Source organism: Carassius gibelio, chromosome A12 (genome assembly GCF_023724105.1).
Source record: "Carassius gibelio isolate Cgi1373 ecotype wild population from Czech Republic chromosome A12, carGib1.2-hapl.c, whole genome shotgun sequence".
Classification (NCBI taxonomy): domain Eukaryota; kingdom Metazoa; phylum Chordata; class Actinopteri; order Cypriniformes; family Cyprinidae; genus Carassius; species Carassius gibelio.
The window spans coordinates 17885881-18174238 of NC_068382.1; the positions used below are offsets into that span (position 1 = coordinate 17885881).

General features: G+C 37.6%; 11 protein-coding genes, 2 long non-coding RNA genes and 3 pseudogenes across 26 annotated transcripts in view; 6 read left to right on the forward strand and 10 right to left on the reverse strand.

Moving 5' to 3' along the window:
• The first annotated feature begins 16669 nt into the window (after nt 1–16669).
• LOC128025357 (actin-binding LIM protein 1) lies at nt 16670–66066 on the forward strand. Of its 6 annotated transcripts, none has more exons than XM_052611631.1 (26): nt 16670–17014; nt 29291–29425; nt 39044–39227; nt 39499–39608; nt 42856–42982; nt 43186–43279; nt 48787–48874; nt 49348–49406; nt 51752–51829; nt 52252–52410; nt 54505–54549; nt 55074–55112; nt 56082–56117; nt 56497–56626; nt 56855–56941; nt 58235–58327; nt 58636–58683; nt 59520–59666; nt 60064–60149; nt 60974–61097; nt 61193–61251; nt 61767–61827; nt 61938–61945; nt 62305–62379; nt 63795–63875; nt 64521–66066. In XM_052611631.1, the coding sequence occupies exons 1-26, from the start codon at nt 16711–16713 to the stop codon at nt 64632–64634; spliced, it is 2571 nt and encodes an 856-aa protein (XP_052467591.1). In that variant the 5' UTR covers nt 16670–16710; the 3' UTR covers nt 64635–66066. The 6 variants fall into 6 exon arrangements, with proteins under 6 accessions (XP_052467591.1, XP_052467589.1, XP_052467595.1 ...); XM_052611629.1 differs by lacking the exons at nt 16670–17014; nt 63795–63875; nt 64521–66066 and adding exons at nt 20655–20924; nt 49726–49848; nt 50229–50273; nt 57262–57276 and having other exon boundaries at nt 61938–62324; XM_052611630.1 differs by lacking the exons at nt 16670–17014; nt 56855–56941; nt 58235–58327; nt 63795–63875; nt 64521–66066 and adding exons at nt 20658–20924; nt 49726–49848; nt 50229–50273 and having other exon boundaries at nt 59526–59666; nt 61901–62323.
• Nucleotides 66067–70907: 4841 nt separating this feature from the next.
• Nucleotides 70908–104055, forward strand: LOC128025358 (actin filament-associated protein 1-like 2). 2 transcript variants are annotated; one of them, XM_052611637.1, is made up of 19 exons: nt 70908–71089; nt 85443–85571; nt 87408–87482; nt 88443–88522; nt 93893–94004; nt 95511–95719; nt 97055–97234; nt 97325–97402; nt 97517–97601; nt 97901–97996; nt 98086–98297; nt 99767–99912; nt 100217–100331; nt 100566–100772; nt 101160–101430; nt 101576–101746; nt 101870–102057; nt 102412–102564; nt 103445–104055. In XM_052611637.1, exons 1-19 carry the CDS (start codon nt 71074–71076, stop codon nt 103469–103471), a joined length of 2550 nt encoding a protein of 849 aa, XP_052467597.1. In that variant the 5' UTR covers nt 70908–71073; the 3' UTR covers nt 103472–104055. The 2 variants fall into 2 exon arrangements, with proteins under 2 accessions (XP_052467597.1, XP_052467596.1); XM_052611636.1 differs by having other exon boundaries at nt 70909–71089; nt 101573–101746.
• On the reverse strand, nt 89087–91606 carry LOC128025360 (kelch repeat and BTB domain-containing protein 13-like). The gene has a single exon (XM_052611641.1). It carries the CDS (start codon nt 91555–91557, stop codon nt 90013–90015), a length of 1545 nt encoding a protein of 514 aa, XP_052467601.1. The 5' UTR covers nt 91558–91606; the 3' UTR covers nt 89087–90012.
• LOC128025359 (von Willebrand factor A domain-containing protein 2-like) lies at nt 104005–119673 on the reverse strand. 3 transcript variants are annotated; one of them, XM_052611640.1, is made up of 14 exons: nt 119601–119673; nt 115412–115472; nt 114268–114342; nt 113380–113513; nt 112638–112747; nt 110801–110995; nt 109132–109265; nt 108917–109046; nt 108611–108666; nt 108152–108259; nt 106448–107026; nt 105355–105906; nt 105121–105243; nt 104005–104686 (listed from the first exon to the last, which is right to left on the reverse strand). In XM_052611640.1, the coding sequence occupies exons 2-14, from the start codon at nt 115461–115463 to the stop codon at nt 104547–104549; spliced, it is 2388 nt and encodes a 795-aa protein (XP_052467600.1). In that variant the 5' UTR covers nt 115464–115472; nt 119601–119673; the 3' UTR covers nt 104005–104546. The 3 variants fall into 3 exon arrangements, with proteins under 3 accessions (XP_052467600.1, XP_052467598.1, XP_052467599.1); XM_052611638.1 differs by having other exon boundaries at nt 108917–109049; XM_052611639.1 differs by lacking the exon at nt 119601–119673 and adding an exon at nt 117758–117843 and having other exon boundaries at nt 108917–109049.
• A 154-nt stretch (nt 119674–119827) lies between these two features.
• On the reverse strand, nt 119828–135001 carry LOC128025361 (tudor domain-containing protein 1). 3 transcript variants are annotated; one of them, XM_052611644.1, is made up of 26 exons: nt 134844–135001; nt 133068–133233; nt 132927–132985; nt 132425–132509; nt 132081–132195; nt 131910–131973; nt 131719–131781; nt 131463–131642; nt 131138–131281; nt 126569–126737; nt 126394–126480; nt 126131–126307; nt 125228–125335; nt 124953–125123; nt 124580–124831; nt 124365–124499; nt 124166–124273; nt 123650–123820; nt 123149–123490; nt 122890–123006; nt 122654–122770; nt 121450–121617; nt 120932–121306; nt 120625–120705; nt 120381–120418; nt 119828–120259 (listed from the first exon to the last, which is right to left on the reverse strand). In XM_052611644.1, the coding sequence occupies exons 2-26, from the start codon at nt 133216–133218 to the stop codon at nt 120200–120202; spliced, it is 3537 nt and encodes a 1178-aa protein (XP_052467604.1). In that variant the 5' UTR covers nt 133219–133233; nt 134844–135001; the 3' UTR covers nt 119828–120199. The 3 variants fall into 3 exon arrangements, with proteins under 3 accessions (XP_052467604.1, XP_052467602.1, XP_052467605.1); XM_052611642.1 differs by having other exon boundaries at nt 131719–131802; XM_052611645.1 differs by lacking the exons at nt 131138–131281; nt 131463–131642; nt 131719–131781; ... (1 more) ...; nt 132081–132195; nt 132425–132509.
• A 19565-nt stretch (nt 135002–154566) lies between these two features.
• On the reverse strand, nt 154567–162791 carry LOC128025362 (tudor domain-containing protein 1-like; annotated as a pseudogene).
• A 20822-nt stretch (nt 162792–183613) lies between these two features.
• On the forward strand, nt 183614–207320 carry LOC128025363 (coiled-coil domain-containing protein 186-like). 2 transcript variants are annotated; one of them, XM_052611646.1, is made up of 16 exons: nt 183614–183788; nt 186644–187506; nt 188894–189020; nt 190343–190471; nt 190955–191167; nt 191282–191401; nt 192332–192436; nt 192681–192779; nt 193379–193465; nt 193554–193696; nt 195219–195474; nt 196052–196241; nt 198783–198863; nt 199650–199869; nt 203746–203965; nt 205242–207320. In XM_052611646.1, the coding sequence occupies exons 2-16, from the start codon at nt 186659–186661 to the stop codon at nt 205323–205325; spliced, it is 2922 nt and encodes a 973-aa protein (XP_052467606.1). In that variant the 5' UTR covers nt 183614–183788; nt 186644–186658; the 3' UTR covers nt 205326–207320. The 2 variants fall into 2 exon arrangements, with proteins under 2 accessions (XP_052467606.1, XP_052467607.1); XM_052611647.1 differs by having other exon boundaries at nt 183654–183788; nt 186647–187506.
• A 3426-nt stretch (nt 207321–210746) lies between these two features.
• Nucleotides 210747–213928, reverse strand: LOC128025364 (beta-1 adrenergic receptor-like). Its single transcript, XM_052611648.1, has one exon. The coding sequence runs from the start codon at nt 213737–213739 to the stop codon at nt 212591–212593; it is 1149 nt and encodes a 382-aa protein (XP_052467608.1). The 5' UTR covers nt 213740–213928; the 3' UTR covers nt 210747–212590.
• Nucleotides 213929–220903: 6975 nt separating this feature from the next.
• LOC128025365 (NHL repeat-containing protein 2) lies at nt 220904–238035 on the reverse strand. The gene is made up of 11 exons (XM_052611649.1): nt 237845–238035; nt 237298–237450; nt 233329–233784; nt 230735–230856; nt 230477–230606; nt 227766–227850; nt 227064–227295; nt 225768–225890; nt 224443–224652; nt 224130–224358; nt 220904–222562 (listed from the first exon to the last, which is right to left on the reverse strand). Exons 1-11 carry the CDS (start codon nt 238005–238007, stop codon nt 222306–222308), a joined length of 2160 nt encoding a protein of 719 aa, XP_052467609.1. The 5' UTR covers nt 238008–238035; the 3' UTR covers nt 220904–222305.
• Nucleotides 238036–238194: 159 nt separating this feature from the next.
• On the forward strand, nt 238195–244730 carry LOC128025650 (DNA cross-link repair 1A protein-like; annotated as a pseudogene).
• A 6217-nt stretch (nt 244731–250947) lies between these two features.
• Nucleotides 250948–257259, reverse strand: LOC128025651 (uncharacterized). The gene is made up of 13 exons (XM_052612137.1): nt 257238–257259; nt 257014–257120; nt 256832–256935; nt 256598–256750; nt 255957–256029; nt 255567–255740; nt 255385–255473; nt 254489–254621; nt 254314–254402; nt 251897–252049; nt 251708–251807; nt 251122–251210; nt 250948–251008 (listed from the first exon to the last, which is right to left on the reverse strand). Exons 1-13 carry the CDS (start codon nt 257257–257259, stop codon nt 250948–250950), a joined length of 1347 nt encoding a protein of 448 aa, XP_052468097.1.
• Nucleotides 257260–259298: 2039 nt separating this feature from the next.
• LOC128025616 (uncharacterized) lies at nt 259299–260796 on the reverse strand. Its single transcript, XR_008186190.1, has 3 exons — nt 260719–260796; nt 259698–259796; nt 259299–259608 (listed from the first exon to the last, which is right to left on the reverse strand). It is a non-coding gene; the product is annotated as an uncharacterized LOC128025616 (long non-coding RNA).
• Nucleotides 260797–261403: 607 nt separating this feature from the next.
• Nucleotides 261404–261859, reverse strand: LOC128025668 (uncharacterized). The gene is made up of 3 exons (XR_008186193.1): nt 261796–261859; nt 261619–261710; nt 261404–261520 (listed from the first exon to the last, which is right to left on the reverse strand). It is a non-coding gene; the product is annotated as an uncharacterized LOC128025668 (long non-coding RNA).
• A 7664-nt stretch (nt 261860–269523) lies between these two features.
• LOC128025652 (butyrophilin subfamily 1 member A1-like) lies at nt 269524–270509 on the forward strand (annotated as a pseudogene).
• A 1109-nt stretch (nt 270510–271618) lies between these two features.
• On the reverse strand, nt 271619–282001 carry LOC128025366 (caspase-7). 2 transcript variants are annotated; one of them, XM_052611652.1, is made up of 8 exons: nt 281867–281961; nt 280916–280972; nt 277772–277891; nt 276155–276303; nt 275415–275543; nt 273679–273854; nt 273340–273478; nt 271619–272354 (listed from the first exon to the last, which is right to left on the reverse strand). In XM_052611652.1, exons 3-8 carry the CDS (start codon nt 277888–277890, stop codon nt 272128–272130), a joined length of 939 nt encoding a protein of 312 aa, XP_052467612.1. In that variant the 5' UTR covers nt 277891; nt 280916–280972; nt 281867–281961; the 3' UTR covers nt 271619–272127. The 2 variants fall into 2 exon arrangements, with proteins under 2 accessions (XP_052467612.1, XP_052467611.1); XM_052611651.1 differs by lacking the exon at nt 280916–280972 and having other exon boundaries at nt 281867–282001.
• Nucleotides 282002–288139: 6138 nt separating this feature from the next.
• The window catches only part of LOC128025367 (nebulin-related-anchoring protein-like), a 25051-nt gene continuing 24832 nt past the window's right edge, over nt 288140–288358 (forward strand). For both annotated transcript variants that reach the window (XM_052611653.1, XM_052611654.1), the window contains exon 1: nt 288140–288358. This exon is cut by the window's right edge and continues 45 nt beyond it. In XM_052611653.1, coding sequence (XP_052467613.1) covers nt 288332–288358 — 27 coding nt within the window. In that variant the 5' untranslated portion in view covers nt 288140–288331.

The window sequence follows — 288358 nt, forward strand, 5'->3', positions numbered from 1 at the left end:
TATATAATAATTTGCTGCTTCCTCGTGATCTTAACATTTAAAAAATTCGTATAAGCAAATCTCCCGGCATAAAAGTTTATCAATTAAATATTAAATATTCATCGATGAAGCTTATCCAAGTGCAATGCGTCGAGGCTACAAGTTCACAGTAAAATATTAAACCACATGATGGCGACATATTACTGAAGATTTAGATACTTAGGACAGGCTAAACCAAAACAATGTGTCGGATGCTTGTCTGTGACAAAGACAGTGAGAATAAGTATTATTAATATGTACTACTAAAGTAGCATATTAGAATAAACAATTACACTGCTTTGTTTTCGTGTAGGCCGTGGGCTTATTTATAATTATATATTTTTTATCATAGATAATTATGTTTATTAATACATTTTTGGATGGGTCATTTTAAATGGTAGGCTACATATTAATTAATTAATTTTAAATTAAATTAAATTTTTAATTAAATTTAATTTAAATTTAATATTAACCGATCAAGTGCGTCTTGAATCTTCGAAAAGAAAGGGTCTGAAAGATAATATATAGGCTAAAAACTTAAAAAGCAACATAACAATCTGTTAAAGTCAGAAAAACAGTAGTTACTATTAAAGCAGGAATCAAAGTATGAGTGCTTCAGCGGTAACTGTAACCACATACCGTAGCAGTCAGTCTATCGTGCAGGACACGCCCATCGTGTAAGCACTGCTTCCCGTTATTCTCTCTCGCTTTGAAGCGATCACTGATGCTGAGCGCCAGAGCTGCTCCGCTGCTCGTGGACACAGAGCTCGTTCACTTTCTGCTCATCTGAAGTCGGGGAACTTTTTTTTACACGACCACCACCATCATTATTTCAGGAGGAAAATACAACTTATCATTCTGCATCATGTCAACAAGAGGTAACCAGTTTTGATGTAGTTTTTAAAAAGGCATTATTTGCGAGGACAAATTTCCTATATATTCGTACTCAAATGAGGACAGTCTATTTGACACGTGTTTCATTCTGCTTAGAATGAACCTACCTTTAAACTTGAGACTGTCATCTACACCTGTGCTGAAACAGTTTTTTTTTTTGCACAGCCTATATCAAATCTGACAACTACATGTTAAACTAGTAATGCTACGTGAAGCATCATAGGACTTAATTTAAAAATATGTTATTACAAACACCATTAAGCTATACAATAAAGATTAATACCATGTGTTGATAAACATTAGGCCTACACTTGTCATCAAACTTTGATTCATATTCACATTAATATATTGCGTCTGCATTCAACATAATGTTTGGTAATACATTATTGTAATTATTACTCCCCTTTGTCCTAAACTACAGCTGATTAGAATGAAAATAAGGACAATTTGCTTTTTTTCTGGTTCTGAAGTGTATTAAAATAAAATTTCAATATGTTTGTTTGGAAGACAGTCTTGGTGAAAGGTCTCCCTTTGTCTGGATAATTATGCTTTCGACATTGCATAATTTCTCACAATTTCTTCAGATATTCTTGCAAGGTCTGTTTCAAATTGAAAAAGCAATGTGGTATTTATTGTGCATTTTTTGTGGACTTATAAAATGACTTGAAGACAACCGAAGGGTTAAATAAAGCAATTACCTTATTTTCTGAGTTCAAGAAAGGACACAGAGAAGAAACAAAGCCTATTAGACTGGTGTTTTATTTGCATTTTGTCCTCTTGCTGTTGGATGCTCTTCCTTTCATATTATCATAATGCGAGATGTATACGCCCACTGAATGTTTCTTATTATTATTCTTGCTTTGACAGTTCGAATGGTTTCTGGACTTCTATTACAGGCTCACCGCAACCACTGCAGATGATTTGTTGTGCTGAATCTATTTAAAGAATCATTGCTACAATGAGCCACAGTCATAAGCCTCGACTGTGCTACAATTACAGCATGTGTTCAAAAACTTGTGGATCTAAGAAATTGTTCTTGAAAAGTGTAGGTTTTGTGATTTAAGTGGGTTTTCAGTCCGAGTCTGAGACTTGCTTTTCTATCTCTGCTAGAGAGGTTCGAGTGGATGAATGCCAGTATTACTTACAATTACTTATTAATTACATAGTGTTTTATAGTTATAGTTGTTCTCATCAAGAATGGTGCTTTTCCTCAAATTTTGCAGTCTTCTTTTTGAATTAAATCTAAATGGCAAAAACGGCAATTTAAACTGAAGTAGATGCAGAATAGTTCTGTTTATAGGTTTGGTGGGTTTTGGTCATAAGATTTCTGTAACTGACATTTTGGCTTGACGTGTGTTTAACTTTTGAGGTTGATTTCTGACGGTTACATTTTGGTGAAGTGCCCTCCGCATTTCTGTCTAGTACTTTCAAGTGCAAGTCCATGTTTTTCTTGCCATGTCCCTATACGACCCCTATAGCCTGAAGTAATAGAGTTCACTTTAAACTTTTAAGACCAGCAAGCCTTTTCCCAGGTGTCCAGTCATTTCATTTTAATCACTGTGGTCACTGGAGTTCAATTACAACACCAGACATCTGTAAAACTATGGAATAAGTATAAGTATAAGTATAGCCTGTAAGTTGCTTTGGATAAAAGTGTCTGCTAAATGCATACATGTAAATGAAACAATTCATAAAACAGCATGCACAAGCAAAAAAATAAATAAATAAAGGCCTTTGATAAGCTATTTATTAGCAGGTTATATTTTACCAGCTTACAACATATATACTGTGACAACATGCTCTGCTATTATGGCATGTTGTCTCAAAAGGTTGATCTGTGTTAAATTGACTGTATTTTTATTGGTGGAAATATTGCATTATTTTTTCAGCCAGGACTTTAAAATGTAATTTGAAAAACAAACCCTGAGAAATAATCGCAGAAGTAAAAAGTGTGACAACTAGCTCCATTCTCCACTATTCAAAAGAACAAACAATTAAACACTAACTGGCACATCTTTTTGATGTGATTCTCATTATCCTCCCCATTGTTTAATTATATATCTGAGGTGCATTCCCTCTTTCTCTCTGTATCTCCATCTCTCTCACCCAAGATCATTGTTGGCCCCTAGGGAAGCCCAGTTAAAGCTGTCAGCTGAAATCAATGTGAGAATCTGAAAAGTAAACCGCTTCTAACAACATCCAGCGAGTAGGAACCTCTCAAGGCGTGCTTTTCTTTGGGCTTCAATCAGAGCAGTGATACCACTGTTTTCTTTCCCAACAGAGATGGAAAAACTTACTGGTGACGGTTCAGTGTGTTTCTTAAAGGTACAGGTCATCCAAAAATTAGAATTCTGTCACCATTTATTCACCCTCACTGTTCCTTTAATGTGTTAAAAAATACAAGAAAATAATTTTAAATTATGATACTAAATTATAACTTCTTGTGAGATATTTCAAGACTGATTAGACTGAGGATTGCAAATGAGGTTTGCTCTACTTTTCGCTGTCCAAATTCAGGTCATCCAAGTCCCTGTAAGATATGTCTCTTATCATTGCTTCAAGTGGCTGTCAGATTCTGAGTCTTCCATTTTGATGGGGTGAGCAGGATGGAGGACAGATCACTCAGAGATCTACTGCAATAGAACCTACTCTGTTTGTCATGACTTTGCTTCAGAGACACGGAAACACAATCACTTTACTTCAGCAGAATGACACATCATAATTGCTGTCCTGCTCACTGCTAGGCTTTCTTTGTGTCCTGCTCAGTCACTCCGATTTAGTCAGAGTTGCATTTGCTGGATAAATAATATGAATCATTCCTGCACATAGCTTCGACACAGTCAATTAGATCTTAGAATAGACTGAATTTGTGATGTAAGGTAATGGCACTGTTCTGTGAAGCTCTTATGGAAAAGGTCTATTAAGAGGCAGTTGAGCAAATGATTCAATGACTCACTTGATTCAAGACTCATTTCTCAAAACCTACCGGCTTAATGATGTAATCTGCAGAAAGTATCTCACTAATGGCACAGACTCACATTCTGTCTAAAACGTGCAAAACAGGCCAAAAGTAAGTTTAATGGTTTTTTTAAGAAGCCTTAATTTTAGGTGTAGTTTTTGAACTGCAAGATGTTGATCTTAAGCCCGTTAGCTCTGTTTCTTTGTGTGGACTTTTGCATTACAGACCCGCCACTGTTAGGATGACCAGTGGGAGTGGAGCATGCTTGCTGATTGCTGGGGTTTCAGCTTCATGAAAGCCACAGGGCTTTAGTTGTTGTTCCAGACTTAATTAAGCTTGATCCCACCAGGAAGCTGCCCCTCTGCCTCTCTCTGTTCCCAAACTGCCCTCAGCTGTCCAAACCCGGACCCACTACATTCCTATAACTAGGATGTCACCTCTCTTTGGATGAGCTGGTCAAGTGGAGAGGGGGAAGGGATGATGGAGGAACCAGTAGCAGGAATTAAACTCGCAGTCTTGGGTTATGTCACCAATTTAAACTCTTAAAACCCATGTATGACGTACTTTAGCGCTCTGCATTTCTTCCTGTTTCTTTCCATCTCCCCCATTCTACTTCTGAGGTGCATTTTTTTCTGAAGTATCGTGGAGATCCTGTATGACGCCACATCAGTGGATCGGCTCCCCCTGAAACAATGGCAGGAGCTGGGCAGGAGCCAGGGGAACGAGGGTTAGAAACATTTGCATGTGTTCTGTTCACTGGGTTTTGTTTTAGACATGTTTTACACTGCCCTGTGCTTATAAGATAGCCTCAATTTGAATTAGTCCGGGCCTCATTTAGCAGTGGAGACAGATATCTCAATGCACTCTACCTAAAAAACTCCAGCAGTTTTACAAATAATTCTATGAGGAAAGAGCACAAATTATTAAATGGAAATTTAAGAGGTCATACTGTTGCATATTTTCCATTCCGTTTCATTCTGATACATACAAATGATACATGCAGTGGATCCAGCCACTGAGATGCCTGAAATGCTTTAACATACTTTACAGTAACATTTAACACATTCAATACAAAAAATAGATTACATTACAAATTGTTATGCAAAATCAACCTTATTTTAATATGATCCAGTGATAATCTTGCTCTTGCTCTTCAACAGAAATGAGAAGATCTGACCTTTTTCAACAAAGTTAAAGCTCAAACAAATGAATAAAAAAATCAAAAATTCCAATGTTATCTTAGACTTCCGGCCCCTACTATGCAGTGTTAATTTTGACACGAAATTTTAATTTAGTTTTAGTCTTAGTCTTTTGACTATAATTCTTTTTAGTTTTAGTCAAGTTTTAGTCATCTGATTTGTTTTAATTTTAGTCTTATTTTAGTCGACTAAAATTGCTTGGTATTTTAGTCGACTAAAATTGCTTGGTATTTTAGTCGACTAAAATCAATAACAGATTTACTAGACAATTTTTTACAGCTGGTATAGGAAACAAACTTAACCAAAATATATAAAACACAAATTCAACTTTATTTCAACACAACTGTGTCTTTATTTCGATTCAAAAGCTTTTATGCAGCAACAAACACTGTCATGATAATGTAAACAATAACTAGCTGCCAATTGACCATCAATAAAAGAAAAATAAAGTTAGGTCCAGGACCTTAAAGTTTACAGCTGAGCTGAACAATAAGTGCATACATTTAAAGTAAATATTTAATAAGTTGGCAGCTAGGTGGATAAAAAAAGTAACAAGATTTTATAAGGTATTCATTTGTCTAGCAATATTGTATGTTTTAAATACTACAATATTGCTAGATTTGTATGTATAATGATAGGATGTGAACATTCATGTTTCACATGACTAATATAGAAATATTTGTGATATTGTCAACAAGTAGAACATTATAAAATATACTAAACATTAGTATTAATCAAATGTATTTATCATGGTATTACGTATTAGTATTGTGCTCGCATCTAATTTGAAGAAGGGGCTATTTTACAGTACTTTTCAGTTCGTAATATTTAATGCTACAACATCTACGCACTGCACTATTCCAATTTTGCTTAGCTCAATAAACAAAAGAACATCGTTGTAAAATTACATTTGAGAAAATGTCCGGGTGGCTCGTCTGTAAATGTCTTTTCAAATCGGTTGTGTTCTTGCCACGAATGAGCGCTCTGCGTGCTTTACACTTTGTTTTGTTTTGTTCGTCGTCAAACGTGAAGTGAGCTGTGGACATTTTGTCGCTCTTTTAGACAGTAGGGACTTTAAGCAACAGCTGCGAATGGAACGGCTACAGCGACCGGAAGTTTGCCGTCACACCGCTGTAGCCAAGAACGTAAAAGTCACTAAGCAACGGTAAAACAGAACAGCGCAACGCAGCATTAATTCATTTATTGAGATCCAAAAAAATATATAATTTAAAAAAGCAAGAGAAGGATTGCTTTTGGCGTTAAATGACAATCTTTTGTCAGAAGAGGAGTTTTTAATATTGTATGATGTAAATAAGTCTAAAAACATAACATTTATTTACCTAACCTCTCACGTTGTAGCGACTCTGGCAAATCAGCTGTTCTCCCGTAGTAGACCGTTAAATTAGAACGTCACAAAGTAGCAGTTAAATTCGCGCAGGCGCAATACAACGCCAGAATGGCGTTGCCGTTCCACCAGAGGCTGTTGCTTAAAGTCCCTATCACCTCTTCGAATGCCGACTTCCCGGGAGCTCATAAAAACTGAAAACCTTCGCTTCACGTCTCAATAAGTCAGGCTCTGATTGGTTCTCTTCTCTCATGCAGTCTGTTCTGTTTTGCCGGTTCTTTTGCTCATTCCTCGCATCTCTCCCGTCTGCTGATTTGATTTTCGTCACAGTCTATTTTCGTCTCGTCCTTTATTCGTTGACGATAATGTCAATCAATTTAGTCATAGTTTTAGTCTCCATCAGTGCCTTCTATTTTAGTTTTCGTTTCGTTTTCGTCAGCAAAAATATATTCGTGACGAAAATAATGACGAAAATATTTAGTCAACGAAATTAACACTGCTACTATGTATGTACAGTGTAAACACACACACACACACACACATATATACTATATATATATATATATATATATATATATATATATATATATATATATATATATATGTATATATAACTTGCAGGTGTGTGAGCACCAGATGGAGCCCATCATTCTGATTCCAGCTGACCACATACTCCTGAGCTTTGTATTCCCTGTGGGCTGCTGATTCTGTGCTTCTGCGCTAAAAAAAATCGCCATCCTGATGAATGCTTCATCTGCGCTCAGCTCCAGAGCCACTCGAGAGCCTACAGAATAAATGCTCAGCTTCAACTGGGAATTTATCTTACTGTGCATTTGCTGAAATGTTTTAGGCCACATTCTCCTGATGCCTGGTTTATGTCAAAGCCGGTTTGCTTTCCTTAGTTTATTTCACTTTGTAGACGGTAGTCTAGTTAAGACCAGTAGGGGAAAGGGCTGCTGATATTACTGGCTACCAGACGACTTTTGTCCCTATTAGTTCCTGTGTTATTGTAGAAGATGTGGCTAAAAGTAGACCTAGAGATCACTCTCAAAACAAAGGATCATTGTGCTCTACAATAAAAAACATAAACCTGAAATAACCTAATCCAACAATCTCAGTGAAGAAATGGCTAAAGAAACATACATAATGTTTCTTTAGGAAATCAGAAATAATTTATTATTCTTATTTATTTATTTATTGAGGTTATGTTTAGTACCGAAAGTGTTATTAGCTCAGTATCAAGCAGCAAAAGAAGTCAAGGGAAAATCAATGAGAGTGTGCAAAGCGTCCCCTTTGGCCATGGTTTAAATTGCGCAATCATCCAATTTATTGCATTTTCAGACCATCTGTTTTTACATACTTTATTACATCAGAAAGCAGCTCTCTCTCCTTTCCTTCTTTTCTCATAGGAGAGTTTTTTCCGCTCTTTTTTCTGTTTCATTTTTTTAAGAAAAAACTGGCGCTCCGCTAAGCTTTGCCACCCTTACTGTTGCTTTAGATTTAGTAACTAGAGATTTGGGTGAACGAGTGGGTTTGTTTAAATAAATCATAAATACTTTGTATATTATTCTTACAAGGGTGGTGAATTTTGACATTTGCAAAGCCTTTTATCCGTGGGTTTTCTTTCATTTTAACAAGAAATGGCTAAATTATGCAGTAACATGTCTAAAAACCATAATCAAGGCAAACACAACTGAAAGGAGAAAAATACTAATTTAAAGGAATAATATCTGATATTAAACAATAGTCCATAAAAAAGTGTCTACAAGAAAATTATGACATTCATTGTTTATCGTGGTGAATGCAATAACTGATAACTTGAGCAATATTTTCCATAAAAAAACTATGTGTGTGCAATTGTGCAACCATACCATAACAGTTATGCTTTCCTTCAAAAAAATGTATTTGTCTCAAATTGAGACCGCTATCAAATATACTCTTAATGTTGTTTTAGTACATCCCAGTAATAATCATGTAGTCCTAATTGACCTTCTTATGAATACTGATGCATGGACATCCACTTAACATAAACTGAAGACAGAATCCGATTAGAATGGAAAGATCTGGCAACCTTTGAGCAATATTGTGGGAGAAATATTTGCAGTTTTCCTTGCAGTGGGTTTGTGGGTCATGTACAAGGACACAGCAGTATACGGGCTTAATTGCTGCATCCAAGAAGACCACCTGCAGTAAGAGCAGAAGGAATCGCATTAATTACATCTTAGCAGGGCACAGTTGCATTAATAATAGCTTTTCAGACTATGGCTCAGGAGCAGCAGATGTAGTATCAGACATTACTGAAAGAGTAGCATCCGTTTTGTCCCGGAGGCCAGTGCCCTGTGTGTTTCTAACACTTTGTTGGGCTCTCATGTTTACCCAGCTTTCTGTTAACCCACGGGATATAGGAACTGACCTTTTGATACCACAACTGTTGCTAAGGGGACTCTCTCAAAGTCAAATTTAAGATATGTGGAGCATTTGTCGAGGCATTTTAGCTTGCTTGCAGTGTCTGAATGTGTTATTTTAAAGCCCCCTCCAGCTCAGAGAATGATCAGGCCTGCCTGAATGATGCACACTGACACCACACTGTCAGGGCTTTTGAAAAAGGGTTATATTTGAATGTTACACTTTTTATTTTTATTTTTTCATATTTTAGTTGACCATTTTCTCTCTCTATTTCATCCTTCATCCACATGATTTTTATTTTTATTTTTAATGAAGAAACCATAAGCTACAAAGCTAATTAAACTGGCCTTGGGAGTTAACATGGAATATACAAAAAAGAAAACATAGAATATATAGTTTAATGAACCCTTAATTAAATAAAAAGTATAATTATTCTTTTTTTTATCTTACTTATTGCAAACATTTGAATGGCAGTGTATCACAGTTTCCACAAAAACATTAGGTATAGCACAACTGTTTTCAACATTGATAATAATAAGAAATTATTCTTGAGCAGCAAATCGCCATACCAGAATAATTCAGAAAATTCTGCTTTGCCATCATAAGCATAAATTATGTTCACATATATTCAAATAGAAACATTTGTACATTGCTAAAATAGTTAATTAATAAATAATACTTCTTTCTAAATTGCCATTGTGTGTGTGTGTGTGTGTGTGTGTGTGTGTATAAACATATATATATATATATATATATATATATATATATATATATATATATATATATATATATATTACAGATGCTTTTCCATTTAAGTTTGCTTACATTAGTGAAAGAGAGCATGATGCCAAATGAATAGTGCTGTGTGTATGACAAGGTCATCGCCAGTGGCTACCTGACATCACTGTAGAGCTGCTGCTAACATACAGTCTCTTTGTGTGATTGACCCTGAGAGAGCTTTCTTTCCCCGTCACACTCTTCTTAAAGTATATCCAGTCACTGCACATGATCCTGTATTTTGCTGTCACTTATTTTATAAACTCTGCTTCTTGCAGCGGCATACTAAATGGCGCATCAGCAAATAGATTTTTGAGTTATGAACCCACTCAAAGCTTTTAATGCTCTGGTGTTAAGGCGTATTTCAGATACATGCTATTATACAGAGATGCTTTTATACAGTGTCCGCCTAACCGGGCACATAGCAATAAAATGGAAGATTTATTTTTTTCATAAATTTTGCCCTAACCAGTTGTAACAAGCAAATAGCACTTTTGAGTGCTATTTAAATTTTTTTATAAAGAAATCAATTATCAGTGTATTTGTTCAAAAATAAAAATTTATTTGAATAAATCACTTTTCAAAGGGACAAATCAATAGACGTATTTAAGGCTCATGTCTTAAAATAAATGAATTTAATTTTTTTTTAAATTAATGCTTTAAAATGCGTATCTTGTTTATTATTAATTTATTAAATGTAATACATTTGAATTAAATTAAGCAAGTTTAAATATGTATATTTGTTCATTTAATTTAATTGTTAAGATATTTATCAATTTACAACATTATTTTTGAATTCATATTTTAATAAATGGAATGATTTTTTTCTGGGGAGCCCCGCCTACCGTACATTCTCAGTTGTAGTTTAAATTCTCCTCCACATACTGTAACATTTATCATCAAATATGTTCAGACTGGGTGTGTTATGCAGCCTTTTCACATGCAGTGCTTGTTGCTAGTGGTCTCACACCTGGTTGGGACACAGGGTTAGATTTATTTTTGTCTCGCTCGCTTGCACCTTGTTCTCTCCAGAGATTTTGGTGCTTTTTGCTCTGGTGCTTGTGAGTCTATAATGGGACTCTCTTAAGGGCTGAGAGGGCTCTTAAGGTTTGATTCTGATGTTGGGAAAAGGTTTGAAGGTCGTCCAGACAAATAAACACCCCTATGATGTTTCCAAGCACCATCTGAAACCGTGGGCCGGTCTGTTAGCACGGTAGACTATAATCTTCAGGAATATATCTCAAACCAGCCTCACTTAAAATACAGAGGGGAAAAAAAATACACAAAAAAATAAAAACTCTGGAAAGGATTACGACATTGTAAAAGAATTTCCCCAACATTTCCTCTTCAAGTGAGTCCAATGAACACTGACGGAGCAATTGTTGAAGACTAAAAGCAGGAGGTTTTGTTGTTACAATATTCTCTCAGGTGTAACCATTTAGCGGAAGGTAGACAAGACTCTCTTTTTCTTCCTCTTTCTCACGGTCTCTCTCTGTGGGTGTTCATCAGAGTGTGTGTTTTTACATTTTGAACCCTGAACAGATGTGACACATGCCTACTTTTGCAGTGTTGCGATTCATAATGAGTTTAATCAGTATCAATATCAGACTCTTGATAGCCCATGGGTGGTGTCACACATTACACTTCAACTTTATTGCTCATGGAGAGCATGCATCTGTTTGCAAGCCTGTGTATGAGAAACAAAGCTGGGATGTAGTAATTCAATCCGCACAGTGTGAAGAAACACGTCCAGCTCCATGTCATAAAATATCACATGCATCTTGTTCTGGATTTCTCAGCGAAGATGAACATACATTTTACATTTTTCTGCACTCATGGTTGTAATCGCTAATGCAATTCCTTTGGAATAAAATACCTTCAGGGATGCTGAATTAGGCTCGAACAGCACAGCCAGAAAAAACAGAAACACTCCAAGCATTTTGAGTTTTCGACTTCATTTGTAATATTTGAGACACAATCCAGAGTGGTATTTAAATATTTTTCTACTCTGGATCACATAAGTTGTCAAATTACAATAAGACAAGCTCTTCATTATTGCCATCTAAATGTTAAGTTTATGACACCTCCAACATTGGGTTTACAGTATGAAGACTGCACTGGCAGCGCGTGCATGCTATACTCTGAAGTGGATCTTGAGTTGGGAATTTCCACAGTGTGCAGTGGACTGTGTTTGATTGGATTAGATTTGCAGTATTTTTGGCCCTGGGTTTCATGTGTAACATGTTTTCAGTTGTGCAGCTAGGGGGAGCAAAACAGTTAGCAGTTATTCAAAACTGAGCCTAAAATAACTTGCATTTATTAAGGTCAGATAGGGTAAAATACCCACTACATTTTGTAATTTCATCCTAATATCAACATTTGATAGATTGAATCAGTCATAACAGTTTTGAGATAAACTATTCATTTTGTGCCTCTGGAAAATAGTGATTTGTGACAAGTTTTTAAATGTACATATTAAAGTATTTTGTTTCTATTTGTATTTGTATTTGTGGTCATAATTTATTTTGTTGAGTACAAAATATTGTTTTTATTTCGAAGTGAAATAAAAAGAAATTGCTGAGTACATTTCAGAAAAATTATTACAAAGAAACAGCAAGTAGCTCATTTAATTAAAAATGAAATACTATACACAGTATTTTACATTATTTTACACAACAATATTTTTCCTACATTTGTATTCTATGATTCCTTTTTTTAACAATCGTAGAATTGTATTTCAGATGGATCTCTTTTACTGGTGTTCGGTTTTAATTAATATATCTACATTTAAAATTAATTATTCTTAAACAATTTTGCCCAAGGTAGGGTTCCATTTTACCACAGTACACTTTGATTGTTTTTATATTTTGTGCTAGTAAGTAAATTAGTAAATGTTCTATATTTAATAGCTGTTATTTATAACACATTGGCAAATGCATCATCAAATCTAAATCTAAATATGTTATATTTAAGAGTGTCATCTTCCCCATCTTACCCTAACATATTAATGTTTTCACATACTTTGTGATGTTTACATTGTACAGCCATTAAAGTATTCATAGTGCTGCATTTGTCCGTCTGATGATTTTGATGTTTAGACTCAAAATGGGAGAGATTGAAATCTTTATGCATTGTGAATGGATGTTATAAATGTCAGGGTTTCTCATCATGATGCTCATGATTACATTTCCTGCATTCATCTATGAAGTGATTTACTCTTGTCATGATAAACTCTATACGCCACATAGAGAAATGTTATGCAATGAGACATGGGCCTGAATGGCGATGAAAGGGAGTATTGTTTGATGTTTTGGAGGAAGGTTATTAGACCATGCATGGTTGGTTTAATAACATTCCTTCAAAAGGAGCCGGAGCAGATCCAGTATTATGTCCCATCATGAGCTGGATAGCACATCCTTTCTGCAGCAACTTGATTGGTCAAGTGTAAGAATGGCAAGATGGATGGAAGGGCCGGTAGCAAAAGGAGGTTCAGCTTCCAAATATGTGCACAAGCCCCTGAGCACTTCTCGGGTCAGATTAGCTGCCCGATTTTGTTGATCTTGCCTGGATCATAACATATGTGTAATAGGCCATAGTGTGGACAAAGAAGAAAATTTCGCATCACACAAAGGTGACTGAACATCACGTGTTCAGCAGTGGCTTCTTCTCCTGTCAGAAAATCCAGAATACTTTTACCTACTGTACTGCTCCTACCTAACTGTTGTCAGTATGCTTGATGATTATTATTCTTGTCTAATTCACCACCTCATGTTGCTGTTTCTCAGGGTAATTGGAATGAATTGGACAGTAGATGGTGCTCTTTGGCCCTTGTTAACTAAACCAGTCACTGTTAACTAAACCAGTCACTGTTATTAATATATCTACATTTTAAAATGCACTGTTGGTAGTGTTGCATATATATAACAATTATTTTAAAATGTAATAATGTACTATTTTGCTGTATTTTTGATTGAATAATGTAGCTCTGGTGAGCTAAAGAGACTTATTTTAAAAAAAATTACCAACCCCAAACTTTTGAACAGTATATATAATTTATTAATATTGTATAAAAAAGTATTTAAAAATATACATACACATGTGTACATACATGCATATACATTTACACTGGAGTCTACAGTATGATTTGGTAAAGGTACCTGTGCTGTAGACTGAAAGCTAAAAACTCTTTAAAATACCTAAGAATGAAGGAAAAAATTAAGATGTGAATAAATAGAGTTTAGCATTCATTTCTTCACCTCTCGCTCACATTTGTCTCATCACTGTGTATTGGTTTAACCTTCATGTTGTGGACTGTGAAGGGTGGGACAGAGGTAATGGATACTCTGTGGTGTTGTTCAGCACAGCCAGAGAGTGAATGACAACACTGAAATGTCAGCAGGACTTAATCTGCCTCTCTGCTCTGCCATGTGAGGCATTTCAAGCATTTGAATGCTTGTAACATAAAGGGATTCATATATTAAAATGATAGAAATGTAATTTAGCTTGTTTAAATGGTGCATTGCTGATACTGGGTTCTATTTTCTTTAATAGGCTTCACAATAGATTTTGTTGTTTAGTTTGTCTATGTGCTTTGAGCCATCACTCAAATAATGCCATTATCCTTATTCTAAAATAGACCATTTGGAGCTTAAAGCTGCGGTAGGTAACTTTTGACGCTCTAGCGGTTAATAAACAGAACTGCTTGCGTCTTGCGGAAGAACATTGTAGCCGGAACTACTTCTCTCTGTTTATGTCTATGAAGAATCACAAAGGTGCTGGGTTACTCCGCCGCGGTATCCCCGAAGCAATCTAAAATAGTCCGAATATAAACACTTATTATAGGTGCACCCTAGTGATTCAGGACAAGCTAAAAACACGGTTTGGAAAACGGATTCATGGTGTACTCACTTATTATATACATTTTTCTACATTTTGAACACAAACAAAGTTACGGACCGCAGCTCTGATTGGTTGTTTCTTACCGGGAGCGGTGTATTTCTGCAAATGGCAATAGGAGCACTGGGAGGAGCCAGAGGAGCTTGATTTTTTCACAGATTATCTGTCTCATATTCTACTGTCAGGACATAATGACAGATTTAACAAATATGTAAAAAATATATTTTTACAAAAGTTACCTACTGCAGCTTTAATAGTGTCTCGTAGTATTAAAAGAATGTGTGTGTGTATCTCAAGTTGAGACATTTCTACATATGCCCCTGAACTTTCTGTGAGAAAGGCATAATCATTGTTGCTAGTCTTGCAGAAATTACACATTGCACTTTTAAAGTGCCTCAACACACACTTTCCAGATTGATTCTGTGCTCATGCATCTATGTAGTGTGCTCTAGCATAGCTGACAAATGCTTTTTGGCTCACAGTAGGTAGACTATAGTCATCTCCCCGAGGCTAAAGTGGTGATTATGCATATGTGACTCCCTCAAAAAGCCCCTCTGGAAGGAGACATAGGTGGCCTGGGCACTATGTTGTACTCTGTCATTAACGGTGATTATATATTACATTGTCTCCTTGCTCACATAACCTCCACCTGGATCATACGAGGCTGGTGAGCTGTATGCATCTGTAATGTCATAGTCATTATCTTAATGCACAAGGACACAGACAGGTGAGGAGATTTAGATGAAAAGTGAGCCGTCACATATTCATTGGGGTGAATTGTCCCTCCATGTGGTGTATCAGCTTCTGTGTTGATGTATATTCTATTAAAAAAGGAAGTTTAAGTCCTGAAATGTTGAACAACGCAAGTTTTTACAGCATGTTAGACAATATATGTGTGAAAGAATGCATAACCTATTTTAATTCAGGAATACTGCACTGTAACATTACTTATGAACAGTTTGAGTAACTGTTCATGTGAATATGAATGACTCTTAATATGAATAACTCATTCAGTGGCAGTGCATTGCTGTTTTATTGATGTGTTGACATTAGTGTGTGTCTATGAATGGTACGTTTAATGAATTTAATAATATACTCCGAAGACTGAATATAAATGTGTATATCTGCTAAAATTAGGGTTGTACTAACATATAAATGACTCCAAAGCTAACAGAGACTAAAACCCACAGATTTGAAGTGAGATTCACCAAACACCCTTATAATTCTCATCCTGTTCTTATACCTTATGATAAAATATCATCTATTCCATTGAAGGAAAAAATTAGAAGAAAAAAAGTCCCTTTAAAGTGTGTGTTTTAAGTGTTTCATTGCTGTGCTGTGCATGTTTGAGAGAGAGATAGGAGTCATAAACTTAAGTCTATCGAACAAAAAGTATCGCACACTTTCTGCTGATGTGATCATTTGAATAAATGACCATTTTAACCACCTCAATGAAAATTAGCATTTTAATATAACAGCCATCAGCTCTGACAGTAACAGTGGAGATAACCCTTTATGGCTTTGCAAATAATTGGCGTACACATAAATGTGTACGTAAATGATATTAGTGTCTCAGTACATATGAGACACCGAAGCAGCGTTTGTGATTCTAAAAGCACCACAGACAAGGTCCTCTTCAGCAGCTTTGATGACATGTCAGTTAAAATGCAGATGCTTATTCGGTGTGGGTTTACAAGTGCAGATGGAAGGGCTTTTGGTTATAGAGAGGATCTTTATTTTAATCAGAAATATCAATTTAATCAAGCCTATGCATTATAAGTCCAGTATAAGGACATTGTATTATGTAAAAGACTCAGTGAAAGCCAGTCACATGATTTAAACTGCAATATACGGCTTCAATACCGTTCAATGTAAAACTTTATAATCTTCTAGAAGATGCATTCAATCACAGAGCATTAGGCCGGGATGCATCTGTTTTTAATATTGCAACTTTTATCCGCATTGTGTCTGATCATTAAATCATGACTTGGACTGTCCCACGCAGGTGCTCTTTTTCCATTCCACTGAAGATAATCACTAAAAATACATTGGCTGTAATCTGCTTAAGTAAACCAGGAAGGAGCTCACCGGAGGGGCTCAGTGGTGCTTCACCAACAACACAAATAAACCCCAGTGATCTGGACGTTTAATCTTGTACCTGGGGTTCAACCGTAACTTACTATTGTGTTACCGGCCGAGTTTTCTGTTTATCTTGTATGGTATCTCCTCTAGTTTCATTCTGTAGACTGCTGTATTGGATAGAGGGTCTTGCCATGCCCAGCTTACCCAATCTTAACAGCTTTGGCAAACTGTGCGGCTCCGGCCGCAGCGACGACTCTGTGGTGCTGGACCGGGTGAAGCGCAAAAACTCAGTTCGGAGAATGTCCATTATTGAAGATGGGAACGTGGCTGAGGTCCTCTACCTCATTCCGAAACAGTCCATGATGGAGCAGCTGCCCTTCCTTAACCCCACTGAGTATATTATCCTGGAGAAAATGGCACCTCCAGACATGGGACCCGGTAAGGGAGGACAGAGAGTAGGAGAGATGCTAAACTCTTTCTATTGCTATCATAGAAAATATTTATATAATGCTAATGTATGTGATATTGTACAGTTGTTTAGAATTTGTTAGATTTTTTTTGTCGAATCCTTTTTTTTTCTTTCTTTTTTTCTTTTTTTTGTCATCGAATAGCCTTGAAATAATAAAAATAAATGTCAGGATATTTTTTTTAAATGCACGAAAATTATTTATATTATATATAAAATATTTTTTATTAAAATACTATGTTAAAGATAAAATAATATACAAATAATTTAAATTATAAATTTAAGACACTGCAGAAAATAAAGCTTTTTCTTTTATCCACACTGTTCTTTATGCATAAACTACAATATTTTGTAATATTTTACTTTATTTCATTATAGCATATTATTTATTTATTTTTATAATTAGTACAAATTAATATTAGCATGTACATCATTTAATTTTTTTTATATATATACAGTTCATATATATATTGAAATAATTCCAAAATCAGCCTTTGTATTATATTTATATTTGTATTTAGATTTTAGCAGAGCAGCAGTTCCTATTCATAGTGACATATACTTATCTTACAAGTGGTATCTGTACAGGGGCAGAACTTTTTTTCGAATAGAAAAGAGCCAAAAATGTAACGTATTACAAAATAATTGAGGGGATAAACAAAGATGCTGGTATTTGTGTTTATAAGGCAGTGGGATGTGGGGCTAATCTAAAGTCTTAGCTGGATCACAGCACTATCCCGCTGGCAGGATTATGGCTGAAATAGTAGACACATTCCTGACAGATCTTCATTAGTCTGCTGTGGTCACTTTGTTTTTTACAATCACTCATCCTTACCCTGTAAAATACCATTTACTGGTATTGTAAATGTTTCATAATGTAGTTTTCAGTGGGTTGGTCATTGCAAATATGCATTGCTAAGGACTTCATTTGGACAACTTTTAAGAGGATTTTCTCAGTATTTACAGTATTCTCAGTATTTTTTTGCACCCTCAGATTCCAGATATTCAAATAGTTGTATCTCTGCCAAATATTGTCCTATCCTAACAAACCATGCAGCAAAGGAAAGCATTTATTCAGAGAGAGAAATTTCAAGAAATTGATCCTTATGACTTATCCTTATGGTTTTGTGGTACAGGGTCACAAACAGAGAATAATGGTCTAGTGATCTAGCTATATTTTTGTTACTTTGCCTGAGGTCCTTCTTTTTTGACAAAAGGTTCAGCTGTTTTCTTCTTTCTAATCATATAGTCTTGAAGTTCCTCTGTTTATCCAACACCTGCTGTCTGTGGCCTTCCCCTGCTGACACCTCTGTCTCTCTCACACACAACCTCTGCTAATTTAAAAATTCATCTCATCTCCTTTAACCATATCAACCCATATATGGCTGTTTCTAAGGCTATGGACACTTTTGGCCCTGTTGACAATGTCCACATTATGGCATTCCATTTTATGGGATTTTATCTGAATCATAATTTTCCCTACCAACAAATGTAATTTCTACCACATCTTGGAGATTTATTTTTCTTGAATAATAATGGCTGATTCCTTAGTTGTGCACCTGCTAAACTTTTTAATTGTTTTCCTCACACAGTCATATTTCATTTAAAGCTGATCTTTACTGTTGTCTCCTTGGTAAAAAAAAAAGGTCACTACATTTTAGAGGCAAAATTGCTGGTTGTACACAGCCACACTTTATTTCACAGATTGTTTAGTTTCACAATTTTCAGGATCAGTAAAATTTAAATAAAAAGAATAACTTTTATTACGCAAGAACACAATAAACTGATCAAAAGAGATGCTGTTCTTTTGAACTTTCTATATCTCAAAGAGTCTTGGAGTTACCGTAAAAATATATTTAGCAGCCCACCAATTAAATATTTGATAATAAAAATAAATGTTTTTTGAACAGCAAATCAGCATATTGGAATGATTTCTGAAGAATCATGAAACACTGAAGTAATGGCTGCTGAAAATTCAGTTTTGCCATCACAGGAATAAATTACATTGAAAATGTAAAAATAGAAAACAGTTGCAGGGGACATCGGATGGTATGATTTTTTTGGGTCTTCATGAAATGTCTGCAACATATTTTGGTTGCTCAATGGTGCATATAAATTCCTCAATGGTGGTGTAAAACAACCCTCTTTTTACCTTGTCAAAAACAGCTCTGTTCACTGCGACCCATTTCGTTGCCTGTCTCTTTAAATGATAATAAGCTACTGCTCACCCCACCCCTCTCTTCTGTTTTTTGTATGTTCTGTGGCACATTACAATCAAAAACAAAACTAATCCACTACGTCGTCCTCATTGGCTCTGATGTCAATAGAAAATGAAGACTCTTATGTTTACTTCAACTACAAAACATCTGCGTTGTCACTACAGCTGCTCGAGCGCGGAGAAAATGACGCGCAGCATGCAACTGGCCAATGAGTGGAAATATGCTAATACAGGGCAGTCTGTCAGCCATCGTGGGCGGGGCCTAAGCAGTGTGACATCATAATGCTCAGAAAATCAAAACAGCTTAATTACTGAGACTGGTTAAGTTTATTTGGGAATAAAAAAGGAGTAAATTAATTTTTATCATTGTAGAGTGGTTGTGCCCATCAAGACACATTTATTTGCCAAAACCATGTAAAAGTGAATTTTGCATCCGATGTCCTCTTCACACTGTACTAAAATTTCACTGTATTACTGTTTTTACTGTGTATTTTTATCAAATAAAGCAGCAATGACAAGAATATGAGATTTTCAAAAACATAAATAAATCTTACTGACCCCAAATTTTAGAAAGGTATGTCTCAGCCTCAGACAAAATATGGAATTAAATAAATGTATACACGTACCACCTCTTTTCTGTGAGCACCAAGACTTCTGGGTAATTACTCAGAGCAGCCCCATTCACTCAACACACGTTACACTTTGTGACACCCCTGCACCAGTGTGAATATTAATAATAACGCCTCTTAATAATAACTCTCCCCAATTCAATTGTGGCCTAGTAATCCTATACAGTAATCTAGAGCCATGATGCTTGGATAGTCTGGAGAGAGACTAGCTGATCCCTCAAAGGCCAGCAACTCTGATCCCTCAAAGGCCAGTTTGATTTCCACATACCAAGTTGCAGTTTTCCTGTTTTATCTCATACATACGTGGGTCAATGACAGTGAGTTATTTTCCAACTAATTCTTCCACAACAAAAAGGTTTGAGTTGTTAAAGCAGCAGTCAGCCATTCAGTGAAGTAAACACAGTTAATCAGAGCATGTGATGAACACTGGGAGGGAGACAGTATGTGTGTGTGTAAGAGAGAGAGAGCGACAGATCAGGAAGGGATAGAAATATGCAGTATATTAAACCGAATCACATGTGCCCGTTGTCCATCGCCTCTATCTCTGTTTGAAGAATTGAAGGTGGTGTCTCGAACTGGGAGGGATTATGGCTGTGGAATCTGCATTTGTCACACATGGCAGCTGCAACCTGGTTATTTCAGAAGAGCCAGGGCAGAGTCCACAAGCACACACACACACACATAGTATGCATGTGTATGAGGAGTGTGTGTGTGTTGCGGGAGGGGGGGGGGGGGTGTTGCTCGAAAAACGAAGACCAAGCAAGCAGTTGCTGAACGGCTGCTTAGTTTGAGAGTGCAAGCTCTTTCTGTCCGTTCCTCTGCTGTCATCTTGCTGTTGCCTTGCTCTCTCTCTCCCTCTCTTTCTCTCTCTTGCTCTCTCATCCGTCGTCTCCTCACATTTGGATTCAGTGGGAGAATAAAGCAGGAGAACCCAAGGAAGAAAGCAGGCAGGAAGAAGGAGCTCTCTCCCTCTGATCCTCCTCATCAGAGCCCCAGCAGACACAGAGGAGCCAATGGTCATGGTGAAGGAGAAAGGTAGCATGGCATTGCACAGCACTGGGTGGGGACCAGGAGAGAGAGCTCGTGCAGTGGGAGAAAACCAGGCCAGCTTGTGGGAGATTTGTGTGCGTGTTGGATGTAGAGAGGACAGTTTGTTGCTTTAGAAGGATTGCAGTGTGTGAAAATGAATGAGATACTGCGGAATGGAACAGAACGGTACTAATGATCTATCGAGATTATCGATAACTGTGCATGATTGATTTCTCAACAGAAAGTAATATCCCATCTAATATTACCGTAGTTTGGAAATCTACCGACACTGTTGTCAATGGATAGTGTGCATTTTTGTTTACTTTTTTAACCGCGTAAATTAAGTGAAACTTAATTTGAATCTACTGAATTTACTGTTGTCATCTTTTTATTATTATTTTAAGTATATATATATTGTGTAAAATACATGTAAAATTCATAGTATAGGGCATGTTTACTATAAAAAATAATTAAATCATTTTTAATATATTTTGTATAAACTAATAATAAAATAAGGGATAGTGCACTGTATAAATTAAGTGAAAACAAATTTGTAATTTAAGTGAAAAACAATAGATTTTGTGTTTTTTTTTCTGTTTTCAAATATTTTAGGGGATTTCTAGTATATATTGTGTAAAATAGCCATAATTTGTTGTTTGCTATCATTTGATTTTGTTATTGTATCGGCTTTGTTTGTCTTGGGTTGCTAAAAAAGTTGCTCAGAATGTGGGCTGCACATTATGCTGTACAAACATAATGTGTTTATCAATAGACCATTTTATAGACTTTCGTGTTTATGTATCACAATTTGTGTGGTCTGATACATATGTTACACATTCTAGAATAAAAAAATACTGTACGGTGATTACTATAGAGATCTATTCGTTGTGTGTGAATATAACTGTCTGACTGGTTTGTGCAGGACTTCTTTGCGAATATTAAGTGGTAGTAACTTCAGAAGTTTCATGGTGTCTGATGAGGGATACCGCATTATAGCAGAAACATCTGGTGAATCTTAAACACTTCATTATCATGTTTGCTCAGGCCAAAACACCCAGAACAGGACAGAAAACTGGTATTCAAGAAAAGGAGCTTCAGATAACACTGTTTCCAGCTGAGTTGTTGTGTAACACTATGTTGCAATTTAGCAGGCTATTGAATTATTAACTGAATCCAGGCAGTGCACAGTGCGTTCCTCTTTGAGATTTCTCAAGAAAAAGGGTTGTTTCCCGAAGAAAGCCCTTTGGCACGACTCGGAGACGGAGGAGAGGGATGTTTCGTAGCAGCGATGTGTGTGTGTTTTGAAAAGTACATCATGCTTTAGTAAAAGCTAATAGTAGTCTGCGCAAGATGAGGGAGGGGGAGCGAGGGAAAGAGACATGAGAAGAGAGAGAGACTAAGAAAGATTGAACTCAATAATGCATTTAGCCTATCGCTGTAGCCATGGCAACTGGGCGATGTCTGTTGCTGAGGACGTACCCCGTGTGAATCACAGCACAACACACTGCAAACCCACCTCACACACCTGTATTTACACACAAACACGTGCATGTCACTGCTTTTATACACATGGTGCACATAGCACATAATATGTTCATTAATGCTTAGCGTTCCCTCAACATTTATTAACATACAGGGCAGGCTAACGGCCACAAGCTAACACACAAACAAAACAGACAGTTCTACAATATTTTAAATAATAGATTAAATTATTGAAAATGCATTGTTTAGAAATCTCTGATATGAATTTATATTAGAAAAATACATTATTTTTGTATATTGTTTTATTACATTACGCACACATAAGATAATATATATAATCTATTCACATTATACTCTGACTTGAATACAGTATTACTTAATATTATCCTGCCATATAATTAAAAAAAATATGTATATAATATGTTTAATATGAATTGATGAATATATTAGTGCCGTTTAAAAATACAATTATATTATTCAAATTCATAAAATATTATCAATGTCATAAGCAGAACATCCATGTTAAACAATCAAGTCTTTGTTTGCCAGAAAACTAAAGGAAGACCTTTAAATTTAGTGTCTGGTAACACCTATTTTTAAACGTTTATTTAAATGTATTCAAATATAATTCTTCTGAATTATTGGCCAAGTGGAATCTCATTCCCCACTGTGCCAGGTTTGCAGATTGTCCATTTCCTCTATGCATGCAGCTGGGAAGTGTCTGAGCCTGACTTAGCAATGACATTTGGTATATAAAAGCTGGTATATGTGGTTTGTGGGGACTCTTTATTAGCATAATGGTTTTTATACAATACAAACTGTTTTTTCTTGTCACCCTACCCTTACCCTACACCTAAACCTAACCCTAACAGAAAACTTGTCTGCATTTTTAGATTTCCCAAAAAACATAATTGAGTTTCTTTTGAATTACAGGGACACAGGAACGCTCTTAGAAACAAAAGCTGTCACTGGGGCAGTGCCTTTTCAAAAGGTACATTTTTGTACCTAAAGGGTCCTTTATGATACCTTAAATGTACACATTAGTATTGAAAGTGTACATATTAGAACTTAATAGGTACAAAAGTGTACCTTTTGAAAAGATACTGGCCCAGTGACAGCTCCTGTACCTTTTATTTCTGAGAGTGAATTGTCCTCATAAACCACCTTCATATTGTAATATCTATGTCATACCCATGTCATTATACAAAGTTGTCTCCTCAACCACATGCACACACACACACACACACACACACACACACACACAAACTCAGTATTTGCTTGAATACTCTCTGTGCTATCAGTGGTTAAATGGGAATGCTCAGTTGGACTCACGCCAAAGGCACATATAACTCTGATAACCTTTCCATAAATGGTCACACAGAGCTTCATATGATAGTAAATGAGACTGTTGGTCTAAAAATGTGTTGTTCTGAACCAGAAGAATGCATATACCATTTTTGGAGCCCTATATTTTAGGTTATAGGCCTAGTATTCACGTTGCATGCATAAACAGCTTGTCTGCTACATATCATTTCAGTGTTTTTCTGTGTATTTTATTTCATTTTATTGGCCACACACAGCACGCTGATATCTGCAGAAATATTGAAAATGCTCTTTAAACCTCTTTATCAACCTAAGCTTTGACTGACAAAATACTGACAAATTAGGATTTTAAGAAGCAATTTAAACTTCTAGAGTAAATTACACAGCCATTGATTGAAATGTATGGCTTGATGTACAGTTAACCTCACTGGTGACAAATATGACTAAATCCAGATGATTAAGCAGTTTGGGGTTTGAGTGCCATTACATGTACAGTAAATTACCAATTGGATGGAAATGTGATCCCCCTCCTCATGCAAATTAGATTTTAGGACAATCCGGTTTATATTAATTCTCACATAACAAGTTTAATCACTTACTGTACATTCATTATTAAATAAAATACTCAATAGTAACTCAGAAATCAATTCATTTTCTGTCATGCAGCAGAAACATTCTGAGTAAAAGCACAACATGAGTCCTCTGTTAGAGTCACACTGCAAATATATATATATATACTTCACATTTTCAAATGTGTTTTGGTTCAGAACATCCAAGTTTTTTTTTTTTTTTTTTTTGCTATTCTGATTTTTATTTTAGCCTCATGACATCAATACAGTAAATATAGCTCAGCTAATATCTGACTAGTGTCATTCATTTCCTTTTGTTTTAGTCTTTCTCATCATTTTCTTAGCTGGGCTGATACTGTATGTACAGTATTTTAATGGCCTTTTAATGTCAGGGAAAGATCAGAATGGCTGAGCACTCTATAAAAGGGAATCATAGAAATGTTTGCCACTTTTAAAGCAGCTAGGTCAGATACAGAGATCAATAAGTGTATGTATGTGTGTCCACTTCACTATCCCTTGGATGCTACACCTGATAATAATAATACTTTATTCTGAGAACCCATAGTTATCTCTAAAATCAGACACACAAAGGTCTCATGGGTTCTGATTTTAGCATGTTTTTTGCTTTTTAATTTTTAACAAAGTAATAAAAAGACTGCACTATCATCCAGTAATCCAGCGATGTTGAATCACATATATAAATAAGTCTGCTGTAGACTTTATTTTGCTGATTTCACTTCAGGTAAAATATGTAAATTCAATCCGTTTGGACTGAATGCATGTTCCGAAAGTATTATGAAATCTGTTCTGTGTCATGAGAGCGGTCATGAGAGTCAATATTTATCAGGTGCTGCCGACACTGTTTTCTCGCTCCTCCTCTTGGCCACAGACCCTGTTTGTGAGTCTGGAAGTGGGCCAGTAATGTGAGGGCCGGTGTGACGATGACTGGAGGGGAGCCAGATGCTCATAACAATACAAATATATCAATCCAATACAAAATGATTGTGTGGAATGAGTATTTCGTCCTGAACACATAACCTGTGGCCAACAGATAGCGATTAGTTCAGGTCTGTGTCTAAATCAAGCCCTCTTTAGTGTCCAACCCTGACACCTGTGGATTGACCAGTCCTTTTTACTTGACAAAAGGTCAGTAGGGGTCAGGTATTAAGTTGAGAGGTGAGCTTTTACTGAGACTAATACTATAACATTGCTAAACTCTACTAAAATTGGCAGAGGTGAAACAATCTTTTAGACCAAAAGACATGTAGATCTTCATTGTCTGACTTGAGGAGGAACGTATTATATCTGTATGTTTAGTTTGAAAATGGCTGCTGGAGGCAATGGTGAGGACTCACACACAAACATGCACACTTAGTCTGAGTCAGAATGCCAGTTCAACTCAAAAGACACTTTTGCCTCAGGATTAAATAACCCTCTCCAGTTATACAGCCTTCAATGATTTAGTGTTAAACTCTATTTAACACCATCGTAAGCTTTTTAAATGTGTTCATGTGGATCTGTGTGTGTTAATGGACAGATAGTGCACATGAAATCACCACGGGTCAGTGTTTTCAGTTGATTTTGTGCAGCAGTAGATCTGGGTATATGTAGTATTTATATTAGATTTACTGCTTTGAATATTTTAAAACTCAAGTGATACATATTCTGAAGCTGTTTATTGAATATACAGTAGCATTCAACAGTTAAGGGGGATGGTTTGAATTAAAAAAATAAAATAAATAAATAAAAATGTAATCCAAGGAGGCATTAAATAGATCAAAAGTGATCGTTTTACCTTGGTTGAAAAATTTCTACTTTTAAATAAATGTTGTCCTTTAGAATATCATATTTTCACAAAACATATTAAGCAGCACATCTGTTTCCAATATAATAATATAACACATTTCTTAAGCACCAAATCAGCATATTAGAATGATTTCTGGAGGATCATGTGACACTGAAGACTGGAGTAATGATGCTGAACATTCAGCTTTGCATCACAATAAATAAAATTGTCAAAATATTTCACAATATTGTTTTTATTTAAACATTTTATAAGAAATTTATTTATGCATGCTCATTGCCCCTGTTTTTACATTCCGATTGCTTTTAAGATCAATTTAAAATTAACTAATAATTTAATACGATTCAATGTAATCCTGTAAACAAATCTCAAAATGAATATCCATTATTTCTTTTAATGTAGCATGATGTTGATATAAGATTTTGTTCATACTATTCAGCATGTTCTTACCTTATACTGTAGATCTTATCCATAAGAAACTAAGTAATCACATTTCTGTGTAATGTTCATAAAACCATTCTTTTCGTGCAACAATTTAAGGATGTTTTTTTTAGACAATTTACATACATAAATATGTCTTGCACATGTTTCATGAATGATGCTCATAGTGTTTGTGTTACAGTGTTTAGCTGTGCTGCTCTTCACCACCTGCCCACATTCCCTCACATCTGCGTTGAGCGTGACAGAGTAGAGGTAGCATACTCTGCATTAGGCTGAATGAAGAGAACACATACTGTAGCGGTGTCCAAATCTGCCTTTTGTGTGTCTGCTTAATATAGCTACAGTGTGAGCTGTTGTTTTAGTTACAGCATGTGTCAGGAAACTCTCCTAGTTTAGCCCATCTGAAACAAGAAACAGTTCAATCTTGGCTTGCCGTAGTCTGTCAGCATTGCAGCTTCACCATGGGGTTCAATCGCACGAGCTCCCGGTGTCATACTGTTGGTGCCCTGGTAGAGCTGGTTGCTATAGCAACAGCTGTTTCGGATGGAGGGGGCTATATTGAGAAGATATCCTGTGCTTCAGTTTCAAGTCCCGATAGGAACATTCTTGAGCAAAAAACCCTGGCAGAATCTTGTCGTTAATGATTAGTGGCTTGCTCACCAACACGCTCAGACTAAAGGGAATTCCTGTCATCTACGACAACTTCAGCAGAGAAAAAATAAAGGATGGTGTCCATTTCTTTACTTAATACGGCATGTCAGAGCTCCCATACTGCGATTAAAATAAGAGCTATTTTTATGTACGTTCAAACTTTGGACTTTTATGTACTTTCGTCAGATTGTCATTTGTAGATTGTTAGTGTGCGGTGGTGGTGTCTGTAGAAATTTTGCACACTCAAAGTCTAGTATGACCATGACTTTAGATTGTGTTTCTTATGCAGCAATGAACACTATACAAGCCTTGCAGATGACTCTTAGAAATGATTCTTTTTAATGCAAGTTTCCTTGTAATTTAGCCGATTGAATCAGATTCACTCAGTCAGTGAACAGATCAGACTTCACAGCTGATGCCCTCACTGAACTGCGAGTCATTTTTCTGTTATATCAAATGCAAAATAAGCTGGGAATCAAGGGGTTTGCGAGGCTTAATTATTTTTTTATTTTTTTGTTTACCGACTGGCTGTTCATGTGACGTTTAAATACAAATATGTACTTGTAACAAATGTGAATATTTTTTCTATTCTAAAAAATTCAAATAATTCAAAAGCTAATAAAAATAGTAATTATTGTGTAGTGTATACATGTATAAAATGATATTAGTTTTTGAAAACAGGTTTTTTATTAATTTAATAGGATCTCAATGAAAAGAAATATCATGCAATAGATGATTAGGACTCCAGAGTAGTTTATGTAGTGGAGACGCTTTTGGGTGGCTATGTTATGTAAGCACATGACCTGATAAGGAACAGCCAGTGATGGTGGGAAGGAGATTCTTTATGTTAATCTTGCACAAGCCGTTCAAGTGCCCAACGATTAGATTAGAGAGGTATGCGTTAACTCTCCAATAGGGAGAGAGATATACAGTGAAGTGGTGTCATTCAGGAGAGAGAGAGAGAAAGAGAGAGAAGGAGAGTACAGGTCCCTGTGATTTTAAGAGCAGTAAATGTGAAGAGGAGGAAGGATAGCGTGAATAAGAGGAAAGATTCATAGTCACGCTAATTAGAAGCCACTCTGACAGGTTCAGTTCTTTTAGTTTGAATTAACTTTAGCATGTGTTTAGAACAGCAGCTTTGAGTGGACCCCATCTCGGCCTGATGACCTTGAACAAATATGTCACAGGAAGGCCTTAAATAATGAAACTCATCACACAAACACAGATACTGAGAGGAACTGACTGAAGTATTGTGAGCCTCAGCACACAGCTCATTCATTATTTCTGTCTGTGCAACGTCTGCTCTCCTTAAGGGCATGTAATTATCAAGATTATAAACAACTGAAGAGTGTACTTTAGTTTTAATGTCTGCTTATAGTGGTGTTTATGTTTTAAAATAATTGTGCACACCCAAAACTGAAAAATGTAAATTATTTTGGGTGAATTATTCTGTGTGTGTTTAAGTTAGTAAACGGCAAAGCACAAATGACTGATGACATGATTCATTATGCAACTGTACTGACTCTAAATGACACTTGTGATGAGCAGTACAGATATTTAAACAAACGACTAATGTGAACACCTCTCCGTGTGGCTGTGATAAATAATAACTCCAAAAAAAAAAAAAAAAAAATCTCCCAACACCTACTAACACTCCTCTCAATCCCACACACTGTGTGATAGCGCCCAAAGTGAGGACATTGGCCTGCTGAAACACTTTCTAGCCAGTTACATGCATTATGTAATGAAGGATAGTTGAGGTTTGTTTCTGGATTTACATACATATTTATTGCTTTTTAATGAAAGTGAACTATGGAAATAGCAGCAGTGCTTAAATGCAGGAACAATGCAACCAATTATCAAAACAATTAAGGTTTACATTTTATATAACCATACAATTTGCTTTGTCAAAAAGTAGTTGGACATTACAAGCCATATAAAAACGGTTGTAATTGAACTCATGATTTAATTGTATTACTCTCTGTGAATGCATTGTTGTGGGTTTGAAGTTTCATAATCCTGTCCTCTTTATCTGTGTCACAGTGTATGCTACTTCCAAAACAGAAGTCTTTACTTATCCATGTCTCTGTGTTCCTTGACAGTGGCCCATCCTCAGGAACCGCACCATCCTCCAGGAAAACTGGTCATCCAGTGCTATAAGTGTGGGGAGCCATGCAAGGGAGAGGTTCTCCGGGTGCAATCCAAGCACTTCCATATAAAATGTTTCACATGCAAAGGTAAGATGTATTTACTACACAGTGGCTGTTAGAACACCTTAATCTATTTGCAAACATTGTGAAAACGTCTGGCAGCTCATTTCTTAGGTCAAGAATGACGATTGACTATAGTGGCACCAAATTCCACTTAAGCCAGTGCGTCATTGTGGAAGTAATTTAATTAAATTGAGTCATTGCTTCAACCAAGTCAAAAATGTGACCGAAGGATAATATGAACAAAGCTGGCTCTGATAAAGCAGATGGCTTGTGGGGTTGAGTAGAGAGGGACCCAGAACTTCATTACTTGATGAATGAAACCAAAGTTAGTCCAAAGCTGTATCATGCACGGTAATTGAATTAAATGGGCCACTCATTCCTTGTCCAGTCTTCTGTGTTCATGCCTGTTTTACTGACATCATTTGGCAGGAATTATGGAAAATCTGACTGAATTTGCTTGGTGAGTCTTTCTTGAGATGATATAGATGGACAGATTTGGCAGGAATTAGTTTGAGTATGTCATCACATGTTTTTATTTAGGCCTGTTGTGGTTGTACTTGAAGTTCTTTATTTAGTTGAAGTGTTTTGGGCTGTCTCTCTAAAAGCTTATTTTCATTCTTTACTCTCCATATAGATTGGCCCTCGGGTTATATAAGAGAATGTAAGGTTTATGTGGTGGCTTGTTGCCAATCACAAAGAGCAGACAACTCATTTCCTTCTGGAAACCTCAGCGAGAGCTCAATTGCTCAATTTGCCTTTGAATACAAGTAAGACAGCACTCAAAGAAGAACAACGGTCCGTTTTTGCATTCTTGATTAATGTGCAGCATTTGTTGATAGATAACGCTGTCTTCAGGCGCTTGAATGTCATTGGCATGGCAGCCATGGTATCAGGTGTCTGCATCTGGGTGTAAAAACGTTGCATCTTGACAATAAATATAAGTGCATCAATAAGCTCCTGTTCCCAACAATCCTTTAAACAGCCCTCAGAAGCTGAGGTCTCTCCGGGTTTTCTTTAATCTCACCTGAGCAGCACTTGTAGCGCCGCATTAGTCACTAATTAGTCACCTCAAACAAGGTTATAAATGAGAGTGCCCTGTCATCACTAAGATGAAGGACTATATGAGGTTTCTTTCTTTTTTTCCCCCCAATTAGCGAATTTCAGTATTTGAATTGGTGTCAGTCTGCTCAATCATTTTATTTATTATATATACATATTTTTAAATATATTATATTATATTATATTTATTATATTTATTTTAGTTTAAGAACAAATCTGTGATTATGAATCACAATAACGTCTCTCACATTGTCTCGAGCGCTTTGTGAGTTCAGCCCTGCAGTGAGATGTCATGATGGGCGTATGAGCAGACACTTACATCATTACTATAGCAACCAATGCAGAGACACTGGATAATGATGACAACAAACAGATCCGATTTTCTCAGTCACAAAATGGCAGTGCAGACGGTAGGTCCAGATTCTGCACTATTTCTACTATGAAATTGGTAATGTGACTCTTTGTACAGACGGTCAGATATTCTTGCTTCCATGCTCAAGATGATGATACTGGAGAACGCAATCATCAGATTTTTCATGCAGCTCAAGTGGTGCTGCCATTAAAGCAAGAGATGGAAAAAGCAAATGCATTCTGAAATTCTTGTTGATTGTTCAGTTCATGAACTTTTCACTCAAATTGTTATGCCCCTGATGAGTCAAATTTTATTATTATAAAATATTATGTATTATTTTAAACTATTATTTATTTTTATTTAATTTTATCAATTTTATGTAACATACGTGTAAGAGTAACATATATGCATTTGTATTCAAATGATTCAAAGCTACACACATGAGGGGAAGTTGTGGTCTAGTGGTTAGAGAGTTTGATTCCTAACCCTATGGTTTTGGGTTCGAGTCCTGGGCTGGCAATACCTCGACTTAGGTGCCCTTGAGCATTTTGAGTCTGAAATTTATTTTGATTGCTGAATTCAAATGGTTCTGCAAAGCAATTTTCCATTTGTATTTCCAATTTTGTATTCAATTATGAAAATGTGAAATAGAAACATTCAGACTTTTGGACCACACTTTACTTTTTGAGTACCACGTGATTAATAAATGAATACTAAAATCATTAAGTACCATTATATATACTCAGCGTTTCATTGTTGTCCAGTTGTCCTGCATGGATGCTTGGGCATTAACATATTTTAATCCTCATCTTTCCTAGATTGTCAAATATAGAACGAGTAAGACTATTAGTCTTCACTAGTGGTCTATTTCTTAAACACAGAGGAGGGCAGGACAAGGGCTCAGGTTAAGCAGACCGGTGACTTGTAGTCCACTTACAAGGAATCCATAATCTAATGAATCTCCCGTATTTCTGGTCAATCAGCTCCATTCCTAGTAATCAGGATTCAGACTATTGCATAAGGCCTGATGTTGCTTTCTCTGTGGATACCTGGCAGGAGTGCTTTAGCTGGGGTGACATGCCTATACCTGAACTCTGGCGAGAGAAGATGCAGTGCTCTACAGCTCAGTTGTAATCTAATGAGCCTTGCTGTGCTCTATTAGTTTCATTTGTTCACTCTAAGCAGGCTCACTTTGACTGCAAGAGTGAGCATGTGCAGTCGACATCTCCAGCTCCGCTCCCCCCTTCTCTACGGTGATCACTTTATATTCCTGTCCACGTCTCTCCCCGTCTTTCTGCACGTTCTCTTTCGCTCTCTTTCTCTCGCTCTGTGTGTGAATGCTGTGTCAGTCTGCGAGCCTGTGTGTGCTATTTCAGGCGTAGTCTCCGGGAGCTGTTAAAGCGCTGCTACTCTGGAAATAACTCTGCTGATCCCCACTGGGAGGATAAGACGGCTGAGGAGGGGTCCGCACACACCTCTGCAGAGACTGCCAGCCTGTCCGTGAACATGTGTGCTTGTGTGTGTGCCAGTCACTCCGCAGCTGTAAGTTTGCATTAATGAGAAGTGGCAGACGCCCCTCGGGGTCAAGGGTCATTTCAGGCTGTCATTCTCACAGCCAAGAAGATGATGTCACGGGTTGACCTCAAAGCAACAGAATCGTTTCACAAGTATTTGAGCCTTTAATTATAGGAGGAGGTGTTTTGATGCAGTTACTGCTGTTTTCATTGTTTTCGATTTCTCTGTGAGAACCAGATCATGTTACTTAAAACCTCTTAAGCACAAATGCTATTTTGGGGATTTCCGTTTTTCATTTTCCTACCTAATTTTGAATGCCTGCCTATACTAATGCTACAGTGTAAGCTCAGAAAGTTTGGTATAATTTCAAAGGAAACCCTTTGAAATTACATAAAACACTGTTGAAATTGATAAAAATGACAATATATGCTGTCTGTGTTATAATAAATAGGGAAAAAAACAAGGCGCTTTTTTATTTTATTTGTGTAACCTGAAGTTTGAAATAGAATAGCTCAGGCAATGAAAGGCCTAGCAACTTCAGACCAATGTCATTTTTTTCTAACATTTGTCTGCTATTAGAGGAAAACAGAAATTTCTTTCTATCCTAATCTATGCTAAAGTTATTCTATTCCAACTGAAGGAAGGAATAATACAATTTTTGTATAAAATTTTAGTCTAAATAAGTATGAAGTCATCTTTTGCACACTTGCAGTATGGAATAATGTGATCTCTGTATATTATTTTACAGAAAACACTCATAAGTTACATAAAAAGCTTCTGTTTGTGACAAATAGTATTATTTATCTTGTTTCACATATGATGAACCATCTCAATACAATGTGCTTTTTTTGTGTGTGTGTTTTCTGAACAGTCTTTGAAAGAGAATAAGTCAAATTACACAATAGCAACATGCATAAAATGATAAAAAATATCTGGTCTATCAAAATCTAAAATAGAATCCACAATCTCCAGCTTCATATCATTTCATTTATGTCTATTCTGCATCGTGTAAAGATTGGGAGACCTCGCCTGTCTCATTCATATTTAATATTTTGATGTTTTATCAGCGTGTCTGTTTGTTTTGGTCCTGATTCAGCGTAAACACGCTCCCCGAAGCTTTAACGCGAACTTCGGAGCGTCAACAAACTAATTTATGTTTATTCCCCCAGTACTGTACTGATTACTGTACCTTCACTGAGATGCGGTCAAATACTGTACGATATTGAAAATAAACAGATTAGCTTATTGCTACCGGAGCTTCCAGGCCTCAGAATAAAGAATCATATGTATAAAAGGCAAGTAGCACGCGTATAGGCTTACCAGATGCGCGTCCTGACCTCTCCACGGCGAAGGTGGCCACCCATAACTTGTTTTATGAATATTATGCATTATAAATCCGGAGATTCGGCCGCTTGTAGTTTCGCCTCGCGTGGCCTTTGTTTAGAAGCAGCAAAAAACTCCGTTTCCCAGAGACCAGCGCATCACACCGGCGGAAAGGACTGGGCAGTCGCTGTCCAGTTCCTGTCCCTCCTGCGGTGCTGAATCACACCTTTGATTGGAGGGAACGACTTGTGAATGGCAGCTATTAGGACAAATAGCGCTTCACAAAAAAGGTCAGATGTCTATAGCAGAAGAAAGGCTTTTACACCCATCAATATGAGTTGAAGATCTTGTCAATCATACAGCTCTTGGAGCGCTTTTGCGCACTTGTACAAAACGCTTTATATCTCAGCAATGGAAGCACGCAGAAACTTAAAAATGGTCTTGTTGAAAGAAGAGATTCTAATCTAAAAGATTATATCGAGTATATAGGTATGCGTGGCTGTTTGCGGCTGACTGAAGCGGTGCAAAATGTATAAATAATAATTTGCAATAATTTACATCGCGATTCTGTTGAAGATCATTCGATCTGTGATTGTCACACAATAAAATGATCTACATCATCAGATTCCTGAGAATGAGAGCTTTCTTGTGATATATGACTTGACTGTTTTGTGAAAAATATTTTAAATACACATTCTTATGAAAACGTATTCACAATCGTTAGATGGAAATGTATGGGGGGGGGGATATATTTCTTAGCTTAATTTGACTACTTTATGTATCATAAAACCCCAATTAATGGTATTCTTTGTAAAGAAAACACTCGAAGCTTTCAAATGAACCCACAATATACCATATACCATATAAGGAAGGATATGCAAATGAGACACAAACATCTGGCATGCTATTTTCGGACCCGGTACGGGGTCTGCAGAGTTTAAGAGTTAAAGAAATTGTTCCTATTAAATAAGAGGAAACTGAATCACTAATTTTTCCATACTCTGGAACTCAATGGGGACCAGCAAATGTTAGGATAGCCACATTATTCAAAATATCTTATGTCATGCTGAGCAGAAGATAGAAACTTCTAGATGTTTGGAACAAATTAAGGTGAATGATGGCAGAATTTTCATTTTGGGTGAATTATCCCTTTAAATTATTCCACACATCTATGCAAGTTACACTATGATTCAAATGTTTGGATTAGTAAGATTTGTATTAATTTGAAAGAAGTGATGTGTCTTACAGTATGTTCACCAAGACTGAAAAGTACATGAGCATAAATAGTCTTATTCAAAGCAAAAACAAAACAAAACAAATATATATATATACATATATACATATATATATATATATATATATATATATATATATATATATATATATATATACATATATAACTAAGCTCAACATTTCTGCATCAGACTCCAGACTTCAAATGGAAGTTCATTGCTGTCATCAGTGTTTTGTTGTTGTAAGTTAGTTTGTTTTTACAAACTAAGGGGTGTGCTAATTGTTTACATATTGATAAAATATTTTGGTTACACTTTGGGGACCAATTCTCAATATTAACCATTTACTACAACTTTTGCATCAATAAACGTATAATTTGTTGCTTATCAATAGTTAGTAAGGTGTTAAGGTTAGGTATGGTGTGGGATGAAGGGATCTAAATATATAGTTATTCAGAATAAGGCATTAATATGTGATTTATAAGTGCTAATAAACAGATAAATGCTAGTAATATGCATCTTAATAAGGAACTCGTTAATAGTGAGAATCGGTCCCTAAACTAAAATATTACCAATATGTGGATGACAATAGATCTTAATTTGCATTTAATCTGGATTATTTTATATCGTTTTGTGTGTGTGTGTGTGTATTTGTGTGCTAAGGGCTAATGTTATTCTTTATTTAGAACAAATTAGAAATTCAGACAGTTCTTACTAAAATAGTGTAGAAGATTTTTCTGGCACCTGTCACTGTCAGAGACACACTTAACCAACCAGCTAGACTCCATGTTGCACACACACACACACACACACACACACATACACATGCTCCTTCCACTTTTTCTCTGTCAGTCTCAAAGTGGACAATCATAAAAGCCATTATAACTCATAACACGGTAAGCCATCGTGAAAGCAACAAACAATTTACTGCTCTCTCTAAAACCCATCATTAAGTCAGCAAGTTGCCTTGGATACAAAACACAAACCGTTGTGCAGTGACGTGTGTCTGAAACTTGCCCTGTAATGTCAGAATCGAAAGCTGTAATATTGTGGCTTCACGAATGCAGCTGGGAATGAATGAGGAGTCCAACCTGAGGTCATCCTAAGAATGTCCATGAATCAAAATGTTTTACTTTATCTTAAAAAAAATGGATGCTTTGTTTGTGAACGATTGATTGAGCATAACAGTTTCACTTTGAAAAGTGTTAAAAAATTGACTTAGATTAGGGAGTGTTTCATCTGGCTATGATGCTGCAGATATATTTCTGTCACACTTGAAAAATCCCAAATTACATCTATTTAGTGAATCACTTTCTCAGCAATGATATTTAAAAGAGACTTTTGCTTGAGTGTCCTGCTTCTCAGATTTTCATCTTCAGAGAAAGCGACTCAAGTAATCTCATTTAAGATTCTGCCATGGGACCACCACAATCGATTTTTGTGAGAACAGTAAAAATCAGAACTAGCTAAAAACTGTCATTCAAAAGTTTGAAAATACGTTTCTGAAAAGCGTCTCTTATACTCACCAAAGCTTCATTTGTTTGATCAAACTATAACAACTGTAATATTGTAAAATATCATTGTAATTTCAAATAATGGCTGATTTGGTGCTTTCTTCTTATTACTGCTAAAAACAGTTGTGCTGCTTAATTTTTGTGGAAATTTTGTGGAAATACACATAGAGTGATTAAGTGCATAGAAGTGAAGTATAAAACCACACCACACTAAAAAGATGAGCGAAAACTTCACAGAGACTGTTTGTCTATACATCCCACTTTTGTTATTTGAGTGTGAGATGAGATGTCTCTCCATGAGGAGAAACTAGAAGTCTTGTAGGAGTCTCAAACAAAGTGAAGATAAACCCATGCTGAAAGAGTGCTATACACTAAAGTGCAGGGGAGAAAGCAGCATGCTGGGAATCTCATTAAAATATTGATTAAGTCTGTGAAAGCTTGTTTGATGTCTGCATATACTGTATGGGAAACCCGGGGTGTTCTGCGCTTCTGCTCTCTGTACAGATTGCAACTTGGCTTTGTTTCTGAGGCTCTTTGCGTCATAGTATCTGAACTGAATCGGAACTGAAAAAAAAGTCACATTTGAGTTGAATCAGATGACGCTACTTCTCTTAAATCTTTCCAGTATTTCATATGAATCATTTTTTTCCGTTTCCATCCAGATGGAGGCAGTTAGAAAGTGTGAGGGGCTGAGAGTGTCATTACACTTTCGTCATTGCTCACAACATGCACAGTTGAACTCTCAGTCACTCCAGTCCATGTAAATACTGCTTCTCTTATGTTAAGAAGATATGTTATAAAAAACATATGTTTCGAAAGTTTATAGGCCTGCAGACATATTTAGAAGGTTAATATGATATATAGAGGTTAAATAGCAGATATATAGTTTAAGCAAATTTCACCAAATAATACTTGTTTTGACCTGTAGGTGGTGCTGTGTGTATACTACTCTGATGCCCTTTTTTTTTATATAATGTGGATTAGGTGTTGTCTCAAGATGGGACAACCAACTTGAAATATAACTGCAGACAGTCCAGGATTGTAGTGGCAGTTTGTTCCTGTGGTCTGTGGTTACAAGATGTGCATGAGACAACATTAATGGGTATGACATTTTCTGAACTGGCATCCTGGCATTTTGTGCCCTGTCACTGAAGGTTACCCAAATGCCAGACACAAGCGAGGGGACTGGCTGCGACTATAACACAACTCTCTCTCTCTCTGCTGCTAATCACTGCCGTCTCCACAGCCACCTGCTTGTCACATTTGTCTAAATTGACCTAATCTTCCAGAAACGGAAGACAGATTCAATGAAGCAAAAGATTTAATAACAGCTATGGAGATGGGAGTGCAGATAACATTTTGGATTTGTGTTGAAATATTAATGTGAAAGTCAGTTTATTCATTTTGGCAAAGATGGTAATTAATCTCCTTAGCTATATTATCAATCAAAATATATTTAAAACACTTACTAGAGAAGTATGCATATGTACTATTTTTGTGTTGTTTGTTATTTCTATAAATCAGAGATGCCCAGACCAGGGCCCAGAGGGAAGATGAGGAAAAGACACAGTAAAAAAAAAAATTATAATTATAAATATATAATATATATATATATTTTTTTTTATTGTGTCTTTTATATATATATATATATATATATATATATATATATATATATATATATATATATATATATATATATATATATATATATATATATATATATATATATATATATATATATATATATATATATATATATATATTAAAATTAATTATTTTATTTTTGCATTAAAATATGAAAAAACACACACAATTTATTTTTTGTGAATGTGCTTTAAAAAAAATTACAAATGTAAAAATCTCATGCTCACGTATTAATAAAGTAAATAAATGAAACCATAAGGTATAAAAGGTATACTCAAGTAAATATTTAATCATACTTGTGCCAAACTCATTAAGGTGTCTTGCCAAAACTCCATGATGTATCATGCTGTTTTGTCTCTATTTTGGCCATATTTTCATCAGAAATGGTGAAAAACTGTGGCCCTTTTATACTTACAGGTTGGAATGTATTAGGATAGACAGAGAAAAATTGATAGAGAGAGAAAGAAGGACAGAGAGGAAGTGAGAAAAAAGGGGGCTTGTTGAGAAGGGGGTATCATGTGATGCTAAACAAGCTGTTAAGTATCAGTCTTTGTCTGCCAACGAGCTCTCAGACAGATCTGGCATGTGTGACGGCAGGATTACACATAGACACGCTTGCCAAGAGGACACAGACCTCAAACACCTATTCATGCAGACCTATATAAAGTGTCTGAACTTGAGCCAGAGTCTTGAAAGCTCAGGAAATCTTCAGCATACCAAACTCTATCTTTATACGGATTCGTCCTGAGACACATTGGCCAAGATGAGCATAAGCCCCCTGACCTTATGTTTGCTGGCAACCAAAATCTGTAAATCCCAGTGCGAAAGAGATGCACTAGTGTGACTCCCGAGTAGTTTTTCTAAACTCAAAAAAAAAAAGTCATTTATTTGGAAGTGGATTGTGTGTGTTTCGAATTTCACTCAAGACTGTCTTGTACTGTAAGATCTCGTTTAGACGAAATATTCTCATTTCTGATTTCTTTGTTTTTGAATTGACATTCAGTGTGCGGTTGTGACCTGGCCCAAGGTGGTTTCTTCATGAAGAACGGGGAGTACCTGTGCACGCTGGACTACCAGAGGCTACATGGCACTCGCTGTAATGGCTGTGGAGATTTTGTTGAAGGAGAGGTGGTCACTGCTCTTGGGAAGACCTACCATCCGACATGTTTCGTCTGCACCGTTTGCAAGTAAGAGTTTACCAAAAGCAAGCCCATTTCATCCGCATTAAAACATGTATGATTTATCTTTGTAATGTGAAGAAAAGGCTGAATTAGCCTCGGACTCGTTAACACAAGTCAATTAGCCATTTTCCTATTTAACACGGTAAAGCCCGTTACTGTCACTTTTGATGAAATGAATGCAAAAGTATTACTTTCTCTTTTTTTTATTACTTAACCCAAACTTTTTAATGGTAGTGTAAATGCCTAAATGTCTTTGCATCCTTTTTTCTGTTGCCAGACGGCCATTTCCCGCTGGTGATCGAGTCACGTTTAATGGAAAAGACTGTCTCTGCCAGCGTTGCATCCGGCCAACTTCCCCAACTCCCAAAGACATCAGCGCCTCTAGTAGTGAGTCCACACTTGTGTTTGTGCTTATTGGTGAAGTTTTAGTGTCCTACTCAGATTTCAGCTTGCCACAATCATTCCGTTTTATAGATGTGCTAGATTGTGTAGTTTATACATGTGTTGACAGGTCTTATACAGCTCAGGACTCAAGGTCATTGCCGTTAGTTGGAAACTCACTGTGTCTCAGTCCCATCATAAGCTATGTGCTTTAGCTTCCTCAGCATCTAAATCCATTGTTTGGAATATCAGGAACCATGATGGGATGCATTTTGGACAATCTGTCATCATTTACTCACCCTCAAGTTGTTCCAAACCTGTAGGAGTTTCTTTCTTCTGTTGAACGGGTATGAATGCGGGTAACCAGACAGTTGCTGGTCCCTACTGACTTCTGTATTGTGGAGGGGGGATACTATGGATGTCAGTGTTCAACAGAAGAAAGAAACAGGTTTTGAACAGATTTCAAACATATTCTTAAAAGCTTGAGTAGTGCACCCCAGCCTTTATTAGCAATGTTCTTCAAGCAGACATGCACAGACAATGAGAGAAGCTCATAGCCAATGAAAAGCTCCGAGCACTCCTGTGCCTGCTGGGCTTTCACTCATATTCTTTGGCCTTCTGCTTTCTGATACATTCTAGACTGATGGATGCTGAAAGGTCAGGGCTCCATATGTGTAGAATGTGCCTATTTCCTGAGGCTTGGGATTTCCTTGCTATAGTAAATGGCTCTAGTCATTAAACTCAAATTGTCATAGAGCAGGGAATCGTTGTTATGTAACAACATCAGGTGATGGACAATTACAGGAGCAATTTAGCAATGAATAGCTGCTGTGTTGCAGTTGAGAGAATTAATGTAATTCTAAGCATTGCATCATGGGGTAGAGTTGATTGAAAAAACATTGTGTAGACCAAGTATTAGTGAAGTTTGACTATTTTTGCTTGGGTAGCAAAAGGTGCAGGACACACACACACACACACACACACATTACTGATCAAAAATAAGATTTTATACTTATTCAAGAACTCTCTATTCATCAAGGAACTCTGAAAACATGTATCCACAAAAAATATTAAGCAGAACAACTGTTTTCAGTAATGATAATAATATGCTACTTGAGCACCAAACCATAATATTAGAACATTTCTGGAGGATCATATCACACTGAAGACTGGAGTAAAATAAACTCAAGTTCAGCATAAATTAATTTCATAATATTGCTGTTTTTACTACAATTTTGTTTCTAATAAATGCAGCTTTGGTGAACATAAGAGACTTCTTTCAAAAACTGCTACATAAGTATGCTACCAGTGTTTTTAAACATCACAGCATTATAATGTAGTTATGAAAAAACAGCATGAAAAATATTCTTTTTTTTTTACCATGTTAATTTTAAATGAGTGTTACATAATATCAAAAGCTATCCTTATGGACATTTAAAAAAAGGGAAAATGAGCATGCACAATTAAATATTTGCTAATATGGTATCACTATTTTAGTCATAATAATGAATTTTATTTTAATCTGCTTATGTGTACATGCACTTCCTCTTTCTGTCTCTCTTTCCTGTCTTCCTTTCACTCTTTCTCAATTAACTTTCTCCTCTTCTCCTATATATGCAAGCATCCATATGTACACACAAACAGGAACTTAAAGAACCATATACTGAATATCTCTTTGTGTTATGCTTGGCTGATTATTTGTCATTCAGGAGCCACAGGAAATTATTTGAAGCTGATGAAAGTGTTTAGTCTAGATAAGTGCTTTTTTTTTGAAAGCCCTTATTGTTTCAAGCCATGATAATGCAGCTTTGGCAAACCCCATAAAGCTTTTACAGCATGACACTTCTAAAAACCTGCACTGAGTTTGAGAGTTCAGATAATCCTCATGACAGGTGGATTGACAGAACACAGATCTCTCTGAACATTCCCTTCTTCTCTTTCTCGACACACGTTGCACACACATATATTCTCTGCGGGTCTCTAGCACACACACACACACACACACACACACACAGTGCAGGCAGAGATTGGGAAGGCTTAAATGATGCATTAAGAGCGCTAGATGCAGCATGGTGCATTATATACCCCCCTCACTGTCAATGGTTACCATTGTGCCTCAAGCAACATCAGCAGCATCTGGGACCACCCCGCCCCTCCGCATGCCATCCCTGCTTTTTAAAAAAGCTTTTGGGATTTCAGCCAAGGAACATAAATAGAAGATGACAACCATGAGCTATTTTTATCCCTAAGCCTTTTACACACCTTACACATGTATTAACTAAATTTCCTCGTGTTGCTCCAGAAAGAAGCTCCATCTTGTGGAGAGAAGACACTCAGCTTTTAGAAATAGTTCAGTAAGCTCTGATTCAGTTAGTGATGCAGTATAATGATGATTCACTATTGATCGCTGCATGAATTTAATGGATACAATATGCGTTGCTTGAAATTACTTCCGAGAGCCTGAATAATCAGTGCTGGTTTGTTGTTAAACAACAGGTCTCAAAAACTAAGAGAGTTTTTTTTTAGTTGGCACTGACATCTAGTGGAGAGAATTTTTGTGCACACCTAATTAACCCCAAATATATATATATATATATATATATATATATATATATATATATATATATATATATATATATATATATATATATATATATATATATATATATATATATATATATATATATATTATGAGTTCAATTGCATTGTGTCCGCATTGCAATATGTCATCATTAGGCTATTGCTAACTAAACTATTTAAAATAGTTTTTGGTAATTGAAATATATAGTTGAACTATGAATATTGGATGAAAAGCTTAAACTTAAAAAAAAACTGGAGAAATATGAAAAAAGTTTAAGTACTGAAATTAATCAAACTAAAAGTGAGATAAAAATATATATATATTTTTTCATTTTATTTTAAAATAACAATATTTTAAAAATTATAATAAAATGACAAAAGCATATAACATATTAACTAAAATTTATATGAAAATTGCAAATATATTTTATAATAGTATCTAAATAATACTTAAATAACACTGCAGTGTATTATATGAAAAGGGTTAAATTAAATATCTTGTGAATAGCAATTGCAAACTACATTTTTGGCTTTTAAAAAAATTGCTGTTTAATATTTGTCATCCAACTTCCTGTTTCTCTTTAATATGTCAAAATGTCATGTAAATGTCATTTTATGGCTGCTGTTCAGTATGTGTGTGTGATGGTGTGCATCTGTGTGTGTTCTCTTGCAGACTGTGCAGGATGTGGCAGGGATATAAAGAACGGTCAGGCTCTTCTGGCCTTGGACGGCCAGTGGCATCTCGGCTGTTTCAAGTGCAAGGCCTGTGGGAAAGTGCTGAGCGGGGAGTACATCAGCAAGTGAGCTATGCCTTCATTATTTTTTATCTCACCATCTCATGCCTACCTCTCTCTCTCTCTCTCTCTAATCCCCTCTCTCTTATCGTCCTCTTTTCTAATAGCATTCAATTTTTGCTCTTATGCTTGATTCATTGAGATGAAATAGAATACAGTAAAAACATAACTCTCTGTTCTCTCTCTTGCTGTCCTACTCTCTTTTTAAGGGATGGTTCTCCATACTGTGAAAAAGACTACCAGATTCATTTTGGCGTGCAGTGTGAGGCCTGTCATCGGTTTATCACAGGGAAAGTTCTGGAGGTGAGGAACCAGTATGCATAAATTGACTGCATGTCTCATCTGCTTCTAATAATATTGAACTGCATGCATAGGGAGCACATTAAGGTATAATAGCTGTGCTTATGATGCAAAGGTGCTTGCAAAATTTAGGCAGCATTATTATATAGCCTTCTAAAATATATAGGGGTTGCATGAACAATCTAATAATGCATTTGGGCAAGTTAATCTATTTAGAAGTTATTTAGTACCAATAAACCTTTGAGTTCAGATTTAAATCTCTGACTTTTATTTGCAACAGAACATCTTATCCTGACAAATTTGAGCACAGTCTGAAACGTTGTTTTTTTCTGAGTCTATTTTCTCTGGAGAAAAATCTGAGAATCAGGAGGCCTAATTTGCTCTCAATTTAGTCCCATTGCTTTCTAGAAGGCCCCTTTGAGATATCAATGAGATGTTTCTTGCCTTAAAGATATTAAGAATGGTCTCTTGTGGATTTTCAGTGTTCTGTGTTTTATAGTCATGTCAGTATGTGTCAGTGTTCCAGATTCTTACACTTCCGCTCCCACTAAACATCTGGATCCCCTAAGAGTGGAGTCGTTAGTCTGACCCATGTCCACACACACATCTCAACCTCCAACAACATGGCTGATCTTACGTCATTGCTCCATTCATCAAACATTTTAGAACTGGCCCACTGGGAACAGAGGAAAGCAGCACCATTGGCTGGATTCCAAGGTCCCTCCTAGCTATTGTACACGGGACGGCCCCTTTGTGGCCAGGCCCCTCTGATAGGGTGGGAGAGCGGTGAGATAGAGAGGGGGGAATTTAGGAAAATTCTCAAGAAAAGTCAAAGGGAGAACGTGGGGAACTGAAGGGGAATATAGGAGTTCTCTTGAACAAGAAATCCCAAGTGATTTTAACTGTAAAGTTGCAGGGCTGGGGTGCCACACAAGCAGCCTGCCGAAGGTAATGTTTCTAAACTGTTTCAGAGATGGTTTTCAATTTTTTTTTTTTTTAAGCACTTGACAAACATGTTTGCAGTTATGTCACAATGTGTGTTCTGGTCGGTTTTAGGAGCAACTTGTAATATAAGCATTCAGGTGGTGTTTATCAACAGAGTGTAAATTATTCAGAACTTATTCTTGGCTATTTGGGTTATCATGGTCTAACTTTGTCATCCTGATAAAACTGACCTGTCAGCAGCCTATTAGTTTCTGTTCTCATCAGTGCTCTAGCATACACATTGTGTTTGCACTTGTACCCTCAAGTAGACAAGCTGTGTTTATGGGGATCTGTGCAGCCACAGATGGTGGAAAGGAAGTGCACTGGAATCTTATGCATGTGTGAGCACAGGAGATCAAAACCAGCTCTCTGGCTATAGAAATCCAAGCAGATATGTGTAGAATCTCAATGTAATGTTGAGAGCAACAGATGCCACTGGTCTGCAGATGGCATCGCACTCGTGCCAAGGAGGCCATTCAGATTTGATGAGGGGCCAAATAATGCTTATAAAAAATTGTTTGGGTAACTCTGTTATTTTAGGTTTGGTTATGACTAGAATGAAGATGTTTGTTTTCTGTGTACTAAGACGCTCACACATGATACTTTACTCAGTTTTAGCCTGATTACTCTTGGCTGTCAGCTTCATTATGTCAACTGTGGAAGTTATTTAACTACAATGAAGATTAAATCTCATTACACCTATCCAATAAGTGTCTAATGAGGCTATTCAGAAATGACAAGGTGGCCGCTCCAGCTGGCCCTGCATTATCTCTCTCTCTCACACACACATACACACACACACACACACACACGTGCGTATCCAGAGTATACCAGACACCCAGAGGAAAAGGTTGTTCAGAGGTTGTTCTTTTGAAGGTCATGACACCTTATGGAGTTTTTTTTTATTAAGACAAATAAAAATTGATGCAAATAAAAAATGAAATAGTTATATAGGAATAGATTAGGACTATGGAGCTATAAAATGAATATGGATGGCATAGCTCACATAATTTGACTTCAGAAAAATTTTATGTGAAGAGTTCTGACTTCTGAGTGCAGACTTTCAAACTTTCAAAAGTTTGGTGTATAATAATAATAATAATAAATTAAGACTTGTATTTTAATTCATCAAAGGTGACAGTAAAGACATATAAGTTTCAAATAAATGCTGTTCTTTTAAACGTTTTATTTAGCAAAGACTCCTGAAATAAATATATCACATTTTCTTCAAAAAAATGATAAGTAGCACAAATGTTTTAAACACTGATGATAATAAAAAATGTTTCACTAGTACCAAATCAGCATATTCAAATGATTTCTGAAGAATCGTGTGACACTGAAGACTGAGGAATGGCTGCTGAAACTCAACGTTTTTATTACAGGAATAAATGAAAGGGAATTAATTAATTACAGGTGTAAATATATTATATTAAATATAATAAAAATAGAACATTTAAAATTGTAATAATATTTTGTAATTTTTTAGATTTGACACTATTTTGATCAAGTTAATGCAGCATTGGTGAGAATGACTTCTTTCAGATATATATTAAATCTGAGCACAGTTTTTGTCATTTTGATCTTGTCTTAACTTCTAGAGGCACATGAGATTATAAGTGTGTGTGAAATGATCATTCTATCAACATTAGCAATCTTATTGCTATCTAGGAAATCATTTTTCTTTTCTTTTGGGTGTATTCTCTTTATTTTTACACTGTTGGGTTTTGTTCACAAGGTATGATTTTTCTGTTCAGCAAACAGCAGCTTGTCAGATTCACTTGTCTGGCTCTTTCCTCACTGGGCAGGTTTGTGGAGTGGAGAGTTTTAGCTCAACTAGAAGAGAAGATATACACAACAATATAATCAGGCAATAGAAAACAGGGTTATGTCACTGACTACATGAAAATGACCCCTACTGGCATTCATACACACACAGTAAATGCTAGCACCCTTTTTGAAAAGATCAGAAAAAATGTCCGTTCTGGAATTATGCAGTGACCAGCTTGGTCAACTAACCTGGTTTTACACTAATTAGGCTGGTCTGGTTTGATGGTTTGAGACAAATGTTTGGCCTGTGTTAAGATAGGAAAGCAGCGGTCTGACTTGATAAACCACCTGAACGTTGTTTGAGCCAGATTGGGATGTAGATTAGATTATCCGATCACTAGTTTTGCTGGGATTGGGATTTTTTCAGTATTTTAGTTCAATAAAGTCTTGCTGGCTATGATGGATAAAAAACCTAGTTGGGTCAGCTGCACATTAACATCCCATGCATGGGAGCAGCATCCAAACAATATGCATCTATCCAAGCACTTTCTCTTTTTCTCTTCATCCCCGTTTCCCTCCCTCTCTCTGGCTCTGTCTTCTGTCCACACCCGTCCATCTGGGTGAAGCAGAGGCGTGGACTGTTCTTGGCCCCTTTCTTCAGAGTTCAGTGTTCTATGTTTTCTGTGTTGGCTTCTCGTGATGCAATAGGAAATTACTGCTAGCCCTCTGTCTCAGACAGAGCACTATACACAGAGAAGTAGAACATGTTGTCACTCTGGTGTGTTTACTGGAAAACTGTTACATGGCCTTGTTGCCATGGTGAGAAGACCCAGGAGCCGAGGGGACACATCTGTGTAAAATCGTGCGTTTCAGCTGCATTGCCTCATAGTTCAAGTCAGCAGAGGACCATGGGATGTTTCCCCTGCAGAGGAGCCAAATGGGCAACTCCCTTCTCAACACTCCCAGCTCCAGCTGGTAGAGGAACAACAAAACAATTAAAAAAGTTTTGAGAAGCAGAAGAGATTAACAAAGCTTGAGCTTTTCTGTTGCAGTATAGCTCCTTTGAACATTTCAAAGAGAAAAAGTTCAAATCGATATTTTTTAAATTCATACTAAATATTATATTATTTGTTTTTATTATCTGTTCTTTCATAATTTGTTCACTGTTCTTTATTTCAGCAAAATATTTCCATGAAACTCAAGAGATATTTGAAAGAATTTTCTAGCTACTCTTTTTAAGCTCCAAAATGCACTATAAATATATTACAAAAATAGTTTTTCATGCAAAACTATCATATTGGTAAGATTTAAATAATATGCTGCCTTTATGATAATGATACTGTTTTTTTATTATTATTATTTTATTTTTTTAGCAGCTTCATTCCTTTTTTTTATGAAAAATAAAGTTTTGAATATTCTTAAAAATATCTCGTTTTGTGTTCCACAGAAAAAAAAAGAAAGTCATACCAGTTTGGAATAGCATGAGGCTCAGTAAATGATGACAGAATGCAATTTTTTTAAACTATGCTTTTAAGAAGGAATACAGACAATACAGAAAAAAATAACAGATAAAGTATACAAATCAAAAAGAAGAAAAAGGACAATAAGACAAAGTGTTGCCTCAAGAAAGAGGGTTTTAAGGAGGTTTTTAAGCAGAGAGATGTCAGAACAGCAGGGCTCATCAGTATTCCCAGAGCTAACTGAAAGCAGCAGAATGATGAAACACTACTGCAGATGACTTACAGCTGTGTGCTGGAGTGATGATACACACATAAACCACTATATTATGTGGAATGTACTGCACCTTTAGCTATATGACTGGTATACTACACTAGGTTCAAAGGTTTGGGGTCAATAGGATGTTTACCATTAAGTCTCTTATGCTCACAAAGGCTGCATTTATTTGATCAAAAACTAGAGTATGGTGAAATAGTATTTCAATTTAAAATAACCATTTTAATATATTTGTAGTAAATATATTTCTATGATGGCAAAGCTGAATTTTCAACAGCCATTGCTCCAATCTCCAGTTCAAAATAACAGAATTAATTTGAACTGAAAGCTTATGTAGGATTATGAATGTCTTGCTTGGGGTAGTGAATGACCTTCCCAAGTTAAAGAGACTGACAGACTGCAGTGTTTCTCAGGCTTTCCAGCTCCCGGTGCACCTCCCAGCTCTCAGATATCAGAATGCCAGCCCATAGCTGTAGCTGGCAGACCATGTTCCAGTGCTTCGCACACTCTTCATGCATGCATGTTAAGATAGGTGATGCAAGTTCACATCGAGCATGCAACATTATATAGCTGTATAAAACTCTAAACTAAAATCTGTATGATTATGTTACGTGTGTATATGTGTGCATGTCTTTTTACTGCTATTGTTCCCTTGACCTGGAATTATCCGGAGGTCAGGAGGGTATTTTTGTATGGTGGGGTAAGGTAATACGGTATTGTGTGCTGTGCAAACTGTGACTCTGCAGATCTTAACAGAGGTACATTCACGGAGTACACACACACATACTGATGAGAGCAAAATACAAAGAACGAAGGAAAGAGGAGAGAAAGAGCCTTTTCTTAGAAGAAGTGAAGTGCAATGAAGTGACAGCACACCTGTTCTCTCTTCCACAGACTGTTTTGCACTGTCATAGATGTCAAGGAAGTTGTATTTCAGCCTGTTTTGTTCAGTGTCGTGTCTCCCTGGAATGGTTTTTTCTTGTGAATTCTGTTGCCCACTGAATTGGAACTTTTTCCCCTAACAGGCAGGAGATAAGCACTACCATCCAAGCTGTGCACGATGCAGCAGATGCAATCAAATGTTCACGGAGGGAGAGGAGATGTACTTACAGGGTGAGCACAACACTTTAATGCTACCTTTAACACTCTCGGGTTCTTCGTTTAGGAGTCACACTCAGGACCTTCGGGTCAAAAATGACCGAAGAACCCCAGAGGGTTAATACAGACAGTTGAAGCAGTTCTGGTACTTTCCACAAAAAGGTTCAAAGGTTGGAATATGTCTACACATACAGCCAGTTTGATGCAAAAAAAAAAGAAAAAAGTAGTTATTAGAAAAATGTTTTCAGAAGGAAACTATTTGTTTGATCTTTTTTTTTAATCTTTTTAAAAATGTTGCTTTACAAATGAGGTCAATACTTCAATTTCTATACAAATAAAGCAAATGTTGTTAGAGGAATGTCCCATTTGTAATAGGAGGAAAACCATATGGTAAAAGAATTATGATATACCCACCCTTATTTTGTCTTAATTTCTCTCTCTCTCTCTCTCTCTCTCTCTCTCTCTCTCTCTCTCTTTCTCTGTCTCAGGTTCTACAGTATGGCATCCAGACTGTAAGAACAACAGTGGACTGGAAGAGAAGTACAGAGTGAGTATCTATCAGTCTAAACACTTACTGTGAGCCAGTCACTCACTTAATCAGCCCCGTCTCTCTCTCTCTCTCTCTCTCTCTTTGCTGAACTCGTCCCTCATATTAATACCAAAAACAACAGTCTACAAAACACTGGGAGATGTTTAAAATGCTCACATTCTTCAAACTGACTTTTAAAACTTCCCCAGGTGACTCCAAAGTTAAAATGAGGTCTCAGGTGCTCTAGCTGGAGCATTACATCTGAATCACAAAAAGAGAATGTATGTGTGCTTGTCAGTGTGCATCTTGTCCATTCTGTTGTGATTCTCCTCCTTAGGCAGCTTGGCAACATCCTAAAGGAAAACCCAGTCCGTTTGATATCTTTTACCCCCAGTCTCAGGTTCAGAGCCGGGGCCCAGGTGGCTCTCGGCTGGGCCGGCATCCCCTGGGCAGTCGTGAGGTTTGCAGTCTTCTGCTCTGCACTCCCTCCAAACTGCAATGCTTCCGGCTAACTCAACTTTCACAGATAGTCTTGCTTTACTTCGAAGCAAGACTTAACTGCTGTGTGTGTGTGTGTGTGTTAAGCTTCATATTAGTTAACTTACATCCCCACAGCAAGACTGAATATGCTTGCACCCTCCTTCTTCTAGTTAGGCCATAATAGTCATAGAAATGTTAGAAATTCGTAAAAAGTAATCTTTTGTCCAACAAAATCAGGATCTGCCTGCATGCAAAAGATAGCAAGCAAGGCTGTGAGTAGGTGACTATGGATGAAGTGCTTAAGTTAGAAGACAACTGGTGTGATGTCATATCCTGTAATGCCTTTTCCTCCCTTCACAGCCCCTTCCACCCTCAGTAACATCTCTGCACCACTCAGAAAGGCAGGTACTGTATTCTGCTTCTGGCAGCAGATTGGAGAACTCCAAGTGTTGTTTTGCAGCTCTTGCCTTTGCAGTCATCCACCAGCAGAGGGCTTTCCGCCCTTGCCAACTTCCCCATAACAGCCTGTGTGTGAATCTTTATGCTTTTCACCACTGCAGGCATGTGGCTCAAGCCCTCCAGCACTCCATTCACCATTACAGGATTGACAGCTGTTTGACTCTTCATGCAGAACCATCTAAGATATGAGCTCATAATTTAACTAACAGAACTGGTCACTTATACAGAATATGCTTCCTAATGTCGCACAGTTCTGGTGTTTTTGATGACATTTGACCTAGAGTCATATCTGAGGGATTGGCTGCCATGGCTGCATATTGTAGGATATGAAACAGAATGCATCTTGGGAAGGCTTGCATTGGAGTATGAGGCAATATGAGCTGGAAATCCTTTAGCTTTTGTGCTGAATGAAAGCTGAAAAATGTGTGCCTCATTCACCAAAAAATTAAAATGTTGTCATCATTTACTCTTGTCATTTATCCTCATGTCTTTGAAAGCTGTATGAATTCCCTCGTGAAAAAGAAGTGTGCTAAGTTAGACTGTACATGCATTTATAGTGTACTTCACTTCTTAAAGGTACAGTACATAAAAAATGCACATTCAGATAATATAATATTAATGAAATAAAAGCACACTTAATGACAGTACACTTTAATGACTGTTTCATAACACACTTAGACACACACACACACACACACACACACACACACACACACACACACACATATATATATATATATATATATATATATATATATATATATATATATATATATATTAAAGTATGTTTTTAAATCCTTATGTTTATCTCTCATCTGACTTTAAAAAGTACACTTATTTTAATGTGTTGACTAACATACAAAGCACATGTAAAGTACTTATTATTTTAACTGTAGTGTGTTATTTGATTACATTTAAAATTATATGCTTCAAATTAACTAAATTGCAAATTCATCATTACAAATTTGTAATAACTAGATTTAAATACGTGATATACAAGTTTCAATAAGAATTACATTATATTTTAGTTTCCCATATCAGTACATTCATTAGTATCCATCAAATTTAAGAAATTTTGTAATAAAATCAAAATAATTAAGAAATTACATTTAAAGATATTCTTATCATGATTTACTTAATGACGTTATGATCCTCTTTTGTTGCTCGAAAGCCCCAATCTCCATTCACTTCCATTTCATGAAAAAGAGCAGCGTGAACATTCTTCAGACTCTTTCCTTTCTGTTTCATGGAAAAAATTAAAGTCATATAGATTTAGAATGACATGAGAATAAGTAACTGTTAACAAAACATGCATTTTTAGATAAGCTACCCCTCCAAGCTTCCCACTGGCATCTATGAGCGTGTTTATACATGTGTGTATTTTTTTCAGCTTATTGCTAACACAACATCTCGTTCTCCCGCAGCCCACGAGGTCATCGTCTGAGAGTATCTGTTCGAGACCTGGCTCGAGCATCCCTGGATCTCCAGGTCATACCATCTATGTGAGTCCCACTCATCGGCGTCCCCAATCGTTTCCAGAGTCTGTCAGATATAACCACTCAGTCCACAATGGATACTGATGCTGCTATACTTCAGGGTCGATGTTAAAAAACATCCAGGAAAAGCACAGGAGTTTGCTTCACCTTCTTTTTCACTCTTTGCCTTTGCCTTGTATCTGTAGCATCATTTTAACAATAACACTGTTAAGCAAATGTTAAGCCGGGTAGCTTCTCTCATAAGCATGCCATCTTTCCACAGTATATGTTCGCCCTTTGTGAGAGCTGTTGCTCTGTTTGGATGTGATGTGAATGACCTTTCACCTGTGCCCTGAGCTCTTCCTCATCAACACCTTTTCTCCATGTGTTTCTCCACTTATGTGTCTCCTCCCTCCCTGTCCCTGTCCCTCATCCTCTCCTTCCTCCAGGCAAAAGTAGACAATGAGATTATTGATTACAAGGACCTAGCAGCCATCCCCAGAGTCAAGGCCATTTATGACATAGAGCGTCCAGACATGATATCCTATGAGTCTCTCCATTCCACCTCCTCCACCCTGGAAAGACAAGGAAGGCACAGCCCCGGAGAGGTAATCCGAATCGTAAACTTTTAGTGTCTTTCTCATAAAAAAACAATGTCCTTTTATGACCGAATATGATATATATAGCCACTGTATGGCTGTGTAGAAATTACAATTTCACCAATTTATGTTTATAAATTTATTCTCCTTTTTGGACTAGGTGGGATTTTCATAAAAAGTCAACTTTAGCTGTTTTATCTCAAATCTGACAGCGCTCCTGCCTAAAATTTTGTGGACAGCCATACTCTGTACATTTAACATCCTTCTACTTCAATTTGGAGATCTGGAGATCTAGTCTAGTGGTTCTCGACCTTTTTAACCCTAGGGCCTCCACCGCACAACACAATATTAGAAGTCCATACTTATTATATGCTAAGACATATTAGTGTATATATAAATATATGATATGATAGTATTTCAAACTGTTATTATGACAGAGTTGTAACTTTTTTATTGCTATATTGATTTCACATGGTTAATTAAATAAATTAATACAAAGTTAATTAAATAAATTAATCAACATTCATTTTGTTATTCCAGAATGGTGTGTTCTTCAAAAACAATATTTATTGATAGAAAATAAATATATACAGTAGATGTAAAATTTCATTAATTATGTAATTATGACAAAGATTTTTTTTACCTTTTTATTGCTATATAAATTAATTTGGTGTACTAAATATATTATATTAGCTACAGTTATTTTTCTGATTCCAGAAGTTATTTGCTTTGTTTCAGTACTGTATAAAAACAATAGTAATTTTGCAATTATGAAAAAAAAAAAAATCTTTTTTTATAGATTTATAAACTAAAATAGAACTAAATTTATTTCTATAATATATATCAATACATACGTTTTTCTGCGGCCCCCTTGGAAGTTTCTGAGGCCCTCCAATGGGCCCCCGGGCCCCCTGGTTTAGAACCACTGGTCTAGTCTCGATAACCAAAACTGCACATGGTTTTTAGCCAGTTGCGACCAGACTACCGCTATAAAACAGACCCAACTCCATCTTTGTGATAATAACGTCCCATCCCCAGTTCCTTATCACAGTGACCATAATACCTCTCTGACCCCATGATCCCATTAGTGTTCCAAAAAACACTATTGGTTGAGGCTCTCAGGCCACAGACAGAGCAGATGTGAGCAAGTGTGTGTATTTGCTCATTTCTCTGTATGTGATCATGTGCATTGCATGTATTCCTGTTAACATGTTTAGCTGTATGTCTATGCATGAAAAGAATGTATGCAAGATGTGTTTTTTTTATTCTCTGTGACTGCTCTTGTTCCCTTTGTCTATTAAACATTGTTCTGCTGTACCTGAAAACGCCTGTGCGCCTTCTCTGTGTAGAGACAGCACTGTCACAGCGCCACCTGGTGACTATAATCAAAATCTCAGACAATCTGCGGTGATGAAGATGTGTGTTAAATGGATATTTCCGGGGGTTTTCATCTGCACCTGTGGTTGATTATAAAAGCCACTCATTTAGACTTGTCCTTGACTGTGTATAAACAAACAGAAAATTTATTTACACACTTACAATTGAAGTCTAAACAGCAATTCTTTCATGATCCCGTAATTAAATCTAAAATCTAAAATAAAAAAGAACAACATTTGTCACATTTTATTAATATAATGCATCCCTGCTAAATAAAAGTATTAATTTCATGAAAATAAAATATAAAGAAAAGATACTGCTTACCCCAAATTTTGTTTGATGTTTAAATATTTTCACTGGAAAACAAGACCAAGATATTGATTAAGCAAAAGTATCTGGGTTTACTTTTTTAGCTGGTTATGACATGGGTTTATGACATGTATGCCATAGCAGAAATAGCTGCAAAGAAAATGTCAGTAAACAATTTTATCTCACCACTTTCATGCTAACACTCGAAATTATACTTTCGAAAGAATATAGTTCATTATTTTCTTAATAGCCCACTAGCCAAATAGACTTCCATTGTAAGTGTTTTACAGTTAACAAAATTACTGTCTGTGCAAATCAAGTTGAAAATGGCCAAGAATATTCCTTTAATGCATACAATATTCGAGTCACCGACAAGTTCATAGAGTAACCAAACTCAACCCCTTTCCTCCCCTACAGCCTGTCAAAGCCTCAAGTGGCAGCCCACCCAGAGGCGGAGCCACAGTAAGTGTGTGCAGGATAGAAATAAGGCCACTGACATAACCAGTTAGTGTTTGGATCACCAACCCAAACTAAGAAGAACACAATTAACGTATTAATTTACAAACCTTACTTAATCAAATGAGCATGAACATCTAATGCCTCTTACACCTAGTTTCTCTCATCTCATTGGCCACTATCTGAACTCTTAAGTGTGTACTCAAGCACCCAGTGAAAAACTGAAGAATCTGTCAAGCTTCTATGTGTGCCATGGCAATGGTGTACATTCATGCTCATTCTCAATGAACTGAAATGTCTTTCCCAGAACACATACATCCGATCTGTGTCACTGTTAGCATAACATTAGCATCTAACATTCAAAATGAACACTGCAAGCGCCTTTTTGCAATTCATCTTCCACCTTCATTACATTCATTTAATTTAAAACATCATCCGATGCATGTTGGGTCACAGAAAACACAGCTGTTTCCATGACGCATAACATAATGTTATTTTTAGTGATTTTAATTCTGTGTCCACATTCCCAGACCCTGCCACAAGACCCCTCCTCATTGTCCGCAGAAACAGTAAGTTGTCAGTGACCTCCCTCTGAACCCTGCCACAGCTGTGGACACTTATTAACTCTCATAAATGTGCTCTTCATGAAGATGGCACTGAGCATCAGCTGACTCTTGAGCACTGGAAGAAGTCCTCTGTTTAATTAATGGCAAACACCCAAAAGTGTCCTGTTGGAGTGTGTGTTCATGTTTGTAATGTATGTCTGTCTGTATTTATTTCTGTTTGTCATTGTCCCAGCTACAGCTGAGTGAATCTCACAAAATTAAGCTTATTTAATTTTTTTTGCTTTACATTTTTGTGTGTGTGTGTGGGGGGGGGGGGGGCGTGTGTGTATGTTCAAAAGCTCAAGATTTTATTTAAAACAAAATGTATCTTTTATTCAGCAAGAATGCATTTAATTGATCAAAAGTGACAGATTTTTACATTTTTACAAAATAATCTATTTCAAATAAATGCTGTTCTTTTAAACTTTTTCTTCATCAAAGAACCCTGAATGAAATAAGGGGGGAAAGTATCAAAGTTTATATTCAACACTGATAATAATAAATAATTCTTGAGCATCAAATCAGCATATTTCAATTATTTCTGCTGAAAATTCAGCTTAATCACTGGAATAAATCACTTTGTAAAATATATTAAAATAGACAAGTTATTTTAAATCGCAATTGTAATTCATTCAAATTGTGTTGATTTATTATTATTAATATTATTGTAAAAAAATCGGTCAAATAAATGCAGCCTTGGAGGCATTTTCCAAACAATTAAATATGTGAACAGTTTTGTGACATTAACCCATAAAACAACTAATATACAAACAGCCTAATATATAAAACTTTAAAAAGCATAAAACACAGTGACATGATTTAATCGCAGTATTTGCATTTCTGCCTTGCCTATGGCATACAGTCTCCTATCCACCTTTTAGTACTGATTCTGATGCATACTTACATAGATCTTTTGTTCCTGTTCTGTTTCAGTCTCCAAGGACACTGTCTCCCACCCCGTCCGCTGAGGTTAGAGGCTGTTCATAATGCTAAGTTTTCTTTATTACTCTACAGCTAATACAGCAGTACATGCTCATTAAACCATGTCTTGAAAGCATAGTCCACCCAAAAATAAAAATTCTGTCATCATTTAGCCACCCTCATTCAGAAAAAATAAGATATTTTGAAAAATGTTGGTAACCAAACTTGCATAACATGGTCTAACAATATAATAAATGTCAATGGGAACTAAAACCAACATTGGTCACCAACATTCTTCCAAATATCTAAAAGTCGAGTAAATGAAGACAGAATTAAAATGTTTTGGTCCCTTTAATGTGTAGTAATGTGAATGTGTTTTGAACCTTCCCGTACAGTATGTAATGTTGTGTGTGCATGTCTATCGTAGGGTTGTTATGACATAAGGGAGCGCATCATGCAAAGATCCACCAGTCAGGGCTCCATCGGCTCTCCGGTTTACCACCGCCATAGCTATATACCCCCTCTGTCCAAGTCTCCCCAGCACTTCCACAGACCAGGTGAGTCAGATGAAATGATCCAAATCCTTCCTCTATAGGATTCCAGCGGAGTGTATGGATGAGCGATATCTCCTTACAACATTTTGGCTCCCGTTGCCTTTTCTTGCTTTCCGTTTCCTCCTGAGTTTGTAACCTGCTTCCATCCTTTGCTCATATGTGCTCATTCCATCCTCTTTTTCCTTCATCCTCCTCCTCTGTTCCTCTTCCTCTTCTCTGAGCGGCCGGCAGGAATGCTGAAGCTCTGCTCCTCTTTGCGCTCCAGCGACACGCGCCCTACCTCCCCTTTCCGACATCACTTCCTCCCCCATAACAAAGGTAAGGCCTCTCCTCTCCCCATTGCCCGACCTCTTCTCCTCGTTCTCAGTGTCAATATTGTTCCGTAGTCACAAATCCACCCCCTCATCTGATTCAGACCTGCTGAAATGTCTTGACTGTGACTTTTAAAGCTTGTAAAGCTGTGCTTTTGCCGGCTCTGTTTGAGAAATTAATAAATCCTGGAATTGAAATGCTTGAATGGCAACCTTATGAAGTCAAGGGCTGTATTTGATCAAACTAAAGCACATCTAATGCAAGTTGCTAATGCACAGTTTACTAATCACATGCTCGTGTGTAATGTCCCTCTGTCCTCTCCACAGATTCTTTCTGCATAGGTATGTCTTGGCTTCATGGCTGTTGTTGACTCTGGGTAGAGCAATTTGGTGCCCGTGGCAGTTTTAGAAGCATGCTGGTCCTGTGTTTTGACCATTCTGAATTTGGTGTATTCGATACTGAATTAACCAGTAATTCTGGGTTTCATACATTTGCTTTCCATAACTTTCCATAACAAATAAAAAAAGCATATCCCCCAAATAAATATAATAATATTTTTCATTATTATTTTTATTATACAAATAAGAATATTTGCGGGATGTACTTAACATTGATGCTTACCTTATGTAAAAGCAGGGGAGTGCATGTGTTGTCTTGAAATGCATTCTCTCTACACAGCTCACTAGTTTTAGGAATGTGTTCCTGTTGCATGCTTTCATTTGTTTTTTCACAGGCGACAAGTAGCCCTTTAAAGCAGGGGTCACCAAACTCGGTCCTGGAGGGCTGGTTTAGCTCGGGTTTAGCTCGAACTTGCCTCAACAAACCTGCCAGAAAGATTAAAGTATGCATAGCAAGACGTTGATTAGCTGGTTCAGTTGTGTTTGATTACGGTTGGAGCTAAACTCTGCAGGACAATCGCTCTCCAAGACCGAGTTTGGTGACCCCTGTTTTAAGGATATTCAAAGTCTTCCTGCCGGGGTGAATTTGACATTCATCTTTTTTTTGTAAATGTTACCGTGTTCATGATTGTGAAGTATTTGCATGCAGCTTTCCTTAGGCAGTTCTCCTTTTCCAATCTTAATGTCTTTCAACACCTGTTCTCTTCCGTGGGGCCGACCCACAAGGTTCAGTCCGTCTCTCTGTCACCTCTCTGTCGAAGCCCTTTTCTGTTCGTCCATCTTTCCGACAGTGAAGATATATTCGGGCACTATTCTCTCACACTTTCTTTCCTTTTTTTATTCTTTCTTTCTTTTTATGTTCTTTCCTTTCTCCCGCTTCTTCTGCTCTTCTTGTTTGGAGGCACTGAGCCATCCAGCGGCCGGAGTTCTCCTCTTTCCTCTCGGCCAGCCACCCCGACCCTCTCTCTGACCCCTAAACACTTCCACATCCCAGGTAGGAGCCGGAGCATCATCAGAGAGATTTTCTGCTTTCTTTTTCTCCCTCAGTTCTTTAATTTCAATCCCCGCCATAATGCATATATGCCTATTCTTGTTTATTGTCTTGATTGTAGATTTTGTTTACCTCTTATGCTGAGTACATGTACTGATTCAGAAATTTTGGTCATACTTTATATGCATTGCATTTCCCCAGATCATGATCATAACTGATACGAATGGAGTGTCTTATTTCTGGCTTAGGTGGTATTAAAAATGTTTTATTAAAACAAGATCTTTTTTGTATATTATTTTTATAATTCACAGACCAAGGCATTAACATGTATAGAAAACCACCAATCTACAAACAGCATGGTATGGTTGCTTCAAATTTTAAGCTTTTCTATCTATCTATCTATCTATCTATCTAAAATAATATTTATTTTACACGCCGAATAATGTTGTTTTTGTTTGTTAGATTTTTTTTAAGTGCCTGTCATTATGGTGTGTTAACAAGCATGATTTCTGATAATTATTTTTATCATTTATATTTATGTTTTTTTTTTATGTGTGTTGGCTCCATCCATCCATTACTTTGTGATTATGATGCTATGATCACATCTTATGTTCATATGTAAGTACCATTTCACATCATAAACTTTTCTCATTTTTGAGACTCTTTCTTTTTCTTTAATCGCTTCCTCACAACCAATTGGCCCATGGCAAGAAACTAAAATCCTCCTTCTTTAACAATTGCCATAAAACTTCTGAAGATTCTGAAAATTGCATAATGTTATTGCCTGCAAGATCCCTTAACAAATCCACTGACACCTCAGAAGACTCTGCTTTGGTCTCTTTCTTACACACTCTTCAAATCTTCACATAGTTTCAGTAAACTCAAAGGCACCTTTTGAACAGTTCTGTTTACCGGTATCAAACTACAGTTCATATATCTAAATTTCTCTGCTTGCTTAATATGCTAAAAATCTATACATTTGCAGAAGCATGTGTGCTCTATCCACTTTATACTGTCCTGCACTAAATGCAGTATTGGCCATTGACATTCAAAGCCTTTGATACTGTCTATGAATACAGATTTTTTACACATAAAAATCCTGAAATGCTTTGAACTGAATGGCCAGCGCTACACTTACTGCCAGCCTGTGAGAGTCTGTCACTGATAGTCCAGTTCCCCCAAAATACCGATTCAGATTCAGCTGCCCTGGCAGCCCAAAGCAAGTCTGCTGATGACATCATCAAATCATCCAAGTTCCCCGCTGCCCACGCCCCTCAGCCGGACGAAACACCAAAGATCGAGACCGACTACTGGCCGTGTCCTCCGTCCCTTGCTGCTTTAGGTACGCTCCTGTTGCTGGCAGTAACCAAAAATCAATGGAAGCCATCTGTGAATTCAAACATTGCTCTGTGGGTGGAGAACTCTTGGACTGCTGCTGGTCAATTTGGCCTGGTGTTCCCATCTGACTGGTCCTAGAGCCAGATGTGGTGGCTTTAAAACTTTAGGATGCTATAGATGGCTTAACATTTCATTGTAAATAAAAAACATTTTACCACTCAGTCTGACCATGTTTTTATTTTTCATGATTTGTTTTTATATGATTTAACTCATTGTTATTTTTATTCGATTATGTGTGAAATGGAACTCTATAGGTTCCGTTGCAGGTCACCATGGGTACAATGAAAATTTTTTTCCTTTTTCTTTTTTTTTTTTATCTTTTCTGGTCATGGACGAGGCAGGCTCAGACGGGAGGAGTCGGTCACGGGATGAAGAAGAAGAAGAGCAACTGAAACGCAGACAACTTCAGGAAGAACATCTCAGCAAGGTCAAGCGCATATTAATGCTTATACATTCCTTGTGTCATTTTAGTCAAAGCAGCCATTTACGTAAATGCATATATGTGCCAAATTATGCTGCATGGCACAGTGTTATTTACACATGCTGTCTGGATTGTTTTAAAGCTGCGGTAAGGAACTTTTGACGCTCTAGCGGTTAATAAACAGAACTGCTTGCGTCTTGCGGAAGAACATCGTAGCCGGAACTACTTCTCTCTGTTTATGTCTATGAAGAATCACAAAGGTACTGGGTTACTCCGCCGCAGTACCCCCGAAGCAATCTAAAATAGTCAGAATATAAACACTTATTATAGGTGCACCCTAGTGATTCAGGACAAGCCAAAAACACGGTTTGGAAAATGGATTCATGGTGTACTTATTATTATATACATTTTTCTACATTTTGAACACAAACAAAGTTACGGACCGCACCTCTGATTGGTTATTTTTTACCGGGAGCGATGGAGTTTCTGCAAATGGCAATAGGACACTGGGAGGAGCCAGAGGAGCTTGATCTTTTCACAGATTATCTGTCTCATATTCTACTGTCAGGACATAATGACAGGTTTAACAAATATGTAAAAAATATTTTTTTACAAAAGTTCCCTACAGTACCTTTAATACCCAAATCACTTAAATAATTATGCAAAAACACCTTGCATATCTGTATAGTGACTGGGGGTGTTTATTGAATAAGGCTAATACTTTGTAAATGCAGGCTAATAAGCATGCTAAAGTTTAATAAATTAACCTCTATCTGATCGTACTTTCAATACTCGGTATACTCAGTATAAGAGTATGTGTTTAACTGCAGATCCAGTCTGGACTCGGGAAGCTCATTCTGAAGGAGGAGATGGAAAAGGAGATGAACCGAGAGAGATACATACGAAGTGTGGCCGCCCAGCGCTTTGACTCCCAATATGCTAACTGCACCACAGGTATAATGCCACCTGCTTTCAAAGCAATCACAACAAATATAGCTTTATTCAGACATTGGTATATTAGTACAAAAGTATTCTGTCCTCTGTTGTAGACTCCCAAACGGTTAAAACTTCATCTCTGCCTGGATATGGACGGAATGGACTCAATCGGGTAAGTCTCAGCCATTCATCTGTTATTTACTTATATTTAAAAATTGCATGTAAAAGGCATTTAAATTTTTATTTATTCCTGTGATAGCACAGTTGAACTTTCTGCAGCCATTCCTCCAGTCTTCAGTGTCACATGATCCTTCAGAAATCATTCTAATATGCTGATTTGGTGCTCGAGAAATATTTCTTATTATTATCAATGTTAGAAAAAATTTTATTCATATGAAAATAACAAGCAGAAAATCCGTTTTTAACACTGATAAGAGTAAGAACCATTATTAATAAGCATCTTTAATAACTGAGCAATTACATTAATTAATAAATACATTCAAATACAATTTTATACTTTTAAATTGTAATAGTATTTCACCATATACAGTTTTTACTGTATATTTGATCAAATAAATGCAGTCTTGGTAAACATAAGAGACTTCTTGAGCATGTCGAATAAATTAGGCCGCCATAACAAATTAAAGTGCATCTTTAATGACTTTCTTTTTTTGTCTGTGCTTGCAGCCCCAGTCTACAGAACTATCTCAGTATAACAGTTATGGGGATGTGTGTGGAGGACAAAGAGGTAAAATTCAATACTTCTAATACTGAAAATACATCTAATAAATGATAAATAAATTAAATGAAGTCATATTTAGCAATATTTGGGAATTTGTCTCTTTCTGATTTACACAGATTTCAAGGTATGAGACTGACCTGCAGTATTTACTGAGCATGTGCATCAGCAGTCATACACACATGGAAGTCAAATCATGCTACATGTAACCAGAATGGCACTCATGTCCTCATTGCTATGCTTGTGTCTGAGTTTGAGCCGTGGGGAAAGACAAGAGCACAGTCAAGGGTTTGATATGTTGAAAAACTCCCCCACCCCTGAGAACACATCACATGGATAGTGGCTTGATCCACTTCCCTTCTGAGAACTTGATACAGAGCAATAGCTGTTAGGAATTAGCTCCAGACTATTTCCCAAGGTCTTGAAAACAATTTTCTGCTTTCTTTTCTTATCATTTGCATCACCTGTATGTGTTCTGTTCTATAGCCCACCCAAGATGCCCAAGATTCCATTACAAGAATGGACAGGGGAATGTCTATGCCTAATATGTTGGAATATAAAGCAAGTATCCCAAATATTTTCAACAATTATTTTTTTCTTCTCTCTTCCATCTCGAAATGCTCCTCTGTTCAATAAATAATCAACCCCCTTCCAAAACCAAGATTAATCAGTCAGTGGCATCATTTTGGCTCATCTTCACAGGCGATGGTCAGTGGGAAGAACAAGCCTAGCATAACTTGTACAGCTTCCAGTGCTATGATGAAATGATGTCATCACTTGACATACTCTGTTTTAGCAGTGCATAGTTTCGAGATCATTCAATCATTCTGAACTCCTGGTTCTCATTAAAGAGGCGTCATGGTTACACATGGTAATATTTTGTGAAAGTGGTTGCTTTAGTTACCCAGAAGCCTGATTCTCTAGGGCTGAACTTAAATTCATTGCGTCGGCCTTATAGCTAATAGTTATTGGCTAGATTATATAGATTAGAATGTAATAGGTTTTCCCAGCAATTTATAAGAAACAACAACTGGCATGATTGTAGACTGTTAACTGTTTGTAGAAGTGCTAGCATCAACAGCATTATAATTCCTTCCTGTAAATGCAGTTGGCAAAAACGCCTGCCCAGCTGTACAAAAAAAATTATAATAATCTGTGACCATAGTTACCCATTCATTTCAGTGGTGAAAATAAATTGATTCATAGAATCTTTTTTATTTTTAATGCACATTCTGAACTCCAACATTTGCTAGCTAAAAGGAGACTAGACTAAGAGACGGCTATGGAAGTTCATATAATATCCACAGCAAATATTACTTTGCATTATGTATTACAGATAAAATAAACATTAAGTAAATTCTGAGATTGCCACAACAAAAAAGCTTAATCAAATTTTAGATTGAATGTGAGACGTTTTCTGACATTTACTTACTGCTGCATTTGCTCTTCGCTTATTTGAAATATTCATTGTGATGTCTGTTAAAGTTCTTGTTCCAAAAACACTGAACTTGAATTGTTTTTTGAAAATGTTATTTTCCCCCATATACAAATCAATATGGTACAGGAACCAAGATTTGTTCTTCTCCATGCTAAACCACACCCCCAGCTGCTAACTGTATCTATTTTGTAATTAAAGCATATTATATTATTCAATTCAGCACTTCTTTCCCACCCATATTGAGAAAAACAGACTGTCTGGTTTGGAAATACAGTACATGCTCACACTCTGTCTCACACAAGGCTCACCTACTGTTGTTCCTCTCTGCATGCTCTAACCCACCTCCTGCATACTCACTCTCTCACTAGCACTATGTGCTGCACTGTTGTATTTTGGCAAGAGTTGGTGTTTGTGTGTCATGTTAGGATACAATGACCGTGCATCATCCCCTTGTCCATTTGCTTTCAGCAGTTCATTGTGTTTGGCAAATGCCTCGCATAGCATTCTCCATAACAACACAATCCCTCCTTTTGTAAAGGTGTACCCATATGAAATGCTCACTGTCACCAACAGAGGGCGTGCTAAGCTCCCGAAGGATGTGGACAGGACGAGACTGGAGGTAAATGGCACCCGATAACCTCACTGAATGGAAATTGCATGAAAGTAAATGACTCTTTCTTTGCCACTTGAAAAGTGTGACTGCTTTGAATTGCGTAAATCAGAGGAAATTGCATCGCAGCATTTTAAGGCTACATTCAAAATGCCTTTATTGTTCTGTAAAATATAACAACAACAGTATTGTTCTTATTATTAAATGTTCACATATCTAAATAAAATAATAAACAATACAAATATTGTTTACAGTAATTATTTTTGATGTTGTTAAAATATTAGACTATTATTTAAATGATAAAAATTTAATAAAATATCACTGTTGCAATAATACTGCTGTACGTTTTCATTTATATTATTTGTGCTATTATCAGCTATAGCTTATTTAAACACTTATTAAATAGTAAAATATTGCTTATAATACTAATAATTATTATTATTATTCAAAATTATTATTTAAATGATAAAAACTATTATTATTACTGTTGTTGTCAAAACAATAAATGCATTTTGAATGTATTTTAAGATGCAGTAATTTTATTAGTAGCTGTAGTCATACCAAATGGGGGAGAAAGTTCCTTTTTGTCTTAGCTGATCTCATGCCTAATGATTTATAATTCTTCAATATTTCTCTCTTCTTATTTATATCTAGCGCCACTTGGCTCCCGTGACATTCTTTGATATTTTTGGGATGAAGATCCATGAGTTTGACAGACTTCCTCTTTGGAAGCGCAACGACATGAAGAAGAAAGCCAAGCTCTTCTAAACTAGCTGATTGTGCATGTTTTAATTTATCAGTCACTCAGATGTATTAGAGCGATAGTCCTAACTTTTTTCATCTTCTTTTGTTTTGTTTTTTTTGTTTTTTGCATCCAATTACATGCACAAAAAAAGTTTTATTTTGCTTCAGAAAGACCACTTTTTATTTTCCTAAATCTATATATCTTTATCTTTAAATGAGTGAGTGTTTGAATAGGAATCAAATGAGGTGCACGTGACCCCTAGATGCGAACACCCGAGCAAGAGGAGCTGATGGTGTTCCTGCTCTCAATAAACCTGCCTCTAGGACCAGAGGGTTTTATCCTCCTCCCTCCTGGCCCACTTGTAAAACAGGACTGTAATTTTTTTAGATGGGGAACCGGGGGCTGTCAGCAGGGTTCTCCCTCTAAACAGGCCGTTAAGGTGGTGGAGTTGTAGGGATCCCTGGAGCCCCCTGCTGCTGCGGACCTAACGAGGCCTTTGAAGTACGTTAAAAGCGGGAAGTGAGAGCTACTGAAGATCCTTTACCTGCAGAGCCGAGCTTCTGGAATACATTAGAAAACTGAAATCGGCGTCCTGTCCCACCAGCACTCTGCCGCCTCGTCACAATCTACAATCCTAAAAAAAATATATATATCCTACATGTAATGTAGCAAGCATGTTCACCAAAACCAAAGCCCAAAACAGCACCTGAGATATGGATGATTCTTTATCCACAACCCACTAGTCTGATAATCAGAAGAGGCGGTGGTGATTATTATTAATATTAATATTAATATTTCTAAAATTAAGCTTAAATTACTTTAAAATATATATTATTAGATTTCGCTACTAGAGGTCAGCCGTGGGACAATATCAGACGTCGGCCCGCTCTAAAACAGCTTCCTCTGAATCAGACAATCCGTGTATTGCGACTTCCGGTTTTATTTAGCGTTTTATTTAGAATAAAGCACGCAAAGCCTTTGAAATGACTGCCTCAGAGGTGTTTCAAAACTGCCACTGTGTTGACGTGGGATCGTCGGAGCTGTAGCCATAGCATTTGTGCCAGGTGTAGACTCGATATCAGGGCCGTATCTCTGTCGTACATTTATATTGCTGCTGAATAATGCAGTTCCCATAGACACCGTCTCATCTTGCAGATGTACAGTATCATGGGCTGATGTTGGCTATTATTCTCAGCGGTTCTCTGTGTTACTAGCAGGGTTAATGACGGAGGACTAGGACATATTACAGTATTGTGCTTTTATAGGATCACAAAACATACGACTATAACAAGCGTGATTACTAGAAACAGACGTGTATGTGACTTTAAAAAAGAATGAAGAGTTGGTTTTGATACCCCTACTGTGTACCTCACCTTTTTCTGTCTTTTATGAGGGAAAGATTTGATGAATATGGCATATAAGCTCTGCCGAGGAATAAAACTCTGCTTCAGATCATATTGTCTGACTTAGTTATAACTGTGTGGTGCACTTTACATGAAATACAAGCCTCTGTGCCATAAGGGGGCCGTTTCAAGTGGGAGGTCCACTTGTTGAGTCATTTGGAAATCCTTGGGTGCTTTCCTTCATGTTTTCTATGCCTGACAAATATACCCGATGGAATGACCTCTTTCCCAAACGCTCTCCTCCCAGGCTCCAGAGTCAGTCGAACTCAAAACAAGCCTGGGCACTGTGTTACTCTACAATGGTTCCACTCTGAATTGTAGAAGGTATTTGAGCAAGAATGAGTGTTTATTGGTGTTTCTGGTCACCCATACCACTGTCACCCTCTGCACAGAATAGAAAGACAAATTTATCTATGTTCGACAGACTGTAACAGACTCTCCAGTACAAAAAGAAAAGAGAGAAAATGACAGAGGGGTGTGATTTATCAGTATATTTTACATATAACTGGATGAATTATAATAATAACAATTATTATTAAATTCTATTTTTACAGCACAACAGTATAATAATATATAAAAGTTTTAATTTTTGCAGTACAATAGTAGTATTGCAACAATTTATTTCTCTATGGATTTAATTTCTTTAATAATTCATACAACAGAATGTTTGAATAATAACAACAATATGAATGTTTATACCTATAAAAATAACATTATTATTATTATTGTTATTATACTGAATTGGGAACATACAAGCCCCTGTCCAAAGGGGGGGGGGGCTTACAAGAGGGAAGTTTGCCTGTTTAGTCCTTCTAAGTCTGAATTGTAGAATCGAGGTATTTAAGCAAGAACACAAGTGTTTATTGGTGTTTCTGTTTTTTCTATGTTCAACGGACTGTGACACAGACCCAGCATCCAGCACCAATACCAAAAGATACACACACATATACAAAGTTCCCATTCTGTGGAGCTCATTACCACTGTGATTCGCTTTTTAGGACACCAATGCATTACTTTCACGATTTCAGATGTTTTCAGACTTTTGGTTCTGGCAACAAATGCCTGGTTTGTGTTTTGACATCATACTCATCCACCCCGTCTCACTTCTGTATCCACTGAACATTTAGGTCTTGAGTTTCAGACCTCACAAGCCCCTGTCAGTATTTCCTGAGTTCAGTTTGAAGGAAATGTGGTGGTAATGAGGGGCTTTGCCTCAATGTGTGCCACCCTGAATGTTGTCAAAAGATCATTCTCACACATCCAAAAAAAAAAAAAAAAAGTTTTTCTTGTATGAGCTAGACCAAACCTGATCACTCACTGAAGGAGTGGCAGAATAATATTATTTCATGACATAACGCTCTCCTCTCGAGGATCCATGGGAGCGCAGAATCGAGTTTGATCAGGTGCCTTGCTTTCCCTGACTGCGTGAAACACTACACCGACTTGCCAAGGTGGGTTACTATCAACAGTCAGCAAGTCGCACAGTAGGTCAGAACTTCAAAAGAACATGGATATAAAGCTTTCAGACCAGGTATTACATTTTCTATCCTTTTATCCACCTGGCGATAAGTTATTGTGCTCAGTGATGGATAGCATCACATCGCCCCGTTGCTCTGACTGATGTACTTGGCACATCCTGAGCACCTCTTTGAGTACAAAGACTGTAATGGTGTTTTGTGAGTGTATGTCTATGTGTGTAACATGGGAAAGGTCCTTGAATCAAAAGGCCCCAGTGCTGGGATGGGGGCTGAATCAGTGACCCATGCTCTCTGGCTCACGGCTGTGGAATGTCCTTTGTGCTTTAACCAGCAGCAGCCAGGAGAATCTGCCAATGTCTGAACCCACACCATCCAGCTGATACACAGCATCCAAACAATGTTCCCACAGTGCAACCCTTTCAAGCATCTGAGCTGCATTTCAGATTCTTCATAAAAGTGAAACCTGTCAGCCTTTGAAAATTGAAACTTGAAGTCTATTCCAATTGTTCCTTTTATGCTCCATGAGCATGAATAATATGATTCCCCTCATTTTTGCCTCTAAAAACAAACCTTTGGGAGGCAGACCACCCTCCATCTGGCCCCCTTCCCACACACATCTCGCAGACAGTTATTCATTCACACATCCACCTCTAAAGCCACAGGATCAGCTGAGTCTGAATACTGACTGGAAACCTGGTAGATTCATTAAAGCAGTTTATTTAGTGCTCCCCACACTGACTCAGTTAGTGAGGATTACCCTGTCACTCAACGATAAGTAACTACTGTCTGTCACTCAAAAACATCTTGCATTGACATTAAAAACAATGTCTTAATGCACAACTTTGTGAGGTTTTCTATTAATAGCCATGACTAATTCATGTCATTAAAAATAAAAGCTGCATTATAGCTTCAAATTCAAAACATTGACTGCTACTTTGATATATATTTTGAGTTTACAAGGGGATGATTGCTGGATTTCTTTAAAATTCATATAATAGAAATCACAATCTTTTAACTGAAACTGCTGTACAAAGGTTTTTTTGGCTCTTATGCCCACCAACACTGCATTTATTTGATCAATAATACAGTAAAAACAGTAATAGTGTGAAATATTAAAATATTATTGCAATTTATTTCTGTTTTCTATTTCAATGTATTTTTAAATGTAATTTATACAAAGCTGAATTTACATCATCCATTACTCCAGTCTTCAGTATGAGATGATCCAGAAATCATTATATTATGCTAATTAGGAAACATTTCTTATTATTATCAGAAATAGTATATATATATATATATATATATATATATATATATATATATATATATATATATATATATAATTATTTATTATTACTATTTATTTAATTTTTTTGTAATAATTACTGTCACTTTTGATCAATTTAGTGCACCACTGCTGAATAAAAGTGTTAATTAAAAATAATATATTGAACCCATTTTTTTAAAATAGTGTATATAAATAATTGTTTGCCTATGGGAAATAAGCATGCTCCATACATAATTATATTAAGTTAAAAGGGAATTTATTTCTACCAATGATCTATTTACTTGAGAAAACAAACACAGCATATTACAAATCATGATTTATATGCATCTAATCCCCTATAGTTCACAAAAAGGCCTTGACAGGGAAGTGTAGAGATGGAAAGTTCTTGCAACCCCTTGGGGTTTGGTGGAGGGGTCAGCTTCTCAGAGCATGTGACTCCCATCCAGCCAGTTCACAGAAAGGGGTTCTCACACAAAGATTTTTGACACAAAGACACAAATTGACACAAAGATAGGTTGATCTTCCTGATGTAATTGTCTTTATCTACAGCAAACAATTTGGTTGGGCTGTAAATAATCCTGTCAGGTTTATTTGTAATTAACTGTGCAGCTGCTGTGGTGGACCCCTAACCTGTCTCCCTTTAACCTGTTTAGTTAATGTATGTTTTGTGTACTCAAAGGGAGGGACAGAAAGTAATTAAACCATATCACCCCTCAAAGAGAATTAAAGAGATAGTTCACAAAAAATGAAAATGATGTCATCATCTACTCACCCCTCAAGTTGTGCTAAACATTCTTTTCCTTTTTTTCTGTTGAACATAAAGGAATGTATTTTTATGTCAGTAACCAAATAGTTGTTGGTCCCCCTACTATAGGGAAAGAGGAAAAAAGCATACATGGAAAAAATAATTATTTGAAAATTCTGTCGTTTTTACTTTTCCAGTTATTTCGCACTATTTTGTAATAATCCAGATTATGTTATGTTCTTTGTTGCATGCCCTAAACAATTTGGTTGCTTTATCTTAATTGTCCAATCATTGTATATAGTTTAATATTTAATTCAATAAGTGATCTAATCTTTGGTATCTATAATTACAAATCCTTAGGCTTTAAGTTTAAATCACAGACAGGCCTATCTACTGTCCCCTAATGCAAGGGTTTTCAAAATGGGGCCTGGGGACACTCAGTTGGCACTGAAAATTGCAAAATGAATAAATAAACATCAATCAATCAATCAATCAATGTATTTTCATGTACTTTCTACATGAGTCTTTTTACATAAAAATATATAAGAGCATTTAAAATTTTTGGATGGGGGTCCGACCTCTTGACCATATTCCAACATCTAAACCTAACCTTAACCAGTATTCCCTAAAATCAGAGGGAACGACATATGAATGAAACTGATGTACAAGCACCAAACACTGCTTGTAAGCCTAAACTTCACAAAAACTATAAACGGGTTATTCAAGTCTGATAGGTTAACCACAATGTTGTTTCAGGGTCAACAAAGATGATGATCCTGGAACATGTCATAGTTAAAACAGGTTCTGCGGGTCCCCAAAAAATGATGATTGTATTTGGGGTTCTATGGCATAGCTATTACCAAAACCAATTGAGAATTATTAAAAAAACTGATATTTGCGTGTGGAATGTAGCCTATGTTATGTTTATTAGGGCACCCATCATTGCGTTGATGGATGAAATGCTAACACCAAATCGGTTGTGAGTAGTCGCTTGCAACACGATGGAGCAGGTTGCCAGATTTTTTCAACAAAACCAGCCCAATTGATACTCAAAACGAGCGCAATCGCGTTTCGATGAGGGATTGAACGCCTTTTCCCATATAGCCTTTTTGCCTAAGGTGACTGTAGGGTGTAGCATGACAGCTCACTAGGTTTTGAAACAGACTCATGGTCTAAAAGTACTTAAAAGTCTCATCATCCTGCATATGATTTGTAAGTACTGTATGCTCACTGAAATTTAGTCAAATATACTTAGTATTCAAACGTTTTATTACAGCGATTAAGTTAGAATGTAGCGTCAACTCTTTCAAAGCACAATCACTAGCCTACAGTGAAGTTGAGCTGAGCGATGACGTGCGCAGAGGAGGCGTGGCAGAATCGCAACAGAGCGAGAGCTGTAGAAGAGGAGAGGATAACATCGCATCTCATCACATCAGAAACAGCTTGAGGAATCAGGACTGTCCAAGTAAACTTGACCGACCAGTCTTGACCCATCTGCTTCATATAAAGACAGCAGACAGTTGGGAAAGTCTTCTTCGCTTGTGAAAAATGGATAAGCACAACGGTAAGTGGAATGATTAGCTATGTTAAGTTTATCGCTCATAGTCAGTTTGCATGGTGTCATGTCAGAGGAGATGTTCGTATACACAGAAAGTCTGGTATAAACAACGGTAAACCTTTGCGCTGTTTTCCAGTCCTCAATATATATTGGGAGAACGGATCGTGGGAAACTGCGGGATCTCTCTCCAGAGGGATGCAACACGAGGAAGTTCAGTTTCCAGGGATAGTTCGCTTTTCAGTGCGCGCGTTCACTGATTTCTTCATCTATGTGCGTTTCGCATTCCTCCTCAGTATTAGAATACTAGTTCTGAATGAATAAATAAACAAGCATTTATTAAAGACGCTCAAGAGATTCTGTCCAGTATAGTAACAATTGTTCTTCCAGAATTCTTTGGATTCCTTTGGTTTAAGCGGTTTGTTTTACGCATAGGAATGTAGAGCCCTAATATTTTATGACTGAACTTGAGATAAGAGTGGGGAGGAACAGCAGCTTTTGTGCAAACTGATGTTTCTTTCTGGAAAAGTTTCTGAAAGAATATCAGTTCAGCAATCGTAGATTTAGCATGTGTCTATGTTAACAACAGAAACAACAATAATAATGACAATAGCAATAGGAATAATCTGGCACTACTGATCATTTATAACATAGTAGCTATTTAATTGACATGTCAAATTTATTAATAGACCACAGTTCTGTCACTGTAGATAAAGAAGTGTTTGAACAATAAAACCTCAGTACCACAACAGACAGAGGTTTTCACATTATAATTCTACTTCCTGTGCTGTGAAGACTTCTATTAGTGAACTAGACTATTTGGTCAGGTTTTGGTTTAACTCAAAACTCTATTATATCACCAGTTCTTGGTATTGCTTAGGAGCTTACTGTTTTTTGACTGAATATATCACTTCAACTTAACCCTAACCCTAACATCAGTTTAAATTGGTTCAGTCTCACTCTTTGATACGTCAGTATTCACCATAATTATAAATTCTTCTATGTCTAGCTGAAGTTACATCATAAGTGTGCTGGAATGCTTATTTTACAGTTTTATTTTTCTTTATAAAATGAAAGTTAAATCTGTGTATGCACTAAAGTCATCTGCTGCTTTAAACACTCAAGCTCCATGAAGTTATGTGATTGGCTGTCAGTGTTTATATTGTTCATCAGCTGGAGGAAAATTTTTTTTTGAAAGTGATTCCAATGATATTGTTCCTTTCTGTCTTGTCTTTATACAGTAACTGCGGAGTGAACTTCCACATTCTTGTAGAATTAAAGCCCATTAACACCAAAAACAATAATTGTAGAGATATCTGTAATGATAATCACACTAACATCCACACCAACAGACTATAATTTCCTGTTCATTATTTGTTACCTGCTGCTTTAAAATCATCGTGCACTTTAATGTCACCAGGACTCTGATTGGATATTTTTATAGTTCATTAGCGGAAAATCAGCTGGAGAGTAATTCCTACAATATTGTTCCTCTGTTTTGTTATTGTTATACTGTAGTTGTGTTGTGGACTTCCCTATAGGGGAAAATAAAACATAATTAAAGCATAATTATTGTTTATATATGAAGGGTTATTATGCTTAAATTATGGGTTTGGCTTTGGTGTGAACAGGCCCTAACAATATATTCTAATTATTCGGAAACTAAGTGATGGTTTTGGTCAAGGAACAGATCCGAAATTATTATTATTATTTACTGAAAATGTCCCCTTCTGCTGTGGCTTCCAAATATCAATATTGCAATATAAGTACGAGCATATTAAGTTTTGGCAATTCTTGACAGCAACGGATTCATTTGCATTGTTTGGGAAAAATGGATTGTGGGAGGAGCGAAATGGCATTCTGAGGAGTACTGCATCATTCTCCAATGATAAAACACTGACATATTTTCCAATGTCATATGATGCTTTGTTTTGTGTGTAGCATAACATAGTAGAAACAAGTTCTGTAATGCAATTTATTGTACATGATGAGAATGCCTCACAGATGACATGAACGTGCATGTCTTGAGTTCAGGATATAGCTATGGGTTGTGGTTTTGGATAATACAGTGCTTTGAACCTCACTATTCACCATTAGTATAGCAAATCTGTTGATTCTGGCATATTTGGTGTCCCTTTTACATTAAAATGCTTATGTGTGGATATTTGAGCCTGTGTACCTGAACTAAGAGGCTTAGTTCAAACTCTTGTTCCCTGTGTATTGATGTGATGCAATAGCAAGGCTTGTTAAAGATAAAAGATGAGAGCGTCTAGAATTTCAGTAATGAGATGAAAAAGTAATCTAAATCTGATAGGTACCTGAATAGATTTTTTAAACCCCAGCTATTTTTTCCCCCTTCGGTTTCCTCCTTCCCCGCCTTGATTTCTCTCTTCAAAGGGAGCCTGTGGAACCAGATCTCACCCTTGAGATCCGGCATGATACCAGCATGTTTCCGGACCCACCCACAGGCTCCGCTGCCTGGGCAAGCGCTCTGAACGTGTCAGCGTTCCAGAATGTTGCTGGAGACTCAGAGACGTCTTGTGCATCTTAATAAAGACAGCCTGCGTACTGGAAGCAGCTCCAAAGGCGTCCCAGAACGAGAGATCAGCACTTTTTCAAAATGGGTCCTTGAGTTCATGCCTTCATTACGCTCACTTCTGAAGAGAGTCAACAGGGAAGCAGCACGCTTATAAGTAAACGGATGGAGCACAGTGGAGCTGAAATACAGAGAAAAAGAGCCAGGACTTCCCAGGATCGGTCTGGAATAGAGTTGCATTCCAGAAGGATAAATCTCATTTATTTTCTCGATAGAGAAATTTATTTTAATAAAAGTAAAGCTGTCTGGACAGAGCTACAGTGAGTTCTGAGGTTTTTAAGCTATGATATGTGCTTCTGTACAGCACGGTTCTTCGGATCCTTCTCTTTAGAGTTGTTGCTGTTACCAGGGAAAAGAACAGGCAACATGACAAAAGACTGTTCGCTCCCATGAAGCTGTGAAAATGATGTTATGGAGTCAGTCTCAGTCATTCAGGCAGCCAGTCATTCATATAGATAGATAGATAGATAGATAGATAGATAGATAGATAGATAGATAGATAGATAGATAGATAGATAGATAGATAGATAGATAGATAGATAGATAGATAGATAGAAAGCTTTTGAAACTTATACATTTCTTTACTGTCACTTTTGATGAATTTCATACATCCTTGCTGAATAAAAGTAACTTTTGAATGGTAATTTTTATTTTTATTTTTTAATGGTAGTGAAATGTTACAAAACCTACCAGCAAAAAATGCTGTTTTTTTTTAGTGATATGATTTCTGAAGAACCATGAGACTAGAGTAATGGCTTCTTAAAATTAATCTTTGCCAAGACAGGAATAATTAGCATTTTAAATACATTAAAGTAGAAAACAGTTTTTTTTTTATTGTAATAACAATTGTGAGCATGCCACTGTTTTTACTGTTTTTCAAATAAATTGCAGTCTTGGTGAAGCAAATGAGAGTTTCTTTCAAAAACATTAAAAAAATATTATATATATATTTATTTATTATTTGCATTGAATCTATGTTGTGATTTGTTTTGGAGTTGGTTGGTTTGGTTCAAAGTTTAGAAGTCTTTATTGAGGAATTTTTGTAAATCCCTGTGGAGTAATGAATGGGAAAAAATACTTCCGGAACAAAGACTGCTGAAAAAGTGGGCAGTCACTGTTGCACTTTTTTACACAGACTCGCAGAGAACAGATTAAATGAACACTGCAAGTTTCCCCTGAATGGAACTGCTCTGACGCACAAGTTGGCCGTGTTCAAAGTGTGACTTGCACAACGATGCTATCACAATATCTGTTTAAGGGTGGTTAATTCAGACGTGGAGTTTGTGATTTCAAAATGGCTTTATAATGTCATGCTTATCTCTTAGCAGGACTGTCAGTTGCGATTGATTCACAGTTAAGATTGCAGTCTGGCGTGCTGTCGTCAAGTCTGAGCCGGCTAAATAATGCAGTTGAGCTGGTGCTGTTTCAGTTCCTCTTTTGCTCAAAGCTTTGCTTTTGAGACATCAGATGAAGTCAAAGCTAAGACACATTTGATGTTATTACTTTGTTTAGCCCCTGACATCCTGTTATGACTATTGCAGTGCAACATCTTGAAATTGAGCAAATGTACGTTCAGCCAGCACAATATATAACAGAATAACTGTTCTGAATCAGTATTCTTGAGAAGTCAATCATATCGAGACTACTGCTGCGGGCTGAGCTGTGTGCTTGAAGTCTTATCTGTGTATAATTTCAACTGGATGTCCATTTTCCAAGTTAATGTCGCTTTTTGTTTCTGTATCGTTATTCAAATATTCCCCTCTCAAGAAAGTGGTTTGAATTTTGGTCCCCTAGATTTGACCCATGTTAATGTCCTGTCAGTGACCAGGAGAAAATAGAAATTAAACGGTGTGGACTGAGCCCCTTCAATCAGGCTTGTCATCACTCATTTATCAATTACTGAAATGATGAGGTTTGCAGAGTGAAACAGAGGTGAGCCAATCAGCAGCTGGGCTGGGAGAGTTACGCTAACATGTGCGGCCAGTGGAAAAACACGTCACCTGTTTTGCAATACATTTTTACAATACAAGGCCATCGAGAGGACATGCATACCTGCTACAAATAATCACTGCTTATTAAAGTGAAATTAACATTACTGCAATGTTTATGTAACCTATGCGTGATTGAGGTTAATGTTTGATTTTTTGTCCGGGCTTCCGTTTGCATTGTTGCCAGCATTGTTCTTTAGTGCTTGACAGGATGATAAACAAACTGAGTTTGGGAACATGTCCATTAAAAATGAGTTTTGTAGCTTCTAGTCAATGTCTCTGAGGTCATATTGACCAACGTTCAAAAGCAAAGAAGTCTCTTATGCGCACTAAAACTGCCTCTATTTAATCAAAGATACAATAAAAACAGTAATATTGTGAAATATCATTACAGTTTAAGATGAGTGTTTGTTGAATATAATTTATTAATGTGATGACAAAGCTGAATTTTAGCAGCAATTAGTGTCACATGAGAAATTATTCTGATATGCTGATTTGGTGATCAGTTTCTTATTATTATCAATGTTGAAAACAGTTGTGCTGCTTATATTTTTGTAGAAACCATGATACATTTGGCTAATAAAAATAAAAATAAAACTCAAGCCCTGTCTCAGTCCGTCCCACCATAATGTCTTGTTTTAATTGGAAACATTTCAACTCTGGAAGGAAAACTGTGTTTGTAAAATCATTTCAGGGGATTTTTAAAGTGGCTTATTCCAGATGAAATTGCACCTAAAGCGATGGGTTATCACTGGATTTGTTAACTTTAAAACTTCATGCATGTAAATGAAGTTAATCTTTGACATTTTACAAAACATTTGCCTTACAGGCTTTTTTTTTTCTTCATAAAATCAGTGTTCCTGTGTAAATATTAAAGAAACGTAAGCATTCAAACTGAGGTAAAGAAGCTGCATAAGAAATACTCTATAGCACAACAAATTCTCAGTTTATGTATTTATATTTTACTTATTTTTGTAAGGGGTGTGAGTAATAGTTCCTGCGGCTCACTGTGGAGAGGGACTTTTTCACACAGATGAACTCAGTCCCATTTAAAATGAAATAATGATGCATGAGAAACCATCACTGGCCCTCCAAAACAGTTATTCATTATTATCATCTGTGCAGCAAATGTCAGTCAAAGAGAAAATATTGTATCTCTTTAAGTCTGAAGGGACACCGCTAACTAATGCATGCCTGTGTTGAAGAGGAACAACTACAAAACTCATGTGCAGCACAGCAGAAATATGTGTGAGAAAGCTGTAGACTAGGGTTTAAATCACTCTCTTTTGTGTCTATAGACAGTTAGAAAAGAGAAATGGGAGAGACTGAAAATCCTAGTCAAAGTCAACATGAAATCCTATTTTTTTGCTTGCTTAATGTGCATTTCTGCTCCTATTGTGCATGATTCATCCATGCGCATTCTTTTCCCAAGATCTTTGACATCTTTTATTAGAATGTACAACTTCCTGTTTCGGGTTGATATAACGATTCCTTTACTTTGCACTACCCTTACCTTCATACTTTTCAGTCCCTCTCCTACAGCAACCTGACTCCATTTCAGTATAATACTTTTCAAGGTCCAATCAATTTTTACTTGGATATACACATTGTTTACATGTAGACAAGACATATTTTTGCTTAACTGCTACTGAATTATGTCCACTGTTCTCTAAAATTGCAGAAAAGCCAATGACTTTATCACTGTCCAGTAGAGGAACACACATAAAGTGTGTTATTTGAGTATTTTTCAATATCAAAATATTGAAATATCTTTTATTTGTATTTATTTATTATGAATTAGGCCTAAATTTATTTCTTTTTCTTCAGGTGACATTTAAAGTTTAGATTTAGCATTTGTTTTGTGCTTTTGAAATTTTTATCAGATTTTATTTCATTAAGTTACCAAATCAGCATTTTATTTTATTTAATTTAATTTAATTTTATTTTATTTTAATTAAGCAATTCTAATATAAGTTAATTTAATTTCAATAAAGCTATTTTTTTAATTTAATTTACTTTGAACTTTATTTCAGCTTAATTGAGTTTTAATTTGATTTAACAACAACAACAGCCGTCAATAGAAGACACAGCAAATGTCTCACGAGTGTTGATGAGATTTGAGATAAGATTCAGTGCCCACGGCAGTTTAGTCATGTTCAAAGGTGTTGCAATCTTTTTCAGAAGAAAAGATCCCCCACACAGGGATTTCACAGCTGTTTTTACTGTAAAGATTTAGTGGCTCATGTTCAGTGTGCATTATAAGCATTCAATCAGAGACCAGATAGATATATAAATCATCCAGTTCTCCTTATCATATAAACCATTGTCCATGTCCTCATCAAAAGTACTAGTAGCCTGAGTCAGTTTAGTGTGGCTAAATTTACTTTAGTAGATTTAATACAATCTGAGAAACATGATTACCCATGTTAGCAGTTTGTCCACCCAGGAGTTAAAGAGGTTGTGTTGTTCTTTCATGTAATTTGGTGAATGATATAAAGACACTGCTCTTCTCTGTGCATTATAATACAATAGTGATGCATTTGGCCATGGGTCCCTGTGGATCTCTTCCATAACTCATACTTTCTCCGAATTTGTGATTATAAATCGTCTAGACAAAAGAAAACATTTTGGCTCGTTTGATAAGGAGTAATTGTAGGAAATGGAATTTGTATTCCAGTTTTTCTGAGCAATCTGATTTTCTGTTGCCAGTGCTGCTGATTGCTCAATCCAAATAAACTGACAAGTATAAAGTGGAGCCAGCGGGCCAGACCATAATGCAACATTCCTGGGTTGAGACATATACAGTATTAGGCCGTATGTAGTAACATTTTAACTTGTTGTTGGCTAATAGATGAATCTTTAAGTGCATGGACATAATCAGCATTATGCTTAAAACACGACACAGTTTGTTTATGTGATAAAGAATTACATGTTATTGATGCAGTTTTACTGGGTAATGTAATTTGGGTGAATGACAAAGATTCTTTGTTCTCATTCGCTGTCTCATTAAACCTGATTAAACCAGTGAATAATTACCTGTTTATATCTTGTGCAGTTTAAAGGAATGTATGTTTTTGAGTGAAGGCAGTTCTGATTAAGTAGTGATTTTAGATACGTATTCTAGATTTCATGTTTAATGGTAAAAATCAGTAATTAACCAGTTCATGTTTTTGTCTGTGCTGTTAATGCTGAGTCTGTAAAATGTAAGTTTTATATAGGAAACAGATGTAATAGATTTAAATAGATTTTGGTTATAACTGTAGGCAGGGACGGACTGGGACTGAAAAACGGCCCTGGACTTTGACTAGGCCCAGCCCAAAGCAATTGGAGCGCGTAAACTCGACAACAACAACAATAACGCCTGGCATGAGTGTCACAAGACTTTAATTGTGGCTCATGATACTATACCATCCAAATTATAGCAATAGCACTGATGTTGACTAGACGTTGAACTGGAGTGGGTGTCTTTCCCTGCTTTTGGTCTAAGCTCAACCTGAACAAACAAACGATGGAATGGATAAAAAAAATATTCCATGCTGTCTTAAAATGAATTTATTACTTAATAATCTTAATTTATGCAGTAATTAATCTTAGTGCACAGATAACAATACCACATCTATATGAAATTGCACCATTACAAATGTAACTTCTGTATTCAAAATTTGAAACCAGCTATATGAAAAAGTTTGTAAGCATTAACTGTAATGTTACCAACATTTTTAAAAGTAAAAGCACAACATATTTTTAATATTAGCTACTGCATGTGTCATTTTACAGCTAAAATGTTGAAGTTTAGCTGTTTTAACTACTGTGATCATTAAAAACGTAGCAACCTGAATATCACTTCTTAACATCATCTCTAGCAAGTAACTCTCTTTTCCTCTCATGTTCCATACTTGGATCTGGATCTGCCTGTGGAACCCGCTCATCTTTCTGTCCCTCCTCATCATCACTGGTGGCATGTTGCTGCATAGTGGTCTGGCTCACTTCTTCACTGCTGCTAATATTTAACTGCGAGGTGCTGCTGCTGGAAAATATTGCTATATATTTCAGTTCATTTGGGACATTTAACGGCTTCAGTTTTTTTACCCGCGGCCGCGTTATGTATATTGTTTGTTTGTTTGATTCTATTCTTCTATCTAACGTTAACGTCTTTGCTGTTCGTTTCTTCCTACTCTTCCACTTCTTCTTCTTCTTACTTGGCGGCCACGGCCAGTGCAGCTGGCATCAGAGTTAATGGTGCATTGCTGCCACCTACAGTACTGGAGTGTAAAAAAAAAAAAAAAAAAAAACAGGTGATGACCGCATGCTTGGCGGGTGGTGGGCCGGCCCGCCGGCCGTCCTGGAGTACCAGCCGTTCTGTGATTCTCCAGATCACACAGATGGTCAGTCCGCCTCTGTCTGGGATGGAGTAAATAACATGTGGTTGATCAGAAACTTGGTCAGCCCAATTAGGAAAATTAGGAACATTAGATAATTGGTGATTGATATCTGATTTTCTTGATTTCAGCAGTGCATTTTAGTGTGAATTGTCTTGTTAAATTGTCGCAATGTGATTCAGACTTTGCAAAAAAGGCAGTTTTTTTAAGATAACGCAGGTATATCAGTCATCACTGCGAAACCTCATTACAGTGAGTTTTGTGAGCACAGCGCAGTGCAGTTTCTTATTTCACATGCAAAAAGGAGGATTTACGGATTGTTATGGTTAAGGGTTAGAGAAAATGAAAAATGGTCAAGAAAAAATTAATTATGTTTTTGTCATTTATAAATAGACCTAAAAAAGGATAAAAATTAATTATGTGATCCTTTTATAATAGCAATTTTTGTCTTAGTTGAACATATAGACTACATTCAAAAATATGTAATCTGTAAATAATATATATTTTTATTATTTTTAATAAATAATAAATAATATTTTTATTATTTATAATTTTATAGTTAGTATTTCCTTAGTAAGAGCTGTAGCGGCAATTATTAAAATGAAATGCATTTACTTAAAATCTTAGTCCATTGTATAGTACTGATCGATCTTTGACTTTTGCATTGTGTATGCAGCATGCATATTGACCAATGTGACATTTAGTGTGTTCTTTCAAGAGGTAAACAGCATATTGGCGGTTCTGTACTGCTTTTCTGTGGTGTCAGGATGGTTATGTCATATGTTCCCTTTAAACAAGAATAAAGAATGCTATGCAACAGCAAACACCAAAAAACATGCCACCACTGTGGGGATCTCCCTCCCACATGGCGGACAGCCCGTCATTTCAGAGATTGAGGGTTTGAGTCTGGAATCAAATAAATGATGTGCTACGACACGTCGCTTTGAGCTGAGCTAAGTATATGAGCCACAGCTGTAGCCAGGCTGTATTTTATGTGTCAGGCAGGAATTGTCTTTAAAAACCAAACCACTTTGGACAGTAACACAAGCTAGAGCAGCATCAAAATGCTCCTCGTCCACTCGATTTAAACTGCAGCTCTGATACAGCTAACGCTCTGTGGCTCAATTCTGGGAATATTGGTGCTTAACCTTACAATTTAGCATATGCATGTGTCTAAAATCAGTTGAAAAGACATTCAGAAAGAGGAAGACAAACAAGCACAGCGACAGGGTGCACAATATCAGATGGTTTTGTTGAAGTCTTCCTCGTTCCACAAAACACTTGCTCTCCGGATCAGATGCAAAAAAAATTTATTTGTCTAGCTGCAATCTGAACAGTGTAGGGTTTACAAAACACGATTAAACACCATTGCGATCATTGTTTGTCCTGGAACAAGGAAGTGTTTTTTTTTGCATCAAAAGAAAACCCCTCTCTGCTTTAGTGTTAAACCAGACAGGTACCATCAGCACTGAGATCTTTCATTTTCCTTATACTTCCTTCAGTCAAAGTGAAATTGTTGATTATTTTTGTGTTGTGTCGTGAGGTAGACAGTCTACCACTTCACTGTCAACCCCAGGTTTCATTACTCTGAGGAAGTGTGAGTGGTTCCAGTGCTTACAGGGGTAAAACACGGTCATTCTCACCGTTTACAATATTTAATGGGCTCAGGGGCCAAACTGTAACCAATGGAAACTCTGGCCTCGTTGGACTAAGAGTCAGCTGACTCCACATTCCCATGGTCCTTCCAGAGAAGGGCATCGGAGTCAATCTCTGAAAACACAAGGCAGAGAAAATGTTTGGACAAAAGCTCAGCTGAGCATCATGGGAACGAGCATGCATGATACTATTAAAGGGATAGTTCAGACGAATATTTCAGTTCTGTCATTTACTCATCCTCGTGTCATGCCAGACTCCAAACCTGAATCATGACATTCTTTCACCTGTGGAGCAGAAAAGAAGATATTTTTAAAAAGGTCTCAGTATTTTTGTATTTTCCATACTGTGAATGTCAGCGGTGTCCAGTGTTGTTTTAAAACCCCACTGTCTTTCACTGTAATGTCATTCAGAAATAAAACTTTACTTTTAATGTTACTTCGTCCAATTATTATTTTTTTTTTCTGTAAAGAAAAAAATCTACTATAGAAAAACAGGTTTTTGAATATGACAAACATGTTTTAGGATGTTCCTTGTGGGTGAGAAACCACAGAGACTTGTGTATTCTTGTAAACATGATTTGGGTGCTAAACAAAGCCACAAGCTGTCTTGGAAATTTTTGCTGTTTACGTTCAATGTATACATGTTAAAACCACATTTGTTCCCAAAAATAATAATGCTGTCAAGTAGTTTACACTTCACAACTTTGGATCAAATTAGAGATGTCATTATCATCATAAAGATTAACTATAAATAATGGCTGATAATGAAAATTGAACACTGAACATATGTTATGTCCAGTGAACTTGTTTGTTTGTTTGATGTCTTTGTCAGTGATTTTTTAAGGAAGGAGTTTTTCTCAGAAGTTATTTATGCATGCAGAGATGGATAGATGTTATCTGCCTCTGAGGAGGCGGCCAGGAATGTTTGATTAATTCCTGCCTTCCAAAGCTTTGACTTCCTATTGTGTGAAAGGCATAGAATGTCTTGTAAAATGTCTTACTCTCACAGTAATTGCAGAGATGTTCTATTACCAGTGACTTAGAAAATAATAGCAAGTTATTAAAATATAATTAATAATAATAGGCAGTTACCAGCATCAGAGTGAATGAAACTTATCTTTATAGTTGGTGTTGGTATGAATGCAATGTAGAAAAACTAAAAACGGGTTTCCTTCTACAGTTGTATATGTAGACAGGTTTGTTTCATGGTTGTTGACAAATTACATATTTTTTTCTCAGATTTTTTTTTTAATGTAGTTGTTTTGCAGTAAAATATTCCTGTTATACTCCTATTATTCCTATATAGTTAAGGTAATACAAATGTGCATAATAATTATAAAACAATAAAAAAAATTGTTAGATGTTTAAATTCATAAGAACACATCACTCTGCTATGAAATAAAGTCACTGCTTAAAATGTCAAATGACCTGTCCATAAATGAATGTCATTCAGCTCCTTGTGCATGCTAGAGAAAAGTGATTGTCTGCATTAAGTCATGACAATGAGTAATCCAGGGTTACTTTAATTATTTGATGACGTTCATTCTTCTCTTTCCTTGGTCTGAATAGCAGTCAGACCACTCCTTCTTGAGAAAGACAGATATTACCTAGTGTTGCATCACTGTGCTGAATTGGCTTTGTCCTTTCCAAGAGGCATGGCAAAAACACTTCCACAGTAAGAGGAACGTAAACATCCCCACCACACAGGCTATGAGATGAAACATCAATATGTTATGAGTAGTTTTATAGGTCATTGCAGTAGATTAGATCTAATGAAGTTTATATTTAACCACTAAGGTACAAGAGGCTGCATCATAAACATAGTCACGAATGAAGGGTTTTGAGTACTGGTGCATAGCCAAGACCTTCAGACTGACGGCAGAATGTCTGGGAACCTTGGCCGCTTCGAATGGCCAAGGACCGCCCAAGAGTTTCCTTTTGTCCCGCATCATGTTTAGGGGCGTGGAAATATCCCACAATAACAGACCAGTGTGTAAAACTCTTGGATGTATTTTAAAGAGTCTGTGCCATGAACTTTACATAATTCACATACTTTTGAAAATCCAGCGCTTGGTTAAAAAAAATGTAAACATGACAGCTTCCTTATAACATGAGGGGTTTGGCGTCACGGAATATTTGTTTCCAAATGGAACGTTAAAAAACATCATTTCACACAAAAGTCTCCCGGAAGTACTGTATAAATCAACCAATCAGGTAACAACTCCAGTGTGCCATCAGATGTTCAGCCAGTGGTCTGTGGGCGAGACGTCTGAGGCTGAGATTAGGTTTTGGCAGCAAAGTCCCTGACACCCCTTTATTTCTGACTGTAATCCCAGTACAGCAAAGCATGTCTATATCTTTTGATGAGTCTATATATATAAATATTCAGTGTGAATCTACAATTTTCATAGTCATGAAAATAAAGAAAACTCTTTGAATGAGAAGGTGTGTCCAAACTTTTGGTCTGTACTGTGTATATATATATATATATATATATATATATATATATATATATATATATATATATATATATATAGAATCATCAAAAGATATAGTCCCTGATCCAAATATACAATAATTCACTAATCTCACTTTGTATATGTATGTGTACTGTGCAGTGATATATTGAACGGATGTTTCACATCATAGCTGTTAGTATTTACTGTTTTTGCACGGCTAGAATGCTGTGTTGACCAGTTAGCATCCAGGACCAGAACTTTCCCTTATATAAAATGATGCATACTATTCATAAAACATTATTTAATCCAATTGGGTTGCTCAAAAATTGGGACACTACAAGTTGCATCTCTCTTCCTCAGCTCATTGCATCACATAAATGTCATGTTTGATCCCTCTGAAATTTTAAGTATGATGACCATATTTTTGTATGAACATGAGAGTGACTGTTAGTAAGTTAACCAACAACCAGCACTCACTCATTTGTAATTTACACCACCAAATGAAGACAAATAGCATGTTTTTATATGACTAAATGGAATACAGTGTGGCTAAAGGGAGTTTGATCGTTTATTTTGCACGCACCAGTGCTTTATAACCTTATGTGGAGTTTTGATGAGATGGAAACCACACATGATAATCTGTACTTTCGGTTTAATTTCCTTTTTTGAGCTCTTTTCCAGTAAGGTCTGTTATGTATTACGTCAATGCTATTCACAAAGAAAGTAAGGCTCTTATAGTAAAGTCTGGGATGCCCAGTTTGCTGCTGACCCCTGGAGGGTGTGTGGGTAGAGTGACAAAGCCTCCCCATTCACCCGACTCTGGCTTTCTTCACAAACCATGACGTATCCGTGACCTCAGCCTGCCACTGACTATCTTAACGCAGACACAAAAGACAAAACAGTATGGATGTCGTCAACGTTTAGCCTTCTGGGCACTCAAATTGCTTTACATAGAAGGGGGTAATCTCAACCACCACCAGTGTGCAGCATCCATCTGGATGGTACAACGGCACCCATATTGCGCCGGAACGCCCACCACACGCCAGCTTATATATATAGCTCATATAGCTCGCTCTTGAGATCAGAGAAGCACAACCCAAGGCTTATACAGGCACAAGAGGTCCACCTTTGTGCTTCTTACCATTAGTAAAGTTAACTTTGTTGACTGCTTCACTTATGTTTCCAAAATGCAGATAGTCCTCAACTAGATCAAAATTGTATAAGAACTTGTTTATTACTCTAGCTAACTACAGTATGTTGTGTGTGTGTGTGTGTGTGTGTGCAGTGCTGGAGCAGCTGTTGGAGCATTTGCAGAGGTTCCTGAAGATCCTGGATGGAGAGAAGCTGAGTTTAAACGCCACAGTACAGAAGGGCTTTCTGGCAGAGCTGCTTCAGTCGTACAAGTCTTCCAATGGTATGTAAATAGAATCATAATGTCTAAACTAAACATCTGACTCCACACCAGTGCTTCTTCAACTGTGTCAAAAAGGACCAACAATGAATGAGGCGTCTAATTTTTAAGTATACTACATTTCAGTAGTTTGGTGTCGGTGCAAGTTTTTTTATGTTTTTAAAAAAAGTATGCTCATCAAGGCTGCATTCATTTGATCAGAAACGTTCAGCAGCCATTACTCCAGTCTCCAGTGATCCTTCAGAAATCATTCTAATATACTGACTTGGTGCTCACGAAATTTCTTATTACTATTAATGTTGTGCTGCTTAATATTTTAGTGGATATCTTTTGTGACATTGTAAATGTTTTACTGGTAATGGTTAATTTAATGCATAAATGCTATAAAAGTATTGATTTCTTAAAAAATCGTACAAACCCCAAACTTTCAAACAGTAGTGTACGTAATGATTGCCACAACGTTTGATCAGGTTTGCCTCTGAAAAGGTTTAAGACCCTATGGCTAATGCACAATTATATGACAGACCTCCTGTGTGCTGCTCATGTGGGAGCACTCGGGTTTAAACAGAAAGTAGCGAAAGACCTAACAAATGTACAGTTTTATATACAGTATATGCATTTGATCATGACACGTGCAAAGCACAATGGTCCTTACAAGGAGCAACAGTTGTGTGTACATTTATAGCTTCTGTGTTGTTTATTGAATCTGCTCTGTTATGTCTTATTAAGGAGCCCATAATTTTGGTCCGTGCATGTGTTTCTTTCTTCACACAAGCATATGGCTTCAGGTTTTTCATGTTCTAGTCTCAGGCTTGTGCACTTCCTACGTTGGCTCCAAACTGTATCATTTTCCAAAGCTGTTTTTATCCTCTAGGGACACTTACTTCCTTTTAGTAGCAGCTTATAAATAGCTTTCATTTCCATCCTCCAAATCCCAATCTGTTTTGACTGTACCATCGAAACATATTTTTGCTTCATCACAGGGTTTTACTTCCTCTCCAAAAATGCCTTAAAGCTGTGTTACCTGTGGACTGCCATGTTCCATGTATCTGCCATGGGAACATCTTGTTCCTTATCCTTAATTCAGTTCATCTGATTTATTATGAAGATGTAAAAAAATGTAATTTGTTGCCAAGCAGGTGCTATAAAACCATCTCCTACAGGCCGGGACTAAATCAGCACTTTTATTATGATGTAAAAATATGACCTATCTATGTCTATGTCTCCCCCTGGCCCTGGAGATGCCTTTGGACCCTTACACAAGAGAAGTGTAGCACAAAACTTTCACTGTTCTTCTCTATAACAGAAATCTGTTACATGTTCGGTAAAATAAGTGAGGGATGATAGGGTCCAGAAGTGTGTGTGGGGGGGGGGGGGGGTTTGGGTCAAACAAGTCCCAGAAGTTCCAGGCAAGGTTATTTGAGTGAAGCAGAGTAACTTTTAATTTAGTAAATTAAGAGTAAATTAATTTATTTATTCAGATTTATTAATAAGTTTATTACAACATGACAATTCATAAATATTTGTACTTTTTGGCAAATTGGTGGTAAAGTCATATGAATTTGATTTCGTTCAGACGTTTTCACATGAGTGGGGTTTGGGGTGCAAGTTCATGCTTAGTTTTGAATTTGAATTTTAAAAAAATCTACCAATCACATCATCCAATTTTGTATGAAATAACTTTTCTCAAATGTGTATGCATTCGCGTGAGATCGGGTTGGTAATTTAAAGTGTCCATATGCTTTTTGAGCACAAAAACTATGATCTTGGCATTATTGGTGAGTTTTTAAAAGAACAAGATTCAAAGTTGTAATTAAGTCTTTTATTGTGGTTATGTAGCAGGAGGAGATGAAGAATACATCTACATGAACAAGGTCACTGTCACATGTCAAAACCAAGACAAAACCGACAGAGGTGAGTCTATGATCTTAACCATAATAAACGTATAATAACTTTTGCAGGTGTGAGGATGAAAATAGCCCCTGACCTGTAAACGTGTCTGTCACATATCACAGTTGTTCATCTTGCTGTTTGACAGCGCTGCTGTGAATCTGTGTCATGTTTAGGGGGGTGCTTAGGTTCTGCCTGAAGTGCTAAGCCCCCCTCCCCCCGACTGATCACCATTTCCTGTCTGTTTCTCAGTAACTCCTGTCCTCCTCTCGCTCTCTCTGCCAGACCCCCATCTGAGGCCAAGCTGCTTTGTTTAGATTTCGCTGAAGAATGAGAGTAACAATAAAACCAGACTTAACATTCACGTCTCAGTCATCTGGGCCAAAAAGATACATGCAAGACTAAACTGTGGTGGCATTCTTTGATCAAATTCACAAGCTTCACCATTTCAATATACAAGAGAGCAACCCTTTGAAGTTCATGCACAAAGAATTTTGTTTTATTATTTATGGCATGCACAAGTGATTTCATCATTTCCTGTCTGTATGTGAACATTTCCCCAACTCTTGTCATTTGCATGAAAAAAAGATAAAAATGAAGTGCAATGTGTCACTTATGTGACAAAGCATGCAGTTCAAGAGCTCATGTACAGTAGACCACCAGAGTGATCAGAGTAAGTGGTGTGGATAAACTGAATTTCAGTGAAAAGCAGCACTTCATGGTGTCTTGACTCTTTGGTGACTCTTAGCCCTTGCTGTGCAAATTTGGTATTCGCATTGCGTTCCTACGGCAACCCAGATGTTACCGTTTGGAGAGGAAGCCAAAGGAATGTCTGATGGGAAACCACTGAATATGTCCATCATATGTCCTTGTTGCTTGCAAGCACAGTTTTTCAGTGCTGCTTTATTGCTGCTCTTTGAAAATTCTTTAATCTGTTTATTAACAGCCACTTTTGTTCTGTGTGAAAATCAATATGCTCCTCAGACTACAGACCAGAAGCCAATGGAGAAGCATGTAAACACATCTCTGTGAAGAACCCACCAGAGCCTCCTCCTCCCAGACCAGTAAGTGACTCATTTTGACTTCATTCAAACACTGTTTACAGAATGACAAAGATACAAAAAGAAAAAAGTTAACAGATTAATTTCACACTCAGTTTGTTTTGAGATGGTAGTAAAAATTGGGTGAGGTGCAGAGGCACCGAGTGAAAGGGTGAAAGTAAAATGGTGACAAAAAGTAAGGCAAAAGTGACATACTTTCCATAGTTACTTTCCATAAAATGTAACTATGTAACATAAATAGTTACTTCTTAGAAATGCATCTGGAGGACATAGTTAGACATCTTACATGCACATATATTTTGAATATGTATTATGATTGAATGAGATCAAAGCATCATCATCACAAAAGAATGTTCATTGAAGTCCCAGTGTAGCATTTTTCATGTATGAAAATATTTAAGTTGTTGCTTAATATTTTTGTTATTTTTTCATGTAAAGGTGCATAATTTAAAATATTGCACTTTATTATTATTAATGTTCTCATTGTAATTTATATTATGTTATTTTTCACTGTGTGAAAAAGATGCCATCATTAGTTTAAAATTTGTTTTTTATTTTACTTGCATTAAATAATTTGCAAATTGCAGTTTGGTTAAAAGAAGCCATTGCGGCGCAAATGCATATTGTGCTAAATATAATCGATATACATATGCTATACATATGCTATACATAGCTATGTATGTAATTTTATTTAGCTATTTCGCCGAATCCTATCTCCTATTCAATCTACAACAACAATGCGAGATGCTGTGGTCCTGCTGTCATTTATTATCTGCTGTATACTGTCATTTTGACCACATTTGTTATGTACCTGTTTCCCACGCTCTGTGTGTTTTTGGTTATAAGCCACACACAAGCCAAATAACTAGTCCTGCAGGTTGAGAATGAAGCTTGCCTTTGATTAAAAACAGTAACTGTCCTTAAAGATAACATGCTCTTTTTTTTTCAAAAGAAAGAAATAGAAGTAGGCAAGCAAAAAATGTGGAGTCTCTTTGTTGAAATACTTTATAGCTCCTGTATCTGCTGTGGGAGTCTGCACTCAGTCAGACACACAGACAGACAGGAGGATGGAGAGTATTAGAGCTCTCCAGTGAGAAGACTTTGAACTTCAGACCCATTTGAGGGGTGCTGGGGCTGATTAACAGCAGCTGCACAAGCGATTGGGGAGCTGTTTATAGAGGCTGGCGAACCGCAGTTAGAGTACAGTTCACGTGTGCACGTGCATACAGTATGTGTGAGAACAAAACAGTAGAAGTGTTCACAGCTGTTTATTTATGGCCTTTCTTGCATTTGCCGTTGACAATATGCAAAGATACAGTTGCTTTAATTTACTGTTTAGAACATTAGATGAATTTGCACGTTTAAATAACTGAAAAGGAAATTGTGTCATCAATCCCTCACTCTCATGTTGTTCTAAACCTGTATGACTCACTTTCTTCAAACAAAAGGAGATTTTTCGAAGAATTTAGAAAACAGTGTAGAGGGGATTTTTTTTAAAACATCTTTTGTGCTACCGAATCTTCTTCCACACTTTCCACATTGGCAGCCATCTCCAGGACTTCCTCTGAATCACGTTCCTGATGCGCATTTGTGCTCTTAGGCAGTCTGAGTAAGCAAGTCCAAAGCGATCCACTTTTTGGAAAGCCCATCATCTGTCTACGAGGCGTCCACTTGTCTTCGCAAATGACATATTCCAGGGTCAAATTGCGGTTGACGGTGAACGCAGAGTTCCCCCTCACCACAGCCGTGAAGAGGGCACCCCTGCTATTGACGTAGTGTCCTGGCATGGCCGTCCATTGACCCGTAGTGATGTTGTAGCAGTCCATGAGGCAGCGCAGGAAGTCATCACAAGGGCCGTTCCTCATGACAAATAGGTTGTCACCGTGAGCCACCATGCAGTGTCCATAACTTTGAGGCTTTACCATAGTGGTGACCAGCGTCCATTCGTCATTTTTAGGTGCATATTCGTAAATGTCTGTAGTTTCTGGTGGCTTCCAGAAACACACAAATATCCTACGCCTTGCAACCGCACTAGCCGCCGCAGCCACACAACGAGGCGCTGGCTTGGAAAATGTCCATGCGCCTGTGGAAACATCACACGCTTCAACTGAGGACATGATCCTTTTGTCGAATTCGCCTCCGATGGCGTACAAATGTCCATCGTGACCCACCAGGGTGAAGTTATACCTGGACTGCTGAGGACCGTCAAACACACTCCATGTGCTGGATTCTGTGTCATAACAGAAGCTCAAGTCGACAGTTTCCCTGCTAACTCCTCGCACCCCTCCAACGATATACAGGCGGTTCTCCACAACAGCCACGCCGGCCATCGAGGTGCTGGCGTCTGTTGGTAGATCAGTCAGATATTTCCAAGCACCCGGTTTCTCATCAAGGTAAAACACTGTCCTGTAGCAGTCCTGCAGAATCTTCATGGATGGCGAATGAGTGCCTAGAGCAACAAACGACGCTGGTGAAAGCGACTCCACGTAGCAGATCAGCTCCTCTGGGAGTGCCTCGAGAGCATCTTGCACATCGCTATAAGCATCGCGGATGAATACTGCAGCACTGTGAAACAACCTCCACAAGCCGTACACCGCTGCGGTGTGGTACAGAAGAATGCAGTTGTCAGTATCAAGAAGGTCTATCAAGTGCTGAACCAGAATGTCGACTTGGAGGAAGGCCGCACACTCGGCGGCCTCCACAATCTCGTCCGGGTCTCGTATAGCAGGGCGCTCACCTCTGGAAACTGCCATGGCGATGAGGAAACCCCTAGCTTTCAGGCCACCCTGCAGGTGGAACTCGTTCAGTTGACTGTCCTTCATCCCAGAGCGGAAGAGAGCCCGGAAATACGCACAGTTCTGCCCTAGGACGGCCCTGTCTATGGTGAAAACGCTTTCTTCAACCCGTACTCTCAGAATTCCAGAGGACTCTTCACCTTGTTCTTCACGTCCGTCCCTGCTTTGACCCAAACTGCAGGGGGGCCCCATAACACCTCTATCCTGCCTGTCCAAACCCAGATTACTGTGTTCTTTAACCATAAAGTTAGTGTTTCTGTTTGCATTTGACCTGTAAACAGAAGTGTGCACACACTGCAGTCTCACAGCGACTTGCTGGACTGAAAATAGCAACACACTAAAATAGCATAGAGGCAACAGACTTCAAAATAGTAGTGGGAAATGATCAGCAATGATACTGCAAAAAAAACAAACATATATATATATATATATATATATATATATATATATATATATATATATATATATATATATATATATATAAACAATTGAATTAATTCCAACATTAGGCTTATAATGATTCGAATTAAGAATTAAGACAGAAACCCATAAATGAAGTGAGGACAGTAGATTCGAAAGCCCCTCCTGTTTTTAATAAGAAGATTATTTTCCTTCAGTACCCTCTCTACCTCAGAAGTGCTTTGGCCTTTGATTTCCATTTTTCTTTTTTTCTCACTGGATGTTTGGAATGGAAACAGGGGGATTTTCTATGTTCTGGGTGTTCTTTTGGTCTCTTGCCCACTTGCATTTTTTGCTTTTTGTCCAAAAGACTGGTGCTTTGTCATTATTTATGCCTCACTCTTGAAATGTTTCCTATATAGACCACTTTTTTTCTTTTTAGGGAGAAGATGGTGTGATTTGTGGATTAAAATAAAAAATCAAGCCTTGGGTGGAAATCCGTCTTGACATACAGAACTGAGATTTTAGGATTTTCGTTTTGCTCACACTAATTTTTATGTCTAATTAACAGCATATGCACAGATCCAACTATTGTCATGTTGATTCTGGGATGTGGACATGGTCTTGATCTTCAGCAGCGCCTGGAGAACAAGCTCTATAGAGTTTAAGGCTAGCCCGAAATGCCTTCACTTTCTATTTAATCATTGTCAGATGCCTGAGGACTCGGCACACTGTTTTCTGTTTCAGAGATTTTATGCTGAGTGTCAGAAGTGTGAGGGCGGGACGGAGCAAGAAATGTGGGGGTTTTGAGTTGGGGTTGATGTGAGAAAAACAATACTTTCTTCACAGTTCAATCAACATCTTCCTCCTCTATTGGGCTGCTCTTATTTTCCCACAAAATTATCCCCTTACATTTGAGATCAACTTTTGTGTGTGTCTTCGACTCTCGTTCTGCATCGCTTATTGAAGCTGAGCCTCTAGCAAGCTTTTGCATTTAACTTCCTGTGTCCTTGACATCCAGCTGTTTATATACATGCCTTGCCATCACTGTTCACCTCACTTCTGCTTTTGAGAAGCACAAGCACGTCATGTCAAACAGGAGGTTTCAATCCAACCACTTAGTATACAGTATAATGCAAGTAAGAGGAGATTGTCCCAGCTGTCTCTCTGTAACCTCTTGTCATCAGTCAACTTCGTGGTTCACAAGCTACCATTAGCCCTAATCAGCCCTGTCTGTGTATGTCAGTGTGTTTTGTGTGTCATGAGAAGAGGATCAGTGTTCTGTTTGCCCGGGGGCTGTCGTTGCATTGTGGGTATCAGTGGGGAATTTAGTAATGTTATGAAACGGCTGATTTGGGAAACCTCATCACTATAGCTCCACACCCTTTTAAAACCATTCTCCTGCAGGCAAACACATGTGGGATTCCTTTTCTAACTGAGCAGGACTGAGGTCAGAGAGAGATCAGTTTCGAGGAAGAATCCTCTTTCGGTCAAAAAGGAAAGCCCACGTGAAAGACAGGTGTAGAAACGACCAGGCAAGCTCATCTCTGGAGAGTCCCTCTATTTGATTCATTACATAGGAGTGTGTTCGAGATGTTCAGCTTGGATACAGTCCCTGTGTCGGTGTTCCCATTGTATTTATTAATTGTGCTGAAAAGATCAGCATATATTTCCTTGCTGGATCAGGCTGGTTTATTATGGTTTATTGTTGGTCTAGATACAGCATAGTCATGCAGTTAATCAGCAAAACTTAGGTAGTAAAGCTAGTCGACCAGCATGAAGCTTGCTGACCAAGGAGGTCTCGTCTGTTATTCTTTTTTGAGTTTGCTTTGTTTTCTTAAAACACAGCCTGATTTTAAATTATACAATGACATTAGATTGCAATTAAATTATTAATACTTATAACATAATTATCAATATATTTGTATATGTGTGTGTTGGTGTAATTTTATTTATAATATATGAATGTGCAGGAATTAATGTAATCTTAATATCAATAATTCAGTTGTTTAAATATTTCATTATTTGTTCATAATTTGTATTTAATTACTTTTTTTTTTTTTTTTTTACATGTACTCTCATTAAAATATATTAATTTGCTCCACCTGAAATGAAATACTCAGTATGTTGACATAATTATATGATCTTTCTCTTTTTTTCTCATTCTTTTTTATCTCAGTGCAACATGGGAAGGGAGCCGTTTCCTCTTCCACCAATTCCTACTTCTGCATCAATAGAGCCTGAAAGTTACTATGAAGACCCACAACCCTATGATCCTATAAGCATCAATGGTACGTCTGGAATTGGGTCCAAAGTTGACCTAAATAGAAATTATCTTCTACTGTTTTTGCTTTACTTTGAAGTTCATGTTAAGCCATTTATAACCTGGTCAAAAAAGGATATTTCCAAAGATTAGGTTAGTGATTTGTGACTTCTCGTTGCGTTTGTCCTATGAGAGGTAACCTGTGGTCACTGAATGCTCTGTTTTAGCTTCGTCCAAATTTAGTCTACAGCTTTACTGTGATAAAGAGATGCCTGCGGGCAGGAGCAGAGAAAACAGTGATGGTCTTTGTTCAACAGTAACCGGTACTCTGGCACTGGACACGCAGTGACGGAACATTGACCGTGAGCCCAGGAAATAGAGCCAAAAGTGATGGGGCATTTGGCTGGTGTTGCAGAGTTCAGCCCAGCGAGGGGACAATCATTTACAATATTCTTTGGCAGATGACATCTCTTCTTGGTCAAAGGATGCAGAGGCATTAGCATGCAGCTGTGCTGTGTAATATCAAAACACAAAGAACGTGAATGGCCAAAATCGGAGATGTTTCGGCAGCTGATATCAAGCCAAACCTCATGGTTTAGATTGAGTAAAGTGAATTTCTAGTTGGATATGTTCTGACAGTAATGAAGCCCTACAATAATACAAGCAATGGTGCTGCTGGTTGCATGAAAACCACAAGACACAAATATTTAGTGCTGGCCAAAATATCAGTATTGAGTTTATGCAATACTAATGGACATTTTTCATACATTAAATGCACTTAAAACATATTTACTCTTTCTGATTCTTTCATGCGACATGTAAGCCAGATAAGGTTTCACTATCTATAGCTTCTTGCCTGATATTTTTTTTTTACCTTCCTCCCTTCTTGCATTTCCCGTTTTAGTGACCTCCTGTGTTTCTGTAGATTTTGGGTGCTTTGCCATAATCACAGGGGTCAGGAAGCGGATAGAAACTTCAAACAGTGTGGTCTATGCTGTGATAACTCGGGGTATCTATCTCTGTTTCTCCCAGTGTACCTCAGGAGAGAAAAACAAATGAACAGCACTAACTTTAGGCTGCGGTGAAGTGCACGGCTCTGAGAAAGCCTCATTGTTTAACGCAACAAGGATTAAGCCATGTGCTTGCTTGAGAATGCCGGACATAGTCTTGACTTCTCTGTCCTCCCCAATCTCTGAAATACCTTTATTTAGACTCAGCTTTGTTTTAATAGCTCATTAGCTTTGTTAGTTTCCTGATGTCCCTGATTTACCAATCCACATCTTTTTTCTTTTGTTTTCCACTGAAAAAACATCATACAGGACTGATAAAACAGAACCATTTTTTGAACAATTTTTTTTTTTTACAATTCTGATGTCTTTTCAAACAATACTGAATTCAGTAGAATTTGCAGGGAGTTTCTTGCTTTTTAGAGAATTTGACTCTCTTTTGTCCAAGTGCAAGAACAATCTGACTATCACCAGTCTCACCTTCTTTGCTTATTGATTCATAAATGTCTCACTTTTCACATTTACAGAAGATACAGAAGCCTTGAGCAGTTCGTATGAGTCCTATGATGAGGAAGAAGTGACGAAGGGGAAGTCCACAGCGCAACACCAGTGGCCGTCTCCTGAGGCATCCATCGAGCTAATGAAAGATGCACGAATCTGTGCCTTCCTCTGGAGGAAGAAGTGGCTTGGCCAGTGGGCCAAACAGCTGTGTGTTATTCGTGAACATCGTCTCTTGGTATGTGACATCATTGCTTAAGTCAGTGACACCCATTTTCCACCCATAGCTGATCTGTAAGATGAATGTTTACACAGATTCCAGTGTTTGCAATCAAGCGTTTACATATGATACTAGTAGTAATAATTTACTGAAATGTTTGCTTTTAACTTTCATATTTCAAACTGACCATTCAGTCAACATAAAATAAAAAAATGACCATATTTACTTTCTTAATGCACATTTCTGGTCTACCTGTGCATGGTTTACTGTTGCACATTATTATGAATAAAATAACCCACATGGAAAGAAGCTATATAAACATATATGTTTCAATATAGGTTTTAATATAGGTTTTTAATATATGTGACATATATAAAATTGCCTGGTTTCCTATATTATATGTACATATATGTACATATATGCACACATATATTGACACATATATGTACACATATATATGTGCATACATATACCTATATACATATACCTACTCTGTATACCATGTTAATATATTGCCATAGTTAAATTCCATAACATGCCAATTACATGTGATACCAATTTCACATGTTCACACATACATACGTTCTTGCATATTTTTTTTTTGTTAATTATTAGTTTTTGACTTGATAATAGAAAATATGAGCTAGGCATCATGTATGACAGTCAAAAATGTGATATGAGCTATAAAAATGATCAGATCCTGCCATTAGCTATATAGAAGACATATCTTGTATGTATAGGGCTTATATGTGGATATGAAGAAGCAATACAGACCAATATTTCCTGTATATGCACATATATGCACCTCAATTTTGCCTATATGCGGCATATATACGCATATATGCAGTATATATACGCATATATGCAGCATATATATTATCATATATGTGCTTATATGCAGCATATATGTGCATATACACTACATATAGGTTTCATATATGCGCATATATCCACATATAGGTTCTTTCCATGTGGGAATATTTGGCATTTTGTAATGTTAGATCAAAATGTAAAAACCTATGGTGCACTGAAATGATTTTCTTATTCGGCTTATGTCACCAAGACCTCTTATTTTTCAAGCCCTACCATTCATCCACCTGTCACGGAACTTTTCATGATCCAGTCGATTTCCAGTGCAAAAAATAAAAATACAAATTTAAAAAACAAGTTCCACCCATACAAAATCCTCAAAAATGTCACATTTAGAAGAAAATATTTAACATTATGCATTTGCCAAATGCCTTACAAGATTACAGCTAGTGGAATGTCCACAGTTTTAATAAAGTTCTATTAGGAATTTAATATTATCCTCAAAACAACCATTGTCTGATTTTTTTATTCTACGGTGTTCAGTGCTACAAAAGCTCAAAGGATCAGACTCCACTGCTGGACATCAGTTTGCTGGGCTGCAGTGTTGTCTACAAAGAGAAACAAACTAAAAGGAAAGAACACAAGCTGAAAATAACCCCAGTGGGTGGAGAGGCCATCGTCCTGGGACTGCAGAGCAAAGAGCAGGCTGAACAATGGCTAAAGGTAAGGGGCAATAGGGCTTGGCACATATGGATGAATAATCAGTGTTCGGTTTGAGCGGACATAGTTTATAGCCTTTCACCTTTCATCAAGGTTATTCAAGAAATTTGTCCGAAAAACACTGCAGGACCTTCTGATGTAACCGACTCTCCAACACTCATCTGTACTAAGGTATGATAGGCTGAGATGTATTCCCTGATTGATTTATGTATGAAATTCATACATAATTTTCATAAAATAGTCGCTGAATCATGTTAAGCTTAAACGTTCTGCCCTTTCTGGCAGGGAGAGCAGAGCGAGAGATACTCAGTGGCATCTGAGAGTGGAAGCAGCACAGACAGTCACGCAGAGAACCTGGAGAGCAAAGATGGTGAGAGTGGGCTATTACAGCTATTCTTTGAGGTGTCTGTTTGCTTGACTACACTGGAAGTGACTTGAAATTGTTTAAACTGGTCTTGCTGAAGATGCACGTCACCTCAGAATGTTGCTTAACCATGCACCAATCACCTGTAAGTTACACTGATATAAGAATAGAAAATGCATAACGAAAATTAGAAATGGGACACCTCATCAGGCACTTCCAGAGTAGATCTCACAATATTACTGTACTAGCTGTATTACTGTATTATGTGTATAATATTTACCTTTCAATTGTCATTTAAACTTTAGTCAAGAAGAAATACGGCAAGTTTAGTAACCTCATGAACATTGGAAAAAAGAAGGTTTCCTCTTTGGAAAGTCCAGAGAAGAATGTGGATACGTCAGGTAACCAGTCAACAATATATTTAGTGTATACAGTACGTTTTTAAAATCCCACACAACCTACCATTTTCATCACCTTCTCTTTGTTTCAGGCTATCTTAATATCCTGGTGAACACCCAGTGGAGAAGCAGGTGGTGCTCAGTGAAGGACAGGCAACTTTGGATCTACAATGACAAAAGCAAGAATAAAGTGGCCCAGCAGCCACTGTCTCTGGAGGGGTGCATGGTCCTGCCAGAACCCAGCCCTGAGCACCTCTATTCATTCCGCATCCAAATCGATGGAGAGGAGCTCGCAACCCTAGAGGTGAGTAGAGGGAAATGTTGTTCATCACTAACTAGTCCTGCATAGCAAGACTCTTGACTGTGTAGCTTATTCCAACCACTAGGAAGGAAGTGATTGTCTGATTTACCTGTAAAGCCACAAGTTCATTTTTTAATTTGTGCTATATAGAGATCTGAGAGATATCACAATAGCAGTAGGAAATAATAACGTATATAATAGTACAGCAAAGACACATGAAACAAATATAGAATAGTAGTCACGAACAGTCATACAGAAAGCACTCAAAACATTACTGGAAATGGGTTTGGATTTTGTCCATTTATGTCCATCCAACCCTAATATTTCACAGACAGGAAACAAACAGAAAATACAGCTATATACTGTACAGCTTGTCATCTAGCTTGCTCACTACCATTTCAAACAAAACTCGGAATATCTTTCAAAGTTGGTGGTGTATAACATCTGTTTAAGCAATTATTTGTTACGGTTAAGAGCTACAGTAAACCAGAATTACTGATTAGTAATTCTTTACACTTTCATAATGAACAGTCTTGGCATCAGTCCAACAGCCTGAATGAGATTTCTGAGAACTCCCCTCTCTTCATTCAACTCTGCTGTGTACAGCTTTGCACGATTCACAGACAATATTTATGTGCTACACAAACAATGTACGCTTCCAAGTTATATACACTACTGTTTCAAAGTTTGGGGTTGGTTAGATTCATTATTGATATGAGTCTGTATTATTGTTGGTGTGCTCACCAAGCAGAAAGACTTATATTGTGAAATATTTTGTACAGTTGAACTGGTTTCTATTTTAATATTTTTAAAATGTTATTTATTCCTGTGATGGCAAAGCTGAAATTTCAGCAGCCATTACCTGAGTCTTCAGTGTCACATGATCCTTCAGAATTTGGTTCTTGAGAAACATTTCTTATTATTTTGTTGAAAACAGTTTCAGAAACAATACATTTGATTGTATTATTTGATGAATAGGTTTCTTGAAATAGAATATTTATTTGAAATATAAATCTTTTGTGACAAGCCTTTCCTGTCACTTTTATGTTTTATATTCACATCCTTGCTGAATAAAAGTATTACTTTCTTTAAAAACAAACTTCAGACCCCGGACTTTTAAAAGCTAGTGTATTTGTATGTCTTTGTGTACTGTACAGTATCTCTTTTGAGTTACAGCTCTTAAACTTTTGCTGACCTCATTCTTGAGTTGTTTATCATCAGTTTTCAGTAAGACACTTCCCAGTAAACAAACACAGAGGGGAAAAATGGTAAGTTCTCAAAATGACTACATGGGATAGTGAGGATCCGATATAAACTTCAACGTGACTGCCATCTTCAGGCCAGAATGAAATCCGTGTGCAAACTGACCTATTTGCAGATCATTTCACCAGGCCTAGCTGCACCTGTTAAGGAATATGATATGAATATCTCATGGGGTACAGATGATCAAATATCCTTCTCTTTCCTCTCAGGCTAAATCCTCCACTGATATGGGCCACTGGCTTGGGCTCATACTGTCACAGACAGGCACCAAAACAGACCCGGAAGATCTCACCTATGATTATGTGAACACTGAGAGAATATCCAGTATTGTCAATGCTGCCAAGACGTCCATGTAGTAAGCTACTTCATTTACATCAGTTGTTATAAAAAAAAAAAAAAGAATAGTTCACACCAAAATAAACATGTCATCTTTTACTCACCCTCATGATGTCATAAACCGGCATGGGTTTCTTTCATGATGCACAAAATGAGAAAATTTGAACAGAAGTCTGTGGACTGAGACTGTATACTTAAAAAAAAAAAAAACATGAATGTACCATAAATATGCACCATACGACTTGTGGAATATATTCATAGTGATATGATAGATTTGCTTGCTTTTTTGAGATTTTGGAGTCTGATTTGTTTGGATTTGTCAGTCTAATGCAGAGGAGGTACTCGGAGCCCAACACATACACAGACAGCCCTCCGTCAGACCCCCATATGTGTGAGGACATATACGATGATGTGCCATCCACAGAGAACGAACAGGAGGTGGGTCAGACCCTTGCCATGCTTTTGTCGTAAATCTATGCCACCCACTTTCACGCAGTTGTGTTTATTCTGAGTAATAGACTCAGTAGAGAGTGGAAGATTCACTAAACATTCGGCGAAAAATAATAAGAGTTACAGAAAGTCATTATTGTGACAGTGTTGTGTTTTTGTAACCCTGCCGGCCATCCAACTTCGGTAATGTTTTTCTGATACTGGTACTCTCTCCGGCTATAGGAGGCTCCAGAGGTTCAGAATGGCAGCGAGGAGGGAACGGCAAGCGGCGAGGAGAATGGGAAGGACAGAGTGTATCTGGATCTGGTCCCGGTTCGCTCCTTCCTGCACACGAGCTCGGACAGAGTGTCACTTCAGACGTCCAAAACAGCACAGACAGAGCTCAGTCCCTCATCTGCATCCCAGGATGATCCACTACACTCCATAGAGGTTAACATTATAAAATGGAAAATGCATGTTAATAGATATAGCCTGGAGCATATTTATGTTTTATTTCTTTAAAGTGACTTTGTATTTTATAACATATAACATAATAAATGTCTTTATTGTCACTTTTTCAGACATTTAATGCATCCTTGCAGAATAATTTATTTAAAACAACGTATTGACCCCAAACTTTTGTTTTAGATAGTGTATATATCAATTTTAGCCAGTACGTGCATTCCCTGGTAATTAAATCCATGTTGTTAGTGCCAAAATACAGATATTTATTTAGCAAAAATTATATAAAATGTAATACAAAAACATGTAAATACGTATACAAATATTTTAATAAAAATGTTTAAAACCCCTGGATACAATTTGTTTCTAAAACAGCCTGAAACGAGAGAAACCTCATTACCGAGCAGCACAGAGAACATGGACCCTAAACCTGTTTCTCCTAGAGTGGACACAGACCCCTCTCCAGCCCCTGTCCAAACTCAAAGAATCAGTTTCCTTAGTCATGAAAGCCAAAAGAGGGCCTCTCCCACCTCACAGCCATCCCAACCCCAGACGTCTGCGCAGACGCCCCAGACTCCGCCCACCTCCAGAGGAAAAGCTACCAGCACAGACAGATTTCTTGATAAACTCAGGTTCTCTCCAGCAGGTGATTGTAAAACCATCAATTGTAAAACTTTTATTCATTTACCCTGCTGTGTTTTCCCAGCTATGCACTCATGTGAGCACACCTTCAGTATGTGAATGTAGGTCACGGCTCGAAGCTCATACACATTCCCTCATGTTTATAGCAGGCCCGGGGTCAGTTGAGGTTAAATTAGGGAAGAACAGGACGGAGGCTGATGTTCGGCTTTACTCAGACGAGAGAGACCGGCTGGAGCGAGAGAGGGAGGAGGTTAAAAACACTCTGGCCACCCTGAGGAAAGACAGACGAGAGGTGAAAGAGGAGCTGAGCTCCTGCCAAGGTACTGTAGCGCCACCTAATGATAATATTTGGAAATGGCCAAGTGTTAAAAGATGTAGTTTCAACACCACAATGGCACTCTACATGTAAATTGCTTATAAGTGCTTTTGATTATGGCTCATAGACCCCACTCGGCAGGCCTCTCTGGAGGCTCGTCTGAAGCAGATGGAGGAGACGTGTCGCGAGGCGGAGCGCCGGCGAGTGGAGGTGGAGCTTAGCCTGATGGAGGTGAAGGAGAGTTTGAGAAAAGTGGAAGCAGGACCCTTTTCACTGGGCACCACAGTAGATAGCAGCCTACTGGAAACTTCAACGGTTAGTATGACAACAGCAAAACAGAATTTTAGAAATGTAAAAATTATAAAAATAGTAAACAGTTATTTTAAACTGTAATAATATTTCACGTTATATTTTTTTTTACTGTATTGTATTTTTGAACAAATAAAGGCAGCCTTATAGTGAGCATAAGATAGTTGTTTCAAAAACAAATGTACCGACTTCAACTTCTGAATAGTAGTGTATAATGTTGAAAAAACCAAGTGAGCTGTCTATCTGACATAAACATACTAGGGAGTACAATTCAGAATAGGTAAGAACTGAATTGCACTAATGATTGTACTCTGTTTGAGTGACACGAATCCAGCTGACTTATATTGTTGTGTATTCTAGCCCAAGATAGCACCTGTATCCAGCCCTGCTCCAAATACACCCATCAGCAACACCAATAATGGAGATTCAACCATCAACTCCACCACAGCGCTGAAGAACCGACCCACGTCCACCGTGGCATCCAGCAAAGGAAACGTTCTGCAGAAGGCCAAGGTCAGAGTCCACTTCTGCATCCATAGTCCTAATAGAGAGCTTAGCTTTTTAAAATTCTTTTGAACCAGTGGTTCGGAACGCCTATCAAAATGCCAAAGTCACGTGATTTCGGTAAACGAGGCTTCGTTACATCATAACAGTTTCAAAATGTTTAGAAATGTTAAAAGTTTCTCTTAGAGGGGCGATCGCTGTGAACCTGTGAATCAAGCGATTTCACTGAGATCTATGGTTATACGATCTCAGATCAGTTTGATCACTTTGTAGACATTTTTAATGAAAATCTGCACTTTGTAGAGATTTGTGTAATTAAAATGATGAGTAGTTGTCTTTTACTGGCCTGTTTAGACAAACTCTCCATAAAACAAACAAAACAAGCCCTTGCATATTAATAATAATTAATTTAAAAAACACAAAGGCCTATAATACAGACACTTAATTGTATGTATGGTATTTTTACTTAATTTTAATAATGATATTTTATTGTTTTGATTGCAATTAATATATAATACTTTCAAGAAAGTATTTTTCATTGGGTTTGTTTTGGCCTGGGTTTTTGTTGCATTTACACAGTTTTGACCAGCAGCCGTCACCATTGCGTGGTGTTTGGAGCGCTTCGAAACAGTGAATCATTTTGCGAAGCAATTTGTTCAGTTGATTTGAAGCTTCAAAATGGTTCAATGGTTTCATTTCCCATCACTAATTTGAAATTGATTACTTATTTGTATTTTTTTGTAACAAAATTGGTCAATTTTGATAAATTTAATATATGTATATATATATATATATATATATATATATATATATATATATATATATATATATATAATTGTATTGTATTTTTTCTGTTATTGTCTGAGCTTATGTCATTCTCTCTCTGCAGGAATGGGAGAAAAAATCCACAACCTAGTGGAAGGAAATAGAGAGCGCAAATGGACTTTTTAGCCAAAGCTCAAAGGACTGCTAAGGCAAATGCTTCAGGCAGAAAGGAAGAGAGAGAGAGAGAGAGAGAGAGAGAGGGTGTGTCCAGTGACCTGCAGGCTCCGCCCCTCTGAAACATCAGCCTCCACTAGTCCCTGCTTCTCTGCATTCAGAGGTTGAGATGGTACTCACGAAGGGAGCTACTCCAAGACAATATTTTCTGTTCCCTGCCAATAACGCCATTGGATGACAATAGATTTTAAATCTATATAAGTCATTTTTATGTAAGAGGAAGGAAGGGAATAACTAAAATAACTCATGTGGTGTGCACATTATGAATGTTTCACAAGCTTGAAAAGAGACCAAAAAGCTCAGAGAACCACTATTTTTAAACTGAAACATTTAGATTCTAAACCATAAATCAACCCTTTGGTACATTGTAGCTTGGTTCATGTATGCTGGTAACCAAGATGTGAATATATATTTTCTATCCGTTCAGTGTTTTTGATTTGTTACTGTATGCTAGCTGAAACATGCACTTTTTATTCAAATAAAAGCTTGTACTGACAACAATTCTTATTTATGCGAAGTGAGAACCAGATATCCTGCTTTGAAATTATAGAAAACTGCATTTTCTTCAATAGGTGGCACCAAAATAACACAAAAATACTATAAAGTATTTGATTTAGACTAAAAGATCTGAAAAAAAAAATGTAATACAAAAGTAGTGAATAAAAAATAAATATGGTCAAAAAGTAAGCCTCTAGAATGAGGCTTTCTGTAAGAAGGAGTTTCAATATGACAGATCACAACCAGGTCCAAATCTCAGACAGAATACATGTTCATAAAGGGGTTTCAGTGCTGAATAAACCATACAAACAGCATCAAACCCCTTAAGATCGACCTCAAATAAAAATAAATCCTAATTTAAGTCACTAACAGCATATAGAGATAGATACACATCCCTTTTGAAGTGTCTCCTTGATTGCATGTTCATCTTAAGTCGATGTGAATTTATAATGAGTTCGCTGAGCTGTGGCTCTGTCTATGTGTGTGTGTTCTCTTTATCTGTGCTGTGTGTGAGAAACGCGTCTCCTGCGGTGCTCCTTATAGCGCTGCAGCAGCTCTTTTTTACTCTTGTTCTGACGGCGCCTCAGGCCTGCAGGTTTAGGAAGATCTCCTCTGGATGGCTTCTCTCTGCTTCCTGAAAAACAAGTTCATAAAAATGCATAAATCAAAACACTTAAACATACCCTGCCGACCCCTTGTCCATTCTAAAAACACCAAAATAATGACCCATCCGGCGGGCACAGAGAAATGGACAAATCATACTAAGCACTGACATAAGCAGATGTTTGAAGCCATGTTACATCATGTTCATCAGATGGTTTAAATAATCAGGATTTACACAGCAAACAATACGTTTCTTAATCAGTATTCTACATTTAGTCATAAAGCATTTGAATTCGGTTTGTCTGTGGCGCAGCCAATATCTGTCACACTGCAGGATTATTCCACTGAGCTGCGAATAAGCTAAAAGTAAACTAAAAATTTGAAAAACTACAATGAAAACACCTATATTTTGGCCAGCTATACCCACTATTGTCCCAAAGCTAATTAGTAGTAACGGGTACTGACGTGTTTCGCAGTGTGGACCCTTCCAACCATGGCAATCACAGCGGTAGCTGCCTTTCAGCAGCACACAGATGCCATCATTCATGCAGGGGTTTGGACTGCACAGGTTAACAGGTTTTTTCACGTCTGTAGAAAAGAGGATCAAGTTCAAGAGAGCAACAAATGACTATAAATACATCAAAGATGAAAAAATGCTTTCAAAGAGGAATATTTGTACTCGTTGGTTCAGCCCATTACCTGAACACACCATCTGTACTAGCACATCCTCAGAGTATTTTAGGTCATCATATGAAGGTACAGAGATCATGTGATCCTCAGAGCCGGCCATGCGGAAGAGGACCTCCTGATGTATGTTCCCAATGCCAATCACAAACACTGACACTCCGCTATCCCGGATCTTCTGGGCGGGCACTACTGCATCTTCTGCACCCGTCCCATCAGTCAGTACCACCACGGCCTTGTTGACTCCAGGCCGTGCTCCTTTCCCCACCGTCAGGCTTTGGGAGAGCACATGGAGCAGGGCTGAACCTGTAGAGGCCTTCCCACCCAGAAAAGCAGCATCTCCCACTGCCTTCAGCACAGCAGAGCCCGAGTCATACTTATCCAGGTCAAAGACCGTGACGGGCCGCCTCCCATAGACCACCAGTCCCATCTGAGCCACATCTCGATTGATGTCGAACTGTACTGAGGTGCTCCGAACAAAGTCTTGAAGGTGGACGAAATTGTCCTTTCCTACACCACTGGAGGCATCCAATACAAAAACAATGTCCAAAGATTGACCCAGACAGCCTAGTAAAGACAAAAAAATTACTTTAGAATAATAGAAAAAAAAGTTTAATACCTTAAAACCTTTGTGTTCCCCAATAAACTTTGATAAGTCCCTTTGATTACTGATTATGAATTAATTATTCAAAAATCATATTCTTTCTAGATTTTTCTTATTCAAAAATCTGTAAGTGCATTGTCAATATCTTTGTATTGGGGTTATTTTTGTCTTTTTATGTCAGCAGCATTATGTTTTGATTAAGATTGATTAATTTATCATAATGATTCATTTTTTCATCTTCATTATCATTGAGTAAATAAAAAAAACTCTTCATGCACACTGTTGTCAGTAATTTTGTAGATAAGATTAGTGCTATACTGTACATACAATCTACACTGAATGGAAAAGCTTGGACATTCTGCCAAACATTTAATGGAAATAATGACTGATACCCGAGGGTGTAAATCATAAATTCTAGGTGAGCTATTCCTTGAGGAACAACACATTCAGGACTTTACTGAGGACTTTCCAGTGGTTAAAATGAAGATTTGTTGAGATATCTACCCTGGTTGTCGACACTGCAAATTTTGGCTCTTAGTTCAGGGATCTTTGCACTCAATCTGTCGGGTGACTGGTATTTGATTGTGCGCTGGGGGTTCCCCGTGATGTTGTTTATTTCAGCCCTCATCTCTTCTGGTGCTACACCGATGATGAAGATCTCTCTGTCCCGTGCGTACTTTGCTGGCTCCACCACAGGGTCCACTGACGGCGTTCCCGTGAGCAGCACTACCACTCGCGGCAGGTCGTCCTGAATGTCAGCGAACACAGGTGTGCTCTGGAAGCCATTGCGTGTGATGTATCGAAGGGCGTCTCCAGCCTTGGCCTGCCCACCCCGATACTCCAAGCCCTCAACAGCCTGGATCAGCTTCGCCGGGTCTCTGTGCTCCCCGATTTTGGCCTCGATCTTCACATCGCTTCCATACTGGGCCAACCCCATCTTCACAGGGGTGTCAGAGCTCAATACAGCCTGCATGAAACGCTTCAGGAAGGACTTGAAGCGCAAGAAGCCCTCCAGAGTAAGTGCAGAGGAGCCCTCGAGCAGGAAGAGCACATCCACAGAGCAGTCGAAACTTAGAACAGGAGCTGGAAAAAGAGGATACGGTAAAAAGCCACTCAGAATGACATACATTTGGAATCCTTTCTAAGATCTAATGAACGTGCTTAACATTCCACTTCTGCATGATCTCATGTTTATTTTAGAGTTTAGTTAAGATCATGTGAGACACAACATTGTTAAAAGACAAGGGAATAGGACTCTACTGTCCTTTATCCATTAAAGGGACAGTTCACCCAAAAACGAAAATTATTTTATAAATAACTCACCCAAACCCTTAAGACCTTTGTTTATTTTCAGAACAAAAATTAAGATATTTTCAATTAAATATGAGGTCTTACGGGTTTGGAATGACATGAGGGTGAGTAATTAATGAAAGAATTGAATTTTTGAGGGGTGAACTATCCCTTTAACACATGCAAAAATGCATTTAAGAACAGCATAAACAAACAAAAAGAGCCGTCTTTCACTCTCAGGTAAGTGGGGTCATAACCCCTGCAAGTGATGTCATTCATACTGACAGACAGGAGGTTACATGTGTCATCACGTTCTGATTGGCCGGAAGATTCGATGTCAGTGTTACAATGGAACTCATGAAGACTGATGAAGGCTTCTATCTCTGAATCTCATTTAGGAAACTACTCCCCCACCTTGAAAATATGTCTGTGTATGTTTGTGTGGTCAGAACCAAGTCTACAGATATTTTACACAGATTTTATGCCAACATTCTTTGGACGATTGTTTTTGGAGACTGCTGTGCCATTAATAAAATTAAGGTACTATTATTGCAATATAATTAATTGATTCACTGCACAAGGCAAGACGTTAGCAATGTTTCTGACTTTGAGGGCATTTGGAGAGGAGAACAGTGTGGTATTAGCTCATAATTAGAGTGTCCCTTTCATCTGTAGGACGTAAGACGTCTGAGGTATATTTCAGTCAGCCGTGACCTGACCCAAAAGCTGACCCCCGCTGTAATGTGAGACCATGAGCTGTTTATGAAACCCCAACCACCCCACCCATACCCATACCCCCACCCCCACACACTCCAACCAAACTCACCAAAACAACACACACACACATCTGACAGTGAACGTGAGACTGGAACAGCTCATTAGATTCTGAGGAGTGTGGGAAGAGAAGTGTGAACTCACCACAATTGGGGTCACTACCATACCCCGCGGGACACTCGCAGCGGTATTTCTCCAGTCCCTCAGATAAACACGTCCCCCCGTTCTGACAGGGCTGAGAATCACAGGGTTCTGAACAGAGAATGTTAGTCACATTTGGGCACACTTTATTTTAAGGGCCAATTCTTGCATTTAACAAACCATTAACTAAGATTTTTGCCTCAATAATCTCCTACTTTGCTACTTTTTTTAATAATTAGTTAGGTAGTTGTTAAATTTAGGTATTGGGCAGGATTAGGGATAAAGAATATGGTCATGCAGAATATATGCTTTATAAGTACTAATTAACAGCTATTATGTTAATAATAGGTATGCTAATAAGCAACTAGTTAATAGTGAAAATTGGTCTCTATTCTAAACTATTACCTAAAATTCTAATGATTATGAAATTAAATATTCATTATTTTGATTGTTAGCTCTTACCTGGACATATAGTCCTGTGACAGACAACAGGGTGTTGCCTGTAAACTTTGTTATACCTGTAAGATGATGCGAAAACCAATTTCAGTCCACAAATTCCTGTTAATGAACTTAGTTTTACCTCAGGCCATGAAACTTCACAATTAAAAATAATAGTGAAAATTAGCAACAATTTATTATAATTTTTTTTATTATTGTGTGAAACAGAGTCAATGCACATTAAGGTCATTTTAACATAGTATACTTACACTTCAATTAGGCCAAAAGCATCTCAAGATCATTGTGTTTTGCTCCATCCATGTCATTTACCTGTAATGAGGGCAGAGGGATGTGTACGGGGAGTATCCCTTGGACCCCTTCCAGCACATGAAGTTTCCCTGAAGCTCTTTGACCGTCTCCAGGGTTTTCTGAACACACGGGTAAGACTCCACTTTGCACCCTGCTGATGTCACAGTCCAGGAAACGTGACTCGCTGTTCATAAACCCAGATGGTGCTGTTGATTAAGACACAGGTGAGTTTTTACCTGAAGGAACGGCAGTACAGACGGATGAGGTGGTGAGGGTAGTGAATAACCCGTTTACAGCGTCACTGAAGTGCTCCGCGAAGAATACGTGAGAGTCTGAGGGGCTGCTCGCCAATTTACGGAGCTCTTCCCATCTTAGGAGAGAAAGACAAGGCATGATTTGACAGCTGATATGTATTGTGAAAAGCACTAATCATCAAATACATTTACTACTATAGTTTGGGGTTGGTAAGATTTGAAATATTTTTTAACATTTAAAATGACTGTTTTCAATTTAATTGTTTTTAAGATGTAATTTTTTCCTGTGATGCCAAAGCTGAATTTTATCAGCCATTACTGTATCGCATGATCCTTACGATATTATGTAAATGTACTCATTTACTGTATCTAGAGCTGTCAGCCAGTCAATTCACAGACTAATAGAGCTGAAGACATTTACAATATGACAGCACCTGTCCCTGCAAAATGCTTCAGAACAATCACTAATAAAAAAAAGTACAGATTACAGAATTACTCTCAGTACCATGGTATATACTTAAAGTACCACAGTATTACTATCTGATAACATCATGGTTACTGACGATGTGTATTAACAAGTGCACAAGGAAATACTTCACCACACACTGGTCAGAATTATTAGGCCCTTTGGTAAATATGAAAAAAAGAATCTGATATGTTTATAATTTTAATCTTTCATTTCTCATTTCATGAGGAAACCTCGTTATGACATAAATGAGGCAAATTATTGCCTAGGGGTGCTAATAATTTTCACATGATTTCTCCCCAATTTTTTATTGTTTTATGCCAATGACAGTTTAGATTTTACAATAAGGTTCCATTAATTAATGTAGTTAATGTATTAACTAACATGAACGAACAATGAGCAATACATGTATTACAGTATTTATTCATCGCTGTTAATGTTAGTTAATGAAAATACAGTTATTCATTGTTAGTTCTTGTTAATTCACAGTGCATGAATGTTAACAAGCATAACGTTTGATTTTATAATGCGATAGTAAATGTTGAAATTATTATTAACTACAGTTAATAAAAGGCTGTAGAAGTATTGTTCATTCTTGGTTCATGTTAACTTAATCAGTTAGTAATATTTACTAATGAACCTTATTGTAGTGTTAACGATTTTTCGTTTATATTTTTATATTTTTCTTTATTGTTCGACATTAAGTGAAAGCTAGTTGTTGTTTTTTTTACATTTCTTCCATAATTGGCACGATCACACGGTTTTTAATATAGAGTCTTATTGCAGTAATTCACGGTTTTGTGTTGTATTGTTGTTGTCTTTATTCAGCATAAAATGAAAGCAGTACAACAGATAACAGACTTTTTGACTACAATTGACTACAGTTAGTACAATTAATAAATTGAAAATAATATACATAATTATATATTACATTTAAATATTTTTTACATTACAGAAATTGTTTTTTCACTAAAGTAGTGAATATGTGGTGTGAAAATGTCATGAAAATAATGCCACATAAAAATATCTTACAGCCTCATTTTACTTTAGCAAAATATAACGTATTATTTCACTAAAAATTATTTTGTGGTCCGGTGATGTTTTTGACAGGTTTTGTGAAGCAGGTTATTAGAGCTGTGAGGGTTTTATTCCATTATTGACGTGAAAGTAAATGTGATGTGTTACCTAGGGTAATGGATCCCCACGGCAAACAGAGTCACTCCAGACAGCTTGAGCTCCGAGGCAGCCAGATGCACTGCCCCCTGGGACTTTCCATCAGATAAGAGGATGACGACGCGTGGCACTGTGGAATTGCGTCCGCCGGAAAACCCCTTCCTCAAAACAAACTTCAGAGCCAGACCTGTCTGTGTGCTTCCACCTCTGAGCGAGAGAGAGAGAAAAAAACAGACTTACCATATTTTTCGGACTATAAGTGGCACTTTTTTTCATAGTTTGGCTAGTTACAGTCAGGTTTGACTTATTTATCAAAATTAATTTGACATGAAGAAATCATTACCGTCTACAGCCGCGAGATGGCGCTGTAGGCACCTGTAGACGCTAATGATTTCTCTTGCTTCTTCTAAATAAATGCGATTTATAGTCCAGTGACTGATGGACTGATGCGACTTATACTTAGGTGCGACTTATAGTCCGAAAAATGTAACCGAAAGTACCTTTAACATATTGCATTTTTAAAACAAAACAGAGAGTCTAGAATATCAAAATAAACTACTGCCGCACACATCACTGTGAAACGATATTTCAGTCTTTAATACTGAGCTTTGTTGTTTGTCCTCCACTAGAACAGCAAATCAGATACCTACAGCAGCACAGTCAGGCTTAAAAATCTAGAGCAACACACTGAAAATGTAGGGTTCGAAATCTAATTTAAAGCCAGTAATAAAGGATTTTAGGAGTTATGGAAAAGGTAAATCAAAGAACAATTATGTAAAATGAAATAAGATTCTGCACTATTTCAAGGTCACCAATTAAACAAGCTAATTTGTAACACGGACCATGTGAACTCCTTCATACAGAAGATCAGAAATTGCTGTAAAGCCTTATACTGATAATATTATCTTGTAATGAAAGCATCTGTAGTAGACAGAAGATACAAATGCAAAATACAAGTTTTTTCCCTAAATAAATTCTATACAGAATAATATAAAAAACTGAACACTCATGAAACTCTTTTTCTATAGTATTTAAAACCATAATAAAATATATTAATTGATTGAGTTCCGTTATATATTTAGATATTTTAAGTTTATATAGTATTTATACATGCACACACAGACGATTTTCAATAATTTAATAGTAATTCTTAATACTGTAATTCACCTTTTGTGTTGTTGTCTCTTAAATCAACATAAAAGGCAGTAAAACTATAGAAATATTACAAATTATATCACTTAATATAATAATTCTATATTATTTTATCTTTTTTCAAATTACAAAAATGAGACCTTAATAATATCAAAATTAATAATAATGACAATAATAAAAATAATAATTGAATCTATTTATTTATGTACAGTAAGTGTATGAATGCATGCATGTACACAATACAGTTTCATGAGTGACTAGTGAATAAAAGATACAAATTTCACTGTCATATATTGACAATCCTTTATCCTGTGCTGAAATACATGATCTCCTATATCCTACAGGGATACTGACTGAGTCCCAGATGAGATGCAGACATGTGCACAGCTGGGCTTCTCTCCATCATCTTCTCTCACATTTATTCAGCAAGACAGACAATTAGTGATATTTTCATAGAGTAGGAATCTGAAACCGTAATTTCACAGCCTGTTGAGGGAGATGCGGTATGTCCTGACTGGGTGATGAGGTTCAGGCCAGCTGTGTGCTCAGAGTGTAATTCACACTCATGTTGAGAGTGACGAATCCCTCAGCTCTGTGTTGGCAAAGTCTCCAAGACATCCAATGGAGTGAGGTATTTCTCATCCTCCACAGGAAGTGCTAAGGCCTGACAGACACACAGTAATAATAATCTCTGTACCTATACTGGATCTTCTTCATCTTTTTCTTCAGCTCCAGTTTGCTCTTGTAGGAGTCTAGACTGATTTCCAGTTTGGGCGTGGAACCAAACTGAATAACTCCAACTCTCACCTGCCCAAAACAGAAAGCAAAGTTTTTTATTTGACATCATAATACCATAAGTTCAAAAACAGCCTTTCAAACTTAAAAGAAAAGAACATTAAGAAAAAAAATGTTTTTACAAGAAAATACTTAAAATACAGTCTGCAGTATTGCAGACTTATTCTTCAAAATTGTATTTGTTACTTGTGATTTCTTTAAGAATTTCTTATTGAAAATTGTTTCTACACCTAATTTTTCAGGTTATTTCACCCTGGTGTTGTTCCAATCTTTTGTAGTAAACAATGGCTGTCATATATATGAAAAAAAGAATTTGATTACTGTGTATATTCTTAGCTATATATGAAAATAAACACAAAAAAACTGAGATAATTCACAATTATTAATGATAATAATTCACATTTGATTATTGCATATGCAATAATGAATGTTGTTTTTTAAAATGGTTTGTTAATGAAAAAAAGTATATTTTCATTAACACTATTTCAAAAAGTACACTTAAAAAAAAAAAAAAAAGTAAAAAAAAAAAATTATGTTTCTCCACTACAGAAACACTATAGAGAGGAGATTGAGGGTGAGTAAATAATGAAAATTTTTCAATTTGGGGAGAACATTTCCTTTATTCTGATAGTATGTAATCTGACCTTCTCTGTGCTGACATCGAGAGCTTCACACAGCTTCATCACATAATGACGGGACCGTTCAAATCCTCCTTTCCCAACGCTGTGAGAGCTATCCATCACAAAGAGAATATCCATTGCTGTGGAGCACTGCATCACTGACCACACACAGGAGAAAACACAAAGCTTACCCATCTATACTGAATTGTCACTAATGTGTAATATTAGTCTATGAAAGTCCAGACTGATTTATCCTGCGGCACATGAAGCAACACAATGGTGGTGCTAAACAACATGTTCACACACACACACTAGCCTGTATTTGACAGACTTAAGCAGCTCAAAGGTCACCTGTGGCATGTTCTAGCAGGGATATATATACACTCACAAACACATTACAGCAAGTTTGTGCTAGCCAACCGGCCTAATTATAATGCATGTAGCTGTCATGTTAGAACCTGCCGGCTGTCATATAGAAGTCGATTAGACAGATAGCATGCCCTGTCTGTAACAGCACATGCACACTTTTAGTTATGCAAATGAGGACACAAAATAGACTTCTAATGTTTGTTTGTTTTTTAAGCTAAATGTAATTTCTAGATAACATGATTTAGGTAATGTCTGTAGGCAATTGTGCACCCTAAGTTATAGGCAAGTAAATACACAGTCTCAGGTTTTCTGTATCTCTGTGGAGTCATTTCTTTAGATATTCAACATGAAACGAAGCCCTCTCTTTACTTGAAAACACAGGTTAAACTCAGTACTGTAGATTACTTCATACAGACATGTATTTTTCTATTCAATACATATTTTCAATGCTGTTCAACTACACTACAGGGCTGCTTTGTAAATGTTTGAGGATTCATCACCTGATTTTCTGAGAAAAAAAAAGGAAAAAAAGTCAGCACTAACTTTCTCCAGCAGCGTTTATCTTCATAATGGTTTCAAGATCCGTTTGCATTTCCTGCACCGAGGAAATGAACCAAACTATAAAGAAAGAGATACTGTCAATAGTAGAGTTAGTAGATAGCAGACTTACCAAACAATCTTCAAGAGATTGTTCTATAATATATGAATATGTTTTACATCCATTTTTTTTTATAGTTTTTAAAAGTTTCAAAGTTTATAAACGAATAAAACCAGCCAAAAACGGGTCATATTTCACCCAAAAATCTAAAGAAATAAATTAGATACAAAAAGCTTGCAACCTATTTTAAGGTTATTTAAAAAAAAAAAGCACCATCCCTAATCCTTGTACTGGAAATTTATTGATACATGAAAATATGATACATTACAAAAACTAATATTTATGTACCAGAATTATATATCTTGTACTGCCACATTTATGGTAATTATGCTTGATTTTATTTTATTTTTTTATATATAAACTGTAATAGCTTTAAATCACACAATTAATACATAAATAAAAAATAATTCATTTCAATGATGAAAATGTGCTAAATTTTTATGAAAATAACGCAAATACAATACAACACAAAATATCTGAATGTCCCTAAAGACATTTTCAGGTGAAATGTGACCTGGACATTCTCCCTCAGGCACCGTCAAAGTCAACAACAGCTTACACAAATGAGTCATTTGAGCATGATTTCTAGACAGCTGTGTCGACCTCTTGCCCTACGACACAGCGCCGCATGAAACTCACTAAACACCCTTCAGAGGGGACTAATTCAGGACGATTTCCATTCCCGCAACGCCCACTGGATGTGAAGAGAATGGTCCGGCTGTCCTGGCCTGTGCTTGCTCCTCGAGTGAGCAGGGTCCAGAGCAACATGCTCTCTCATGCTTAGAAACACTGATTGAGAGACAGGGCCCATGTGAACAGCCCAGGGCCGAGACGAGAGTTATTTTTAACAATAAATAGATACATTTAATATTTTTGATGGATTCTTTGATATAAACTGTTTGTGTAAATCTTATCTCCCTTATTTGTTGTGAACCATGAAGCTTTATGGTTTTGTTATAAAACAAAATAAAATACAATTTAGATGATATGAAATTCAATAACAGCAAGTGCGCAGTCACTTCCTCTTACCTTGACCAAACAGGAACATGAGAAGGAGATACAGCTGGCTACTAGAGAACATTTTTAAGCCCTGAAATATGAACAAAACAAGGATCAATTAAAACTTAGGAAGGAGTTTTGCAGGAAGTCTTTGAATAGGCCAACTACTGAGCAACTGTGCCAAAAAAAAACTTGAGAATTCTAAAAAAAGATAAAAGACTATCAGGAAAAACTAATTTGGAGAGAAAGATTTCTTGGAATTACACTCATGTGTTGGTGGGCTTGAAGTTGGTGAGGCAATTTTTACTGACCCTCAGAGGCACTGGTCGGATAAGCAAGGAACATGGGATGAGAAAGAGCCAGTCTGAGGGCTATTTCAACCAACTAATGGCTGAGGGACTCACTCAGGTACCAGTGGTCTAGTCTGCTCCCTTATACTTAATACAATGATTGACAACTACAACTCAAGGGACTCGTGACAAAATCTTGTTGGGAGGCCGCCTGAGCACTGAGCCTAAGGCCTGGTTCACACGGGACGATTTTAAAATTGTCGGCAGATTTTCCAAACCTGAGAGACCCCACACACGGCGATAAAAAATCACGGGTCTAACAGTTTTGGTCGCTCCGTGTGTGGTGTGCAGCCACACGGCAATATCAACACATCACACACGAACCGATTTGACTCCCGAGCATTCCCAGGTCAGACGGGAAATCTCGCAAAATCCCTCGAGATCAAACGTGACTTTAGAGTAAACAATCATGGCGGACGAAGAGGATGCAGTGGCCATAGTTTGTGCTTTGTTTTTAACGGGAAAAAAAAACATAAGAAAAATAAGAAAAGGCGATGGTCAAAGAGGTGGAGACGACGCGAGCATGGACTATACTTGCTATATCATGATATGGAGATAAGTTGTTGTTTTATCTCATAGAAATGTTGTTACGTACTACACAGATTAATAACCGTTGAAATAAACGTTCATATATTAGTTTCCATGTACTCTGGTGGACTGCAGTTGTGGATGTAGTTATGCCCATCGACTTTATTTGTATTTGTTATATTATATACGCCGGCTGTTTTGATTTTGTTTCCCGGTACTATCACTGCCTCGTCACCTCGCGTTCTGATTGGCTACACGCCACAGTCCACAGGCTGCGTGATTGTTTGTCCTTGGGGGACACCACACACGAGAAGAAATCGGGCAAAATAAATCCAACATGTTGGATATCCCCGATTTGAGATCGGAGCGGTCCCGACATTCTTCCGAGCAGAGGAGATTAGTCTTAACACACCACACACGGCAGGAATATTTGATCAGATTATTTTACGATAATCGGAGCATCCTAAGATTGTCGGAAGGGCTGAATCGGGGCTAAAATCGGCCCAATTATCCTGCCGTGTGAACCAGCCTTAATGAGTAGGCATTACAGGGCCCCAAACATTGTTCCTACTGTAGCTGTCCCCCTGGTAGCAGGCAAGCTCAGGTCTAAGCCAGTCAAACTGTCCTCACATCAGACTAATCATTTACCCCTCTGTGTTTTGAGAAATGTGGAGGAGAGCCCAGTGGTGTGTGGAGAAAACTGCATGATACTCTTCATCTCAGATTAAGTCTCCCTGCAGCCAAAAAATCCTTTTATGCAACATTACCAAAGCTTAAGGTCAAAGTTCACATCTTTAAGAGCCACACTTTATTAAATTAAACATGTTGACGAATGCCAACTGGCGGCACCAGACAGAAGAATTGTTCAACGCTATATTGGACACAGGATTCAATGTTAACATCAACTTGTTCTACTCTGGAATTAAAGTCAAACCAGCAACCATCCAGAACCAACACTTAAAATAAAAGAACTGGCTCGTGCTCAGACTATCAGAATTATCTTCTTCTTTCCAATGAATTATCATTATTATTACTACATTAGACACATGACATGTTCAAAAGCTTGAGGACAGTACAATTTTTTGAAAGAAGGATGCAAGAATGCATTAAATATATCAAAATGACAGTAAAGACATTTCTAAGGTTACAAAAAACTATTTCAAATAAATGCACAACTGTTTTAAACATTAATAGTATGAAGAAATGTTTCTTCAGCAGCAATTCAGCATATTAAAAAGAGTGTCACACTAAAGCTTTACCACCATGGGAATAAATCACATTTTAAAATATAATAAAACAGAAAAGAGTTTTTTGAATCAAATAATGCAGCCTAGGTGAGCATGAGAGGCTTCTTTCAAAAACATATTTAAAAAATCATTTCAAGCTCCAGCCTTCTGTTGAGTAAAGGTTTATAGAAAATCATAGGTAGACACATCCATAATGCAACTTAATGACACCAGATTGCATCATGGCTATTTTCAGTTTTCAGTTCACAAACCTTCCTGAATGTAGTCTTTGTAGTTGATAAAAGCAGATAAACAGTATAAGTCTATTCATGCTAGTGTGCATCCAGTGGTATATTTTCTTAATGTGTATGAGAGACATTTAAAGAACACAGGTGAAATGAGTTATCTGATTGGTCAGGTTACAGGTGTCAAGAGTAGTTTTAAGGCAGAGTGATTATCAGTTTTGGAAGGAAATGAAGTGAGTATTGAGGCAATTCTGACCCGTGCTCTCACTCTTTGATCATCTCACTCTAAAGACCCACCAAGAACAACACTCAAGAGAGGAAACATTAGGAATGCCACCTGACATTCTTTAAGATAGAATCTGTTCTGTAAAGAATCAAATCCAGCAAACTGAGAGCAAGAGTTTTGGACAATTCAGCCACACAGGACTCTTTAGAAAGTTGGACTACAGTAATCAAAGGGAATCTGATAAAAACCTGCCATACGATAACCTTGACTAACAACCGTATCAGTGTGTAACAAGTTAAGCCATCTAGGGCCAGAGCGGCACAGTAAAAGCTCTAGCTTTGCTCTCCTAATTCATACATTCCTCACTGGTCTAAGCTTAAGAGTGCAATTTAATCATTTCCTACTTTATCTATGAACAACTCCTCACCCAAGATGCCTTAATTCAGAGATTTTCAATATTTTAGATGCTACAGACCCTCAAATAGGACCATCTTTGTGTGAGGAACCCCAATCGTAAAATCTAGATATATATTTTTGTCTTTTTTTTTTCTTGGATTTTTTAAACATATATTTAATACATTTTTATTCATTTAAATTGGATCAACTTTAATATTTTTTTCTCTTAATCATTCCACAATCTCCATGCAGGCCCATGAGAAGAAAAAAAAAAAAAAAAAAAAACATTCTACAGTTTCATGCATAACAACCCACAGTGCCAAGAACCTTTGTCACTATAAATGCACTGAAAACGATTTAATTAATAAATAAATAAAAATAGACTGAGTTGCAGGCTTCATGAGCTTTCATACTGTTGCATGTTATTTTTAAAATGCTAAATATATTTATTTGGCACTGCAGAGCTTAAAAGGCAACGCTTGTTAATGGACAAGACACAGGTGTATGCAGCTGCTTGATCCCTATGCAGGGAGCAAATGACCTGAGCAACACTAGACACTTCTATAACCACATGAGGGACAGTGAATGAGAAGAGACGCGGATGAAATGACACAGTAGGTGCCTCCTCCCGAGCTCACTTATTACAAGCAATTTGTGACAATTCAGTTGTATAGATTGTCACGCATCAAACATTATGGAGAAATCATCATTTTAATCTAGTCATATACATCAGTTGTTATGAAAAACAGTTTTAATGTATTTGCTGCTAAAAGCATCATTAGCACGAATTAATTAACAAAGGAAACCACCTGACTATTAAGAGTAATTTAGATACAATGTATTATTTTCTTTCATGCAAATGTTAGTTTAAATTCGATTACGCCAATATTTAATCTAATAAAATCCACAGCAGTTTTTTTCTCCCCACTGTCGCACAATGTTTAGAAGAAACAAGCCTAAAGTTTTTGATTTAAGCAACAAGGTAGATTTAATGCAGAGAACGCGAATCAAACATTTGTCGTTACATTAATCTTCTCATGCGTGAACTGAAATGACGCAGTTAAATTTTGCTGTTGGAAAAGTAATAATGCGCAAGAAAAAAAAAGCACTTTTGTAATGTCCAGCACCGCTGCACCAACGGTTTTACGTTTAATGTTTCGGATTAACAACAGACTATAGATCAAAGAAATGTTAAAACATTTATATTTAATCTTAAAAACTTTAATAGCTCAGGAGTAAATCTCTCACCTCTCAGTGACACGACCGTTCTGTCCACGCCGCGGGAACTGAAGTGTCCCAGTCTCTCCTCAGCGGGGAACACAAGAGTATTCTGCTCTACTTCCGTACTGACTTCATCCTCAGTTCAACTCAAATTGGTCTTGGGTTAACTACAGGCATAATTTACCCCAAAACGAAAATTCCATAAGATATTACGAAAATCAGTCATACTAGGTGAATAAATAAAAACACAAGACTTCAAACAAACTCAAGTATTTTTAATCTGCATGAAAAGGCTCACTTGAACAAAATTAGCCTTTGATGGTCAAAAAACTGAATGGCAATGCTGCATAATTAACGGTTAATAGTTTTCCACTGAAAAAAAAAGCAATAAACATTGTATATAATAAAACAACACTAGCAATAACATTGGTGCAATAAAATAAAAATAAAATAATCATGCCTCTGAGTTTAAAATCTATTTTCTCAAGTGCTAACAGAGACAACAAGCATGTTTAACACCACTGATACATTAACTCAAAAACAAGATTTCACTGATGGAAGAAAAGAAAAAGTCCTGGGCAGTGGTTATTCATTTTGAACTTGACACTGAAAATCTTGATAAGTTACTATTTGGTTCCACCAGCTTGTTTTACGAGGAGAAGAATCAATTTCTCAATATGGTCAATCTGAAAAAGGGGAAAAGACTATTAAAAGAAATATAACAAGTCGTATGTATGCGTTAATTAACATATTGGCTTGCATTTGCTTTCCAAAAATGTCATGACTTGTGTTTGCAGCTTTCCCAACCTTTTGTTTCAACTCAAGACAGCAGCATGATTGAGGAACTGGGGGGGGGGAATCAAGCAGATATATTAATAAAAAAAAAAACATAATAAATCAATTGTATTTTAAAGCTCCCAAGAGTACATCAGGTAGCCACTTAGGAAGAAACCAGAAGTTGGTCATGCACTATGCTAAACCATTTTTTTTTTTTACGATGCTCAATCTCTTGCAAGTTATCGGTCTCAGAAACAACAACACCACCACCCACCATTGCTGTCCTTTGTGCTTGTAATTTTGTGCGGCTCCGTGCATTCCAGTCTTGGTGCATTGGAAGTCTTGGACAGGTTTTCTGAAAGCAGACATAAATGTTAGACAACTGCTCCCCTGGAAATGATGACAAGGCTCCTTTTAAATAACACCTTTGAGTTACAGCTGAGAACACCAGGTGGAACAGCACCTGTGCACCAGAATTTCATTGCTAAAGATCCTAGGCAAATTCCTGCGCAAGCCCTGTAAACAATTATATTACTACACATCTTGCTAACATGAATTCTGCTTAATTTTTAATTCCTCACCTGGTTTCTCAAGCCTGTAGCTGGTACTTAGAGGTGGGGCTTGATCTTCAGGGTCAGGTTTCTCAACATGTGCAGATTGAGGTTGATCTGTGGCCTTGACTGAGCTGACGGTTTGTGTCTGCCGCTGATCTACATCCTTTTTTTCCTCAACAGCAATGACAGGCGGCTTTGAGTTAGCCTTGCTCTGTCCTTTCTGCAGAGCTCCAATAATAATGGAACTAATGTCCCTGTTAGTTTGACCGGACTGCTGGGTAAGGGTAAGCAAGTTGGAGGTCCCATCAAAGCCATGCAGAGATGCCAGGATGCCCCCACTCAACTGAATCCCAAATAGTTCCAAAACTTCATTGGGCCACACTGTAGGGAAGTTCTCTTTACCTGTGAAGAAAATAAACAACAGGGTCACAATTATGACTCATCATAGCTTAAATAAGAAATCTAAATCTATCCTGTGACCTATAAGGGTTTTAACATTGGCAATGATTTGTGCATTTAGATTAGAGCTCATGTGCCAGGTTTACCTGCCAGTGCACATCTGACGATCTGGAATGGAAGTTGGAGAAGTTCTTTGGTGATGGGAAGGATACTGGAGACAGGGACCGTCTCCATGTTCCCATAATCGGCGTAAATTACATGTGCATGCTTGCTCGTTACCTCCAACACAACAGCTCGGTACCAGTTTTTGTCACCTAAATAAGCAGAGTTGAATCGGACTGCTTTAAGAAAGAATGTCTAGGGCAGAGGTGTCACTCAATTCCTGGAGGGCCGGAGCCCTGCAGAGTTCAGATTCAACCTTAATTATACACACCTGATCCAACTAATCAAATCCTTCAGGCTTATTTGAAAACTACATGGTATGTGTGCTGGACCAGGGTTGGAACGAACCTCAGGCCCTCCAGGAATTGAGTTTGACACCCCTGATTTAGGGGATATTTATAGCACAAACACATCACATAGCATCATATACACTCACATTAAACCACATCACATAGTCACACAACATAATATATATATTATAGATAATGTTTAATGGATAAAAAAAAAACATTTTAAAACAGTTACTTAAACAGTGGATGGGTGCACCCACTTTTATAGCCATAGTTTAAAAGCTGTGGACTACAGGTGTGTCGGTCTCAGACCTAGAATTACCTGCTTAGTTAGGAATTCAACCAATGAGTCCTCCCCTATTGCTTTAAAGAGTTATTTTGGAATGTTTCATTACAAATACATAATGGGTAATATAGTAATTCCTTTATATTTTTAACAAATCATGAAAATGCTAATGGATTTTGATTAAAAACAAAGTAAAACAGATGTACTGTGAAATATTACCATTTAAAATAACTTATTACTGTGATGGCAAAGCTGAATTTTTAGCAGCTATTACTCCAATCTTCAGTGTCACATGATCCTTCATTAATAATTATAATATGCTGATATAATGCTCAAGCTACAATTTTTGATAAGTAAAAAAAAAATAAAAAACAGCATTTGAAAAAAATTGTAACAACGTAAAAGTCTTTATTGCCATTTTTATCAGCTTAATCAGAAATTCATTCAGAAATTAAGCAAGAAAATCTTACTGAACCCAAACTTTTGAAAGGAACTGCAAGTTCTCAAATACTGCTGTTTCTTTAAAAATACTTACCATACAGATTAATAACACTACAGGTCATGTAAAGTTGATGATTCTGTCTAAAAGCCATAGGTGAAGGTGAAACTGACCTGAGAACTGTGCACAACAAGCTGCTCCTGGTAAAGGGTGGCACTGATTGGGGATTGGCTGTTTGCTGCAGTACTTCGCAACATCAGTCATAACAGCCTTCAGACCCTCTACATTCACTGTGGGGAGGACAAAAATCAGCTGAATGTCAAGTATGCTATGATAGTACTGATAATATAACCATGATAGTCAGTCTAGCTAGACTTTATGCTTCAAATGCTTTGCTATGAGTGCACACCTTGTCCAGGATTCATTATGTAAAAAAGACTAGGGCTGATCACCGCTGCCACCCTTGGTTGGAAAGTATCAGTGCAAGACAGCTCCAAAGTTTTCCAGTTCAAAGGAAAAGAGCCGACTAGATGAAAGTAAACATTTAATCATACACAACAACAAAACAAATAAATAAAAAAAATACTTGCATATTGCTAGTAATAGCAGTTACTAAACTTGATAAGATACATACACATAAGGTTTCAGAATCAGTTATGCTAACTTACTTGAGGTTGAAACTTCTGTGTCATTGGCAGCTCCCTTGTTGTTCACTTTTAAAGGCTCTTCAGCCGGTGGACTCTGATCAATGGGTTTAAGGGTGGGCAGATCCTCAATCTGACTGGTTGGTTTATCTGGCTGCACAGGAGGCTGTTTCACCTGTTCATAAGGTTTAGCAAGGTGCTCAGAGATGAGCATGGCAGCAATGCTTTGTCCGGCACTTTCCAACTCCACCCCATAACCCTTCTCAGAGATGGACAGCACTCTGCCACCCAACGGCTGACCGGCACAAAGAGCCTGAAACTTATGAATTGCCTCTTTATTCCACTGATCCTCCACTGGTTCCACTCCTGCACACACATATATACAATGCCTTTACAATATTATATACAGAATACACACTTCATATTCAGAATGCATATTTACTTAGTGTAGTTAATCAGTGGAAAAGATCCTATAAATCATTTCAAATAATTCATAGCCATACCGAAACCAACAGAGAAACAAACCTTCAAGCCAGCAGCGAATTGCTTGGAAAGGCAGTTTGAGCAGGCTTGGGGTGATGGCCTTTAGATGTGCTGCCTCCACCTCACAAGAGTTCCCATAGTCCACAAAATAAACTCTGGCCTTACCCTCTCCACACACTTCTAATATCATGGCCCTGTACCAGCGGGCATCTCCTTCAAACAGGGAGCAAAAATAAATATTGGAAATCAAATCTGTACAATAGTTTATGGCAAAATTATTAGTATTACTTTTATATTTGAATTTAGCAAGTATGCATCAATTTGATCAAAACGGACAGTAAAGTATTTCACAGTATTGTGTTACAAAAGATTTCCATTTCAAATAAAAGCTGTTCTATTGAACTTTCTATTTATCAAAGAATCCTGAAAAAATATATTTTTGATTCAATACAGAAAAAAAAAAAAAAAGTGTACTTTTTGGTTTGTTTCTGTTTACTTTCATTGTAAGTGTGTTACTTTGACCAAGGTGTTTGCTTCTGAAGGATGAGTCAGTATCACCTGTGAAGAGAGCACAACACGGTTTTCCCACAGTTGGGGTAAAGGAAGATCTCTCCAATTCACAATGCTTCATGAGCTCATAGGACAGCTCTGTCAGGATATGTGCATCTGCCAGAAATAACCACAAAATACTTCATCACAAACGTAAACGTAATGAGTCCCACAAAGTAGAAAATATAACACTGATGGACAATCGCACCTGCTTTGCTGTAGTTATAACAGTAGAATTCATCAATGCTCTTTAGACTACTGATTACCAGTTCCACCTTCTGGCCATCAAACGGAAGTTCAGCACAAGTCCACTCCATTTTCTCAACAACAGGTGGACTGAGGGCTAGAGTAAAATTTGGAAATGTACATCAATTATCCTTTTCAGAAATGGCTTAAATTAATAAAAGAGGTTTGTTCACTTACAAGGCACTTCTGGGAAGGGGGCTTGAGTAGGTTCATTCTTCTTGGTCTCCACACTTTCAATGGCAGCATAACCCATGTTAACCAACACCTCAGCGGCATTGGTCTGAGGGTCACTAGACTCATCAATCATGGACACCAGAGCCCTACCATCCTTCTTACCCAGAATCTCAACCCGTATGAAGCGGTTGCAAACCAGACGTTTCACCATCAAAACAGCCTCCTCTGGCCAGGTGCCTGTTGGAGACTTTATACCTAGAGCAAAATGAATGTTAATGAATTAAGAAACCTTGGTAGTAATCTTTGACTTTTTCTGCATGCATGCAAATCTGTATATGCTGAGCCAATTATCACTGAATTAATAATTGCACTGTACCTGCTAAAGAACAAGGGATTGCTTGAGTTGCCAAAGCCAGCAACTCATTACTGATTGGTCGTAGCCGATATAACTCGACTTCCTCAGAGTTTCCAAAGTCTATGTAGCCAACACACACACGATCTTCTGAGGAATATGCTAGAACCTTAGCTCTATACCACTGGTTGTCCTCTGTAACACATGGAAATCACTTCAGAAGACGTATGTGAAGGAACAGTATGGAAGGAAAAAGAAAATAAAAAAATAAAAAAATAAAAAAAAGACACAGTACTGACCAGAGAATAGTGAGCAGCAGACAGTTCCTGGTGCAGGTCTGAAGTTCTCACTGGTTGGAGTTTTTGAACAGTGCTCCCTTAAGTTTGCCTGCAACTGCTGGATTACACCTACATACATGAAAATTACATCATACACTGAACCTACAGGATATATTTTATAAAAAAAAGCAGAAAATGACAACAGATGTTAAATAGCTTTTTCTAAAATTCTTGGGTCTGTTTTTATTTTTATTTTTAATTAGCATTTATTCACCAAAGGATGCATTCAATTGATCAAAAGTGACATTAAAATACATGTATACTGTAATGAGATTTCCATTTTCAAATGTTTTTATGATTAAAAAAGAAAACAATTCAGAAAAAAAATTAACAGTTAAATTAACAAATATTAATCAGCACAACTGTTTTAACATGTCAGTAGCAACATATATGAATACTTCCTGAAGGATCATCTGAGAATGAAGCAGAAAATTCAACTTTGGCATCACATTTTAATATTGTATTACATTGACTGTTAATTGTTGTTCTTGTGGTTTTGATCAAATAAATATAGCAGTGTTGCCTAGGAATTGGGCTACTTAAACACTTTAGATGTGGGATGATTTTTGTGTCCGCGGGTTAAAGCGAAAACCTGATATTTAGCCCCTGGAGTGTGACTTATCAGGGGAACCCAACCAAAAAATATTTTTCATTTTACACCCCAGAATAAAACAAAAAAAGGTTTTGGGCTAGTTTTGAGTTGCAATTGAGCTGGTTTCCTGAAATGTAGCTTTTAAATGCTAATTTTTTTATAACACTTAAAGACCCCAAACTTTTAAGCGGTGATTTATGTGCACCTATGTCATGCAGCAATAACAACACAGAGATAAAATTGTCTTTTAAATTGAGTTGCAGAAAACTCACTCGCATTTTCAAGCTTCTGACAGAGGATCTCTGAGGGAGACTGGAGGTGGGTGACAATAGCAGTGAATGTGTCACCCACTCCTTGAGTCAACGACTCTGGAGGCCTGGCTTCGGAGTTCTCATTCTTTCCTCCAGACAAGCGCTTGAAGTTCTCAAAGGATGCTGTCATCAATGAATCTGAAGATAGATTCAAGTAGATGGAGTTGAAAAAATGTAAATAATGTGAAACAATTCATGAAAGACAAGATAAAGAAGCAACTCACTGATGTCATGTTCAATTTGTGGTTTGACAAGAATGTCCTCCTTTATGGCATAGCCCTGCTCTATCAGGAAAATGCTCATGTATTTACCTGTGAAACAAATTTTGAATGAAAATCTTGTGTTTCACACAAAGCTCTTCAAACAGCCACTGCAATGAATGAACCATGAATGCCCTACCAAGAGTGCTTAGAGGGACATCTACCGCAAGCAGAGCTCCATCATTCATGATATCCAACACGGTGAAAGTCAGACTCTTTCCAGCAATTAACTGCCGAACAGCAATAGTGCATTCGCCTGTCCAACTTCCTGTCAGAGGCTTTACCCCAGCAACACAACACTGCAAAGCCTGTCAAGACACGCACAAAAAAAAAATTCTGGTTTGGCAAAAGCATAACAGTGGCATGGCAAGTCATATAAACAAGATTGAGCTTTAAAAAAAAAAAAAGAACAAAAGAAACATACATACATATATACATATAGACATACGTACATACACATATATTAGGGGTGTAACTGTTCACAAAATTCACGGTTCGGTTCGGTACACTGATGTCACGGTTCTGTACGTTCGGTACGTAAAACATCTCAACTTTTCAGAATGCCGCAAGCGCACCGCGGGTCATGTGACAAGAACTAACCAATCAGCTTCGTCCTTTCCCGTAACAACGTTGAAAGCTCAGCCAAGATGAAGGAACAGCTGATCATAGTTGTATATGGATTGCAATTTTTAAATAAATTTAGTAGCAGAGATAGCCTACTGCAAGCGATTTTTAGAGCTGCTGAAATTTCCGCGTCTTCATGGAGAGAGCACGTCATTGTTGCTTAGCAAAGGCAGACGTTTCAGCGGAGCTTCTGCCCGAGCGCTTTGGAAAGGAGGAGATAGCGTTTTCCACGCGTTTTTAGGCGCGATATTTGAATGGCCCCTAAGGCGCTCGCTCACTCAGCACGTGCTGAAGGCTCGTTGCAAAATGTCTAATGCATTTAACAGACCAGCAATAGAAGATCCTCCAATAACCAACAAGTCTGGTGTTTGGGTGCACTTTGGATGATAGAATCCGCGGCTATAATGTAAATGTAACGTTAAGTGTAGCCTACCAATCGCCGCGGTGATGTCTTTTGCCCTGTTTGAGTCAGTTGGAAATGTCTGTCAAAAGGCTGCGGGGATAGTTTGTTTTGTGTGTGTGTTTCTCCTTTTTTTCGTCTTTTCCCAGATACTGACACACTAAGGTGATGTCGGCGTAAATGAGTTGACATGTTTCAAGTATTCCTGCTGGTGTTTTTTTTTGTTTTTTTTTATCCCGCTGGTACCCTATTGTCATGTAGCAGATGCGACATACCGTTGTTTTTTTCATCCACCACTCTCTTGCCATCACCATTATAGCTTACAGGGAATCCAAAGTGCACCCAAACACCAGACCTGTTGGTTATCGGAGGATCTTCCATTTCTGGTCTGTTAAACACATTGGCTATTTTGCACTGAGCCTTCAGCGCGTACTGAGTGAGCGAGCGCCTGACTGAGTAGACTAACATAAACATAAGTTGGTGTTTTTTTCTTCTTCGGGAGTGTCAGGGGCGTTGCCTGTTACGTCGTTTGGGTTATTGGGCTACCTTGTTGAACGCATATCATTATATTTCACTTTTTTTTTTTTTTTCATATAATTAATTAGTCCAACGAACCGTTCGGTACATAATGCATTCCGCGAACCGAAAGCCTCGTACCGAACGGTTCAATACGAATACGCGTATCGTTACACCCTTAAGATATACATACATACATACATACATACATACATACATACATGTATACATACACACACAGTTTTCTGTCAATTTTACATACACTTTGTATATTTTATTTCATACTGACCTCACTTAATAATGTGAATAACATTTCACATACAAAACGTTCACATATAAAAATAGTGTACACTTAAACTTTGCACATAATATACCTGTGCATGCATAACTGCTTTTTGTAATATACCTGCCATACAATTGTCAATTTGTATATTGTCATCCCTTACCTACTTCTGTATTTTTTTCTATTTTATCCTTGTATTATGTGTTTTTTTGTTCTGTCGCTGTCATTCTGTTTTACTGCAGAGCTTCTATCAAGAGAACAAATTCCCCGTATGTGTAAACATATCTGGCAATAAAGCTCATTCTGATTCGGTCATTTTCAAATCGTCATATCATCAGCCCATGAGATCGACGATACATGTGAGTCATGACGAGCTCGACGCACTGCTATTGTCTATAGGCACAACCCTATATATTGGGGCTGTGAATCTTTGGCAAGGCAGCGATTCAATTCGATTACGATTCATAGGTTTTCGATTCGATTCAAGAATGATTTTTGCAAATTTAGAACGATTCAATTAGATTCGATTCACAATTAAATTCGATCCGATTCGATTATAACCATTCGATTCTGCATTCTTTAAGTGCATTCACAGGATTATTTAAATGCTTCTACTAAATTCTTTAAATGCTTAGTCAGGGGGCAAATTACAGTAGCATTTATGGTTAGAGAACCATAGGTTAGAAAAAAAAAAAAAACTGTAAAATTAGCTGTAATAAATCAAATACACTGCTGGACAATAATCAATCATTTGTAAACGATATTTTTTACCTAATGGCAATTTTATGATTGTTTTATATACTAGGCTACATTTAATTAGCAATTATTTAAATTTTCTGCACAGAATAAGGTAGAAAATATACTTTATAGTTTCTGTACTGTAATAAATGTCAATTAGCACTGCATCATTCATAAATTCTTTGTGGTTTTTTTTTTTTTTTTTTATCAGTTCATTCTGCTTTAATTCAGTTTAGCTGCAGATATAGCCTGGCACGTCTATCAGAGCGAGATCGCTTCTCTTTCAGTGTGAAAACGTCTTCATCTCTATTTAACTTTTCCTCTCCATCAGCGAATGATTCTGAGAGAAAACGCGCCAGATGTCTGTTTGCTAATGAAACAAACGCTACTTAAATGCATCTAATTTTATCAGATAAATCTTGCGCTCTTATTTCAAGGTCGTTGTTAATGCTGTGGTTAATTTTAACAGTTTCCTTCGTATATTGGGTACATCCGCATCATTTAAACACATTTATCATTCAATGGAACTGTGCGTATGATTTAGACAGTTACATTCCTGCTCCGTCCACAACCGTTCCATCCATTTTGCCGCGTGCACAGCTGTGTCTACACAACTTTCAAAGGCGGACGAGCTCGACACGCAGTATCTGCTTTCTCATCTTTCACCTAGTGTACGCGCACGAGATGCAATGACGATGTATGTGCCATTGCATTATAAGGTTATGTTAGCCTATCCAGTTGAAGCCACTTAAAAAAAAAAAAGAACATCAATGTGGAGAAGATCTTGTTTACATCAAAACTGAATCCAAGCCGTTCACACAGAACACATATTTCGCACATTGGGACACTGTTGGACTCGCGTCTCACACAAGAGAGCCGCATGTTTAGAAAGACATGTAAAATTAATTATTATTTATTTAAATTAACTCGAGACTTTGTTGGGTTTTTGTTCCCCATCCCACTGCATCTCATGTTTTTCAATGAAAAAATATATTCTGTGTGACTGGTTTTCCGCTCTTATTTATTTAACAATACATGCATACATTATGCTGTTTTGTTTAGTTCTTTAAGCTACTTAATAATAATTGGTTCATAAACATTATTTTAAATATTATGTTTTTTTCACAGTCATGTATTGTAATGCTTTGAATAAACGTGCAGTAATATTTTGCTCGATGATCTCTTGAGCCTCAGAAGAGAATCAAAAAGCTTTTCTTCAACCTAACTGAAATTATGCATTTAAAATTCGAATACAATTATGCATGAGACTGTCTGAATACCGGCAAAATTCACATTTCTGTTGTAAAAAGAGAAACCGTGTGCAGAAGTATTATTTGCTGTTATGCGTGTTTGTCCGAAGCTGCAGTTGCTGTGTGACGCCTGTTCCAAAAAACAAAAAAAAAAACCTGGACACGCTCTGAGAGAAGGCCGTTAAAATCAATATCTTATTTTCGTTTTCTAAACTTGTGTTGGTTGATTCGTGCAATAAATTTTCGAACATAAAGTGACAGTCGACACGGTCACGGTTTTAGACTAGAGAGGAGAAGGGATGGGAAAAGATCTGGGCACAGTTTTTCCAGAACCTCGTGCCAAGTTAAAGCAGTGTCGAGCTGTTTTAATGATTTTTTTTAGATGTATTATGGTGCCCTTACCCGTATGACTTTGTACAGTGACCGCGAACATTTAGTTTACTGCAGCCGCAGCCATCATTACCAAGCACGAACCGTTGACTCTGACAGTGAATGAGAGGAGAAGAAGCGAATGTACAGGCCACAGTGTGACATCCGTGTGTAAACAGATGACGTCAAGGTTTTTTTTTCTTTTTATTAAAGAAGATAGCCTTCATTTGTATGTAGGCCGAGGCAATTTATATATTTACAATACTTAAATATAATTAAGAGAATTTTATTGTGTTTGTATTAGTTGTTTGAAGAGTAAAAAAATAATTGGTTCGTTCTTAAAACAAATTTATAATCGGCAAGTCGGTCGGACTAAAAGCAAAAAAATAAAGAAAAAATTGAGTCGGTGCTAAATTGACAGGGTCGGTCGGGTTACGGCAAACAAGAATATTTTTAAGGATGGCCTAATTATGGAAATTTTTCACATTAATAATAATGTATGTATAATAGAATGGAAACATTACTCACAAATGGTGGTGCAGCATCAATGTTCTCGGAGAGAGGCCTTATGTTGTCAAGTGTAACATTCTCTTCATTTCCAAAGTCGATGTAAAGCACACTAACAACTCTGCTGGCCACATCGACTGACTGAACCTCAGCTCGATACCAGTTCTAAAACAACATGAAAGAGACCAAACTGAGCACAACAAAACTCACTCCAGTCTATGTTCTGATATAAATAACTCCATTGTCCTGTTAAGCTGTGCACTGACACAGAGGTACATTAATGTCCATTTCACAAAAACAGTAATACTGGATCTGACAAATGTAACTAAAAAAAAAAGTGCCTCACCCGATCAAGAGAAAATTTTACAGCACAGAGCTCCCCGATTTCAGGCTTGTACTCTGCAGCAAATGAAGCACTATAGGCCTTCTGGAGCTCTGTGGTGATGTTTTTTAGGGACTCCATCATCTCCACTGACTGCAGGTGAATGGAGAATTCCCCAGGGTTCCTCAGATCAATCACTGTACCCTGAAAAAAGATCCTCTGTGATGTATAATATCTGTACATGGGTCATAAAGCAATGTAGACCTAAACAGAAAAGTACCTGAATCTCAGATCCTTTGGAAACAACATTCTTGCGCAAATCACGTCGATACATTCTCTTTGGCTGTACATGAACACAGATTTCCTTTATTATATATAAAAAAAATTTAAAAAGTGATGCACGCATATGAAGGAATTAGATAGAATAATAACTAATGCAACTGTAAGTCACTATAGCAAACAATTAAATACCTTAGCTTGAAGGCCACCAAGTCCATTTTCACTTGGGATAGCGGTGGATTCCTTAGTTTTATCACTAATTGAAAAAAGCAGGAGGAAAAGGCACGTTTTTGCATTTTGCTTCCAAACGAACACACAAATGACATGAATATAGTCAAAACAGTAGTAAAAACTTGCTAGTACCTGGCAACTTCTGAGATGCTTGGTTTGCAGAGATGTCGGTGAGCTTTCCAATCCTGAGTCTGACAAGCTACAGAACAGTAGTACGTTTTTTTACAACGATTGCACCTGAAGTTTCCTAAACAAGACACAAGAAATCATTACTAACAAACATTACTCTACTCATTCTGCTCATCAAAACCAACAAAAACATATTTGCATATTGGCTTCTCAAATAAATGTATCTTGACTTAATGTTTAGATATTTGTACTGGAAAACAATACAAAATAGTGTAAGAAAAAACATGTTTTGCAGTGTGGCAAAATGTAAAAAATGCTGAAGACTGAAATCGAGCAAAGTAACCTACCCTGGTGACTGCAGTAATTGCACAGCTTTACCAGCGGGCCAACCATAGACCCTGCTGTCTGGGAGGGAGACAAAAAGTCTCCACACTGCAGAAAAAAAATTTTTAATTCTTTAACTACTTCTGAATGCTCTCTGATTTCTGGTTAAAGGGATAGTTCACCCAAATATAAAAATGCTGTTGTTATGTACTCACCCTCAAGTTCTTCTAAACCTACTGTATATGAATTTAATTCTTCTGCTGAACACTATAAAAGATACTTTGAAGAATGTGGACAACTAAACGGTTTCTTGCTCCCATTGAGAAGTCCATACAGGTTTGGAAATAAGCGATGACAATTTGTATTTTTTTGGGGTGACCTATTCCTTTAAAGCCTTAAGTGGAAAATATATCAAATATATCCACATAATACAACCAATGTCAAAGAATTAAAACCTATTAGTTTGAATTTAGGATTTTTACTTATAAAGTTTACACATTTATACAGAGGTTATCACATACATACATTCAGACTATTTTTGGCAGAAAACACATTCTCCTTTCGAACGGCATCACCCATAGGACCTGAAGAAGTGGGAAAAAGAATCATCTAGATTGTATTTTTCACAACATGCATGAGTAATGCTTAAAATCATTTCAACCCTACCATCTAGCATGTCACTTGCTAGCAGATTTTCTTGAGCAAGCTCGTGAAAAGTTGGTGCTGGGCTTCTAGGAGCAAGTGAACTCGGTCCAGTCGCAGGTCTCCTCAAAGGGAGATTGGGTCTCATCAGAGTCTGAGAGAAGGCTCGATTCATTCTTCTTTAGTCTTACTGAGAGGTAAGATACATTGTTAATCAGTACCATGGGTCACTGTGTGTGTGATTGGGATGATGCACGTCTAAATTTAGTAAAATTTAGCTCCTGGAGATCCATCTTCCTGCAGACTTCAGCTCAAACTCTGCTACATTACAACTGTCTGAAAAATTCAAGTGAACTCAGAGACCATAATTAGTTGGTCCAGGTGAGTTTGATTAGAGCTTTAGATAAGTAAGTTCAGTGCTGTGCATCAACATATTGTTCACTGAACGCGTTCATATTTTCGTCGAACGCTGAACGAATCACTTTTCATTCAATGAACGTGAACGAGAGCGGTGCTCACTCTGGCAGGAATGAACAGCACGCGCAGTTCACGTTCACGCTCATTTGAAAAGTCAGGTTTTACCAGGGCTTAATTTGAGCCGTCACCTCCGGCACTGGATCCGGCACCTCCTGTGTCACTAAAATTAATTACCTAAATGAAAAAAAATGACACATGACTCGCGCGCTTGTTGTACTAGTCAGGACTGCTGTTAGCCTCCATCGTTTCACGCAGGGGAAAAATGTCAAAAAGACAGGAAAGTTTGCTTAACTTTTTCAAATACGCTGGACAGTCAGATCCCGAACAAGCAAAAATCGTTTCCGCTGATCAAAAAGGAGACCACGGTGGACACAGTAGCCCAAGATATCTCGTTATTTCGACATAATAAGAGGACATTCTAATCTACATTAAGCGTTCTTATAATGGTTTTCTATGGGAGGAAAATGCTTAACCGTTACACAGTTACTGCCATTCAGAATATGCTGGATTTTTGTCAGTAGACTGATCTTTTCCCTGTGAACCTGAATATACTGCGTTATTTGGTTCATGCTGGCTAAATAAAAGTTTCACTGAACATACAGTATACCTTGACTGCACCTTGTATTTTCCAATTTCTACATATCATGATTACACATTATTTAAGGGGTAAATATATTCTCTATCTCAACATTATTTTTCTCCTGGCTATAATAATTGTCTCTTGTTTATTGGTACAATAATTTTGATTAGTTTTGGAGTGGCAGTGATTTGCAGCTGGTAATGGATTGTAAAGAGGTTCTATTGAGTAAGATAGTGGCCTATCTTAAAAAGAATTTAACAAATAAACGTGAACTAGTTCGTTTTTAGATATGTTAACTTAGTTCATTTAAAAAAAAAATGAACTATGAATCATCTGTGTGAACTGAACTTTGAGCTAGTTCTTTTTAAGTATGAACTGGCACAACATATCTCGAGCAAAAGCACTGAGACATAAGGTTCAAAGAACGTGCGGATCATGTAACGTTAGGCCACGTCCTCGCGCAATACTTATCTGTGTGTATAATATATCAATACAGCACGCATAAGCTTCTCACATGACTTTCCTTTATAAAACTTAAATTACAGTCACTGAACTAAAGAAAAAAATCGAGTGAATTGAATGTAAAAATGACCGGACTGATTGTGAGAATAACCCAGTTCTGGTTACACGTGGCTTGCTAGGTTACTCGACAGAGCTCGTTTATTATTCAATTATACTCTTCAGTTTGTCACATTTGGTGGGTAATACTTAATACGCAATATGAATAAACACAAGTAAGTTACCTTTCAGCTTTGCCGAATATATTACTGCGGAGATGATGGATGTTCCTCACTTTGACAGGAGCAGGTCACCGCGCGGTAAAACTAAAGACGCATGCGCAATTGAACGACCTCGCTGAGATCTTACACGTGACCGAGCTGAGGAGCTTTCTTCTGCTTCTTCTTCATTGGCGTTTTACGGCAGTTGGCATCCTATGAGAGTGTTGCATGTGAGGACCTTTTTTTCTGCTTGTCAAATAATTTAGGCTACCAAGAGAACGTAAATGTCTATGCTAGGAAATATATTTAATTATTTATATATATATTTTTTTATAAATGTATAAAGCCAGCACAGATATTGATAAGATATAGACGAGAACAATAAAAAGTTAGCCTACAGTAATAGAAAATAAAACATCTATATGGTATATTAAAATGAACTTTAAAGTAAATGTTAAAGGCAAAATAAGCAATTACTAATGTTTCAAAAAAATGATGCAATTCAGATTTGAACTGCATGAAAAAGGTTTCTTCTGACAATTTGTAAATGCAATAACTGTAAAACTGTTTAACTGAAGCTTTATTTATGAGTTCTGGATGAAGCATCTGCAGATTGTTTAAGTATTTCAGTTCTGTCAGTCAGCTTTTGTTTTAAGGAAAACTGCTAGGTTTTGTTTAGCCAGAAAAAAAGCAGCTATTTCACAATGTGGCAGTGGTTGTAAAACACATTAGGCAAGTAAACAGTTGTACTGTAGCTGTTATAAAGAAATCACAGAAATTACATGTTATACCATTTGATACTATCAGAGGTCATGCCAATTTTGCTTCATTAATTAAAAATGAAGGTAAGTTTTACTCAGTTATTAGGTAAGGTAATTGTTTTTAGGTGCATCAGAATTTATTTAATTGGATTCATTTCAGATATTTTAATTAAATTATCTAGTTGTCAAGTCACAAACCATTTATTTTTAAGACAAATTTCACTTTCACTTAAATTCACTAGATGGAGGACTCTAAATTTCTGAAGATAATTCACATGTAAAGGAAATTTAGTTATTTTCTAATGTTGACATTAAAACATACAAATTATTTTATTCATTTGTTTCTCTAATTTCTCCAGTTGCTCTTAACTTCTCACATAGGATAAATTATTTATCTTTTGGAAATGATATTCCTGGACACATCAATCCCCTTGACGGCACAGAAAAAAAATAGTAGGTTAGGTCTTGTTTTGTTATATTTCAAAGTTTGTTCAACATAACCCACAGGAAAATATGCAGTCAGAGTCTATGTTACATTGCTTTTAAATTATGTATGCAAAAAAAAGAAAAGAAAAAAAAAAGTAGAATAAGTTGAGAATTCCTGTTTCTATCAGTTTTCTGTTGCAGAACGGGTAGGTAGGGTATTTGTGCTCTGTGCATGCGTTTGTACATGTGTGTGTGAAACTGCGTGTTAATGTATAGGTCAAGTTGCCTGTCATATAGGAGCGGGTTGTAAGCAATAAAAAAGGCAGACATAGTGTATCTGGGATCTTTATTAAATTAATGCTGAGGGTGAGAGACGAGTGTATGCCTCTGTGTGTTTCTGAGACTGTGTGGCATCATCGGATATCTTTTCAACTTCAGATAACCTTCACATGTTATACAGAGTAAATATAAAAGTAAATCAATTACAGTAGATCATTACATTGTTTATTTAGAATATTATTAAACATATTATCAAGTTTATGAAATGCATTATCAGAGTGTTGTTAGTAAATCATAGCCAAACATCGCTTCATAGGCTTTTCTTGTCCTGTGCTTCTTAACACAGGTCTGCTTCACAGATTGATTGGGTATTTCGTTGACATTATCTGCTGTTGCTTTAGACTTGAGCAAATCAATCCAAGAAAGTGAGTCACTACTTAATCATGATGCATGATTTACTTTTGAAAATGAGATAAATTATATCTACGAATAATGTGCTAATCTACTTGAGTTTTGTGTTTTTCTGGGTTCTCCCTGATTAGGACCGCCTGGAACATTTTATATGTATATTTTTAGCCGAGACATTTATATAAAGCGACAAATGAAAAGCATAAATAAGTCATAGATGGTAGCCTATAAACAGATTATTCAGTCTACAACTCTAATAACATGTTATGCCGTTTGCAATACTTAATTGGATTGTAGTTCTTTACATAATGATTTTTTTTTTCAACAAATACATTTTAATTTATTTGATTCACCTACAGACTGTTTTTACATAATGTAAAATTGTAATTATTAAAATGATTTAAATATTGCATATTTAGAAATTAATATTTAGTGTATTTAATTAATATACAAACAGTGGCGGCTCGCTGGACTCACAGCTTCCCCCAAATTTTAAGGGTGAAAATTAGGACGATTTAATGTTAATAAAATTCACAATTTATTTCAGTTAATGTCTCATAATGCATATATTTTTGTTTTTAAATTCACAGTTGTTTATACCATTACGTTAAAGCTGTGCTTTTCTATCAAGGCTGTGCCGAATCTGCTCATGTAATTAAAACCGCTAAGTGAAAGAGAAGGCGAGGGGAGAGATGCGCTCTCCTGCCTCGGTTGTTAAAAAATAGCCAATCAGCATCGAGTGTTCGCTTTCAGCGCTGAGGAGTGTTGAGAAAAGGAACATCATAGAGGAGGCTAGCCTCGCTTCTGGTAAATCAACCAATCATCACAGAGACGTAAATTACGTGCTGTTAGTTTGAACGTCTCTCGTAGCGGCTGGACTGATAACTAACCAAGTATTTTTGCTCTTTTTTACCACAAAGACTTTTAAGAAGGGTAAGTTAATGTATATTATCTTGCTGTATGTGTGTCGTTTTCTTTACGTTTTCTGAATAAAAGCCACCAAAAAGCCATTTTAAAGTGGTTTAATAATAATAACAATCGGCGTGCCTCCTCTATTTTTTTTTTTTACAAATGATATAACGTTAATTCAAATAATTTAGTATGTATATAAGATACAGGAAGTGGCTTTTTTGGCATGGTAAAACAAATCTATAAGTAAATAAATTTGTATGCACATTTAACACTGCTTATATTTTTATATCTACTGAATGTAAAAAGTATATATTGAGTTTGAGCTTCTGATGTTGTTTAGTTTTTATGCTTTGTTTTATATCTGTTTTTAGTTTAGTTTTAATTCATGTTGATTAACTCTGAAAAACCATGCAATTAATTGTGATTATCAACTGATTATAAATTGAAAGAATTATTTTACAAGTTTACAAATTTGACTGCAAAATGAATTAAAAACTTAAATTCATTAATATTATATGATGTTCATCTCTCCAACTTACCTGTAAGACCGTGATCTTCTGCCAGGAACATCAGGCCAATCTGCTGCTGTCCAGAATCAGGTGGTTTGTCTTCGTCTGGCATCTCAGCTGAGACCTGTCCACTATGGGAGACCCTACCAGTAGTTGTGAAGTACCAGTGGCGTAGCTCTCAGCATCACTGATGCACACAAGCCCTCACAGCACGTCAAGCTGCAAACCATGTGAGGGACCCTAACCTACTCTAACCCAACTGTTCAAATCAACTGCAAATCAACTAACCACTCATACTAACAACCACGCATAACGCATAACTAACAGCCACGTAGCGAAGCACGAAAAACACTTGGAGGAGGCCAGCAACCGCAAAACAACATCCTAACAACCGCACAGAGAACCTTGGCAGAACCACGTGAATGCATAAATCAAACACTCAAAACATCATGAAAACCATATAGCAAAGTGCAAAAAAAAAACAGGACATGTGCTGAAAATGTACTCTACAGATTATAAACTTACAAATAAAACTTACTCTACAAATAAACTGACTCTATAACTATATACAGTATTTACATACTTCGGCTCCATGTGACACTGTGATGACTCAGTGTCTGGGCTTCTTTCTTCTGGGCTCCTCAGGCAGGGGCTCTTCACTGATGTCCACGTGAATTTGAGGGGCGAAGCTTCTGTTGTTTGTGGAGAAGCTTTCCGTGATCAGGATGCGTCCATCAGGCTGTTCTGTCTCTACCAGTGAGGGACAGTTGAGTGTCTTCCACAGACACTGCTTAATGTTCAGTCCCAGCTCAAGGCTGTAGGGATGGCGTCGACCACGGCGTGTCTTCATCACAGGCTCAGCCACAGAGTGGTAAATGTCCTGGTAGCCCTGTACGCTGCAGCCGTGAATGGAGACAGACTCTTCCTGCTGACACAGAGGTGTCCCTGAAGAGACTGATGCTGCCGGACGGATGTCAGGAAGTACAGCAGCATTCTTTACGTAGCGCTCCTCCAGACCTCTGGGTCTTCGAGCTTTCGCAGAGACGCAGCTGTAGGAATGGTCCAACCTGATTACATCTGCCAACTGTGAAAGCTCACATGGGTCTCGAATGGAAGAGGCACCCTCCACTACAAAGCCCCTCAGGTGTGTGGGACGAGCCCTGGTTCTTCTTGAGCGACGCTGCTCCATGCTAATGAATCAAGAAAAACTTCACAAACTACTGAGACTCACCAAATTGTAGAGTTGTGAAGAGCTTGTAGCAGAGCTTGATCAGGATTCAAAGCCTCAGGAACAGTTGTGTTGATTTTCAAATATCAACTCAAGCTGCTGAACAGACATAGAATGTTGAGATTCATTTGAACGTAAACAACACTTGATGTCATCAATAAGTCAATTAGAGCAGCATGAGCTCTGTTACATGTACTATATGCTTCTCTATTACCATTATCATCCTCGTTTACAGTTTAAATACATATTCCTCATCTGTTTATGTATATAGTGCTGTCGGTTAAGGCCAGAATCACTATAGGAGCTCTGTGTTAGTGGTTCATGAATGAATCTGTGTGCTGGATGAATCTTTTATGTGAACAAATCATTATTGTATTGAATCATATCTTCAGTTCACCAAACTTTCTTCTTTTTGAAGTGCACAGCTGTTGTGATGGCTTTTCTTGGCTCCACAGAGCGACTATAGCACAAGCCGCCAGAACTTGAGTGGTCTGTTAAATGTCCAGTAGCTGACCAAATAAAGCAAAAAGAACCGATCATTTCATATTATTCAATTAATTGTGTGTTTAACATGTCTTGATTTTGCAGTTACAGGCATTAAGGACAGAAAAAAGAGAATTGAGGTTGTAAATAACTCAACAAATCTTGATATTTTTAAAAGAAGTCAATTTAGCAAGGTTTGATTTATATTTATTTGGCCATATTTGTATAGGATATTAATGCCATTTGACTGGTGCACATAGTTTTTTTTTTTTTTTTTTTACCATAAAATAAATTAATAAACAGTCTTTATTTATTTTAAGGTGTACATGTATATTCTTGACTCTTGAAAAAAATAGTTAGTGTTGTTTTCAATGTGATTTCAGTAGTTTGTGTTGGTCCTGATGGAAGTGACGACTGAATGAACTGCACCATTCCTCCTGTGGACTTCTGGGGAAGGAAGAAAAGAAAAATGAGGATCTTGTGTAATGATTTGATAGACACTGAGGTGAGAAGAAAGAGGATGGAGACAATTACGAGTTACTTTCAAAAAGTAATTTTGTCAGCTGTTGTAATGATCAACTATTATTGTTATACCAAACATTACTTGAATTACTCAGAAAACATTTTTGGCCTGCATGGAAGAAAATGTAAAAGCCAGAGAAACTAGCTAAAGCCGGCTTCCTCTCTGTACTGTATCATGTGATGGACTGGCTCTGTGTCCAGGGTCTATACTTGCTTATGGCCCGAAACACTCCAGAATCCCTGCAACTCACACAGGAAAAGCAGTTCGGAAAATGTAGTTTTCTTTGTTTGTCTGCAAATGAATACATATTTAATATACGGATCCACTAATTTTAATAACCCAAAATAGTTGTCTTGGGCTGCAACATAATTCTGTGTTTTTCAAGGTTTTCCCTGTCGTATTCAACCTTATGTGTCGAGGGAGGCCAGAGCTACAGTAGATTTGCTCTTAGTAATAGACAATCAGAATAATCTATTTTTTTTTTATATTTGTACTTGGGGAAAAAAAGAAGAAGAAAAAACTGCTTAGTAAGAAGAGCTTTTTTCAGCGTGCATTAATGAAGTGTTTAAAAAGAGGGAGGAGAACGAAAGAAACTCTGGGTTTACCGAAGAAAACCTGCTCCTGACCAGGTTAGGTTCATAGAGTAAGTTACTACGATAACTGACTCTTGAGTATAAGTTACCTCTCTTTCAGAAATGGGCTTGACTTACCCTGCTTTCTCGGGTTTGACAAACCTCCCATTCTGAAACAGAAAACCTAGAGTTTTCCTCATTTCAGGGTTAACATACTCAGAGTTTTCACTTAACCTCCTTTGTGAAACGGGCCCCTGGAGGGCCAGAGCCCTGCAGTGTTTAGATTTACAAAATGAAAGGGGTGCTGTTATGCTTTCACACTTTTTCAACTTTAGTTAGTCTGTAATGTTGCTGTTTGAGCATAAAAAGAGATCTGCAAAGTTACAAAGTCCAATTTAAAAGGAGATATTTTATCTAACAGAAATTACTTTTCAAAAACTACAACTAACGACTCGTTTGGACTACAACGCAGACGTTCGGAGATTTGTGATATCACAAAGATCAATAAATGGGACAAGAACTGGATGAGCTGCACTAGAAAAGGCACCGAGTGTTATCACTATGTCAGAGACGTGCTAGTGTTCCCAAGACAGACGAGCTGAGAGTGGTTACAATCATCCGGGTTAAAATCGCGCTCAAATTGATTTGATTTTGATGCAATATTTCAACTGAAGCTCACAGCAGGCAGCTTTGGTAAGAGACAGGACATTTCTGACCAGGCGCTGAGTGCTGCCAATCACAACACACACTGGCCCAGCTAACCAATCACAGCACATCTCGAAGGCGGACCTTGAGTTCATACAGGAACTATTCTAGCCGTTCATGCCAGACTGGGGACAGAGGTATTGTAATAATTTAAAACATTTGAAAAATTATGCGTTTTTCATACAACCTAGTATGAGGGCCTGTTCTTGTACACCCCTTAAACAAAATCAAGACTTTTTAAAAGAGCAAAATAGGACCCCTTTAAACACACCTGCTCCAACTAATCAAGTCTTTCAGGCTTATTTGAAAACTACATGTATGTGTGCTGGGGCAGGGCTAGAGCAAAACTCTGCAGGGCTCTGGCCCTCCATGAATTGTGCTGAGTTAATTGTGTAAGTATGTGTACATATGTAAAGGATTTGCCACTGATGTTTCAGACGCGTGTTTTGAGCAGTGTAGAGCAATGGTTCTCAATTCCAGTCCTCGTGTCCCCCTGCTCTGCACATTTTGAATGTTTCTCTTCAGAAGTTTGTTCTATTTGAACGTAAGTGCCCTGCAAAGTGGACATCACAGGATATTCCACCATAATTTCAATTCGAAGTGCATTGAAGTGAGCGAGATGTGAATTTAAATTGTATTTATTTACAAAGGTACAGTATATGATGTCACACTTGTCCCTGTGTGAAGAAGTTGATGAATGCTCTGAAGTGAGGTAAACTTCAACTGATTTCCCCTGCTCAGGGAGTAGGGAGCACTGAACACTGTGAAGGGACCATGTCAATGGGAACACAGTTCATGCACGAAGCTCACTTCTAATTAGCTGATTATCTGAATTAGGTGTGTTAACAAAGAGAGACATGCAAAATATTCAGAGCTAAGGAGAGCAAGGACTTGAATTGGGAACCGCTGGTGTAGAGTCGTGTTTGTTGTTTGTCATTTCTCCGATCACAAATGCAGACATGGTATTTGTTAATGTGGCATGTTGCAACAGAATGCCTAAAAACTCTGTATAAGTCACAGTAACCTGGAATTATGTCCCCACTGGACACAACAAATGACTCGTATGTAATGGGTTTTATTGTTTTTGTCTTGTCGCACCAATGTTCTGACCGGGACACTGCATCACAGTATGGTAAGCAGTGTAACATTTCCATCACAGCTCGAGGTATTCAGCCAATCATAAAGCACTGGATAGCTGGCCAATCAGAGCACACCTCGCTTTTCAGATCGATGAGGGTTGTAAAAAATGACGCGTTTCAGAAAGGCAGGGCATAGAGGAGAAACAATCATGTACATCTGATAGATTATTTATCTTTTGGGAACTATGTTCCTGGACACATCAATCCCCTTGATGGCACAGAAAATTATATTAGAGCTTAGGTATTTTTTTCTTTTATTTATATATATGTGTTTGTGTTATATTTGTCCAGCATAACCCACAGAAATTGAAACAGAAATGCAAATTATGTATGAATGAATTATGTTGAAATGTAGAATAAGTCAAGAATTCCTGTTTCTACATGCAATACAGCTAGCAACACTTTTTTTCTCAGAAAATATGCTGTTTCAGTATTTTATCAAAGTTGTGCTCACTAAGCTGCACACATAAGGTGTTTCAATGAACATGTATCAGTTTTCTGTTAAAAAACGGGTTGGTTCTAGAGTATCTGTGCCTCTTGCATGCATCTGTACATGAGTGTGTGAAAGTGTGTGTTGCAGATGGTCATGTTGCCTGTCATATAGGAGCGGGTTGTAAGCAATAAGAAAGGCAGTCATATTGTATCTGGGACATTTATTAAATGAATGCTGAGGGTGTAAATTTACAAAGTAAATGTAAAAGTAAATCATTTACAGTATGATTACATTGTTTATGGTATACATTTAAAATATTATTAAACATATTATCAAGGTTATGAAATGCATTATCAGAGTGTTGTTAGTAAATCATAGCCAAACATGGCTTCATAGGCTTTTCTTGTCCTGTGCTTCTTAACACAGGTCTGCTTCACAGATTGATTGGGTATTTTGTTGACATTATCTGCTGTTGCTTTAGACTTGGAGCAGATCAATCCATTAAGGTGTGGTGAAAATAAGAAAAAGTATATCAATGAATAATGTGCTAATCTACTTGAGTTTTGTGTTTTTATTGGTTCTCCCTGATTAGGACCGCCTGGAACATTTTTAGAATTAAAAACTTGAATTGATAATTATTATATGCTGTACATCTCTCCAACTTACCTGTAAGACCGTGATCTTCTGCCAGGAACATCAGGCCAATCTGCTGCTGTCCAGAATCAGGTGGTTTGTCTTCGTCTGGCATCTCAGCTGAGACCTGTCCACTATGGGAGACCCTACCAGTAGTTGTGAAGTACCAGTGGCGTAGCTCTCAGCATCACTGATGCACACAAGCCCTCACAGCACGTCAAGCTGCAAACCATGTGAGGGACCCTAACCTACTCTAACCCAACTGTTCAAATCAACTGCAAATCAACTAACCACTCATACTAACAACCACGCATAAAACATAACTAACAACCATGTAGCAAAGCACAAAAAACACTTGGAGGAGGCCAGCAACCGCAAAACAACATCCTAACAACCGCACAGAGAACCTTGACAGAACCACGTGAATGCATAAAAAACACTCAAAACATCATGAAAACCATATAGCAAAGTGCAAAAAAAAAAAAAAAAAAACAGGACATGTGCTGAAAATTTACTCCAAAGATTATAAACTTACAAATGAAACTTATTCTACAAATAAACTGACTCTATAACTATATACAGTATTTACATACTTCGGCTCCATGTGACACTGTGATGACTCAGTGTCTGGGCTTCTTTCTTCTGGGCTCCTCAGGCAGGGGCTCTTCACTGATGTCCACGTGAATTTGAGGGGCGAAGCTTCTGTTGTTTGTGGAGAAGCTTTCCGTGATCAGGATGCGTCCATCAGGCTGTTCTGTCTCTACCAGTGAGGGGCAGTTGAGTGTCTTCCACAGACACTGCTTAATGTTCAGTCCCAGCTCAAGGCTGTAGGGAAGGTGTCGACCACGGCGTGTCTTCATCACAGGCTCAGCCACAGAGTGGTAAATGTCCTGGTAGCCCTGTACGCTGCAGCCGTGAATGGAGACAGACTCTTCCTGCTGACACAGAGGTGTCCCTGAAGAGACTGATGCTGCTGGACGGATGTCAGGAAGGACAGCAGCATTCTTTAGGTAGCGCTCCTCCAGATCTCTGGGTCTTCGAGCTTTTGCAGAGACGCAGCTGTAAGAGTGGTCCAACCTGATAACATCTGCCAACTGTGAAAGCTCACATGGGTCTCGAATGGAAGAGGCACCCTCCACTACAAAGCCCCTCAGGTGTGTGGGACGAGCCCTGGTTCTTCTTGAGCGACGCTGATCCATGCTAATGAATCAAGAAAAACTTCACAAACTCAACAAACTACTGAGACTCACCAAATTGTAGAGTTGTGAAGAGCTTGTAGCAGAGCTTGATCAAGATTCAAAGCTTCAGGAACAGTGGTGTTGATTTTCAAATATCAACTCAAGCTGCTGAACAGACATAGAATGTTGAGATTCATTTGAACGTAAACAACACTTGATGTCATCAATAAGTCAATTAGAGCAGCATGAGCTCTATGTTACATGTACTATATGCTTCTCTATTACCATTATCATCCTCATTTACAGTTTAAATACATACTCCTCATCTGTTTATGTACAGTATTGTTCAAAATAATAGCAGTACAATGTGACTAACCAGAATAATCAAGGTTTTTAGTATATTTTTTATTGCTACGTGGCAAACAAGTTACCAGTAGGTTCAGTAGATTGTCAGAAAACAAACAAGACCCAGCATTCATGATATGCACGCTCTTAAGGCTGTGCAATTGGGCAATTAGTTGAAAGGGGTGTGTTAAAAAAAATAGCAGTGTCTACCTTTGACTGCACAAACTCAAAACTATTTTGTACAAACATTTTTTTTTTCTGGGATTTAGCAATCCTGTGAATCACTAAACTAATATTTAGTTGTATGACCACAGTTTTTTAAAACTGCTTGACATCTGTGTGGCATGGAGTCAACCAACTTGTGGCACCTCTCAGCTGTTATTCCACTCCATGATTCTTTAACAACATTCCACAATTCATTCACATTTCTTGGTTTTGCTTCAGAAACAGCATTTTTGATATCACCCCACAAGTTCTCAATTGGATTAAGGTCTGGAGATTGGGCTGGCCACTCCATAACATTAATTTTGTTGGTTTGGAACCAAGACTTTGCCCGTTTACTAGTGTGTTTTGGGTCATTGTCTTGTTGAAACAACCATTTCAAGGGCATGCCCTCTTCAGCATAGGGCAACATGACCTCTTCAAGTATTTTAACATATGCAAACTGATCCATGATCCCTGGTATGCGATAAATAGGCCCAACACCATAGTAGGAGAAACATGCCCATATCATGATGCTTGCACCTCCATGCTTCACTGTCTTCACTGTGTACTGTGGCTTGAATTCAGAGTTTGGGGGTCGTCTCACAAACTGCCTGTGGCCCTTGGACCCAAAAAGAACAATTTTACTCTCATCAGTCCACAAAATGTTCCTCCATTTCTCTTTAGGCCAGTTGATGTGTTCTTTGGCAAATTGTAACCTCTTCTGCACATGCCTTTTTTTTTAACAGAGGGACTTTGCGGGGGATTCTTGAAAATAGATTAGCTTCACACAGACGTCTTCTAACTGTCACAGTACTTACAGGTAACTCCAGACTGTCTTTGATCATCCTGGAGGTGATCATTGGCTGAGCCTTTGCCATTCTGGTTATTCTTCTATCCATTTTGATGGTTGTCTTCCGTTTTCTTCCACGTCTCTCTGGTTTTGCTCTCCATTTTAAGGCATTGGAGATCATTTTAGCTGAACAGCCTATCATTTTTTGCACCTCTTTATAGGTTTTCCCCTCTCTAATCAACTTTTTAATCAAAGTACGCTGTTCTTCTGAACAATGTCTTGAACGACCCATTTTCCTCAGCTTTCAAATGCATGTTCAACAAGTGTTGGCTTCATCCTTAAATAGGGGCCACCTGATTCATACCTGTTTCTTCACAAAATTGATGACCTCAGTGATTGAATGCCACACTGCTATTTTTTTGAAGACACCCCTTTCAACTAATTCAACTAATTGCCCAATTGCACAGCCTTAAGAGCGTGCATATCATGAATGCTGGGTCTCATTTGTTTTCTGAGAATCTACTGAACCTACTGGTAACTTGTTTGCCACGTAGCAATAAAAAAATATACGAAAAACCTTGATTATTCTGGTTAGTCACATTGTACTGCTATTATTTTGAACAATACTGTACATGTGTTCATTTAGCAGAGGGTTTGATCCAAAGTGACAAATGAGAAACATAAATCATTCCTGGACAGTAGTCTAAACCAGAATATTTTGTATTTGCCCAACTGTGCAATGCTTCAATTCAAGCTTCAAGCAGTAGGTAAATTAATAAGTATGTTGTAAGTATGCCTGAAACCTCAGTATTATTAAAAGAGTATGCAAAAAATCCCCAGACGGACAACTGCAGGGGTGTCAAACTCCTGGGGCCCGTTTCACTAAGGAGGTTCAACCAACCCTGATTTTAAACTTGAACTCTGAGCTGACTTACCCTGAGATAGAAAAAAAATCTGAGTTTTCAGTTACAGAACAGCTGAAATGAGTTGGTTTAATCAACTCTAAATTGATTGACTTAAGCGTATGCACCACAACTATAAAAAGCCATTATCAATGATGCGCAGATATTAGGATTCACCATGGCGAGAGCTCCCGCCAAAAAGCTGTCTGCATACTTCAGAGTTCAGACTCAATACAAATGTAATTCTTATCACTGTTATAATATCACTGTTATAAAACTGGCAGAAGGTTAGATTAATGAACTTATAGCTAATCATTTTATGGTATCTCATGGGCAAAAAAAAAATATATATATAATAATAATAATATTTTAAGTGCAATTTTCTTATTTTACAAATGATCTGCCAATAGAGTAAGAAAAATACGGCAGTGGCTATTTACACTAAGTGGAATTAACATACAGTTGTGTTCAAAATTATTCAACCCCATAGAGACTGCAGTACTTTACAAATACAGTACAAGCTTTTCTGAAGATCCAGGATAAAATACATTTTTTATCTATAACAGTTCACTGGCATATTAAAAGTAATATTGTCAATATATAATGTAATACTTTTGAGTCATAAGATTTTTTAATAATACTGCTATGTCATAATTATTCAACCCCTATTCAACATTGCTGTTTTTAAATCACTTATTTGCATGGTGGGGAATAAAACAGTCTCAAAACATAATTAAGCCTTTAGAAACTCTATTAAAAGCAGAATTAGCTTGAGCTGTTACACATACAGTTTGGCCCATGCATGTATTGAAGTTGAGTAGCAAAAATGTCAACAGAGATCTCACAAAAGCAAATGAGAAGAAATATTGTATTACTTTAGAAAGGCTAAGGCTATATGATGATTTCCAAGACATTGAAAGTTCCTAGAGACACAGCTCTCAACCTTATTTCTTAGCTTAAAGCGTGTTTTACCAGAAAACCTTTGAGGGTGTGGAAGAAAAAGCACAATATCATAAAATGTTTAATCAGAGCAACTGAGAAAAAACCTACAATGTACAGCCAACGACTTGCAAGATGACCCGATCAAAGGAGGAAAACCATTTCAATGCAGTGTGTAAGAAGAACACTAGACAAGTATGGCCTTCATGTTGAAACATCTTGATAAAGACCACTCTTGATCAAGAAGAACAAAAAGCCAACTTGAACTTGATAAAATTCATTTGTGTGGACCTATGGAGCTCTGGAGGAGTGTTTTATGGAGTGATGTGACCAAACTGGAACTTTTTGGACCCATGGATCAGCGGTATGTCTGCTGCAAAAAATGGCAAAGCTCATAAGCAAAAGAACACCATCTCCATCGTCAAACTTGGTGGTGGATCAGTCCTGTTATGGAGTTTCTTTACTGTAGAAGGAAGTGGAAATCATGTCTGTATGAAGGACATCATGGATTCTTTGAAGTAATCAGGCCATTTTGTAAAGAATTGTGATGCCTTTGGTGCAAAGACTGAAGCTGATGATCAATGGACTTTCCTGCAGGCCAGTCATCCCCAAGTACACACCCAAATCTACTACTGCTTGGTTCAGGGATCAGTCATAGAATGTACTTGAGTGACCTGTTCAGTCTCCAAGCTTAATTCTCATTTCAAATATCTGGTTGAATTTGAAGAAAGCAGTGGCAATGTGAAAACCAAAGATTATCAGTGATCTGAAAGCTTTTTCAGGTGTGGAATGGCCCAAAACTGTAGTAGAGAGGTGACAGAAGCTTCTAAACACTTACAGACAGCGTTTATTGGTGATTTTAAAGAATAAAAGATTCTGCACAAAGGGGGTTGAATAATTTTGAACATGAATGTTTAGAGCCATTTGGAATTTTATCATGATTCATCAATGTTCCATTCTCAGAATCACTCAAAAGTGTATTAAAAAACTTTCTCTAATACTTTAATGATGCTTTTGTTAAATTGATTTCATAAAATGTTATCCTCCACAGCAAATTGTCTTGCAAGCAGTGGCGGTTCTACATTGAAATACACCCTGGGCGAGACCGCTTTCGATATATATCGAGATATATTTTTTGCTCCATATCGCCCAGCCCTATTCTAGATGCTATTTACAGAAAAATTGTACAGTGAAAATCGTGATATATTCTATTTACCATGTAAAAGTAGCAATTCTTTGCAACAGGCTAAGTGTAAATAATAATTAGATGCTAGTTATACTTTATACTGGCAGATACATTTGCACCTCAGTATTGTTATACATTACCAGGATTCAATAATAACAGATTTTAAATTATTATATTTATTACAACATAAATATTTGTATCATTATTAAACACTCGTTAGACACTTTACTTCCACTTTTAGAACATTTTGTTCATTTTTATCGAAAATAAATTATAATGTGACATTTGATGGGAAAAGTGAGAAGAACAAGGTTGGCAAAAGCCTGACTCTAACTCAATCAATCGCATTACAAGCTAGTTTTTTCGTGCCCAAAACATTACTGCCTACACCATTGAAGCCGTTATTCAAATGTGTCGTATTCAACCTTATGTGTCGAGGGAGGCCAGAGCTACAGTAGATTTGCTCTTAGTAATAGACACTCAGAATAATCTTTTCCATTTGCATTAAGATTATTTTTATTACCAAGTAAAATGCACTTAATTTAGATCCCTCCCCAGGAAACAAGACTAAGTATCTTATAGAATTTTCTTCAATCAATGTTTCTTTTATAATTTTTTTAAATATATATTTGTACTTGGGGGGGGGGGGGGGGGGGGGGTGTGGAAGAAAAAAAAAACTACTTAGTAAGAAGAGCTTTTTCCAGCGTGCATTAATGAAGTGTTTAAAAAGGGGGAGGATACCGAAAGAAACTCTTGGTTTACCGAAGAAAACCTGCTCCTGACCAGGTTAGGTTCATAGAGTAAGTTACTACGATAACTGACTTGGAGTATAAGTTACCTCTCTTTCAGAAATGGGCTTGACTTACCCTGCTTTCTCGGGTTTGACTAACCTCCCATTCTGAAACAGAAAACCTAGAGTTTTCCTCATTTCAGGGTTAACATACTCAGAGTTTTCACTTAACCTCCTTTGTGAAACGGGCCCCTGGAGGGCCAGAGCCCTGCAGTGTTTAGATTTACAAAATGAAAGAGGTGCTGTTATGCTTTCACACTTTTTCAACTTTATAAAAAAAGATCTGCAAAGTCCAATTAAAAAGGAGATATTTTATTTAACAGAAATGACTTTTCAAAAACTACAACTAACGACTCGTTTGGACTACAACGCAGACGTTCGGAGATTTGTGATATCACAAAGATCAATAAATGGGACAAGAACTGGATGAGCTGCACTAGAAAAGGCAACGAGTGTTATCACTATGTCAGAGACGTGCTAGTGTTCCCAAGACAGACGAGCTGAGAGAGGTTACAATCATCCGCGTTAAAATTGCATTCAAATTGATTGGATTTTGATGCAATATTTTGGCTGAAGCTCACAGCAGGCAGCTTTGGTAAGAGGCAGGACATTTCAGACCAGGCGCTGAGTGCTGCCAATCACAACACACACTGGCCCAGCTAACCAATCACAGCACATCTCGTATTCCAGAAGGCGGGCCTTCATTTGATACAGGAACTATTAGAGCTGTTCATGCCAGACTGGGGACAGAGGTATTGTAATGATGTTTTTCATACAACCTAGTATAAGGGCCTGTTCTTGTACACCCCTTAAACAAAATCAAGACTTTGTAAAAGAGCAAAATAGGACCCCTTTAAACACACCTGCTCCAACTAATCAAGTCTTTCAGGCTTATTTGAAAACTACATGTATGTGTGCTGGGACAGGGTTGGAACAAAACTCTGCAGGGCTCTGGCCCTCCATGAATTGTGCTGAGTTAATTGTGTAAGTATGTTTACATATGTAAAGGATTTGACACTGATGTTTCAGACGCGAGTTTTGAGCAGTGTAGAGCAATGGTTCTCAATTCCAGTCCTCGTGTCCCCCTGCTCTGCACATTTTGTATGTTTCTCTTCAGATGTTTGTTCTGTTTGAACGTAAGTGCCCTGCAAAGTGGACATCACAGGATATTCCACCATAATTTCAATTCGAAGTGCATTGAAGTGAGCGAGATGTGAATTTAAATTATATTTATTTACAAAGGTACAGTATATGATGTCACACTTGTCCCTGTGTGAAGAAGCTGATGAATGCTCCGAAGTGAGGTAAACTTCAAATGATTTCCCCTGCTCAGGGAGTAGGGAGCACTGAACACTGTGAAGGGACCATGTCAATGGGAACACAGTTCATGCACGGAGCTCACTTCTAATGAGCTGATTATCTGAATTCAGTGTGTTAACAAAGAGAGACATGCAAAATATTCAGAGCTAAGGAGAGCAAGGACTTGAATTGAGAACCGCTGGTGTAGAGTTGTGCTTGTTGTTTGTCATTTCTCCGATTACAAATGCAGACATGGTTTTGTAAACGTGACATGTTGTTGCAACAGAACGCCTAAAACAAAGTATAAGTCACAATAACCCGGAATTATGTCCCCACTGGATGAAACAAATTAGTCATATGTAATGGGTTTTATTGTTTTTATCTTGTCGCACTGATGTTCTGACCAGGACACTGCATCACAGTATGGTAAGCAGTGTAACATTTCCGTCAGCGCTGAGGAGTGTTGAGAAATGGAACATCATAGAGGAGGCTAGCCTCCCTTCTGGTAAATCAACCAATCATCACAGAAACGTAAATTACGTGCTTTTACTTTGAATGTCTCTCGTAGCGGCTGGACTGATAATTAACGAAGTATTTATGAGTAGCGATATCACCAACAGATGTCATTCAAACAGTATAAACAAATTAAAAATAAAGGGAGCTAGAACTATAGGCTACAGAAGCAGGCCTAATTAAATAGCACAACAGGCAGCTCTCTTTATACCACAGAATTTGAAGAAGGGGTGGTTGTTTGTTTCAAGTGATAGGACAGGTAAGCGAATTTATATTGTCTTACTGTATGCGTGTCGTTTCCTTTACGTTTTCTGTCTAAAAGCCACCAAAAAGCCATTTTAAACTGGTTTAGCAAATAATAACAATCGGCAGGGATCCCTTGACCAATACAATTACTGTGCCTCCTCTATTTTAAAACCCACGAGCCTACACTGTAGCCTATACAAATTATATAATTCAAACTAATTAGTGTGTATATAAGATACAGGAAGTGTCTTTTTTGGCATGGTAAAACAAATCTAGAAATAAATTTGTAAACACATTTAACTGCTTATATTTTATATCTACTGAATGTAAAACGTATATATTGAAGGATAGTTTGAGCTTCTGATTTAATGCTTCGTTTTATCTGTTTTGGTTTAGTTTTAATTCATGTTGATTAACTCTGAAAAGCCATGCAATTAATTGTGGTTAAATATTTATAATCAACAGATTATAAATTGAAAGAATTATTTTACAAGTTTACAAATTTGACTGCAAAATGAATTAAAAACTTAAATTCATTAATATTATATGCTGTACATCTCTCCAACTTACCTGTAAGACCGTGATCTTCTGCCAGGAACATCAGGCCAATCTGCTGCTGTCCAGAATCAGGTGGTTTGTCTTCGTCTGGCATCTCAGCTGAGACCTGTCCACTATGGGAGACCCTACCAGTAGTTGTGAAGTACCAGTGGCGTAGCTCTCAGCATCACTGATGCACACAAGCCCTCACAGCACGTCAAGCTGCAAACCGTGTGAGGGACCCTAACCTACTCTAACCCAACTGTTCAAATCAACTGCAAATCAACTAACCACTCATTACTAACAACCACGCATAACGCATAACTAACAGCCACGTAGCGAAGCACGAAAAACACTTGGAGGAGGCCAGCAACCGCAAAACAACATCCTAACAACCGCACAGAGAACCTTGGCAGAACCATGTAAATGCATAAATCAAACACTCAAAACATCATGAAAACCATATAGCAAAGTGCAAAAAAACAGAACGTGCTGAAAATTTACTCTACAGATTATAAACTTACAATTGAAACTTACTCTACAAATAAACTGACTCTATAACTATATACAGTATTTACATACTTCAGCTCCATGTGACACTGTGATGACTCAGTGTCTGGGCTTCTTTCTTCTGGGCTCCTCAGGCAGGGGCTCTTCACTGATGTCCACGTGAATTTGAGGGGCGAAGCTTCTGTTGTTTGTGGAGAAGCTTTCCGTGATCAGGATGCGTCCATCAGGCTGTTCTGTCTCTACCAGTGAGGGGCAGTTGAGTGTCTTCCACAGACACTGCTTAATGTTCAGTCCCAGCTCAAGGCTGTAGGGAAGGCGTCGACCACGGCGTGTCTTCATCACAGGCTCAGCCACAGAGTGGTAAATGTCCTGGTAGCCCTGTACGCTGCAGCCGTGAATGGAGACAGACTCTTCCTGCTGACACAGAGGTGTCCCTGAAGAGACTGATGCTGCTGGACGGATGTCAGGAAGTACAGCAGCATTCTTTAGGTAGCGCTCCTCCAGACCTCTGGGTCTTCGAGCTTTCGCAGAGACGCAGCTGTAAGAGTGGTCCAACCTGGTAACATCTGCCAACTGTGAAAGCTCACATGGGTCTCGAATGGAAGAGGCACCCTCCACTACAAAGCCCCTCAGGTGTGTGGGACGAGCCCTGGTTCTTCTTGAGCGACGCTGCTCCATGCTAAAGAATCAAGAAAAGTTGTGAAGAGCTTGTAGCAGAGCTTGATCAGGATTCAAAGCTTCAGGAACAGTTGTGTTGATTTTCAAATTTTAACTCAAGCTGCTGAACAGACATAGAATGTTGAGATTCATTTGAATGTAAACAACACTTGATGTCATCAATAAGTCAATTAGAGCAGCATGAGCTCTATGTTACATGTACTATATGCTTCTCTATTACCATTATCATCCTCGTTTACAGTTTAAATACATATTCCTCATCTGTTTATGTATATAGTGCTGTCTGTTAAGGCCAGAATCACTAGGAGCTGCTCTGTGTTAGTGGTTCATGAATGAATCTGTGTGCTGGATGAATCTTTTATGTGAACAAATCATTATTGTATTGAATCATATCTTCAGTTCACCGAAGTTTCTTCCTTTTGAAGTGCACAGCTGTTGTGATGGCTTTTCTTGGCTCCACAGAGCGACTATAGCACAAGCCGGCAGAACTCAACGAATCTTGAAATTTTTTAAAGAAGTAAATTTAGCAAGGTTTGATTTATATTTATATGGCCATATTTGTATAGTATATTAATTCCATTTGACTGATGCATAGTTTTATTTTTCTCTCACCATAAAATAAATTAATAAACAGTCTTTATTTATTTTAAGGTGTACATGTATATTCTTGTCTCTTGAAAAAAATAGTTTGTGTTGTTTTCAATTTGATTTCAGTAGTTTGTGTTGGTCCTGATGGAAGTGACGACTGAATGAACTGCACCGTTCCTCCTGTGGACTTCTGGAGAAGGAAGAAAAGAAAAAGGAGGATCTTGTGTAATGATTTGATAGACACTGAGGTGAGAAGAAAGAGTAAAGACACAACTACAACTTACTTTCAAAAAGTAATTTTGTCAGCTGTTGTAATGATCAACTATTATTGTTATACCAAACATTACTTGAATTACTCAGAAAACATTTTTGGCCTGCATGGAAGAAAATGTAAAAGCCAGAGAAACTAGCTAAAGCAGAGCAGGACGTGAAGAGAAAGAAAGACGGCTTCCTCTCTGTACTGTATCATGTGATGGACTGGCTCTGTGTCCAGGGTCTTTGCTTGCTTATGGCCCGAAACACTCCAGAATCCCTGAAACTCACTCAAGCAGTTTGGAAAATGTAGTGTTTTATTGTTTGTCTGCAAATGAATACATATTTAATATATGGATCCACTCATTTTAATAAGCCAAAATTATTGTTTAGGGTTGCAACATAATTCTGTGTTTTTCAAGGTTTTCCCTGATTAGGACAGACTGGAACATTTACGTTTGTTCATTTAGCAGAGGGTTTTATCCAAAGTGACAAATGAGAAAAATAAATCATTCCTGGACAGTAGTCTAAAACAGAATATTTTGTATTTGCCCAACTGTGCAATGCTTCAATTCAACCTTCAAGCAGTAGGTAAATTAATAAGTATGTTGTATGTCTGAAACCTCAGTATTATTAAAAGAGTATGCGAAAAATCCCCAGATGGCCTACTGCAGGGGTGTCAAACTCCTGGGGCCGTTTCACTATAAGGAGGTTCAACCAACCCTGATTTTAAACTTGAACTCTGAGCTGACTTAACCTGAGATGGAATTTTTTTTTTTTTTTCAGTTTTCAGTAACAGAACAGCTGAAATGAGTTGGTTTAATCAACTCTAAATTGACTGACTCTGAGTTAAGTGCGTGCACCACAACTATAAAAAGCCATTATCAATGGAGCGCTTATATTATGATTCACCGTGGCGACAGCTCCCGCCAAAAAGCAGTCTGTCCTCCCCTATTCTTTTAAATAGTTATTTTGGAATGTTTCATTACAAATACATAATGGGTAACATAGAAATTCCTTTATATTTTTAACAAATCATGAAATGCTAATGGATTTTGATTAAAACAAAGTAAAACAGTTGTACTGTGAAATATTACCATTTAAAATAACTTATTGCTGTGATGGCAAAGCTGAATTTTTAGCAGCTATTACTCCAATCTTCAGTGTCACATGATCCTTAATTAATAATTATAATATGCTGATATAATGCTCAAGCTACAATTTTTGATAAATTAAAAAAAATAATAGCATTTGAAAAAATATATATATATATTGTAACAATGTAAAAGTCTTTACTACCATTTTTATCAGCTTAATTTATCCTTACTGAAATAAATTAAGCAAGAAAATCTTACTGAACCCAAACTTTTGAAAGGAACTGCAAGTTCTCAAATACTATTAAATTTCTTTAATATAAAATATTAAATACTTACCATACAGATTAATAACACTACAGGTCATGTAAAGTTGATGATTCTGTCTAAAAGCCATAGGTGAAGGTGAAACTGACCTGAGAACTGTGCACAACAAGCCGCTCCTGGTAAAGGGTGGCACTGATTGGGGATTGGCTGTTTGCTGCAGTACTTCGCAACATCAGTCATAACAGCCTTCAGACCCTCTACATTCACTGTGGGGAGGACAAAAATCAGCTGAATGTCAAGTATGCTATGATAGTACTGATAATATAACCATGATAGTCAGTCTAGCTAGACTTTATGCTTCAAATGCTTTGCTATGAGTGCACACCTTGTCCAGGATTCATTATGTAAAAAAGACTAGGGCTGATCACCGCTGCCACCCTTGGTTGGAAAGTATCAGTGCAAGACAGCTCCAATGTTTTCCAGTTCAAAGGAAAAGAGCCGACTAGATGAAAGTAAACATTTTATCATACACAACAACAAAACAAATAAATAAAAAAAATACTTGCATATTGCTAGTAATAGCAGTTACTAAACTTGATAAGATACATACACATAAGGTTTCAGCATCAGTTATGCTAACTTACTTGAGGTTGAAACTTCTGTGTCATTGGCAGCTCCCTTGTTGTTCACTTTTAAAGGCTCTTCAGCAGGTGGACTCTGATCAATGGGTTTAAGGGTGGGCAGATCCTCAATCTGACTGGTTGGTTTATCTGGCTGCACAGGAGGCTGTTTCACCTGTACATAAGGTTTAGCAAGGTGCTCAGAGATGAGCATGGCAGCAATGCCTTGTCCGGTGCTTTCCAACTCCACCCCATAACCCTTCTCAGAGATGGACAGCACTCTGCCACCCAACGGCTGACCGGCACAAAGAGCCTGAAACTTATGAATTGCCTCTTTATTCCACTGACCCTCCACTGGTTCCACTCCTGCACACACATATATACAATGCCTTTACAATATTATATATAGAATACACACTTCATATTGAGAATGCATATTTACTAGGGGTGTAACGGTTCACAAAATTCACGGTTCGGTTCGATACACTGATGTCACGGTTCGGTAGGTAAAACATCTCAACTTTTCAGAATGCCGCAAGCGCACCGCGGGTCCTGTGACAAGAACTAACCAATCAGCTCCATCCTTTCCCGTAACAACGTTAAAAGCTCAGCCAAGATGAAGGAACTTAAGTGTAGCCTACCAATCGCCGTGGTGATGTCTTTTGCCCTGTTTGAGTCAGTTGGAAATGTCTGTTTAAAGGCTGCGGGGATAGTTTGTTGCGTGTATGTTTCTCCTTTTTTTCCCAGATACTTACTTACACACTAAGGTGATGTCGGCATAAATGAGTTAACATGTTTCAAGTATTCCCGCTGGTGTTTTTTTTTTTTTTTTTTTTTTTTTGTCATGTAGCAGATGCGACATACCGTTATTTTTTCATCCACCACTCTCTTGCCATCACCATTATAGCTTACAGGGAATCCAAAGTGCACCCAAACACCAGACCTGTTGGTTATTGGAGGATCTTCTATTTCTGGTCTGTTAAACGCATTGGCTATTTTGCATTGAGCCTTCAGCGCGTACTGAGTGAGCGAGCGCCTGACTGAGTAGACTAACATAAACATAAGTTGGTGTTTTTTTCTTCTTCGGGGGTGTCAGGGGCGTTGCCTGTTACGTTGTTTGGGTTATTGGGCTACCTTGTTGAACGCATATCATTATATTTCACTTTTTTTTTTTTTAAACATAATTAATTAGTCCAACGAACCGTTAGGTACATAATGCGTACCGCGTACATAACCGAAAGCCTCGTACCGAACGGTTCAATACGAATATGCATATCGTTACACCCCTAATATTTACTTAGTTCAGTTAATCAGTGGAAAAGATCCTATAAATCATTTCAAATAATTCATAGCCATACCGAAACCAACAGAGAAACAAACCTTCAAGCCAGCAGCGAATTGCTTGGAAAGGCAGTTTGAGCAGGCTTGGGGTGATGGCCTTTAGATGTGCTGCCTCCACCTCACAAGAGTTCCCATAGTCCACAAAATAAACTCTGGCCTTACCCTCTCCACCCACTTCTAATATCATGGCCCTGTTACAGCGGGCATCTCCTTCAAACAGGGAGCAAAAAAAATATATATTGGAAATCAAATCTGTACAATAGTTTATGGCAAAATTATTAGTATTCTTTTATATTTGAATTTAGCAAGGATGCATCAATTTGATCAAAACGGACAGTAAAGTATTCCACAGTATTGTGTTACAAAAGATTTCCATTTCAAATAAATGCTGTTCTATTGAACTTTCTATTTATCAAAGAATCCTGAAAAAATATATTTTTTGATTCAATACAGAAAAAAAAAAAAAAAGTGTACTTTTTGGTTTGTTTCTGTTTACTTTCATTGTAAGGGTGTTACTTTGACCAAGGTGTTTGCTTCTGAAGGATGAGTCAGTATCACCTGTGAAGAGAGCACAACACGGTTTTCCCACAGTTGGGGTACAGGAAGAGCTCTCCAATTCACAATGCTTCATGAGCTCATAGGACAGCTCTGTCAGGATATGTGCATCTGCCAGAAATAACCACAAAATACTTCAATCACAAACGTATACGTAATGAGCCCCACAAAGTAGAAAATATAACACTGATGGACAATCGCACCTGCTTTGCTGTAGTTATAACAGTAGAATTCATCAATGCTCTTTAGACTACTGATTACCAGTTCCACCTTCTGGCCATCAAACGGAAGTTCAGCACAAGTCCACTCCATTTTCTCAACAACAGGTGGACTGAGGGCTAGGGTAAAATTTGGAAATGTACATCAATTATCCTTTTCAGAAATGGCTTAAATTAATAAAAGAGGTTTGTTCACTTACAAGGCACTTCTGGGAAGGGGGCTTGAGTAGGTTCAATCTTCTCGGTCTCCACACTTTCAATGGCAGCATAACCCATGTTAACCAACACCTCAGCGGCATTGGTCTGCATGCATGCAAATCTGTATATGCTGAGCCAATTATCACTGAATTAATAATTGCACTGTACCTGCTAAAGAACAAGGGATTGCTTGAGTTGCCAAAGCCAGCAACTCATTACTGATTGGTCGTAGCCGATATAACTCGACTTCCTCAGAGTTTCCAAAGTCTATGTAGCCAACACACACACGATCTTCTGAGGAATATGCTAGAACCTTAGCTCTATACCACTGGTTGTCCTCTGTAACACATGGAAATCACTTCAGAAGTCATGTATGTGAAGGAACAGTATGGAAGGAAAAAGAAATGAAAAAAAATAAATAAGACACAGTACTGACCAGAGAATAGTGAGCAGCAGACAGTTCCTGGTGCAGGTCTGAAGTTCTCACTGGCTGGAGTTTTTGAGCAGTGCTCCCTTAAGTTTGTCTGCAACTGCTGGATTACACCTACATACATGAAAATTACATCATACACTGAACCTACAGGATATATTTTATAAAAAAAAGCATAAAGTGACAACAAATGTTAAATAGCTTTTTCTAAAAATCTGGGGTCTGCATTTATTCACCAAAGGATGCATTAAATTGATCAAAAGTGACAGTAAAATAAATGTATAATGTAATGAGATTTCATTACATTATACAGTCTTAACAGAGAGAATTAACAGTCTTGACAAATATTAATCAGCACAACTGTCTTAATATGTCAGTAGCAACATATTTGAATAATTCCTGAAGGATCATCTGAGAATGCAGCAGAAAATTCAACTTTGGCATCACATTTTAATATTGTATTACATTGACTGTTAATTGTTGTTCTTGTGGTTTTGATCAAATAAATATAGCAGTGTAGCCTAGGAATTGGGCTACTTAAACACTTTAGATGTGGGATGATTTTTGTGTCCGCGGGTTAAAGCGAGCCCAAAAACTTGATATTTAGCCCCTGGACTGTGACTTTTATCTGGGGAACCCAAACAAAAAAAAATTTTATTTTACACCCCAGAATAAAACAAAAAAAGCTTTTGGCCTAGTTTTGATTAGCAATTGAACTGTTTTCCTGAAATGTAGCTTTTAAATGCAGTTTTTTTTTATAACACTTAAAGACCCCAAACTTTTAAGCGGTGATTTATGTGCACTTATGTCATGCAGCAATAACGACACAGAGATAAAATTGAGTTGCAGAAAACTCACTCGCATTTTCAAGCTTCTGACAGAGGATCTCTGAGGGAGACTGGAGGTGGGTGACAATAGCAGTGAATGTGTCACCCACTCCTTGAGTCAACGACTCTGGAGGCCTGGCTTCGGAGTTCTCATTCTTTCTTCCAGACAAGCGCTTGAAGTTCTCAAAGGATGCTGTCATCAAAGAATCTGAAGATAGATTCAAGTAGATGGAGTTGAAAAAATTTAAATAATGTGAAACAATTCATGAAAGACAAGATAAAGAAGCAACTCACTGATGTCATGTTCAATTTGTGGTTTGACAGGAACGTCCTCCTTTAAGGCATAGCCCTGCTCTATCAGGAAAATGCTCATGTATTTACCTGTGAAACAAATTTAGATTGAAAACCTTGTGTGTTTCACACAAAGCTCTTCAAACAGCCACTGCAATGAATGAACCATGAATGCCCTACCAAGAGTGCTTAGAGGGACATCTACCGCAAGCAGAGCTCCATCATTCATGATATCCAACACGGTGAAAGTCAGACTCTTTCCAGCAATTAACTGCCGAACAGCAATAGTGCATTCGCCTGTCCAACTTCCTGTCAGAGGCTTTACCCCAGCAACACAACACTGCAAAGCCTGTCAAGACATGCACACAAAAAAAATTCCTTCGAAGGAAAGTGGATATCGCGAGCCAGATTTGACGATCACTGCTCTACTCATTCTGCTCATCAAAACCAACAAAGACATATTTGCATATTGCCTTCTCAAATAAATGTATCTTGACTTAATGTTTAGATATTTGTACAGGAAAACAATACAAAATAGTGTAAGAAAAAAATTTTTTTGCAGTGTGGCAAAATTAAAAAAAATGCTGAAGACTGAAATCGAGCAAAGTAACCTACCCTGGTGACTGCAGTAATTGCACAGCTTTACCAGCGGGCCAACCATAGACCCTGCTGTCTGGGAGGGAGACAAAAAGTCTCCACACTGCAGAAAAAATAATGTAATTCTTTAACTACTACTGAATGCTCTCTGATTTCAGGTAAAAGGGATAGTTCACCCAAATATAAAAATGCTGTTGTTATGTACTCACCCTCAAGTTCTTCTAAACCTACCTACTGTATATGAATTTAATTCTTCTGCTGAACACTATAGAAGATATTTTGAAGAATGTGGACAACTAAACGGTTTCTTGCTCCCATTGAGAAGTCCATACAGGTTTGGAAATAAGCGATGACAATTTTTATTTTTTGGGTGACCTATTCCTTTAAAGCCTTTAGTGGAAAATATATCAAATACATCCATATAACAATACAACCAATGTCAAAGAATTAAAACATACTAGTTTGAATTTAGGATTTTGACTTATAAAGTTTACACATTTATACAGAGGTTATCACATACATACATTCAGACTATTTTTGGCAGAAAACACATTCTCCTTTCGAACGGCATCACCCATAGGACCTGAAGAAGTGGGAAAAAGAATCATCTAGATTGTATTTTTCACAACATGCATGAGTAATGCTTAAAGTCATTTCAACTCTACCATCTAGCATGTCACTTGCTAGAAGATTTTCTTGAGCAAGCTCGTGAAAAGTTGGTGCTGGGCTTCTAGGAGCAAGTGAACTCGGTCCAGTCGCAGGTCTCCTCAAAGGGAGATTGGGTCTCATCAGGGTCTGAGAGAAGGCTCGATTCATTCTTCTTTAGTCTTACTGAGAGGTAAGATACATTGTTAATCAGTACCATGGGTCACTGTGTGTGTGATTGGGATGATGCACGTCTAAAGTTAGTCAAATTTAGCTTCTGGAGATCCATCTTCCTGCAGACTTCAGCTCAAACTCTGCTACATTACAACTGTCTGAAAATTTCAAGTGAACTCAGAGACCATAATTAATTAGTTGGTCCAGGTGAGTTTGATTAGAGCTTCAGATAAGTAACGTTAAGTTATATCTCAAACAAAAGCACTGAGACATGGTTCAAAGAACGTGCGGATCACGTTAGGCCACGTCCTCGCGCAATACTAATCTGCGTGTATAAATATATCAATACAGTAAGCATAAGCTTCTTACATGACTTTCCTTTATAAAAACTTAAATTACAGTCACTGAACTAACTAAAAAAATCGAGTGAATTGAATGTAAAAATGACCGGACTGATTGTGAGAATAACCCAGGTCTGGTTACACGTGGCTTGCTAGGTTACTCGACAGAGCTCGTTTATTATTCAATTATACTTTCCAGTTTGTTACATTTGGTGGCTAATACTTAATACGTAATATGAATAAACACAAGTAAGTTACCTTTCAGCTTTGGCGAATATATTACTGCGGAGATGATGGATGTTCCTCACTTTGACAGGAGCAGGTCACCGCGCGGTAAAACTAAAGGCGCATGCGCAATTGAACGACCTCGCTGAGACCTTACACGTGACCGAGCTGAGGAACTTTCTTGTGCTTCTTCTTCATTGGAGTTTTACGGCAGTTGGCATCCTATGAGAGTGTTGCATGTGAGGACCTTTTTTTCTGCTTTTCACATTTAGGCTACTAAGAGAACGTAAAAGTCTATGCTACAAAATATATTTAATTATTTTTATAATTTTTTTTATAAATGTATAAAAGCTACACAGCTATTGATAAGATATAGACGTAAAAATAAAAAGTTAGCCTGCCCTACAGTAATAGATTAGGAGATTAAAATAAAACATCTATATGGTATATTAAAATGACATTTAAAGTAAATGTTAAAGACAAAATAAGCAATTATACTAATGTTTCAAAAATGTATGCAATTCAGATTTGAACTGCATGAAAATGAAAAAGGTTTCTTCTGACAATTTGTAAATGCAATAACTAAAACTGTTTAACTGAAACTTTATTTATGAGTTCTGGATGAAGCATCTGCAGATTCTTCAAGTAATTCAGTTCTGTCAGTCAGCTTTTGTTTTAAGGAAAACTGCTAGGTTTTGTTTAGCCAGAAAAAGCAGCTATTTCACAATGTGGCAGTGGTTGTAAAACACATTAGGCAAGTAAACAGTGATACTGTAGCTGTTATAAAGAAATAACAGAAATGGCATGTTAATTCTGTGCTTATAGACCATTTGATACTGTCAGAGGTCATGCCAATTTTGCTTCATTAATCAAAAATGAAGGTAAGTTTTACTCAGTTATTAGGTAAGGTAATTGTTTTTAGGTGCATCAGAATTTATTTAATTGGATTCATTTCAGATATTTTAATTAAATTATCTAGTTGTCAAGTCACAAACCATTTATTTTTAAGACAAATTTCACTTTCACTTAAATTCACTAGATGGAGGACTCTAAATTTCTGAAGATAATTCACATGTAAAGGAAATGTAGTTATTTTCTAATGTTGACATTAAAACATACAAATTATTTTATTCATTTGTTTCTCTAATTTCTCCAGTTGCTCTTAACTTCTCACATAGGATAGATTATTTATCTTTTGGAAATGATGTTCCTGGACACATCAATCCCCTTGACGGCACAGAAAAAAAATAGTAGGTTAGGTCTTGTTTTGTTATATTTCAAAGTTTGTTCAACATAACCCACAGGAAAATATGCAGTCAGAATCTGTTACATTGCTTTCAAATTATGTATGGAAAAAAAAAAAAAGTAGAATAAGTTGAGAATTCCTGTTTCTATCAGTTTTCTGTTGCAGACCGGGTAGGTAGGGTATTTGTGCTCTGTGCATGCGTTTGTACATGTGTGTGTGAAACTGCGTGTTGCTGTATAGGTCATGTTGCCTGTCATATAGGAGCGGGTTGTAAGCAATAAAAAAGGCAGACATAGTGTATCTGGGATCTTTATTAAATTAATGGTGAGGGTGAGAGACGAGTGTATGCCTCTGTGTGTTTCTGAGACTGTGTGGCATCATCGGATATCTTTTCAACTTCAGATAACCTTCACATGTTATACAGAGTAAATATAAAAGTAAATCAATTACAGTAGATCATTACATTGTTTATTTAGAATATTATGAAACATATTATCAAGTTTATGAAATGCATTATCAGAGTGTTGTTAGTAAATCATAGCCAAACATCGCTTCATAGGCTTTTCTTGTCCTGTGCTTCTTAACACAGGTCTGCTTCACAGATTGATTGGGTATTTTGTTGACATTATCTGCTGTTGCTTTAGACTTGAGCAAATCAATCCAAGAAAGTGAGTCACTACTTAATCATGATGCATGATTTACTTTTGAAAATGAGATAAATTATATCTACGAATAATGTGCTAATCTACTTGAGTTTTGTGTTTTTCTGGGTTCTCCCTGATTAGGACCGCCTGGAACATTTTATATGTATATTTTTAGCCGAGACATTTATATAAAGCGACAAATGAAAAGCATAAATTAGTCATAGATGGTAGCCTATAAACAGATTATTCAGTCTACAACTCTAATAACATGTTATGCCATTTGCAATGCTTAATTGGATTGTAGTTCTTTCCATAATGTTTTTTAACAAATACATTTTAATTTATTTGATTCACCTACAGACTGTTTTAACATAATGTAAAATTGTAATTATTAAAATTATTAAAATATTGCATATTTAGAAATTAATATTTAGTGTATTTAGTTTCTAGTATTTAGTATCTAGTATTTGTTTATACCATTACGTTAAAGCTGTGCTTTTCTATCAAGGCTGTGCCGAATCTGCTTATGTAATTAAAACCGCTAAGTGAAAGAGAAGGCGAGGGGGAGAGATGCGCTCTCCTGCCTCGGTTTTTAAAAAATAGCCAATCAGCATCGAGTGTTCGCTTCCAGCGCTGAGGAGTGTTGAGAAAAGGAACATCATAGAGGAGGCTAGCCTCGCTTCTGGTAAATCAACCAATCATCACAGAGACGTAAATTACGTGCTGTTAGTTTGAACGTCTCTCGTAGCGGCTGGACTGATAACTAACCAAATATTTTTGCTCTCTTTTACCACAAAGACTCTTAAGAAGGGTAAGTTAATGTATATTATCTTGCTGTATGTGTGTGTCGTTTTCTTTACGTTTTCTGAATAAAAGCCACCAAAAAGCCATTTTAAAGTGGTTTAATAATAATAAAAATCGGCGTGCCTCCTCTATTTTTACAAATGATATAACGTTAATTCAAGTAATTTAGTGTGTATATAAGATACAGGAAGTGGCTTTTTTGGCATGGTAAAACAAATCTATAAGTAAATAAATTTGTATGCACATTTAACACTGCTTATATTTTTATATCTACTGAATGTAAAAAGTATATATTGAGTTTGAGCTTCTGATGTTGTTTAGTTTTTATGCTTTGTTTTATATCTGTTTTAGTTTAGTTTTAATTCATGTTGATTAACTCTGAAAAACCATGCAATTAATTGTGATTATCAACTGATTATAAATTGAAAGAATTATTTTACAAGTTTACAAATTTGACTGCAAAATGAATTAAAAACGTAAATTCATTAATATTATATGATGTTCATCTCTCCAACTTACCTGTAAGACCGTGATCTTCTGCCAGGAACATCAGGCCAATCTGCTGCTGTCCAGAATCAGGTGGTTTGTCTTCGTCTGGCATCTCAGCTGAGACCTGTCCACTATGGGAGACCCTACCAGTAGTTGTGAAGTACCAGTGGCGTAGCTCTCAGCATCACTGATGCACACAAGCCCTCACAGCACGTCAAGCTGCAAACCGTGTGAGGGACCCTAACCTACTCTAACCCAACTGTTCAAATCAACTGCAAATCAACTAACCACTCATAACTAACAACCACGCATAACACATAACTAACAGCCACGTAGCGAAGCACAAAAAACACTTGGAGGAGGCCAGCAACCGCAAAACAACATCCTAACAACCGCACAGAGAACCTTGGCAGAACCATGTGAATGCATAAAAAACACTCAAAACTTCGTGAAAACCATATAGCAAAGTGCAAAAAAAAAACAGGACATGTGCTGAAAATTTACTCTACAGATTATAAACTTACAAATGAAACTTATTCTACAAATAAACTGACTCTATAACTATATACAGTATTTACATACTTCGGCTCCATGTGACACTGTGATGACTCAGTGTCTGGGCTTCTTTCTTCTGGGCTCCTCAGGCAGGGGCTCTTCACTGATGTCCACGTGAATTTGAGGGGCGAAGCTTCTGTTGTTTGTGGAGAAGCTTTCCGTGATCAGGATGCGTCCATCAGGCTGTTCTGTCTCTACCAGTGAGGGGCAGTTGAGTGTCTTCCACAGACACTGCTTAATGTTCAGTCCCAGCTCAAGGCTGTAGGGAAGGCGTCGACCACGGCGTGTCTTCATCACAGGCTCAGCCACAGAGTGGTAAATGTCCTGGTAGCCCTGTACGCTGCAGCCGTGAATGGAGACAGACTCTTCCTGCTGACACAGAGGTGTCCCTGAAGAGACTGATGCTGCTGGACGGATGTCAGGAAGCACAGCAGCATTCTTTAGGTAGCGCTCCTCCAGACCTCTGGGTCTTCGAGCTTTCGCAGAGACGCAGCTGTAAGAGTGGTCCAACCTGGTAACATCTGCTAACTGTGAAAGCTCACATGGGTCTCGAATGGAAGAGGCACCCTCCACTACAAAGCTCCTCAGGTGTGTCGGACGAGCCCTGGTTCTTCTTGAGCGACGCTGCTCCATGCTAATGAATCAAGAAAAACTTCACAAACTACTGAGACTCACCAAATTGTAGAGTTGTGAAGAGCTTGTAGCAGAGCTTGATCCGGATTCAAAGCTTCAAGAACAGTTGTGTTGATTTTCAAATATCAACTCAAGCTGCTGAACAGACATAGAATGTTGAGATTCATTTAAAGGTAAACAACACTTGATGTCATCAATAAGTCAATTAGAGCAGCATGAGCTCTATGTTACATGTACTATCCTCATTTACAGTTTTAAATACATATTCCTCATCTGTTTATGTATATAGTGCTGTCTGTTAAGGCCAGAATCACTATAGGAGCTCTGTGTTAGTGGTTCATGAATGAATCTGTGTGCTGGATGAATCTTTTATGTGAACAAATCATTATTGTATTGAATCATATCTTCAGTTCACCAAAGTTTCTTCCTTTTGAAGTGCACAGCTGTGACAACTTTTCTTGGCTCCACAGAGCGACTAAAGCACAAGCCGACAGAATTTGAGTAGTCCGTCAAAGAGCATTTCATTGGTTGTGAATTTACTGAACAAATCTGTTTGGAGTCTGAATGAATCATATTTATAAATGAATATAAATATGCACGTATTGTTATTCACATTAATATTTGTTTATTATCCTTGTTAAATGTCCAGTAGCTGACCAAATAAAGCAAAAAGAACCGATCTTTTCATATTATTTAATTAATTGTGTGTTTAACATGTCTTAATTTTGTAGTTAAAGACACCAAGGACAGAAAAAAGAGAATTGAGGTTGTAAATAACTCAACGAATCTTGAAATTTTTAAAAGAAGTAAATTTAGCAAGGTTTGATTTATATTTATATGGCCATATTTGTATAGTATATTAATTCCATTTGACTGATGCACATAGTTTTTATTTTTTTCTCACTATAAAATAAATTAATAAACAGTCTTTATTTATTTTAAGGTGTTCATGTATATTCTTATCTCTTGAAAAAAATAGTTTGTTTTGTTTTCAGTAGTTTGTGTTGGTCCTGATGGAAGTGACGACTGAATGAACTGCACCGTTCCTCCTGTGGACTTCTGGAGAAGGAAGAAAAGAAAAAGGTGGATCTTTTGTAATGATTTGATAGACACAGAGGTGAAAAGAAAGAGTAAAGAGACAATTACGAGTTACTTTCAAAAAGTAATCTTGTCGGCTGTTGTAATGATCAACTATTATTGTTATACCAAACATTACTTGAATTACTCAGAAAACATTTTTGGCCTGCATGGAAGAAAATGTAAAAGCCAGAGAAACTAGCTAAAGCCGGCTTCCTCTCTGTAATGTATCATGTGATGGACTGGCTCTGTGTCCAGGGGCTTTGCTTGCTTATGGCTCGAAACACTAAGAAATCCCTGCAACTCACACAGGACAAGCAGTTTGGAAAATGTAGTGTTTTATTGTTTGTCTGCAAATAAATACATATTTAATATATGGATCCACTCATTTTAATAATCCAAAATTATTGTTTAGGGCTGCAACATAATTCTGTGTTTTTCAAGGTTTTCCCTGATTAGGACAGACTGGAACATTTACGTGTGTTCATTTAGCAGAGGGTTTTATCCAAAGTGACAAATGAGAAAAATAAATCATTCCTGGACAGTAGTCTAAAACTGAATATTTTGTATTTGCCCAACTGTGCAATGCTTCAATTCAACCTTCAAGCAGTAGGTAAATTAATAAGTATGTTGTATGTCTGAAACCTAAGTATTATTAAAAGAGTATGCGAAAAATCCCCAGATGGCCTACTGCAGGGGTGTCAAACTCCTGGGGCCGTTTCACTATAAGGAGGTTCAACCAACCCTGATTTTAAACTTGAACTCTGAGCTGACTTAACCTGAGATGGAAAAAATCTTTTCAGTTTTCAGTTACAGAACAGCAGTTGGTTTAATCAACTCTAAATTGACTGACTCTGAGTTAAGTATGTGCAACACAACTATAAAAAGCCATTATCAATGGAGCGCTGATATTAGGATTCACCATGGCGACAGCTCCCGCCAAAAAGCAGTCTGCATACTTCAGACTCGATTCAAATGTAATTCTTATCACTGTTTTAATATCACAGGTAAAAAATGGCAGAACGTTAGATTAATTAACATCTAGCTAATCATTTTATGGTATCTCATGGGCAAAAATATATTTATAAAATTATAATAATAATACTATTTTATATTAATATACTTATTTATATAAAATAAGTGCAATTTTCTTTTTTTTTAAATGATCTGCCAATAGAGTAAGAAAAATACGGCAGTAGCTATTTACACTAAGTGGAATTAAAATACTTTCTTAGCCGGTAGATCATATTTACAGTAGACTAAGTGCAAGTATCTCTAGATGCTATTTACAGAAAAATTGTACAGTGAAAATCATGATAATTCTATTTACCATGTAAAAGTAGCAGTTCTTTGCAACAGGCTAAGTGTAAATAATAATTAGATGCTAGTTATACTTTATACTGGTAGATACATTTGCACCTCAATATTGTTATACAGTACCAGGATTTAATAATAACAGATTGTAAATGATTATATTTATTACAATTATAAATAGTTGCATCATTATTAAACACTCGTTAGACACTTTACTTCCACTTTTAGAACATTTTGTTTATTTTTATTGAAAATAAATTCTAATGTGACATATGATGGGAAAAGTGAGAAGAACAAGGTTGGCAAAAGCCTGACTCTAACTCAATCAATCGCATTACAAGCTAGTTTTTTCGTGCCCAAAACATTACTGCCTACACCATTGAAGCCGTTATTCACATGTGTCGTATTCAACCTTATGTGTCGAGGGAGGCCAGAGCTACAGTAGATTTGCTCTTAGTAATAGACACTCAAAATAATCTTTTCCATTTGCATTAAGATTATTTTTATTACCACACTGGCATATAATTTTATTAAGTAAAATGTACTTAATTTAGATCCCTCCCCAGGAAACAACACTAAGTATCTTATATAATTGTCTTCAATCAATGTTTATTTTATAAATTTTTGTAATATATATTTGTACAAAAGAAACTCTTGGTTTACCGAAGAAAACCTGCTCCTGACCAGGTTAGGTTCATAGAGTAAGTTACTACGGTAACTGACTCTGAGTATAAGTTACCTCTCTAGAGTTTTCCTAATTTCAGGGTTAACATACTCAGAGTTTTCATTTAACCTCCTTTGTGAAATGGGCCCCTGGAGGGCCAGAGCCCTTCAGTGTTTAGATTTACAAAATGAAAGGGGTGCTGTTATGCTTTCACACTTTTTCAACTTTAGTTAGTCTGTAATGTTGCTGTTTGAGCATAAAAAAACATCTGCAAAGTTACAAAGTCCAATTAAAAAGGAGATATTTTATTTAACAGAAATGACTTTTCAAAAACTACAACTAACGACTCGTTTGGACTACAACGCACATGTTCGGGGATTTGTGGTATCACAAAGTTCAATAAATGGGACAAGACCCGGCTGAGCTGCACTAGAAAAGGCAACGAGTGTCATCACTATGTCAGAGACGTGCTAGTGTTCCCAAGACAGACGAGCTGAGAGTGGTTACAATCATCCGGGTTAAAATCGCGCTCAAATTGATTTGATTTTGATGCAATATTTCAACTGAAGCTCACAGCAGTCAGAGACAGGACATTTCTGACCAGGCGCTGAGTGCTGCCAATCACAACACACACTGGCCCAGCTAACCAATCACAGCACATCTCGTATTCCAGAAGGCGGGCCTTCATTTGATACAGGAACTATTAGAGCCGTTCATGCCAGACTGGGGACAGAGGTATTGTAATGATGTAAAAAATTTGAAAAATTATGTGTTTATACAACGAGGGCCTGTTCAAGTACACCCCTTAAACAAAATCAAGACTTTGTAAAAGAGCATAATAGGACACACCTATTATTATAACACACCTGCTCCAACTAATCAAGTCTTTCAGGCTTATTTGAAAACTACATGTATGTGTGCTGGGGCAGGGTTAGAGCAAAACTCTGCAGGGCTCTGGCCCTCCATGAATTATGCTGAGTTAATTGTGTAAGTATGTTTACATATGTAAAGGATTTGCCACTGATGTTTCAGACGCACGTTTTGGGCAGTGTAGAGCAATGGTTCTCAATTCCAGTCCTCGTGTCCCCCTGCTCTGCACATTTTGTAGGTTTGACATCACAGGATATTCCGCCATGATTTCAGCTCGAAGTGCACTGAAGTGAGCGAGATGTGAATTTAAATTGTATTTATTTACAAAGGTACAGTATATGATGTCACACTTGTCCCTGTGTGAAGAAGTTGATGAATGCTCTGAAGTGAGGGAAACTTCAACTGATTTCCCCTGCTCAGGGAGTAGGGAGCACTGAACACTGTGAAGGGATCATGTCAATGGGAACACAGTTCATGCACGGAGCTCACTTCTAATTAGCTGATTATGTGAATTAGGTGTGTTAACAAAGAGAGACATGCAAAATATTCAGAGCTAAGGAGAGCGAGGACTTGAATTGGGAACCGCTGGTGTAGAGTTGTGCTTGTTGTTTGTAATTTCTCCAATCACAAATGCAAGACATGTTTTTTGTTAACGTGGCGTGTTGCAACCGAACCCCTAAAAACAGTATAAGTCACAATAACCCGGAATTATGTCCCCACTGGATGCAACAATTGACTCGTCTGTAATGGGTTTATTGTTTTTGTCTTGTCGCGCCGATGTTCTGACCAGGACACTGCATCACAGTATGGTAAGCATTTTTTTTTTTGGAGCATTCAGATGCATTGTGTGATGTGAAGTTAACACACATTGAAGATCTGCTAGGGTTGCAGGAAGGAGATCGTGCTGCCAGTTGTGTCGTTTGTCTGTTATCTGGAAGAGAAGTAGAAAGATCCAGTGTTAATGGAAGTGTGAGTACACTGAAATATTCATCGTGTCAAAAGTTATTTTGCAAGTGTGGAATATCCATATACCTCTTGTGAGTTGTGACCAGTGGCCCCACCATAATAGGATTGGAGCCGGAACCAGCGAAAAAGGAGTCTGGTGCTTTGTCGTGGCTGTGACGTTTCCTCTGGCCGTCTGCTGCATCGGTGCCCCCAACGTCCAGGAAACTAATCCCCGGTCCTATGTGGTTTTTGACCCTAATTCACTGTGAGTGTGTGGAGTGCAGTGGGTGAGTCCTTTTCTTTGCTGTGTGTACACTTGAAGTCTGCAGTGTCGTGCTGTGTCATGTTGTCAGTAATCACCCTCTAGGCTGGGAGAGAAAACCATGTGGAGAACGTGCACCGGTGTTGTGAGACGACCATCTTTTATATACATGCCCGCTCGTGGCTTTGGACCCCTACTCCACCGAGTGGTGACGAGTCCTGTTTGTGGAGTGCTTTCAGAGGTTCGCCCCTGTCTAGATCTCTGGTCCGTTGTCTGGAAGAGAGGAGAGGGGAAGCGTTCGAGTCATTCCTGAGGTACATACCCGGTGGTACAAACATACCTGAAGTCACCCAGCGTGGTGGCACCAGCTGAAGCCGTGGAAGGCCCAACGTGCAGCAACTTCAATCTGTACTTCTATCCACTCTTGGTCAAATTCGAGAGGTGGTGTGTCTTTCTCCATATATTCACTGAAGCTAAGTAAATTTGTGAAGGAACTCCGTCTGTCTGTTACCAGTCCTACAGGTCTGAGCTTGAGGCTCTGAGTCGTCGTGGGAGTGTTTCCACAGTTGGAGGTGACCGTGTTGAGTGTTGGTTTGGGAAGTCTGCCCTGGTGAAGAAGACCACAGTTGTCTTGACATATACACCTTCTCTAGACTCCCGAGCTGAAAAGGGCTAAAGCCTGACGTCCACCTCTTCGGGGGTCTGTGAGTTGTATCCATTCAGTATTGTCATTGTATACCCACCTGCATGCCCAGAGCAAAGCTCCAGTTGCCCCTGTATACCCCTCTGTACGCCCACCGCTAAGAGCCAGTGCATAGCCCTTGTAAACTTACCTGCATGCCCGAAGTCCAACTCCAGTTGCTTTTTGTATGCCCTTCTCTACGCCCACAGCTTAGAGCCAGCATATTGACCTTGTATACTTGTATGCCCAGAGTCAAGCTCTAGTTGCCCTTGTATACTCACCTGTACGTCCAAAGTAAAGACCCAGTTGTCCTTCTGCATACTTACCTGTATGCCCCGAGTGAAATACCAGTGCATCGCACTTGCATACTCACCTGCAAACTCCATCCGTAGGGTTTACCTGGACGAAAATCGAAGTTAAGGATTGTGTATCTTTCTTGCATACTTGCCTATACACCGAAGGCCAAGACCCCAATATATTCACCTGCATACTTACCTGTGGACCTTTTAGGCGTTTCCAACCGCGGACCCAGAATCTCGTGGCGAACGGCGTCAGGTACGCACCCCACCCAATTCATCAGAATTCCTTAAGGCTGGTTCACACGGCAGGATAATTGGGCCGATTTTAGCCCCGATTCAGCCCTTCTGACAATTTTAGGATGCTCCGATTATCGTAAAATAATCTGATCAAATATTCCTGCCGTGTGTGGTGTGTTAAGACTGCTCTCCTCTGCTCGGAAGAATGTCGGGACCGCTCTGATCTCAAATTAGGGATATCCAACATGTTGGATTTATTTGGCCCGATTTCTTCTCGTGTGTGTGGTGTCCCCCGAGGACAAACAATCACGCAGCCTGTAGACTGTGGCGTGTAGCCAATCAGAAAGCGAGGTGACGAGGCGGTGATGAAGTACCAGGAAACAAAATCAAAACAGCCGGCGTATATAACAAACACAAATAAATTCGATGGGCATAACTACATCCACAACTGCAGTCCACCAGAGTACATGGAAACGAATATGTGAACGTTTATTTCATCGGTTATTAATCTGTGTAGTATGTAACAACATTTCTATGAGATAAAACAACTTATATCCATATTATGATATAGCAAGTATAGTCCATGTTCGCGTTGTCTCCACCTCTTTGACCATCGCCTTTTTTTTTTTTTTTTTTTTTTTTTTTTTTCATTAAAACTGCCACTGCATCCTCTTCGTCCGCCATGATTGTTTACTCTGAAGTCACGTTTGATCTCGAGGGATTTTGCGAGATTTCCCGTCTGACCTGGGAATGCTCGGGAGTCAAATCAGTTCGTGTGTGATGTGTTGATATTGCCGTGTGGCTGCACACCACCCACGGAATGACCAAAACTGTTAGACCCGTGATTTTCCATCGCCGTGTGTGGGGTCTCTCAGGTTTGGAAAATCGGCAGACCATTTTAAAATCGTCCCGTGTGAACCAGGCCTTACCTTCTTTGCCCTGCGTGCAGTGACTGGAAGGGCCCCACCGACAGTTCTCCTGCAGGAAAAACACAAAGGCACTACTGAGAAAAACCCTGTTGAGTCATGTGAAGGAAAGGACACAAATTACCAACAGGCTTACCTGAGAGTCAGAAGCGACTCGGACCTATACTCTCTGGCCCCGAGAGTGGATTTTAGATACCCTTTTCCCTTCCCTTCACACCTTTTAAATTTCAATAAAGTTTGTTTTAATTATACTCCCTCTCTCTCGTGTGTGTGTGGTCATTGGGGTGTTCTTGGGACCTCCTCGAGGTGGAAACTAGGGAGGGGCGAGACTCACGACATCTGTGGTCCGCTCCGACCTGTAACAGAAGTGTCTTTTTTGGAATAGTAAAACAAATCTAGAAGTATATACATTTGTAAACACATTTAACACTGCTTATTTTTATATCTGCTGAATGTAAAAGTATATACTGAAGGATAGTTTGAGCTTCTGATGTTCTGATCTCTTTTTTTTTTTTTTAAGTTTGGTTTTCATTCATGCTGATTTAACTCTTGAAAGGCATGCAATTAATTGTGGTTAAATATTTTAATCAACTGATTATACATTGAAACAATTATTTTACAAGTTTGACTGCAAAAAGAATTAAAAACTTAAATATATTAATATTATATGCTGTACATCTCCCCAACTTACCTGTAAGACCGTGATCTTCTTCCAGGAACATCAGGCCAATCTGCTGCTGTCCAGAATCAGGTGGTTTGTCTTCGTCTGGCATCTCAGCTGAGACCTGTCCACTATGGGAGACCCTACCAGTAGTTGTGAAGTACCAGTGGCGTAGCTCTCAGCATCACTGATGCACACAAGCCCTCACAGCACGTCAAGCTGCAAACCGTGTGAGGGACCCTAACCTACTCTAACCCAACTGTTCAAATCAACTGCAAATCAACTAACCACTCATAACTAACACCAAGCATAACTAACAGCCACTTAGCAAAGCACAAAAAACACTTGGAGGAGGCCAACAACCGCAAAACAACATCCTAACAACCGCACAGAGAACCTTGACAGAACCACGTGAATGCATAAAAAACACTCAAAACTTCCTGAAAACCATATAGCAAAGTGCAAAAAATAAAACTGAACATGTGCTGAAAATTTACTCTACAGATTATAAACTTATAAATGAAACCTATTCTACAAATAAACTGACTCTATAACTATATACAGTATTTACATACTTCGGCTCCATGTGACACTGTGATGACTCAGTGTCTGGGTTTCTTTCTTCTGGGCTCCTCAGGCAGGGGCTCTTCACTGATGTCCACGTGAATTTGAGGGGCAAAGCTTCTGTTGTTTGTGGAGAAGCTTTCTGTGATCAGGATGCGTCCATCAGGCTGTTCTGTCTCTACCAGTGAGGGGCAGTTGAGTGTCTTCCACAGACACTGCTTAATGTTCAGTCCCAGCTCAAGGCTGTAGGGAAGGCGTCGACCACGGCGTGTCTTCATCACAGGCTCAGCCACAGAGTGGTAAATGTCCTGGTAGCCCTGTACGCTGCAGCCGTGAATGGAGACAGACTCTTCCTGCTGACACAGAGGTGTCCCTGAAGAGACGGATGCTGCTGGACGGATGTCAGGAAGGACAGCAGCATTCTTTACGTAGCGCTCCTCCAGACCTCTGGGTCTTCGAGCTTTCGCAGAGACGCAGCTGTAAGAGTGGTCCAACCTGATTACATCTGCCAACTGTGAAAGCTCACATGGGTCTTGAATGGAAGAGGCACCCTCCACTACAAAGCCCCTCAGGTGTGTGGGACGAGCCCTGGTTCTTCTTGAGCGACGCTGCTCCATGCTAATGAATCAAGAAAAACTTCACAAACTACTGAGACTCACCAAATTGTAGAGTTGTGAAGAGCTTGTAGCAGAGCTTGATCAGGATTCAAAGCTTTAGGAACAGTTGTGTTGATTTTCAAATATCAACTCAAGCTGCTGAACCGACATAGAATGTTGAGATTCATTTGAACGTAAACAACACTTGATGTCATCAATAAGTCAATTAGAGCAGCATGAGCTCTATGTTACATGTACTATATGCTTCTCTATTACCATTATCATCCTCATTTACAGTTTTATATGAATCTGTGTGTTGAATGAATCTTTTAAGTGAATTATATCATTCTTCTTTCACTGAATCATACCTTTTATTCACTGAACTGAACAGTTTTGATGGCCTTTCTTGGCTCCACAGAGCGACTATAGGACAAGTCAATAACATTTTAGTGTGGCCTGTGAGCGTTTCACTGTGAATGAACAAATCTTTGTTTGAATCCTGAATAAATGTTGTTTGTACATATGCACATACATATTGATGTTCACATTATTGTTGTTATTATTATTTTTTTTGCCTTTTATTCCTCTTTTTCCAGCTTGTTAAATATCCAGTAGCTGACCAAATGATGCAAAAACGACACATCTGCTCATATTATGTAATTAATTCTCTTTTTAACATGTGTCTTGATTCTGTAATTACAGACATCAAGAACAAACAGAAATTTGAGTTTGTGAACAACTTTTGAATTTCTTGAAGAATAAACAAGCAGAGGTTCGGTCAAGACGTATACAGTATAGTGATTTTCAATCATTAATGCTAATTGTTTAGTCATGGTTTAAATTTTTATCTCGTTAAATATAAATCCAAAATTATTTATTTATTTATTTATTTTAGGGAGTGCAAGTATAAAAACAGGGTAAATAACTAGTTTGTGTGGGTCCTCTTGGAGGTGACATCTGTATGTACTGTGTGTAAGAATGAGGAGGCTCCTGCTGGAGGATTCGATAAGAATGAATAGAGACTATTAGTGTTCATAACCTTTGTAATGATCAACTTATTCTTTAATTACTTTGTAAATGTTTGAAAATGAGAAGGTACGAGAAGCTGACTACAGCAGAGCAGGACATGGAAAGAAAGAAAGAAAGAAAGAAAGAGAACTTGAAAGAGAGCTGGCGGGGAGTGAGTAAAGTCCCTGATATTCCTCCTTTCTTTACCTGTAATGTAATGCATCCTGCAATGGACTGGCTCTCCATCCAGCGTGTTTTTGTCCCTATGGGCTGAGACACTGGGATCGTCTCCAGAATCCCTGCAACCCTATAGGACCTAACCCTACAAGTGATTCGGTAAATGAGTGGATGCTGCGGTTCCCTATCATAGGTCACTTCGATGCTGCGGTGACGTCACCACGTATGGGAACACCTCTGGTGTGACGAATGTCTGAAGCCCTATACCATCCCGCCAATCCTATTGGCCAAATGGCGCATAGCACCACCCTGCGCATGCGCGCGCATGATATACCTGGGTGCAGCGCGCCATTTCGCTCAGATTTCATTCCTTCAGGAATAGCGAATCATCTGTGCCCTATCGTCTCGCGTTCTCCAGCGATCTCTTCGAGCAGTGTTAACTCCTCTTCGCGGACGCGATGAGCTTTCGAAAATGTAAGGAGCCATGTACCAGGTACATCACGGCGGGGGACACTCATGACAGGTGCGTAGTATGTCTTGGTTTACATCACGCACAGGCGGCGCTTAGCGGCCTTTCTTCCTGTCCCCATTGTGATGGCCTGCGGCTCAGAGTACTGCGCTCCAGGGTGGAAGTTTTCTCTAATGTCGCCCTCGAGTCTAACCCCCGTCAGGTCACCTCTGCGACTGCCGAGGCACCGCACGAGGCGAGGGCCTGGTGTGACACGTGCGACATGGATTTTGTGGACAGCGCAGCGCTGGAATATTCTCCACATCGCTCGCTCTCCCCTACCCTGCTGCAGAATAAAACTTATACTGAGCCCGTCGTCTTCTCTAATGAGGATTTACTTCCCACACCGGAGGCATGCACCGCCATCTCCTTCGGTTGTGGACGCTATGACGACGATGTTTTATCCACCGCGGCCTCGGGGTCTGAGGACTTCGCGACTGACACTAGCCCTCTTCCTCCTAGCGGACAGGAGAGGCGTGTTTCCCCCTCCTACAGTGAGCTGTTGGATGTGGTTTCTCGTGCGGTGGGTAAATTGGGGCTAGACTGGGAGGTTGACAAGGCCGAGGCCCAACCTTCTTCCAAGCTGGACGACCGTTTTCTAACCAGTCGGACACCTACACAGCCCCGGAGGCCTTTGCCTTTTTTCCCGGACCTCCACCAGGAGGTTTCGAGGTCCTGGAAACAGCCATTTTCGGCGCGGATTACTAACGCCGCGGCCGCGGATTTCGCCACCGTTTCTGATATGGCGAACCATGGCTATACTATGATGCCCCCGGTGGAAGAGACTCTCGCCGAACACCTTGCGCCTAGTTCGGCCGCGGCTTGGAAGTCTCGCCCCCTTCTTCCTTCGAAGGCGTGTCGAGTCACGTCTAGTTTGGTGGGTAAATCCTACATGGCGGCTGGTCAGGCGGCTGCGTCGCTCCACTCTATGGCGGTCCTTCAGGCCTACCAGGCGGAGTTATTGAAGGAATTGGATGAAGGTGAGGGCATCACACCGGAGGCAGTTAAAGAACTGCGTAGAGCTACGGATTTGGCGCTACGCGCTACCAAACATACCGCTCGTGCAGTGGGCCGTACTATGGCCGGTTTGATTTCGGTTGAGCGCCACCTCTGGCTTAATCTCACCGATATTAAGGAGAAGGATAAATCTTTCCTTATGGATGCCCCTGTCTCCAGGGATGGATTGTTCGGTGAGGCTGTCACGTCAGTAGTGGAGAAGTTCAGGGCAGCGAAACAGCAATCAGCCGCTTTCCGCCAGCTGATTCCCCGCAGACCCAGGGAGGTCGAACGCCGGCAAGCGCCCGCGCGTTCCCGCTCAACCTCCTCTCACCGCCAGCGAGCAGCCTCTCGAGAGGAACCTACACCCATGGCGCCTCCTCGTAAGGACTGGGGCCCTAGGGTTTTTCCTCCGGCGCACCAGCGTCAACGTAAGCGTTTGAACCTGACCTCGACGGCTAAAGCCTCTCGTTCTCGGGTGCCGAATAGCAGCTCCTGATCTTTTTGCTGCTTGCCAGGGACTGTGCCCTCCGCTAGAGAGCGCTGTCGGACCGCTTTCGCGCATCCCACACTCTCATTGCAGTCCCCATGCTCAAACATTGATTGTCTCGCCGCTAACAGCGCCTCGAGCAACATTGGATCGAGCTGTAATGACAGACGCTCCCTCAGACACTCTGCGCAATCCTGCTTTCGGAGTTCGAGGGACGACTCAAGGACCCTACACAAACGGCCCGTTTATGACGGCTCGCACAGCCGCCGCTTTTTCGCTAGCGGCAGAGCCCGATGTTCCATCTGTTGGCCTAATTCCTGCCGTGGACACGTTTCAGGATTATACTCAACGGAACGCAACGACTCCGGCGCATACGCTTCCCCGGTGCACGAACACCACGGGTTTTTCGTGTCCGGTCGTTTTAACGCGTATGACGGCGTTGCTGGGAGCGGAAGTTTTGAAACCGTTAATATTGTTTCGGGCCGCGTGGGAACGCTTGCCCGGCATTCCTCAATGGGTGTTACGCACGGTTTGTCACGGATACACCATTCAGTTTCGGAAAGGCCCGCCTCCTTTCCGCGGAATTCTTCCCACTACGGTGAAGTCTACGGAAATGGCGGTGCTGCGACAAGAAATGTCAGCTCTGCTGAGCAAAGGGGCTATAGAAGAAGTACACCCCTCTCAGATGGAGACAGGTTTTTACAGCCGTTATTTCGTGGTACCGAAAAAAGACGGCGGGTTACGACCCATTCTGGATTTACGCCGTCTGAATCTTGCACTCAGACCGAGCAAATTCAAGATGTTGACGGTGAAATCTATTCTGTCTCAGATCCGACCAAGCGATTGGTTTATTACGATCGATCTGAAGGATGCGTATTTCCATATTCAGATCGTCAAGAGACACAGGAAGTTCCTCAGATTCGCTTTAGAGGGCAAAGCGTATCAGTACCGCGTTCTTCCCTTTGGCTTGGCTTTAGCGCCCCGTACGTTCTCAAAGTGCATGGACGCAGCTCTGGCCCCGTTGCGGCTCCAGGGCGTTCGTGTGTTGAACTATTTGGACGATTGGCTGGTGCTAGCGCAATCGCGGACTCAAGCACACTCTCACCGAGATCTTGTGCTGAATCATTTAAACAGCCTGGGCTTACGAACAAATTTCAAGAAGAGTGTTTTAACTCCCTCTCAACGGATAACTTTTCTTGGAATAGATCTGGACTCTCGCGCGATGACAGCGAAGCTTTCTCTCCCGCGCGCTCAGTCGATTGCGTCATGCGTGCGGCACTTCAAAGCGGGTCGCACGGTGACGGTGAGATTGTGCCTCAGGCTCTTGGGTCTAATGGCAGCAGCATCCCCCGTGATTCGTCTGGGATTGCTTCAAATGCGCCCCTTTCAGTGGTGGACGAAAAGGCGGAATATTTCACCCCGTTGTCTCCCGCATCGCACGATTTCGGTGACACGGCGGTGTGTGATGTCGCTGAAAATTTGGATGTCAACCGAATTTCTCCTGTCAGGAGTTCGATTGGGAATTTAAGCTTTCCGAGAGACTGTCACGACGGACGCGTCTTTGACTGGTTGGGGAGCTGTGTGTCGAGGGCGACCAGCCCACGGAGTGTGGACAGCGGCTCAGCGCGGCTGGCATATAAACAGACTGGAATTACTGGCAGTTTTTCTGGCTCTCCAGTATTTCGCGGATCTGCTGATCGGCCGTCATGTGCTGCTCAGATCAGACAACACAGCGGTTGTGTCTTATCTGAACCATCAAGGAGGATTGCGCTCTCGCCCCCTGTGCAGGCTGGCGAGGCGTGTTCTTCTGTGGTCTCGGGACAAGTTTCTCTCGATCCGGGCCATTCATGTCCCCGGACGATTGAATTTCGGAGCGGATCTGCTATCCAGACAGGCTCTGGAACAGGGAGAATGGCGATTACACCCCCAGACGGTGGATCTTTTATGGCGGATATTCGGCAAAGCGAAAGTGGATTTATTCGCATCGAGCATGACTACGCATTGCCCGCTATGGTTCTCCCTACGCTCCCCATCGCCCCTGGGCGTGGATGCGTTAGCTCACAGCTGGCCCAAGACCAGTCTGTATGCTTTTCCTCCGATTCGTTTGATCCCAGCGGTATTATGCAGATTACGCCGGGACAGAGTGGAACAGCTGCTGCTGGTGGCTCCGCGATGGCACACCCAGCCGTGGTTTGCGGATCTGATCAGTCTGCTAGCGGGCTCTCCGTGGGAGATTCCCATCAGACAGGATTTATTATCACAAGCACAGGGGCTGATTTGGCACCCGAGGCCAGATCTGTGGAAACTGTGGGCGTGGCCACTGAGCGGAGTGCGTTAGTATGTCCCGGTCTTTCTGCTGAAACTACTGAGACTATATTGAGTTCTAGAGCAGCTTCTACGAGACGCTTATATGCTTTCAAGTGGAGACTGTTTACAGCCTGGTGTGGTAATCATAATGTGGATCCAGTTTACTGCCCAGTGGCTTCAGTGCTGGAGTTCCTCCAGGAGCGTTTCTCGGATGGCGTTACACCAGCCACTTTAAAGGTTTACGTGGCAGCCATTTCAGCTTACCACGAATGCATAGGCGGTGCCTCTGTGGGGCGTCATCCTTTAGTTTCTCGTTTCATACAGGGTGCGCGACGGCTGAGGCCTTTCCGCCCTGTGCGAGTTCCTTCATGGGATTTATCCATTGTGTTGTTAGGTTTATCAGGGCATCCGTTTGAGCCCTTGGAGACCGTATCGGATAAAATCCTGACATTGAAGACACTTCTTCTCATGGCTTTATCCTCCCTCAAGAGAGTTGGGGATTTACAGGCTCTTTCTGTTTCACCCTCATGCATGGAATTTGCACCAGGCTCTGTGAAGGTGCTGCTGCGGCCCAGGCCTAACTATGTTCCTAAGGTCGCATCTAACCCTTTTCGCTTTCAGCAAGTGGTTCTGGAAGCTTTTTCACCTGCCGAGGCCGGGTCAGGAGATCTAAGTCTTTGCCCTGTGAGAGCTTTAAAGACTTATGTGGATCGCACAGCCCCTTGGCGTGGTTCTGACCAGCTGTTTGTCTGCTTTGGACATAAAAGTAAGGGCCATGCAGTTACAAAACAGCGCATGTCCCATTGGCTGGTGGAGGCAATTTCTTTGGCCTATGAGGCGCGCGGACTCGCTTCGCCCTTAGGGGTTAAGGCTCATTCCACTCGAGCTGTAGCTTCTTCTCAAGCTTTTCTCAGTGGCTCTTCTATGGATGATATCTGTGCTGCGGCAGGATGGTCCTCACCGAGCACTTTTATCAAGTCCTACAGTCTGGATGTGAGGATGGCCCCTGGCTCCCGGGTTCTCTCCGCTTGAGCAGTTGCTTCCTCGGATCTCAGTTATCAGGTACGTCAGGCGTTTTGGTATATCGTTCCCATACGTGGTGACGTCACCGCAGCATCGAAGTGACCTATGATAGGGAACATCTCGGTTACGTATGTAACCTTGGTTCCCTGAATAGGGAACGAGATGCTGCGGTTCTGGCCGTTCCGTACCTTGATAACTCTTCATCTTCAGTCATGAAATCTGAGCGAAATGGCGCGCTGCACCCAGGTATATCATGCGCGCGCATGCGCAGGGTGGTGCTATGCGCCATTTGGCCAATAGGATTGGCGGGATGGTATAGGGCTTCAGACATTCGTCACACCAGAGGTGTTCCCATACGTGGTGACGTCACCGCAGCATCTCGTTCCCTATTCAGGGAACCAAGGTTACATACGTAACCGAGATGTTTCACTAAATAATATGGCAGTAGAGCTGTAGTGTTTTGTGTTTTTTTTTTCTGATTAATGTTTGTTTATTACTGCACATCAGTTCATATTTAAAGTCTGCATCCACATATTAGCTAGTTAACAACTCATAATATTTCATAATATTGTCTATTGTTGCAATTTAGCTTGATTATCAATCTGACGTTTTTTTTGTTTCAATTTATAAGATTTTAGAAATGCTGATTTTATGTGCCATAGTTTTATAAAAATATACATTCAACACCTTGCTCGATGTTGCCCTCCAAATCCAAATGTAGTCAATGTATATACAGTATAAATATATTATAATCGACAAAACAGAAATACAGTAAGCCTAGAAGAGGCAACAGCCCTTAAAGTAAACCATGCACAACGTCCAGGTAGTTGATGTAATGACCTTTTGGTTTGTTAGATGATACATATATTTTCGCCATTAGGCTACATTTCTTACCAAAATTTTAACGTCTTCGGGTTAAATGAATCTTTATTATTACGTGTGGTTTTACTCACACACGCACAAAAAATAAAAATTGTACAGGTGTATTGTGCTGGTTTGGCTCCCTCTGTCGGCGGTGTTTGATCCTGCGTTGATGTGTAACTGGCTGCTGCTGTCTCGGAGTCGCTGTTATTGTATCAGTGCGTTCAGGGGCCATATTGTTGATGTGTCACCTCGGGAGGAGATCACTCACACGGTCTTGACTCTCGATATTTATCACGGCAGCTGGTTTATGTCATTTTAAATGGATTTAACGTAACCGGTAAGACACATATTTAAACTAAAATATCCAGATCTCAATTACAAGAGCGACTGTTTATTTAATTAGCCTGAAAGCTAAGTCAGTGGATGAATTCAATGGCAGCTGGCTGATACACAATTACTGTCAGTGTTATACACTTACAATTTATAGAATTTTTAAATGCACTCTTATAGATCGTGACACCAATCTAAATGCCTTGTTAGAATCGATTATGTCTGTTAAAACACGTCTGATCGGCTTGTGAATGTTATCAAGTGCTAGAGCAACAGCACACAGTTATTTGTGTGTGTATTTTTTGTATTCTTAAGCATTTCAGTAATTGACCGTTCTGTATTGACCGTATCTGTTTGAATTTGAGTGGACAAAGCAGATTATATTTCATAAACATGCAAAATGTTGTATACTCGGACAGGTTAGCCAATATGCTAAAGCTAACCGCACCTGTGTGGGAACAGCAGTCTGTCACCGAACTTATCGGCTCAAAATGAGTAATATAATTTTCCTTATAGCTGTTATTTGCTTTTATCCCTCTTTTAGTGCCATTTACAGATAAAATAACGTGTGTAGTGCGACAAAAGGTGGCAGTGCTGGGTTTCGTGGGCTGAGCACTTTCCATCCTCCCCATAGAGAACTACAGAAGAAATACACTAACATAATGTGAGACGAAACTGACAGATCAAATACAGATAAGAAAGGGTGGAAAGGAAGTTAACCTGGCCAGGAAATCAGGAAATCATGTGATGTTTTCAAAAAACGAAATATGTGCCTGAAAGTGTTGAGGTTTATCATCCTTTTAACAGCTTTGAAGTTTTCCAGAAGTGTCAGTGAGTGAGATATACTTTTCAGTTGGGTGATAGTTGACACTACGTAAAACTGACATCTTAAAGACGTCACATACACACATATATACAAATAATTGTATTTATATGTATTGTATTAACATTTATTGATGTATGCGTATAATTTCATGCAAACAAAAAGGGCTATACTGCATTTCCCTCCTGTAAAAACATTCACACACTTAAAGGGTTTAGAAGTAAAAAATGAGAGAAAATTACATTTTAATCTCCTCTACAAAAATCGTTTTTTCTTCTTCTTCTTAAAGAGAAAGAGAAAATAACCTGCAACTCAAGGATTAAAAATTGTGGGCTCAAGGCGCTCAGACCAAGGTCCATTCTTGCACAATGGTTAACCCTCACAATAAGCTCCTAAAATAGGCCTGGCCTATATTGTAACAATCATCCTGATAGTATTCATAACACATTCTTGATTATCCTGCTGAAGGGCTTCTGCCCCAGTTTCATTCATTCAGTGTGAATCACACAGTGTCTTTTTCCCCAGTACCGAACAGCATTTGTGTGCTTCTGTGTCATCTATAGGCATTTAGCTGGGAATCCAGTTATCCGCTGAATGCTAATACAATGACGTATTAGGCAAGTAGGGTGTGAAAGGGGTAGGGCCACCTTAGTTTCACAAAACTGCCTCCAGGTGGAAGGAGAGCCATGTCCCACACCTCCATCATGGAAATGTGTGGGCTTGGACAGTTATTACATGCTCTAATAATACCAGTGACCCAACATTGGCACAAACATTGTACACAGCATCCTTATTTCCTGGTACCATGTAAATGTTTAGCTTTATTTGACCTGGTGATCCAGGTTTTTTTTTTTTTTTTGTTGTTGTTGTTTTTTATAGTGGCTTCTTGTTGATTTTAAAAGTCACACTTTTGGTGTTCCATTGGTGATGGAATGGTGGTAGCAAGTGGAGATTCTTACACTTCAAGGTCTTCCAAATGCGCGCTCACACACACACACACACACACACACACACACAAAGAAGAGTTAAGTTATGAAATTTTATTATTAAAGTAGCCATATTATGCCATTTGGAATATTGCCTTTCATGCAGTGTGTAATGTAGCTGTATGTGAATGTAAATGATCTGCAAAGTTGCAAAGCCAAAAGTCCATGATAAATAAAGTTTTGTCTCTCAAAAGAGAGAATCGACTTTGAACAGTCTAAACGAGTTATCAGTAATTCGAATCCCACTTCATGGTGTAACACATTTGCATAATGGCTGCCTGTTTTCTAAATTGGCTGGCCGTGAACATGTTGACCCACTTTGAACACTGTAGCTTGTTTGTGTGGTTAACATCATGTCGAAAAATCACTGTCCTATGGAGTGAAAGTAAATTTGTTTTATTTTCACTTCCAAATGATGAGACTGCAAAAATTCATTTTTCCACTGTATCACAGCAGTACAACCCCAGTCTTTGTTCCCGTCGTTTTACTGACGACTGCTTCTCTAATCTCAGGGAGTTCAATGTAGGATTCACAAAACCCTTGCTCTGAAAGATGGCTCAGTACCCAGTTTATTTGGACCAGCTGTCTCCACTGTATCATAACCTGTAAAAATGATAAATAATAGTTGTTTATATTTTCTATGTAGAGATCAAAATATGGAACTACAAGGGGTACACGGTAGACCAATCACAGCAGACTGGGCCATCTGACCAATCAGAGCAGAGCAGGTTCATTGAAAGGAAGGGTTTAGCGAGAATTGCTGGAAAGTGAGGTGATAGTAAATGCATATTTTGAAAACCTTGCGTAAATGTCAACCTGTTGTAGGAAACTCCAAAAACAATATTATGAACCTTAAAAATGGCATAATAGGGCCACTTTAACATAATCTTATTTGGGATTTTAAGGATTTTCTTTAGCTAGGCCTAGCATTATATGAATAACCAGTCAATAATTAGGCTGAATTAAAAAGTGAGTCGGATGGTAGGAAGCTGCATTGTTTTGAGTTTTACGTGCATGTGACTGTATTTTGTGTGTTGTGCTTTCCTGTGCCAGTAGCTGAAGGTGGTCATGGAGCCGTCGGATTGTCACAGCGAACTGACCCCTGCCTCTCACCCATCCCAAAGTTCAGAGGTCAGCATGGTTCTGGAAGGATCAAACGATGTCATCAGCAGTGGGGGTGAATCTGATTTAAAACAGCAGGAGGAAGACACTGAGCTGGACAGTCTTGAGCTGGATGGTACTCTTTCAGATAGCGTGGACAAAGAAGGTCAGGGACCAGACATGCACATTGAGGTCCAGCGAGATGAAGGACTTGGAGAACATACCCAGGGTGATGGGAACACTAGCTGTGACAGTGGAACAGCATCCACTGATGATGCCAGGTCTCCACCAGCTGTTCACGACGGCGCTGTAGAATCACTTCCTGCTGTTCTCGATGGAGAACTCGAATGCTCTGGCCTTGATGAACCAGCGGAGCAGGTTCCAGAATCAGAAGGTGGGACTCCCGATAAAGTTGAGGAATCTTCTCAGTCTGTTCTGAGTGGGACAGGTGATATTTCATCCACACATGCGTTCAATGGACCAACAGACCTTAACAGAACTCCTTTGACTCCTACACCAGCTCCTCAGGGTGAGGAACTGCCAGATGTCGTTTCAGTACCCCAAAACTCGCAATCCAAACCCAACATGAACCCGTATGACACGGACTGCAGCAGGAAACTGTTGTCTGAGATCCAGCGCTCTCTGTCTCAGGAGTCGCTGCTGGATGAGCTAGAGGATGAGCTGTTGAACAGTCAGTCAGATGGCATGCACAAGGGAAGTGCTCCCAATGGGCTTCAGAAGGACCAGAACTCCATGGCTCTACTTGAGAAGTGTGTACAATACAAGTACTCCCAACAGGAGAAAGCCATCAAGAGGTAAGCTGTTGATTAATAGCTGACTTCAATCAGCTCACGCAAGGTTATAGGCCATTATTGTTTGATTTATAGCAGCAGGAGATGGTAAATCATTAGTTTAATTTTACATTCTTATCTGCATGAAAATGTCACTTCACTGTCTTTCATTGCCAATGTGTAGCAGTATTTACACATTCACCCCCGTAAACATCAGCTAAGCATGTGAAATAAGTTCATGAATTATCAGGATTATATAGGATTCTTTCTTTCTTTCTTTTCTTTTAAACGCCATACCAGCTTCTAAGGCTATATTCATGGTGAAAATAAAGTGCAATCAATCTCCATATGTTTTTTGTAAAATATTTACTCTTTTATATATATGTATATATGTATGTATATATATATATATATATATATATATATATATATATATATATATATATATATATATATATATATATATATATATATATATAAAGAGTAAATATATTTTACAAAAAACATGGAGATTGATATATATATATATATATATATATATATATATATATATATATATATATATATATATATATATAATACAAATAATTAAAAATTTATCTATAATAAAATATATTTGGGATTTTGTTAAGTTTAACTGGGAATATTATAATGAATTACCCAGTAATTATACTTAATTTAATTTAGTCCGATGTTATTTTGCGTACACCGTTTTGGGAGCAGCGAATGATATGTTCGGATGATTCAAAACAGTTCTGTAGTCTGTGAGTCTTTTTGACTGTTTCATTGAAAGAACTGGCAAAGATTTATGAATCAAACTACGATGTTTGTGCTTTGTGTTTGTTTTTGCATCCAGCCACCGAAGACCATGCAATAGAATGACATTGGCTTTGTCTTACTTCATGGTTCATTGCCTGTTTAACTCATTACATTTAATTCAGACTGCAATTTCACAAATCTGGTAAAATATGATTTATTTTGCTATGGTGCTAATGCTACTGATTACTTTATGCTGTGATCGACCTCGCCTGTCTGGTCTAAAACCCCCTCCTGTTCTGGCTTTATTAATTTTTGCAAGGGCATCTGGCTGACTTACATATTGGATCCGATCCACAGCTCTGTTGTGTTTGGCCTGCTGTTAATATTGTCTGATGGGTGATGCTCACGGACACCTGTTCCCTCTGCTAATATCACATGATCTTTTCTACATTGACACATATTGGTGCCTTATACTTTGCTGAAAACAATTATTTGTTGTTCTTGATGTGGTTTAGATCACCAGTGTTCTTCTCATTGACTAGCAATTAACAGATGGACACAACAACAGAAGCAGTGTTATTTCCCAGTACAACAGCTCCAGTGTATTACAATGAGCTAACATTGGTAGTGACAGCTGCTAACTGTTTTTCAGATTACTTGATGAGAATAAGAAACATCAGGAGCTGATTCTAGGCATCTGCTCTGAGAAAGACAACATGAGGGATGAGCTGAAGAAGAGGATGGAGACAGAGAAACAACATCTTTGCACCATTAAGAAAGTAATGGCTGCCATAAATTGTCTTGTGTGTGTGTGTGTGTGTGTGTTCATTTTTTTTTTTTTTTTGGATAACCTGGCTATCTATTTGTCCATGCACTGTAATACAAGGAAGCGTTAAAAAACATTGCTGTAAAAATTTAAGTTTAGATTAAAATTTGCTTTAATTTTCATATATTGTCCAATGGTTATGTATAAGTTTGAAGTCAGTTAGATTAAATTGGAGTAGCCTAAAATCTTTTTAATGTTCATGAAAGAACACTCTTTTTCTCCCCCAGGCTGCATTTATTTGATCAAAAATACATTAAAACAGTAATATTGTGAAATATTTTTGGAATTTAAGTATTTCTATTTGAAAATATTTTTAACTGTCATTGATTTGTAGGATGGCAAAGCTAAATTTTCAATGGCCATTATTTTTAAATGTCACATGATCACTGTAATGTTCTGATTTGGTGCGCAAGAAACATTTCTTATTATTATAAATGGTGAAAACCGTTGTGCTGCTTAATATTTTTGTGATGCATGTCTTTCAAGATTCTTTGGTGAGTAGAAAGTCATCTTTGCATTGTTTATACATTTCTAGTCTATCCAGATTTTAGGTTCGCTCAGCCCAGTGGCATTATTTGTTATTTAAATGCCTTTTCAGTATGTGGATGGCCATCCCTGACTGTACCTTGTTGCACTGATTAGAGAACACTTGTTTGCTGACAAGCTTTCATCCCAAACTGGAAAAGCAGGTTCGTTTGAGACTGACTCCAGGCTGAAAGAGACTGTAGGTTAGTTCGGTCTGAAAGAGCCCCCGTCACGGAGGGTAACAGCACAGATCAAACAGATCTGCCCTGCGGGGTGGACAGGTTGAGAAGCCACAATTAAGTGTTGCAGTATTGATGACGTGAAACTAATGTGTGCGTTTTGTTGTCATGGTTTCTCCGCACAGAACAGGCATCTGAGGCCACACAGACAAATGCTTCATCTGAATGATACCTTGTCTGTCTGTTTACTTTCATTCAATAGGAGCACTGTGAAGAAGACCGCACACTTGGTCCCTATACATGGTTGCCAGAAAAGGAACTGTTTCTTTTTTTAAACCTGAATGGAGTCTTTGTCACTTATTGAAATTTGAGTTTAAATCGATTTTCATAAGCTGTCCAGAACTAGACATTTAAATGAAGACGCAGGTCATATTGAACTCGCTGGGCGTGTAAACTCTGATCTGTTTTGGATTAGCTACAGTCAGAGCTGTCTCTTTTGTCGTCATTATGAATATGTTTATGGTTACCACAGTCACAGCCTTTTAACTGTTTCCCTCTCTTGTCTTACCAGTTTGAAAGCCGGGTGGAGGAATTAATGAAAGAACTAAAAGACTCCAGAGATAAACTGGTTCACCAGGATCAGGCCGCTAAGAACGCCATCCAGCAGCTGCAGAGAGAGCTGGCCTATCGACTTGAACAGGTAAGAGGTCAATGCCATGGAGACACTCCAAGCAGAGCCTTTTGTGCATAAGACCGCTGGATAAATTACTTCTAAATCCGTCGGTGCTCTTTGTGTAGCAGCGTCTTTAAAATGAAATCATGTCAGTCCTGCAGGATGTGAAGTGCTGGGTTTCCATTTGCCTTTTTGTCCTCATCCTTTTTTATTCCACACAACTGTGGGTAAATGTAAAGTCCAGAATTCAGATATTGAGGTCTGAATCTGAGCAAAATTGGAAAGTGAGTTGTGTTTGGTTTGGCAGGACTTGTTCAAACAGCCCCTCACTCTCATGTGAACTCCTCAGTCAAGTGCGAGGGCCTCTCTTTTGCTCTTTCACTGTCATTGGAAACATCAAATATGCCCACATTTCCATAGAATGGAATATATTTGGGATGGTAAGTAACTGGATGTTATAGGTTCTAGTCTCGGATGGTCCATAAACAATATTTGTTCATGTGTTTACAGGCCAATAAGAAATGTGAGGAGGCACGGCAGGAGAAGGAGACAATGGTGATGAAGTACGTTCGAGGCGAAAAGGAAGCTCTGGATCTGCGGAGGGAAAAGGAACAGCTGGAGAAGAAGCTACGGGAGGCCACATCCGAAGTAGACAAACAGGCCCGGCGGGGAAACACACTGGCCCAAGAGAAAGGACGTCTGCAGCAGCTCTATGACGCCAAGGTCATACAGGAAAATACAGTTTACCTTGATGCTTGATATGGTGTGTGACTCTACAGCATGCACTGATTGTGTACAGGTTCTCACGAGTGTTTGTCTTTGATTACTTTTCTGTAGGAGAATGAAGTGACAAGACTTTCCCGTGAACTGGAGAAGGTCAAGGAAGAAATCAATTCTCATGTCATCAAAGTAAAGTGGGCACAGAACAAGCTGAAGAGTGAAACGGACGCTCACAAGGTAAACCAGAGAACACTGAATAAAGGCTGTTTAAACGAAGCATGAATTAATAATAACTAAATAATATACATATCTAAAACTATACATTTGAATAATCATTTTAATTATAATGAGAATACTGTCTAAATCACTGCTATAACACTAACAACACAGAGAAATGATATGTTGGAATCACTTTTAGAATGATTTATCCAGGTGAAGAACGTTAAAAAACATTGAAAGCCAATCACAATACACCAAATTGTAAAAGCCTGTGCATTTAAAGCAGCGGAAGGCATATAAACAGCACAGTAGTATAATGTTATAGTTATGGTTATATTAGTTGTCATGTTGTGAACAAGTCTATAGAAATGAACTCACTCTTTTATGATAGGACACATTATTATAGCAGCCATGATCTAGCCAAAGGCCAAACTCCAATTTCGACGAAGAGGAAAGTTCATTCCACTGCAGTTTATCCAGATTGTTAAGGGCACAACAACATTTTCCACAAAAAAATTTACATAAGATTATTTAAAAATAGATTCAGTTTTATTGTAAAAAAGTAACTCCAGTTAAAGGGATTACTTTAACTACTTAAATATATTAAATGAAATATATCATCTATAATGTAAAAAAAATAGTTATTTTACATTACATCTAAATTGTATTTTTCTACCAATTGCATCCAGTTTGGATTTGGCAAAAAAAAAAAAAAATTTTAGGTGCATTTCCTACATTATGTGTTATTTTATAGAATGTATTGCTATTTTGAGTTAGGACTTATTTTATAAGTTCAATTTTCATTTCATTATTTTAAGTGTTCTTGTCATTGTATTTTTTTATTTTTTTACAGTTACTGATAATTATTTGTAATAGTTTTAGTTTAAGTTAACAATTACAACACTGTAATGCTGATGTCATTTTACTGAGATGTCTCTTTAATAACAGGAAACAAAAGACAAACTGAGAGAAACTACTGCCAAGCTGACTCAAGCAAAGGAGGAGACTGAACAGATTCGCAAAAACTGCCAGGACATGATCCGCACATACCAAGTACGGTTTACTTATAATGACATGAGACTAGTAATGCCCTCTAGAGGGCTCCATATACAAACATACCCTGTATGTAGAATGCAAAACACAATTTAATAAAAAAGGTTGCTTTAGTCCTCTGCAAATTGACACAATTGATACACAAATTGAGTGGCTTATCTTCATCTGTGGGGTATAACTAATTTGCACTTTCTTTTGCTCGTTGTAAACTTAAGTGATTATACTATCTCTCTGTCTCCTGCAGGAATCCGAAGAGATTAAATCAAATGAATTGGATGCAAAGCTGCGAGAGACCAAAGGAGAGCTGGAGAAGCAAAAACAAGAGCAGACAGACCAACTAGAGGTGCAGTTTCACTTAATTTACACTCATATTCTCTTGAGTCAAACTCAATTTAAGAGCATAAACGTAAATAAAAAAAAATAAAAACAAAAACCTATCCAGATTGTTTGAATGATATCAGTATTTTTGTCATAATATAAAGCCCTATTGACATCAATTTTTACATGCATATTCAAGTAATGTGCTTCAGCAGAGAACGGAGGCCTCGTAAAAGTTACATTTCAGGGGGCAGGTGTTCGTTCATATTAAACCTCATGTGTCTTTGGTTTGCTTCTTTTAGTTGTTGTGCCACTGCGTCGCTGAGATAAACTGTTTGGCCCGTATGGCACTTTGCCACCTGCTTTTAAATGTATTTAGGAGTAAATGAGCCTCCATTCACCAAGCGTCATTAGTAACTGAGGCTGACAATGAGAGTGTGTACTCCCTTATCAATGAGTCGCCCCTGTGCAAGAAATAGTGCTATTAGCATTTGCATTCTCATTTGCATTATTAGCATAGTGTTGCCTAGCAGGCATCCTCTGCTGATTGAGAGCACAATAATGAATAATGGTCAAGCATGTCTCAAAGGAGGGGTTTTCATGGTCATTTTGTTTGATTGGCAGATGCACAAAGCTAAGATTAAGGAGTTGGAGGATCTGAAGAGGACTTTTAAAGAAGGCATGGATGAGCTGACCACCCTGCGGACCAAGGTGGAAACTCATTTCTAAAGATAACACTATGAAATGATTATGTGCAAGAGTACAGTTCTGACGCTTTGGCACTCACTCTGGCCCTCAGGTTAAGTGTCTAGAGGACGAACGGCCCCGCTGGGAAGACGAACTCTGCAAATACAGAGAGATCATTAACAGACAGAAGGCTGAGATCCAGAAACAGAGGGAAAAACTCGCCGCTATCACTACACTAGAGGAGCAGCACCAGAGGTCTGAACTTGTGCCTGCAGCAACCTACCACTGAACATGTCTATTATTAGTTCAGCTACCACACTGCAGCCATTCTGATCTTTAGGACTAGTTTTTCAGGTCATGAAATAAGATTGAATTTGTTGAGAGTAAGACTGAAGATGTAACCATACCAATACCAGTACATTTTTTTTAAACCAATTTAAAAATGAATTTTCTATTGAACATAATCCTTTTAACTATTTTCAAAGTGTAGTATTAATACCAATACAATCAGCGAATTGAACCTAACTGTAAAAGTGTTACCACTAATTAATATTGAACATATCACAAACTATCACAATTTCTAAAGAATCTAAATTTCTTTAAAGAAATATAGTAAACATTAAGTAATAAAATGAAGCTCAAAGAAAAAAAAAAACAATATGTCATTAAATAGACCAGTGTTTTTATTGTTAACTAAAATTAACATTATAAGAAATGCATTGTTAATTGTTATTAATTGAAATAAAGCTAAAATAAAATAAAGAAATATTACATAAAACTACTAACTGAACTGAACCTAAATGAAATAAAATGTTATGGTGAAGTACTAAAATCACTTAAATTAAATCATTTAAACTGCAATAAGATAAATAAAAACAGACATCTATATAAAAAACATTAAAGAATGCATAAACACAACAAAATTACTAATATAAAAAAACATTAAAAACTAAAAATAATGCCAATTCAATACACCATAACACTGGAATTCACTCCCATTGCTTAGCCTTATTTTTGTTTATGTGGATATAAATATGCAATTTTCTTTACTCTATAATAATTCTAATAACACTACAGACTTTATTCCCATTAGCACTTTCAGATCCTTAGACCTATTCCTTTTTCCATGCTTCTGTTGAGCATGGAGCGTTTGTACATCAGCCAGACCTTGAGTGGTCTCCCAGCGGTTGGTGGACCCTGCTGATGCAGGAACTGCAGGTGGATGTGAATCTATAGTGTGATCACACGGGGCCCTGCGACACACACAGAATAATTCATACCTCCGTGGCCTCCTCACAGGGGCTGCTCTGATTTCACTTCTGGTGGCCACATAAATGTGTCATTCAGCTGTATAAGCTCATTCTTATTTTGAGGGTATTTAAAACCTCTCTATGCAGTTGAGTTATGTGTTTTCCCAAGAATGACACGCCTTGTCTTTAGTTTGTTAATTTAGAGCAGTGGTCTCAGACCCAGTTCCTTGAGGGCCACACTCCAACTCAAACCTGCTTGGAAGTTTCTAGTAATCCTGAAGACCTTGATTAGCTAGATCAGGTGTGTTTTGTTTAGGTTTGGAGAGCTGTGAACCTTCAGAAATTGAGTTTGCGACCACTGATTTCGGCCTTCAGTCTTACACTTTTATAGTCTATGCAGTCATTTGGTCTGGTGGGAATACTGGTACACCATTATGATATAACTCGACAAGGGTGGAAATCACTTAAATAGCACGGCCTGTACACGTGTTGGTCCTCGTGTCTGATGTGTATGTGTCTTTTTTTAGGGATGATCAGGAGATAGCATCCTTACGGGAGGAGGTGGAGAATCTGAACTCTCAGATCACTGACTTGCAGAGGGACATTGAAGGAAGTAGGACAAGAGAGGGGGAGCTACTGGGCTTTACTGAGAAACTTACCAGTAAAAATGCTCAGCTGCAGTCTGAGAGCAACAGCTTACAAGCCCAGCTGGACAGATTGAACAGCACTTCTAGAGAGCTGCACAGCAAACTAGAGGAGACAGAGAGGACCCTCTCTGAGACGGTAAGACGTTTGCTTGTGTTAAACCGCTCCATCAATGTTGGGGAGGTTTCTTGGAAACTGTACCATGCAAAGTGACAAGCTACTTGCAATTAAAGGTAGTTTGCTACAGTACAAGGCACTTATAAAAATATTACAATCTACACTTATTCAAGCTGTTTAAAAGTATCTTAATTATATAATTATCAGATAATTTATTAAAACTGTCTGCAATATTTATTTGCCATACAAACATTTATCTTAATAAGGGAAGAGCATGAAGCTTGAACACAAATGTAGACTTAATGCAATTAATAATTAATACAAAAAAATTGTATCTAAAGTGAAAATATTTAACAGCAGTATTTAATTACATTATTTACCACAGAAAATTAAAATGCCACTTCTGAACACTGCTGAGTAATGACTGAAATTAAGCTATAATGATCTCATTTATTACAATGAGCCCATGCAATGAAACAAATCCAATTACTTATCACTAGCTACAGTGCTACCTGCTGGAATAAATAGGAAAACTGACCAGTTTAATTACAGATAACGCACAAAAATCTTTCTTCATTCATTTTGTGTATGTTTTCAGACGGACAAATTGAAGAAAGAGGAAAAACAAAGGCAGGAGGAAGTTCTGGCATTGCAGACAGAGAGAACAACACTACAGGCCGAGACATCACAACTAAAGACACGTGTGGAGGAATTACGAGACGAACTGGTCACTCAGAAGAGAAAACAGGCAGCCAACATCAAAGACCTCACCAAGCAGCTCACGCAGGGTGAGCAGTGAGCACTTTACACAAGCAACACCAAATAATTTTCGCTATTTATTGATTCACATTTATTTGTATGAATAGATTTTTTTTATTATTCTTTATTAGTGATTCGTTATATATAGATTTTATTTATTATGTATTTTATTTGATTATTTTTATATTGAAGCAGTGGCGTATCAAGTCATATGCTAAAAAATTTGTACCCCACAAACGTTGTTGGACTTCAACTCGGTTAACTTAACTTGGGCTCTATTGTTGATTTTTCTGAAGTAAAATAACGTTACGTGTCGTATATCAGTAAGGCAAGTATTCGCTGAGTTTCAATTTATCATTGTGAGGCACTCCTGCTCAAAACAGAGACGAAAGAAAACGTTTGTTTTCCTTATTTTGCAAAAGCACAAGGTTTTGTTGATTTATTATGAGTGCACACAAATAAAAGTAGACTTTGCAGTTCCAAATTAGATATACTCTTATCTTTATGAGCAAAAATGACTGCATATTTTTAAGCTTCCACGTAACAAAAAAAAAAAAAAGCAAGTTGTCACGCTGGTGGCTCTCATGTTCTGCTAAGCATGATTTAGCTTTTACTCTCCACACAAGCGATTGGATATGCTCATAACAGTGCACATTTATCTGTTATATTTTTTCATTAATACTGTGAAATGCACAAAGTGTTTTCTGTCTATAGAATTAGATTTTAGGCAAGCCATAATGTTGATTTGAGAAAGCTAAATTGATCAAACATGCTTAACTCAACTTAATAAAGAAACAAAAATAAATATTACATCTTTGCCATTAAAACACGAAACTTAACTATTTTACGGCTGCAACAGCAGCTGTGTAATAGGGAAGAGAGAGAGAAAAAAAGACATGGGCTCGAGCCGGACTCAGGCTGAGAATTCTGATAAGCTGTCGGACAAGGGAAATTGCAGGGAAATTCATTTCCTCATTTCAATTAAATGTTCCCCTCAGCTCGGCGGATCCCCAGTCTGCCCGGGCCCATATACACCTGCTTACCCAGATGCTACTTCACTGTATTGAGGCCAGAAGTAGTGAGAAACTCAAAAACAAGTTTGTCATGGTCAAGAAGGATAGTAAGCATCAAACTGGTTTTGAACCCAGTTTTAACGCTAGTCATCAAAATTAACAACGTTGTTAATTAAAAAGTAAATAAACAAAAAACTGAATTTGTTAATTTTAAGTGGCGCATATATATATATATATATATATATATATATATATATATATATATATATATATATATATATATATATATATATATATATATGCCCCTTAAAATTCTCTGTCAACTTTCAAGACTTGCATGAAAATCTAATTATGTTTTAGGTCATATTTATGCAGAAATATAGTAAATTCTAAAGGTTAAAGCAGCACTGTGTATATATATATATATATATATATATATATATATATATATATATATATATATATATATATATATTATGTAAGACAAAGCGGTTTAATGTAGTCTGTTGTAGTCAGCATGAGAGCATGTCACGCAACAGGTCCATGCTGGCATCTTCCTAATTTGGCTCGCTTCTACCAAGTAAATCCAGCCAAAATACTGTTGGACATACAGCCTTTGACGTCAATATGGGAAACATTCTCCTCCCTTTTTAAAATGTATTTATTTTTTATCCTAAATAATTGTACGTTTAGTTTCATTTAGCATTGCTTTTTTTTCCTCATGCTGTTTTCTCTATCAGAGCAACCCCGAGACCCATTTGGTTTGCAATATGACCCTCCAATTAAGAGCCACTGATGCGAATGATTTTAATGCAAAACGAAAGACAATGAAGTAACCAATCATAACACAATTACAAAAAATGGCTATATCGTTCCACTCTCATATTATTTTTTCCTCTGTGTCTAGATGTCTAAACTAGAATTCGATTTGTTATTTTAATAGGCTTGCAGTGAGTTACTTCTCCATGCTCCCAGGGGCCACCGGCACTGTTAGTAATTATCAAGCCATATTGACGCTCTCGGTGGAGCAGACTGACATTCATTGCAGACAGATTGGGTTTATGTATCTGTGCCTGCCTATAGCCGCAGGAAAGGCTAGGTTAGGGCACAAGACTGTTTCGTAGCGTCTTATTTAACATTTTTTGAGAGAAGAGGCAAGGAAGTGAGGACAAGGGAGAAGAATGTGCACCATGAGACTCTCTTTAGTGTCAGAGGAGGCATACAGTACGTGAAGGTATTTTTAAACAAATCTATTTTTTCCTCCCCGTTGGGTACCCGTGATCTTCAGCATCTTTTCAAGGTCTGCAAGCTAAATGTGAACCTTAATTCTGCATAGTTGACGGATACTACAGATGTGCCTAGTGGGTGGTAATTTTCTGGTGGGTCATAATCCCCCCCACAAGCAGGTGCAACACTAGTATGAGGCACTGAGCGGTACAAGCAATCAATCATTGGCCCATTACCGTTACTGAGGTGTTTTGTCTATGCCAGGATTGTGTGTGTTTTTTCAGTATAAGAGAAAGAAAGAACTTATTGTTTGATTGTGCCCTTGTGCAGCTCGTAAGAAACTGGATCAGGTGGAGAATGGAGGATGTGATCGAGAGGGCAGCAGCATGGGCAGCCGCTCCAGTTCTTCAGGTACATCTTTTTAACACTTCATTAGAGATGTTGAGAGTGACACACACTTTTATCTTTTCTTCATGAGGCCTATATATAATGCATTATGAAAGAACTCATAATGTCTTATCCAACAGTTCACCCTTGCTGATTTTAGACCTCTTGCTCATGTGATGTTCCTTAATTATAATACTTTTTATCCATATGCTTTTCATAAATAGTTTGAAACAGTTATTATATGTTATAATGTTTATCTATTTTTTTACTGTCTATGATCAAAAATGCAGCTTTGGTGAGCATAAAAGTGTGTGTGTGTGTGTGTGTGTGTGTGAGATGTGTATGTATGTAAAGTTTCTGGGTCAGTACAGATTAAGGTACATCAACATCAATTCACTGTCCGAATCTGACAAGCCAGAAAGCAAACATTTAAAGTATAGTAACACACTTACAATTAATATGTCTTTCAACATACAAAAAAGTAGTTCCACTTAATAAAGGACACTATAGGTATGTATAAAACTAAAATACTGTCAAGTTTTTCTAAAAAAATTACTTAAATGTTTTAACACAAATCTAATCTTGATATTTATGCATTTAAACCCTCTGGAATGCTGACCTGGTTTACTTTCTTGTAAGTGTGTTACTGTAACCTGAAATTTTTGAGACACGAGTCAAAATTAATTTATGTGGTGATCATAGTTGCTAGCAGCATTTGAATGTTCTTCTAATCGTATTGCCAATTCTTTGTTGCTTGTAATATTACACTTATAGATTGACTTCACAATGTTTTCAACCTCTCATTTTCAGGCTCTTTAAATGCACGGGGCATCAGTATGGATGATCGCTCTCCAGAGAATCAGTCTGGTTCATCAGCGGTAGTGGTGGACAGCTTCCCTGAGGTGGACAAAACTGTGCTGGTGGAGCGCATCGTGCGGTTGCAGAAAGCACACGCTCGTAAGAACGAGAAGATTGAATTCATGGAGGACCACATTAAGCAGTTAGTGGAGGAAATCAGGAAAAAGACAAAGTGAGTGAGAGCAAAAAAAACAGAATGCAAGGTAAAAGACGATGGAGAAAAGCTCCTTTGCTCCCATCCCAAAGTTTAATTGCCATTTACTGAGCTTGAAGCTGCCTATATATAATATATATTCTTATGTAACCAAAGTTGTGATGAAGGACACCAAATAGAAGCCACGAGTTTAATTCAAAATTAATAATGTAGAGGGACACAGTGGCACCAGAAAGCAGTTGGGCACTTATACCACACTGAAAAATGTATGAATGTCTAATAAAATATCAAAATGTGGCATTCATTTTTAAAATGAATATAGCACAAATTTGCCCTTACAAAAATACTGGAATTGCAAGTTTTGCATGTAGTTTGTTTAATATTTACCACTGTTATATTCAGATAATTTTAATTGTTTAAACATTTCTGTTGCCACTATAGAGTAGCTCTGAGCTCATGTTTTGGAGAATTTCTCAGTGTCGCCTCTCCTTTCCGTCTGGTTGCATTTGGCAGGTCATTGTCCCTCTCTTGCATCCTCTCTTTCTCTTATTTTTCTCTTTATTGTTCTTTTGTTGGACTTTTTTCCTTTATTTATTTGTCTAGAGCTTCCCGACCGAGGCTTGTATCTTGTCTGACTTTCATTACAAAAGGAAATCTGGCAGACATTCATCTTTTTCTTTCACAGACACAAACACTGAGTGTGTGACAGAGGTCTTGGCAGTGATATTTATAGCTGTCAGTTCTTGCGGGATTGATGCATCACCGAGATTGCTAATGATGGCTGATACATATTCATACGCACCTTCATACATGAGGAATCAGGCGGCCGATACCCATTCCACCACAGAAAAAAAGCATCTTTTTGCTAGACAAAGTGAATGGTCTTAGAGAACGAGAGCTCTTTGTTTTTGTCTTTGGATGAGATAAATAATTGAATATGCCGCAGAAGGCTGTGAGTTGGGTTTCCGCCACCACTCTGGACATAAATGCCTGTCCCTTTCCTGTCACTTGAGTTACGATAGGCCTTGAATCGATCTTCCTGCACTAACCCACATTCATTAGTTCTAATCAAAGACGCATCCCATTGAGGTCAGGCTTAATTTAGCCTCCTGATCTTTAGCCATTACTTGCAGCTGAGATGAGTCCAAATTCGCCAAGCAGTGGAATGTTTCCCAGTGTTTATCGACTGTTGCCGTTCGAGTGATTCTTTAACACATGGCAAGGTTAGATTTGGCCGGTATATCGTTCAAGGCTCCGTGGAAATTGATTACAGCATAAAACTGAGGTTGATTTAATAAGGTTTCCTTGATTTAACAGCGTGACTACACCTAGCTGAGGATTTCCATTTATCTCTGAAGAGATAAACTTAACTATGCTCACTGCGCCTCTCATCAAGGGCACTTAGAGGAAATCACTGATGTTCTGGAAGTGATACTAAGTGCCGTTGCATATGATTAATTATTACTTGAATGGTGCATAAATCCTTGCTACATTTAGTGGTGATTGCTAAATTTGAACAAACCCCTTACATAAACTTGAGCATGAACAAATCATATGGCTTGGTGTGGAGTGGTATGCGGTTACTTTTTGAGATTTCTGTCCAGCGGATGATGAAATAAATGTGTGGGAAAAGAAAAAAAATGATTGAATGTTCAGACTCTGAACTCCTCGGATTGACGTGGCTTCCCTGGGGACTCGAATATCATTGGAACATGGAAAATCATAGAAATGTTGTCAGGTGCACTCCAACATTGTGGCAGTTTTGCACGGACAAGCACCAGTTTCAGAAACTTTAATAATGTAGTTTCAGATTGTATTATTGTATGAAATTACTGGAAAGGCTGGTAACTGAAATGGGCATTTTTTTGACACATATATATCTTTTGATCAACACTTTTGCGTCTCGATTGAAACAGGAATACGCTGTCTCGATGTATCTTTTAAATTAGCTTTGATTCAATGTGATCTTTGATATGAGCTCTCATCTTTACTCGTGCTTCAGCTGTAGTGCCGAAAAACTCACAATCCTCATGAAATAAACATAAAGATTCACATTTTGTCTTTTGATTCCTTGAATGAAGACCGAAGCTTAGAATTCACATGTACAAACAGACTGTCAAATCCCAACTCTCTTTATTTCACCCTGTCTCGTGTCTGTTTTTCTGCACTCTTCTGGTGTTTCTGCTGTCTGACTTTCAGTTTTTCAGCCTCTAGGCTGTGAGAATCAGGCCATGCCACTGCGCTTAAGCTGAAGCTGTGATCTCTTTTATACAAATAGATCTGCAAATCAAAATCAAATGCTAAGAGTGGTGTCAGAGCTGTGGCACACAGTGTATTATCTGTTGTCCAGCCTGGGTCATGTCCCGATCCACTTCCCCCTCTCTTTCCCTCAAGTTTACTGTCAGTTCTCCTCTTTCCTATAAAATAAAAACCAATAAAAAGTCAGAAAGGCAGTGGATTACTACTATATTGTTCTGGCAAACAGGACAGGTTACAATGAATTCCAGTTAAACAATGTAAAAGTATGCATGCATGTTTAGTTAGTTAACTTTTTAATTTCTTTGTGTTTCGTTTTGTTAAATACTACCATTATGGAGCTGGGGTCCACTTGGACCCCATATTAGTGGGAGGTAAGTTATTCATTTTTATATTTTCTTTATTTTATATTTGCCTATGTGTACATAAATGTGTGGGTGTTCATTATTTATGTAGCATCAGCACTTCACAGAGATTTTGTTTGCGAAGCATATGCAAATTTTCCCTTTTTTCCTTCCTGTCACTCTGATAAATAGCCGCTTTGAGACATTTTGAGTCATCAGGATGACAAAAAAAAAAGTTTGTTTGATAGATGCCCTAGTGTGTTCATTTCAGATTCAGACAGTGGAATGAGAGTGAATTCATCAATTCAGAAAGCACTTATATAGTTTTTTTTTTTCTTCTTCTTTTTGTTTTTTTGTTGAGGCCTTTAGCCTCACATCCTCTAATGTTTTTGTTTCGAGCATTGGTCTGAAGAAACCATTAGAACTGAATTCTGTCTTTATTTGGGCCATGCGTCACTGCAGAGAAAATAGATTTGAAATAGCAGTGGCTATAGAGAGAACTCTCTCCTGGAGACTGAAGATCACTTCATCACTACATCATCCTTTATAGAAACCACACAGGTTTTTTTTTTTTTCCTTCCCCCTTTTCTATTCCAGCATATTAAATGGACAACAATAGTGATGGAGATGATAATTACTTTAGATTTCCATCTGCTCACCACTTTGGTTCAAATTGAAGCACTTAAAGCTGAATTATGTCTTTTATAACTTAAGGCTTTTTTAAGATGTCTAAACCTCTGGGTGTAAAGTGTGTTCTCCTGTAGGTTTTTTGTATGCATGTCAAAAAGCAAAATCATGAATCCAGTCCCTTATCTACACTTAGTAGATAACCACTACATACATTCACTAATTAAAACTGGTTAAATTATTATTATTTTTATTTTTTTCTCCCAAGAATTACTCTTGCAAAAGTAACAATGACATGAAAAGCTTTTTCAATGAAATGAGTGTCACGTTAAATAAAACTTATGAGACAGGCTGGCTGAGATTTAGCTGTTCAAAGCCTTCTAATCTTTTATTTGTGAAACTCATTTATCATCCCGAGTGAAAGAGAGGGAACGAGAGAGACAGTGATGAGGTGGATACGCTAATGGGGTCCTAAAGGCTGCCGTCTTTCCCTACTCTGTCCCTGGGTTTGTTAGTAACATCACCTTTGACCTCATCGCTGAGGGTTATGGTGTGGCAATGGCCCTTATTCTTAAGGTTTCACTGACACTGACTGTGTGTGCATGTACATATATGCTATTCAACATACAATGCAATTAAACTTTCTGTTTTTAAAATGTTCCTGTAGGATTATCCAAAGTTACGTGCTTAGAGAAGAGTCTGGAGCTCTTTCTTCAGAAGCCTCGGATTTTAGCAAAGCCCACCTGAGCCGGAGGGGAGGTATCATGGCGTCGTTGTACACATCCCACCCTGCCGATAGCGGCCTCACTCTGGACCTCTCACTGGAAATCAACCGCAAACTCCAGACTGTGCTAGAGGACACCCTGCTCAAAAACATCACACTGAAGGTATAAGTCACCATCCATATCCACATCACATGAGTTTTGTGGCTTGTAGGGCATTTCTGTTACTTTCAAATTTTTTATATGCACATACTGGGCGAAAAATTAAATCATATCAAGAATTGCGATAAGTTTATGTTGATGATGATGTTAAGCCCTGGAGATTTTAACTCGGTGTAGAATAATCGAACAGCCTATCACACACAGCAGAAATAGACAAAAAACAGCCAGTCAGTGCTTGTCATTAATAAGTCAGCATGTTCTGCATGTGTCTGTGTGAATGAGTCGCATGGGTTTGTGACGCTCAGCATCTACTGTCTCAATATATGAAGACTGTCCATATTAACTTCATCTCCAGAGCTGCTCCAAGAGTAAATTAACAAGCATTTCACCATTTTATTTGAGAAGAAACTACTGTCAAATGCACACTGAATTGAAAAGCTCTTCATGACAAGCGGTCAAAATAAAGTTGGTTTAACTTGAACAAATGATAGCTCAAATATATTACTAAATAAAGTAAAACTTTACTAAAGTAAAACTACATATATATATAATTATATACATTATGAATGCTAAGAGGGGATGATAAGAGGCATCACATAATGTACAGTAAAAAAAAAAAAAGGATATTTGGATTACAAAGCATTAGATTACAGAAAAAGTATTATGTGCAATATCCAAAAATGATTGATGCAAATAAATATTTAGTATCAGCCAGTAACCCATATGGTACAAATATTTTGTATATTCCTTAGACGAGCCCCTTAATGTTTCCCACTCAAACCTAACCTCCTGATTCAACAGGAAGTACATCAACACCAAAGAGTATACTGTACTCGTCGAGTGATTTCACAGGGTCTCTGTGTCCTTTCACAGCATACGTTCAAAAGCAAATTTGGTGGTGATGGATAACCGTTCAATAACTGGGCAAATTCCCATGCAGGCAGCGACCATTTCTCGGTTATAGAGCCACATCCAGTTCTCAACAGAAACATCAGCTTTCCTGTTTTGAGGGAGCACATCAGCGGGGAGAGAAATTAATAAAGTATGTTTTGAGGACAGTGGCGGTGGCACAATGGCAGGATTACGATCTTAGCATGAGATGAGCAGGAAATCAGACCGTTTGGAAGCAAAACAGCCTGAAAATGCCTGATTATCCTAGCTTACAGGCTCTCTTCTCTCAGATGTGCCTCTTTTTGCTTTCTGTGTATATGAATTTGAATGGCAGTGAAAATAATAGCATTAGTCCTCACAGCTGTCTGATTTGTTTCTCTCACTACAGGAGAACCTCCAAACGCTGGGTTCGGAGATCGAACGACTAATTAAACAGCAAAGGGTGCCGGACGACACAGCCGGAAGGAAGTGAAGTCAGTCGAGGGGAAGGATGTTGTAATAAATAGCACACACTGTACGTCTGAGCCCGTTACGAAACAATTTACTTTGTTTGGGATCAAAACAGTGCTCTCTTCATCAGACAAGTTCAGTCGGTTTTATACACTGGAGGCACAGTTCAAAATAAGGACTGATGCTTGGACAATACTTATGGGACAAAAGACTGGAACACAAGAAGATTACCAAGAGCCTGTGCCCACTTTTCTTCACGTCGTACCCAATGTCCATCTGTTCTCTCTTCGCCGTCCCGCACCGTGACTTGGTTCATCAAGTTCAGAGCAGAACTGCAATCCTAAATCCAACGACCTCGTGTATGAAATTGGGCAGATGAATGACTATTCTCATAAACGTGACCCCAGGCTCTTTTGAAGAATAAAATATCTTGGACTAATGGAGACCCGAGGATTCTGCAGCTCTTTAGAGGCTTTCAGAGGCTTTTTCTCTATTCATTGCTCCGCAGGTTAATGGGCGCTCCACATCGCTCTCATTTCCCCCTCATGCAAACATGCCAATTAATGAATGTATTATGTCATGAGAAGGACCCTTGCGTCTCATCCCACACGCTCTGACCCAGGAGGGTGGGCAATATTCCCTGTTCGAGCTGCTGCTAGGTTACCGCTATACCTGGATAGCATCGTTTCTCGCGAAGCACTTACGCGACAGGGGCCATGCCAAAAAACCCAGCTCTTGCTCCGTCTCATTATGAAGTTAAACACATTCATTTGAATGAATAACTACATCCCAGAAATGTTTGATATATGTAGGGCTATTCTTAAGGGAGCTTGCAGTTCATTCTATCTGGATTAAGTCATCTAATTAAATATTGTTACCCCCACCCTCTCTATGTTTTCTGTAGAAACAACCTTGTAATTATTTTTATGTTCCAGCTTTTTTTTTTTTTTTTTTTTTTTATTAATTTTTTTCTTGTGTATGATGTTCTTGATGATGCTTTTGAAGAGCCCGTTTCCTCCCAAAGAAATGTAGAGTGTAAAATCCCTTTGAAATGAAGGAGACATTATAAATATTAAGGGAAAAAGTGCAATTTTAACCCCCCTCTTTGTTCGTTCGACTGAGCCGTAATCGCCCTGGCCAGCGTCCTATCTGAGACTCCAGCAAAATATTCCCCGTTAGCATCCAATTCCATGGTGATGTAACCATATGGTACATAACATTGTGCAGAGTTGAATCCATTCCAGCCGATGAATTGCGACTACCTGAGGCATCATTGGTCTGCTGCTTCGTCTGTCCCTTCTTGCAGTGGTGCATGAAGAAGAATCACCCCGTGGGATGCTGATGATGGATTTTTTTTTTACATTCACCTTTAAAGCTTATGCAGATGTGTGATGATTGGCAGATCTCAGCCGGTTTACCATCCAATTTAGTGCCATTTTCAGTCTTCTGGGTTTTCTCACGTTTGAGCCGTTACAGTATGAAAGTAAAATCATGCCCATACACTGTGATAAAGGATTTATAATAACTTGACATACTGCGATAGAAGCGTGTCAAGGGCATATTAGCTGTTCAAACACTGAGAGCCTGTGCTGAAGCTCTTAGCATACCCAAATCACAAACACATTGCAGAAAACGCTGAATGAAGGAAATTCTGCAATGCTAGCAGGAAAAAAAAAGCATTTACGTTTAGCCCTTAATAGCGAAATGAAGCCTCTCTGATCTCTTGATAATGTCAGTGTTCTTTACATTCATTGTTTATTTAATGTCTCAAAATATAAGAGAGGTTTCTGGGAGTATGTATGTATGTTTGTGAAGGGTGAATTGGAACTGATGAGAAAAAGAAAAAATCGTGTCGATTCCGTTTCTGGTCTGTCATTTATGCTCTGCCTGATTGTATAGTGAGTGAAACTGTGATTATAAATTTGTAGATATACTGTACCATGGTCCAGTGGTTTTTAACTTCTGGAGTCTACTGTATATATGACGTTTAAAGGGGATTAAAATTCAAATATTATAATTGGAAGTCATTTTCATTTGTTTTAAACCTTTAATCTTTTATATATATATATTCCGATTTCATGCATATTAACAGAGAAGGATATAGGAGGGTTGTTTTCTCCTCCCTAATAAAACCAACTTTTTTTTTTGCCACCATTACTATTCATGATTAAATGGTTGCGTTTTATTACTCCATTTAATCTTGCATTTTTCCTGCTGTCTGCAGCCCTGTCAGAGATTCTGCTCATTTTCAATGACTTACAAGGTGTCTTATGGGTCTGGTGTGAGTGCATTAACCATGTGTCTCCCCCGACCAATTTGACCTGCATTGCTGTAAGTAACATTATGTAACAGTAGCAGGTGATGACCAAAACTAGCCTTGACTTTTTGTACCTCTTTCCCACAAAACACAGAAACAGGAAAAAAAAAAAAAAAGCAAAAACAAACAACCGAGCACTGATATTGGGCTGTTCAATATAAAGAAAAGCTCTCAGAATTGTATTACAAAATTAGTAGTAATAATAACATATAAACTACTTTTTCAAATGCACTTTGCATGTACTCCAATTACCTGATATTTTAGGCAAACTGCCGCATTACACTGAGTACTGGAAACTCACTTTTGAAAAGCAATTTAGGTGGTGCATTTCCTGTTAGCTTCAACCTGCATTTACACAAATTGCTCAATGTGTTTTTCAAATAGAAGCTCTGTCTACATGAAATGCACACCCGTTTTTTTGCCATCTGAAGAAACCTCCTACATGTTCAGCAATATCATTTTGCAAACATCTCTTCTTATAAAACTTAAACTCTGCAACTCTTCCTCCACTCCTCTATCTTTTATACTGGACACTTGTTCCCTGCTTGCTTTGGATTCATCTCACCTGTGTGGCATTTCAGAGTCCGCTGGAGGTGTTGAGAGCTGGCAGGTTAAAACATTCGGTACATGGCAAAGAGCCATTGCGTAAACTCAGATCAGTGCCTATTTTTAGCACTTCAAGACAACGTGCTCCGGCACTTTTATCAACCTCGAAACCCCCAGAGAATTCATGAGCCTCGTTCAATGCTTCAATCTGCGGAACTGGGCACAACACCGGCAGTAATATATTTGACGAGATTAACACTGTTTAGTGTCATAAATCTTTTGGCCCAGTACAGTAAGTGTGAGCGTGGATAAGTGACCTGAAAGCGCCCTTCAGAAAAGGTGTGGAATGGAAACTACGACACTGGAATGAATGGATGGCAGCCAGGCATGCACAGGTATATATAAGTGGATGCCATTCTCTCAACACCTCATAAGGCATTTACGTATTAGTGGCTATTAACCATGTAAGCTGTTGGCCAACTTGAGAGGGAATAAATGAGTGTTTTATCTCCATGATGTGCTCATGGCAGCCATTGGCTGACATAAAGCAACGTGTTTAAAAATTGTTGCAGCTCCTGACCAAGTGACCCTTAACTGAAAAAAAGATGTGTGATGGCAGTGAAAGCTCAGAAAACTTTTTGAACTTGCCCACCAACTATTAATACACACTCAACGTTTTTGAAGTACGCAAATGCACCATTCACTGATCACAGTGAGCTAATCACTTCTACTTAATGTTTTTTCAGTGCGATTCAACTGATTTGAGCACAGCAGCATTGAGCCTCCGAGCAAATAAAAGCAGGCCCACATTGGGTCATTATGTAATGAGTCATCAGAGAATGATAAAACAAGAATAAGCTTTCTGATTAATGAAGCAGTTTCAGTGCTGATAAAGAAACCAAAGCCCAATCACATGTGCACCATTTGTTTCAACACAATGGCCCTCATCTGTCACGTCTGTCCGGATGCATATTCCTGCCAAGCAAACGGTTACTAATAACAAGGGAACATGCAGCAAGGAGCGTTTTTATGATGTGGGCAGTGTTGTTGTTGTGAAATGCTGCTCTGTTGTATTAGCACAGGTAATCACATTTAAATAAGTTTCATTAGCCGAAGCAAAATGGACAAATTGCATTCGGCGACCCTGAGGCGGCTTTAAATGTGAGAGGGCTCTGGGGAGAGCTCTTGTAATTAATAGCACACAACTGTGAGATCAAATGAAATGTATTAGCTAAAAGCACAAGGCATTTGACCTCTGGTTATATCTGATTTTTCTAGAAGGAATGAAATGATATAAAACAGGGCCTCAAGCTATGTTTTTATAAAGGTATTTGAATATATTTTAAAATGTAATTTATTTCTGTGATGTCGAAGCTAAATCTTCAGCCATTACTTCAGTCTTCAGTGTCACATGATCGTTCAGAGATCATTCTAATATGTTGATTTGATGCTCAAGTAACATTTATTTTTATTAGCAATGTTGAAAGTAGCTCTACTGCTCAATATTTTTATGGAAACCGTGATGTATTACCATTTTAAAGTTTGGGGACATTGCATTTACAAGAAAATAGGAATTTGCTTTTATTCAGCAAGGATGCATTAATTTGATAAAAATGTGGCAGTAACTTTTATAATGTGACAATGTTCTATGTCAAATAAACGCTGTCCTTATAAAAATTTAATTAATCAAAAAATTGCATCACAGTTACCAGAAAAAAATATGAAGCTGCACAACTGGTTTCAATATTGATAATGATAATAAATGTTTCCATAGCACTAAATCAGCATATTATAATGATTTCTGAAGGATCATGTAATGATCCTGAATGATGCTGAAGATTCAGCTTTGCCATCATAGTAATAAATTACATTTTAAAATATATTTAACAGTTCTTTTAAATTGTGATATTGTTTCACAACGTTATCGCTTTTAACAAATACCCTTATATTGCTTTTTTTTTTTTTTACTTGCATGCAGTTGATTCATGGAAGGCATAAGGAAAGTTGAGGTGCAGAAAATTTGAAATTTCCATATTTTCCTAAAGCCCTTGCTAACACTCCAATGATGCGGAAAATTATACCATTAGGAGAATTTGTGTTCACATTGTGATGTGAATCTTAAGAACCAAGGGGGACACACTCTAAACCTCAACACTGTTATAGTTTGCACGTGTGGAATGAGTCGATGACGCCGTGCCATGTTATTTTTACAGTCCAATTCAGGTCTGAAATGGTGGAAAACCCAACAGTGATGCAAGTGCAGCAATCAGATCAAACTAAATGAGGTCAGCGCATAAATATTTAAGGCAAGCTCTAATGGGAGGCCTTTGGTAGACATTAGCCATGTTGAAAAGGACTGTTTTTTACTTTCAGTCAACTGCAGATGAGACTAATTCACATATTGAGATGTAATCCGCAACTGTGTAGATAAAATAGTTAAAGATCTGCTGACATAAAATTGTTCCCTCATTTCAGTAAGCACGTCTGAAATATTTTGCCATGAGAAAAACAAACATACTGAAATCCCAACAGATGGCGATGATCTTCATGACAAATTATTAAGAAATTACAAAAGGAATGTGCCTTTTCACAATATCACATTTTATTGCACGCTAGCCAACTTGACGTCAACATGATGAATCTTGTACAATACTTTACACGAGGCACTGGTACATAAATTATTTCTGCAAAAATGTGTAGTTCGGGACAATATATTCATAACAAATCCTGCCCAAATATATATGTGCATCCAATTTACAGATAAATCAATCCAGTAACACATATAACATGTAGAAATTAGAAATGAATGGAAAATGCAAGAAGCTCAATGCCCCATGGGCAGCTCACATTTGATACAAATAAGGTGCAAATCACTTAACATTATTTTATCACATTGCCACGCTTCTTCATATATGCTGTACAATGCATCAAATAAATACTGTACATTTTAACATTTGTTTAATATAAACAACTTCCTCGTACAATTTGCACATTATACAGGTATGAGGTAAAACAAGATTTCATAACACACATTCAAGAATAAAACATTCCAATAAACAATGTAAAGGCTCAAAGCCAGAAAACATTGCTAGGAAGAATGAAAAACACTGTTTCAACCAACTCACCACTGCTTCATTCAGTCCAAACTACCATGTATTACTGCTAAATAGTATTAAATAGTATTAAAATACAAACCATTCAGTATTTAGTAAATACTGAATGGTTTGTATTTTAAAAGATTTCAGTTTTTTCCAATTCAACTCTTGTGGATGTTTTGAACCAATTGAATCCCACATTAACATTTGTGACAAACATTTGCATTTGAAATTAAGAGATCTAAAAAGGTTTTGTTTGTGTGTTTGTGTGTGTGTTTTACAAAAAGTATTCAGCAATATATGAAGTTCTTGATTAAATGTGATCATTTTTAAAACGCTGGTTTAAACAGTCACATGATCGATGCTGTTTAATTTCAGTTTGCTCCTCTGCATTTATGATAAATTTAAAATTTAATGAGTCTATTATTAATGATTTTTTTGTATATGTTTCATTTAAATTATTTCGCAATATACATGTAAACATGCCCAAACATGTCATTTTTTGATTCACTTGAGAAAACAGTTTTAAGCTATATTGTTACTTTAATTAAAACAGAAATGTATGCATGGAACCTCGAATTACCATTTTCGGCAAATTTGTTGAAAATGATGCTGCTTGATTGAAACTTTTAGTTTTACTAACAGCAATCTGACTGTATTTAGCTACTCATCGGTTACAATAGTGTCAGGCTAAAAAAAAAAAATCATTTTCAGTTTAGCAGTTTGCTACAAAGCGTTCTCCAAATATGCGATATACCGGTATGCTAACTTAACTGAGAAAACTAGATTTAAATGGGTTCGTTTTGGTTGTTTCGACATTGCAAAATTTCGGTTATCCATTTTTACATGACAGTTAGTTCCGGTCCTTGAATTTGATTGGCTGAGCTGCTTTCCAAAAGTACTGAATTCATAACGGCACTTGGACTTTTCACTGTTTGTATCACTCCGCGTATTGCGCGTATTTTTTTCTCTCACTATATTGTATCGCTCGGAGCGGGGAGTAAAACCCGGAGTGGAGCTAAAGCGGAGTGATGACAGAACGCGGTGGGTCGCGGAGGGATTCTATGTAGCTCCACTCCACCCATATAATCAGTTTGTGCGTTGCTTGGCGATAGTAAAAACATAATGCTTTGATTTTTGTTTCTAGAACTACTTTCGTTGACGAAGAAATGTAGGACTGGTCAAATTTTTCTCTAAAACGTAGATGTCATATTAATTGTTTATCGAACAAGCAATATCACGCTTTCCGCATGGTCGTAATGACCTAATATGAAATACAAACTGCACTCCTGCCTGTGTAATATTGATTAAATAGTCACGGTTGTACTTTTACAGCTGAGATTCTGAATGGGATATCCTGCCGTTCCTCTCCAGACTGCAGTCCGACCACGTCCCGAGCATGCTCTGCTCCAATGAGTTCCCAAAGCCCCCGGTGCAGCGCGAGAGATCGCACGAGCTCACGTGCAGCCTGAGGTCCGCCTGCCTCGGACAACACAACAGCCTCTTAAAAGCTTTCCTGAAGTCCGGACTCCGGCAGTATATGATGGGGTTGAAGGCGGAGTTCACGTACCCCAGCCAGTTCAAAAACACGAAGAGCTCCTTATCCACCATTTGAGCGCAAAACACCCGCACCACGTTAACGATGAAGAACGGCAGCCAGCAGAGAGTGAACGTTCCCATGATTATTCCCAACGTTTTCAGTGCCTTGTGCTCTTTTAAAGCCAGGATCTTAGTGGTTCGTTTCCGGTTAGGTTTGCAATTAGTACCATGATTGTTATAGAACCTTCCCTCACATTTGTTGATTTTGTTCAGCTGTTGTTTGGCTTCTCTATACACCCTGGCATATACGAATATCATGACTAGTAGAGGGATGTAAAACGATATAATAGAGGAGGAGATGGCATATGCGCGGTTGGTGATGAAGTCACAGCACTCGGGATTGTCATAGCACGATGTCTCCTCTCTGTCCCGGGACCAGTGCATGAGGATGGGTGGAAATGACACCAGAGCTGATATAGCCCACACTCCACAAACCACCACCTTGGCTCGTGCTTTTGTTAAAAGACTTTGATAGCGAAACGGAGAGATGATGGCGACATACCTGTCTATTGCAATTACGCACAGGGTCTCGATGCTCGCCGTGACGCAAAGTACATCAACAGATATCCAGAATTCACAGAAGAACGATCCATACATCCAGGTTCCTCTAACCTCCAAGGCTGCACCGAATGGCACTACCAGTAACCCCATGATGAGGTCTGCGCACGCCAGAGACACGATGAAAACATTGGTGAGCGTCTGGAGCCTCTGATTCCGCGCTATGGCAACTATAACCAGTATATTTCCGACTACAATAATGAACACTATCAGACCCATGATGATTCCCATGCCCACGAGCCACTCTTCTGATAAGTTAAGATCCACCGTGGCGCGCTTAGAGTCATTGCTGTAGTTTACAGACGGTAAACCGTCTCCCATGGTGTGGAAAAATTAAGCGCGTTCATCCAGAACTTCAGGTCCTACATGGAGCGCTTCCATCGGCGCTGTGTTCCCCAGCCCAGCGCCCACACGCGCTCACTGAAAGGACTGAACGGGTACAGCAGTGATGTCACAGGGGTGCACAGCCAATGGTGCTGCATTTCTAAATTGTAATTCTTTACTATCTGATGAACACAATGCTCCGCGCAAAAAAAACTTACTGGTTCTACCCAAGTGAGGACATTGCGCTGTGTTTTTACGCATGGTAATTACTGAACTGGTAGAAAGTTTTAGGATTTTCAAAGTGTAAGACAGTATTGACTGTATGTCAGCAATACCATAAAACATCTCAATGTACTGTATATAACTAATAATAAAAAAGGTGTTATTCATGTTTTAAATACAATCTATAGAAAGGTCTGTGCAAATAATTTTTTGATTGCCTTTTGGTTTCACTCATATTTTATAGTAATATTTTACACATAATTCTGTATTGTGTAATAAGAAGATTTTACATCTAAAAATATTTTTTACAGTGCTTCAGTAAAACGTAGGGAATGAATAATTGTAAAATACATTGTAACACTTATAAAGTCATTGCTACACTATGCATTTTACAATGCATTATAGCCTACATAAAAGCTTTAAGTAAAGTGTTACCACAATTGTATGGTATACATGGTAAGTTGGCTTACAGTTATATACAAATATTGTATAAATATATATACAGTATATAGTTTCTTTTTATTTATTAATACATATCACTAATCACTTCAGGAATTCCTATGTGTGGCATGGGAAAGACGTTATTGTAAACATAGTTGAACATTTTTATACATATCTTATTCTGGTAAGCCCAGTCATGTGCTACAATGCTTTGAGGTTATAGAGCAACCACAATCATTTGCTAATCATTTGAGAGTGTAAACTCATGTCAACATCAGTGCAGACTTTACCAACCTTTGGAAAATGATATGCAACAATACTGCCTGACACCACAAAGCAATTACAAGGCCCTGGACAGATATGGTGCATGTTTGCAAACTTTACAATGCTCGATTCAGTTGTTCTATAATTGTGCCCCGGCACTTTCCGGGACAAATCACCAGCAGCCAAACTATAAAAAAAGCCAACAGTGGGCCACTTGGTTTCCTTCTGAAAACGAATCTGCCCAGGCAAGAGGTGTTTTTCTAGCAGTAGGAAGCTGTTACTGTAGATAAAATCATAATTGCACCTCCTTATAGCTGGGACACAGACAGGCACATTAGACTAATGCTGCCGCTACACAGAATTTCTCTCTCGTTCTCTTTTACATTCCAGCATTGTAGAACAGCACTTTGACCTTTTCTTGTTTTATTCTTTTAAAAAAAGCCACCCGGATTTACAGTCCCAAAAATAAAGGGATATTTGATATTGACTGCGCCCACATGTAATGACGTAGGGTCGGTACCTACACACTTTCAGGCCTTTGTCATTGTTTGATCCATCAGATAAAGTCCTGGGACTCTTGTGAACGGATTTGTGAACGGAATTATCTCATTATTTCTAAGCAAGCGAAAGGAAGTCTACACTTGTTGCATGGCTACATGTGCTGGAGCAGGATGCAGGGCTAATCGTTTCTAGAAGGAGAGTTATGCAATCTATGTAGTATAAAGTCAGGTTCCAATGCAAACTGAGACATGCACATGGTGGAGCACTTTGGATTGTGGGTAATGCAGTTTAATGATGATGACTGAAATTAGAAGGGACAAGAGAGATTAAGTCACATGAAAAGTCACAAGGCCCATGAAAAAAAGCAATGGGGCATCATTATCTTAAAACTAGTGTTCCCAAATGTTTTCATGCATAACCCCCCAAAACTCTTTAGAGTAAAATCTGAAGAAAAAAACTTTGTTTTCTTGTTAACACATAATATGTTTCCAGCTGTTAACATTAGTTAGCATTAATTAGTTTCATAAGCAATGAAAAATACTTCTAAAGAATTTAATAATCTTAATGAATGTACATTCCAACATGTACTAATACATTATTAAAATCAAGTTTTATCTGTTAATATTATTAAATGCAGTTGAGCATCAGCTTACAGTTGATACTCAGATTTTTTTTATTAGCTAATGTTAACAAAGATGAAAAAAATACTGTAACAAATGTATTATTCATTGTTAGTTAATGGAATAGTTCACCCAAAAATGAAAATTTGATGAAAATGTACTCATCCCCAGGCCATCCAAGATGTAAATCAATTAGTTAATTCATCTATGCAGATTTTTAGAAATGTAGCATTACATCATTCAGCAGTGGATCCTCTGCTGTGAATGGGTGCCGTCAGAAGGAGAGTCCAAACAGCTGATGAAAACATCACAATAATCCATAAGTGATCCACATGACTTGTAAACTCTAATAAGGTGAAAAGCTGCATATTTGTAAAAAAAAAAAAAAAAAAAAAAAAAAAATATATATATATATATATATATATATATATATATATACATATAAATATTGTGTAAAAAAACAGATTAAAGTGACAGTAATAGTTTTTTTTTTTTACTAAGCAATTTCATTTCATTACTGTAAGGCTTTGGGTAATCTATAAAAATCAGTAAAACCCCAAACAAAGACAATAATGTAACATGTAGAGATAAAAATAGCTATATTAAAATAATAATTCAGTAAGCGAGATGTTTTGTTGACTCAGTAGCTGGATTTGTTGAGTTCATTTAATGAAAGATGCACTAGAAGGATTTGTAAGACTGATTCAAAGTGACAACTTCCGGTTAAAGTACTGTTAAATAGTACTGTTGGGATGTTATGAGAATGCTCTATGAATTCCTCTCTCCCTACTTTTCTTCCTATAGTCACACTCCTCTTATAGAGCAAATGAGGATTTGAGCAACAAACTAACAGTTTATATCAGTTTATTCACAATGGCTTTCTGCATTGTAGACGATTCTTAAGCCATAACCGCAGTGCAGCTAATAAAACATATTCTGAATTTAAATGAGCCCATGCAAGCCCAGTGCTAAATACAGCATGGAAAATGAACATTCTTCCCAGTATTATCAAAATGAAAGGATTAAAGTCACACAGTCTTATGTAAAGTACTGTGACAATTATGCAAGCGAAACCCAGGTAACTTTTCACATTTCTATTCACAGCAGTCTAATTGTCTTTAGTTTCATGCCGATTTATTATAATCCACAGAGCACAGTTTTCAAGTCATGGTAAATGTCTTCAGAATATTAATACTGGATAATATTAAATCACATATTTACCCTAAAACCCAATACACTGAATAATAGACTTTTGTAATCTGACCTTCATAAGGAGATCTTTTGTGGCTTTGAGGACAAATAAATAAGTAATGCAATGCTTAGGAAGCGGAAACTACAGTTTAAAGGTTTCATTAAGTATCGTGCATCTTTTAAAATATGAAGTTTGATTGAAATACTTTTTCCAGTCATTCATAATCTTGAAGTAGCCTGGATGCACCACATCTGTCTGTTAGTCTACAGTATATGCTTCACACTCCATATGTTTCATGCATTCCATACTGTACGTTTCCACTCCTGGAAATTATCACAGATGAAAAACAGCATCTGTCTTCCCCTCTTCCTAATGGAAGGAAGGTTCAAAGGGTCATTATCTGACAAACAGCATGCCCTGATCTCTGTCTTGGCAGTAAATCTCTGAAAACATAGAAGTCTGAGGTGTATTATTGAACTGTTGGAGCTTTGGAAGTGTATATAGTATTTTACCCCAGAGAGACAGATGTCTATTAACTTCTAAACTAGCATTCAATAGCATTTAAATTTGCAGTTAACTCAGCAGCTGGTGGAATTATAATGAAAATTTAGTGCTAACCGTAATGTGACAGTATACTTATTGAAAAAGAATGCTTCTTTAAGAAAGTTTTATGAAAGCCAATGGAAGTTGCTGCTGGCAACTATGGCTCCATGAAGAACCTTTAACATCTATGAAATCTTTTCATTGTGTAGAATGTTCTTTATAGTTGGAAAAGTTTCTTTAGATTAGAAAAATCCTTTTGGACTCAATTTTTAATAGTGTATAATGAAATTCAGCAGGGTTCAGTGTTCTTTTGGACCCCATTGACTTTAATGGAATGGAAGAAAACAGTTGCGATATTCTTTAAAATATCTTCTTTAGTGTTCCACAGGAGAAAGAAAGTCTCCTTTCGGAAAGTTTGGAATGACATGAGGGTAAATGATTTTCAATCAGCACATTTGACATGCTCTTCAATGTCATTCAGCAAACTCCATCATACAGATCAATACAGACTCTTCTTTCAGGGTTAATGTGAGCTATACACTACATTAAACACTAATAAGTATGGTGCTTTGTCATGCACGACCAAGAAGGTCTTGAGTGGTTAAGATGTGGTTGCCATAATGTGTTGTGAGTGATTTGTAGCACATTACTATATATAGGTTGAAAGGTGTTGACCCTGCATCAATGAAAGTCTATGGCTGTCTCAAATGACATACTGTACAGCAGTGGTTCCCTGTCCTGGAGAACCCCCAACACTGCACGTTTTAGATGTCTCCCTAATCAAATACGCCTCATTCAAGTCATCAGCCCATTTGTAAATACTCCAAGATGTGTGAGTTTATATGTGTGTGTGTGTGTCAGTTAAGAGAAACATAAAAAAATATGCAACGTTGTGGATTCTCCAGGACTGGTATTGGGAATCACTGCTCTATGCACTTATACTATTCACTATGTACTCAAAACGTATATATAGGCTATGAATAGTATAAGGTTATTTTGTTAGCCAACCTCTGAGTCTGATAGCCAATCAACTATGTAAGGAAAGCTTTGACCCATGAAATGTGTCTAACATTCCACACTATGTTTTATTCTTTTAAATACATATTTACAATGCACTTCTTGTTGGAATTTTCAGTGTGAATATGCGATTCACACTATTTATACTTTAAAATAGGATAGGTTAGTGAATACACCAGGGTGGCCCTTGAGATCCACTTTCCTGCGGAGTCTAGCTCTGCAGACTGATTTCTGAAAGCTGCCCTGTATACTGAGATAAGTAAGGCAACACAAGGCATGTACGGTCTAAAGATAGTGTCACAAGCTGAGTACTAAAATAGCTTGATATGATTGGCTGAGCTTAAAAATACAAATTGAATCTGAAAGTTGCGGTTTTTGGTCAGTGTAAAAAAAAAAAGTATGTTTTATGGACAAAATTTCTGCATGTTTGATTTAATTTATAGCAACAAATTAATATTGTGTTATTAAATATTCACTTAGTTATCATTAAAGGTCTCAGTCTCTTTGTTTTTGTTGGAGATCCTTTATCCTTAATTAAACTGCAGCAAATTTGCCTAGAAATTGGCAGATTAGGATGCACATTTTCTTTCACATATTGTATTGTTTATCATAAATCTGATCAATTAGAAAGGTCTGTACAAGATAACAGAACTAAGCACAATAACATTGAGACCGAGCCTTAGTTTAAATTGAATGAGTACAGTTTTATTGAGCTGTCATAGTGAAAGTGATTGTAAAAAGAAGCAAGACTCACAAGAGGGTTAAAAGTCCCGTCACTGAATCATAACTGAACCTGAGAGATTAATATGAGGGTTTTAAACACTGACATTTCTGTCACCCAACACTCACAGTATCACCAGATCTAAGCACCGAGGCCTTGAGCTCATGTTGTTGCCTCTCTCAATCACCCATGGCATTCTTCAGATTATTTCAGTGCTATTGGAAAATTATGGATGATTCTGGCATAATTAGTGTTTTTCCGATCCCCCGAAAATTGCAAGAATGTCTTTGATAAATTCATAAATTCCCATAATGACATTTGCAAGTGTGTAATCAACCCAAGAGTGCAGATGCTCTTTCACTGCCGCTGGAAGCTGTTGTGATGAAAGCAGATGTGTGTCAAAAAAGCGGCTGAATGATTGACTGCCTGTTAAATTCTAATGTTCTATTTCTTATTTACGCGTCTGTTAATCCTGCATATGGAATCGGGCTCTGATTTGTAATGTGCTTTCTGGTTGAACATTAGCCTGTTGCGCAGTAATGGGCGCTGAAGCTTCTCTGGGGGATTCTTGCGAGTGGAAATGAACAATCTGATGGCATTCGGTGTTTGCAGAGAGATTATGAGGATCACATTCAGCAGCACAGAGCATATATTTTCACAGCTCAGCTTTATTTGGAATTGCTGAGAACATTAGGCTAAGGAAATGGAGCGTGGTGGCAATACCATTTTCAGACAGCTAAACACTTTAGTGAATGGAGCACATGGTCATGGTGTGTGTGTGTGTGTGTGGATTGACACTGAAATAACAACTTTACCATTATGATAATAAACCATTAACATTAGTTAATTAAATAGGTACACTACAAATCAAATTTATTTTTATAGTAAAAAAAATTATACTTTTTTTCCCAGCATGAATGGATTAAATTTGAGAGATAGTAAAGATAACGTTTATACTATGGTTTTCGCAAAAAATATTAACATTTCAACGATGAAAATGATTATAAATCTTTCTTGAGCACATGATTTCTGAAGGATCATGTGACACTGAAGACTGGAGTAATGGCTGCTGAAAATCCAGGGCATCACATGAATAAATTACATTTGAAGTTATATTAATTTACTGTATTTTTGGTCAAATAAATGCAGCCTTGTTGAGCATAAGATACATTTACACTAAAACTAAATCTTACCAACCCAAAACTTTTAAACAGTAGTGTATAACTAACGGACAATATACAATACCCTTACACCATTTATTAATCAGTGTATATATATATATATAAACAAACACATACACGTATGAATTACGTTAAGTAAATGTTTTATGGACAAACATGAATAAACAATACTCAATTATATATTTATAAATTATACTAAATCAATAAATATTGTAAGAATATTTGATTTTAGTTAATGATACTAAATTCTTTACACTAACAAAACTAAAATTGATCTAAATTGTCACTGAAAAAAAAGCAAAAAATGAATGCACTGGTCCTTGAATGTAGCGAGGAGGTTATGAAAATGCTGAACACACAAATGCAGGGAAAACCTACATTATTAGACCACTGCATCCAACTAATCTGTTAAAGTGCAGAATTTTGGAGGCTTTAAAAAAGAGCTGCCCTCAAAAGGGAGAGAGATCAATTTTGTTTTTATTAAATAGTTTATGGGCTAGAACTGCCACAGGAAAAGCTAGCAAAAACAGCAGAACAATTTTAATGGCCATTTCTACACGTGTCTAGAAGAATCACCTGGTCTGATTCACACTCACACTCATGATCTGCAAGCACCTGATCTATGATGTAACAGCATACATTCATATGTAGATGTAAATGGTTCATAATTCCATTCCACAAAAGACTGAACCCTAAAATGAATGTCACTGCTTGATTTTCAACACATAATCATTCAAATAAAATGTATTGCTCATGGAAAAGGCACTTAAGCCTGGAAAACAATAATAAATAATGCCAATTAAATATCATTAAATCCGATTGCTCATTTACAAGACTGCCTTACAGTATCATACGGTTAAGAAAAAAAAAATGTAGTGCGAGAAATCGTAATAATATCAGCCAACCAAACCACAAAGGGCTGTCAGAGCAGCTGACACTGGCTACATTTTTACACTACACTGCATCATTTCAAATATTATTGTGTGAGAGCATGTGAGTGACTGACTGACTGATGGCGGCTGGTAAAGATATCAGACTATTTATCAAGCTTAATCATGTGAAACATAGCAGACCCACAAAAAATATTGCTGATGAGAATGAGGCACTTTGTTCAATATTTGTCAAGATTTAACAGTCAGATCCTGACTCTACAATTAGTACTTGCAATCCTTCATTAGCCTGATGACGAGCATATAAAGTGTCTGATTACTACAGTATGTGTTAACCGCGGGATGTGGTTTGAATGTTAATGGGATATTCTACTAAAAAATAATTTACTCACCCTCATGCCGTTCTGTTTTTCTTTTATGGAAAACAAAGAGAGGATTTTTTTTGTCTATATAATGAAAGTCAATGGGGACCAAAACTATGGAAGCTTGTTTCCAGAAATAAAAAAAATAACAATAATAACCCCTTACAATTTGGACAATTTGAAAAAAGCCAGAATTGTGAAAAAAAATGTGTGAGATAAAATTGTATGATAAATTCAGAAAAATTCTGTGGTGCAACAAGATGATAGTGAGTGAATGAAAATTTTCATTTTTGGAAAATCCAGAATGAAATTTCTGTCAACATTAACTCCTTTATGACCAATTTTTTTTCTGTGGAACATTAAGGAAGATATTCAGAATAAAGATGGTAACCAAAGAGTTTTGATTCCCACTGACTTGCATTCAAATTTTTGTCCGTACAATGCAAATCAACAGTAACTGAAATTGTTTGGTTACCAACATTCTTCAGAAGACAGAAAGTCACACAGTTTTGGAGCGACAAGAGGATGCGTAAATGATGAAAACATTTTCAGTTTTGGGTAACTTATCCCTTTAAATGTGCTCCAAGATCCTTAAGGTGGACACTTGTTTTAAAAAGCATGTTCAAGCATCACAGCAACAGAACCTTCCTCGGATGTGGAACCAATCAGAAGAGGCTGTCTGAAGGACACTGCCTTCATCATACAAGCCCCGCCCCCAGAAAGGCAGCAGTAGACCCAGGCGTTGAGTGTCAGCGTGGGGTCTGTGGACGCAGGGGCCACTGGGATTGATGAGACGATCGAGATGGGTTCAGAGAGATCACTGATGCTCCCCATCACAGCTCGCCCTTCCAGTAACCACTCATTACCTGCCGAGAAAAACAATACGGCTTAGTGTGCGGTCAATGGACGATTCCTGTAACGCTTGATATTTCTGGCTGATGTTTGTATGAAAGGCACTGGTTCCTAAAGCACCATGTGTTTGGGTGTAAAACATACACCTGCCAACTCAATGAAATATTCTCTGGCAGTTTATGGGGACTTTCAGTATGCATACAAACACAATTTCAGTGGGGAATCGTGTACGCTAGTGGTTTATGGTTCTGCAATGCAGTGTGAACTAGGTGTGTGTCACTGGCCTTGAATCAAGGGTAGGATACCAAGACAAGTGTCGGATAGAATTAGGACAGTGTCCAATCAAATGATCCCTAGTGAGACCGAACAGGAGAAGACGTGAGCAAAGACCTACAGGGCTGACCTACGTACTGTAAAACAAAGACCATAAACTGTCCAAAAAATCCTTCTATGAGGCCAATGTTTACACATTTTTGTATAAAGAAATGACACAATCTGATATTCATTTTTAAGTGTGCAAAAATTATTTACGAATAAATTATACATAACTAAAAGCTCTCTTTAAATTTATGCAACTATAAAACTAAGCCTAGATAGAATATAATAAAACCCAATATATAAAATCATATGTAAATGTGTATATAAAAATTTTTTTTGTCACTTTTCATGGCACTTTCCCCAAGTCTCCATTAATTTCTGACCCCGCTGATGTAACCATTTACATAATGATAATAATTTTCCAGGGAATCAAATTACAGGAATTCAATCTCACACTTGTATTTACATATAACACACAAAACAATTAACACTACTAACTAGACTACATGTGCGAAGCCACCCACAAAAAAGCACTCATTGTAATTTGGTGCATAATTACAGTCAATCAATCAAAGTCAGACAGAACTATTTGTTGCCATTTCTGAGAATTGAACGCCCACAGGCGGTCAGGCTTTTTGATCCTAATGGGTGTCTTTGCTCTAATTATGCACAGTAGCACCCTGGGACGTTTTGTCTCTTCAACTATGACTATGAACTAATTAGGTGCTTGTTTATTGGATTTTAGAATGTTCTGTTGTGGACTGTGGAGCGAAGACAACCAGTGTGATGAGCAGAAGTCGTCTCTGGTGACTGGGCTGATTATCAATCACGGAAGATGTGATTTCTTGGGGGATTGACATTTTTGTGAAGAATAACTGAGAGAAAAGACAAACAGGAAAGACAAATGTTGCAGCAGACGGACAGAGGGAGAGGCAGAAATGATGCTAAAGAGAGAGAGAGAGAGAGAGAGAGAGAGAGAGATAGGAAGGGTAAGATGGAGTGAGGGGTTGACCGTGTGTTGGGATGCATAGAGGAATTGTTTATTTATCCTTGGATCATCTCCCAGTATGGCCAGCTGGTCCCTGAAGCCTGCTGAAAATGTGTGAACACAGCAATCCAGACAAATACAGAACACTACACGGAGGAGCCCCAGAGGAACAGTGTACAAGGTGCGAAAAATCGCATGTAAATATACACGTTTTAGTGATTGCCATTGAAAGCTGGTAAAGATGCTCTTATTGGATTTCTCATTTGATTTTGTACCTTCTGCAGATAAGTCCCAGAAACTAGGGGCTTCTTCGTTCAGCTTGGTCCCAGCCGGTAGTGCCAATTTCAGCATAAGTGTCACTGAGTGTCCTGAAGGAACTGTGATTGATGGCATTGTAAAGACTGGGGCTGATTTGGGAAGCTTGGGAAGCTTTTTGACTGCAGGTGTGTTGCTAGTGGCGGTTGTGAGGACAGCATCAACCTCTTGCCGTTCTAAAATGGGAAACTGGTGTAAAAAAAAAAGAGAAAACAATGAGAAAATTCTTTAGAGTGACAACTGACACATGACAACCCACGTGTAGGGACTCACCGAAGAGACCGTTTTGGTCTCCAGGTCCAGGACTTTGATGCAATGGTTGTTGGTGTCCGCCACATACAGGAGCTTTCCTCGTTCACCCAGACACAGGCCTCCAGGTTCATTGAAGCTGGACTCCAAAAAGCCTGGGCCAACTCCGTTCCCAGCCTTCCCAGTGCCTGCAAGCACCCTGCACTGCTTAGTCTTCGGATCCACCACTTTGATCTGCAACAGAGAAGCTTTTTGATGCTTGCGGAGTCATTGACCATTGCTAGTTAAACTAAGTGCTTGCCAATTCATAAACCTGCTCCATTATTTGTGGTAAAAGGAATATTTTTTATCAAAAATAAAAATTTGCTGATAAATTACTCACCCTCAGGCCATCCAAGATGTAGAAGAGTTTGTTTCTTCATCAAAGAACAAATTTGGTGAAATGCTCACCAATGGATCCTCTACAGTGAATGGGAATGAGAGCTTATAAAAACACCCGAGTAATCCACAAATAATCAACATGACTTCAGTCCATCAATTAACGTTTTGTGAAGTAAAACTTTAAACTAGCGTGAAGAAGTCCATTCCCTGTTGTCCTCAAAATCCACTGACATACTATTTGTTTAGAACCATTCTAGCTTAATGGTGCTTTATCTGTGCATTTTCCTCTCCTTAATTAGAGAAGACATCTTTTTAATTGGAGAAAGCAACACTAAGGATATTCTCAACCCATTCACTGCAGAGGACCCATTGCTGAGCGAGTGATATAATGCTAAATTTTCCCAGATCTATTCGGATGGGGGAAAAAAGACTTTTACATCTTGGATGGCCTGATGTGGAGCAAATTCTGAGTAAATAAGTGTGAGAATTTGGAAAGATTCACAAATAAAAAGTAGAAGAGAAAAATATGAAATAATAATAATAGAATAGGGTTGATCACAAAAACATACTTCTGTCAAATGTTTTCTTTAAAAAGTGTATTTAAGCTGTATTGAATCAAAAATTACACTTATTCTGATTTTATCTTCATGAAGAGGTTGTAGCCTGCATTTGTATAAATTAATCAAATTGTGGCCCAGTATATATTTTGACACTGAAGCAGCAATTCATTATTAAACATAATAATAATTATATATATATATTTGGTGAAAAGGACTCCAAAAAGCCCGGGCCAACTCCGTTTCCCAGCCTACATATATATGTATAGTAAATACAAACATTTGTGTGCAAATGTGTAAGTTATTTAGCTAATTCAACAATCCCCAATTCCCCAACTTTGTTCTAATGTATTTTTGGTTTAAAATAAAAGTCACTCAGTGGGACTTCAGTGCATTGTTGGTGCGACTGACCTTGTGATTGTAAGAATCGGCTACATAGAGGAGGCTGCTGCCCTCATCCCAGGACACTCCTAATGGATGCTGCAGTTTTGCATCAATGCCTTTACCATCAATGTCTCCAAACGCAAACAGGTTCTGCTCAAGCAAAAAGAAAACATAATCTTTATAGGCCATGCATGATTTCTTGACCGCTTACCCATGCGAACAATGTTACGCTTTGGTGCAAAGTTTAAGAAACGTATAAATGAGCCTTTTCTGTATATTTAGTCAATCACAGCGCTGTGGTGGTCTAATGTACAAAACTAGTCACTGAACATCACAAGGGAAGAAAAAAAAAGCTCATTAATTCCAGTCACCAAATATGGCGAAATTCAATCCATTTTCATTCTCTGCCAGAAGAAAACTCTGGAAATCTAGCAAATCTGAAACATTTCTTGACTGCTCAAAGGAAGGGAGAAAAATAGTTTCTCATTCAAAACGCCTAGGTTTATTAAGTGATAAAAATAGCTCCACGACTTTTATTAAACGTCTCCTTGCATTACAAGTAAGCTTTGGGATCTTGTAGTGCCAAACAAACTTGTACAAAAAAGTGCTTTACACCGCATGCAAATGTGGCATGTAATCAACTGTGATAATTTATGACCCCATAAAAATTCTAATCTCTCCATGTGGTGTGTTTTTCCTTATGTGAACTGGGCAACAACACACTCCTTCCCTTATAAAGCATGTGCAGGGAAGACAAAGTGCTCAAAAGAGAGAGAAATTATCTGATACTGATCACAAGAAATAAAGGTCTGCTTGACCAAAGAGCTGAGTCCTCTCATGAAGAGAATTCTAACACCTTTAAACTTCTTTCTTGGTATCTGACTTGATTATAAATCACTGCATTAACCCGGCTAATAATGTATAAAGAACTTGCAAATAGATAAGACTCTATATAAGTTTATAAGCTCTAATTTACTTTAAAACAGTTTGTTTAAACTGACGACTTTTATATATTTGTGCTACACAGTTAGCTTTTTGGTATTGTTGTTTTTGGTTGAAAAGTGACTTAATATGAATGAAATTGCTATAAAAAAAAACACTAACTATATATATATATATAGTAGTATAGTATAGTATAGAAGTATACAAACAATATACAAAGTATACAAACAATACTACAACAATACAGCTATTGTACTAGGTATAATCTGGCATCAATATAATTAAAATCCCTTTATTATATTAAAGTATTACGGGGTGCGAAACACATATCTTTAACTTGTTAAACTGTTCAGACCTGTAAACATGGCAGGCAGGGCTTACCAGAGGGTCTCTCTCTCCCCCCACCACATGTTTGACTGCTCCATCCTTCAGTGAAAGGCTACGAATGGTGCTGCTCTCACTGTCAGCGATAAATAGACAATCCCAGTTCTCTGTCCGAGCAAGAGCCAGGCCTGACGGCTGGGCCAGACCCGCTTTATGAGGATACGCATTATTTCGGTTCTCCTCATTCCCACTGCCCGCAAAACGCACACATGTTCCCTTTTTGCTGTCACTGTTGAAGGCAATAGATAAAGATGGTTAAGTTTGATTAGAATGATTATATGGAACAGTTATGGCTCTAAAACAAAATCTGGAACCGTGACTAAATAATTGCAATTTTGTTTCTAATAGCTTGTAAGAGACACCCCAAAAAAATCTCTAGCAAATTGTAACAAAAAGTCTTAAAAGCATTACATTTAATAAATTATTAAATGCCCTGCATGTTCTTTATCTAAGATATTAAAGCTGTTATCAGTGCTCGCTACAGCTCTAAAAACGTCAAGAGAAATGGTACATTTGTGAACAGCACACCAAGTTAAGAGTTCGTTTTGTATCAGGACGATCAGAACGATTTCCGCCAACAGTGAACTGTGTGGCTGCCCAGAACATGACATCACTTGGGCAGTGCCGTGGCCTCTTTACTTGAACCCTGCCTTGTCTGTACAGCACTGACATGAGGAGAACACTGGGAGAAGAGCTCACCTCCCTTTGGGAAGCTTCCCGTCCTCCAGGAAGAGAGCCCAGATCTGATGTGTTCCTGCCATGGCTATCCACAAAACATCACCACCTGCATAAACACAAACACACGCTATCAAATAGCAAACAGCTTACATGTCTACAACATATTGATGTTTATTATCTAGCTAAAAATAACAGAAATAAATCTTAGTCAAGCATGCATGAAATGAGTAAACAAGTTGTCAAATATAACTAAAAAATTCCATATTATACTATAGAGAGAACCTTTTGCTCTGTGAAAAAAAATGCAATATTTCACCCTATAAATAAGGAGCCTAAAGTTGATTACACACACACACACACACACACACATACAATTTATATATATATATATATATATATATATATATATATATATATATATATATATATATATATATATATATATATATATATATATATTGTCCTGTATATTTACTATAAAATTATATATTTAAATATGAATATTATGTAAAATATTTATTATTTTGTTTTGTATATTGTTTATATTATTTTATAAGTCTACAATAACAAATAATATTAAGTATAAATTAATAATAATAATAATAATAATAATAATAATAATAATGAAGAAAACATACATTTTATCTCTTTTCCCAAAAAATATTTAGTTTGATTAAATAATGTTTTCTAATTGTTTAGATTTGCCTCCTTTCAGTGACCCTTCACGGAGAGAGAGAAAAAAAAACAATACAAATTGGACCCTTTTGTTGTATTCCATTTGTGGAATGTGGCAAAAGACAAAGTTCTGAAATGCTTGAGAGCACTGGAGATATAAAAGTATCCTATCATGGTGTTCAGCACAGAGTAACCTGAACTGATGAATTCACATTATAAATCAGTTTAAGTACCGTGTGAAGGGGCACTAATACTTCAGAGCATTGTGCTGCTATTTCTCTTTAAGGAATCAAAAATGAGGTGTTCTGTCCTTGTGTCTAACAATAGACCTCTAATGGTACTGTGCTTATCAGAGCCCATTTCTTTGCTGGGCTGGAGCCTAACTACTTACATTCATGAAAGAGTGAGGAAAACAGAGTGAGAAAGGGATGGAGAAAAGACTAAGAAGGAGAAGGGAGCAGAACTCTCCTCACGCTGGTTTTCAAAGGGATCTGAGATGGATGGAAGGAAAACGAGCCAAATGTGTGATGTATGACAAAGGCATCCTGCATGACTTCCACATAACAGTTAAACTTCAAAGGTGGAAAACAAGTGAAAAAAGGCAAATACAAACCAGACAGATGGTTAAAGAAATATTATGAAAGATAAAGTGGAAAATGTGAAGATTACAGTAGATACCATAGATATCATGTTGTTTGTAGCATATTCTCCTACTTGAGCTCCAATTTTCTTTAAAACAAAATTATATAAGCCCATAAAATTGTGCGCAAGCACGCACGCACCCATTATATAGATATACATAGAAATATTCTTTACCTACTTGTAAACACTATGTTACGAAACAATTCGCGCAAAAATTAAAAATCTCTACTGGTGTGTTTAGAAAAAACGTTATATGTTCTAACCCTGATTACCATTTCTGAACACAGAATAGGCATTGTTGATGTGTAAATGTTAGTTTATTCAACTTTCTGACTACAGAAATCAAACGATCTGCAAAGAGCAGCATCTGTGGCTTTATTAATAAATGCTCTTTTTGAATTCTGATTTTATGTCCACTTTAAATCAAACATTCAAAACGATTGTTGCATTAAATGACACAAGAAAAGAAGATGAATGAAATGGAATTAGAAAAGTAAAACAGCATCAGGGACAACAGAAGATGCATAAAGGAACAGGATACAGCAATATCTTATTTTCTTAGTAGGAGAACCTGCAAGAAAGCAGGGTAACAGACCTAATGCACAGTGGGGACCATCAATGAATGTGCTCCAAACACACGCGAACTAAATCAGACACACACCGCAAAGACCACTTTAAACTTCTCTCTCTCTCTCTCAGCTAATGCTGGCCACATCCATTTCTTCTGCTGTTTAATGGAATGATATGACTGAATAATGCGGACTGATTAAATAATGCCTTCGAATATAAAGCAGGAATTTTAATTATGTTTTAGAAGCATGTTAAATTAGATTTTTCTAGACCTGTGGGACATCTTGTTCAGGGCCGCTCTGTATAAAGATATCACTGTGAAACAAAAAGAGGCAATCTTTGATGCAAACAGTTCGTTAGAGGAACCATTTATCAGAAACCACAGCCACATGAGTGCTTTCTGATCATATCACCTTCTGTTTCTTTAGGGTTGTGGGTTTAACTCGGGCAACACCACAACAGTCAGCATTGTGTCTCTGGTTAGCAACTGCCCGACCGTGCAATTCACTCCAGGGCCGCTTCCAACACAACAAGAGGCCATTTTAACAGAACAAAGATCTTTTTGCACCCCTCACCGTACACACTTGTGAAAATCAAAGGCGAGTGTGGTATCTACAAAGCGAAGACTTCTGAGAACAACCTGATTAAAGATTCCAAGATGGACAAGACCGATAGAGAGAAGATGTGAGAGGGAGAAGAAAAGGGACGTATAAAATGCTCGTGGCAGAATAATGAAACGCAGATATGAAATTTTATGAGCAAGGTAGAAAAAAAAAAAAAAAGAGTGACCCTAATTCTAAAGGAAAGAGCACAGGATACTAGAAGAGGATGGCTAGTAAAAGTACCTGCGTTGCCAAGGGTAACATCCCAGGGAGAGCTGATTGGCTGTTGTGGTCCCGCTGCACCGCCTTCTTTATCTGTACCCTGAACGCCAGTGCCGGCCAAGGTTGAGACTTTTCCTTCTGAAAGGTTGATCTAGAGAAGAAAAAAAAAATTTGATTCTATTGAGGACAGACACAAGCGGGGTTTCAAGCACCAATCAGATGAATTTGGGTTAGAGTTGCCAGCAGGAGAAGTAGCTTGACCTGATTCTGCTGATTTACCTTTCTAACAAGGTGGTTCTCAGTGTCAGCCACGTAGACCGTGTCACCCTTTATGAACACCCCTTGTGGGGAGCTGAACTGTGCCTCAAACAAATTTCCATCTCGTCTCCCGCTTGAGGGACCTATAAAGGCAAAGATAAACCAATCTAAAAGTAGACTAAAATAGCCTCAAAACATTTACCAGAAAGAAAATTAGCAGATTTTCTATTCTTAATATGTGGGGCAGTTGGCAACCCTAATTTTATGGAACCAACTGGAACAGAACTGCACTTCAAAGACTGATGCAATTTGCCCCTTATTTTAGGGTGTCACACCCAAACAGCTATGAATAAAATACTTCATTCCTGCAAAGACATTCTCTCTTGCAAAAAATAAATAATAAAAAAAGGAGTTATTCATGAATTTTGTTTAATAATCAATAAAATTATTATTTAACCCTAACCCTATTCATCACATTACTTGTTTTATTCATTAAATTACATTTCAAACAAATAAAATGTATACATATTAATCGAAATAATATTAAAGGGGTCATATGATGCGATTTCAAGTTTTTTTCTCTTTAGAGTGTTACAAGCTGTTGCGCCATGTTGTGGAAACGCTGTGTGTTTCGTTGTGAAAGTGAAAATACTCTGTTTGGCCTTCCAAAAGAGGACACAACTAGAAATCAGTGGTAAAGTTGTATTTACAACACTGTTCCAGAACAGTTCAACCCAAATATTCAGATGTGTGCAGTGAATTTTATGGAGGACTGTTTCCTGATCCTGGGAGAGTAGACTACAATGCCGGCTGTTCTGACTCACAGTCTGTAAGTACGTTTACATATTTGCCACTGATGATTCAAATGCAAGTTTTGTGCAGTGTAGAGAAGCACCTGTTGTTTGTTATTTCTCTGATCACAAATACAGACATGGTTTTATGTTTACGTGGTGAGGCGCAATGAAACGCTACGTGTAAAAAGACAGTATACGTCATTATAATCTGTAATTATGTCCCCACTGGATATAACAAATGTCTCGATTGTAATGAGTTTTATTGGTTTATCTTGTTGCACAGGTGTTCTGGTGATTTGTGCTACACTGTCAGATTTTGCTACCTCCCATAAAAAAACAGATGGTTATAGGGTTAGTAGTGCTGATAGACGATAGTATCGACAGAGACATATGCTATCGTCGATATCTCTGACTATCGTTGATACACAATCAACGATAGTCAGAGATATCGACGATAGGATATGTCTCTGTCGATAGTCAAGACGATATTAGGCTCATTGTCCTATTAATGTATTAAATTATTATTATAAAAAACAATTGTCGATTTGAAAAATACACTAGATGGTAGCATTCAGAAGCAAAATTCTTTATTAACATGTACACGTACACGTACCCCAACCCTAAACCTAAACTTACAGTAGGATAATCTGTTAGGTAGCATTATTTGTTAGAACTAGGGCTGCACGATGTGTCATTTAAGCATCGATATCGCGATGTACGAATCCACGATAGTCACATCGCAGGATGTGCGATGTAGGCTGTCGTAGTTGATCCGTTATTCATTAACTGTATGGGCCAGAGAGCGTGCGCGCGAGAGAGAGAGAGTGCGCGAGCGCGCAGCAGGCGACACACTAGATGCGTGGCGCAAGCGTGTCCATTTTTAATTCGGCTCCCATGTTAACAGGTTAGAGCTTGCAGACTGCCTGCGTGAGACGCGCGGCTCGGGCCGTGCGGAAAACGCGTGCATGCTAGAAATAGAACCGACGCCTATTTTTCACGCGACACGCAAGGGTGCTGGAAGCGTTTCCAGACAAAATACAATAGGAAAGTATGTATGTCTATATATATGTCTGTTTGTACACAGATTCATATTAATTCATGACACTTAGATGTTTGAAAGTCTATAGGTTGACATATATTCAGATATAAATGTAATTTAAAAAAATAAATAAATAATTATCGATTTTCAAATATTGCACCTGTGTGAGAGAGAGAAAGCCCTGGTCGCACGCTCAATGTCTTCAAACAACACAAGCACTGTCTTGCTCTCTCTCCCTAATCAATTGTCACGATGGTGTCGATGTTTAAATAATTTAAAATGTGAACGTAAGTGTGCTCATCCCATTTTTGTTTGTAAGAAAAAAATAGATTTCATATCGCAATATATATTGCAGAAAAATAAAATATCGCAATGTAATTTTTTCCCAATATCTTGCAGCCCTAGTTAGAACCATAAACAAATAGAACAAGTATTTATTGAAATTACTATTATTATTACATTTTTGTAACAATATATTTTACTGTCACTTTTGATCAATTTAATGCATCTTTGTTTAATAGTTTCATAAGTTCGGTTATCTTACTGACCTATAAAACCTTTGAATAGTAGTATGTCCATGAATTTGAATAATAATTAAATGAAAGAAAAAAAAAACAAGTACAGGAAATTCTGAAACTAAAATACAAATTTTCTAATGTAATAATGCACCATAAAGAATTTGAGATTATTTTCTTCTTAAAAAAAAAAAAAAAATTAGAACAAAAACAGTGTCCCATGTATTTGATAACTTTACTTAAAAAGCATGTAATAACAGTTCTTACCCCCTATAGAGTGCAGCAGCTGCCCAGTATTGGAGACCACCAGTACCCTGTGGTGTCCTGTGTCGGCAATAGCCAACCGCTTGCTACTGGGGTCCATGGCTATTTTCCCAGGGAAAGAGAGGATGGAGGGAGGCAGGGAGTCTCTATACAGTTTGATTCCCACATCATGGTCCTTGAGCAGCCCTTGTTCTCTGTAGTGCTTGAGGGCAACAGCAGTGAAAAGGAAGAGCTGTTCTCGATGGCCTTCACCCACCAGGGAGAAAAGCAGGTTCCCTCTGGGTCCCAGCAATACCAGCGTGGGCCAGCAGGACACCTCCAGCTCTTGCCACAGACGGGCATCGCTGTCGTTCACTACAGGATGGGTGATGTCATATCTCAACACCGCACTGCGTACGTTCTGTAGGACCTTCTCATTGGGGAATTTAGCCGAGTGCACACCTACAACAACCAGACCATCTGCAGAGATGGAAAAGAAGAGAAATGCAAGATATATCGAGGGTTTGACACTGAAGAGGAGGTATGTGAACAGAAAACGAAGTGGCCAGGCTTAAATCAGCATCCCAAATTGTTTGATTTGCACAAATACTACCACCTTCCTTTGACATTCTTAAAATAATCTTATCCTGTTTTAGACTTCTAAGATTACCAGAAGGGCCAATAACAGCTCAAATGAAGAAAAACTTTATCAGCTTGCACTTGATACTCTCTTTGAAGACAATCTGTGAAAAAGAAAAAGGTTTTACCTATCAAAACATACTGGCCTTAGTAGAACTTTTATTAAAATGGCCTGAGGTACGTTTAGGTTTCAAAGTTATTCTAAAAGGTCCTTATGAAATAATAAATGTTTAATCTATCAATGTCTGAGCCTAAATCAAAAAGGAATGATAGAAAAGTGGCTTTAATTTAATTATTTACATTTATTTTTTTGCCTAATTATGTTTTTTGTTTGGATGCTTTTTTTGTTCGTTCAAAGAAAATCTATTCAGGTTACACAAAGCTGTTCAATCTTATCTGTTCAAACAATGCGTGGAAGCATGTTGCGTTGGTGTATGCTCCTGACATGTTTTATCCTAGTCCTTGAACACTGAAAATCCCAAAGAACCATCTTTTGTCTGTGTGTCAGCGCCTTGAATGTTTCAACAGTACTAAACCTCACTCTTCATGAGTCACAATTCCTTTCTTTTTAGAAACGTTCAATAAAAGAACAACAAATTCTATCTGGAACAAAAATGTCTGTACAGAGGACATGAAAAACAACAATTTACTTGCTATAAAAGTCCTCAATGTACTAGACGTACTGTGATAATCACATTGTAAAATTTCTATCCACTCATCCAATGGAAACTAAGCAGAAATCAACCATTTGAAAAAAAACATTAGGAAGAGCCTTGTTACTGATTAGATATGCGACGATGTTAGCCAATCATAACACAGGTCATTTACATAGAAGCCTTACTGTCCACAATGAAAGAAGTAATGCTGAAACACACGGCATAAGAATACCCAATTAATAAGTTTAATATACAGTTATGTGGAGTGTGTATTTAGACCATTGCGATTCACATTGGGCAGGGTAACAGAAACCTACAAAATGGAATTCTATTGGACTGACAATGTCCCATCACTCATTGCTTATCAAAGTCAGAAAAAAGTAATAAATGTGACTGCTTGACAGACACTTTATGTATCATCTGCTTAAGACAAAATATAAAGGCTGTTCACACCAGAATTAACTTTAATTCTTTATTAAGAATAGCTTAGTACACAACGAAGAGGAACAATATGGATGGATTCACTTTCATACATTTTTTCCAGCTGATGACCGATGACATTTAATCTCTCCAGCATTTAAAAGCAACAGACGACGTATCTGCAGTGCACTCTTATAACAAACTGAGCATTATCTTGCATTTTTGCAGACACAAATATAATAAATAGGCCTTAAGGGTCAAAGAGTGTGTGAAAATTATTCAAGTTTACAAGTTAATCGGCTGTTTTTGATGCAAGAATCCTTGACTAGGATTACAAAAATACACAAAAAAAATAAATGCTACAAAACAAGTATAGAAAATGTAGGCCCCTTTCAAGAAAGGTGTATAAGAATCCCAGAAGTACACATCCTAACATAGGCTACTGCATGCAGAATGTCAAAACCAATCAAGGAAAACATGGGGGTCTTGATTGAGAGCCCCCAGGAATCCCATTATAACCAATGCGCTCTGTTCCAGTCTCCTGCACTACGCTATAGTCTGTGCTCACTCCGCTTGACTCTGTCTAATTTAACAAAAATGTCAGCGGAACTTCTCCGCCTCGTCACTGGAAGTGACATTCCTCCATTCTGTGTCCCTGGGGTAAGCAACACAGTCATTGATGATTGAAGCAGATGGATGGTGGTTTTTAAATTCTGGTTTCAGCCGTCCATCAGAAGATTAAAATTCATAGGCTCAGCAGCGAAAACGGGAAGGACACACATGGGGACCAGTGTCCCATTTCAGTATGCTTTTAGCCTGCTTGCCTTCTGCTAATAAATGCATTTGAAATACACCTGGCATAGTCAAAATGTGCTCAATGTTTTTCCTTCTTTTTTTCTCATGTCTCCCCAGCTGATTTCCCCTCAGGGGAGTAAACGCATGCTAGAACCAGCACTTCTGCCTATGATGAGGAGTATGCGAGTGAAGTATAAGTGTAACCTAAGGAAGATAGACAGGTTTTAACAACAAGAATTGCTTGGTTTCGATACACGTGAGTTTAAGCTGTTGCTAGAGCGGTATCGTCACTACAGTGTTTGTTGATTATGTACATGTGTATTTAGGTAAAAAGAAAAAAAAAATAATAATAATAATACATGAAGCTGATTATTTATTCAATTTAATATATATATATATATATATATTTGTTGAATATTAAATTAATTAATAACAATAAATAAGTTAATATAATACTATTATTATTAATATGTATATAATAATCTATCTATTTATAAATTTAGAATCTAAGTCAGCATGTTTATATTATAAAAACTGCATGCTTATTGTAAAATAAAACCAAATAAAATAATAAATATTTATTTTCTGTAAATGAAACCTTAAATTCAATTAAAAATGTAAATATATTCTCCTGACACATAAAATACGTTGCTGAAAATAAATCTGTATTTTTATGGTTGTGCCACTGAATAAAAAAAACAAAACAAAAATATATATATTATTATTATTATTATTATTATTATTATTATTATTATTATTATTATTTATTAGATGGTTAATAGAAATTGAAAAGAACCATCCCAGAACCAACATTAGAGGATCTGATTAAAAAGGCTCTGTTTAATAATAAAAGAACACTGTTCTGCAATATAATCAACAATAAACCCTGATAATTAATGAGACGTTTGGAAGAGGGGTGGGGAGGCATGTTCTGAACAGCAGTAACAGATTGTACCAAAAGAAGTGCCAGAGATGAGGTATGTGTGAGATACGCTAGCGAGTGGGTTGACGGCTGCCTGGCCAGTTGCCCTGGAGGATCCCACTGAAGTGGCCACCGGTGGGCTACTGACAGCTGGAGCTGATAGCGCTGAATGCAGAGCTGCTATAATAAGCCCCAACCAAGGATATAGTGAATCTATGTTTAACTCTCTGCCCTCGACTTGGTCTCTGTGGATATTTAAAGTCTCCTATCTGATACAATTGAGAGACAATGGGAATGTGTTGCAGGACCAGAAGTAGTTATCAAGCTCAAAGGGCTCTCACTTCTGCCCCAGTGTATGACCTGGGAATGATTTATTTGTAAAGTTCAGAGTCAAGAAACATTGATCTGGGTTGAGTTCAGCTACATATTGCAAGATGCTTTTGTTTATCTATTGATGTAAATATCTAACGTAATCACTACTCTAAATCAGGGTAGATGCCATGTTTATAATATGGTATAATTCCCCCAAACAGTCTCCATCTAAACATGTAGCACTCATACCTTCTATGGTGTAACTTTGCTCCAACCGGTGTAGATCAGGAAGTAGGTGCATGCAGTTTATGCAGCAGTAGGTGAAGAAGTCAAGCACCACCACTTTCCCCGACAGTTCCTTCCTAAGTGACAATGGGCCGTCTGTGTTCAACCAATCCAGTCCTACAAAATAACAATGGAATGGTTAACTATGACATATATTATGAAAATTTACATTAAATGAAAAATATATCCTTTTGAGGCATATCAAATGTGTTGCTGTGAATTATTATGCTATTTTTTGTGGTGGTGACTTAAAAAAAAATTGGCAAGGCAGATACTAATCTGAAAAGCACTGTACAACACTACAGTTTATAAATAACACTCACTGCTAATTCAGTACAACATTATAGAACAGTAAAAAAGCAATTTGTAATTGACATGTCATGTTCCATAATGTTAGTCGTTTATCTAAAACAACGAATCAATATATGATTGATCTTAAGTTCCAAAGCCACTCCCATGAGATCCAAATACTGTATCCACTCTCACACCCAGAGTTCATTTACACTCTTACCTTCTTCAAAATCCGGTATGATTAAAGCTGCCTTTTCGTCTATGTTGTGCAAATACTGATGTACAAGATTTTCTTTATCTTCTTGAGTCGTCGCGTCCTCTAAAGCATCGTCTAGTTGGCTCTGAATGAGGAAAAGATCTGACAGCTTACAGTAAGACGCCATGACTCCCACAACTACAGAATAAGCGATCAAGATTTAAGCTCGGCACTTTCGACAGAACAATTGCAACCGCGGCCTGAACAAAATAAACTCGTTTTGCGAGTAGTTAACATATTTGTTATATTATTAAAAAAATTAAAATATAAATGTTAAATAAACGACCTACATCTAATCTAAAATGACTTTCATTATGGAAAATGCGAACATCGATGTGAAAATAAATATGCTTTCAACATTGGCGCGTAAATGTATTGAAAGATAATCGTAGGATTTATGTAAAATGAACTGGTTTTGTTTTTAAATTCTTTTACAGCCTTTCTTAAAGGTTTATACTTTCAGGATGATTATTCCCCCCTGAATTATACGGACTTCTTTGCGCTCTAAGACATTAAATAAGATATTAAAAAAAACTAATATAGATTTTCACTTTGCAGGAAGGTGAAAATGAGGTTGATGACGATTCTCTTAAACTGTTCAGTTATGAAGATGATGGTCTGTTCTACAATATGCTGGACCAATATGAAACAGGGAACATGAAACACTCTGATCACCTGACTACTTTCAGTTACACAGGTGTTCCTGATAGAACATTTAAACATGGACCTCAATCACTGGGAAAACACTCCACAACAAATCCTGACGATCCAAACTCCCAGCTACAGTCACCTCAAAGTTTGATATTAGATCATCTTCGTGACCGTGTATCTAATCCTGTATGTGACAACAGTTACATAAGCCATAAGTTGTCTTCCACACCCAAACAGCTTTATCTCAAAATACGCCATCTATGGCTCCTATGAGAACTCAGACTACAGCAGGTCCCTCTGGAATAAAGCAAACAGACATTGGGGTGTTTTTTGGCTTGAAGCCATTGAATGATAAAAAGGCTGTGGAGGAAGTGAAGGCAACCGTTAGAGAGGCAGATCAGCAAGGGTCTAGGAGAGCGAGGATTTCAGAAGCTCAGGGGGAAGACGCTAAGCTCCAGGGTAGACAGCGTAGGAAGAGCAAAGCTCCATCTGAAGTGTCCAGTGTCTTGCCTGCTGCAGAAGATGGTATATGAAACGGCCCACACAAACAGAAGGAAAGAAAAGAGGCAGAAAAGATGGAAGAGAGGAAGAGCAACAGATGGAGATCCCAAGGAGCCCAAGCACTGAACTAAAGAGTTCAATTTACTATATAGAAATCCTCCAACATTCACAATGAAAAGTTCTCTCCCAGTAAACTGAAGGGATAGTTCACCCAAAAATAAAAATTCTGTCATTATTTACTCATCCTCATGTTCATCCTATCCTTTATTCATTTCTTTCTTATTTGAAACACAACAGAGGATTGGATAAAAACAGCACAGGAACAACAAAGACCATTGACTTCAATTGTAAACACACACACACACACACACACACACACACACACACTTTACTATCTTCTATTATGTTTCACACAAGAGAGAAGGCCATTACATTTTGGGAAAACATAAGAGTAAGTAAATCATGAAATAATTAATTTTTGGTTTCAGAAATGTGGCATTAAATCAGAATTATCAGCACATTGACATAAAATATAACAAATTTACATGTCAGTTAAATCTAAGGGTCAAGACAGAGATGGAAAATGGAAGAACAAACGAGGAAAGCAAAATGCCAATGAAGAATTTTTTTCGCAACGATTGTGTCAGGGAGGACTGGTTTGCTCTTGACTGAATCATGGTTTTCATGACTTACTGGTTTTAATCATTGTAGATAACTGGTAACCTGGTGAAAAGCAAGCTGAAGGTTGACGAGCAGTATGTTCATGTTCTCCCAATGAACACAGAGTGTATGGCGCAAAGAGTGAAGGTCATTCTCCTGGATGCTAATCAGTCAGTGTATCCTCTAACTAATAAACATTCTAAACCAATTTTATTTCTTTATTACAGGTCCCTGTGTTTATACAAAATAACAAGACCTTAATAACAATACTGTTTTCCCCCTCAGCTGTCCTGGGGCAGCCATGTTGCTATTTGTTCTGCCAGATGGCCAGATGGTACTCCACACAGGTGACTTCCGGGCTGATCCGTCCATGGAGCGCTACCCAGAGCTGCAGGGTCTCAGGACACAGACCCTCTACCTGGACACAACGTGAGTTCCCCACTAACAAAGCTACTTTTTGATCTCTTATTTCTCTGCTGACCTTTTGATCACATTAACCGAAATAAGGTTGAGATTAATTATCCTATATTAATTATATTGAGAAAAATTATCCTCAATTGGTATTGCAGTTTTGAGTATACCTTTCCCACTCAACAGGAAGTCATCACCTTTGCTGTAAGCTTTTGAACGGGTCACACTAAACCCTCGTACACTCGTGGTTCGTGACATCTAAGCAGTTGGGAAAGAAAAGGTCTTTCTAGGTCAGTGAGGAATGTTGTCCTGCTTTGGCCAGACCTCTGTAGGCTTGTGCTACTTCACCCGGTCTTGAAACAACAGATTATTTGCTTTTCTTTTATCTTGGACCGTCATACTCACTCATGAATGAAGCTCATATAAAATAAGAGTTTAAAAGACTTGACTTTGAAATAGTTCCTGTTCCACAGTTTGTCTGATTGGCTTCCTGTTTGTGTTAAAAGAATGCATCCATGATTAATGTCTCGATCCCATTTACTTTTAAAGCTCTGATTACACAGTGTCCCGCTGACTGTGGACTGTTAAAATTAAATCTCTCTTAATCTCTCTCAATGGATTGCAACTTCCTTCCAAATCCCAAAAGAGTACTTTACATTCCTCCCTTCTTATGTATTTAGAGATATATAAACTTATTTTGTGTTTTTTATTTATTTATTTTTTTTTTTTTACCTGTCCCACTTGTTCCCTTTAGCTGTATCGGAAATGTTGGGCTCTAAAATGTGTTTGTCCAAGGATAAGTTTAACACTATGTGGAGTCAGAGGAGAATGGCCGGAGCATCACTGGCAGGTGGCCCAGGTGCATGTACTTCATAAGATGCAGCTTAATTTCAAAGTGAGATATACTACAATTAAAACTTCTGCAGCTTGTTTGTCATATCTCTAAGTTATACATCATGAAATGCAATTTGTATCATATGCAAATTTTTGTTGTTTGAGTTCATAAGTGTATAAAAAAAGCTCACAATGCTTAACACAATCAATGAGGCTATGTTTACTTATTAAATTTGGTGTTTAAAATTCATGCAGCATTCTTTGTCATCTTTGAGCTTCCTGTATAGCGCATTTATGCTAATGTAGGAGGAAAAAAATTACAATTCTAATTACAGAGACAAAGTGCCGGCACAGCAGTTCTGGCAGCGGAAGCACTGATTGAGTCTGACTAAAAGTAAATTCTAATGAGACAGTTGCAGATAATAAAGATTAGTCAGATGATGTGCCCTGAACCACTATAAGTGAAAATGTAAATGTTGATTTAGAGCAATTTTACAGTTGTTCCCAATGAGAATAGTGTTTAAATGGCCATTACAGGAAGGAGGAAGATTTCAGGGCAAGGTTAATTGTAGATTGCATCTCATTTTCTTTTGCAGCGACATTGACAAGTGTAAATTGAAAGAAAGAAGTTGATTGCAATGTGGCATCATTTGGCGTCCTAAGTTTTGCTACATATACTACCATTCAGTAGTTGTGGGTCAGTAAGTTTGTTTTTTGAAAGTCTCTCTCTTGAGTTTTTATCAATTTTAATTGATTCTAATTTTTACAAAACAATATTGATTCTTAAATCCGAAGTAAAATCTCAAAAATGTTACTTAATATTTTGGTGTAAACTGGAATAATTTGAATAGATTAGTTCAAATGAACAGCCTTTTGAAATCTTTGCTGTCACTTGCTCAATTTAATTCATTCTTTCTAAATAAAAGTATTAATTTATTTAAAACGGTACAGTATGTGTCAGTTTAGATTATGAACAGATAATATAATGATTTTACTTAACTGATTCACTATAGCAAGTGTTTAAGTGCAGATATTACAATACAATTGAAATATGAGTCTGCCTGTAATATGTCTGGGTTGTTGACATTAACAAGAAAGGTTTTTGGCAAAATCAGCCAGTAGTGCACATGTAGGGCTGCACTGACTTCTAACATTTTTAGAAAATTGGGTCATTTCACGTGAAACTTAAATTGCAAGCCCCAATCAAGGGAAGCAGATGTAAACCAAATTGGGGTGTTTTTGCATTTTGATTGATAAGAGGAAAAAAAAATACCCTCTATTTTGTCTGATGAATGAGTTTGTATTTTTGTTATCCTTTTAAATCAAAATGGAAATAAGACTTTTTAAAAAAAAAAAAAAAAACACCTTATCATATTGCTTAATTTGCTTGCATTTATGATGGACAGTTTTATGGCACTTTAATAGGTTTGCTCCATTTTGCTTAATGGTAGGTCTATACCAATAAAACAAAAATGCCGGAAAACATGCTATCTTTTTATTGCTATCTGTCACACCATCCCTTCCTTAATAAGATCTTAAAGAGGATTGCCTTCCATAGAACTATAGATTCTCAGTGTAGACACAACACACAGCCTTGTCATTCTGTTCCACTAACTGACAAGATTATACCTAATGGCTTTATATGTGGAATGTAATCACATTATATTGATTTTTCTCCCTTCCTGCAGTTAGAAATGCTGAATGTCGTTTCAGGCTAAAAACAGCATGCCCTGTATTAACAGATTCAGCAGATGTGATTTGACCCAGAGAAAAACTCAAGATGCCAGGATTTGCAAGCCCAGGGTTTTAATTTCATGATATCAGCGGTCTGTAGCCCAACCAGGTGCTGCCTCAAGCAGTAGATGCATCTCATTTCACAAGCTCCACTGGAATCTGAGATGTCCAGCATAGGAATTAATGGAAATTTGTACACAAAGACACTATATAATTGTGAAATAATTATTATCATGGTTGGTTTACAGACTTTTGATGGTGGCAAGGAGATTATGATATGAGGAGATTTTCCCAGCATGTAAAAGATTTTGAGAGATACTATCCTACTCTACACTTATCTGTTCTAGGTATATTCCCTACAGTGAGAACAGTAGTTTTCTCGAGCTGAAGTGTTTTGTGCAGTGACTGCAGCCGAAAAAGATCATTCTAATGGTGAATGTGGGCAGCTGGAGGAGCAGGAAAGCCATGGAGGGCATCTTTTGTGAGAGGCAGACTGAACCTAGAAACCTCAGCACAACGTCATGTGCCTGAGAAACCCAAGCGGTGGAACAAGGCAATAAAGTATTTGACATCCACAATCAAACCTTTGGCCGAACAGTCCTTTATTGATTGGGCTAGTATTACTCAGTGGACCATTTCAAATTTAAGAGTTTTGCACTGACTTTTCAAATTTGAAAAAATATATTTTTTCCAGCCTGCCTTTTTAAGTGCTGGTTGTGTGATGGTTAATAGTGTTGCCTTTTATGAATGGCTTCCCTTTTATGAACCACATTTTCACTTTTCTTTTATTTTTTTCTTTTATTTTTTACATATTAAAGTGTTTCCAAAGGAAATAAATTGTATCCACTCTACACTTGTTTCATTAATGATCTTGTTCTCTGAATCACATTTTTATCTCATATTTATGCATGTACAAGATGATATATTTTTCATAAGAAAAGTCACTTAAATGCTGAAGTGTCAATTTTTTTGTAATGTATTTATTACATTATAATATCTGAACTTCATTTCATTTAAAAAAAACAAAAACAAGACAACAACAACAAAAACATTTGGATTTGCTACCAACTTGACAAAAAGTAGCCGTTAGTTTATAAAAACACATTCTTTGCCAAATTATTGCAATAAAAGATACCTAGATGTGAATGTATTGGCTATACAGGAGCAATAAGAATTCAGGTTATAAGAATACAAGATTAATATTGGATTATGTTTTAATGTAATTCAGTTTGTGTTAGTGTGACACCATGTGGCTACAAAATATACTGCAGTTAAATGCAATTTCAGTTCACAGATTCACAGGTTTAAAGATGATCAGTCAAATACTGCTCAGACTATCTGTAATGCTAACATTTATTTACCGCTATAGGAAAGTTCTATTAAACTAAATGTACAGAATAGTGCAAAAAGACAATTAAAGCAAGTCATTCCTTTGATAACTTTTTTTTTAGACAATAGCTCAGCAAACTTAAACATTAACAAGAGCAATTTTTTTTTAAATATTTTTTTTACTGTTAATAAGCTGTAAATTCTCGAGGGTTGTGTGAAAAGCGATACTTTCAGCCTGTATGAACAGGCACTAACACATCCTAAATACCAGTGAAGCATTTAGAAATCACCAAAAGAGAGACTGGAAGTTATACTACATTGGAGCACTTTCATGAGCTCATGTTGTTTTACATGACTGTCTACTGTTTGCAAGATTAGTTCTCTTCAACATATAGAAAAAATGTATTATAAATGTTCACCTTGATAAAAGAGAATTGAAGGGATTAAGAAGAAGAAGAGTAGCACAACATGGGTTTCTGTTTTTGTCCTCAGCAGGGTTCCGAATGTAGAGGAATGGAGTCTGGAGCCTTCGAACGCTCAGTTTAATCTGGAGCAAGAGCAAAAACATGTAAGTTCAACCATAGACATATTTTAGCTCTGAATACATTTACAATATCATTCTTGTACTTTGACTCATGACTACCTCGCTCTTCCTGAGTCTTCTTAGGTATGTGTCTGTCAACAGGTCCTGGACAGCCAGGATCTGATCTCCCTTGTGGGACAGACATGAAACCTGAATTTCCCCACATTTAGATACACTAGGAGAGGAAAAGAAATGTGGCGGCTAAACTAAACATAAGAGGTAGTATTTGTAGTTTGTCTTATTTTCATCATGTTGGGCTGAACCAGGAGAGTCTTGCTCTTTTATTTTGAGGTTACACCACTGGCTCAATTTTTTTTTAGATTTTTTATTAAAAAAAATAATAATTAAAAAAATAAATAACAAAAACTTGCATGAACTAGATGAGGGTGCTGATTTTTTTTTTTTAAGGTAAAACTGTAACTGTTTAAGACAATTAAAAATTATGATGTAAGTCTCAGGTATAAGGTTGCAAAAATATTTCTGACTTGCCTTTGTAATAAGAGTCATAATTACATACATATTGTTATATATGTTGAACAATATATATGTACTGTATATATAAACAAAGAATCAGTTGACACACTCTCTAAAATATCTTCTTTTGTGTTCCACAGAAAATAACAAGTCATATATGTTTTGAAATTATATGAAGGTGAGTAAATGATGGCAGAATAACATTTGAATGTTCTCTTTAATTGTACAGTTCTGCGTGAGTCAGCTCATTACCATGATCCAAACTAGGAATATTAATATTCGGAAAACCAAAACAAAGTTTTTATTGTGAGTAAACCTCCTGTTTCATAGTCATATAGGTGGGTGATCTTCAGTCTAATTCTTTAAACCAAAGAAAAATGCAGATTGCCAAAAATATATATATATAAGTAGTAGTGTAGCCATAATTTCTTAATGTGCTCAAATAAATCAGATCAGTTTAGTCATTGGATCAGTATATTATAAATGGATTTCCTTGTGTGTGTGTCACAGTCCTGTTTTCACAATTATGAAAGTCATGATTATGTTGGTCGCTTGTATTTTAGACTTTCGCTGAATAAGGTGGAGTTTCTGGTTATGTGTCCTTCCTTTGCTGAAAACATTTTAGGATTTTTGGTCACATAAACTACCCTGTCCTTACTGGCAATGACTTGAAAACACGACAAAGGCGAAGCATGTTGATTCTTTTCCTTGATGTCTCAGATCAAGGTGGTTATTTACATAAATTCAATTCAAATATAGATTAGTGAAATTCCACCACATTCAAACTTCCATGTGAATGGCACATATGACTTGTTTTTCTTAATTTCTGTTTATATCATATATGTAAAATATTTATATTTTTTTGGCTTTTTAAGGCCATTTAATTTGAGAGTATATTTTAATATTCCATCAAGGGTCTTAGATGAGTGATAATGAGTGCCTTGATTTCATGCTTTATAAGTAAACTATAAGAAACAACTTGCACTAAGACAATAGACCAAAGATTTATTCATCACTCTCAGTCAGAATCAGCTTATTAAACTGTACCTAAAACATGCATGTTTTTTTTTTCTTGCACTGCATTTGCAAAGTGACTAAAGTGTTGTCACACAACAGTGTATACGGTACATGAACTCTTAATAAGATGAGAAATATTAGTTTTAGATGTTTATTTAATTATTCTTTTCAAAATACACATTTCTTTACTGACAGCAAAAGACAGTAAGTCATTTCCAACAACTCAATGCAGTTTTATAAATCACCATTAGAGAGACCTGTTCACTGTAGACACATGGATGCCTATAACACCTGATGTGAGCTCTGTTAACTCTTCTCCATAAAAGGAAAAAAAAAGCGCTACAGATCAGACGAGAGATGACAGTTCTATTCTGGTATGCTAAAAAGCTAAAAAAAGGGTGATCAGCGCAATCAATCAAGACTAGTTAGGCAAGACTGGACTAATGCAGCTTGGATTGGTGATAAGCTTGACAATGAAAGTCTAATTATGGTTATAATATGATTAGTATGACATAAAAATATGTGGAAAAAACAACTGGCAATAGTGATAATGCTGAGTGCTAAAAATGACAGTGGACAATCAGTTATATCTTTCAAAAAACATTCTGTGACATCACTGACGGGAGCAATGAGTGAGAATGAGGAAACACCTTTTTGCATTATGAATCATCTCACTAAGTATGTACATTTTTCATTAATCAAGAGTGACACAACCATTCAAAAGTTCAGGAAGAGTATGATTTTTTTATGATTTTGAAAGAAGTCTCTTTTGCTCACTAAGGCTGCATTTATTTGGTCAAAACAGAGTATAAACCGTAATATTGAAGAAAATCATTACACTAAAAAATACTGGGATATTTCAATCCAACTTTGGGTCAAATGTGGACTAACTCAGCTGTTGAGTTAAATTTTTAAATTACATTTTTAATCCAATAGTTGGGTTAATCCATATTTCACCCAAAGTTGGGTTGAAACAACTCAATTTCAATATTATTTATTTTTTTATTATTATTCAGTAATCAATACTGCAATCCTCAGTGTCTAAAGTGTCTAATCTTCAGAGGATTGCATTAGCAGTGCAAGGTTGTGGGTTAGAGAACACGTTAGGTAAAAACTGTTAGCCTGAATGCACTGTAAGTCGCTTTGGATAAAAGCTTTTGCTAAATGCATAATGCAATGCTATGCAAATTTATACAAATATTGCAGAATGCATTTTTTTTGTTTACATTTTTTTGATGGAGTTGGAAAAGTCCTGTCCGACCTGTTTTCTCCAATTAAAAATAACCTACTAAGATAGAAAAGGCTTCTGCAGACTCACTGCCATGTCTAAAACAGAGCAACACAAGTTTTAGCTAAGCAATAAATGGTTTAATTTCAAACTTTCAAAATTTTACTTGGTAAAATGAATCTGATGTATAGAAATATATAATATAGAGATATAGAGATTGTTATTTACATTTTAAGTTCACCTCAATAGATTCCAGACATCGTCTTTGCTGTTAAATTGGATGCTGTAGCTTGTATGCAAAATTATTTATGAAATGCAAGTGTTGTCTTCCTGCATGCCAGTGACCATTGTTCTGCAGAATTTAGCTCCATTCCTAAATTTTTAGGATTTAGTGCCAGGGGCATACATTTTGGGCAGGTTTTGTTGTGAAACCCTGGCAACCCTTTCCATCAAGTAACTAATGTTATTATTGCTAACAAAGAAAAAAGAATCACTTCATCCCATGTTGTGAATAAAATAGCCTTGAGTTCCACAACTATTGACTTTGTTCTCTCTCACTGGACTTGTGTGTGTGCATGTGTGTGTGTGTGTGTGTAAAACACACATTCTGAACAATTACAGTTTCAAGCAGTGTATTGGTATGCAACACAAAAGTCTGTAAAAATACAATACTGTTAATATGAAAGAACAATCCATATTTATTTTTCACAGGTGTTATACCTGTTTAAAATTCCACATTGTATTTTGTGTTTTAAGGTTACAGGGTTACAACTTAAAGGATAACATCCTGGCAGAAAATGACTAGTAACTTTTCATTGTTTCTTCATCTTTTTTTCTTACAGTGTACCTAACTGAACAATAGCATGCTGTATCATAAATGTACATATTTTATTGACCAATTGGAACTAGCAACTTAATGCATATTTGATGTTTGTACTGTTAGTCATCTTTCTCCAGCTCTCTTCATGTTGATGTGCTGTTTGGCTGGCTAGCTGTATGGTTTCCTTTTTGTGTAATTTAGTAGAAAATATGTGCCTTTTTTATCATTTGAATCACTTTACAAAAGTTGCTAAAAGTTGGCAAAAACTTTTAGTAAGACTTTAGAATAGGTAACACTTTTTAACTATTAACTACAACATTTCTCTCAATAAATTCTTAATTCTTAATAGTTAGCAAGGTAGTTGTTAGGTTTAGGTATTGCATAGGATTAGGGATGTTGAATAAGGTAAAGTAGAATAAAACATTAGTATGTTCTTAATTAGCAATAATACATGGCTAATAATTTAGTAATGTGCATGCTAATAAGCAACTAATAGGTATATATCTTTTCTAAAGTGTTACCAAACTTTTTTTTAAATAGCTTAAATTGTTGCTAGGGTGGTCTAAAAAGTTACTGAATATAGCAACAAAATTGCTAAGTTGGCAACAAAGGCTCTAGCTGATCACATGCCTGGTTTCTAAACTTAATCACATTTTGCCCGGTTTGTTTTGTTTTACTACCAACACAATTATTTAAAACTATATTATTTACAATGCACAGCGTGGATGGGATGTGTGTGTGCTTTGCGAGGGCTAAACACTTTTTGTTCTTGGCCATGATGGGAAGAGAAGTTTCAAGTCCGCAACATCACCGCAACCATTGCCAAATGCACTTGTAAAAAATCAGTTGTCTTCTGCTTTTTACAAAATGTGCTAAAACTGGTTTCATTCTGAGCCAATGTGGTTGTTTAGAAGGAAGCTGCAAGTCTTTGTTCTTAGCTGTGATAGGAAGGGTAGATGGAGTTTTGGTTAGATCCATAAGTTCTAAATTCTAAACTTATTATAAAAGAAATAAATAAGTAAAAACAGGGTAGCAAACAACATCCGAGTGTTGTATATGAGTGAATTTGGTTGTAGACACAACAGTTTTAACAATAGAGGGAGTTATGAGGTATGCATGATTAATTGTATTTTATTCTGTGAATCTGTTTTATGCATTAATGTGCATTTTAATCACATGCGCACAGCAAAACACAAAAACGGCAGAAACAGTTAAATGGGAAGTTTAATTACATTTCACAGTGTAACAATTCTTCATATTGAGAACATTTAAACCAGTGCATAATGATTGGGAGCAGCGTGTCACTGGTTACATGCATTGCAAAACAAATAAAGAACACACAGTGACAGAAATGTTTTATGTACATAAATAGTAAAGTGCTGCTTTAAAATATACGAACAGTTAAACTAGTTTTTCACTGTGGAGTAACTCTCAAACCTGTTATGAAGTAATACTTGACTCTTGTTCTCTAAACAAACAAATATAGTACCCACTGTCACCGGCACATGCAATTTCATGTACATTTGCCATTTGTATACATATTTAGATGATTAATGTACATGCAAGAGAGAATAAGGTACTTTAGATAACCGGATTGCCTCTTCGGTTACCCAGTAGCGCCGTGTTTTCCACCTATATGTGCAAATGACCCCTTGACCTTAGACGTGTACAAATTTTGAATATTTTTTATGGGGATGAGAGAATTTGCGTTAGATTTTGTTTCATGTGTGGTGGCCAGGGTTCAGAAAGATGCTTGGATACTGCTGAACTAGGAGTTCTGCCTGCAAGTAATATCAGTAATATAACTTCAATCAGTAATATAACTTCAATTATAGGTCTCGAAATACATTGATGAAAAAAATAACAACATTATTTTACTGTGATTAATCATCTTACCTCATTCTTGCTCAGAGTTTTAAAGCATTTCTGAATATTTTTTACTCCGTCTGTGGCCAGGATCTGATCTCCCCTTGAGTCCTGAATCTGACGCGACTGAGACACACTGGAGAAGATGATACATTGTAAGTAGTTCATTTCTACTCATAATAACATTAATTCTAGTAAAGACCTGTCATTAATTATCTTGCTGTAGTGATGTACCATGGTTTGCCTTCTTCCTGTGTCAAGATCTCCTTCTCACCATGTGTGTGTGTTTCACTATAAAGCAGTAAGAAAAGTACAAACGCCACGTTTATCATAACCACACTGCTAAATATATTTGAGGATTTTAATTAGGAAAGGATAGACTTTTACTCAACAGCTGACACATTAATACACCCCGTAGTTATTTTCTCTAAGAGAGAAGCACCCTGCTAATGGTATTTCCAGAAGTGAAATTAAGGATGTAACCACATTAAATGCGGACTACTAATAATAAGTCTATATGAATAGACTTCACTGGGGTAAAAACATCAGATTTTCAAAAAAGAGATACTGTCAGTCCTAAGTGTATTAAGCAGAATAATGCACTAGTAGCTTTTCCACAACTCTCATGATCTTGGTAAAACTGACATATGAATACAGAGAATTGTCTGTTGCAAACATTTTACCATATGATTTGATTTTTTAATTTGAACAAACCACCTTAGACTACATCCTTTTTCAGATGTAAAATATCTCGATGATTGCATCTCTCAGGTATGATAAAACCTTGCCAAATGATTGCTTTCATTTCAACTTTCATCCAAAACCATACCTGGTCAGCAAGAAAAAAAAAATATATAATTTTTTTTTTTGCAGTGTTTTAATTATTTATCATATCTTGCATAACTGACACAATAGTGCAATCTCATGAGGTAAATAACAATGAATCAAAAACTTCAAAATTACGTTTTCTTTTTGCATGCAGTGTCTTCCTCCTGTTGGCCACCTTCCAACACCATTTGCCTAATCAGAAAGACCACAGAACATTTAAATGAAACTGTGTCTCTGAAAATTATTTTATCTACAGTGCATTCCACAAGGCCAGTTAAAAGAAAAAAGTGCTCTTTAACACTTACACTGATCCCATGGTCATGTATTCATTGTTGTCCCTTGGAGGTTCATCCTGCTTCCCTTCCTTCGCATCTTTTTCCTCAATAACTGTAATCTGCCAGATAGAGGTTTGAGTTTTATTCGTGTATTTTGTCATATGCACATGTGAAAGAAACTGTGTTTAAATGTGTAAAATCTTGCGTGTTACTGGTACTGGAGGTTCGCTGTGCTTGAGAGGATTGCCATGATGATTGTATTGTTGTGGGGAAGTTAATTCAGATGTTGACCAACTCTTGTACTTTAGATCTAAAGCGCTCACAGGTACAGACCGTGATCTAAATTTCTTGTCCTGTAGAAAAGTTTAAGCATGTGAGCATCCACCCCTCTCAAAAGATTTTGTATACATTTGACTGATTTTTTTATTGACTCTCTGATCAAAAATAATAGTTTTTTTTTTTGGTTACTGCATAATTGCCATATTTCTTTTTATGTTTTTTTATTATTCTCAAATGTAGGCAATAGTAGTAAGTATCAGTAGGTGCTCAAACATATAGCTGATAGTTTGTATATTCATATATGTAAAGATAGAGAGGGAGAGAGAAGTTTGTTTACCTTCTGTAGGTTAGAAGCATCTGTATGTTGCAGTTTATTTTGTGATTTCTGGATCTTCATTACCTTGTCTATGGCAGTGTGCAAACCCTCCACTTCATCCCTGAAAACACCAGAAAACCTTTAACATTACTTTAATGGCACTGTGTTATGCCAGAAATGAGAGATATGCTCAAAATAATGGAGGCAAACCTGTTTTCTCCAATGAGGAAATATTCTCTAGCTTGTTTTAGTGTATCATCTTCCACCTTTAAGAACAGCACACTGGATGGAAAACACTTGAAGTTTTTCTGGATCCAGTCCCACTTCTGATGTGCCTCAGGGCCAATAAACAGCAAGCTGATCCTTTAAAACACAAAGGCGTTCTCATTATAGAAAATACGTTATGTATATATTTATGAGACAGTCTTTTTCTTACTTAGAAAGGTCTATCTCTCCCAAAGTCTTGTCTCTCTTTTCGTTTTCATGATATGTCAGATGGTAGGAGTCTTCACGTGTTTTGGAGAGCACAAAGAAACGACGCTTCCATGATTTCTGTGACAGATATATAAAACTGCTAGCTTTCGCAAACAGAGGAACTGTCTTTGACAGACTTTAGATATTTCAGTTTCAGAGTAAACTATAATGTGAGACGTACAGTAGTTTTATTCAGGGCCGTTGGAGGGGGGGACTTGTGCAGGTATCCAGTGTACAGTTCCTCCATCACTGGTTCATTGTACATTTTTGCAGCTGCTTCTGCAGAAACATAATTAAAGCTAATCAGCATTAAACAGTGCTCAATTCTATTTAGCCTTGATTATTTCACTTTTAATAAGACATTTTAGACTTAACATGTTTTCTTGTTGGACATCCTGATGTCGTAACTTGAGTTCTAAAATAGTTATGAAATGTTAAAGTAATTTTACTGTAAGCCACTCATATATCTGATACACAGAAGTAAACAACAGTGATTTATGATTTTGTAAAATAATATTTAGTGTGATGTAACTTTCAGCAGCACAAAGCAATTGCAATGCAGTGGAAATGAATCCTTCACCATATTTCAAGTGTATAATATTATGTGATATAATTATATCGCACTACGTCTTTTGAATAATTAATCTCAAACTATACTTCTCAGATAAACAGTATCAGCAATATTTTCTCATGTTACAAGCATCACAAAGAAAAATCATCACATCAGTAGCCATATTCTACATTATTATTAGCTTACCTTGTGTCGCAGTAAAAATAATGTCCTCTGAAAGGTATTCAGTTCTCCCAATGCTAGATGCTTTTTGTTTCTTCCAGAGTGTTATGCTGGAAAGAGTTGGTTCTGGTTATATGTGAGCCCAGGTTTAAGATCCCTCCCATTATCTCTGTCATACCAGACAAACGTGTTCATAGCATTGAGGTATTGTGGAAAGATACAAAAAGACATTTAGCTTCTGATGCACATGCAGTACGCTGAGAAACATGTACACATACAGTATACACTAATAATCCTTCTTTTTTTAAATTCAGTTTTTTTGCTTTTGTAGCTTTCTTATTCTCCATATTTCACCTGTTTTTTTTTTTTTGGGTACTCTTGTTGTTTTTTCTATTTATTTATTTTTCTCCAGACAATAGGCAGATGACTATGTGGTGACCTACCTGCTCATTTTCTATTTATGATTGCAGAGGTGCGCCAAAGGATGTGTGACAGAATATAATTCAGATGACTCCGCTTAAAGACATTATTTGTATAGCATATATGAAGTGCATGAGACACATTTTTAAGTAAGAAATGTCAAAACATTATGATGGGATCCAATAAGCTGTGTGGACGATTATTTAAAATGGCTACACAAATATGTTATACTGCTATTTAAAAACCAGAGACTATTTAAAAACTGTTTGACTGTTTGTAAAACAAATGATAAAAATAAAAGTTCTTTGAAGGTATTCTCTAATTATATTGAAAATGTATGTATATTTATAAAACATCACATCATTGTAAAAAAATGTTTCAAAAGTTTAATAATACTTCACATTGTAACAGTGTGCAAATATGTTTTTTTTTCTACAGAAGAATTCATGCATAAATTACGTAGGCTAGATGATATTCAGTAATCAGCAATCTAAACAATGAATGAAACATTTAAATCAAATCATAATGACTAGGAGCAATACATAGTTGAATAAATGCTTTGCGAAACAAAATTGACAATGACAGAAAAGTTGTATATACACAGTATATAAAGTACCTCTTACTGTTAGTATTGTAAAAAAAAGTGCCTTTTTAAAGAGGATAAAATCCATTAACAGTTTTGAACTGTGCATTTTTCAATGTGAATTAACCTTCATACTTATTATAAAGGAATACTTGACTCTAGTTCTTCACATTAACAGATGTGAACTAATTTAACCACTAGTTTCATGTATACAGTCTAAATCTTACTCATTTCTTTCATTCAGTTACAATTCATTGTTAGGGAATCTAACATTCACATTGTTTCACATATTTACATGATTAATGTACAGTCATAAGAGGACAAGTTACTTTAGATAACCTGACTGCCTCTTCTGTTCTTCATTAACACCTTGTTTTCAGCCTGTATTTCTAATATCTTGATGGTGATATGAATCACATGTGATTTTGTTTCATGTCCTCATTATGTGAGCAGGGTTCAGAGTGCAGAGGCTGGGATCCTATAAGCCGCCGAATAGTGAGTTTTACCTGCATGTAATTTCAGAAGCATTAATAATAGCTCCCTTAATAGTGATAAAAAAATAACATTATTTTACTGTGAATCGTCATCTTACCTCATTCTTGCTTAGTCTTCTCAAGTACATCTGTATCTCTTCTACTGTGTCTATCAGCAGGTCATTGAAGGCCAGGATCTGATCCCCCTTATGGAAGAGACACAAGTTCTGCATCATCTGACAGTCAGAGACACTGGAGAGAAAAAGATGAACACCAACAATGAGAAACATAATAAAATGTAAGTTGTTAATTTGTAATCATGTTAATGTTTTCAGAATAAGATGCATATTAAACTTTAATAACTGTAATGAATTATCAGTGAGAGTTATACCATGGTTTGCCCTCTGCCTGAGTCAAGATCACACTGTTTTTCAGATCATTTTGACTAACGCAGATCTCCTTCTCAATGTGTATGCTTGTTTCACTGCAGAATAGAAATATGCATTGATAAAATTCAAACAGGTGCCAAAATGTTCATGCTAAATATAGCTCTTTTATGAATAATGCACTAATAAGAAAGTTGACGTGATTCAGATGCATTCAGCAGAAAATGCATTGGTGGCTCTTTCAAAAGATGCATTCAAGTCCAAATTTACCATTTATTTTTATCGCCCTTATCCTGGTTGACTGCACCATTGCACACAGAGGACTCGTGACCATTAATAGAAGTGCTGAAAAAAAAGTGTTAAATTAGTGTTAAATAAGAGTAAACCATAGAAAGATGTCGGCTAAGGGTACATTTATTTTAGTGATAATTTGGTAAAAAGGTCCATTGTCAATAACTTAGCGATGTACAGTATGAGTCACGGCTCACACAGAAGTCACTTATACAAAGCAGCTTTCTTTCGGTTAGTGCAGCAAATTAAATGAAATGAAAATTAAACTCTCAACATTTTTTCTTTGATTTACAGAGTACGTTTACATTCCACTAGGAAAAGTGCCCTCAAACACTTACAATGATGCCATGCACATGTATTCACTGCTGTCCTCTGCAGATTCATCCTGCATCTCATCCTTCTCATCTTTATGTTCAATAACTGGAATCTGCCAGACACAGGTTTGAGTTTTATTTTTTCAGTTTAATAGCAAGTATGTTCATATGGTATGTTTAAGAAAGTGTGTGTAAATGTGTAAAACCTTGGGTGTTACTGGTACTGGAGGTTCGCTGAGTTTGCGTGGATAGTCATAATGGCTGGACGGTGACGGGTAAGTTAACATTAATTCAGGTGCTGACCGTCTGTCATTAGGCTGATAGTCAACCTTTGGTTCAGAACTCTTCACAGGTTCAGATGCTGATCTAAATCTGTTGTCCTGTGGAAAAAAAGTAACTCATGTGAGCATGCTTTAATGCTTGTATATATGTTATAGATTAATATAAAATAATTTATAAATTTAACAATACTATTTTGGACATATTTCATTTTGCTATTTATTATTTAAGAAAAAAATATTCAGTAGCTGTGTTCAACAATTGACAGGTAGTTTATATGTGCATACATGAAAAGATAAAGCTATTTTAATGTTTACCTGAAGGGTATTTCCTGATCTCTGGATCTTCATTACCTTGACTATGGCATTGAGCCAACCATCCACGTCATCACTGAAAACAATAGTAAGACATTTAACACTAGTTGAAAACTGCATCAGGTGTTTTAAAATGATTTTTTTTTAAATGAAAGATTTCTAGAATTCTATTTCAAGTATATACAGTACTGTATAACTCATTTAAAAAGCAGAATGATTAAGCGACTGCTTAAAGACTCCATGAAATCAGTATTTTACTTTATTTTATTTACAGCTCAGTACATGTTGAATTAATTTCTAAATAAATGTGATGAGATGAACCACAAAAGTTAATTTTTATTTTATTGTACTTACAATATCTTTCTCTTTTATTCTGCTTTGGCAATATACTAAATACTTAGTCATGCTGATAAAGTTTACTGACTCTGAAGGATTTATTTTAAATGTATCGATTTACTAATGTATAAGCTACACTACTAACATATAAATGGCCTCAGAAATAATATAAAACCTTTATTTAGATTTCATTGAGGATTTAAATATTGATTTGTTTGTTTGTTTGATTTTTGCCTGCATCATGCTGGCTTTCATGGAGCTATGCTGTGATTGCATTGAGAAATATGAACTAAATGATTATGGCAAACCTGTTTTCTCCAATTAGGAAATAGTCTCTAGAGTGTTTTGGTGTGTCGTCTTCCACTTTCAAGAACAACACACTGGATGGAGAACACTTGAAATGTTTCTGGATCCAGTCCCACTTCTGATGTGCCTCAGGGCCAATAAACAGCTGGCTGATCCTTTAAAACAGAAAGACTTTCTCAGTATAATGTGAAAATACTTTATTTATTTATTTATGACTTTGTCAGTCTTTTCCTTACTTAGAAAGGTCGATCTCTTTTGTTTCGTTGTTTGCATGATATGTCAGATGGTAGGAGTCTTCACGTGTTTTGCAGAGCACAAAGAAACGGCGCTTCCATGATTTCTGTGACAGATATATAAAACTGCTAAGTTTCACAAACAGAAGAACTGTCTTTGACAAACTTCAGATGAAATGCGATACAAGACGTACAATGCCTTTAGTCAGGGCCGTTAGAGGGGGGGACTTGAGCAGGTATCCAGTGTACAGTTCCTCCATCATCGCTGGTTCACTGTAAAATGTTGAAGTTGCTGATGAAGAAACATAATTGAAACAACATTAAACTCATTGATGCTGCTCAGTTTAATTTGAGTTTTTAAATGGTCTTTTGATTATAATTTTTTTTTCAAGAGATCTTTAAGACTTACTTGGTTTCTTTTTATTGGACATCCTGATGTTGTTCCTTTAGTTCTAAAATAGATGTGACATTTTTTAAGTTATACTCTAAGTAAACTACAGTGATTTATAAATAAATAAAAAAAAAAAAAAGCAATGTCAGCACAAGACCAATTAAAATGCAATGGACATCAAATAATAATATGTTATATAATAACATTGCATGATATCTTCATGAATGTTTTAAACTCAGATTTCTTTACATGCTACAAGCCTCACCAAGCAGAATCATCAATATTCAATAATATTATTGCTTTACCTTGTGTTACGGTAAAAATAATGTCCTTTGAAAAGTTATAGCTCTCACAAGGTGTATGTTATGATGCCAGTTAAAGAGGAAGCTAAAGGTTCTTTGTTTTGTCAGAGTATTATGCTGGTAAAAGGAGGAGTTTCTGCTAATATATGAGCTCAGGTTTAGGATCCCTCCCCTTTGATTGTGTCTGTTATTTGTTTGTGGAAACCAGACAAACGTGTTCATGGCATTGTGGTAAAGTCGATACTACAAAAATAAATGTAGTTTCTGAAGCACATCCAGTAAGCGGTGACAGAAACATGCACACATATAGTTTTATACACTATCTGGAACATTATAATGCAAATACATCAGAGACAAAAGACTTACCTCTGCATATTTTGCACACACACACATGCACTTTTTCATTTGCGAGTCCATATGAGTCTGCAGGTCTTTGCACATGCATGTCTTCCTTGTTTACATTGCAACACTTTATAAATGCTACACTTGTGTCTCTTGCCTCTTTCTTTTCAGTAATCTTGTGTTTGTTTAATTTATGTATTGTGTTTTATTCTTATGTCCTTAACTTATGTGAGAGGATTCACAGAGTAAGAATTTCATTGTACGGTGTAACAGACTGTTGAATCTTGAAATTTTCCCATTTATTAGATTATATTTATTTATGCGTCTACAAGATCAATGTTCCCCTTAGGAATGCAAGAGGTGGCTTAATAATTTACCGTGCCAAAAAAAAAAAATTCTTTCTTTTCCTGTGTGCTGCTGGGGATTGTTTGGGGAAATCCTGATTGATTTCAGTAAATAGTTTAATGATAATTGCCTCTTGGATTTTTTTTGTCTAAGTGTAACATGGTCTTTTCAGGGTGAGGTGGGGTTGGGAGTGTTCAGGTGGTTTTATGACTTGCTATTTAACATGTGTCTCTAAGGGTTATATAAATGTGTGGCAGTCTAAGTAAAAACAGTGTATTTTACTAAATAAAATGAATAAATGAAATGCCATGACATCGTCAAGTATTTGAATGAACTTTAACTAATGATCTAATATGTGCAATAATAAGATAATACTTTTAATAAAAGTAAAACATAAAAAGAAATCTAGAGTCCTTGTTAGGGTCCCTGAGCATGTAATATTGAACCTCCCTGTTAAATGGTGTCATTGAGGAGGTGTGAACAGTGTAATAACTCACTCTCTGACAAAACCATTGATTAGCGACAATGTGTATAATGGGTGTGTGAGAATGTGTTTCATTGTTGCACTTTCTTGTTCCTGGCCTAAAAATAAATAAAATGTCCTACCTGGCACTGATTTATCTAATCTGCTATGTAGAATGCACAAATATAGATATATTCTACAGATAAACTGATTTGAGGACAAATTGTAGGTACATATTAGATATTTATATCATTTAAAATAAACAAAAATATATAATACTTCATTTGTTTGTGGAATAAACATACACTGAAGAACATACACTGGAAGTAAATTAAACTGATACCAGAAAACTTTTATTAAAAGACAAAATTACATTGAAAGAACATGGAATCTATTTTAATCCAATGTGCACATTAAAACATGATATAGTTACATTTAATTTGATCTACTTTTCCCATTAAAGACGTTTATAAGAACATACATTTGTTAACAATGTAATTTTTAAATGTATAATTAAGTACATATTTACATATGCCACTAATTTTCTGCCATTAGCTTTAATCAGTACAGTATATGTATTTTTGTAAATGATTTTTGTAAATTATTTTTGTAAACGACTTTAGCAGTTCAAGAGGTGTCCAGTGCGGTCTTATTGTGAAAACTTGAATTATTTTTCTTTGCTTTAGTGCAAGCCAAGTGAAACAAAATGTATGATTAGCATATAAAGAATCCTGTTCAACTTTACGGTTATTTGGAAATTAATTCAGCATATTATTCAACTGTAAAAAAATAAACCAACAAAACAAATATACATTAAATTAAGTCTTGTTTCAAGGCGGTTGGTCTGTTGTGACAGTTAGTGCTCAAGCTGGAATCGAGGATGAAGCCTGAGTTTTTATTCATCTGTGTCGTCATCTTCGTGAGTTATTTCAGTCTCCTGTAATCAAAAAGAGAGTGAAAATATTAGTAAAGTTTGTCTATGTTTTAAAGTGTATACTTCCTCTTGTGTTATTTGCATGTATCTACCTTACTCTTCAGTTTTATCTGAGAAACATAGATGGGGTCATGGGTCACAGATGATGGCAGCTCATGTGTATCATATTTTGGTAGACCCCACTCAGTTTTCTGTCATTGGCACAATATAGATAATGAGATTATTTTCTTGTCTTATTATTGCACAGTTACAAATGAAGTTCAATAATAACAAAATATGTCAAAGGGATTGAACTGGTTTTGTTACAATAACTGAGACAGTAAAGGGTTAAATGAATCTCATTACAATATCAACAAGCAATGTTTCTAAAAATAGCAAACCTGTTCTCTCTCTCTCTGTCTCTCTAGATGATAGGCAGATTGTTTTTAGTTTGTTTGATATAATCAGTAAGGGTTGCAAAATCGTTTATAAGAGCTGAATATTGTTTTAAATTACAGTTAAATGGGACTAAACTGTGTCAATCTTCTTAGGTGTTTAAAAAACATATGTTCTCAAAAATAGTTGGAAAACTTTTCATTGGCCAGTAAATAAAGTACTAAAGATGAGCATCATTAAAGATCATAAAACCTGTAATACAATTATAAGCAACACAAACCAGACCTATTTTTTAGCAGCCAGTTCAATGTGCCAACTTTCGTCCCCTTGGAATTAAGGTTCTATCTGACATTTTTGTGAAAATTGAGTTATTCACATATAATTATTCAGACAACTTATTTATATTATGTGATATGTTTTTAACGTTCTGTACATTTTGGGACTTTTTATTTAAATAAACAACAAAGTTGTATCTATACAGTCGAACGGAATGCAAAAATTTTGAAGCTCAAAATCTCGAAACTACTCGGAATGCAGACAGAACCTTATAATTCCAAGGGGACGTAATGTCATTTTCTGATTGCGAGGTTCACCCACGTGTCCGTTTGAGTCAAATGTCTGTGCGACATGATTATTTCAGATGATTCATCTTAAAGAAATAATTTGTATGAAATGCACATTTGTGCACAAAATGATTGAGACAGATTGATTTCCAGGTGAAAAATGTAAAAACATTACCTTGAGATCAGGGTACAGAGTGTGTAGATGATTATTTAAGATGCCAAATAAAGCATTGAACCATCCGTTCATCTCCCCACTGTAATGTGTTAAATGTTAAAATATGTGTTAAAATATGTTACATTGCATCTTTTAGAGACTATTTAAATGTATACTCGAATCATATCTTGTCTGTTGTGCTTTTTTAAAACCAAACGTAAAAAAAAGTATATTTATAATTTATATTTACAATGTATGCATATTTCTAAAATATGTCCACTCAATTTATGCCATGAAAAAGAACAACAATAACAATAACGATCATTGCCCTTAACAAGGCGAACACATTGACAAACCTGTTTTCTCCTATAAGGAAATAGTCTCTTTCTGTAACTTTAATAAACATCACACATGACGCAAAACATCTGAAATTTTTTTCAATCCATTTGCACATAGGATGCCTCTCGGGGGACAAGGACACGTATGTGACCCTAAAGTACAGAGAGAAAAACAATGACTCAGTGTGCAATACTTATTATAGAAGGAACGTTTGTCTAGACAATCTATGATATTGAATAGATAATACAGATTGTTCTTAAGATACTGTGGGAGGTTGCTTGACACTTGACAGATTTTGGGGTTTAATGATATGATACAGGAAGTCTGAATAGTTATAAATCATGCAGTGTGCAATTGCATGGACATACTTAGTCAAGTCAATGTCTCCCAGTGGTTTGTCCTTCTCTTCGTTTTTGTAGTACTTAAGTTGGTATGTGTTGTCTCTGTGCTTTAGAAGAACAAAAAACCTCTTTTTCCATGATTTCTGCAAAAAAGGAAAGGAAACGAAAACAGAATGAGAGAAATTAGCAAAGTGAGTCTCACCGACTCGCTGATGTACTTCTCTCTTCCAGAGAAACATACCAGGGACTTGAATTGATTCTCCGGGGGAGATTTGTAAAGATATCCAGACCATATTTCCTCGGTTGTATGTACGTGAAATGCATAGTTATTATCTGCAGAGACAAAGAATATATCCAAAATGAAGTCACATGTTAAGTTTAAGAATTTCATAACATCACAGTGCTTTGAAGAACACACCTTCCATTTTCCAGTAGTGGTAAGTAATGGAATGCTGTCTGTGTGAGCCTGAGAACTGAAAAAGCAGTTTTTACTTCAGCATATTCAGCCTAATGAATGATTTCAAGTGCCAAAGTCTTGAAACTCAAGATGCTCTTAAATTGTACAATTACACTGTATGCTCATAGTGTGATCTGTTTTTGCACATGATGTACTGTATACGCCTTTAAAATCATCAGCAATCATCAGAAATATACTTGTGTGTGTGCTGAACAATAGATACTATTGCACAAACAAGAAAAAATAAATAAACAGAAAACAATTCCTTAAATTGACAACCAACGTAAATATAGTTTTATATGAAATATTTATTCAAATTATATGTTAATAAATATATACTAAATAGTGACTTATCATCTAAATTGGCATTTGTTAACGCTGTCATACATAATGTAACAGTACACTTTCTAATGCAGCAATCAGAATTATTAAGTAAGGCATGCTGTTTTAATTTAATAAGAATGATTGTAATATTATTATTTGATTATGGTTTCTGTACCTGATATAGATGCTCCCTGTCTGTGAGAAAACAAATTGTGATAAAACTGTACAGTGCGTATGAGGAAGTTTACACCATGGGTGAAAAACCTTAGATGTGATGTCACAAAGAAGGTGGTGATTTGAGACATATTTGCTATGTACTCGAACAAGAAAAACTTGTCAAGAAGTATTTGGTAAGTTTAAACCCAATGTTTATACTCACTGTTTCAATAATGGGAGACTCTGTAATATATCATACATTATTCATGTTGCCACAGATGCAGTATTATAATTTGACATTTAAGGTGATTTCTGCCACCATTGAACTGAACTTCTCCCATCTGACATTGGTTATAAAAACAGAAAGCCCCGTCCTGAAATCAATCCATTGGTTGAGCCAAAGTTGATGTATGGAGCTAGTAGGGAATCAAATATTATTATTATTATTTTTTTTATTTATTTTTTCTCACAATTTACATATGCATCTGTAAACTGCAAGAAAATCTGTATAGGCGCTGTTTACACAGAACAAATTTCTGCCTTTGAAAATTCTACAGCAGATGGGAAAAAAGCAATGCAACTGTCAAAGACGCTTGTCTAACTGTCAGACACAGACGAGGACACAGAGGATTCAGTGATAAGGTAGTTTAATGTGAATCAGAGGTTTCAGACACAGGTGAATCTTGACACGTGGATAGAACGGTGACAACACAACTTCCCTTATGGTGAACGGTGATCCAGATGGTGCTCAGATGAAGACGATGGGGACAGGAAGACTGACGAGGATGAAGAGGGTTCAAGAGTTCAGGTAGGTTTAATAATGGCGTTCAGGCAAGTGAGGAGATCGGTGCAAGGCCAGACGATGAGTGATGGTGACTGATGGCTTTATATGTGGTTCTGGTGATGATGCACAGGAGTTCAGAATTCGGGTGATTGGGGACGAGTGGGTGTGGCGTAAGTGTCCGATTCCGGGAGTGTAGAAGGTGTGGCTGTGACAGTACCCCCTCCTCCACGGGCGGCTCCTGACGGCTGGGATCTTGTGCGACGACGGGGTCTACCTCGGCCACGGGGAGCGGGGCGGTCTGGATGGTCTTGATGAAAGTCAGTGAGAAGGCTGGGGTCCAGGATGTCGTTACGATTAACCCAGCAACGCTCCTCCGGGCCGTAGTTTTCCCAGTCCACAAGGTACTCCAGTTGAGGACCCCGTCGTTGAGAGTCGAGGATAGCTCTCACCCGGAAGATGTCGTTGTCGTCTTCGATGGCCGGAGGAGGAGGTACGGCATCATCACCAGGTTCTGTGGATGGAGGAGACAAAGGTTCAGTGAAGGGTTTGAGGAGTGAGACATGGAATGAAGGTGAGATACGGTACTGTGCAGGGAGTTGGAGTCTATAGGTCACTTCGTTCAGTTGCCGTTCAATAGTGAATGGTCCGATGTATCGGGGACTCAGCTTACGGCAGGGCAGTCGGAGGCGGATGTCCCTCGTCGAGAGCCAGACTTGTTGTCCAGGTTGGTATTGCGGCGTGGGTCCTCGACGAGCGTCCGCTTGCTCCTTATGCCTCCGCACTGCCCGCTGGAGATGCACGTGAGCCGAGTCCCAGACCCTCTCGCTCTGTCGGAACCAGTGATCTACCGCTGGGACCTGCGAGGGCTCACCTGACCATGGGAAGAGCGGAGGTTGGTATCCAAGGACACATTGGAAGGGGGTGAGCCCGGTGGTAGATTGCTGGAGGGAGTTCTGAGCGTATTCTGCCCAGGGTAGGTACTGGCTCCAATAGTCCTGGTTACGGTGGCAGTAAATCCTCAGGAACCTCCCCAGCTCCTGAATCTTACGCTCCGTCTGGCCGTTGGTCTGAGGATGGTATCCCGAGGAGAGACTGACGGACACCCCTAGAAGACGGAAGAAAGCTGACCAGACTCTAGAGATGAATTGGGGGCCTCTGTCGGAGACGAAATCTTCTGGGATGCCAAAGTGACGGAAGACGTTGTGGAATAGTGCCTCTGCCGCTTCGAACGCAGTGGGGAGTCCTTTGAGAGGGATGAGTTTACATGATTTTGAAAACCTGTCGACCACTACCAGTACACAGGTGTAGCCTTGAGAGAGAGGGAGGTCAGTCATGAAATCAATGCCGATATGGGTCCATGGACGTTCAGGAATGGGCAGAGGCACCAGTTTACCTTCCGGGAGTCTTCTAGGGGTGTCTGCTATGGCGCAGACGGAGCATCCTTTGAGGTAGCGGACCGTATCCAGAGCCATCGATGGCCACCAGTAACGCTGTTGTAGGAGCGAGAGGGTCCGCCTCCTGCCTGGGTGTCCAGAGCCCGGAGAGGTGTGAGCTAAGTCCAGGAGGGTAATCCGATGTTGAGGGGGGACGAAGAGTTTCCCTTCTGGACCTCCCGGCGGAGCAGGGTGTTGAAGGTTTTCCTGTGCAATCAGATGATCAATACTCCACTGGATAGGACTAACTATCATGGCTGGAGGGAGGATTGGTTCTGGAGATTCGGGTTCGGGATCTGCTTGATGAAGACGGGAGAGGGCGTCGGCTCTATTGTTCTGGGAGCCAGGGCGATAGGTGACCTTGAAGTTGAATCTCGTGAAGAACAAGGCCCATCTAGCTTGGCGATGATTCAGTCTTTTGGCTTCACGGAGGTATTCCAGGTTCCGGTGGTCGGTTACCACCTCGAAAGGGAACTGGGCTCCCTCCAGCCAGTGACGCCATTCTTCCAGAGCCAGCTTAATGGCCAGTAGTTCACGGTTACCGATGTCATAATTCTGCTCCGCCGGGGATAGCTTCTTCGAGAAGAAGGCACATGGATGGAGTCGTGGTGGATTCCCCTGCCGCTGGGAGAGGACTGCTCCGACCCCGGTGGACGAGGCGTCCACTTCCACGATGAACTGGTGGCTGGGATCAGGGTGGATGAGGATTGGAGCGGTCTTGAAGGCTTGTTTGAGCAGGTGGAAAGCTTCAGTGGCCTCGGGGTTCCAGGACAGAGACTTGGGCCGGTTCCGGAGGAGAGAAGTTAGAGGGGAGCTGAGTAAACTGTAGTCCTTGATGAATCTTCGATAAAAGTTGGCAAAGCCCAGGAAGCGTTGAAGTTCTTTTATGGAGCCGGGTTGAGGCCAGTGTGTGATGGCGTCCACCTTCCCCTGGTCCATCTTCACGCCACATGGGTCGATGATGTAACCTAGGAACTGGACTGTGGGCGTATGGAACTCACATTTTTCGGATTTGAGGTAAAGGTGGTGTTCCCGGAGTTTTCGGAGTACGAGGATGACATGATGGATATGTTCTTGCTTGGATGTGGAGTAGATGAGGATGTCGTCGATGTAGACAATTACGAACTTGTTAAGGTAATCTCTGAAGACTTCATTCATGTAGTTTTGGAAGACGGATGGACTGTTGGATAACCCATACGGCATGACCCGGTATTCATAGTGCCCGGAAGGAGTGATGAAAGCGGTCTTCCATTCGTCCCCCTTCCGGATGCGGATTAGGTTGTAGGCGCTCCTCAAGTCCAGTTTCGTGAAGATCCTGGCTCCGCGAAGTTGTTCCAACGCCGCTGGGACCAGGGGAAGAGGATAACTGAATTTGACGGTTTGTGACTTGAGGTGGCGATAATCGATGCACGGCCTCAAGCCTCCGTCCTTCTTGGCCACGAAGAAGAAGCTGGAAGCGGCAGGGGAAGTAGATGGTCGGATGAACTCCTGAGCAAGGGCTTCATGTATATACTCCTCCATGGCCTTCTGCTCCGGGATGGACAGGGGATAGATTCGTCCTTTAGGAAGGGTTGCTCCAGGCAGGAGGTCAATGGCGCAGTCCCATGGCCTATGAGGTGGTAGCTTCGTTGCCAACCGCTTACTGAACACATCCTGGAACGCCCGATATTCAGGAGGGATGATGTGATCCATCTTCGTGTCGGGGCTCTCCACTGATGTGGACTGGACCGGTAGGGAAGACTTCCTTAAGGGAGGACTGACCTTGGGGATTTTAGCTGGAGGAGTGATGCAGGTATGATGGCAGGACATTCCCCATTTCAGGATCTCGCCAGTGGGCCAATGGATGTGAGGTTGGTGGAGGTTAAGCCAGGGGCGTCCCAGGATGATGTCTGCGGTGGATTCCTCCAGCACCATGAACGTGATGTCTTCTTCGTGCAGGAGTCCCGCGCGGAGGATGATTGTGGGGGGGAAATAGTGGACACGACCCTTGCCCAGCGTTGATCCTCCGCTGACGTTCCGATGCGGACAGATGGTGAGAGTCCACTTGCATGGGTTCAGGTGCTGGAGGAGCGACAGATGGTATAGCGGGCGGAGGAAGTACAGCGGGAGTGAGCGGATGACAGGCAGTGAGTCTCTGGGCAACTCGAATGGATTTCTGAATGAGATTCTCTAGTCCTAATGAGTCTTCGTACACAACTATCAAACTTTGTATCTTGTCATTCAATCCGTGGCGATATGCTGTAATTAAGGCAGTTTCATTCCAGCCGCTTATGTAAGCGAGAGTACGGAAGTGTATGGCATAATCACTCACAGATTCATCTCTCTGTTGGTGAATGGTAAATAATTGGTCATGGACAGACAATGCAGAAGTTTGATGGCCAAAGACGGATTTTAACTGGGAACAGAAGTTAGTGACGGATCCAAGGGCAGGTGAGTTCGAGTCCCAGAGAGATTCAGCCCATTGGAGGGCCTTACCTGAGAGTAGGTTGATGATGAAGGCTACTCGACTGCGTTCGGAGGTGAATAAATGAGAGTTGGATTCCATATAGAGGGAACACTGTAGCAGGAACCCGCTGCAATCCTCTGCCGTGCCGCTGTATGTCGCTGGTTTGGCCATGGGACTGGCAGGGGCAACTGAAGAAGTGACCGGAGTTGTAGCGGTGTTTGAGTTGTTGACAGCCGGTGAAGAAGGGGGAGTTTGTTGCATCAGTGAGGACCGTACAGCGTGAACCAGTTGCGTGAAGGGATCCGCGGTGCGGTCCTCGCCCGTGTCCGAAGAGCTCTGCATGCGGTCTGGTCTTCTGTCAGACACAGACGAGGACACAGAGGATTCAGTGATAAGGTAGTTTAATGTGAATCAGAGGTTTCAGACACAGGTGAATCTTGACACGTGGATAGAACGGTGACAACACAACTTCCCTTATGGTGAACGGTGATCCAGATGGTGCTCAGATGAAGACGATGGGGACAGGAAGACTGACGAGGATGAAGAGGGTTCAAGAGTTCAGGTAGGTTTAATATTGGCGTTCAGGCAAGTGAGGAGATCGGTGCAAGACCAGACGATGAGTGATGGTGACTGATGGCTTTATATGTGGTTCTGGTGATGATGCACAGGAGTTCAGAATTAGGGTGATTGGGGACGAGTGGGTGTGGCGTAAGTGTCCGATTCCGGGAGTGTAGAAGGTGTGGCTGTGACACTAACATGCTAAAAACACACCACAGCATTCGCTTTTGCACTTTTCACTTTATTTGTGGTGTGTTCTCCACTTTCTGCAAGTTATCATAAATGATTGCGCACTCTTCAAAAACGAACACTGTTTACCAGAACACTGTTTACGTGTGTAACGAAAAATTGTAAAGTCATTACAAACTATCAGCTAAATGACATGCATGTTATTATCAAGATGTCAGTCTATAATCAGTTTCACACATCTAGCAAAAGAAGTGTGAGTTTTATTTGCATCATTTATGCAAAGGTGAAAATCAGACAAAAGTTAATCTACATTCCAGAAGTCGGCTTCAAAGAAACTTGGCAGTAACCTTACACTTGCTTAGTGTAAAAACCCCTGCCCTAATTTCCAGCCATGTTTTTGAAATGTACTCAATCGTCGAGGCATTCCGGGCTTGCGTCAGTTACCCCTGCACATCAAATGACTTGAGGCTGAATAATTGTTGCGCGGTGGCACTGTGACGGAAAGTTGCACATGATGTTTCGGGATAGTCGCGTACAGATGTAGAAAGACAGGCGGCAGCTGCAGGTGGTTTGGCACAGCCCTCAGTCCAGGCATTCCTACTTGTACGTCATTCATAGAATTTGTAACAGTCATTACAAGGGCTAACAGGGTCATGGCTAAAGCCTATAATTGGTGCTACCTGCTCCATACGTGTTTCTGAACTGGAATTTGTCCCAGCACATGCAGACTAACTGTAGATGAAGACCCTGCCAAATTTTTCCCCAATGGTTAAACAGGACATCTTTATTTAAACATTCAAATATTAGGTGTTGAGACACATGCAAAGCTTTCATAAGTCTTTCATGTGAGAGGGTGCTATAAATAGAAGCTATCTTTGGCTACAAGTGCTGCTTCATTTCTCTTTTTGTGCACAATGTACTCAGAGCAGGCCCAGTACAGCTCCTTCAGTCCTTCAGCCAGATTTACGGACACAAACAATTAAAAGATTTCCCAGGGCAGAGGAACAACAGATGGACCGTCTCCCCCACCTTTGGCATTTAGTATAGTATAGTATAATATAAAGCATTATACTATAACACTTATAGGAATATGCAATACTTAATTTTAACCAAATTCTGTTCATTTGAACGTTCTATTTATAAAATAATTCTAAAAAAGGTTTCAACATTGACAATATTAAGAAATATTTATTTAGCAAATCATCATATTTTTTTCAAAATTTTAGGCTCAAAGAAGGTGACTCTGAAGACTTAAGTCATGGCTGCTGAAAATTCAGCTTTGTCATTACAGGAATAAATTACATTCTAAAATATATCACAATAATAATCCAAAAATACAGTTATTTTAAACTGTAAAATTTCTAAATATTACTGTTTTTCTGTATTGTTAAATAAACTTTTGGAACTTTGTATACTGTAAATATTTCCATATGTAAAACACATTTATAAAAGTATATTGAATAGATAATTAGATAATTAGCTGTTGTAGTTGAACTGAATTTTGTTTCCACAAAACTATGTATATTTTTTGTACTGTTAAAAAGCAGAAAGCTGAATAAATAAAAAATATATATTTTATAAAAATGTAAATAAAAAAAATAACATTCAATGTATTTAATTATTATCTTAAGCACAATATCAACATGAGCCCTGAAAATCAATTTGTAAAATCTTTATTTCTTTTCAAATGTTTTGCATTCCTCGGTTTGGAAATTCCTCAAGTACATAAATAAATTTACTTATGAGAGAGGGAGGAAAGGTAAGTAGTGTTGCAGTTTTGGGAATCTGGTTTCTGGTCCATGACGAACATTTATGGTATGGACAGAAATGTAAAATATGTAACACTCCAAAATGTCTGGAACATTTTACCCTGCTTCGCTTTTTTTCATTTAAGTTCATTTAAGTAAACTCCGCCAAGCATTTAATCAAGCATGCAATCTGAAGTTTACAAACCACAGTCCTTCCTTCTTGTACGGTATTAGTATGTATCTTCACATATTCTTCCTAGTTTATAGGAAAACGGAGACTCTGAAAAAGACAGATACTGAGTTAATACAGATGGATGAGTTCAAGAATGAACAGCTGCTTGGCTTAACCATCAACCTGCTGCTGTTCATACTCTCTCAGGTTCCTGTCACCAAGAAACTCTTTCAAAGCTGTGAGGATCTTCGTATTTTTACATGACAATTACTCTCGCACTTTTAGTAAGTACAGCTAAGGCAAGTATTTTCCTCATATCTCTCACAGGAAATTTGTTTCTAAATATAGTTTCTAATTCCTTTGGCACTTTCCATTTTTCAGACACCCAAGTTGTTGTTCTGGATCCTGACTCTGCTCACCCAGCAAGTATTATTTCCTCTGAGGGTGACTCAGTCACTTAAACCGATACCTGGCAGGACTTTTTCTGAAAACCCCTCTCGGTTTGACACCACCCCGAATGTGATTAGCTGGAATTTTTTCACAGATGTTCGCAACTAATGGGAGGTGCAGGTAAGACATACTGGGAACTAGGGCTCACATACCCTAACATCCCCAGGAAGGGCCGAGAGGAGGACTGAATGGCAGACGTCCATGATGCGTTGAGTATTTCAATGGCGACTACATGGCCTGGCACGATGGCTTTCCCCAAAAGCTTTTGAGCACATTGGCATCTTCTTCAGCTCAGAAGGAGGTTTGGTTTGTTTTGTGGGGGCCAACACCATGACACCCCTGTAGTTTTTGTGCAGAAACCTTTACAGACTCACTCTAACAGGCTGTCTGTCACGTAGCAAGGGCTTTTAAATAATATAATAAATAAAAAGAAAACAGAATAGCAAAAGAACAGAGCAAGCTACGGTTAGATGTCTTTTTTAATATATTTAAATATAAAAGTTAATTAAATTTTTTTTTTATAACATGTACAACTCTAAATTTCTGAACATTAATGTATAACTTATTTGAAGTATTAGTAAAAAAAAAGAAGAAGGCAGATTTCAATAAAGTCTTTTAATACAATAAAATAAGGCTTACAAAGGCATTCATTTGAATAAAAGTAATTTAAACAAAAATCAACAGAAATGTTGACACAATGTAAACAAACTGTTCAGGGCATTTGTGCAAAAAAGAAAATGTTTATTCTATTAATTAACATTCCTGTTATCACCATAAAGCATTTAAATTTAAAAACAATGTACTATACAATTAAAAATAAAAATTGTTTTCCATTTCAAAACGAGCACTTCCTAGAGTATAGATGGAGCACTTCACTAATAATCCATGCATAAAGAAAAGAAGGCCTCTCATTTGTGGCGGTCGGATGGTGCACAAGCTGGCAGATTCAGTGTGTGATCTGGATGAACAATGAGAATGAAAGATACAAAAAGAACCGAAAGGAAAGGAGAAACTGAAGACAACCAGCTCTGAACAACATCAGAACCTTCCATTCAGGTTGAAACAGCACATTTGTTCAGATGGGTGATAAATGGTTAAAATGGTCACCAGTAAAACAATAGCTGCCTCTGTAGATTATAGACGGATTCAGTACAACACATCAGTAAATACAGTTTGTTCAAAATAAACGGGATGAATGCTGATCTTAGTTTATTTTTTCAGTGAATACAAACTAACCAGCGAGGGGTGAATGAAAAGCTTTTAAAACTGTGCAGGCGTCAGCATTACTTCACTATTTGCCACTTCATTTCCATTCATGCCCTTTCTTTGACCTCCTCTGAAGAGCATTCTGGAACAACCAAACCAAACCAAACTAAAATGTTACAAATGGCCTTTTATATGCTTAAAGTTGAACAAAGTCAAAGATTTTGTGTGGTATTGGATTTCAAGTGCTATTTTTTTAACGAATATTTTATTAAGATCAATTAAAGGTGTTATCTAGTAAAGTAAAAGTGGCTTTCAAAACTTTCAAAGTTGGCAAAGCGACATGGATATTTGACACTGCACAAGGATCAAATCATATGTGACATCACTATTCCCTGGAATACTCTGAGAACATTCTCTGAAAAGGTAGTGAACTTGAACTGGCAGTGGGACAAAGGAAGACCTTTCAGTGTTCGTATGTCCGGCATAACGTAAAAAAATGCTTTTCACAGCTTCCAGCTGGGATCCTCCCTGAATGTTGTGACGGCTTGGTTGAGTGAAATCAGTCGTTGGTCAGTCAGTGGTCAGTCTTTGAACACCTGGTGTGTCTTTCCTGTCTGCCATCCTGAAATGTGCACCACTTAAAAATTCTGCCTACATTTATGTAAAAATATTTTGCTCAAGTATTAGACTGAGGTTTCCCTCATTGACAAAAATGTTAACAATTTGGTTAATGTTAAAAGATAACAAAAGTGTGCTACTATAACATTCTTGGCAAGAAAATGTGTGCGCTGAGAAAAGACACAGCATGTAATGATGGTCTACTCAGATCAGTTGAAGTAGAGCTCTTTAGTCAACATGGACACTACACAAGGTATCTGTTTCTTCTCACTAAAACGGGGGTCCTCTGACCAGGACTCGAAGTTGGTGGCCACCATGTAGTTGACCCGTGTGAGAATCTGCATGATCTCAAGTTGCTTGCCAAACTCATCAAGAACGTTACAGAGAGCCTGGACAAACCAGGAGCCTCGGCCTGGGTTCCTCCAGGAGTAGTAACCTGTGAGAACAAATGTGTAAGAATGTTACAATACTGTACATCACATGTCACACTCAGGGATGCATATCTACAGTATACAGGTTTTCAAATTCCCAACCTCTTGATTTGATTGAATTTGATTCAGCTCTGATTCAACTTGGCATTTGATTTTTCATGTCCATTTTGCTTGCATATGAAACACATTCTCTTTAAGTTAAACACAGGAAACCTATTAACTTGGTACTGTGTGCATTATAAAAAATTAACTGTAAAATTGACAATAGGGCCAGAACTATGCAATTAAGTTGTTAATAAACAGATACAATAATCAATGCAACCAAAAATTGTACAGTGGATACCAGCAAAACAAAACAAAAGTTATGAAACTGTTAAATCCTGTATAGTTATTATTAAGAAGTAGCACAAGGGAAGATGTGCTATCTTGTGCTGCTTAATATTTTTGTTGATACTGTGAGGATTGTTTGATGGAGATAATTTGTTTAAAGAACAGCATTTGAAATCGAAATTTTGAGATATAAATGTGAAATTGTACGGAAAAAAGACTGAATTGTCGCAGTTGAAAATGTCGCAGTTACCTTTTTATTGTTTAATTCCATGTCGGAAACCAAAAAATTCTGAATAAGACAAACTCTGAGAGAAAACTAAATAAAGAGAGAGAAAAAAAGAAAACTCTGTGGTGGAAATAAACTTTACATAATTTCCTGTTCTTATTGAATAGAATTATTCATAATGTATTTAAAAAACAAAAGCTTACTGACCCTAAACATGTGTTTAGTAATTTATAAGTAATACAAACACACAAATATATTGAAAATATATAAAAAAAATTGAGTCATTTGTTCATGAATTGGACTGTACAAGGAATGCTGTATGTTTATTGCATGCAGCTCTGGAGGACAAGTCAAGAGAAAGGCATGTTTTACATGGGACTCTTTGAGACTACATTTCCTTTATTCCACTTTCCATAATTAAGAGTCAAAATTACCTGGCACAGTTGAATAAGCAAACAGGAAGTCCGCCTCTACCGGAATCTTGTGTCCTGGATTGGCATCTGTCTCTATCGTATCATTGGGCGTTCCTGAGTCTGTCTGCACACCATCATCAAACTCTGAACCCCGACAAGCCTGTCAGTTAAAACACATGACCATGTCAATATCCGCCTATAGTGCACTTCAATAAAAATAGGTCAACTCCGGGTATGGTGCGACTGAAATAGCATTAAAACAATAGACACCATGGTATGTAGGTGCTCCATTTTCTCCTCCTTCATTTCTTCCTCCTCCTCTCTCCTCCCCAAATCCTCCAGTGGCCCTGCTCCTCTTACCTGGATGAAAAAGAGCTTGGGCTTGCCCACGAGGCTCTTGCACATGTCTCCTTTGAAGAGCGAGGTCATGCTCTTGATGGGTATGGCTCCATCTGTGCCGTAAATCATGCCTTCCTCACCGTGGCTCAGCAAGATGCAGGCGAAGCAGGAGCTGTCAGTGTGGTCCTCTTCTGAGACTGAAACACATACAGACAAAATATGTGAGAAAAAAACCTTTTCACACTTCCATTTATCTTAGTGTGGAGAAAGTGGGTTTGCAAACTCTGTACACTTTAAATTACACAAGTAATAGTAAACATTCCACTAAACAGTAGAGGGCAGCAGAGAGGCTTTCAGTCAAAAATAGTGAAAAATAAATTTTACAAACAAAAAAATGAATTAAAGGGATACTCCACCCCAAATTAAAATTTTGGCATTAATCGATTAATCGCTCCAAACCCGTATAAGCTTCATCTTCGGAACACAATTTAAGATATTTTGGATGAAAACCGGGAGGCTTGTGACTGTCCCATAGACTGCCAAGTAAGTAGGACTGTAAAAGTCCAGAAAAGTATGAAAGACATAGTCAGAATAGTCCATCTGCCATCAAAGAATAAATACAAGTAGAACCAGCGCATCCTTGTGGCCCCGCTGACACAGAAGAGCATAGGCAGTTTGAGGGATGTGGAGACACAGAGGAGACTAATGACGAAGGAATTGTTGAATAAAGCCGTCATTTTTGTTTTCTTCATTTACAAACAGTATTCTTGCAGCTTCATAACTTTACGGTTGAACTAATGATGGAACTGTTCTGACGAACATAGTTTTCTGGACCTTGACCGTGTAACTTACTTGTCTATGGGACAGTCATAAACCTTGCGGTTTTCATCCAAAATATCTTAAATTGTGTTCCGAAGATGAACTAAGGTTTTACAGGTTTGTAACGGGAATAAAAATATATAATAAATATAAATAAAAAATATTTTTGGGAGGAGTAACCCTTTAGGTCAGCACATGTGAAAAAAATAATATCAAAACTCCGCAACAAGATATTTCTTATTCTAAGATGAACTAAATAAATCTGAATTAAAGAAAGGTATATTGCATCAAGCTAAGTGGAAACAAAATCCAAGAATTGACAGAAAGTTTGATTCTAGATACATTTATATATTTATAAATATTTATTTTTATAAATGCATTTATGCTGAATATTTAATTCAATGAATAAGTAGAGCTTAAAAAAATCCACTGTTATCATTTAAATTACTATATTGGCCAATATTTGTGTATTTTCATGCTAATAATATATGCTTGTGATGTACAGTAATTAGCAGAGCATCACACTTTTACACCAGTCTTATTAAACAAGTCGAGACTAGGCAGCAAAATGCTTTTTGGGTTGTTGCCTATGTAGAGCAATCCAAAAGTGTCACTTGTGAGGTTTCATGATGATTACTGTATATTGCGTTAAAAAGCATATGCCTAGTCAGTGCACAGCTAGGCATTTCACATCAAAACAACATATGTTATGACGATCTTCCAGTAATCAGGCAGCCCAACAACATTCTACAAAAGTTCCATGACACAGTTTTTGTTATATATTTTTTTCTGGCTCTTACTGATATACGTCACTCGCATGTTTACATTTCATATGTTTCATAAAAGAATTTCCCAGCACAGTTATGTAAGCCTACTTTACAAACCAGATGTGGCATTTTTGATGATCTGGAGTAGAGATAAATATGTCGATCACTCACCTTTTTTAAGTAGCCTCTCCATGTTCATGCAGGTCTGATCATTGTAGATGTTAACTTCAAAGCCCAAGTTTGTAAAGCACTTAAACAGCTCTCCAGCATCACGATCTGTGCCATTGCGTATATTCATCCCTTAAACACAGATCACAAAGTTAGAGGCAGTAGTCTAACAATGCATCAATCTAGTAGCTTTAAATTACTCAACATTCAAGTTTTATTTTTGATATTTTTCATAAAACTTTTAAAGGCAGTCACCTTAGTGTCCATATTGTTTTTTGCAGAAACTATTGTAAATGTTTGTGAGAAAAGACAGATAAGCAGGTTTGGTTGTGTTCTAAATACAGTATTGTCTTTTTGACTCATTAGTGTGGTATACTCATGTGTTTTTACACATAAAAGTATTTTTTTTTACTTTTCCATTATTATACATGTGAGGAGCAAATCTTATATATACCACATAAAGATTCACATTTTAACAAATTATTTTTTATTAAAATAAAGTTTTCATTAAAAAAATATATGTATCGATGTAAATGACAGTAATGAATAAAGGATGATGAATTTCTGGTAGAAGCTGAGCTGAGTCCGTACTACAACAAAACATTGTTTAATATTATTATTATAACTATTGCCCCAATGAACTTCAAATGTTATAAATTCCACAGTTTTTACTCTGTGTGCCAATTAAAGGGCAAATCAAAATTGATTGTTCAACATAGGATGACATGGAGATGAAGACTCACCTGTCTTTTCATCAAAGTTCTTGTTGTTGATGATGATGCACTTGCCAACGCGCCGGTGGCTCATCTTATACTGGAATGTTGGTGAAACAATCCTGTAATGGCTTTCAGAAGACTGCTCTTTTTCCTGCAACTTGCCATCCTTCTTCTTACTGAGAGACAGATACACAGTTAGCCAATCTATTACAGAACCTTCACCCATCACGTACTTCACCAAACATATATTTATTAGAACGTAGGGTGTTCTAAGAGACATTAGGACACATTCAAATAATAAATAAGCTCATCTTCAAATAGAAGAACAATCAAACCTCATCAAAAAATACAACCCATGCCAGTCAGAGAATCAATAATGGCAGCTAACTGGGATATCCGGCATAATGATGACGATTAAATCCACTTATCAATCATAATATTAGCTGCTCTAAAGCTTCAGTGTCCCGAAAATAATATTCCACATGCCTGATGGAAAATTCTCACAGATGTCTCATATCCACATTGTGAAATTTCCAAAGGATCCGTCCAGATTAGTAGGCCACGGTGGACACTGGATGCACAATATGTGCAATTATTCCAGAAGAGCCTAGTCATCATGTTACCCAACCACAACAATGGGTTCCCACCTATACACTCCCTCTCACACACATGAACAGTGGAGCGAATCACAGCTGTCCCATGTGATGCGGGGCAACAACACCCCCCCCCCCCCAATTCCCCCTCACTACCTCCTTTCCCATATGAGTGCTCTCCTACCTGGACTCTTCTTTAAATGCTATGCCACTCTGCATCGAAATGTTTTGCGCTTCCCTTTAGATCTGCTGAATCTTTCCCAAATTTTAGGCTCTTTTGGGTGGATTTTTCCTTGTGGTGTGGAGTTGTCTGGTGTGGGCTAGGATCCTGTCATGCTCTATACTCTGTAAAGAGTGGAGTGGTGGCTCCGCTTGGCTGGGGTGGTACACGCTACCTGAGTCAGCACACACGCAACCCCCCAGAGCTTTCCAAAGGCCCATTCAGACCCCTCAACCAGGCTCATGCAGGACAAGAGCACTGACAAAAACACTATCATACTTACATATTATGCCTGTTACAGAGCAAATACATTCAAAAGTGCCACAAAACAGATCATCAGATCCAGTATATATATGCAGAGATTAATATGCAGAGATTAATAGCTGGAAAATAATATATATATAATATATATATATATATATATATATATATATATATATATATATACACATTTTGGGATGAAACTAGTTTAATATAATTCTAAATATGCAGGTGGCTTCATATTGAATTTTTATTGAAGAGCAATGAAAAGTTATTCGGAGCATCTCAAAACACCTTCAAATTTTTCTGATGCAAGAGTTAGAGCTTGTTGGCCTTGTCATTTACAAAGAGGACCTTGGCGCCACCTAATGTATATAATGAATTTTTACATCTGAAGCTGTACTGTAAATAATAAATAATTAAGTAAACACCTACTAAATAATCACAAAGGAAATTATTTTTCTCTTAAATAACAGGTTACGTCAATAGTTCTGGTTTATATCTGCACATTGAATGAATGAATGGATGGACTGATGAATGGAAGGATAAATTAATTTAGAATAGTCTTACCTGCCAAAAAGCAAAAATCTCGATCTACGGTCAGGTTTTGCATCTAGTTTGTCTCCTTCTCCATTGTCCTCTTGGTCCTCCATATCTTCAATTTCATTATGGAGGGTTTCTTTGTCCATTCTGGAGCAAGAATTAATGGTGTTACTGTTCAGCAACACATTGGCAACAAAGCAGAGTAACAGAAATGGAAATTCTTGACAGGGTTAATGAAATTTATTTTCTAAGTTATAATTATCTTGACATGTTACCCGATCCCACCCCTTCCTTACATTTACTATTGTAGAGGAAGAATTGTAACTTGTCAAATCATCAAAACCAACAACATATGTCAGACCCTATTCCATCTAAACTACTAAAAGAGGTTCTTCCAATTTCATTAATTCATCATTGTCATTAGGATATGTCCCAAAATCCTTCATAATGGCTATTAGGTCTCCCATTAAAAAAAAAAACAACAACTTGACTTTAGAAAATTTGTTAAAGACAGACTGATCTCAGTTCTCCCTTTTGTCAGAAATAATAGAAAAGACAATTTCCTCTGAGCTGTGTTCTCCCTTTTGTCAGAAATACTAGAAAAGACAATTTCCTCTCAGCTGTGTTCTCCCTTTTGTCAAAAATACTAGAAAAGACAATTTCCTCTCAGCTGTGTTCCTTCTTAGAGAGTAATGGTATCTGTGAGGATTTCCAGTCAGGATTTATACCATATCATAGTACTGAGAGTGCTTTCATCAGAATTACAAACAACCTGCTCTTATTATCTGATCGTGGTTGTATTTCTCTATTAGAGCTACTGGATCTTAGAGCTCGTTTGACATTATCGACCACAAAATTATTTTGAGTAGACTACAAAATTATGTTGGCATTATTGTAATTACATTGGCATGGTTCAAATCTTACTTATCTGAGTGCCACCCATTCGTAGCGTGAATGAAAACGTATCATACCATATCAATCACAAGTACAGTGTGGAGTACCTCAAGGCTCAGTACTCAGTGCTTTTCACTTTTTACATGTTACCCTTGGGAGATATTATCAGGAAACATGGTGTTAGATTTCCCTGTTATGATATTGATACTCAGCTCTATATTTCTTCACGGCCTGGCTAAACATATAAATTTGCAGAACTAGATGCGGGTGGCAGATCCTTTCCCAAATCCAGCCCATAGCCATAACAGATGGTGGATCAGCACTTAGAGACGACCTCTATAGCCCTGAATGTCAGTGGAGACTAGGGCTGCACGATATTGGGAAAAAATGACATTGCGATATTTTATTTTTCTGCAATATATATTGCGATATGAAATCTAATCTAATTTTTTCTTACAAACAAAAATGGCGTGAGTACACTTACATTCTCATTTTAAATTATTTAAACATCAGAGTATTATTTAAATTAGAGTAAATTATTTGTTTGTAACTTTAGGATATGGTTTGAATTGTAAACATATTAACTAACATTAACTTACCATGAGCAATACTTTTGTTACTATATTTTTTAATCTTTTTTTATCTTAGTTTATAAAAAACACAGCTGTTCATTGTTTGGTAATGTTACTTCACAGTGCATTAACTATGTTAACAAATACTGTACAGCTTTTGATTTCAACAATGAAGGCTATAGCCTAAATGTTGAAATTAACAATGTTGTAGAAGTGCAGTTTAGTAATAGTAAATGTTAAATAATGAAGTTAAATAGTTTAATAAATAGAACATTATTGTAAAGTGTTACAGATTTTTTTATACACCAATTCAGACGTCTCGTGAGTTCAGTGTTGGACAGGTCAGTTGTTTAAGCCATTCATTAAATTGAATCGGTTCAAAGGAATCATTAGTTCGCGAATCAGACGTGTACAGCATGCGTTGTGTAATTATCTCTGCAGTTTAGGATATTGGACAAGATTTGACAACACAGAAAACGTCATCACAGAATTATTATTATTTTTTTCGACACCATCGTGTCAATTGATTTTGATTAATATGCGCGAGAGAGAGAGCAAGACAGCGCTTGTGTTGTTTGAAGACGGTGAAGGTGAGCGTGCGCGCGCGGCTGGGGCTCTCTCCATAGACAGTAAAAGAAATGGACACAGCGACCCCATTGGAACTCAACTGAGACAAGTGAAGCCCATTTTTAGCGTTTTTTAGCACTTACATTTCTGACGCGCAGACTCAAACTAAGCTTGATGACGTCAGCAACCTGTCTGACAGATGTAAATCTTCTAGTAGCTGTGTGTGCAAACTGCCATCGTTAATCTTGCAGAGACAGCGAGTTAAGCGGGGAGTTCTTTGGCGTGAGCAGGAGTAAGTATTCTGATTAATTATTTTGTATAGTACTTTAAAATGTAAGAACGCCATATAAAGTTAATTGCCTGCGAGCTTCTCCTCCTGTCTGTATGGTAATGCGACAGAGAGTCGAGTGGTTATGACACAATCGTTAGCCTATTTTTACAAGAAATGTTTCTACGGGGCCATAATGTAACATAGAAGGTAATGGAGCCCTTTATACATTGTCGTGTATCTTTAGAAATGAATAATGGACAAACGGAGTCTTTAAACGCCTCAGATGTAAAGTTATTCGCTGTCAAAGTGACGCCAAAATGAATGGGAGTCAATGGGAATGCTAACGCAAGTGAATCTCTGCTACAAGATGGCGGCTCTCTCTCTAGCTCTCTCTCTCTCTCGTGCTCTCTCTCTTTGCTCGTTCTTAAATGCACTCTGTTAAACTGACAGGACTTAAACTGTGCAATTAATCCGCGAATCATATTCGGCAAGGGCCGGGGAGCAGCTGCCCTTACAGTTAATGAATAACGGATCAACTACCACAGCCTACATCGCACATCCTGCGATGTGACAATCGCGGATTCGTACATCACGATATCGATGCTTAAACGACACATCGTGCAGCTTATGTCAATTAGATGAGACCCATAGACAGATCCCCTGTGAAGACCTAGTCAACTAGACGGCCATCGGGACAAGACCACAGGAACAAGTCCTCTGAACAATCTGACCTATAGGTACAGCAGCCTGGAATTAAATCACATCATGATGGTTTTGTCTTGCCAGAGGGGAAATGGCCCCCTGACTGAGCCTTGTTTCTTACATCTTTTTTTTCTCCATATCTGTCAACGATTTTTGGTTCCTTACCACTGTCGCCTTTGGCTTGCTTAATTTCAGGCAACTGTCGGCTTGATTGCACAGACCCTATTGAAAGAGAGCTGAACTGGATGATGTCATTAATGAATCATCAATGAACTGATTTTAACTGGAAACTTGACTGTTTGTAAGACAGCCCATATTAGTCTACTATGAGTTTACAGTAGTGACAACAACTGTGTAGCTATTTTTAAAGTAAATATATTTAAAGAGTTATCCTTTCCACTTTTTAAAAAGCCCCTTTCAAACAGCAGTGAATTGACTGTTATTACTCATAGTATGTAAAGTAACGTTACATCCGTAAACTAACTTTTACTTTCAGTTTGTGATGTTGTCTGAACTGAATCTTTATTTAATGACTTTGTTTTCTTTAATTTTTAGATTATTCATGGATTGGGGAGAAATAAAATCTCTGTATTTATGTATAAAAGCTGTAAGAGCTAATGAAGGAAAGATACAGTAGCCTATGTGACATGAAGTGTACAGCGGGAAAAAAGGGAGATTGACCCACCCTTGCCTAAAGACAACGTGTGTGAATCAATGAAATGTATATTTACTTTAGCATTTATTGATGCCAGTATATTTTAAGGTATTTACATATAGTATGCAATGTGTTTTACGGCTAAAATGTTTTTCGTGGAAGTGTGAAGGTCCCCCTTAGGACAACTTCCCTAACGAAAATTAACCATGGTTTTTACTAAAAAATAAAACAAAAAAACTGGTTACCATAGTTAAACCATGTTAACCACAAATTAACAATGATTTTCCAACCTAAAGTTTGAAGTAATGAATATTTAACATTATATTGATTTCGTAAACGCTTCGATGCATAGCCTGTCTAGCAATGCACCGCAAAGTTTTTCAGTTAGCCAAATAAATATGATTCAGTTCAGCATAGCTAGATGTTTTCATAAATGTAATATATTTTCTCTCGAAACTTACATTTCTGTCGGACCAGCCTCAGTTTTGTTCTTTGTTCTATCAAGTCCAAGTACACTAGACGGAGAAAACGAAACTCATTTCCAACTCCTGGTTTTTCATTTCCTCCAGCAGAGGATCTCGTGCATTTAAAGAAACAGTCACTTTAGATGTAGTGAAAAAAACGGCGCGAACTTCCTGTTTATAAATCAAACACTAGAATATAACATAATAGCGTATAATAGAATAGAATATTGATGAATGAAACGTGATATTATTCAGAAATAACATCTGTATTATACAAATGTAAATGCAAATGCATTTTATCCCACATTACATAATAATAATAGTGTGTAGGCTATTTTAAACACACACACACACACACACACACTTTATATAGGCAACATATTTATAACTATCATTGGAATCGAACTCCAAAATACAACTCGATCACACAGAGATAAGCAAACTGAACTGTAATTAAGAAAACGCACACACAAAACTGTAAAAAATTATAGAAAGTGAAAGAATTAAAGAGATCAAAAAGACAAAACAATGGGAACGCTTTTTGTCCATTTGTGTTTATGTACATTGTATATAAATAGAACAATATGTTTTCATTTTTATTGTTATATTGTATTCATTCTATTCAATTCAAATTTATTTGTATAGCATTTTTTATACAATACACATTGTTTCAAAGCAGCTTTACAGAAAATGCATGTGTCTACATTACAATTTAGTGATCTGTTATCAGAAGTGAATGTGTCCAAGTAATGTTCTCTTCACAAATGAACACTTCAAGATAATAGAATCATACAGATAGCTAATATTAATTTCAGGCAGCTGTGAATATCGATTCAAGTTGGTGTCATCTGGGGTCCTTGCAGGGGTCAGCATCATCTCTTCAAAGGTATTGGGTCATCTGAAGTCTTCTTATGAGGCTGGATCCACACTGTAGATTGTGTAATAACAAGGATATATTGTTTGTTACTGGCTTATACTTAATAAAAGTATAAAGTGTTATTAAATATATGCATTTTTTTTTACCATAAATGAGTGAATAAGGTATCATGCATGCAGGGGCGTCGGACTGGGGGTAAAACTAGTACTGATTACCAGTGCCCCAAAGGAAGAGAGGGCCCTTGAAAAGTCTGGAATATATATTTTCAAGTGGAGGGGGGCCCATTAGGACTGCCTATGCATAGGCCCCGGGATCTTGTGCAGCGCCCCTGAATGCATGGCTAGCTGTGCATTAGACTAAATGGTACAGATTAAGAAACAGAATGAATAATGTCGGAGCTTATCTTTACAATGCAGGCTCCAGCACTACCAAATTGGCCATGGCCTTGCCAGTTGGCTGTACAGAGTATTTAGTAGAGTGCAGAGTCAGGTCAGTTGCTGTGTGCATCTCGCATCAGAAATCTGGCTGGACTCATCCATGGTGTGGAGAAGCTTGTCCTGAAACAACTGGTGCATGCCATTGTGCGGAGCACTGAGCCAGCCTGGCCAGCCGCTGAATAAGCCCTGTTTGCTAGGGCTGAGGTAGTCCTGCAGGGCTTAGATGGATACACTGCATGGGCTTTCACCCCAAGGTCAATGGAGGGCACAGAGCTTGCTATAACCTCCCTCCTTTAGAGAGCAAGAGGTAAAAGTGGTGAAAGTAGAGAGATTAAACTGCACAGAGTAGGAGGCACGATCCTTGTGATGGCGTCCCTTCAGGTACCATTCAAGGAGGCCATGGGCAGGCTCTTCCAGAGCCAACAAAGCCAGGCCGAGATCCTCCACAGCCTTAGTTGGAATGTGGATCAGCTCACTGTTCACGATGGGCCATGTTGTCTGTGTCAGAGGCAAGATTTTGGGCTCTTCTCCAAAACACAGCCACTCTTCAGCATTCAAAGCCATTAACTTCCTCGTCAGATGGCCGGACCAAATCAATCTGCTCACAGCCGACGAGGGGTGCTGTTCCTCATGTGTGAAGCACAAAAGTGAATCAATGAGTAGGGGGGAGAGTGAAACATGTGGGAGCTGCGCCAGCATGAGTTCATTTAAGTGTTAAAGCCCTCCTGCTCTGCTGTTTCTTTTTCCTAGGGGAGAGAAGAAATGGGAGAGAAGAGCGGAGAGGACCGCCTTCATTAAAGAAGGCAATCCATGAGCAGAGAAAGGTGAGACTCATGCTCTCTTAGTGAGACCATGCCATCTAAGTGAGCACAGCCTCTGTGTGGATGCTGTCCAGACAGGCGACACATTCACTGTGCCCATCTGCATCGTGCAAGGGAGCCACATGGGCAGCGTGACATTTGCAGCAACATCACTGGAAATTTGCTCTTAGATTTGCTAGATGGCCACATGGGAAGGCTTCAGGCTTCTTCTGCTGCTGGGGGCTCATGCCAGCGAGTAGCAGAGTGAGCTGAGCTTCTTCCTTCTTCAGCTTCTTGCTTGCAAAGTCCGTGAGGAAATGATCTTCATCGCTGAAGGAATAAAATTCTACCAAAATGGCGCTTATAGAGTTCTTTTATTGGTGAGCTCCTCACCAGCTACATGAACATGAACAAATCTGTCTTTAGTATCAGAGTAAACAGGTGGTTCTACATAAACATGTCAACACAATGTTGTTGAATGTTGACCATTTAAAAGGGCACTGTGTGTTTAAAAATCAAAGAAAATACTAACATACATCCACAACCCAGTAAACTGTATAATTTTAGAAAAAATTACAGATGGGTTCAAGACAGCGATGAAAAATATCTGACTGCAGCTGACCACCCCCAAGTGTGTTTACTCATGGATAACTTTATAGAAAACATTTATCCCATAATGAATATGGCATTATTTGACAACAACATCTAATCTTAATAATAATAAAAAAAAACCTTTAGCAAAAACAAGAGAACAAAAAATGATTTGATTCGGATTGGGAAAGAATAAAGGAAAATTTAAGGCAGCTTGCAAATCTAAAGCTTAAAAAAATGAAAATACACTCAGAAAGAAGAAAGAACATTTCAGTCAAAATCAGCTGAAAATAATTTAAGAATCTGTCCATTCAAACAGTTTCTGGGACAAATGGAATCTTCTAAATAAATAAAAAAAACTATACAAAATGTAAATAACCATACAAAATGTAAACACCTGGAAAAATAACTTTGAACAATTTCATGGCAAAATAAACATGAATACAGAACAAGCACAGATATATGAAATATTAAACTATATAGAATACATAATTGGCAAATACCAAAATCCACTAGACTACCCGATCACAGAAAAAGAACTGATGAATAAAATTCAGCACTGCCAAAATAAAAGGCGTCCATATAAATAAGTGGTCCAGATGACATCCCAAATGAAATGCTCAAAAATACAAATCATAAATTCTGATTGGCCATAACGAAACTGTTCAACATGGTTCTGAGTGTTGGTTATTTCCCGGACATATGGAACAAAGGGCTCATCTTGCACATATTCAAGAGGTGAGACAAATCGGACTCAAACATTTACAAAGGCATCTGTGTAAGCAGAAGTCTGGGGAAGTTGTTCTGCAATATCATCAACACAAATCATGTATACTTCCTTACAGAGCACAATGTGCCAAGCAAAAGTCTGACTGGATTCTTACCAAATTATAGAACAACAGACCACAGACAACAGAAAGCAAAACCAATATATTTGCTTGCTTTTTAGAATGCCTTTGATTCAATTTGGCATGAAGGCCTGCTGTCAAAACTTCTAGAAGCAGGTATTGGGGTTTAACATACAATATGTATGTATGTATGTATGTATGTATTCAAACAACCAACAAACAGAAATCTTCAATCAAATTTTGTTCAAATGGGCTAAATTTTGCTGTGAATTGACTAAAAAGAGATAGCAAGAAGGGCCTTTTACAGTATGTCATAAAAAATCTATCCAAATTGAAATACAAATCAGAATCTGGTTCAAGATAATCAAATCAGACACAGAACCTATTCCATTATATGCCAGCGAAGTGTGGTCCCCTTTCCTAAATCACAAATTAGAAAAATGGGACAAAAAGACGAATGAAGCCCTACATGCTGAGTTCTGTAAGAGTATCCTCAGAGTACAGAGAAACAAACATAACAATGCATGCTGGACAGAATAAAGCCAATATCCTCTAATAATGCACATTGAGAAACAAGCCAACAAATTTGGAAAACACCTAAAATAAAGTCCTTAAAATCCTTAAAAACAATTAAGATGGTACTGAAGCTGCAAAAACAAACTTACATGACTAACAAATGCCAGCATCAGGACACTGAAACATCCACAAAATTTGGCTCAACCAAATAATAAAAGCACAACATTTAAATTATCTAAATTATTAGACTAAAACAACAGAAACACAAAGAAAACTTTATAATATTATACAACAGCAGAATATAGACTGAGCAGTCTTACTCTTAATATAGAGACGGACAGATATCGACAGAATTGGCTGCCCAATGAGAGCCGCTTCTGTCTATACTGTAACCACAGGGAAGCAGAGACAGAGCAGTTCCTCACCAGCTGTACTGTATATAAATGCATATATCAGTTCTAGATTCAATGTAAACTATGTTTTGGCAATAAAAAATAACAAATATCATGCCAATAAAAAAAAAAGAATTAAATTATCATGAAAATGCTGTCAATTGCATTTTAAGTTAATTGCATTGACATTAAATTGAAAGTAAATTAAGACCTTTTTATTCCAATGTGATGAGAAAAATAACCATGTGCCCATTTGAACAGCTTCTAATTCCTCTGACCTTTGACCTTACATTTTTTTTTGTATTTTCAGAATACTATTTAAAAAAAAAAAAAAAAAAAAATTAATAAAAAAAAAATAATTAATTATCATGAAAATGTGGTCAATTGCATTTTAAAACAAACATCATTAACCAGACTAAAATCAATAGATTATTGACATTAAATTTAAAGTAAATTAAGACCCTTTTATTCCAAAGGGAAGAGAAAAATAACCATGTGCCCATTTGAACAGCCTCTAATTCCTCTGACCTTTGACCTTGAATTTTATATATTTTCAAAATACAGAAAACCAATAATATGAGATAAAACAACAAAAATGTTAATTTATGTTATTATTTAAATACTTATTTACATTATTAACCCTTAGCATTCCTCTAAAATGTTCCTAAAAAGGCATAACCAAAGTAAATTGCATGCTTTCTTGAACCATTTGGAGTATATGGTTTTGGTCTCTTTAGAAAGCTGACACTCTGAGGTTTGTTTCTAAACAGAACAAACCTCAGAATCACTGTAAGTCTTACTGGTATTGAGCATGGAAGTAGCCAGGGTTTGAAAATGAATGAGGTCTGGGGTGGGGTTAAGAATTGTGCTAAAATAACCCCACATACAACTCATTATACACACTAAACACTTTAAAAGAGTGTTCCGCAAGACGCAAGCAGTTCTGTTTATTAACCGCTAGAGTGTCAAAAGCTACTGACTGCAGCTTTGAGAAAGAGCTTTAACCAGTAGATAGATTAACATTTAGAGAACAAATTTTATTAATAAAAATATATAACCAGGTCTGGTTAGGAGCATAGTAAAATAACTTTTTTCTTGATAAATTTTAAGATCAATTTTCTTGATCTTAACAACTTGATTGTTAAGATGGTTTGCATCATTGCATCATTTGAATCACAAGAATCCCAGTTTTCCGAATATATGTGACATTATATATATATATATATATATATATATATATATATATATATGTATATATATATAATTTTTTTTTTTTTTGTATGTCACAAAGTGAACCCTGAAAAACACGCAGTGGAACACTAAGATGTTAACTTTGTTTAGCTTTGCAGTATGCTTAACCTAGGAAAAATAAAATGAGTAAAAAAAATAACTGTAAATGTGTCAAATGATGTAGAGTCAAATATTGAATATTATTTCATAAAATTATAGAAGTATGCCTCTCATACAGGGTTTCTGTTCCATTTATCAGATGGCATGTTAGTCACCATATTTTGATAATGACTTAATCATAATATCTAAAGGTTATGTAGTATATAACAGCATGAACAATAAGATCTTAATTGAGAAAATGACGGAAAGTCATGACAGTAAATAAGAAAGTAAGGCATTTCAACGCATGCAACCATCTAGCCGTGACTTCACTCACCTATTTAGAGCACGTCTAAAGGCTCTGACTAATGTACTCAAAGTGAACAACACTGTAATCACAATTCAGTGACATCTCTCTCCCTTTTCAAGTAACTGACAGTTGGTGAACCAGTCAGCTGACCACCAACAGCTAAAGAGGGGAGGAACTCTGCACCCACCGACATGTATTAGACAGGGTCTCAGTTAAAGAGCAGATCTAAGTTTAACACAGGACAGAGACTGAGACACAATTGGGAACAAGAGACTGTCTGGGACGCCTTACTTTCCTGTACTGACTATTTGTACAAGTTGTTTTATTTCTCTCTGGAGTTGCCATTTTAATTTGATACAAATATGAATGTTCAAAAGTGTGCCAGGTGT

Coding starts and splice junctions, on each gene's coding strand:
- LOC128025357 (XM_052611631.1), top strand. CDS start 16,711: ATGGTATCTCCTCTAGTTTCATTCTGTAGACTGCTGTATTGGATAGAG. Junction 59,667..60,063: donor TCCGTCCCTTGCTGCTTTAG/GTACGCTCCTGT, acceptor TGGACGAGGCAG/GCTCAGACGGGAGGAGTCGG. Junction 60,150..60,973: donor AGGAAGAACATCTCAGCAAG/GTCAAGCGCATA, acceptor GTTTAACTGCAG/ATCCAGTCTGGACTCGGGAA.
- LOC128025358 (XM_052611636.1), top strand. Junction 99,913..100,216: donor GCTGCCAAGACGTCCATGTA/GTAAGCTACTTC, acceptor TGGATTTGTCAG/TCTAATGCAGAGGAGGTACT. Junction 100,332..100,565: donor CCACAGAGAACGAACAGGAG/GTGGGTCAGACC, acceptor CTCCGGCTATAG/GAGGCTCCAGAGGTTCAGAA.
- LOC128025360 (XM_052611641.1), bottom strand. CDS start 91,557: ATGGTTAAAGAACACAGTAATCTGGGTTTGGACAGGCAGGATAGAGGT.
- LOC128025359 (XM_052611638.1), bottom strand. CDS start 115,463: ATGTTCTCTAGTAGCCAGCTGTATCTCCTTCTCATGTTCCTGTTTGGT. Junction 112,748..113,379: donor TCGATGTCAGCACAGAGAAG/GTCAGATTACAT, acceptor TGTTTTGGGCAG/GTGAGAGTTGGAGTTATTCA. Junction 105,244..105,354: donor AGTACAGATGGTGTGTTCAG/GTAATGGGCTGA, acceptor TCTTTTCTACAG/ACGTGAAAAAACCTGTTAAC.
- LOC128025361 (XM_052611642.1), bottom strand. CDS start 133,218: ATGAATCGAGCCTTCTCTCAGACTCTGATGAGACCCAATCTCCCTTTG. Junction 122,771..122,889: donor CATAATGAATCCTGGACAAG/GTGTGCACTCAT, acceptor TCCTCCCCACAG/TGAATGTAGAGGGTCTGAAG. Junction 120,260..120,380: donor GTCTTGAGTTGAAACAAAAG/GTTGGGAAAGCT, acceptor CCCCTTTTTCAG/ATTGACCATATTGAGAAATT.
- LOC128025363 (XM_052611646.1), top strand. CDS start 186,659: ATGGAGCCGTCGGATTGTCACAGCGAACTGACCCCTGCCTCTCACCCA. Junction 189,021..190,342: donor ATCTTTGCACCATTAAGAAA/GTAATGGCTGCC, acceptor TTGTCTTACCAG/TTTGAAAGCCGGGTGGAGGA. Junction 192,780..193,378: donor AGCAGACAGACCAACTAGAG/GTGCAGTTTCAC, acceptor TTTGATTGGCAG/ATGCACAAAGCTAAGATTAA.
- LOC128025364 (XM_052611648.1), bottom strand. CDS start 213,739: ATGGGAGACGGTTTACCGTCTGTAAACTACAGCAATGACTCTAAGCGC.
- LOC128025365 (XM_052611649.1), bottom strand. CDS start 238,007: ATGGCGTCTTACTGTAAGCTGTCAGATCTTTTCCTCATTCAGAGCCAA. Junction 233,785..237,297: donor GCAAAGTTACACCATAGAAG/GTATGAGTGCTA, acceptor CCATCTCTGCAG/ATGGTCTGGTTGTTGTAGGT. Junction 225,891..227,063: donor GGGGAGAGAGAGACCCTCTG/GTAAGCCCTGCC, acceptor TTGCTTGAGCAG/AACCTGTTTGCGTTTGGAGA.
- LOC128025651 (XM_052612137.1), bottom strand. CDS start 257,259: ATGTCCAATAAAAAGAAACCAA. Junction 257,121..257,237: donor GTCCAATAAAAAGAAACCAA/GTAAGTCTTAAA, acceptor TTTCTTCATCAG/CAACTTCAACATTTTACAGT. Junction 251,808..251,896: donor TTCCTCATTGGAGAAAACAG/GTTTGCCTCCAT, acceptor TGGTGTTTTCAG/GGATGAAGTGGAGGGTTTGC.
- LOC128025366 (XM_052611651.1), bottom strand. CDS start 277,890: ATGGACAAAGAAACCCTCCATAATGAAATTGAAGATATGGAGGACCAA. Junction 275,544..276,154: donor GAACTTTGATGAAAAGACAG/GTGAGTCTTCAT, acceptor TCTGTGTTTAAG/GGATGAATATACGCAATGGC. Junction 273,479..273,678: donor CCAAGCTCTTTTTCATCCAG/GTAAGAGGAGCA, acceptor TTTAACTGACAG/GCTTGTCGGGGTTCAGAGTT.